The sequence below is a fragment of the Macaca mulatta genome, chromosome 3 (assembly GCF_049350105.2).
Source record: "Macaca mulatta isolate MMU2019108-1 chromosome 3, T2T-MMU8v2.0, whole genome shotgun sequence".
Classification (NCBI taxonomy): domain Eukaryota; kingdom Metazoa; phylum Chordata; class Mammalia; order Primates; family Cercopithecidae; genus Macaca; species Macaca mulatta.
The window spans coordinates 120,979,892-121,233,699 of NC_133408.1; the positions used below are offsets into that span (position 1 = coordinate 120,979,892).

Genomic DNA, 253,808 nt, shown 5'->3' on the forward strand with positions numbered 1-253,808 from the left:
CAGAAATACAAAGACTAGAACAATGCACACCTACGTACTCATCATTCAGCTTTAATAACAATCAAACTGTTACCTCTCTTGAAAAAACAGCTTTGAATCTGAGTCTGGTGTCATTTATACTCCTTCACAGAGATGTTCAGAACCAGTATCTTAGAGCACATCCCCCAGGCAAAGAAATGTAGCAATAAAAAGAGAAGGACATAGCATGAGAAAAAAGGCAGGCTGTCAACCAATGCCTAAAATGTAGAAAGTTCTCTCAAGTTGTTTTTACAATAGTCTGGAAAAGACAGTCTCATTCTGAAAGACACTGTTCCTTTAAATTGCTTACTGATCCCACCCAGATCTTGCACCCTGGCCAAATGCCTGACCACTCTTGCTTTAACTTAGTCGAATAAACATGAATAAAAGACTGCAAAAGATCCTAAAGCAAAGACTTTTATTTCCCACAGAACAGAACAATATCAAATAGCTAACTTCACCCCCTACCACAGTCCTTGCTGTTGGCATTTACTCAACTAGTCTTTAATTCCTGTTTGACAAACTTAATAAGGTAAGACATAACGGATTTATTTTAGTCACTTGAAATCAGATAGGACCATCAAGGAACTGTGGAAGACTAAATGACTTACATACTTATTAGGTGAAGAAAGCTTGTCAAAAGTTTGTGTTCTCTGCAATTGCTTCAAAGCAATTATTAGAAAAATATTAACATTGTTAAAATGTAGAAATTTAAAATTTAAAGTTATTTTGGAATTGATTTTTAACTTACAGTCTTCTAAATTGTTTTACAATGATGTTAATATATTTTAGGACATCTTTTTCTCAATTTGGAACAGGGTTTACAATTTAGAATTAGTTATAGAATACTTTACAACTTGGCTAATTTGTCAATTTGAATGAAGTCTTTATTCAATCATTTTATATTTGTGTAGAAACTGAGATGCAAACATTGTAACTAAAGTTGGTGAACTCTGCTATAAGATCATTTTATTTTTGAAAAATTATAAAAAATAAAGTATCTTGGATTTATTTATTGATCCTGATATTTACCCCAAATAAATTTTAGGCCAAAAGTAAAAATACGGTATTTGATTACAAATTATGATTGTTTCTGCATTTATAAAATTTAACCTATAGTAAACACAGAGGTTCACATTTCCTTCACTTAACTAATGGCACTGTTTTTTTCTGAAACCTATTTTGCTTGTATGTGACATCAGAAAGAGAGAAAGGTGAGAAAGAGGCAAAATAAAACATGGTAAAAAGTGATAAGAAATGAGTGGGCTCTCAAGATGCCAAATTAATAAAGGAGAAAGATATTTCAGGGAAGCAGTAGAACTAACAAACTAGAGAAACAAAACTAGAGAGGTATGAAAATGTCCTCTGGCTACAATAGGGAAACAGAAAGAAATAACAAGACTTTGGATTGGGAGCGCTAGATTAAAAATGTCAGAGCGAATGATAATAAAATATGATATATTGTGATTATTGTCAATGGAAAAGTTATGTTTGTGAATATCGTATATACAGGGGTCAGATACGAATTCATGATTATATGCTAAGAAAACAGTAACAGCAGGTGCTTAGTTTTGGGAAAAGATAAATCTTTATTTAAAGCCAGTATTTCTAAAACCTTACATGAACGGTTTTGAAGAGTTGCTTGATTATGTTGCTTATAAAATCTTGCTCAGTTCTCAATGGAATTCAATTCTCAGTCTCTTGTTTCCAGGACTTCTGAGATGTTCCTTACGGTATGAACTCAACCAAAGACAAAACTCATATGTAATACCATGGCCATGGTGTTATTCCCTTTCCCCTTTGAAAATGCAGTAAGAACTGTGTTTTTCATATAGCCTTATCTTTACACTAACCTTCAGATTTAAAGTTGTACATCATTTAATTTTTTTCCTTGCTTAGCAAAGGGATAACTTGAGGAGAGACGGCCTTTGTGTGTTCTGTTTCCTTAGCACACTTCTTGGTTTTGTTTTGTTTTGTTTTTAATACCCAGCTCTCTTTACATTTTGGTATACATTGTCTGAGGATCAGTTGGCATTTGGCCAATTGCTACCCAAGATGTTTGATCATACCTATCTGAAGTTCTGTTAATAAACTTCCAGCTGGATGATGCTATGTGAGGAGCAGACTGTGGCATGAAGCCATCCATTGGTCCTCTTCTAACCCAACAGTTTTGTTTCCCTTTGGGGTTTATCCATCTGGCATGTATGAAAAAAGTCAGTCTCCATCTCACTCCTCACTGCCTTTGCATATATTTCCACCCTCTATTCAGAGTCTGGAAAAATCGTGCTCATGATTTCCTAGATTCTTATCCCCTAAAGGCAAGGTGCCAAAGAAGGAAAATGTGATTCCTTTTCCAGAACTCCTGAAGTCAATATAGTTTCAGCAGGCAAGCATTTTTAAGCCATACTAAATACTGATTTGAAATAAGCTTTCTCGTTGCCATTCTCTTGGGTATACTGAGGCAGCAGCACATGAGTCTTCTCCTCCCAGGGAAATCTGTGAGTTTAAGAGCCATTTGGTATGTAGCTAGGCATATTGACTGATGAAGACTGATGAAGACTGATGAGGATTTTAATACAGAATTAGATTTTTCATTGTTAATCTACCCAGAAAAATAGTTTCACAGGGCTATTCAGAGGGGGTGCTTCTTGGCTTTAAGTCCTGTTTCTGTTCATTAGTTCTTTTAGCCATCCCTGGAAGAAAAGTGTTGCTTTTAAGCAAATCTATTATTTTTGCTCTCATATTCTTTTGATTCATTGGATATGCAGCTTTGAACCCCTGGTGGAGACAAAGTTTCCAAAGGTAGGGTAGAAAAGAGAAATGGGGTTCTATGGAAACAGAAGGGCAATTTAATTTTTACTTTGACCTCTGAACTCACTGAAGTTATGTGTGTAGTATTAAGCCTGAAAGGGTGGTGATTATCTACAATTCTACAAAATACTAGATTTCTCAGGAATCAGTTATAATGAAAGTGAATGAAATGACTATATAGCAATCTGAATTCACCCTGAAGAATTTGGAAATGTCAAAGCAGACCCTGTGACTGAACCACAGTACTCATACAGAGTGGGATTGAAATGTTTTTAAATGGCTCTCCCAACTCTATGCTCCTCATAATACAATGGAGAATTAAGAATACTTAAATATAGTTCTTTGAATATGTAGAAACATTCACTAATAAATGTTTGGTCATGGTGCCATGATTTATTTGGATTTAAATCTTTTAAAATCTCAATGTGAATATTTTTCTAGAAATATGAATGAAAACCTCTTTTTTTCCAGTCACATGACAGTTTTCAACTCTGCTAGCTTGAAATTTTAAAATAACAAACACCATATTTTATTAAAGTATTTGTAACTGACTTTTCTATTAAAGGTGCTACAAGGCAGATGATTTTTCACCATCTACCATAATGTGGAACAGATATTTTGTCTTCTGTACCCTGCTTTCAGCATTTATGAGTCAAACAGTATCCGGACAAAGAAAGAAAGGACCAAAGCCAAATTTGCTTGCAAGGAAAAGTGATGTCCAGGGTAAAAATAAATGTGTTTGTTTTTAAGTTTAGCCTGTTAAAAATACTTTTGTGAATTTTTCTAAATAGTATTTGATATAAATAGCAAGCCATATACATGTATACATGTGGTAGTCTATTTTGATAAAATTATATGATGCTAATATACCTGACATACTTATAGCACATCAGAATTTTTAATAAGAGCACTTGTGCACCTATTATCTCATTTGAGCCTCACAGTAACCTTGTAAAATAGGCAGGACGGAGATTACCACTCATAGTATAGATAAAAAAAATTGAGGTCTTAAGAGGTTGAGTGGCATACTCAAGGCCATAGACAAATTAACTAGTGAGATACAGAGCTGGGATTTAAACTTAAGTTGTGTTTAAGTTAGGTTTCTTCCCCACTTACTCTTGGTACAAGGGGTATAGTCATTTTCTACCTTGATTTCAAGAAAGTTAAAAAAAAATAGGGACTCACCAATATGACACAACCTGAGAATTAGAGTATCATTTACTTCTAGACAGCTATGCTCAGTGTTAGTTGGATTTTTAAAATATGATGCATCTTGACTTCCCATTTCCTCCCACTTTCAGCAGGTTTAACATTGAAAAGATGCTCAGAATATATGATATCTTATTTATTTTAATTTGCATGATTTTACAAGGAGAAAATAATTTATAAACTTAGACATTTAGTTTTTTACAATTTAAGCTTTCTGTCCAACATGTCTCTCTTACTCTCCTCATGCTGCTCTCAACACCAAACAATATACAACACACCACTTCAGGGCTTTCCTTACGCAAATTTCTTTCATGATATGAATAATTATTTTGCCTAACCTGTTTACTCTGTTTCAGGCTCCATTTGTTTCATAGATATTGTCTTCATCGTGGACAGCTCTGAAAGTTCTAAAATTGTCCTCTTTGATAAACAGAAAGATTTTGTGGATAGCTTGAGTGACAAGATTTTCCAATTGACTCCTGGTGGCTCCTTGGAATATGACATCAAACTGGCAGCACTTCAGTTTAGCAGCTCTGTCCAAATTGATCCACCTTTTTCTTCTTGGAAGGACCTGCAGACATTTAAGCAGAAGGTTAAGTCTATGAATTTAATAGGGCAAGGTACCTTCTCTTATTATGCCATCTCCAATGCCACTAGGCTACTTAAGAGAGAAGGGCGTAAGGATGGTGTGAAAGTGGCTTTGCTGATGACTGATGGCATTGACCATCCAAAGAATCCAGATGTTCAAAGTATTTCTGAAGATGCCAGAATTTCAGGAATATCATTTATTACCATTGGACTTTCTACAGTAGTCAATGAAGCCAAACTTCGTTTGATTTCTGGGGATTCATCCAGCGAACCCCCTTTACTGTTGAGTGATCCAACACTTGCAGATAAAATTCAAGATCGCCTGGTAGGTACCTAATGGGTTGGTATACAGTTATCAACATAATATTGACATATTTGTTGTAAATTCCATAAGAAGAGAAACTGGGTCAAAAAGATGGAGAAAATGAGAATTCACCTTGAAAACAGAAAGAAGAATCATTCTGAAGTGTCACTCCACTTTCTTGGCAGTTTACTCCAGATAATCTGGAAAACCTCCAGGCTAATTCCCTGGAATTGCATTCTTAACTTTATTGCTAGCTGATGCTGAGGATTTTGGAAGGGGTTACTTTCCAATCATATACCTTAGGCTCCTGTTTATACAGCCTACAATCATGAACATTGCTGACTTATATTCAGGTTGTTTTCAACTTGTGGTGTTAGGCTATATTTGTACTAAGTTGGTCTTTTCCCATTCCATGTCTATACACGTATTTTTGACATAATTTTGACATTCTCTCTTACTCTTCTAAATGAGTATTTTTGACTCTGTCTCACCTATCGTTATATTATGCTACTCAAAGTTCATAGACTTCCAATTTTTAAAATTACCTCCTTGTTTCTTAGATGTTCACAAGCCCATCCAATTTAAAATCATCTGCAACCTGCAGTCAAGCAACAGTTTCTACCATCAAATCAATGAGTCCCACTTGATTGGTCTGGTCAGTTTTTCTTTGTTTGTTGCTCAGCTGTGTGTAAAAGCCTTTCCTTGCTGCCTTGTAAAACACACGGCACCATAATCAAAAGGAAATCCCTCTTAGCAATGTATCTCAAGGAGAAAACTCCTAGAGATAAATTGGTTGATTGGCTGAATGTTAAAAATTGATTTTCTTAAAAACTTGGATTTCTTTGATTTCCTGAGAAAGGAAGGCAAAAGTGTCCTTTATGTGTCCTTTATGTACTGAGCGTTTCGTATAGCTGTTTTCTACAGCTTGCATAGAAAATTCAGGCTCTATTTCAGAGACTGTTTTGCTCCTTTTGTCTTATCCGTCGATCCTTTTCTCAACATTACTCTTACCTTTTAACTCCCTATTGTTTTCAGTATAAGATCTGAGGTTTTCTTACCTAAATAATAGCTCTTATGTATTGAGTACTCTCTCTGTATTAGGCATTTTCCTGCGCACTTTATATATTTTATTTTGTTCAATGTTTGCCACAATCTTATGATGTAGGTACTGTTATTATACCCATTTTGTAGTTGAAAATTTAAGGCCAGTGAAGACCTCACAGTTTGCATGTTTAACCCTATAAAAGCATATTGAGAGAGGAAATAGTAACTGCTTTTTAAAAAAAGATTTTCTCAATCAGAACTGCTCTGAAACAGTTTAGTAGCAGCCCTCCTCCAAAGTTACTACTGTTTCTAGCCTTTTTTCCTTGGGGATTCGGGGTAAATGGGAGAGTTATGCCTAGATCAGAGATAGAGCTGATGGCCCCAGCCCTGCGGTGCTCAAGGTAAGTGCTCATTCTGAGCAGCTCTTTTGCATGAAAAGGAAATTTGTAGTGGTTCCTGGCTAACACTTAGCCCTGCCTGTGCCATTACTTAAGGAGTCCTCACCACTAAACATAAAACAGAGGGCTCCAGCAGGTGCAGGAGAGAATCCTGGTGATGTGATCATGAGTAGGCTGTTGGTACTTATTCATCTTCACCCTTAAGATGGATAATAGCTGACCATAGAAGATGCAGGAAAGGCAGCTCCTTTTTTGGCCTCATATCTAGGCTCAAGTTGCTCATATTCCCATCAGATACACCCTCGCTGAGAGCACTTGCCTCGCTGAGAGCACTTTCTTCACTGAGAACACAGGCTCTTGGCAGTAGACTGGAAGCAAAACTGTTTGTCTGTTCCTGGGGAACCAGAAAATGACTGAATAATACTGCTCTTCCTTAGCATCCGGTGACTTCAACTTGTTTGTTTAGCATTTGTGATTTCAACTTGTTTGTTCAGATGGAAGCTCCATCAATAAACCGCTTCTTAGAAGGAGGTGCTGCTTTCCAAACACTTCCAGGATCCAAAGTGCTTATTAGGCTCTTCAAAGAATGGTATACCAACTTTCAATGTTTCAAATTGCCACCATCTAGAAGGCAGAAATTGACTTTTTTTTTTTTTTTTTTGAGATGGAGTTTCGCTCCTGCCGCCCAGGCTGGAGTGCAGCAGCGCGATCTCAGTTCACTGCAACCCCTGCCTCCCGGGTTCAATCGATTCTCCTGCCTTAGCCTCTCAAGTAGCTGGGATTACAGGCGCCTGCCACCACGCCCGGTTAATTTTTTTTTTTTTTTTTTGTATTTTTGAATAGAGATGGCCAGGCTGTTCTCAAACTCCTGACCTCAGGTGATCCACCTGCCTCGGCCTCCCAAAGTGTTGGGATTACAGGTGTGAGGCACAGCACCTGGCCCAGAACTTGACTCTTGATGAGACCATTGGAAAAATTCTTTATTTAATCCCTTTGTATTACATCTTTAGTTGAATTTTTAAACTTTTTATTTTGAAATAATTATGTAGTTGACTTTTAAAATAAGTTAATTAGGTGTGATTTAAGTATACAACTGCATCAAATTAAAGTGCACAATTCCATGAGCTTTTGACATAGGTACGCACCTGTGAAACTACCAACACAATTGGGACAGAGAACATTTCCATCACCTCCCCAAATTGCCTCATGTCTCTTTGTAAGACCTCCTTTGCTCCTGAGCTACTGATCTGACTTTTGTGACTCTAGATTAGTGTATACTTTCTAGAATTTTATACAAACTCAAATAGTATGTATTCTTTTTGTGTCAGGCTTCTCGTACCCAGCATACTGATTTTCAAACTCATCGGGGTTGTTTTCTGTATCAGAAGTTTACTCCCTTTTATTGTAGAATAGACTTTAGTTGAATTTAATGGACACGAGTATACAGAATGAATGGATTCTTCAGGAGCCGAGACAAATCAAATAATTGTAAATTCCTTGATGCCTCTAGTAGGAATTATCATGTAAGAACCCTATAGAAACATTTTAGTTCTGAATTACCCAAAAGAGACTTGATTCCAAATTGAAGGAGACATGTAATATATTTTTACTGCTGTTTTATTATAATTTACATAATAGTATTGAAACCAAAGAAACAAATTCAACCCAAAGTCCTGGGTGTATATATATATATATATATTTTTTTTTTTTTTTTTTTTTTTTTTTTTTGAGACGGAGTCTTGCTCTGCCGCCCAGGCTGGCGTGGTCTTGGGTATATATTACTTGGTCCTGTAGAAGAGTAAGAGAGGATATGTGAAAATTAAAAACAATTTTTTCCCTCTCTTGCCTTTGATGTTAAATATTTAAAAAGCCTTTATGGAAATAAGGATTGTGACAAATTTGTCTTTTTTTTCTGAGATATTTTTAAAAAACATAAATTTAAGGTATTCCCTCCCTCACATACCAAGAAGAGATCAATGTGGTGATGTCTATATCATCTTTAGAATTCTATGCTTTGTTAATCTATTAATTATGATCACTTTCCATTTTTTTCAAGACTTCCTCTGTTTAGGGCCTTATTTTTGTTTTCTGTTTTAGATTTTATAGTGGCTGTTTTGCTATAATTTTAAGTTGAATTTTTTTGTCACAGGGTTTGTTCTACTTGCGTACCAAGTGCTTTACTGTCATTCTATGTGCTATGATATTTGTCCATTCTTCACATGTTTTCTGTCCCCTTCTCGTAGCATAGACCTTATACTCCTTGAAAAATTGGTGGCTCCATTCTAGCATTCTGGTTTCACATATATAATATATGTGAATATATGCCATATATATGAATCCATTAATGAAATTCTGACTGCGTCTTCTTTTGCTGTCATGAGACCCTTTCCCTATTTATCCTTTTCATTGAAATTCAAGCATCCCCGCAGTCTGTCATCGAACATGCCCTCCCCTCAGGCTTTGACACAGTTCTCCTTGCAGCCTGCTTCCCTGCCTGGGTGCAAGCCCTCGCCACCTCCCAAGGCCTCCGGCTCTGTCCATGTGGGCCCTTCTGTCCACTCCCTTTAAATGTCCCTCCTAACTGCTTCCTTTGTCTTATTGCCCACACTAGTCCTTATGACTTTTTTTCCCCTAAACTTTGACATATAGGACAGCGTACCATCAATGAGTGGCCCTTTGCATTCCTCTCTTCAAAACCATCCAGAAAACCCATCTATTCCAAGAAGCCATCTTGTTACTGGCTCCCCCGCCCCTGGCCTAGGACCTCCTTCCTACTCGGGTTTCTGTGTGTTGTCCTCTGTTCCTGGGGCTTATAGCCTATAAGAGCCCTCAGGGATGGGACTTTGTTCTTTGTTTGAAACAGTCTTATCTATTGTGTAGTTTTGGGTTCATTTTTGTTTCCATAGAAATATAAATTCCAGCAAACACAAATTTAAATGAGTTCCAAAAATAGTTTTTTGCATTGCTATGGTTTTAAGCCTTATGCCACATATTTCTAAAGAGCAATATGGCAAAGCAGAAATTGAATTTTAAAAGAAAGAACTGAAAAGAAGTGTAAAATTACACGTCAGACACAGTAAGAGCTGAATTCATGAATTTAAAAACTGATTAAGATATTGCTTATTGTGGCTGGGTGTGGTGGCTCACACCTGTAATCCCAGCACTTTGGGAGGCCAAGGCGGGTGGGTCACTTGAGATCAGGAGTTTGAGACCAGCCTGGCCAACATGATGAAACCCTGTCTCTACTAAAAATACAAAAATTAGGCTGGCGTGTTGGTGCGCTCCTATAATTCCAGCTACTCCAGAGGCTGAGGCAGGAGAATTGCTTAAACCCGGGAGGTGTAGGTTGCAGTGAGTCAAGATCTTGCCACTGCACTTCAGCCTAGGTGACAGGGTGAGACTCTGTCTCAAAAAGAAAAAAAAAAAAAAAAAAAGACATTGTTCATTGTAAAAAGATTGTAAAGTGACAAAAATTTAAATTTTTCTTTATTTCAGTAGTGGTTTTTAAATATTACAATTTGACTTGAATTATTAGTTGTTTTACTGCCTCTGTTGAACTTCTTTTGAATTTCTTTTCTCTCTCTTTCTCCCAGAGGAAACCACTCTCTGACGTGGTTTGAAATATTTTACATATTTTAATAAATCAGATCATATTGTACGTATCTATCTACAACTTGCTTTTGCACTCAATTTTTTTTTTTGGAAATGTTGTCGAAAGGCATAGATCCAATGAGTTCACTTTAACTGCTGAGTAGTATTTCATTTACTGATCCATTCCACTATTGGCAATTATTTTATTTACAGTTTTTCATTACAAAAAACAATGAATGCTGAAATGTGCAAGAGCAAGAATTTCCCTGTGGTGTGTCTGGAAAGGATGTCAGGATAACAGGCGAAAGCAAGAATTGTCCTGGCAGCCTAGTGATAATGCATGTCCATCTTCAGCTTTGTAGGCATAGCCAAATGTTCTACAGAGGGTAATAACATTTTAACTAAAATTATCAGTGTATCTGAGTTCCTATTTCTCCATAGGACCTCCTAGCTCTTAAAGATACAAGTATCTCATCTGCTTTCAGCCTGGATTTACATGGCTAGTAATTTAAAATCGTTTGGTTGGGAAGGGTGGTAGGTCAGGCTCTAAATTTTGTACATAGTGTCTGTGGCTAGGGTTTTATAGCTCCTGAGATCGTGTAGTCAAACTTTATCCTTTTTAATATGTGGAGAAAACTACCTGGAAGGATTGTATGACTTGTCCAAGGCCACATAGCTAGTTAATGGTTGAAACGGGATGGAAACCCAGAATGACACTTAATTCCCAGCCTAATTTTTTCCCTATTAAATAATTATAGCCACTTAAAGCATTTTGTTATCTCGTCCCTCTATATTATTAGTTTGTATGGAAATAAAGTAAAAATAAAACTGAAGGGATGCAGCATCCTTCATAAAGCTACATACTCTTATTTAACTTCCTCGTTAGCTTCTGCATTTTTAATATCTTGCAACAAATATTCCAGTGCTTGTTCCTTCATCTTTCTATTTTATCATATGTAAATTACCCTTTCAGATGAAATCATAAGGCACTGATTTGATATATAATTTCTAGGTTAAGAAAGTGCTAATTCTATATGTAAACATAGGTTAGTTTCTTTCCAGCGTTTGACTTCCAACATGGCCTTCAGTGCACTTATCAGGTAATCTCCCAGTGAATTAAAGTATGGTAGTGAGGCCTAGGTGTTGGACAAAAACAAGATCCTGACACTTCTGCAAAATTATAAATTTAAAATAGTTTTGAAAAATATTCTGGCTAATTCATTCCTGTATGGTACATATGACATGCACTGAAGACTGTCAGGAGGCACAGCCCAAGTGTGTTACCTTGGTTGAGTCACATTATGGTGGAACCATGTTTCCTTATTGCAAAGCAAGAGGTTGAGTCTGATTGACTTCTCAAGACTCATTAAATTTGTTTTTCTGTTTTTCATAATGATCACTTTTTATTATGAAATATTTATTACTTTTCTATAACTTAATTTTTTTCCTAAGGTAGCCAGTTATAAATGTAGGTCGTCTTTTACATAAGTAATGCATATTACTATGAACTGTTCAAAATTTTTACCATAATATTATTCCTAATATTGTTTAAATTTAAAAGTTGAGTATCTTCTTTGCTTATGTTGAAATTCTATAAATAAAGTACCATATTAGAGGCTTTTCAAATTTGAAACAGAAAACCCTTCTCCTAGTGATCATAATAATGGAAATCTTTGTCTGCTCATAATTCAGACCATCTCAAAAAATGTCACTGGACTTTGTAATTTTCTCTTTTTGAGTTTTAATATGACCTAACACCCATTAATATTTCATGAAGTTATGACTATATTATTTTAATCTTGAAAAATAAATCATGAAAAATAGATGCATGTATATGTGCATAAGGATGGAAAAAATTGAAAATATAAAATTATATATTCTGCCTCAGTCTTTGTATGTAAAAGTGAGAGCTTTCTCATTATGACTGATTAACTTTATAGTCAAATTATGGAGATTACAGAGCTGATAAAGAAAACAAAAGATAAAACATAGAATGCAGTAAGATGAAGTTCCTAGAAAATATAGATTAATTTTTAATGGTAGTTATATCTCCTATTATTACATGGCTCGAACTGCTCCTTGGGTGGTTGATTGGTTGGCTTCATTGCTTTTACAAAAAGGCTGAATTGTGGAAACTTCATATGCCATGGGGAATAATTATGATTAATAAGTAGCTGAAAGCAGAACTATGAATTGAGTTAATGCTTCATTCTTTTTTCCCTTGTAGGATATCTTATTTGAAAAGAAGGTAAGCATCACATGCTTTGATTACTACGAATTACTCTAAAAACTTGCATTATCAGATCAGCATTATAATTCATATTAGAAGATTAAGTGTGACTAAATAAAAAAGCTTAGTTCTTTTAAAATGAGCCACTCTATTCTGAGGCAGCCATCTGATTTCTTTTATACTACCATATTCAATGCAAGTTGGAAAATTTGGAAAAAGTAGGAAATATTAAATGTGATTCCAGGAGTGATTTTAGAAATCAGTCATAAGCAAACCACATAGCTGTTGCTTACTTTGATGTGCTTCCTTTATTCTAAGCGTGTATCTGACATCAGCCACATCAGGTCCTCTATTTTGGGGGGTGTTCCTAGCATTGGCTAGGTTAGGCAGAGGGTTCCCAGCTAAGAGACAGAGTTTAGAGTCATCCCCTGTTGCCAGACAATTGACTTTGAGCTCATTCTCCTTATTGTAAAGAAAACGCAGCCTGATGATGGCAACCAGACCATGTGGCAAAGGAATCTGGCCAGTAAGATTGAATGGGCCTTAGCACAATAGACAATCATCAGCTTGCTGAGGGGTCCTGTCCTGGACATGCATTTCTTAAAAGAAAGAGTTTGGAACATCTGAACTTTGTTCAATGAGCTGCTTATTTAACATCAGGAAATTTACACTATCATTGCATAAAATAATAGGAGTTAACTAAACCTGTAGAGCACCATGTTTAATTAAATTGTACATGTTCAGATATACCATTATGTTATGGACCATTAAGAAAGGAAAAAAAACGGCTGGGCATGGTGGCTCACGCCTGTAATCCCAGCACTTTGGGAGGCCGAGGTGGGTGGATCATGAGGTCAGAAGATCGAGATCATCCTGGCCAACATGCTGAAACCGCATCTCTACTAAAAATACAAAAAAATTAGCTGGGGTGGTGGCGCATGACTATAGTCCCAGCTACTTGGGAAGCTGAGGCAGGAGAATCACTTGAAACCAGGAGGCAGAGGTTGCAGTGAGCCAAGATCGCCACTGCACTCCAGCCTGGTGATAGAGCGAGACTCTGTTTAAAAAAAAAGAAAGAAAAAAAAACCCTTGCCAACTTAACTATGATACAGTGTCTTCTTATTAATTGCAATTTTTATTTTATACATATAGAAAGCAGTTTTTAGACATTTTGGACGTAGATTTTAAAATCCTGTATCACTTTCATATATACATATAAGGGAATATGTAAGCAAAATAACTTGGTTATTTCTAAAACTTTTCTTGTTCAACTTGCTGCCTGCAGGCTGCGTGCGGCCCAGGACGACTTTGAATGTGGACCAACACAAATTTATAAACCTTTTAAAAACGTTATAAAATGTATGCGCGGACTTTTTTTTTTTTTTTCTTTTTCTTTTGGCTCATCAGCTATCGTTAGTGTTAGTGTATTTTATGTGTGGCCCAATGCAATTCTTCTTCCAATGTGGCACAGGGAAGCCAAAAGATTAGACATCCCTGGTAAATCTTCTGAATCATTTTTTGTCTGAGTTGTTGATGTCCTTGTTTTTCCACATAATACTAACTTCTATGCCAGCGAAAGCATTGGTGATGAAGCATGTCTTAAGAATGTTCTGGAATTTTCTTCCATTTCATTCTGTAAGTTTTGAAGTGCATGTGCAAAAAGCAACTACTTTGTCATGACTGAACTTGATCAACAGCTATTATAAGACTCATTCTGATTTCAGAGTTGTTAAAATGAGGAAGAAGGTGCATCTTAGAATTAGTAAAATATGGTATAAGTCGAAAGTTTTCCTTTGCCTAGTAAAGGAGCATTTAATATTATTATATTATTGAGCTTTGATGTGTTATGTAGAAGAGAAGCAGCAGAAATTCTAAAAGTCCACTGAAAATATTTATTTTCTCCTTTTAACTGGCATCTATATATTATATATGTATTTTTGATGGGATATCTATTTTATTTAACTATACTGAAATTTAATAATATTTTGTTAGCTGGCTCTTGATAGGTATAAATTTGCCTAGAATAATTTAATGGAGAGAGCAAAACCTCCATAAATGTGCAAGGTAAAATTTCTTAGAAAGTGTTCCAGTTGGTTATATATTGTTAGCTGGCTCTTGATAGGTATAAATTTGCCTAGAATAATTTAATGGAGAGAGCAAAACCTCCATAAATGTGCAAGGTAAAATTTCTTAGAAAGTGTTCCAGTTGGTTATATACTGAATACAATTCGAAATGCTATATTTCACTGTGTGTTAATATCATATTTCATTATTGATTCAGTGTGAACGCAAGATTTGTGAATGTGAGAAGGGAGATCCAGGTGATCCAGGGCCTCCTGTGAGTATATTTCTACTTTGAACTTAAGTCAGAAAGTCCTAGCAATGATAGCTCTACTCGTTCTTGAAAGCATCGGGGCTATTTTGCACTGTTGAAAAGCAATTGTTTGGAAATGGCAGCAAAAATGGAAATGCTACTTCTTTCTTTTATTTCTAAAGGGACGCATTCTATCCTTAGAAATAAGCCTGGGATTTTACTGACTTGAACTGAGGGCAGGAGTGTTTTGAAGTTGTTCCCACAAAGGACATTTATGTCCCTCCTCGTAAAATAATTGAAGCCAGAATTTCTCAATAGTGAACTGAATACAGAAAAAGCTAATACAAATAATCCGTGCTTTAAGCAAAGCTTTATCCCACTAGAAACAAGAAGCATAAGCCTCTGAAAGTTAAATGTTGGCTTCACACGAATGCAGCAGTGCAGCAGCAACACCGTGTGGCCTCATGGACAGGAAGCTGGTCGCGATGCTTTGGGGGATTAGGGTGAGTTCTGTGAAATGGAAGTAAGCACGTGGCAACCAAAAATAAATGGCAGGATTTACTATGATGATTCATCATTTGATAAGATAATCCAGGAAGGAATGCTTTCTTTATATTCTAGCCTAATAACTTGTAGGTGCCATGTCTGTACTGGGAAGGCATTTGAAATGACATCTAGATCACTGGAAATGCTGAGCAGTTTTTTAACATTTATCTTCATAAAGCATCCACGTGCTTATTCAGTCTTTTTTTTTTTTTTTTTTTGAGACGGAGTCTCGCTCTGTTGCCCAGCCCAGGCTGGAGTGCAGTGGCGCGATCTCGGCTCACTGCAAGCTCCGCCTCCCGGGTTCACGCCATTCTCCTGCCTCAGCCTCCCGAGTAGCTGGGACTACAGGCGCCCACAACCGCGCCCGGCTAATTTTTTGTATTTTTAGTAGAGACGGGGTTTCACCGTGGTCTCGATCTCCTGACCTTGTGATCCGCCCGCCTCGGCCTCCCAAAGTGCTGGGATTACAGGCGTGGGCCACCGCGCCCGGCACAGTCTTCTATTTATTTGTGTAATTACAAATATCATCCTTAGGGTTCAGAAGAAGCCCTATGGAGAGTCTCGCAAAACGCATGGATAAAAATTTTCAACTAATGCTTGTATTTGGGGCCAGGAGGGGAATGTGTATTGTGAATGTATTAGAAGGTGACAAATTTTACCTTGAGACTCGAATCCAAAGCCTACACTTTTTCAAACCATCCTACCAATCAAGGGATCTTTTTCTCCTCAAATGGAAAGTTAGATGCATTATATGATAATGGGGCAGCCAGTAGAAGCTGACTTTGGCTAAAGCAAAGGTTTAGCCATCCCTTCATATAAAGTCTTCGTTTATCCCCATTACACCAAGAAATGGCCAGGGTAAGGAATATTTCTTTATGTTTTAAAATGAACAGTAAGAAAGCTCAGCTTTCTTGCTAAGCACCTGACAATTTTGTCACATTCTTGTCACATTTTAGGGATAAGCCACAGAATATGTCATTTAACATTTATCGAGTACCCCCAACACCAGTTCTCAGAAAAGCAAGCTTTTTGGTTGATTAGGAGCAGGAAAACAAAATGCTTTTCTGGAACACGATAACAGAGCTCCTTTCTCCCATCTTTTGAGATTGTCTCCTGGATATCAGAACCTCTTTGACCAAAGGCAAGCAAGCTGGCCTGGTCCTTTTAAAAGTGAGCAACAGAGGGGAATTGTAGAAGTGACCCACAATGAAGAGAGGTTGGGAACAACTCCTATCCTTTGGCCTGTTGCAGCTACTCTTTTAAATCTTTGCATGAGTTTGATTTTGTTTTCAAAACTGCTGAGAAGTAATTGTTTTGGGAAGAAGTAATTGGTGGGAAGAGAGAAACATTATTCTCTTTGGAGCAAATCTAGAAAATCTGCCAATTCATGACAGTGGTTTTCCCGGTGTAGAAAAAGGGAGAAGAGAGTTGAATTTCTGCTTGGCAGGTAAAGGTTTTACAATTCACCCTCATTCTAGGAGACAAAACTGATCAGAAATTATTATAAAGTATAGAAAACAATAGAATACCTACTTAAAATAATATTTTTTCCCTTTGCCTTCAGGGTACACATGGAAACCCAGGTATCAAAGGTGAGCGAGGACCAAAAGGAAACCCGGTAAATGAATAAACAGCTTTTCTTTAAACCAGCATAACTCCTTCTAGATTTTTTTTTAAAACAACAATTTTAAAAATAAAAAGCATTGTAGTATATGGCAAAAATCTGACAACTTTTGTGAAGAGTACAGGATGTCCACTTCCTATATTATCTATCTTATTTCTGTTAGCTTGTATTCACAAATTCTGAGTAACATATGAACATTTTAGTCAGTAAGTTTACGAAACCTGGGGACATCAAATAAACAGAAACTAGTACTTAAACGATAGCACCCCATCTTATTTAGGACAGTGTTTCATTAACTGCTAATAAGTGTTCCATATCAGACTGACATTGGCACTTGTGCTTTTAATGGGTCTACTTTTAATGAATAACTGACAATAATAATAGAAAAGCCACCAGATGGTTTCTCACTCCCAGAGCATCTTCAAGTACTTCTCCAATTCTTTTCTCTGAGTACCTACCAAAAAAAATAAAAATAAAAATAAAAAAATAAAAAAACTTCCTAGGCTTTTAAAGAAAACATTCACCTGTTCAGATCATTGTTAGGATTTTGGTTCCAAGTTCAAGAACAACAGCAGGAATCACAAAGAGAAAAGTAGATATAACTATGTGAAAATTTAAGGCAAAATTCTGTGTAATGAAAAAATAATAATTAAAGAAAAGGAAGTGATATACTTTGGTTGTGTCCTTACTCAAATCTCATCTTGAATGGTATGTAGCTCCCATAATTCCCACATGTGGTGGGAGAGACTGGTGGGAGGTAATTAAATCATGGGGGGCGGGTCTTTCTCATGCTGTTCTTGTGATCGTGAATAAGTCTCATGAGATCTGATGGTTTTATAAGGGGAAGTTCCCCTACATATGCTCTCTTGCCTGTCATCATATAAGATGTGGCTTTGTTCCTCCTTCACCTTCCTCCATGATTGTGAGGCCTCCCCAGCACTGTGAAACTGTGAGGCCATTAAACCTTTTTCCTTTAAAAAGACACCAGTCTCAGGTGTGTCTTTGTTAGCAGCATGAGAATGGCCTAATATAAGGAGGGAATATTAAAGAAATAGAAATATCAGGGAATATTTGCATCAAATGTAATGGACATTGGCTTAATTTCTATAGCATATTGAGTTAATTTCTGAACACAATTTTCAAGAGAGGAAACAAAACTAGTAAAGAAAAAAGTAAAGGCACATTTAATTTCATTAGGTAATAGAATAAATTTAAATAGAGAGAATGAGATATCCTTTAGTAGTGATACTTATGAGGTTTTTTTTTTCTCTTGGTTTTCTAGTTCACGTCGTTTGTTTTTGTGTGTGTTTTGAAGTTTAAAAACATTTCTTTCATTATAGTAATTAACACAGCAATATTAAAACAATAATAACTAATTATAGCAATGTGGCAGCGAAACTGGTTTGCTTTTCATTGCAGGTAACGTGACACAAATAGTTTGGGAGCAATATATAAGAGGCACTCGAGTACTAACAAAGTTAACTATTAAAAATTAACTCATAAATGAACTCTAAAACAGCCCTATTAGAAAATTTTTAGGGAGGTAATAAAAAAAATCGTAAGTTAAATGCATAAAAGTATTTTTGGCAATTGTCTGCTTGTCAAGGAAAGGGAATATAGCAACCTTGAATAGCTTTACAACATACACACACATGCACAACCAAACAACCCTATGCTCGCTCATCTTATATACGTTCAAACTGATGCCATCATGTCTTCTTTTTGTTGTGTTAAATACCCATTAGAAATGTATGTTCACATTTTATTTCTTTGGTTTGTAATTTTGTGCCACAGAATATATTTTCTTAAATCTTGCTGAAATCAAGCAATTACTCTTGAGGACATTTTGGAAAACATTCCAAAGCCCCTTAGAGAAAAACCAGAGTGACTGGCTCCAAGTGACTATAATGCTGTATTTGAGAACAACGGCTGTGTTGTTCAACCGGGATGTGGCGTAAGCTGTGAAAATGTACCTGGATCCTGCACCCTACACATCTGGCTTCACTCCAAAGGGCAAAGTTTATCTGAGTTGCTATTTTTTTTCTTTTTGCCTAGATTGCATGGGTAAAATGTCAATGGGAAAGACTAAAGATGTTTCCTAATTGGGCTAAGCTATTAATCTTCTGTATAATGCATTTTATTGAACAACCACTCACTCTTCAGGGTTGTGGAATTTTGACTGTTTTTTGTTTGTCACAGGGCGACGCTCAAAAAGGAGAAGCTGGAGAAAGAGGTCCTGGGGTATGTACACAACTGGGATGCCTTCCTAAGAAAGTCATCCTAGGTTACTGATTTTGTGGTTGACCATTTTGACCCCTATAGTGCAAGTGCAAAAGTGATTTCTATCTACCCTGTGCTCTTGATGGCTCAGGAAGGCAATCAGAAAGATATGATCTTAGAATTAGAAATGTGGGGAGAAAATACTCAGCTCAACAGGAGTGAAAACGGGAGCAGGAGTGTCCAACCCTATCAAATTCTCTGATGCTTAATTTGACATTGGTGAAAGGCTCCAATGAGAAAAGTATTCGCTTTATTTCTTACGTTTTTAAAGATAAGGAATAAGTTAGAATTTCAGGAGCATAAGAACTACATGGTCTAAACTCTGCTTTTTTAATCCAATTCTACAGACATAATAAAATGTATCATTCTATTTGATTTGTTATCCCCCAAATTAGAAGATAGTAGATATTGCCCAAGAACAAATTACAATGTGTTTCTTATTTTGCACTTTTCTGACATTGCAGTAAGTGTATCAAATAGCAGAGATGTGTACAGTGAATAAAAAGAAGACCATATGACATTGCCACTCTCTGCTTGTCCCCCTGGATGTGCCCTGGACTTAGACCCAGAGATGTTAAAAACTGTTCTCTTGGTATTTTTAATCAACTTCATTAAAAAATCTGACAGAAACTTTGGTAATGTCAACAAAAAACTGAAATTTGTGTTATTCATTCAGGAAACATTTCTTAGGTATCTTCTATGTATAAAGCATACGAGTATGTAAAATAAAACTAAGATAACATAATTGTATTTTTAAATAGCTTATTATCTCATAGGAAACAATTCTACATTCATCTTCTATTTCTCATTGACCACACACTTGGAAGTTTTATTTCCTTCGTGAAGTTTCTTTTTGTAAAAAAAGTCAGTCTAGGCAAAGTGACTCATACCTGTAATACCAGCACTTTGGGAGGCCTAGGTGGCCTTAAGTGATTAAGGCCACTTGTTCGAGACCAGCCTGAGCAGCGTAGTGAGACCGTCTCTCTACAAATAAATAAATAAATAGATAATACTATTAATAAAAAAGTCATGCATAGAACAAAATTTTGTAGTCTGACTCACATGTAACTGCAATAATAGCTTATTTATTAAATAGGTTTCTTCAGCTGTCTAAATAAATCTGACAATTCTATTTCCATACTTGAAAAATATAGCTATATGAAAGACAAAAAATCCCATTTGGAGAGAACTTGTTGCTGCTTAGAGTTGCTAATTTCCCAGGCCATGTAATATTCATTATTGTATTTCCTGAAGGGCCATGGGCAGTGACACAGTAGAAAAGGCTGTACGGGATTCACAAGGGTGACACACAGAAGACAGCAGAAGTGCTGGCCCCTTATTTAGTGTGAAATAGAAGACAGTAGCTTAAAGGTCACTGTCTCATCAGAGCTGATAAAGGAATCTGTCATGTCCTTGATGTTATATATTTTAGACTGAATTTGAAAGGAGGACCATAATGGATACAAATATTTATACACATTTTAAAGGCCTCAGCTCATTTTCAAAGCCAATTTCTTTCAGAGTCTCTTTGAAACATTTTTAGCTGCAATAGTTCATAGTTTAAAAGTCAATATAACAGTTTTGAAGGGACCATTATAGGCCATCACTTCTACAATGACTTTCAGTGTACATTATCGCCTCTAGTTTGGGCCCGAAGGGCAAGAAAATGGATATGAAAAAATACCTGAAACAGAGAATAAACTGTGATAAAGGGAAAACAGATTATTTTCTTCTCCTCAGTAAATGCACATTTCTCCAAGCACAAAGAGAAATGAAACAGTTTACATTTCTATGGTCTAATTTTCCAGACGGTATAGATGTGTTTTTGTTATACCTTGTAATTGAAAAATACCTAATCCTTATTCTAACTTTGCCTTAGAGTATCATATTTTACTTTTTCTTCTCTTTTTAAATTAGGGAATTCCTGGGTACAAGGGTGACAAGGTAAGTTGGTAACAACAAATAGATAGACCAGAATTTCAAAAAGAAAAACAGAAACAGAAATGTACTTATGAACTTAATAAAAGTTATTTTCTTTGTTTTTATAAGTCTGGATTCCCTCATTCCTTAGTTAACATAAAACAATAATAGAACTTAACATATGGATGTGTGTTATAGGGATGGAGGGTACCATAAGATTCCTGAGATTAGAATCCAGCCTCCTTCAGCTTTGCAAACATGAATTATTTTAATAGAGAACCCCAGTGTATAAGCCATGCAGCACAGGTATGCAGGCTAAAAGTTTCTTTACACAAACAGATTCAGCAATACTGCAAGTAGGTTGCTCCCTTGGTGCTTAACTTCCTATGAAAACCTAGACACCAAATCCTCTTCCAGGGGAAAGAGAGGATTTATCCTGGTTAAGCAGTGAAGAGCCACTGACTTCGCTGAATTAGGCAACTGGGTAGGTAGAGCTCTCAGGGGAGTAAATTTGGCAAACAAGCAAACTAAAGGTATGGGTTGGTAGATGATTTGATGATTATTTGTGAGTTACAAATTAGGATACCAAACTGCTTTAAAAGGGTTTAACAAGTTGTACTGGGGCTCAGGAGCCTCTGAGAGTGCTCACTGGTTCATTGATTAGTCTGTCCCACAGTTCTCATTATTATCAGATTTTCTATCTGAATCAGAACATGCACCTATCATCCATTCCATCCTACAGGGCTACAACCCTCAGGCATGGGAAAGAGGCTGGAACTTTAGAGGGTCCAGCTGTGAGTCTCCTCTGGCCTCCCTACTTCCCATGGAGCCAGGAGTCTGCAGGAGGTCTGTGCTTCCTTCTCCTGGATCATACATTGGGTAACCAAGACCCCAAAAGGCCTGTTGCTGGGAGGGCATACAAAAACCTCCTTTCCATATCCAACATCTTTCTAGGCTGGAGGGGGAGCCAAATGGGAGCTGTTTGTTGGGGCAGGAGAGGTCATGTAGGGGGCTTTGTTGTGCTGCCGGGGGCGTCTTCACATGTGTGCTCATGCTCTTCTTGCTTTGGAAGGAGTTGGAGGTGGGAAGTGAAGTGGGGGCCAGGCTGCAGGGGTCTATGTCTGGAAAGGACCTCTGAGGGATTCACAAGTCTTTTAATTCTTTATTCCTTTTGAAGACCTATTTGTTAAAGAAGGAAGCCAGAACATTATTAGTTTAGTTATAACTTTCAACTATTTAGACACATGGTATGTGGGCTTCCACTTACACTCTTGCCCTGAGCCCTGCAAATATTAGGGGTGAGCCTACATGCAAGCCAATAAATATATCCTAATTGCTGAAAATGTTAGGCCTCCAAGGGGAAGAGTGTAAGAAATCCCATGATTCTACACTTAGCAGCCTTAAGAACTTGGGTAACTCAACGTCTTGGAGTATCTGTTTCTTCAACTGAATGGATAAAATTTGTACAGGCCTGCCAAATTTACAGAGTGGTTAGAGAACCAAATAGTGGGTGTGACAATGTATTCCAAAATGTTGGCTTGTCTACAAATGTAAGTGCCACTATGAAGAGGAAAGGAACAAATATTAGTATGAGAAAACTAAAAAATTTTCACAGTTGTTATATTATCAACTGTGTATATAGTTGAGGAAAATTATGGGTGCTCTCCTCCTCCATTTTGATTTATATAGTGAGGTAGTTATCAACACAAGGAAGCTTTATACATATATTTTTTGAAAAGATTCATTTTACTTTCTGGAGAATTATTGATTCACTGGAAGAGTTCTCACTTGGAAAATACAAGCTGTCAGAGGAAAGTGACCCTGAACCATCGACATTCAAACCAGAATTTCACCAGGAGCAGCAGCATCAGAAAATAGAGGCTGAGAACAGAGCTGATCTGTTTATGGCTTTCTGAAGTACTCGCTCTCTGAAACTATGTAGTTGTGGCCATTCCACAGGGATTAATGAGCCTACCAAAAAGGAAAACGCCTTTGCAGAGGCAAATAACATGAATACAATATTTTCATTGATGGCAATCTGTGCCCTGCAAAAAACAAATGCTGTTCCTCCGGCCCCTATAGCTAACAAATCTGTCTGGACAAATGGAATGTAAATTCTAGCCAAAAGCATTTTGAGTGTATTTATGGTACTTTTCTGTTTTATATTTTGGTGGTTGACTCATTTTATTCCCATCCAAAATTATTAAATTAATTGCTTTCTAATTGATTCTTCAAAAGTGATTTTCCATTTGCATTCAGAAATAAATGTTCAACTTGTTCTAAGTGAAAGCTCAGTTTTTCCTGGGTCAGTTTGACTCACAAAAGGATGTGAAGAGAGAACAGATTGCTTTTGATCAGAGGCATAGCTGGCTCTAAGAGTCATACCTCCCTCTTCCCTGCTTCTGATGCCTGGAAGAGCCCAGGCAGTACCCTAGGCAGAAATGTTAGGTTAATGGAAAGTGACTTGCAGCCTATAACTGTGTGCCTTGTTCAGCTACGGGTGACTGATAAGAACATGGACTTGAGAGCCTAACAGACTCAAGTCTGTGGTCATGAACAAAGTATGTTATCTCTCTGAGCCTCATTTTGCTTATCTGTGAGTGGAGATATGTATATATACCTCACAAGGCCGCTATAGGGATTAGCAATAATGTAAAGGCTATGGCACACACTTTACATTCATAATTGGAAGTTACAATTGTGATTTCCCTCCGTAGAGCACTGCTATTAAAACTGTGGTCTGCAAGCCGGTTGCCAGTCTGTGAATGGTTTGTTGCTATTCTGCAGCAAGATAAAGCTTCCACCAGCATATAAATCCACTATATCACTACGTATACTGTTTAAAGTTCAGCTGACATTTATTTTTTATAGCAAGACATCCATGATGAAGGAAGCAATGCATTGATTTACATTTGAATGCAATTTCCTTATGTCATTGTGTAGTGGCACTTCCAGTAACATGCTGTAGAGCAGTACAGAGGCAGAATAAAGCAGCAGCAGCAGAAGCTAGTGTTGAGAGCACTGGACTAGGAGTCATTGGGTAGCCTGTACATTTAAGTAAATCATTTGACATCTCCAATTGTGTTTCCTTATCTTGAAAGTGAGAATTGAATTGAGGATCAAAATAACGATATATATATAAAAGCATTTTGAAAATTCTAAATTGATTTATAAATGAGATAATATTAATATGATTATGAAACTTTAGTCATTTTTCTGACTGTCACCTTTTAGTTCTAATTATTAGAAACCTCAAAAGTCTGATCTAATGAATTAGTATTCAGAGGTCCCAATTCTCATTCTACTTGAGGAAACTAACCTTTTAAAAATATTTATTTTTATTTTAAAATTTTAATTGACAAATCTAAAAAGCTCATATTTATTGTCTTGTATAAAATATAATTTGATAAACGTGTACATTATAAAATGGCTAAATTGAGCTAATTAACATGTGCATCACCTCACATAATGATCAGGTTTTGTGGTGAGAATGCTTAAAATATACCCTTTTAGTGATTTTCAATACAAGACGTTGTTATTAATGATAGTCATCATGTTGAACAATAGATCTCTTGAACTTACTGCTCCTATCTAACTAGTTTTGTATCCTTTGACCCACATTTCCTAAGTTTCCACCCATTCCCCCTGGTAACCACCCTTCTACTCTGTGCTTCTGTGAGTTCAAATTTTTTAGATCACACATATAAGTGCGATCATGCCATATTTGTCTTTCTGTTCCTGGCTTATTTCACTTCACATAATGTCTTCCAGGTTCAGGTTCCTCTATGTTGTTACAAATGACAGGATTCCTTTCTTAAAGGCTAAATAATATTCCCTTGTATACCACATTCTCTTTACTTAACCTTCTTAATTACAAATTTTTAGTCTATAAAATTGGATTATATTTATCTCAGACAGTTAATGTCAGATTAACTGAGATAAAATATGATACACTATCACTGATAAACTCTAAAGCACAACTCAAATGTTTTTTCAGCAATATTCTAGGGAAGACAGGGAAGTAGAGCATAATAATGAAAAATATGTAGCATGCTTGCTGCCAAGTCCCGCTCTCCTACAGCAGACCTCGCTAACTCATCATGGCACCTGTTCCCACTAACTCACGATGCAATCTCATCTCAGAACCTTTCTCTCACAGTTCTCCAGGTGAACACTACTGGGTGATCAAGGTTGGTACTCACGCTGAAGCATGGTGTTCTTGAAAAAAAATAGGAATTCCAAGTTAGAGTATCTGGGTTCAGACTCTGATTCTTTTACTTACTAGCTATTTGATAGAGGGAAGTTATCTTGTTGAGTTTAAATGTTCTCAATTATAAAATAAGAATGACAAAGCTCATCTTGTTGGGCCGTTATGTGGCTTCAGTTAAACCACATATGCAGAGGGCCTCTAATATGTGGTTAGATGCTAGGTTTCTTTTCTTCTAGTTTCATCCCTTTCTTAAAAATGTCAAACCTTATTACATTGTTCCTGATTTGTTCCTGTCAAGTTAAGGATGACTCATGGGTAAAAATAATCAGATTTCAGTGCCCATACAACTCACAGTATTGAGGCTAAGATTGTGTAGAAAGCAGCAGAGTGCTTATGTTACAAGAGTGCTGGGAATTTAAAAAACAAACAAACAAACAAACATTTTTAATAGTGAATGACTGCAAGTGTTCTCTTATTTATTTCACTTATTTATTTTTTAGGGTGAACGTGGGGAATGTGGTAAACCAGGAATAAAAGGTGACAAAGTAAGGAACATGTTTTTAAAATGCTTACAGCTGTGATCCCTTTTGGGTTGCGTTTCCTTAAGGGGAAATTCCTGGGCTGAATTATGGTGATCTCACTACTAGAGTTGGAATCAATGGCTCAATTTTTCACATCTGTAAAACATGTGGTAGAAAACAAAGTGATGCCTGACTCAATAATAGAGCCCCCAAATGCCTTTCTTATGGACCATTAAGACTTCATTTTGTGACACCCTGACCTTGGAGGCCACACCTCCTGAACGTTTCGGTAAAAGGAATTATTTAACCGGCAAAGTTAATTAAAGCTGCAGTTGGGTCAGAGTAGAATTGCTTTCCAGATGCAAACACTGAAAACAGGCACTTTCCAAACTAGTGCGAAGAACTCTGAAATAAGTCAGTGAAATAGTTATAAACAGTGTGGTGCAACTAGACATAGAGATTTGGACTTCTGAAAATGTAGACACAGACAATTGGATAGATATTCACCTTTATTTAAAAAATAAATATAGGCTGGACACAGTGGCTCACGCCTGTAATCCCAGCACTTTGGGAGGCTGAGGTGGGCGGATCACCTGAGGTCAGGAGTTCGAGACCAGCCTGACCAATATGGTGAAACCCCATCTCTACTAAAAATACAAAAATTAGCCAGGCAGGGTGGTGTGCACCTGTAGTACCAGCTACTCAGGAGGCTGAGACAGGAAAATTGCTTGAACCCAGGAGGCGGAGGTTGCAGTGAGCGGAGATCATGCCACTGCACTCCAGCCTGGGTGACAGAGTGACCCATCTCAAAAATAAATAAATAGAAAGCACTTAAATTTGGAAATAATATTAAGGATGTTAAATAGTTCCTCAAAAGGCCAAATATATACAGAAAGTATATCTGAAACATGATGTTAAAGGGTCCAAAAAAGTGCAGAGTAAAAATAAATAGTTTTCATTATATTAAGAACTATTAACATCATGCCACCAAGATACCACACTTTTTCAGTTTCTATGTTATAATTCTGGAAGGGAGTCAAGGAGAGAAAATGAGGCAGAAGGTTAGGAGAAGAGGGTGAGATAATCACATTGGCCCATGGAACTAAATACTTTAAATAGATTGAGACTTTCTGAATGCTTTTAAACTACTGTAGAGTTAAAGGTCAGGTGGATCTGCAAAAGGTAGGCTTAGTAATTATCTCTAGTCAAAATGGGAAATGTGAAAATAAATAGGTTCTTCCTGGAGTATAACTGAACATGCAAGAAGGACCTGGATATTGGAAATACAGAAAAAGGGACACACATAGAATAGAATAGAAATGAAAGTCAAACAATATCTGGGAAAACTAGATGAAATTAAAATGGTTGACAAAGGATATCATATTTCATTGACTAAGATGTCAGGGATTGTTAAATGTCCCATTATTTTCCATGCCAAAAAGGAATAACGAAAAAAAAAAACCCACTGCCAATTATAAATGTAAGGTGCAATTGATTGTAAAATATACCCCAATGTCAGAGGTATAAAAACGTGAAAAAAATGTGTCTTAGAGCCGGTGAGATATCGTGTCCTTGACACAGAGAGTTTATACTCCAGCCTGGGTGACAGAGCGAGACTCCGTCTCAAAAAAAAAAAAAAAAAAAAAAGAAAAACATATGAGCAACATGAAGAGATACAGAAGTGGAAATTAAAATGGCTAATAAATAAGAAAAAAATCCTAATACAGTAGCAATCAGATAAGTGAAATTAATATATTAAAATGTTCGGCCGAGGTGGAAGGATCACTTGAGTCCAGGAGTTTGAGACCAGCCTGGGCAACATAGTGAGGCCCCGTCTCTACAAAAAATTTAAAAATTAGTTGGGCATGTGCCTGTAATTCTAGATACTTGGGAAGCTGAGGTGGGAAGATTTCTTGAGTCCAGGGGGTTGAGGCTGCATTGATCTCTCATTGTGCCACTGTACTGCAGTTAGGTTAACAGAGTGAAACCCTGTCTCAAAAGAAACAAAATAGGCTGGGCATGGTGGCTTATGCCTGTAATCCCAGCACTTTGGGAGGCCAAGGTGGGCAGATCATCAGAGGTCAGGAGTTTGAGACAAGCCTGGCCAGCAAGGTGAAACCCCATCTCTACTAAAAATACAAAAATTAGCGAGGCATGGTGGTGCACACCTGTAATTTCAGCTACTCAGGAGGCAGGAGAATCGCTTGAACACAGGAGGCAGAGGTTGCAGTGAGCCGAGATTGTGCCATTGCATTCCAGCCTGGGTGACAGAGTAAGACTCCATCTCAAAAACAAAACCAAACCAACAATAAAACAATAAAATATTATATCAGCAGCATGGGCAATTCAGGAGGCTGAGGTGGGAGGATTGCTTGAGCCTGGGAGGTAGAGGCTGCAGTGAGCTATTCCAGCCTGGGCAACAGAGCAAGACCCTGTCTCAAACAACAACAACAACAAAAAACAACAACCAAAACCAAACACACAAAAGTATTGTATCACCTATCAAATTAGCAAACAGTGAAGTAATTTATAATACTAATTGTTGATGGGGAGCTCATAAGATGAAGATACACTCTTTCATATTCAGGTAGTGGGAATGATTAACAAACAAATTTTATGGAGGAAGTTTCTCTCTCTTTATTTCTGTATATGGCATGTGAGACAAAAGAGAGCCAGCGAGCCTTAAATGTGCTTATGGTCTCTGCTTCCGTCATCCTCTTCTAGGAGACTATTCTTAGGAATGAATCAGAAGTTGGACAGAGATTTATACATAAAGATGTTCACTATAATATTACTTAGGTCAAAACTAGGGAAATGAGTAAATAAATTATGGTAGTTCCCTATTCTTGTGTATTATCTGTTTACTATGAGTTTTTAATGACGTGGAAAAAGGAAAAATATTTTTGATACAATGTAAGGCCAAATAGGTAGGACACAAAATCAGACACACACTTTGAACACATGATTTGAAGAGAAATATATTGGGAATAAAACTGGACGAAAATATGCCTAAAATGTTAACAGCATTTGCCTCTGTGTGATTTTTCAAATTGTTTATTTACATGTTTCTATAATTGTCAAAGTGTGTCAATAGTTAACAGGTTATACTTTGATAAGCAAAAAAAAAAAAAAAAGTGGAAATCTGGGGAAATAAAAACTAGACCATGTTCTCCCTCACAAAATAAATTTTAAAGGGTTTCCTGGCTATGGGACAGAATGAAATATTTTCTATTAGAAGAGTATTGACTATAAACAGTGTTTTGCCAAGTTCAATGGTTTGAAGATGAGCAAAAGAGTGATCTAGGTATCATGGAAATGCACTACATTGTTAATTTAACTGACATTACCCTTTTGGAAGGAAATAATATTCCAGTAAGTTTATAGCCCTCTAAGGAATCTTATAAAATAAAATAATTTCTTTACTCTAACCAAAATGACCAAAATGTCAATATGTAGGCAAGGCACTTACATCTAAAATTGTATTTTCATGGAGGTTGTTTACTGAAGGAAAGTTTGACACTCCTGCCCCTTGGCTTGTTAATTAGGATTATTTCAATTTATTGCCTTTGATGTTAAGATAACCAGGGAAGATGGCAATTACTGATAACACATTTCCTTCCCTCTTACCTAAAATCACTGCACATTGAAGATGTATATTTAGAGAGACTTACTTTCAATTTTTTTCCACAGGGATCCCCAGGACCATATGGACCAAAGGGACCCAGAGGAATTCAGGTAAGGGGGTTAAAACCAAATCTAAGTTTGGATTAGAATCACCTGGGGAGCTTTTAAAACATCCTCTTACCCACTTGCACCCTCTGCCAATTAAATCAGAATGTCTAGGGATTGAAGCCAGGCATTAACACTGTTTAAGATCCCCAGATGATTCCAATGTGCAACAAATTTTGGAAACAACTTCCCTAATGTTTTCATTGACTTAACTAAAACTCCCTAAAGATAGGTACCATCAGGCAAGTATTAGTGAGTAGCTAAGGGTGTGAAGTTAAAAAATTAAGAGTCTGGAAAGACAGAAAGTCAAAGTGGCTAAAAACAGGATGTAACTATTTTTGCACTGCTACTATAATGTAGTTGGAAAAGTTATACATTTTATCTAAATCACAGTATTTATATTGTTCTATAACTATAGATAATGTTCTATAATATGGACTGATTCTCTAAGGCATTTAAGTTAGACATCCATAGATTTCAGAAAATAATTTGAATCTTTTCCTAGCCTAGGAACTTACCTCTTCTAAAGTTATAGTGGTGCTCTATGTGAGGAGTTAATTTCAGTATTTCAATAAGCCTACAGAAAATTATAATTTTACCCAGAATTTCCTAGACACCATCTAGTTAACCACTAACTTCTTTGCCTTAGCCTGGAAACGTCAGAGCTAGGCAGTAATTCTGGTTATCACAGATTCATTGGAAGCTCTAACTTCAGTTACATATGCCTTAGATATTTTAAAAAAGAAGATGCTTAATTGGCAAAATCTTTTTTTGAAAGGAGTCAAGAACGTTGGAATAACATTGGAAACACAGGTTTAGTAAACAAACATCTCGTTAGTTAAATGTTTGTTCTTAGCATAAGTGCTATTTTAGAAGCTACTTATTTGATGCAGGAAATTTTATCTCATCCTACTTCTCGATTGAATGTGATTTCAATTAAGCTCTGAGTTACACAGTCTAACTTCTAACGCCAGGATCTCCAGGGACCCTAGAGAATGATTCATTCCTGCTGGCCTTTTGTACACAGAACTAATTCTTGGTTTTCATCCTGGAGCAGGGAATTAGTGGACCTCCAGGAGACCCAGGCCCAAAGGGGTTTCAAGGCAATAAGGTAATCTTACCCTTTGATTAAAGACAGGCAGAGTGCGTTTCCCCTAGTGCACTATGGTAATGTATGTTTTATTAGGTAAAAGTCAATGGATTCTTTGAGGAAGTACCTTTGGAAATGCATAATAACCTGCAGATGTATACAGAGCATCAAGTCCAAGTGCATTCAGGAAGTTGGCAGCATACCCTTATCATTTATTATTATATTATTCAAAGGGAGGCATTATTAACTATAAGCCATTATCTAGAATCTTTGCTGTGTTTCCTTCTTACTCCCGATTTTTATTTATTTTATGGTTCATTGGAAACCGAAAAGCAATAACAAGTGACACAATTCAAACCACTCTATTTCTCAAATGTAATGCCACCTCAATATACAGTTTATAGGGGAAGGAAATTTACAATTGTTATACCAACAGAAATCAAACCTTTTTTAATTACAGGGAATTCTCAACCATCAGCACCATGCTTGTAATATCAGTCCACAGAAAACCAGCCAAGACAGATAGGGAGGGGTTGAATACAAGCCATACAGAACAAAAAGATGCAGATGGGAGGGGTCTTTAAAAGCCTGGTTATAAGGCTCTCTTTTCCAATGAGAGTGACCATTAATTTGCTAAAACAAGCTTTTTTAGTTCCTTTTTAACTCTTCTCAATGTTTAGTAAATTTCACGGACATAGTAAATATCCAGTAAATGGTGTCGACTTAGTGATTTGAGTGGTATGAAATTTGTGGCAGTAATAAAAGCAGAAGATGCCATCCTCAACTGACCCTAAAGAAAGCCAGATTTTTAAGGGTGATATTAAACTGAGGTTGTAGGGAGCAGTTGGGCTACTTGAGAGAGAGGAAAGAGAGTGACAAGTATAGTATTTTTATTGACATAATGACAGCGTGTGATTTACCAGGCCACTTTTAATTGGCAAATTAAAATAGAATGGGCTTCTCAGCAGGCATGTGCTTAGGCTTCATCTGGGGAAACTGTCTTTTTCACTTCTTGCCTATGATTAATTCTCTCTGGGGAAAGAAATGGCCTTGTTGAATATTGATGAACAGAAGTTTTCATAAAATTGCGTTGGCTACAGGTACAATCCTACAGTAAGAAAAAAATATATTTTGACAGCTCACACAATTTTTAGAATTACTTGATTACCTAAGATGATAATTTTCATGTTTGTGAAAAAGAGGCTTAAAGTCAGGGATCAGAGCTGGGGTTTGCAGTAGTGATAGAAGTATAGAATGTTTGAGCCACTAGCGATGTTAGAGATCATACTGGCTTAGCGTTTTCATTTTGGAAATGAGAAATAAAGCCTGGAGATCAAATGGCTTGCCTGAAGCAGAGTCCCAGCGAGGTCCCATCATCTGTAGAGGGCACTGAGGTGGTGCTGGCCTGGAAATAGTGCCTGTAGCTTTGGGTGATGCAGGTTGTGGCTGACAGTTGTGGTGGTATGGTAGGGAATGGTCCATAAAAAGGTGCTCCTCCTCCTCCTTTTCTTCTTCTTCTCTCTCTCTCTTTTTTAGAGATAGGATGTTGCTCTGTTGCCCCAGCTGGAGTACAGTGGCATGATCATAACCAACTGTACCTTGAATTCCTGGGCTCAAGCAATTCTCCTGCCTCAGCCTCCAAAATAGCTAGGACTAGAGGCACACACCACTGTGTCTGACTAAATCGTAAATTTTTTTTTTTGTAGAGATGGGCTCTCGCTTTGTTGCCCAGTTGAGTCTGGAATGCCTAGCCTCAAGGGATCCTCCTGCCTTGGACTCCCAAAATGCTGAGATTACAAGTGTGAGCCACCATACCTGGCTCAATTCTTTATGTCTAATAGTGTTATCACTTAGGGTTAAAAATTATTTCAATAAAATTTACTTTTTAATTTCAACAGTGCATTAATTTTTAATAATGCATCAAGTGTGTTTTGGGGGGTTGGTTATAATTTTTCTGACATAATAGCACTTTGTGGTTGACTTTTACAGCATAATCATAAAAGGAGTCATTTTTCCAAAAGCATTTGAGCACTTCATCAATTTCCCAAGGGCCTCTCTTTTGTAAAATATACATGACATAAAATTGCCACTTAAGTTTTAATCACAAAGTTCACTGCCAAGTGAACAAAGTTCATTGCCAATTGAAAAGCTGTCAATTTCTAGGGGATGTTGGGGATTGCTGGGAGTCTATGAAGTGGGTGTGAGTTTCCCCTTTTCCCTCTAGTCATAGTTCTGGTTTAAGGTCTTGACTTTCTTACTTTGAAACTATTACTAACTTCTATATAATTTCTACTACTCTTTGGATCTGTTAGCTGGAGATTCATGTCATATTGATCATCAGCTATTTTTTTCATTTCATACATTTATTAGTATACTGTCGTAAAAGTCAGTTTTCAGGGAATGATTTCATCTTGCCTCCCAGAAGGTACTATACTTTGAAGACATAATAAACTATTTTTGTTCCTCAATCTGGAAATAATATTTTATAGTGACATTTACTTTTATCCATTATCATTTTATTAGACAATTTTAAAAGAAGCTGCTTTTGCAATTTGTGCAAAGAAACCCTCTAAAATTCGGTAATTCTGTATTCTCTAATGGGCACAAGGAAGGTTATTTATTTTGAAACTTCTATAGTAGCTAACATTTATTTTTTGTATATTTATTATGTATAGGTAAAGTTTTAAATACTCATTTAATACTAATACCACCTTTTGAGACATGATCTATTCTTATTTCTGTTGTACAGATTAGTCTACTAAGGCACAAAGAGTTTAAGCAATGGGTCCAAGGCTACAGAGCTAGTAAGGGACAGACTGAAGATTGAAACCCAGAAGTCTGCTCTTAGCTACCATATTATATTTATCCCTGTAGGAAAAATTGCTGAATTTCCTGAATATTTGGTCTGAAATAAATGCATTTCTTTCTGACAGTATGTAAAGTTCTATCTGTCTTGCCTTCTGGTGAACTCTGGCTAGGGACAACAGTTTGTTGAAAGGTGCATTTCCACCGGGTTTTAATGTTCATCTGAAAGTGCAGGAAAAAGGAAGGGAATATCTTGGGAGAAAGAAAAGCAGTAATGCTAATTGTGCATTTTCGAATATTATATTTCATATAAGACCTTAAAATAGAAACCTTTAGACTTGTAACATTTGTAAAGATTCCATGAGAGGTTCTAGATAGGGCCTGCCTATGTCTATGAATTTACGAATGGTCTTTCTCTTGAATTACACTCACTTTCTGTTGCTTTAGGGATTGACTTTTCTTCATTAAAGGGTTTTCAGAAAAGGTGGCCAAAGAACAAAAGGAAAAAAAATAACGTGTTAAATCAGGAAAAAATGTGCTCCTGGCCCCGTTTCACAGATTATTTCTGTCAATAATACTTTCCACATGTAAAGTAGCTCCTAGTCTGCCCTGAATGACTTTGTTGCCTTAGCAACAAAACATAGATGTTTCTCAGAAAGAAGCCTTAGCTCAGAGTCCACCTCAGCCTCTACCACACATGAAGGTCATCTCGTGGCATTCACAAGAACATCTCGGCCAGGCACGGTGGCTCACGCCTGTAATCCCAGCACTTTGGGAGGCTAAGGTAGGTGGATCAAGAGGTCAGGAGTTCAAGACTCAAGACCAGCCTGGCCAAGATGGTGAAACTCCGTCTCTACTGAAAGTACAAAAATTAGCTGGGCATGGTGGCGGGCACCTGTGATCCCAGCTACTCAGGAGGCTGAGACAGAGAGTTGCTTGAACCCAGGAGGCAGAGGTTGCAGTGAGCTGAGATCGCACCACTGCACTCCAGCCTGGGCGACAGAGTGAGACTCTGTCTCAGAAAAAAAAAAAAAAAAAAAAAGGTTGGAACATCTCAATAGTCTCTGAAATCAGAATTGTAATCACACAGGTGCCCAAGACGCCTTATCCCTGAGACCAAACTGAAATTGTGACTTAGGAGAGAACACTGTGCTCTGAGGAAAGACTGAACCCCTAAAAACTCAACGCCACTGCCTTCTATGGGGCTGTCATGGTGGCTCAGGTTGCAATCACATCTCACCCTTGAAAAAGGCCTTTAATTACTAGGAAGAATGGCTCATGATTGGTAGGCCTTTCAAGTCACAGAGGACAAGTTACCAAAACTAATTTTGAACAAATCAACCCAGTGGAACACTGGGTTTGCCCAGCCTATATTAGGTAATTTTTGCCATTTTCTTGATGTCTTTCTGAAGTTATATCTGAAGGGCATTTCCTTCTCAAATCTCATGCAAATCCACTCTTTCCAAGACTCTCTTTGTGCCTTGGGAGGAGGGACTGCACAGTGGCATGTGCAGGAAGCAGCTGGTGACATTTCGAAGTATCCCAGCGTTAGAGCTTCAAGGCCTAAAGGGCACAAGGAAATATCCCTGATGTTTTTTTCCAAATGGAAAGTACCATATGCTAATCCTCAAACAGTTAAAAAATACTGCAATATTATATATTTATCTTAAAAGATGAATTGCCTCCCTTCTCCTAACTCCTTCCATTGTTCTACTCTAGGACATTCATAATATTCCTGCAGGATATTTGTCCTAAGTGTTTTTTCTTGCTGTACAGTCAAGTGTAAGAAACTTAGCATTCTTTTACCTATGATACTTTGTCTTACTTTATGTTCAATTTAAGCTTCTGCGATATTAAGAAAATCCATAGAGAAATAGCACTAGACCGGTCCAGTTTAATAAATGGATATGGTCAGGGTAAATGACTTAAACATTCATCCAAAATGGACAAAAGACCTACTATCAGTGAATGAACTACAACCATGTTTGAAGAAGAGTTCATTGCACAAAGGGTGATAAGGGTAGTACATGAAACATTTAGTTCACCCTAAAGTTTGCACCACACCACAGTTTTTGGATACCCTACTTTTCTGAATCCTACTTTGTCAAGTTTCCATCCCAGTTTCTGAGGTTCCCAAGCAAAGGATATATTTTTCAGGTTAATGATATACTAATGAGGAGATTAAGTAAACAATAGCTAGATGTACAGACCCTGAACTTAAAACTGTAAGCATACTAAACATCCCTATACAACATCCTGTTTTCTTTAAAGTGTTCTATGAAAAAGGGTTTTGGCAAGAGGGCTAGCTGTCTTCCCTTCAGATATTATATCAGGAATGCATGTGTGGGTATTTCTGAGAACTGGAAGTGTGCTAATCAATTTTCTCTCCTTTGAGCTTCCACGTATTATACCATTAAACATTCCTAGTCTTCTTTCAGATAGGAATCATTGGCAGAAGAACTGGACAGATATGAACAGGTCCATCACTATTTTTAAAAAGTCTAAATCAGAAGATTTGGGAACAATGGGTCAGGAACACCACTATCTGGGGAGATCTAAAAATTCTGCTTTGCACACTCATTCACACACATTTACATGAAGCAACAAGTATTTCTTGAATGAATGAGTGAATAAAAGGTTTTAAATATAATGAGTGGTCAACAGTATCATACTGAAGACAGGTCATGTGTGCAGTTGCCTATGTGGTAACTTAATTTGGCAATATTGAGGTCATTGGGAAGCTTTGAAAGAATACTTTCAGTAGAAGGGTCAAGGAGATGGCAATGAGTCATGGAGAAAACCAGAGAGAAGGATGTAGCAGTCAGGAATACTGACCATTCTTCTAACATGGTTGGGTAATAAAGACAAACAGGACAGTGTTGACCCCCCATCAAAAGCTTCCTGTGCATTAAATAATCCAATGTGTTACTTCTACTTTCTTCTAAAAGGGGCATGAAGACTTGGGGCTTAATTTCTTATTTTTTTTTACAGTTTCTTGTGTACAACTTAGAGTCTTACATTTTCTATGTCAATATTTTCATTAGAACAGAAATCATTAATGAAGATTTAGTAGTTTTAAAAATACATTCTTATTTTGGTCATTATTTAAGTACTTGGTTTGGCTCAAAATTAGCTTAGTAGCTAGGTCAACCTACTAAACATAACTAATGTTTCCAGTTGCGGGTTGGAAGTAGTTCAACATCACAAATATGAACAACTATAAAGAATTTTAAACTTTCTCCTCAAACAAGCATCTTGTGTAGATATATTTCAGTTCTTATGTAACTCAAAAACCTATTTCCTAACATCATGATGTTGCTTTCAACCACTTAAAAAGTCATGATTTGTAACAGGATATAATTCCTTATAATTTATCACTTGAAGTGAAGTAAATCAAGTGAAAACATGTAGACACCTATATTTCTTGGTAAAGAATAATTAATCAAACAAAAAACTGTTTTAAGTTCACAATTCTCTTAACAGAATGACTATATTTTTGGCTTCATGTAAAGCATTTTAAGAATAGGGTACTTGAACATGTCAGCTTTTCTAGTTGTCCAAAAACAATAATTTGCTTTCTGGTTCTTCTGGCAGGATAACAACTTTGAACAAGGTTGTGACTGCTCAGTGTATAGGAAGAATCCCTTTACCACTTTAATTATAAATAGCTGTTAAATGAAGACTCATAGTCAAGCTGCCAAACGATGTGAATGTTTTTCCTTCAGAGATGTCAAAGTCTAAATGCTATTTCTGTTCTGGGCCTAATTAAAGGGAAGGAATCATTAGTAATCCAGCAATTCTTGCTGTAGAGAAGGCTTTGACCTACATGCACATCTGCCCACCAAGACTCTAAATGAGCTTATTAACTCGTTTGACGCGAGACAACTGATAGTGACAACTTGAAGTGGCTGCCAGAACATGTGGGATGTCAGCCAATAGCTTCAAGGTAGATGATTTCTATTCCCAAATTGCTGATGCATGTGGTTCTCAGCAGATGGGGTATATATACTCTGTGTGTGTGTGTGTGTGTGTGTCAGGTAAAAGCTCTGATGGACCAAGGAACTGAAAATGCTGCCAACACTTCCCACAAAGTGGCTGAGTCTAACCTGCATGCATAGTCAAAGGGGGGCACTAATGTGGAACAGGATCAGCCACTGCAGTGTCCTCAGAGGGATGTCAGAATGTTTTCTTTGTAATTACATTAATGTCCTTATTTATTTCAAGTAAGTTGCAATAGCAAGTTTGTAACAGAGAAAATTAATTGTATTCCAAGGGTGTTTTTATTGTGGTAAAATATATAATAACATAATATTTATTATTTCAACCATTTGTAAGTATGCAATTCAGTGGTATTAAATACATTCACAATGTTGTATAACCATCACCACTATCTATACCCAAAACTTTTTCATTGTCTCAACATAAACTCTGTACCTATTAACCAATAACTCCCCACGTTTCCCTCCTCCCAGTCTCCAAGGGTGAGTTTTTAAGAAACATTATCACACTGTCATATGCACTCACCTGCTCTCATAAATCAATGGCCTTGTTTTTAGGTTAATGGAGCATGTCCACCCTGAATTTTTACCAGCAACTCATTTTGTGCTGGAGGATTCTAAACAGTGTCTTCTAGAGCTGCGATTCTCAAAAGCTCTCCTATTGGGCTGCTGACTGGTCCTTCCTTTTAGGGAAAATTACTTGCATTTTCTTAGATTTTGTTAAATATAATGAAGTATGACTTTCCTATTAGTTGAAACACATTAATTGCCATGTTTGTAGGCCAAACACTACCAAATATTATCAATTTCATGTGGTTAAACTCAATAGCATTCTAGAAGATGAGTTGAGTTACTAAAATGTGGTTCAATATAATTTTTATGATATTCTTCACCAATTCATTGTTATTATGGAGTTTTTTCTGCTTTAGAAAGCGCAAATAGGTAGAATATGTGGACTGGACTTTTTCTCTTACTTAAGTAGCTGGTATTCAAAAAAGATTTTAGTTGGAGATTTGACATAATAGTTGTTCCAAACTCAGTACAGTTCACTTACTGGTTTGTATGTAGATTTACCTTGTGTGATCACAGTATTGCCAGTTATAATTTACATTACTTTTAACATTAAGTAACAACCAGGTAGACTTTATGTACCTGAAATAGCATGTGCATCAGCTTGGATAAATTATATTTCCTCTTGGCTTATATTTTATTTTAGAGATGCTTTGTCTTCATATGATGGATTTTCAGTTATGAGTAGATTGTAATTATATGACGTTTATATTTTTCATCCTGTAATAAAGATATGAATTTAGTCTGCGGTCATACAATTTTTCAAATACTTTAAAAGAAGAATTGAAAAGTTTCAAGAGGCAGTTTGGCATAGTGGTTGAGAGTACTGGCTTTAATGTCAAACTGCTGGGTTTCAAACCCAGTCGTATATTTTACTGGCTGTTTGATTTGGGCAAGTTACTTTACCTCCCCATGACTCAGTCTTCACATTCATGGGGTAAGTTAATAATAGTAGCTACTTCTTAGAGGTGTGGTGAGGATTAAATGAGTTAATACATGTCAGTCACATAGAGCAGCACTTGTTGCATAGTAAGTGCCATATGTGTTGGTCATTTTAATTAAGTAGTTAAGTATTTTGACAACTGTCTTTATACTAATGTACACTAAGTTTATTCTGATAAATTTTCTAAAAACAAGCCTTTTATAACACAACACTTCCTCTGAAATGAGAAACTTGGTGCTAAAAATGGAGCTTGATTTAACAAGTACTTGATAAATATTCACCCCTTCCTTCCTTCCTTCCTTCCTTCCTTCCTTCCTTCCTTCCTTCCTTCCTTCCTTCCTTCCTTCCTTCCTTCCTCTTTCCAAAAGGAGGCTTTCTTGACCTTTCTTCCAAATCTCTGTATACAGTTATCACTTCACTGAGTTTCAGCTGAGAATGTATCCTGACCATACTTGAACCATTCTGCACCTACAAAATGCTCATCTATCATTTTCTTCCATTTGGAAAGCATTAGATATATGCAATAAAACTTAAAATATTAAAGTTGGTGCCATACATATCTGGGAAATGATTTTTAAAAGTTGCTAAAACATCTTTGTAATGTTAAGAAAATATGATAAAATTGTTTATAATTGTATTATCAAAAAAGGGTAAAGTTCTGTCCTCAATTCAGTCTTGGATAACCATTTTTTATGTATTATCTTAGAGAAATGAAGGATTTGCTTTTGGTTAGAATCAGTACCAGGGATAGGGAATATTATTTGGTTTTCTTAGCTGAATTTTCCTCTTCATTGTGGTTTCATTACTCTTTCAGCTAAAAAAAAAAAAAAAAAAAAAAAGATTAATTGTGTCTGGGTGAATTGGTAGGAGAAATTGTGTAATAGGTACTTGATATCATTATGTGATTTATATACAGTTGCTCCTAGTTGAAAACCTAAGCAAACCACAGGGAACTCCAGAGGAGCATTTCTACACCCACAGCTCCTTCAACCTAGAACAGGTTTCCAGTTTTGTTCACCTCCCGCAGCTAGCAGAGCCCCTGCTCCCTAGTCAATGCTCAGTAAATGTTTGCTGCATGGATGATTGAGTGAACGACAGTAATGAGGTAAACATTGAGAATGCAAAGCTGAACAAAATCATATGCATCACCCCTACAGTCTAGTGGGGAGGAGATGGAGAACATTCAATGCAAAGTTGCAACTGTAATGAATGCTCAGAAAAAAAAAAAACCGGTGGTATCAATACTAAAATAGCGATTTCATCTTATCAGAAAAACCCTTCTTGAAGCCATGCTGCTTAACATAAGATCTGAAGGGTAAGAATCACTATGAAAGAGAGAGGTAAGAGCATCCCAGACAGACAGAATAGACTGTGCAAAGATTCTGTGGCAGGAGGAGCAAGGCAAGTACAAGGAATTCAACAAAAGCCAAGGTTGCTGGGGTGGGGAGCGAAGAGGTGACTGATGACAGATGGAATGGAGAGGCAGGGCCTTGTAAGGAACTCTGTCTTAGGGAAAGGCCTCAGAAGGTTTTACTCAGATTAAAATTAAAATTTAAAAATTGCTCTGCAGCAGTGGAGGGAATAAATTGGAGCATGCTAGAGTGGGTGCGAGTAGAGTACTAAGGACTTCGTTGTACTCTGAACAAGAGCTATTATCAGTTTGCTGTAGACTGGAGAGGTGTGGTAGAGGACTGAAGTGGATGGATTAGAGAGAGATTTAGGAGGCATACTGATAGGTGTTGGGATGCATTGCATATGGTGGCAGAGGGAGTGGGAGGTGTCACGAATGACCCCTAGGTTCCCGTTTGACACAGGAGGGATTCTGGTGCCCTTCCCTGAGGTGGAGAACACTGGAAGATGACTATATTGGGGAGTGAAAGATGACAATTTGTCTTTGGAAATGATGAGTCTCTTTTTGAAATTCTCTTTTTTCCCAACTCCCTACAAGACATCTCTATATTCTTTCACTCCCACCTGACTTAAAGGTTGGTCCTGTTCATGGTTCTGACCTGAGCATTCAACCTCGTTAATCACTCTAAACCGCACTGCCCAATAAGGTAGCCACATGTGTCTACTGGGCACTTGAAATGTGGCTGGTCCAAACTGAGATGTGCTGTAAGTATAAGATATACATCAGATTTCAAAGACTTAGCATCAAAAGATAGTAAAAAATAATTAATACTTTAAAAAGTATTGATTACATGTCAAAATGATAATATTTTCTATTGAGTTAAGTAAAATTTATTAATTATAATTTACCTTTTTTATTTCTTAATGTGGCTAGTAGAGAATTTGAAATTGCAAATGTGGCTCACTGTCTACTTGCATTGGACCATGCTGCTCCAGACAGTGGCCCTAGTGTCACCTTGTTTCTGGCCTGTTAGGCTCACAGGGCTGCTGACTGTCCCTAGAACATTTAACATCATTTTATGCCTCATACTTACTTTTGTTTCTTTTCTTTTCCATCAGATTAGCTATGATTCCTACTTCTTTGTTTGGATCAAACATCTCCTCTACTATATGAAACTTTCCCAATTCCTTAAGGTAGAATTAAACATTTCTGCCTCAGAGTCTTATGTATTCTGTTAATATCTTTATTATGCTAATTCACATGCTTGTGTTTTATTTTATATTCATTTGTCTCTCCAGGCAGATTGTAAGCTTCTGCAAAGTGCAGGTGCAATCTGATTTATGTCTGTAATTAGGTAACCTGATATTCAATTATACACATAAATTGTTATTTACCTATTATTAGTTTGCTGCTCAAAAAAGGTCTGGTGAATAACAATTAAATCTCTACATATTAAACAGGTGTTGTGTGACTGGTTATGACTTAGATGTTTTGCAGACAATATCTTGAATCCTCTCAACAATGCTACAAGGCAGATATAATTATCCTCATTTTGCATATGGAGATCTTGCAAAAGCTCAAATTGTTAGTAAATGATAGAACCAAGGTTCTACAAGACCAAATGATTCAAAGCCATGGTTTTTTTCCCTGTGACTCCATGCATGAAGAGCTGGGTGTGCTGGCTTACACCTGTAATCCCAGCATTTTGGGAGGCCAAGACAGAAGAATCACTTGAGGACAGGAGTTTGAAAAAAAACTCGAAACCCAAAACTTATTTCCTATGATTGTTAGAAGATTAAATGAGATAATGTATGTAATATGTCTGGGCAGTGCTGATAAATAGTAGGTTTTATTAAACATTGGCTTCCTGTCCTCTTGAAGCCCATAGCATGGGTGTTCTTGATTTCTGAGAAGGACCAAGGTGGTTTACCTAAACTTTTTGCTGCCTCCACACACGCTCACACTCACATTCACACACATTCACACTGACATGGAGGTAATGAGAAACAGATTCTTTCTGGGGCTACTCATTTTAACCCAGACCTCTTTGTTATACTTGCCTGTTGGTAAATGCCTCTGATGACAAATGAAAGTACAGTAGAGAAATAATTAGTAGTACTGTGGGCATGCAATCTTTTGGGCATGCAATCTCTCTCTCTTTGTGTGTATGTGTGTGTGTGTGCGCGCGTGTGTGTGTGTGTGTGTGTTGCTAAGGGCTGGGGTAGGAATATTAACAGGAAAGGAATCGTGCCTGCCGTCTTACCAGGGCTCTGCCATCTTGGCAAATTCCCAGAAATCATTCTGACTAGAGTGCTTACTCTTCCCTCCCTGTTTTGTTTTTACCCAGACAGCATATTTTAGAGTCAGGACCACTTTCTTTACTACCTCAGGATTCTCTGTAGGAAAGAAAAAGGGGAAATGGGAAGGGAATAAACATGACCTGTAGACCAATACTGTTTTGTGGATCCTACCTTGAGATACCAGGCTCCTGAGAAATAAATCTAAGCAAGTGAAATGTGAAGCTACATTGCTAAGGGGCTGTGTCCAGGTAAGGGAGAGCAATCCCTCTGTAGTCTTCAGATCCCTGTAACTCCCTTGCGAAGCAATATTAAGATATTACTCAGTTGCTCTTGGTACTTGATGAAGGCTAAAGGGATTTCATGGGCTTAAGGTAAGAGATCTGCTTCTACTCTTGATTCTCTTGGTCCATAGGTACCTGGTCAAGGTAATGACCAAACAAATTTCTTGTCATCAACCTGGGCTCTTGGTTTGTTTCTGATCAAACATCAGATAAGTACCAAGTAAGGAAGAACTTCCACTACTCAAAAAATCCTCAAATTCTCTACCAAATATATAATTTAGATGCCTTCTGACCCATTACAGAACCAATGCTACATATAGAAGGGATAAAAAATGAATAGAATAAGTGAATTCAGGGCCTTGTATTGTTATTATTATTATTTTTTTAGTCAGCCAAATTCAACAGTGGGTAGATGTTATTATTGTATTTTAATGGTATTATATATACATGTTATATAATATATACATACTTAAAATTTTTTATTTCAATAGTTTTTGGAGTACAAGTGGTTTTGGTTATATGAATGAATTATATTGTGGTAAGTTCTGAGATTTTAGTGAACCCATTACCCGAGTAGTATATGTTGTACCGAATATGTAGTTTTTTATCTCACACTCTAGTTTTAAATGGTATATTTTATCTCTCAAGCTGGTCCCTTAAGTTTAGGAACTATGTCTTCAGCTTCTTTGAATTTTACTTCATGGCATTCCACATAGCAAGTACCTGGTGTCATTTGCTGAGTGATAGAGACAGTCACTCATATGTGACCTGTATAACTGACAAGGAGATACCAACTTGAATGGGGAGCATAAGTTATAAGAAAAAGGCATTTGGAAGCGAAAATTTGGAATCTCTAGACAGCTAAATATTCTCTAGCACTTGATTAAACTGTGAGATTAAGTAAACGGGTCGGGCGCAGTGGTTCACGACTGTAATCTCAGCACTTTGGGAGGCCAAGGCAGGTTGATCACTTTAGGCCAGGAGTTTGAGACCAGCCTGGCCAACACAGCAAAACCCCATCTCTATTAAAAGTACAAAAATTAGCCAGGAGTGGTGGCAGGCGCCTGTAATCCCAGTTACTCAGGAGGCTGAGGCAGGAGAATTGCATGAGCCCCGGAGGCAGAGGTTGCAGTGAGCCGAGATCACGCCATTGCACTCCAGCCTGGGTGACAGAGGCAAAAAAAAAAAAAAAAAAGAAAAAGAAAAGAGAGAGAGAGACAATGAGAGAGAGAGACAGAGACAGAGATTAAGTAAACAAGTTCAAATTTAGTGAGAACTTTTATGTCTGATATTGTGAAGCAAGATAAATTCCATGGCTAAAAACATATAAAATGAGAATGTCAGTCACCTGGCTGCTCAGAAAACTTAATCAATATAGAAAAACAAGTACAACCTTAGGAGTTTAAGGGAAAAAATATTTGCCAGACTGACTTGTACGCAACAGGATGCACAGTAAGTACTTTTGAATTCAATCCACTTAAATATCAAAGGATCATAAATGTGGATGACTCATTTTGAGGCAGGATTCCTTTGTTTTAAATCACCCTGAGCCTGGGCATATCTTTTGGGGAGCTGGTTTGACTCTGACCCTTCTTAGCCCTTCTCTTTCCCTTTTGCAATTGGTCAAAGTCAACAGACTTTTTTTTTTTTTTTTTTTTTTAAATAGATGGAAGCTTGCTCTGTCACCAAAGCTAGAGTGTGGTGGCGTGATCTTGGCTCACTGCAACCTCTGCCTCCTGGGTTCAAGCAATTCTCCTGCCTCAGCTTCCCGAGTAGCTGGGACTACAGGCACATGCCACCAGGTCCAGCTAATTTTTTTTTTTTTTTTTTTTTGTATTTTTAGTAGAGACAGTGTTTCACCATGTTGGCCAGGCTGGTCTTGAACTCCTGACCTCAAGTGATTCACTTGCCTTGGCCTCCCAAAGTGCTGGGATTACAGGCATGAGCCATCACATCTGCTACAGACTTCTTAAAGTAAAGCAATGTCTTTACTATATCCACAGAACATTGCTCTGGTTACTAGGTGTCCCTTCCAAAATCACAAGCTTCTGGGGCGAATTGAGACTTTAATATTTCTGAAAATTCCTTTATCTCCCATCATCTCAGAGAAGGCTTGTTTCACTTTCCTGTTTCATTTTACTGTTGGTTAGTGAAAGCATGAAGAGAGAAATCTTTGGGTTGAATGAAATTTTAAATAGCAAATATTCATTAGCTGAAACATAAGAGTGTTCAGAAATCTTCCTTAGCATAAATTAAAGGTACATGTGTGAATGTAAAAAACTGGAAGGAAATATACGACAATTTTATAGTATTAATAGTTATAGATAGGTAATTTAAAATTTTCTTTGCATGCATGCTTTTTAATATATGACCATTTTCTACAATGACACATATTATTTTGATAAACAGAAAAAAATAATATTATGAGAAGGGGAACTGGAGTCAATAGCCACTCCCCTTCCCCTATCATCATGCTACAGGGCTTAAAGCCCGAGAGACCTAAAGAGCTGTAACTGTGTAAGTGGTATTCAGGTGTGAGTTTGGGCTGGCCAGGTAATCTCTCTGGGACTCAGGTTTCTCACCTGTGAAATGTAGGGATTTGAGTGCAATGGTCGCATCTAGTTCTAAAATGCCTCAATTCTATTATGGGTCTGCCACATCATAGGCTGTTATTATTTCAAAATGCTCTAACTTTGAGTAACAGAAATCTTGAATAATAGTGGCTTAAATCATAAGAACTCTTGCTGTTGAGTAAACAGAATATTTGAAGACAGGTAGTCCAGGACTGGATCAGTTGCTCATTGAGGGTATCCAGGAGCCAGGCCTCTTCAACTGCTGGTTTTTGTTCTAGAGATTGCTGCCTCATAGTTACAAGAGAGTTATCACATCTCTATGTAGGAAAGAAGAGGCAGAGGCTGTTTTCTCCTTTGCATCCAGTAAGGTCCTTCACATCTCGTTTGTCAGAATTGAGCCATGTGACCAACTGAGATAAATCAGTGACAAAGGAAAGGAGATTCCCATCTTGCATTAGGCCAATGATCATTCATACTACACCTCTGAGAGCAAAGAACAGCTGCCCACTGACTGACTCAATTAGGGGTTTATCAGCAGGGAAGGAAAGCTGAGAAAGGACAGCCACAGGGGAGGAAACAAAATATGTCTTCCAGAGCACTTAAATATTTGTGAATGAATGAGTGATGGCCACGTTATGCCTGTTATGACTCCTGAAAACACTTGACTTTATGGGCCCCTTCCTCCATAAAAATATTTAAAAATTATATTTATGAATGCAAGCTGGATTCATTGTTATATAGTCATTATGTTTATTTTTATTTTGAATCAAAAAATTACAATTGGAACATATTTGCAGGCTCCTAAAAGTATTGAGGACCCAGACACTGTGACTACTGTGCCTAGTGGATAATTTGATCTTGCGTCTGTGTTTTCTTTCCAGATGAATTGTAAAAAATTGAGGGCAGGCATGATGTACTAGATTTGTTGTTGCTCTCAAGGCCCCTATTGCAAAAGCATACATCTAAGAGCTGCTTAATCAATACTATTGAGTTGACTTAACATATAACTGATGTCACTGTTTCTTCCTCCAGGGTGAGCCAGGTCCTCCTGGTCCTTATGGTTCTCCAGGAGCTCCTGGAATTGGACAGCAAGGTATTAAGGTAAAGATACTTGTCTTTTTGCCCATTGATGACTATTGAATTTATTGTAGGGCCTGGGGGAGCTGTGATTTGAACTCCATTTGGCCTAAACCCAATAGACACAAGGAGGCTTCCTGAAGTTACTTCATTTTATATGCTTGGACACAGCAATGTGCTTGTCAGGGGCAGTTACCACAAGAGTAATTAATGTATTTTAAAATTTTGTTGGAATGAAAAACTTACTTGTCTCCAAATACCCACCCTTTTACCAAGGTACATGTAGTTCTGTTGAGTTTTCATGGACTTTAAACATTTACATGCAAATATGTTATTGGTAAGTGAAACAGCTTAACACATCAGCAATCATGGTTCACATTGAAAAAGCATAAAGGGACAGAAATCATAAGGGCCACGGCAATGAATAGGTCAATGTTGGCAGAGAGGTTTATAGAGAACTAGAAAGGGAAGGAAGGAACATCCATCCTGTGAGGCTCTACATTATGCAGGATATAATAAAGCAGAAGTGCCTATTTTGAATGGCTTTTCTAAGTGGTTGTGACAGTAAGATTTTGATGCAGGATTAAAATAGGAAGCAGTACAAAACAGTGTACTTTGAATGTAATTGAATATCCCCATGTATAGCATTTCAACAATAAGCACATTGAGACTCCAGGAAAGGTGGAGTTTATGTTGGCAGAGTTATGGAGAAGTTTTCTGGAAGAGATGAAGTCTGAAAAGAGCTTAAAGGAGAGGTGAAGTAGGATAGAGTGGGGACAAGGAAGGGGTGACATTCCTGGATGGTGGCAAGAGGACAGGGCACAGCACACGCATTGTCAGCTTAGTTAGCTCAGTAACAAAATGCATTGCCACACAGTGTGTCCTGCCAATTCTTACACAGTATTTTGTGAAAGCTGAAAATGCTGAATTACATTTGGACAAGAAGAGATAATAAACATTTTAGGGTAATTTGTTCACTTAAATTCGAGCTATTTCTCTTCGTCTAGAATTTTTTACCTTTATGAATATGCAAATTTTGTCTATTTTGCTATTTATCCTTGTTGAAATTTCGAGATAACTTTGTGCTATGTTTATTCTTTATTTAAAATCTCAAGATTTCATTCTATTATTTCTTTCTCTTAGGGAGAAAGAGGCCAAGAAGGAAGACCGGGAGCTCCAGGACCCATTGGAGTTGGTGAGCCTGGACAGCCAGTAAGTAGCAAAAATTCTAGATGGAATGAAAAGGACAAATATAGTTTTTGCTTGTTCTTTCTGGTTAGAATAAAGAGTCAAATTAATCCACCTTGTATCTACTCTATTTATTTATTTTTTTGGATGGAGTCTTACTCTGTCACCCAGGCTGGAGCACAGTGGTGCGATCTCGGCTCACTGCAACCATCACCTCCCGGGTTCAAGTGATTCTCCTGCTTCAGCCTCCAATTAGCTGGGACTACAAGTGCACGTCACCAGGCCCAGCTAATTTTTTTGTATTTTCAGTAGAGATGGTGTTTTTCTTGTTGGCCAGGCTCATCTCGAACTCCTGAGCTGAGGTGATTCACCCGCCTCAGCCTCCCGACCACCTTGTATCTTTATGAGCAACAAATGAAAATAAATATGAAAGAAGCAGATCCAAGTGCTATTTTTCACAACACTTGAAATAGAACTATGTATATATGTATATGTGTAAATATATATGATGTTTACAACCAACTCTCTTTTACTGTAACTTCTTACAAGATTAATCAACTTGAACAATCTTCTTACAAGATTAATCAACTTCTTTCTAGGAAGAAGATCTGGACTCAAGCCTAATGTTTATACTTTATAATGTATTTCTTTGTAACCACAAGAAAAATCACTGAGAATAAAGACTTGGCTCATTATCTAATCCATGAGTATGCTCTAGAGTTAGGATTGATAATGGTAGACAGATAATACCTGTGTTATTCACAACATCTCTTTTATGTAGCTTTGAAGTTTACTGTTGTTGGAGAAGAAAAAATTTCTATTAAAAGACATTTGGAGAGGAAGTAAATAAAATATGATATTCTGGTATAAGAAGCTTGTTAACTTTTCAAGTAATCATTATTCTCCTAGGGAAAAATAGTAGCTGACTCACTTAGGTACAAATAAAAACAACTGATTGTGGATAGCTGGTCTTTGAAGTTGTCTTTTCACTGCATAGTTCCTCACATGTGTATATTCACAGAAACATATACTTTCTTACTGCAGTCTGTGAGTGAAATGGCAACATATTGTTTAGGTTTAGGCTTTTCACTAATGTCTGAATATACTAATTCAAAAAAGAGAGCATCATATGGAAGAAAAATACACTGGATTAATCATCTAGAGATCAGTCATCTAGTTTCAGTTTCCACTAACTAGATAGTACCATTAAAGATAAACCACTAACTTATTTTGTTCTCTGTTTTGGTTTTGTGTTTCTGCTTAACAAACTTCCTCAGGACTTAGTGTCTTAAAACAATAATTTGTTATTTCTTATGATTTTGCAGGTTGACATGAGAGTTCTGTATAACTTGAAGTCAGATGGAGTGCTAAAATGGCTGGAATGTTAAAAATGGCCTCACATGGCTGGCAGTTTGGTGCAGGTTGTTGTCTGGGAGCTTAGCTGGGGTTGTTACCCAGAGACCTCAGTTCTCCTCCACATGGGCAGCTACAGGTGGTTGCTTGGGCTTCCTCACAACATGGCAGCTTAAATCCAAGCAGGAGTGTTCTAATAGGCAGAAACCACTCATCATGTGAGGCTCAGCCTCAGAAATTATACAGCATCATTTCTGTGACATCTAAAATAAGCCTAGGACCAGCTCAGATTCGAGTGGAATAGAAAAAGATTTCACCCCCTTATGAAGAATATCAAAGAACTTGTGGATGTATTAATTTAGCAAAGTCTCAAATTTTAACTTCTTTAAAATTAAAAGATTGGGTTCTCCTTAGGTCTATGATTTTCAGAGCTGGAAGCATTCTGAAAATGTCAAAGAAATAAATCACAATTATTATTATTATTTTAGAGAGTCTTGCTCTGTCGCCTAGGTTGGAGGGCAGAGGCATGATCTCAGCTCACTGCAGCCTCTGCCTCCCAGGTTCATGTGATTCTCCTGCCTCAGCCTCCCAAGTAGCTGGGATTACAGGTGCCCGCCACTACGCCTGGCTAATTTTTGTAGTTTTTGTAGAGACAGGGTTTCACCATGTTGGCCAGGCTGGTCTTGAACTCCTGACCTCAGGTGATCCACCTGCCTCGGCCTCCCAAAGTGATGGGATTACAGGCATGAGCCACTGTGTCCGGCCTAAAAAATTTTTAAATGTAGATTGATGATTGTTTTTTCCAAAGAACTTTGTGCTTTGCTATTATGTATACCTTCCAAACTCAGAACTAAACTTAAGAATGAGTTTCACTTATTCATTGTTGTTCTTAAAATGTTTTTGTTTTTAAATAATGAAATATTTTAATCATACTGGAAAATCTAGAGAATGAGTTGGTAAACCTCTACTAGGTAGATAATTAAACTTAGTACATTTACTACTCTTGCTTTAGATTTTCTTTAAAAAACATAAAACATTATGGATACAGTAAAGTCTCCCTATCTTTTTCAGACAGTAGAAGAGGAAGAAACACTTATCAGCTTATTTTATAAGGCCAGTTTTCCCTTGACACCAAAACAAAATACTAAACATACATAAGAGGAAAACTACAGACCAATATCCCTTGTAAATATGATAGACATAAAAATTCTTAACAACATGCTGGCTAAATAGAATTCAATGTATAAAAAGAATTGTACAGCATGACCAAGTGAGGTTTATCCTATGGATGCAAGTCTGGCTTAATAATTGAAAATTACTCAATGGAATATACCATATTAATAGGCTAAAGAAGAAAGATCACATGTGATCACACCAAATGACACAGAAAAGCATTTGACAAAACTCAAAACCCTAATAAATGCTGATAAATCTCTCATACGAACTCAGAAAATTAGAAATAGAGGAAGAACTTCCTCAATTTCTATGAAAAATCTAGAGCTAATATTACGCATAATAGTGAAAGAATGAATGCATCCCTCTAAGATCAGGAACAAGACAAAGATGTCTGTTCTCACCAGTCTTATTCAACACAGTATTGGAAGTTCTAGCCAGCACAGTAAGACAAGAAAAAGAAATATAAGGCATTGGTATAAAAACAATAAGTAAAACTGTCCTTATTTGCAGATGATATGATGGCCTCCATAGAAAATCCCAAGAAATCTACACGAAAACCTCCTAGAATTAACAAGTGAGTTCAGCAAGGTCACAGGATACAGTATCAACATACAAAATCAATTTAATTTCTGTATCCTAGCAATGAACACATAGAAACTAAAATTAAAAGCACAACACCATTTTTAATTGCTAAAAAAGAAAAATACTTGGGTAGAAATCTAATAAGACATGTATAGGACTTGTATAAAACTACAAAACACTGATGAAAGAAATCAAAGAATACTTAATAAATTTAGAGACATGTTTATAGATCAGAAGACTCAACAATATAAAGATGTAAATTCTTCCCAAATTGATGTAAAAGTTTAGTGCAAAAGGTTTTGATATCCCAGCAAGATTCTGTTTAGACTTGGACAGGGATATTTTAAAATTAATATGGAAAGACAAAAGAGCTAGAATAGCTTTTAAAAAACTTCAAAAAGAATGCACTTGGAGAAATTATACTAACTTATCTGGTCTTAAGATTTATTATATAGTCACAGTAATGATGACTGTGTGGTATTGGCAAATTATAGAAATACGATCAGTGGAACAGAATAGAGACTCTAGATTCAGACGTACACAAGTGTAGTCAACAGATTGCAAAAACAATCCAATAGTGGAAACATAGTCTTTTCAACAAATGGTGCTGGCGCAACTGGATATCTGTGCTAACACAAAAAATGAACCTCAATTTAAGTCTCGCAACTTATACAAAAAGTAACTCAAAATGGATCATAGATTTAAATATAAAATGTAAAAACTATAAAACTCTTAGAGTAAAACATATGAGAAAATCTTTAGGATCGTGGGCTTGATGAAGATTTCTTAGACATGTCACCAAAAACATGATGCCCCCTAAAAAGTAATTAATTGGACTTCATCAAAGTGGTAAATGTTTGCTCTGTGAAAGACTCTGTTAAGGGTCTAAAGAGACAAGCTGCTGATTGGGAGAAAATATTCACAAACTACAAATTTACAAAGGATTTGTATTGGGAATACTTTTTAAAAAAAATTCTCAAAACTCAATAATAAATCAAAAATCTAATTAGAAATTGGGCAAAATATCAAATATATATACATATCTCAAGCATATATACATGCACATACACAACTTGGTGTGTATGTATCTATATATGTATACATATACTTGTATATATTTTTACATATTTTGTTTCTATTTTGTGGTTACTAAACTTTAATACGTGTTCTTTTTATTAACTTTCATTTTAGGTTCGGGGTACATGTGTATGTTTGTTATATAGGTAAATTGCATGTCACAGCGGTTTGGTGTAGAGATTATTTCATCATTCAAATAATAAGCATAGTATCTGATAGGCAATTTATCCATCCTCACCCTTTTCTCACCTTCCACCTTCAAGTAGGCCCCAGTGTCTGTTGTTCCCTTCTTTGTGTCCTTGTGTTCTCAATATTTAGCTTCCACTTATAGGTTAGAACTTGCAGTGTTTGGATTTCTGTTTCCGAGTTAGTTTGCCTAGGATAATGGCTTCTAGCTCCATCCATGTTTCTGCAAAGGACATGATCTCATTCTTTCTTATGGTTGTGCAATATTTCAAAGTGTGTAGGTACCACATTTTCTTTATCCAGTCTACTCTTGATGGGCATTTAGGTTGATTCCTAACAGATTTCCTTGACTAACAACTTTGAAATGTCATGAATATTGCCACCCGCTCCTGAAAAATATACTGACCATATGAGACTTTTACTTCAATCATTTCTTCCACTTTCAGAGTATTATTCCTATTGCCTGAGTTCTACCTTATTTTCATCCTACCAAAATTATTTATTATTATTTTTGAACTGTTTAAAGTTAGTGTTTGTATAATTTTACCCATATATTTACCCATTTCTTAGATGACATAGCTTCCTAAATTTCTCTTTTCTTCTTGGCTGATTTATTTTTTCAATAAATACTTTTTTTCAGAAGATGTTTTCAGTAAAAGTATGTTAGCACTAAACTCTTTCAGCCTTTGGTTGAAATGCCATTGTTTAGTTTGCTTTGTAAGAATAATTTAGCTGGTGCAGTCTGGATTGTGTACTAATTCCATTGTCTGCTGGCAACTATGGTTTCTGTTTCCATGTTTTTAGTCTGTTTATAATTTCTTGTAGTAATTCATTTTTGCTTTAGGCTGCTTTTGCAATATTTTTTTTATTCTTTAGATTTCCTGTAGAGGAATTATGATGCACATAAGTGTAAATATATTTTCACATATATTTTTTCAGATTTACTGTTTCATGAATCTGAGGACTCCATACTTTAAAAAAGTTCTTAGTTATTATTTCTTCAAATATTGTCTTTCCCCATTCTATTTATCAAGAAATCCTTCTAGACATTTGGTTGCAATTGGATAGTTTTCTCAAATCTAATTTATAATCCACAAATTTATCTTCATCAGGTTATAAAATGTTCTTAACTCATTCACTGTAAGTTAATAAGTATTTTAAAAATTCTTAAAGTTATTTTTAAAAATCTGCCTTTTATTAACTATATTTATTATCTTTTTACTATACTGTTCTTGTATTTTCCACTATTTCCTTAAGATCATTAAGTATTTAAAGTACTGGCTGGGTGTGGTGGCTCACACCTGTAATCCCAGCACTTTGGGAGGCCAAAGCGGGTGGATCATGAGGTCAGGAGATTGGGACCATCCTAGCTAACAGAGTGAAACCCCATCTCTACTAAAAATACAAAAAAATAGCCAGGTATGGTGGCGGGCGCCTGTAGTCCCAGCTACTCGGGAGGCTGAGGCAGGAGAATGGCATGAACCCGGGAGGCAGAGCTTGCATTGAGTCGAGATGGTGCCACTGCACTCCTGGGCAACAGAGCGAGACTCCATCTCAAAAAAAAAAAAAGTATTTAAAGTACTTCTTTTTTGTCTCTATTATTTTATTCTATTATTTGACATTCTTGAGGAGGTTTACATTGTATTAGTTTACTTTAATTCATTGTGAGTTATTTTCTTTTATGTTTTGTACTTTGCCATCTGAATTATTTTCAGCTGGGCTTTAATTGTGGATCCTAAGTTTTCTTAGGATTTGAGAGGAGTTTGTGTTCGTATCTCTTATGTACTCCAGGGATCTCCTTGATGCTAATGTCTTGACTAAGGTGTTCATGAACTACTTAGATAATGTCAATTGAAATCATAAACTCACACACAGCACAGGACCAGCATAGAAATATTTAGTTATTATGAGCCGAAGTCAAGCAGACAAGATTCTTGTCATTCATATCGTTTTGTTGATGGGATGGCTTTTTTCTACTTTGTTCTTTCATTGAGTATATACAGATGCTCTTTGACGTACAATGGAGTTACATCCTACTATACCTATCATAAATCAAAAATACTGTAAGTTGGAAATGCATTTAGTGTTGGTAACACTGAAGATGGTTCCCAACTTACAATGGTTTGATTTATATATATATGTTTTACTTTATGAGGATGCAAACACAATGTATTCAGTAGAAACCATGAGCCCATTGTAAGTCATAAGGAGATCCTTGATTTACCATGGGGTTACATGCTGACCAAACCATTGTAAAATCCAAAAATCTTAAGTCGAACCATCCCATGTTAAGTTGGAAACTGTCTCTATAAGTTTGTGGGAATCTCAATTTCTCAGTTATAATTCTGTCTTCATTTTCCATTGCATGAGCCAAAGTCTTTGCTACTGTTTCTTCCTTTAAATCTCCTAGTCTTCCTACCACACAAACACACTTTTCTATTCAGGACATCTGTTGCACCAGCTTAGATGCTTACCTAAGATACTTGACTTATATGCTAGAGTTTTCGAGTTTTGATTCTCTCTTTTTGAACCCTGTAATTTCTCTTATCTTCTTTGGAGTCTTCCATGCCTTTAAAATTCATCTTAAAAAATGTATATTACCTGTCTTTCTGTTTGTAGCTGAGAATTTTTAACAATATTACCAGAACATGAAATGTTTGCTTGCTTGCTTTCCAAGTCATAATTACACAGAGTTATACTTAATTGGGAACTAAAATCATAACACAGATGGGAAAGATCCTAAATAATGTATCAAAACGTTGCATCAAAATGTCATTATAAAAAAATCAACAATGTGAATTTTTTTTTTTTTTTTTTTGTGAGACAGAGTCTTACTCTTGTCCCCCAGGCTGGAGTGCAACTGGGCAATCTCGGCTCACTGCAACCTCCACCTCCTGGCTTCAAGCGATTCTCCTGCCTCAGCCTCCCAAGTAGCTGGGACTACAGGCTCCAGCCACCACACCTGGCTAATTTTTGTATTTTTAATGGAGATGGGGTTTTACCATGTTGGCCAGGCTGATCTCGAACTCCTGACCTCAGGTAGTCCACCCACCTCAGCCTCCTGAAGTGCTGGGATTACAGGCGCGAGCCACCATACTCGGCCAACAATGTGAATTTTTGAATTATTTAGAAGTAACACAAACACTTATCTTAGGACTGACAAAGGTTCTACTGAAAGTCCTTTACTTCTGTGTCTTTGCCTGAATTATTTCAAGTGTTTCATATTTACTACTCTCTTTTCACTACCACACTAATATAAATCTGTTGATAGATTGAATTAATATTCTAGCTCCGAGACCTACTTTTGAACTGTCATCTGTCATCTTTATGTGATTACCACTAGTGTTGTGCTGGTCTGGTAGACGTAACTGATCCATAAAAATTAAATTGGTTAAGACTGTCAGGGTGATCTGTTTGTTTTTTATGCAAGGTTATTCAGAGCACTGTAAATAAAAAAATAACCCCTGAAAGAGAACTGTAATTACTTTGAGATTAAAAAATAAAGTACATGGCAATGTTTGAAGATAATGGACAGTTACTATTATTATTGGCATATTTATTTCTAATGCTCGCAACGCATATTGAAAGCATTTTTATTTATTATTAACACTATTGAGATTACTATGGAAAGTAATAAGATGAACATAATGAACAATCATATTTTATCCCGTTGTTAATGTCTGAAATAAAGCATTTCACTGATCAGCCTGTGTTAACGGATAATTAGATTCCTTCATTATTTATTTTTTATTAGAGGTGTTCGTTAGAAGCCAAGTAAGTATGTCATAGTTGTAATTGGTTCTCATGGCCTTAGGAAGGACACTGAGTTTTTTTAATAGAATGATTTCTGTCTTTTAAAAATAATCTTTTCGTACTATCTTAATAAATTAAACTATAGCTCATTTAACCCAAGTACCTTCTACTTCTCTTCTCTGGTTAATGATCATCTTTCATTCTGAGTGTTTAACTGGAAGACTTGAGAATATACTGATGGTGTGGAATATTGCTCTGATGGTTTATAGAAATTACACTTTGGATCGCTGCTTTTTTCCCCTAAATGGTTGTCCATGAGCATTAACTCTCTGTTCTCAGCAGCTTTGAATACTTGACTCCTTAAAGCTTCCAATATTTTCACCTCCACCTTAGCTAACGTACTCTAGAAGTGCAGAGAATGAAGGAAGATTCAGTGTTTATTGTGTGCAGCATGCTTTTTACATATTGTTTAATTTAAATAACTCACTCTGGGAATGCCTTTATTTGTAAAAAATTCCATGAAAGGATGTTCTTAGCAATTAAAAGTAAAATAATTTGGATAATAATAACAGATATTTATTGAGTGCTTAATCTGTAAAAGATTTAAATCTCTCTGACTTAATCCTTATATGAACACTTGTGGTTGAGGTAGATACTATTATTATCAACATTTTGAGGAGGATGCTGTGCTTCGCAGAGATTGACTTACTTGTTTAAGGTGAAACTGCTAATATGTAGCAGAGCTGGGACTTGAACCTCAGTCCAAATGACACCAAAATCTGCTTTTAACTATTATGCAATACTGTCAGTTCCATGAGACAGGGAGCAGTTTTGTCTGCTATCCCTAGAACCTAGCAAAGTGCCTTTTACCTACTAGGAGTTTGGTATATCTTTGTTGGATGAATGAAAAAAGTTGAGTGAACTGGAAAAATACTTCCTTACATTTTTAATGTAAGTTGTGTTTTTTTTTAATTTGTCATATTATTAGGGAAAAAATAATTTGTCAATGTTTTCTTTGTTAAAGTATGTGTTTTCTTTGTTAAAGTATGTGATGTTGCCTTGGCACTTTTGGTTTAGTTTGCAATCTATTAATAATTTGGCTTAGTTTGTAATCTGTTAATAATTTTCATGCTCCTATTTATTTTTCTACTAGGTAATTGCTCTGCCAGTAGAGTAAACTGTCATGGATATTGGTGCTTTCATTAAGATCTCGGAAGTGTTAAAAGCTAGGTTTCTGTTAAGTGCTGCAATTTAAATTGAGTAAGATGTTAGCTTTTCCTTTTAATTAAAGTCTTTACTAAATCAGTATGTATAAATACTAAAGAAGATTGTCTTGCAAAATGTAAAACATTAGAGAAGGACAAAAAAATTAAACACTGGCAAACAGATCTTTTTCTTACGAATCTGTAACTGTGATCAGTCGCTGACGAGTATAATGCTGCATCCTTGTTCTGCTACTGGGCTTTAGCAGAAAGCATGTCTTAAATCACCCTGGATTACTGTATCTCCAGCCCAAAGATCATTCAGTGGCTGTAGAGTGCTGGTTTAGGAACTTGTGGGAAAGTTGGCAGACTTTGTTCCATCATGGGTTGATTTCTCTGGCGAGTGAAGCCTAATTATCGTTTAGATTCATCAGAGAAAAAGCTTCAGTTTTTTCTTCTAAGATTCTTGTTATAAGTTCCTTTACTACTTTTTTACCTTCTGGCCAAGAAGAAAAGGAGAGAAAAATTATCGTCTTTAAAAATTCCTGATTTAAATGAAAACCTCACTATTACTCTTTTATTTTTCCATTAGTACATTTTCTGCAAGTCCATTCCAAAGCCTGAGACTGTGTTTCTCTTAACTCATGTGAGAAGTCATCTTTCCTAGTGGCTTTCTGAGCAATAGTTACATGAACTTCTTAATTTGAATCATTGCAATTGAAAATCATGTTTCCCCTTAATGATCTTATCAAGATTTCAATTTGCATATGAAACTGCCTGTGGGTTCAACCAGTTCCTGAAATAATTCAAGTTTTAATCCAAATTTATCAGTACAGAAATTAAAACACATGTAAACAGCACTTAATGCTTTCAAACAGCTGTGTGATGATTTCTTCACAGCACTCCCCCGATAATTAAATTACTAAATCACTCTGCATCCTTCTCTGGGCCACACTGTTCTAGATTTTTAGCATTTCCTCAGATAATTTATTTCTTAATTCTTATTTCAAAGCACCATTTAATTTCCATTTTCTTCTACTTTGAGAACACTGGAATAGAACATTTTATGCCAATCAAATGGAACGAGTATTTAATACAATGGGAATATTATTCTTCATAGCTCAACAATTCTACTGATCAGTATGGAGATTACTAGAAGGATTCTCAGTAAAAATTTAAATAGAGCTACAGTCATTAGCCATTTCTTGGTATTCATGGGAGATTGGTTTCAGGACCTCTGTAGATATCAAAGTCCACAGATGTTCAAGTCCCTTGTATAAAACGGCATAGTATTTGCAAATAAACTATGCACGTCTGGTATACTTTGAATCATCTCTAGATTGCTTATAATACCTAATACAACATAAATGCTGTGTAAATAGTTATTATACTGTAGTATTTAGGAACTAATAAAGTAGAAAAAGCCTGTACATGTTTAGTACAGATCCAACTATCCATTTTTTCTTCTTTTGCATGTGAACTGAAATATAACCATTCTCTTTCTTCCTCTTTCCTCCCTTTCATCACTCCTCCTTCCATTTTCTCTCTCCTCCTGCTCCTCATTTTCTCCTATCCTAACCAGGGTCCCCGTGGTCCTGAGGGAGTACCAGGAGAGAGGGGCTTACCCGGAGAAGGATTTCCAGGACCAAAGGTAACAATACCTTCAGTACCAGGAAAAGGTGCTTTGTCTTGCATGCTCATGAATTACAAATTTTAAAAATGTGTCCTAGCCAATTTTTAGAAGTTAAGTATTTTTCTGACCATCTTTATTCTGTTAAATGAAGGAATATGTAATTTTCCCTGTAATGTGAAAGTACAGTAAAATTTGGAACTACAAATAAGTAATTGAAAGACTTCTACTTCATGTAATTACTACACATGAAATTAGAAAAATCTCTTAAAGTAGTTTGCAGTCATTAAAGCCACAGTGATAAATAACATCCTTATGCCCAGAAGTTAAATCATTATGTGTAGCTATGGCAGTGCTTTGCTCACAGCTTTGTTTGTGAAACACAGATAAGAAACCAATCTGTAATAGTACTGCCATCAATATAATAAGAAAGAAGATTTTACCACAGGAACAAAATGTTACAAAAGACCTCCTTTTTACCTGGCCATTGAGAATTTCCTATCATTTCCCGTATATAATTCTTGAGCTCAAGTTGTTCTGTACCAAGGGTTGGCAAACTTTTTCTGTAAAGGGGCAGATAGCAAATATTTTAGGCTTTGTGAGCCATATGGTATCTGCTGTAACTGCTTAACTCTGCTGTTGTAGCTCGAAAGCAGCCATAAACAGTGTATAAATGAATGAATGTGACTGTTCCAATAAAACTATATTTATAATAAAAAAAAACAGGCAGTGGGCTGAATTTGGCTTGTGGGCTGTAGTTTGCTGTCCTCTGCTATAGGCAGTTTGTATATAATCTTTGGCACATTTGCTGAAGGCCACGTTAAAAAGGGTTTTCCAAAATACTTTGAGCAGCATCGACAATGTTTCAGAGTATGTAAAGATACATTTTGGAGTCCTTCTTCCTTTATTTCCAAAGTCTTCCCTCAAAACACACACATGCATATACACACATACTGCCCAGAGAAGTTCATGCAGCTTTCTAAGTGGCTGAGACCCTCCACATCAGTCATTCCATCAGGTTACTAAGATATGACCTTCTCAGTATGGCCTCATGCTCTAAAAGTGCATTTCATTCTCAGCTTCTTCCACCATGATCAATATTCAATTACCTATGAGAATCCTAAATCTCTACTAGAGGGAAAACAATTAGATAAAAACAAATAATTCATCCTCAGTTTGAGTGACAAAGATGCCCTTGTTAACAAACACATTTTAATTTGCCATGATAATGGAAATAATATGTTGGATAAAGGGATATTACTAACACCTCTGACTAATCACAGTATCACTATCAGAAGACAGGTCAGCGACTTGGCATGACATCACAGAAAATTTTATAATACACAGTTTGAAATTTTTTTGGCACTTAGTAAATTTCTATTTCTATTTATGTGTAGCCCAAATAATCTGAAAAATTCAAATAGAATTATTTCTCTTTAAAATCTGTGTTTTTTAAAGAGAAAGAAATAAATGGGAAATGAATATGTGAAACATTAAGAAGAGTATTCCAGGGTATTTCATAACAACAGGTTCAACATACTTTTATATCATATAAAGTATCATCATACGTTAGTGATACTCTTGTATGTAATAGCTCGTGGGCGCTGACCTCTATCTCATCAAAGAAAGAACACATCATGTTCTGTGCTGTTATAGGGTCAAGTATATGCAGTTATATTCTGTGGTAATGATCAGAAGAACCCATTAGTCAGAATATTTCATTCCTCAACCAGTCAGACCAATGGGTGTTCTCTGTATGTGCTATTTGGGGCTAATTTGTAAATGTTCTTTGATTTTACTCTTGGTTCTAATAAATTTATTAAATGAATGCTACTTCTGATTGATTATATGGTTTATTTTTCATAAAAATGCATGAAGTATTATGACAATATAAATTATATTAAGGACAGAGTTGTTCACTTAGGTCATGTAACTATAGAAGCATATCCAAGAAGATTTTCCATGAATTCTTTTAAACATAAATTTTCAATGAATGTTTATAAACACAGACAAAAAAACTTAGTGATCTAATCCTAGCAAGTATTCGTTCACATATTAGTATGAGAGAGAAATTTTCCTTTTGTGATGGACCCAGTTTCAGCAATATTAAGAAAAAGGAGGCTTGATCCAGCTAGTTACACTACGTGATTGATTAGGTGCTCCATTTCCAGAATATTTTTGTTTAAATTGGGAACTGAGCTCTTTTCTAACTTCAGGGATGCTACATATGTGTTTTGCTTGGATAGCTTCCTTCTTGTTTAAGTGTTATGACTAATGTATTTTTTGCAAGTTGCAAATCTCAGAGTCAATTAGAATTACCCGTTTGTAGTAAACAATGACTATGGATGCTTGATTTAAAAAATAATTTTGAAGCACAATTCATAGTATTTGTAATGTAAACTCTTAAAATTCGGATTTTGGTTGGTGCATTGATATCCTTCCCTTGTACTTTCAGGGTGAAAAAGGTTCTGAAGGACCAACTGGCCCACAGGGATTACAAGGCCTGTCAATCAAAGGGGACAAGGTACCGTATAATAGGGTATACACTAGAAACAATGCCAATAAAATTGTCATCGTTTTTTATGTATGTACATTTCTGAACTATATACATGACAACCATGCCACACAGGTATCTGGTTAATTATAAATCTAGTATGTTCTTTTTTTAAAATTAATTTTTTTTTTATTTCCATAGGTTATTTAGGAACAGGTGGTGTTGGTTACATAAGTTCTTTAGTGGTGATTTGTGAGATTTTGGTGTGCCCATCACCCAAGCAGTATATAGTGAACCCAATTTGTGGTCTTTTATCCCTCACCCTCTTCCCATGCTTTTGCCTGAGACCCCAAAGTCCATTGTGTCTTTTTTATGCCTTTGCATCCTCATAGCCTAGCTTCCACATATGAGTGAGAACATACGATGTTTGGTTTTCTATTTCTGAGTTACTGCACTTAGAATAATAGTCTCCAATCTCATTCAGGTCACTGCGAATGCTATTGATTTATTCCTTTTTATGGCTGAGTAGTATTCCATCATATATGTGTATATACACACACACACACACTATAATATATGTATCATAGTTTCTTTATCCACTCATTGATTGATGGGCATTTGGGTTGATTCTATGTTTTTGCAATTGCAAATTGTGCTGCTATAAACATGTATGTGCAAGTACCTTTTTCGTATAAGACTTCTTTTCCTCTGGATAGATATCCAGTAGTGGGAATGCTGGATCCAATGATAGTTATACTTTTAGTTCTTTAAGGAATCTCCACACTGTTTTCCATACTGGTTGTACTAGTTTACATTCCCACCAGCAAGGTAGAAGTGTTCACTGTTCACTGCATCCACGCCAACATCTATTATTTTTTGATTTTTTGACTACGGCCATTCTTGCAGGATAAGGTGGTATCACATTGTGGTTTTGATTTGCATTTCCCTGATCATTAGTGGTGTTGAGCATTTTTTCATGTTTGTTGGCCATTTGTATATCTTCTCTTGAGAATTGTGTATTCATGTCCTTAGCCCACTTTTTAATGGGATTGTTTGTTTCTTTCTTGATAATTTGTTTGAGTTCATTGAAGATTCTGGGTATTAGTCCTTTGTCAGATGTATAGATTGTGAAGATTTTCTCCCATTCTGTGGGTTGTCTGTTTATTCTGCTAACTGTTCCTTTTGCTGTGCAAAAGCTTTTTAGTTTAGGTCCCAGCTATTTATCTTTGTTTTTATTGCATTTGCTTTTGGGTGCTTCATTATGAAATCCTTGCCTAAGCCAATGTCTAGAAGGGTTTTTTCAATGTTATCTTCTAGAATTTTTATAGTTTCAGGTTTAGATTTAAGTCCTTGATCCATCTTGAGCTGATTTTTGTATAAGGTGAGAGATGAGGATCCAGTTTTATTCTTCTACATGTGGCTTGCCAATTATTACAGCTGAATTATTCCAGTTGAATAGGGTGTCCTTTCCCCACTCTATGTTCTTGTTTGCTTTGTCAAAGATCAGTTGGCTATAAGTATGATGGTTTATTTCTGGGTTCTTTATTTTGTTCCACTGGTCTATGTGGCTGTTTTTATACCGGTACCATGCTGTTTTGGTAACTATGGCCTTATAGTGTAGTTTGAAATCAGGTAATTGATGCCTCCAGATTTGTTCTTTTTGCTTAGTCATGCTTTGGCTATGTGGGCTCTTATTTGGTTCCATATGAATTTTAGAATTGTTTTTTCTAATTCTGTGAAGAATGATGGTGGTATTTTGATGGGAATTTCATTGAATTTGTGGATTGCTTTCGGCAGAATGGTCATTGTCACAGTATTGATTCTACCTATCCATGAGCATGGGATGTGTTTCCATTTGTTTGTGTCATCTATGATTTCTTTCAGCAGTGTTTTGTAGTTTTCCCTGTAGAGGTCCTTCACCTCCTTGGTTAGGTATATTCCTAAGTATTTTATTTTATTTTTCACGGCTATTGTAAAAAGGGTTGAGTTCTTGATTTGATTCTCAGCTTGCTTGCTTTTGGTGTATGGAAGAGCTACTGATTTGTGTACATTAATTTTGTATCTGGAAACTTTGTTGAATTCTTTTATCAATTCTAGGAGCTTTCTGGAGGAGTCTTTAGGGTTTTCTAGGGAAATAATCATATCATCAGCAAACAGACAGTTTGACTTCCTCTTTACCAATTTGGAAGTTCTTTATTTCTTTCTCTAATCTGATTGCTCTGGCTAGGGCTTCCAGTACTATGTGGCAGAGGGGTGGTGAGAGTGGGCATGCTTGTCTTGTTCCAGCTCTCAAAGGAAATGCTTTCAGCTTTTCTACATTCAGTATTATGTTGGCTATAGGTTTGTCATAGATGGCTGTTACTACCTTGAGGTTTGCTCCTTGTATGCCAATTTTGCTGAGAGTTTTAATCATAAAGTGATGCTGGATTTTGTCAAATGCTTTTTCTGCATCTATTGAGATGATCATGTGATTTTTGTTTGTTGTTTTGTTTTTTTGAGGCAGGGTCTCACTTGTTGCCCAGGCTGGAGTGCAGTGGTACCATTTCAGTTCACTGCAACCTCCACCTCACAGGTTGAAGCAGAAGGCTCCTGCCTCAGCCTTCTGAGTAGCTGGGATTGCAGGTGCCCACCACCACATCCAGCTAAATTTTATATTTTCAGTAGAGATGGGGTTTCACCATGTTGGCCAGGCTGGTCTCGAACTTCTGATCTCAAGTGATACACCTGCCTTGACTTCCCAAAGTGCTGGGATTACAGGTGTGAGCCACCGTGCCCAGCCTGTTTTATTCTGTTCATGTGGTGTATCACATTTATTGACTTGTGTATGTTAAACTCATCCCTGCATCCCTGGTATGAAACCCATTTGATCATGGTGGATTATCTTTTCTATATATTGTTGGATTCAGTTAGCTAGTATTTTGTTAAAGATTTTAGCATCTATGTTCAGCAGGGATATTGGTCTGTAGTTTTCTCTTTTGGTTATGTCCTTTCCTGGTTTTGGTATTAGGGTGATACTGGCTTCATAGAATGTTTCAGGGAGGGTTCCCTTTTTCTCTATCTCATGGAAAAGTGTCAATAGGATTGATACCAATTCTTTGAATGTCTGGTAGAATTTTGCTGTGAATCCGTCTAGTCCTGGACATTTTTTGTTGGTAATTTTTAAATTACCATTTCGATCTCACTGCTTGTTATTGGTCTGTTAAGGGTATCTACTTCTTCCTGATTTAAGCTAGGAATGTTGTATCTTTTCAGGAATTTATTCATCTCCTCTAGGTTTTCTAGTTTATGTGCATAAAGGTGTCCATAGTAGCCTTGAATGATCTTTTGGATTTCTGTTTGGATTTCTTTTTGATTTTTGGTGCCAGTTGTAAATCTCCTGTTTCATTTCTAATTGAGCTTATTTGGATTTTCTCCCTTCTTTTCTTGGTTAATCTTGCTAATGGTCTATCAATTTATCTTTTCCTTTCTTTGTCTTTTTTTTTTTTTTTTTTGAAACGGAGTCTTGCTCTGTCCCCTAAGCTGGAGTTCAGTGGCACGATCTCGATTCACTGCAAGTTCCGCCTCCTGGGTTCATGCCATTCTCCTGCCTCAGCCTCCCAAGTAGCTGGGACCACAGGCGCCCGCTACCACACCCGACTGACTTTTTTGTATTTTTAGTAGAGATGGGGTTTCATCGTGTTAGCGGATGGTCTCAATCTCCTGACCTTCTGATCCGCCCACCTTGGCCTCCCAAAGTGCTGGGATTACAGGCGTGTGCCACCACACCCAACCAATTTATCTTTTCAAAGAACGAGTTTTTGTTTCATTTATCTTTTGAATTTTTTATATTCAATTTCATTCAGTTCTGCTCTGATCTTGGTTATTTCCTTTCTGCTGAGTTTGGGTTTGGTTTGTTCTTGTTTCTCTAGTTCCTTGAGGTGTGACCTTAGATTGTGCTCTTTCAGACTTTTTGATATAGGCATTTAGGGCTATGAACTTTCCTCTTATCACCACCTTTGCAGTGTCCCAGAGGTTTTGATAGGTTGTGTCACTACTGTCATTCAGTTCGAAGAATTTTTAAATTTCCATCTTGATTTCATTTTTGACCCAATGATCTTTCAGGAGCAGGTTATTTAATTTCCATGTATTTGCATGGTTTTGAAGGTTCATTTTGGAGTTGATTTCCAGTTTTATTCCACTGTGGTCTGAAAGACTGCTTGGTATAATTTCAATTTTCTTGAACTTATTGAGGCTTGTTTTGTTGCCTTTGATATGCTTTATCTTGGAGAAAGTACCATGCACTGTTGAGTAGAATGTATATGTTGTGGTTGTTGGGTAGAACGTTCTGTAAGTATCTGTTAAGTCCATTTGTTCCAGAGTATAGTTTAAATCCATTGTTTCTTTGTTGACATTCTGTCTTGATGACCTGTCTAGTGCTGTCAGTGGAGTATTGAAGTGCACTACGGTTGTTGTATTGCTGTCTCTCTCATTTCTTAGGTATATTAGTAATTGTTTTATAAATTAGGGAGCTCCAGTGTTAGGTGCATATATATTTAGGACTGTGATATTTTCCCGTTGGGCAAGGCCTTTTATCATTATATAATGACCTTTGTCTTTTTTAACTGTTGCTACTTTAAAGTTTGTTTCATCTGGTATAAGAATAGCTACCCCTGGTTGCTTTTGGCATCCATTTCCATGAAATGTCATTTTCTATCCCCTTACCTTAAGTTTAAGTGAGTCCTTATGTGTTAGGTGAGTCTCCTGAAGTCAGCAGATAGTTAGTTGGTGAATTCTTATCCATTCTGCAATTCTATATCTTTGAAGTGGAGCATTTAGGCCATTTACATTCAATGTTAGTATTGAGATGTGAGGTACCATTCATCATGCTATTTGTTGCCTGTATACCTTTTTTTTAAATTGTATTTTTGTTTTATAGGTCCTGTGAAATTTATAATTTAAAGAGTTTCTGTTTTGATAGGTTTCCAGGATTTGTTTCAAGATTTAGAACTCCTTTTGGCAGTTCTTGTAGTGCTGGGTTGGTAGTGGCAAATTCTCTCAGCATTTGTTTGTCTGAAAAAGACTGTATCTTTCCTTCATTTATGAAGCTTAGTTTCAGTGGAAACAAAATTCTTGGCTGATAATTGTTTTGTTTGAGGAGGCTGATGATAGGACCCCAATCCCTTCTAGCTTGTAGGGTTTCTGTTAAGAAATCTGCTGTTAATCTGATAGATTGTCATTTTTAGGTTACCTGGTGTTTTTGCCTCACAAGCTGTTAAGATTCTTTCCTTCATCTTAACTTGAGATAACCTGGTGACAAGGTGCCTAGGTGATGATCTTTTTTGTGATGAATTTCCCAGGTGTTCTTTGAGCTTCTTGTATTTTGATGTCTAATTCTCTAGCAAGGGTGGGGACGTTTTCCTCGATTATTCCTCCAAATATATTTTTCAAACTTTTAGATTTCTCTTCTTCCTCAGGAACACTGATTATTCCTAGGTTTGGTTGCTTAACATAATCCCAGACTTCTTGGACACTTTGTTCATATTTTCTTATTCTTTTTTGTTTGTCTTTGTTGGATTGGGTTAATTCGAAAACCTTGTCTTTGAGCTCTGAAGTTCTTTCTTTTGCCTGTTAAATTCTATAGCTGAGAGTTTCCAGAGGGTTTTGCATTTCTTTCTTTTTTTGAGGTGGAGTTTCGCTCTTGTTGCCCAGGCTGGAGTGCAATGATGCGATCTCAGCTCACCATAACCTCCGCCTCCTGGGTTCAAGTGATTGTCCTGCCTCAGCATCCCGAATAGCTGGGATTATAGGCATGCGCCACCACGCCTGGCTAATTTTTGTATTTTTAGTAGAGACGGGGTTTCTCCATGTTGGTCAGACTGGTCTCAAACTCCTGACATCAGGTGATCCACCTGCCTCGGCCTCCCAAAGTGTTGGGATTACAGGCGTGAGTCATCGTGCCTAGCCTGCATTTCTATAAGTGCATCCATGTTTCCTGAAGTTTTGATTGTTTTTATTTATGCCATCTATTTCATCGGATATTTCTTCCTTCATTTCTTTTATAATTTTAAAAATTTCCTTACATTGGGCTTCACCTTTCTCTGGTGCCTTCCTGATTAGCTTAATAACTCACCTCCTGAATTCTTTTTCAGGTAGATCAGGGATGTCTTCTTGTTAGGATCTATTGCTGGTGAGCTAGTGTGATTTTTTGGAGGGTGTTAAAGAACCTTGTTTTGTCATATTGCCAGAGTTGGTTTTCTGGTTCCTTCTCATTTGGGTAGGCTCTGTCAGAAGGAAGTTCTAGGGCTCAAGGCTGTCATTAAATTCCTTTTGTCCCATGGGGTGTTCCCTTGATGTAGTAGTCTTACCATTTTTCTAGGGACATGGCTTCCTGAGAGCCGAGCTGTAGTGATTGTTATCTCTCTTCTGGATCTAGCCACCCAGCAAGTCTACTGGGCTCCAGGCTGGTAATGGGGGCTGTCTGCACAGAGTCCTATGATGTGGACCATCTGTGGGTCCCTCAGCCATGGATACCAGCACCTGCTCCAGTGGAGGTGGCAGGGGGGTGAAATGGACTCTGTGAAGGTCCTTAGCTTTTGTTGGTTAGTGCAGTATTTTTGTGCTGGTTGGCCTCCTGCTGGGAGGTAGTGCTTTCAAGAGAGCATCAGCTATGGTAGTATGGGAAGCAATAGGTGGTGGACGGGGCCCTAGAACTCCCATGAGTATATGCCCTTTGTCTTCAGTTACCAGGGTGGATAGGGAAGGACTATTAAGTGGGAGCAAGGCTAGGTGTGTCTGAGCGCAGACTCTACTAGGGCGGGTCTTGCTGTGGTTGCTGTGGGGGATGAGGGTCAATGGAGTTGTGTACCTAGGAGGATTATGGTTGCCTCTGCTGTGCCATGCAGGTTGTCAGGGAAGTGGGGGAAAGCCGGCAGTCACAGGTCTCACCCAGCTCCCATGCAAACCGAAGGGCCGGTCTCGCTCCCACTGTGCCCCTCCAACAACATGGAGTCTGTTTCCAGGCAGTGGGTGAGCAGGGTTGAGAACTTGTCCCAGGCTTCCCGCCTCCCAACTAGGAAAGTCAGTAGAGCTTTCTTTCTTCCCCTGCCTGTGGAGTCTGCACACTGGATTCACGCCCTTTCCTGAGTTCTGACCAGGAGACTTCTCAATCTGTTGAAATTGTTACAAAGTTCAGTTGGAGGTTTCCTTCCCACTGTGGCCTTTTCCCAGTGCCTCTGGCAGACATCCTCAAGGACCCCAGTGATGTGAGGCAGAGATGGCTTGCTAGGGGACCCACTGAGCCCACAGGGATTTTTCCCACTGTTTCTTCTACCCCTGTATTTCGCTCGGCTCTATCAATTGACTCAGCTTCCATAATCTAGACCTAGTGGGGTATGTGTTCAGGGGCGGACAATCTCCCTTTCCCATTTCCATAGTTTGGGCACTCATAATATTTGGGGTGTCTCCTGGGTCCTGCAGGAGCAATCCATTTCCTTCAGCAAGTATGGGTTTTCATGGCTTTCCTAATGTATTCCTGCAGTCGTTCTGGAGCAAAGGTTCACAATGCGAGCCTCCACGTGCTGTTCTTTCCATCCGAGTGGGAGCTGCAATCTAGTCCTGCCTCCTGCCCACCATGATCTCCAAATCTAGTATATGCAAGATATGTTATTATGTAGGATGACCTATGATCTGAGAAACTTGATTATTTCTATTTATTGTAATGTCTCACTTATTTGGGTTCTGACATCCAGTGACTTCTACCATCAGTAAAGCAGCTCTGAATCCAGACGTTATCAAAAGATATTTCTTCTTAGTAAAGAAAATAGTTGTTAAAAACACTGACTTGACCTTGTTATAGAAGTGTATATCCATCCCTAGGCTCCCACTCAAATATATTATCTTAAAATATTTTTCAATTGGGTTAAAATAAGGAAACTCATTTAAGAAAACTAGTGTTGATGCCCTCCCACAAGGACCAACAGGAATCCATCCAGAGTTTTAGCAAGGCTTGTTGACTCTGTAGGGAGGGAGACCACATACGATGAACCTACAGGAACTCAGGAAGAGGATGAAAGATATTTCATAGGATTTGCGCTTGTGTTAGGTGATTTTTGGGAATCATTTAAGAAATCAGGGCCAGGCGCGGTGGCTCTCGCCTGTAATTCCAGCACTTTGGGAGGCCGAGGAGGGTGGATCACAAGGTCAGGAGATCGAGACCATCCTGGCTAACACATTGAAACCCCGTCTCTACTAAAAAAAAAAAAAAATTAGCCGGGCATGGTGGCAGATGCCTGTAGTCCCAGCGACTCAGGAGGCTGAGGCAGGAGAATGGCATGAATCCGGGAGGCAGAGCTTGCAGTGAGCTGAGATTGCGCCACTTCACTCCAGCCTGGGTGACAGAGTGAGACTCCATCTCAAAAAAAAAAAAAAAAAAAAGGAATCAGGGATGGGCTCTGGGTTGAATGTTATCAATAATCGGAGATAAGTTTAGGATTGGGTATTTAATGAATCTCATCTAGAAGTTGGGACAAATGGAGTTAGGCTGAGTCATAACTGGTAGAAGTAGCCATCACTCATTTTAGCCAATATTGGAGATGTTTGATCATTTGAGGGTTTTGTACAGTGTTTGCTGTTTTTGTCTGTGCTTAGATATAATTATGGAATAGTCTGGCTTTCCTCTTGGTCCATCACAGTCATGGGGTGGCCTTGTATGATCTTGGTGATTTGTCAAATTGTTCGTGTTTGGCACGATAGCCTAGTTGCCAGGGTCAGGTCAGCTCCTCGTTGTTAGGGATTGCTTTTCTCTTTCTCACTGGCTATTTGTTTTCTTAAAACAGCTGCAGATTATACCAGATTAGAAATGGGAATGGGGCTGGTGATAGAAGCTACTAGAGGCTGATACAGCCATAAAAAGCAGTGGAAGTGAAGCTGCCAGAGGGGGAAGGATATAAGAAATGTGTAAAAAAGCAGAGAGCTCATATCAATTCAGAGTCATTTATATATCAGCCTTTAAGCATATCGTTATATTGTATATTATATTGGAATAACAATTGATATTCATGATTATATCAAGTGTTGGGTTTCAATCTTGAGTGACTTATTTTCATTTGCTGGTAGTTATTTCTTCTAGCTGTTTGTATTTAAATAGCAGAAATAAATAGTGATATGAATTTTAGATGCAATACAATTCTTTTTTCAAGTCTCTTAGCTCTGGTTGTGCTGCAGCTCCAAAATACTCCAAAAAACTCCAAAAAATACGTAAGATGCTCTTTCTTCCTTTGGAGCAGTGAGAACTGAATACAACAGAATCATTGTTTTATGAGTTCAGTAAATTAACTTTTTCAGGTGGTGTTGTGACATGGTGCATGTATTTTTACATCTGGAGCTCATGCAAAGAAAACACTTTGAAATATCAGGATATTATTACATAGCAAAGCTTTTATCTGCTGTTCCCTCAATACTATCTTCTTTTTCCTTTCTTCCTTTCCTATTCTTTTACATATAACACTAGATTCAGAGACCTTGGTGTCTGTGATTCAAGTGATAATATACACATGCCTCTGATAAGGCCTCTCATATATAAAGGTACAAAACAAAGTTGTACTTATGGCGTGAGTATTTAAATGTCAATAACACTGCACAAAAAGGGACCCTCTCTTACGTGTTTAACAAATATTTGCAAACTAGTGGCTGTGAGTTGGGTTTTGGAGTCAGAGTGGACTTGACTCTCACTTCTGCCATCTAACAGTTGTGTGACCTGGGGTGAGTTACTTACGCTCATCTGAAAAATGGGGATCGCCACTTTACTGGGGTTGTTGTGAGGATAAATGAAAGGATGTAAAGCATTTAGCACAATATCTGATGCATAAGAAATCAAGTTCTGAATCAGAATAATCCAGCTCTGAGCCAGAACTTGAGTCCATTATGTTTTCCTTCCATAATATTGATGTAGATCAAGGGTTGATAGAAAGTAGAACACTAAGGAGTGTATTCCAGGGCATCTCTTAGTACAGGTTCTATATATTTAATATTATATAAAGTTTGATCTAATGATACTTTTTTTTTTTTTTTTTGAGACAGTTTCGCTCTTGTTTCCCAGGCTGGGGTACAATGGCATGATCTTAGCTCACTGCAACATTCACCTCCCCTGTTCAAGCTCTCCTGCCTAAGCCTCCTAAGTAGCTGGGATTACAGGCACGTGACACCATGCCCAGCTAATTTTGTATTTTTAGTAGAGATGGGGTTTCTCCATGTTGGTCAGGCTGGTCTCGAACTCCTGACCTCAGGTGATCCACCCACCTCAGCCCCCCAAAGTGCTGGGATTACAGGCATGAGCCACCGTGCCTGCTAAATGATACATTTTTCTTCATAAAAACATTTATTTAGTTCAAACATTGGCCAACTGTGGAGCTGGCTGCCTGTTTTTATAAATAAAATGTTATTGGAGCACAGGTATACTTGTTCACTATGTATTATCTATGGCTACTTTTGTACTACCAATGCAGCATTGATCAATTACAAAAGAGACGTTATTATGACCCTCAAGTCCAAAATGTTTACTATCCAACTGTTTAAAAGTTTTGCAGCCCTAATATAGTCTAAATACAACTGCAATTAAAATGAACATCTTAACTATGTTACTCAATCCAGTAGTCAATTCTCTGTTGTCAATTTATTTGCCCTGTTGGTAGCATTTGACAGATGGATCCCTCACCTTCTTGAAACACTCTCTTCACTTCGTCTCTCTGGCTGCTTCCTTCTCAGTCTCCGCTGCGGCTTCTTCATCTCTGACCTCTAATGATTGGAGTGCTTAAAGGGCAGGCTCAGTCCTGGGACCGTCTCTTTTTTCCATTACTTGGCAAAGTCACTCAGTTATGGCCTTTAATATCATTTATATACTGTGGGCTCCCAAATTTATGTTAATCCCAGGCCTCCCCCACCTACTTGATATCTCTATTCGAATGTTCGTTTTAGGCATCTCAAACTAAACATGTCCAAAACTGAACTCCTGATCTCACCCTCTACCTCAAACCTTGCTTTTCTCTCAGGCTTTTTCTTCTCGGTCAATGACAACTCTATTCTGCCAAAAGCCTTGGAGACATCCCGGAGTCCTCTCAATCCTCAGCAAATCCCATTACTCTACCTTCAACATTATCCAGGTTCTGAGCACTCCCCACCACCTCTGCTCTCAACACGCTGCTTTGTGCCCCACCATCTCTCACGTAGACCTCCCTTCAGTCTGTTCTCCATACAGCTTCCAGATGGGGCCTTAAAAAACAAGTCAGATCTCTCACTTCCCTTCTCAAAACCCTCCAGTGGCTTCCTATCTCACTCAGAGAATAGCCAAGTCCTTACAATGGCCTCAAAGGCCCCAGTAATCCTTCTACCTGACTCCACTGCCATAATTCTCTGACTTCATTGTCTACCGCTCTCCCTCATGGAGATGGTTCCACCAGCACTGTCTCCTTGCTGTTTCTGGAACATGTCAGGCATGATCTTTGCTTTGGCTGTTTCTCTGCCTGGAATGCTTTTCTTCTGGGTTTCTACCTGGCTCATTGCCTCTCATCAGTGACATCATCTCTGGACATCTTAACCAAAATCATCGCTGCCTCCTCTCTTCCCTGATTAATTTTTCTCCTTCACACTTATTATTCAACAGACTAGTTATTTTATATACCTGTCTTGATTACTATCTTGTTTCCCCTACTAAAATCTAAGCTCAACGTAGGACAGAGATTTTGAGCTGTTTTGGTCACTGTTGTTTTCCGAGTGTTTGGAACACTTTCTGGCATATAATGGGCACTCAACAAACATCTGTATAAAGACACAGAAAGAATGAATGATGTTCTTCTTGTTGGTACTTTAATTTTCTTTTCTCAATTTCATGGAAGAAGAAAAATAGGGCTCTTTAATTTTGCTGCATTCACTTGAGATCATTTCTTAATTTTCAAAATGCATTTTAAATAAGATTTGGAGGGAAAGGGTATTTAGAAAATTTAAAAATATTTTTCTTCAATTTATCTCTCAAATTCTATTTTTATTATATCCTATGAATTTTCTACTTTTAAATATTTCTGTTATAATCTTAGCAGAAAATGTTTGTGTTATAACAACTATTTAGGAATTTTTGTTTGTGAGAAAAATGATTGATAAATATAAGCCTATACAAATGCTCACCAACTTAGACCGAATAGCAAAATGTCATTTACTATTTTGGAGAATTTGAACTATAAACTGTTTAAAAGGAATAAAATAAAGTTTTATAATTTTCCATGTTGAACTTTTTTTATGGTATAAAGATAGATTTTAACATAGCCTAATTCCAGGTTAGCAAAGTATGAAATAATAAGATTTTGTTTTAATGTTATATTTCTGTGCAGGGGGATATGGGACCTGTGGGACCCCAAGGACCAATGGGGATCCCTGGAATCGGGAGTCAAGGGGAACAGGTAATTAATGCATTCTTCCTTTCCCTTCAGTGCAGAACATTCTAGCCCCATCTTGGTCTTCATTGAAGGCCAGTCCTGCAAACAGCTATGAGTGTGTTTGACAGTTAATTGCAATGCAGTATAAGTCCAGAAATGAATATAGGGAAGGATAAGATGGTTTCATAAGAAGATATTATTTTTTAGAACTTCCAAAGGCTTAAAAAATAGGTAGTGTGTTTCATGAGGCTGTGACTTTTAACATTAAAACCTAATTAACAAGGTAAAGGTTTTGGTGCAATATTTTTAGTTCCCCTTGGGAACAACAGTTTACTTACCTGCTCGTTTGTATATTTTTTTTCTCCTTGAAGCTTTGTGAAAATTGAACCCCACTCTCTCCCAAAGGAGTAGAGTAGTATCCCCCCACCAACCACTCCAACAAGCTACATACCAATTTTTAAAAAAGTATTATAGTTAAAACTTGGACCAGGATCAGAAGTAACCACTTAGTTTAAGGGGCACCCTTCTTGAATAGAAGCAAACCACAGAGAAAATTTATAAATGACACCTGGCCCGTTGGTGAGAAGAAAAGAAAGATCTGTAAGAATGTCTACGTTCGTGATTAGAACCACTTCCAAAATCTTCTGATAACTTTTGGAAAATCTGGGTATTGTGATAAATCTAAATAATGTGAAGATAGTATAACAGTACTCTCTACTGTTGTTAACCATGTAGTTTTTTGTTTACCGTATGCTTTGTTGTTTACCGTATACTTATGCAGTCTCATAATCAAAGTGACCAACAAATCCAGTTTTATGCTAAATATCTCCTGGTTAGAAAGTGGCAGGTTAGGTTTGATTAAGATTTACGATTAAGATTTATGATTAAGGTTTGAATTATTCTATTGCTTAGAGAATGAATAATGCTTTCTTTATCTAGGGTAGTGGGAGAATGGAAGAATTTAAAAAATGAGATAATTCCAAATGTCATTGTTGAGATTAACTTTGGGTTTATTTCTAATTGTCTGCTAATTTATTGTTGTTATTACTTTTTTTGTTAGTCCAAACAACAGCAAAGTTGGGTATGACTCCTTTTTCCATTACCTTGCCCTTGACAGAGGTCCTAGGAATCTTAAGGTACAGAAGAAGCCAAGATAACTGTATAAATATTTAGATAATAATTAAGAGCTGGATATTTGGGCAACTCAAATCATGATTTGATGATACCAGCAGACATTCTCAAGCCTTGTAGTTTATTTGTTGGTTTTAGCAAGGGCTTACTGATCCCAAAAGTGGCTGGACAATGCTGTCACATCTTGGGTCTTGCGGTGCTCCTGGTGCTGAGTCACTACTATGGGGCTAAACGTGAGGTTCAAAGACAAGTCTGTCCAGATGGCCTGTGAATTCTGGACCTCCTACCTACAGCTTCTCGTTGCCTTTAATGCTGTTCCTTGGTGGAGGTTGTTGTTCTTCAGCTTGGGAAACAAAACAAAACAAAACAAAACAAAACAACTCTTGTACGTCTTTCATTTTCTCACCCCCTTTTCTTCTTTTCAAAAAGAAAAAGAATTTTGGGTAGATGTGTCCTTATAGAGCTGATCTTGATTGGAAATGAGACCTCTATTTGTAAAATGATCTGAGCAAGAAAATCATTTATTTACCTTTTAAGACAAATGATATAAATTCTACTTAAATTTAACCTCTGTTCATTTACTTAAATTTAACCTCAGTTATTCAATGTTCTTATCTTTAATTTTATGTGTTTATCCATTACATTCTTGTTATATTCGATCTTCCTATTTCTTTTATAAAAATAAGTGTTTTCCCTCATGTGTTTATAAGGGAACTTCTGTTTCCAGCAACATGTTTACAATATCTCTTAAATGGCCCACAGATTTCTGTTAAATATTTGGAGGCTTGATCAACTCAGATCTTTTACAAAATAGAGTGAAATATAAACAACCACATATACACATGTACATATATGTGCACATCCCTTTTTATACCCACGTGTAAAAACCTCCTTTATAGTGTGAAGGAGGGAGTCAAGTGTTTGAACATTCTTCAATTTGGAATCTACTGACTATTGCTTCTTAGAGCCTAGGTCAAACCTTCAATTTACCATCCTGATACATATATATTGGGACAACTGGGATATAGGTTTGCCTGCATGTGACAGAGATATGAAATAGGTTAACTAGATGTAATTTTATTTTCCTTACTTAAAACTCCAAGCTGGTATAGTGACTGTATTAATCAGTCTTGTTAGTCTGCCATACTGAGGGTGCTGTCCTCATCTGCGTGATCCTGGATGGCCACCCTCTCTTAATTCCAGCTACTGAAGAAGAGGAAAAGGAAAGGAGAAGGCATACCTCTTCTTTTAGCATGAACCAGGAATTACATACATCACTTCATTCACATCCCATTGGCTAGAATCTAGCCCACATGGCCACTCCTGGCTGCAACAGGGACTGAGAAACATGGTCTTTATTCTAGGCAGACATATGGGCCAGCTAAAATTTCTCTTAATATGGAAATAGGGAAGAATGCAAATTGTGGTTTAACTAGCAGCCTCTGCCACCCCACTCCACAAATGTTTATTGAGTATAAGTAACTTATTATGGAGTTTGAACTAAAGTCACTTTAGAGGATTTGAAACTACTTAATTTCACTAATACTATTTTATAAAATTTTATTTTAAAGGGAATCCAAGGTCCTATTGGTCCACCTGGTCCACAAGGGCCCCCAGGACAAGGCTTACCTGGTTCCAAGGTAACTTTGTAAATGAGAGCAGAGTTTAATATATCTATAGTATAATTGCTGTTTTCTAATCAGTGCCAGTGCATTTAGAAGGCAGCAGATAGAATGAACTTAATCAGAGATCTCTACTTAATGCAAAATGTTACTGATATTCCTGACAATTTAGAAAATGTAATATGTATTCTTTATGCTTTAAGAAAGTTTTACTTATGCAATTTTCATTTGTTGTTTTCTTTGTTACTTTTACTTATGAGATCCTATTCTAGCAACTCAAGCAGTAATATTAACAGAGGCAACTAGTGGTTATGTGTCTTTCTAGGTTGGCTAACTTTCATTCTCACCACCACTCTGACAGTAGGTCCAACTACTAAAACCATAGCTAAAGAGATGGGATCAGAAATGACCTAACAAATAAAAATGTTTTATGTACTTGGGAATCAAACTATCTCATAGATTGGAACTATTATTTTTTCCTTGAGGAGGAGCATGGCACTTATTTACCTAGTTATCCTTAATATTGCTTCTAAGAATCATGAATCATTGTTAATTAAATAAAATGCTTCTCTGAGACTGCTCACCTTAGAACTCACTCCTTAGAGCTGTACGTGTGAGAAGCCCCTCAATGGAGCACTCTGACTATTCTTGAGAGTTTTGATTTGGAGCTTGTCCTTAAAAGCTCAAGTTGTGTTCTCTGCTTATGACATTGCTCTTGATCAGCAGTTACCTTGCCTTTTCCTGTGCCAATTTTAGTTGTTCTTGAATGCAGCTGCCTATCTTTTCCAGATACCCTCCACAAGGGGCTCCTTAAAAATCAATTCTGAATATGCTATATGGCCTATATTTTAAGTCAGACCATATATACATCAAATATTATATATATTTTTCATTTACATAGATTCCAAATCTGGTGCAAATCCATCCATCTGAAGGGATTTCAGGCAATATATAAGAATTGAGCATATGAAACTGTTTTACTTTATTGATATAAGACAGGTTTTAGGAGATCAACAGCAGGAATATATTATTTTCACTTTGCTGCTGTATTAAAATACTCCCTTTTCTTACTAGGGAGAAGTAGGCCAAATGGGACCTACAGGCCCTCGAGGACCAGTTGGAATTGGAGTACAAGGTCCAAAGGTGAGTTGACTGCTGCTCAGAAGTGATATGATACTTTATTTAATATTATGTAAGGTTTCCTTTATATTTAATTGCAGTACAGATCCTGCATGTGTTATCTAATGCTATATTAACGGGCTCCTTTTACTTTTTAAGTGTGGCTACTACTACTGCAAAAGCTATAATTACGTGTATGGCTTGCTTTATATTCCTCTTGGACAGTGCTGCTCTAAAATATATACTCCACTGGGGTGGCACTTTGTTTATCTTGGTTTATTATGGAATCCCCAGCTTTGGGGACATGATAGATTCTCAATAAATACTGCTGAATAAATGAACAAATACTTAGTTTGCCCTTCACAGTTTCTATAACTCATCCTGAAGTTATATAGGATCTAGAGAGCCATGTTGAGCACTCAACTTCACCGTTGTTCTGTTGTTATTGTCATATTCTTACAAGCATTTGAGTATTAGAAGAATAAGATGCAGGTCTAAGAAGAATATACATGTTACATATATAAGCATATCATTACAAAGGATAAAAATGTATTAATATAGTAATAGTAGCTGACATTTTTACATGGTTTCCATGTGCTACACAGTATACTAAGTGCCAAGTTTGACATATATGTTTATACATATATGTAATATATGCCTCTGTGTATGTATGTATACAAACATGTTATATACATGTCAATGGCAGAGAGGCAATATACAATATAGTAAGGCTCAGCTGTTAGACTACCCAAGTTCAAATCTCAGTTCCACCACTTACGACATATGCAATCTTAAACTCACTTTAAAAAATGAAGTATGGTTCGGCCGGGGGTGGTGGCTCACGCCTGTAATCCCAGCACTTTGGGAGGCCGAGGTGGGTGGATCACGAGGTCAAGAGATCGAGACCATCCTGGCCAACACGGTGAAACCCCATCTCTACTAAAAATACAAAAAAATTAGCCGAGCATGGTGGCGGGCGCCTGTAGTCCCAGCTACTCAGGAGGCTGAGGCAGGAGAATGGCGTGAACCCAGGAGGCGGAGCTTGCAGTGAGCCTGGGTGGCAGAGCGAGACTCTGTCTCAAAAAAAAAAAAAAAAAATTAGCTGGGCATGGTGGTGTGTGCCTGTAGTCCCAGCTACTTAGGAGGCTGAGGCAGGAGAATCGCTTGAACCCAGGAGGCGGAGGTTGCAGTGAGCTGAGATTGCGCCACTGCACTCCAGCCTGGCGACAAAGTGAGACTCAGTCTTAAAAAACAAAAATGAAGTGTTTCAAATATATTCACCATATAGAGAACAATACGAAGAGCACCTGTGTATTCCACAGCCCAGCTTTATCAAATGTTAACATTTTACCACACTGACTCTAGACTTTTTAAAAGAAACATTGTAGGTGTGGCTGAAGGTCCCTGCTGACACTCCCCAATACCACTGCCCTCCCTTCTCTCCTCACACATAATCATTATCATGAATTTGGTGTTTATCATTATTTTGAAGTTTTTATAATTTCCTACATGTTTTTATCCATAAAATATATATCGCTTTTTTTGTGTTCTTGAACTTTACATGATATATCATTCTGCAATATATTTATAGTCAGCCTTACGTTTTATTTGTGCTTTTATATGCCACTAATTCATTGATATTAATCGCATTATAGTATTCCACTATATGAAAATATCTCATTTTATATTTATTCATCTTCATGTTGGTGGATATTTAAATTGCTTCTCATTCTTTTTGATTTTGCCAACAATGCTGCCACAAACATTCCATTTCCTTTTGTATAATTTAGAGGACAAGTTTCTTGACTTGTAGAAGATAGACAGCTAGAGGTAGAATGGGAAGATCATAGAGCATGCGAGTCTTCAATTTTGATACTGTAAAAAATCTTGTCCAAAATGCTTGTGCCAGTTTACCTTCCTGCTAGCAATAGGTAATGGTGTTCTTTTCTCTAAATCTGTGCAAATGTGAAATGTGTACAAATGTCTCTTATTGTGTTATATAAACTGCAAATATCTTCTCCTAGGCTGTGACTTATTTTTTTCACTTAGAGTACTTTTTAGTATACAGAAGTTTTAAATTCTGATATATTTCTATCCCTTTATGATTTGTGATTTTTGAATATTATTTTAAAACATTTCTTGACCTCAAATTCATAAAGATACTCTTATGCATTTTTTTCTGAAATTTTTATTGTTTTGTTTTAAAAATTTAGGCATTTAACTCACACAGAATTTATTTTTGTGTGTGGGTCAATGTAGGGATCTATTTTTTATTACAATAAATAAGCAAGTACCCCAGAATCAGTTATTTAATAGTCCATCTTTACAACACTGATTTGCAGTACCACCTCTTTCATATATCAGGCTTCCATATTTTGAGCATCAGTGCCTGAGCTCTCTATTCTACTCGATTTTTCTATTTATATCTCTCAGTGCTATTACCTCCTTGTCTTGATTATAATAAATTTATAATATGTTCTGTCATCTAAAAGGAAAAATACTCTCATCTTCTTTCTTGGTAATTATTGACTCTAAGATACATATTTTAGGGTTGGCTTGTCAAATTTAACAGGATACCACATTTGGTTTGCACTAAATCTACAAATTAAATAGTAAGTCTTTCATACCACAGAGTAAAGCTCTAACTTTTCAAGAAAATATTTGTAATTTTTTCCATAAATGTCTTGTACTTTTTTAGTTAAATTTATTTCCAGATACCTTGCAGAAAGTTTTGTAATTGTGAATTTTTTTCTACATCTTTTAACTAACTAGTATAGGTCTAGGTCTATAGAAGAAGGGTTTTTTTGTTGTTTGTTTTCTTTGTTTGTTTGTTTTGGCATGTTGATTTTGTATCCAGCCACCCTGTGAAATCTCTGTGGAATCTCTTGCTTTTTCAGTCTCTATGTACACAATCATATTGTCTGAAAATAAAGTTTTACCTATTCTTTTTTAGCTCTCCTTTTATTATTTTTTTGTCATTTTGTACTGCTAGGATCACTTGTACAATGTTTAAAAGAAATGACTTCAAAAGAAGTGCTTCTAAAATGTCACTTCTAAGTGTGACATTTGCTGAAAGTTTTTGATAGATACCCTTTATTAGGTTAAGGTAATTCCCTTCTTTTTTGGTTGTACCAAATGTTACTTATTAAATATAAATGATTACTGGATTTTATCAAATTATGCGTCTACTAAGATAATTGTGTTGTTTTCCACTTTTAACTTCTTAATATGATACATTACAGTTACAGAGTTTTCACATGTCAAACCATCCTTGCATTCTTAAGATAAACTCAATTCATTATGTGTACTTTTTATGATGATCATTCAACTGACTAATCTTTTATTCAAGATTTTTCTTTTATTTTAATAACTATGTATTATCTAATTGGCATATAATAAATGTACATGTTTAAAGTATAAAATGCAATGTTTTGAGATATGTATATACCCTTGGAATCATCACTGCAATCAAGATGATAAGTATTTCTATAACCCTCAGAAGTTACCATCTGTCCTTCTATCCCTCTGTAACTTCTTGTATGTTCACTAATATGCTTTCCACAGATCTGCTTTCCAATTATCCACTAACCATTGACCTGTTTTTTGTCATCATAGATTAGTTTGCATTTTCTAGATTTTTATGGAATTATATACTTTATGATATTTTTCTGGCTTCTTTTAACTCAGCAAAATCATTTTAAGATCCATGTTGTAGCATATATATGAACAGTTCATTTCTTCATATTATGGAATACTATTGTATTATATGGATATGCCACAATTTGTTTATCCATTCACCTGTGGATAAAAATTTCGCTTTTTTCCAGATTTTGAATATTATAAATAAAGCTGTTATGAACATTTATATATGTGTTTGTAGGGACATTTGTTTTTATTTTTCTTGAGTAAACACCTAGAAGTGAAATGGCTAGGTCAGAAGGTAGGTATTCATTTAGCGTTCCAAGAAATTGCCAAATCAACTTCCAAAAAAAAAAATCTTTGCTTATTATTTTTTCCGGTTACAGAATTAGAGTGTGCAGTTCCTTTATCTTCCTTTTAGTACTTTTAAGATGTTGTTTGATTGTCTTCTCTCTTGCATTGTTTCTGATGAGAAATCTGTTGTTATCCTTATATTTGTTTCTGTATGCAACATGTCTTTTTTCCTCTGGCTGCTTTTGAGATTTTCTCTACATCACTGGTTTTGAGTGGTGTGATTATAATGTCCCTTAGATATGTTTCTTGTGCTTGAAGTTAATTGATATTCTTGGTTACTGATATTCTTAGATCTATGGGTTATAGTTTTCAACAAATTTGGAAAATATTTGGCCAGTATTTCTTGAAATAGCACTTCTTCACCTGAGGAACTCCAGTTTTACTTATATTTGGACTTTATTCTTGTTTTGAGACAGAGTCTCACTCCCACCGAGGCTGAAGTGCAGTGGCATGCTCTTGATTCACTGCAACCTCTGCCTCCTGGATTCAAGTGATCCTATGCCTCAGCTTCCCACATAGCTGGGATTACAGGCATGCACCACTACTCCTGGCTAATTTTTGTATTTTTTAGTAGAGATGGGTTTTAATAATGTTGGCCAGGCTATTATTTGGATGTTTCAGGTTATTTCACAGTTCACTGGTGCTCTGCTCATTCTTTTTCAGTCTCTTTTCTCTCTGTGTTTAATTTAGGATAGCTTTTATTGCTACATGTTTTAGTTCATTAATCTTTTCTTCCATGACACTAATAAGCTTTTAATTCTGTCCAGTGTTTTTTTATCTCATACATTGTAATTTTCAAATCTAAAATTTTAATTTGTATCCTTCATATATCTTCCATGTCTCTATTTAACATGGTTTAAATTTCCTCTGGTTTCTTGACTGTATGGAATATAGTGATAATAACTTTTAATATTCTTACCTACTAATTCTAATGCTGGTTTTATTTGTGGGCAAGTTTCAATGGGGTTGATTTTTCTCAACACAAAGTGCTATATTTTTCAGCCTTTTTGAATGCCTATTTTTAAATTAAATATTATTATTAATATTAATATTTTTAAAGATGGGGTCTTGCTATGTTGCCCAGGCTTGCTTTGAATTCTCGGGCTCAAGCTGTCTTCTTGCCTTAGCCTCCTGAGTAGTTGGGATTACAGGCATGTACCACTATGCCTGGCTGAGTAGTTTTTTATTGAATGCCCAACATTGTGAATTTTATCTTTTTGCATGTTGGATATTTTTGTATTCCTCTAATTTGAGCTTTGTTCTTGAATATTTTGTAGTTACTTGAAAACAGATTGACCCAGTTTGGTCTTGCATTTAAGTTTTATTAGGTAAGACTACAACAACATTTAGTCTAGGGTTAATTTTTCCCAGCTGTTGAGGTGAGACCCTTTTTAGAACTCCAATTTATGCCCTCAGAATTGTGAGGTTTTATTTCTTGAAAGTAGAAATAGGCAGTATTCCTGGTTCAAAGTCAGTTCTCTCTAATCTTTTAAGTTGGTTATTTTCCTGGCCTTGGGTAGTTTCTTCATACACATGTACTGAACAGTACCCAACTGAAGACTCAAAGTGGATACTCAGCAGATACTGATCGTTTTCTCTGTGTAACTCCTTCTGGTAATCTACTCTGTGAACTTTTGATACCTTGGCTCACCCAGATACATGTTTGTCTCCTTAGAGAGATGCCTGAACTTTCCCTGGTTTCTCAATCCCTGCATTATGACTTGGAAACTTATACAGGCACTGGGGGAAATTAAAGCATTTGATTGGAAGCTTAAATTGCACTATATCTCATAGGGAGACTGGTCTATAATTTTGTTTTCTTGTCTTGCCATTGTATAATTTTTTTGAAAAGGCTTTATAAGCCTCATAAAATAAATTAGGTAGACTTCCCTCTTTTTCTGTTTTTTTTTTTTTTTTTTTTTTTTTTTTTTTTTTTTAGAACTGTTTATATAAGATAGGGAATAACTGTTCTTCAAAAGTTTACAAGTTTGGTAAGTCTTGCTGTAAAACCAACTAAGCTTGTGATCTTGGAGGGAGACAAAGTAGAGACTTTTAATCACTGACTCAATTTATTTAATAGTATTGGTTTATCTAGCTTGTTCATTTCTTTTTACAGCATTTATATAATTCATATTTTTCTCAAAGATTATTGTTTTTCAATACATTTTTAAAAATTTATCACCAATTTTCTATGACTTAAAAAAATTTTACTGTATTTATAGTTATATCTTTCTTTTTTAATATTGTTTATTGGTGTCTTTAAAAAAACCTAATCATTCCTATTAGAAATGTATTCACTTTTATTTGTTTTTAAAAAGGCATTACCAGCCAGGCATGGTGGCTCACGCTTGTAATCCCAGCACTTTGGGAGGCTGAGGCAGGCAGATCACCTGAGGTCAGGAGTTCGAGAACAGCCTGACCAACATGGAGAAACCCCGTCTCTACTAAAAATACAAAATTAGCCAGGTGTGATGACACATGCGTGTAATCCCAGCTACTCGGGAGGCTAAGGCAGGAGAATCACTTGAACCCGGGAGGCGGAGGTGGTAGTGAGCCGAGATCGCACCATTGAACTCCAGCCTGGGGAACAAGAGTGAAACTCCATCTCAAACAAATGAAAAAAAAAAGGCATTACCTTTTAGTTTTATGAATCTTCTTACTTTTTGTTTTCAAGTTTATTATTTTCTTCTCTCATCTTTATCATTCCATCTACTTAGTGTTAGATTTACGGTGCTTTTTTCCACTGGCTTGTTTAGGTTAGTTGAAGTTACTTCCAATTATTTTCCATTTTGTTGCTATTAATAAATGCCATAAAGATACTTTAAACTGTTTGAAAGTAGCATATTTTTTCCTGAACATTTTAAAGGATTTATTACTAATCATAAATTAACTTGAAAGCAAGTGGAATTACTGAATATTAGAGCTGGAAGTGGTGTTAGGGCACAAATTTGTTATTTCACTTTCATATTAGTTTTCTAGAGCTGACATAAGAAAGTACTAGGAACTGAGTGGCTTAATACAACAGAAATTTATTGTCTCACAGTCCTAGAGGCTAGAAGTCCAAAATCAGTCTGCAGGGCTATGCTTCCTCCAAAACCTGTAAGGGAGAATGCTTCCTGGTCTCGTCTTAGCTTCTGGGGGTGCCTGTCAATCCTTGGCATGCCTTGCCTAGCAGATGCTCACTCTAGTCTTTGCCTCTCTTGTCACATGGTGCTCTCCCTATGTGTCTGTCTTCAGGAGGCATTTTCCTCTTCTTATAATACCCATTGTATTAGTCCATTCTGTCATTGCTTTAAATAACTACCTGAGAGTAGGTAATTTATAAAGAAAATAGGTTTAGTTGACTTACAGTTCTGCAGGCTGCACAGGAAACATGATACTGGCATCTGCTTGGCTTTTGGGAGGCCTCAGGAAACTTGCAATCCTAGCAGAAGGTGAAGGGGAAGCAGGTACATCTTCACATGGAGCAGCAGGAGAGTGAGAGAGTGAAGGCGGGCGTACTACACACACATTTTTAAACAACCAGATCTCATGAGAACTCTATTATGAGAATGGCAAGGGGAAGGTCCACCCCCATAACTCGATCTCCTACCAGGCCCCTCCTCCAACGCTTGGAATTACAATTCGGATAAGATTTGAGTGGGGACACAGAGCCAAATTATATCATCTATTATACTGAATTAGGGCCTCCTGTAATGACTTCATCTTAACTTGATTAAATCTGCAAAGACCATGTTTCCAATTAAGGTTACATTCACAGGTACAAAGAGTTAGGACGTCAACATATCTTTTTGGGGTCACAATTCAGCCCATAAAAATAGAATCAAAAACTAAGGCTTAGGGATGTTAAGTAACTTCCAAAGATCAAATGGTTTAGTATTAATTACTAATCAGATTTCACGGAGGCGTTTCTCAGACACTAAAATACATCCAATTGCAAGTACCTCAGAACGGAGGTATGAACTTTTGGGAAATAAAATATTTGTTCATCCACCAGGGGGAGCCAGGCTCAGTAGGGCTCCCAGGACAACCAGGAGTACCAGGAGAAGATGGAGCTGCTGGGAAGAAGGTAAGACCAAGCTTTTCATATTACTGGAGTAGGAACTATTAAACCAAACTGATATCTTGGTTCCGCAGGAGTGCAAATCAAGCCATCCAGGACAAACTTAGTCTCTTTAAGAAAAAATATCTCACAATCCCAAATGTTCCTTTTCACTTATCCCTGAGAGAAGGAGGGGCCTACTCAAAGGCTGAGATAGTGTCTCACATCCTCTGCCTTCTCTCTGGTGTTTTGGTTATGGCCTAGTTTCTTCAGGATTTCTAGAAAGCACATTAATTTAAACTTAAGAGAAAGCCACTCCCCCCGCCCCCCGCCAAGAGGAGAGTCTGTGAATGCATTCAGGAAATAAGGCCGTTGTAAAGATTTCCTGAAGTATTTTGAGTTGACATTTGAAATACTCATTTTTCAATAAAAGTAGCAAAAAACAGCAGGTGGAAAGGCTGAAGGTCTTCCCTGTTTTTTAAAAAATCTACCAAATGCGAATGAAGAGCCAAAGGAAAATGAGCTTATTACTTTGGAAATTGGCTGAGAAATTACTTTTTCATGATACTCCAGCTGCTCTGAGTTAAACTGGAGTTTGATGTTACTTTATTTCAAGTTTATAAACTTCCAAATTGATTGTGAGACTAGAGTGAAGGTATGGTGTGTTTTGGAGAGTCTCAGCTGAATCCACTGGTGATAAAAGGAGACAAGGTGGGATGATACATACAGTCTGTCTACTGGAGGGCCACCTAAGACATCAGTGTCATTTTCTCTAGGGAGAAGCAGGGCTTCCAGGAGCAAGAGGCCCAGAGGGACCACCTGGAAAAGGACAGCCTGGCCCCAAGGTATGGAAATGACAGTGTTGGAGGAAGCAGCCTGTGTTCTGGTCCTCATACTGAGGAGCCAACTTAGAAGAAATTTGATTGTTATTCTTACTATGTCAAATGTGTTTATATCTGGCTTAAAAGTATGAATACTATCTTGCAAGATTTTGGAAGACAGCAAGCATAAATGATTCATTTTTATTTTCCTAACATCTATTGTAAGACCCAGCATAGAGAGGAGTTCAACACACGTTTTCTCAATAAATGGTCAGATTGACATTTAAAAAATACACGGGAAGGAAAAGAAGCCTTGAAATACATCATTGAGATTTGACAGTCCATAAATTTTCTTTATTTATAAAATCTCACGCAATAATAAGAAATATCACTTTATTAAATGGCCATTTCACTTCACAACTTGGCATAAATTTATTTTAAACTCTGTAGAAATGCTAGTTGAATAACATTTTTATATATTAAGATGAGACTATATAAATTCATCAATAGGATAAGACCACTAGTGACATAACCTATAGTGTCTAAGGTTCCAGGTCTTCCTGCAATTTTTTTCTTTTTCTTTTTTTTTTTTTTTTTGAGATGGAGTCTCACTCTGTTGCCCAGGCTGGAGTGCAGTGGCACAATCTCGGCTTACTGCAACTTCTGCCTCCCGGGTTCAAGTGATTCTCCTGCCTCAGCCTCCTGAGCAGCTGGGACTACAGGCATATGCCACCACACCCAGCTAATTTTTGTATTTTTAGTAGAGCTAGGGTTCCACCATATTGGCCACGCTGGTCTGGAACTCCTGACCTCATGATCCTCCTGCCTCAGCCTCCCAAAGTGCTGGGATTATGGGCGTGAGCCACTGCACCTGGCCTTCTTTCTATTTTTATGTGCAGTTATCAATCATAAGTTAAAGATTCTTATGGATTATATACAAGTCAAGTAAAAATAAAATTTGTATATATATTAGTGTTCTATTCATAATTCTACTAAAATAGTAATTGATGTCTTGTGAACATACTCACTAAAATTGAATCTTTAATCTTAAATGTGAAGATAAGAAATTTAAATCTATTTGTAGGCTTTTAAACATTTTCATTTATTGATTTACCAGTCTCAGGGATCCTTTTTGGGTGAGGTGGAGGGGATAACATCATCATGCAAAATACACTGTTAGAAATGCCGATCTGCTAACATTCAGGAGAACTGGTGTTTTAGGATGTGCTTTTGGAAAATAGTCGCTTGGAGTTAATAATTGAAGCCGTGAGAATGAACAGTGTCTCCAAGGAAGGGAGTTGAGGTTTAAGCCCCACATTGTGAGGTAGCTGGAGAACGAGCACTCAACAGAATAAGCAGAATGGTAGCATGTTAGGGATACCGAGAAGAAAGGATTTCAAGATGAAAGCAATGGGTGGTATCAGATGCCACCAATAAAGCAAGGAGAATGTGCATTGGAAAAACAGGCTACTGGATTTGTGGCTTGAGGTGACTTGTGGCTTATGGAAGGCTATTGGAGAAGAGTGGTAGGAGGACATGTTACATAGCCCAGGTATACCATGGTTCAGTGTTGGCGATTTATGACATGTAATTGGGTCCCTGCTATTCATTTCTGAGGTGATTTAGGTCAATAACCTAAATTAGTGGTAGCAGAGGGAAGAAAATACATAGTTGTGGTTGAATTGTCTCTACTGGTGATAATGATATAAGATACTTGGACATTCAACTTTTTTTTTTTTTTTTTTTTTTTTTTTTTTTAACACTGGTGCCACTGCTTTCCATTAGTGTGGACCATGGAAACCTCTGTGGATTCTACAGGAGGTCACCTCTTCTTAGTAAAGTGCCTGCTTTGCTGATGACCTTAGTATAGTCCAGTGATTCTCAAAGTGTGGTCCCTTGAATCAGCAGCATCAGCATCACCTGGGAATGTTAAAAATGCAAATGCTTGGACCTCAGTGCAGAAGTACGAAATCAGAAACTCTGGGTGGAGGGCCCAGCAATCTGTGTTCTAACAAGCCCTCCAGGTGATTCTGTTGCTCAACCTTAAAAACCATGGTATAGTAATTTATATTATAAATGTTTAAATAGCCTCAGCTTAGACAATGAGGAATTTTTCATTTGTTGAGCTATGTGCATCCCTGGATATGGTGCCTTGCAGTTGAACCCTAGTTGAAAGATAGTTTTGAAGGTAAAGGAATTCTTTTGGGGGAGCACAGTTTTACACAATCATGCTGGAGAACAGCCAGCAGTCAGTTCCTAGCTCTGCCCCAGGTTAATGCTAAAGCATCTTCCTGCCAATAAAACTATTGGTCTCTTTTGGGGGAAAGAATTAGACTCCCCAGTGAGGAAGAAATAGGGCTGTGATTTTTAAAATGTCTCATTTCATGTTTTAAACCTGAAATAGAAAAATTGAAAAACAGCATGAAAAAGCATAGATAGTTCTCATTTCTGAAACTGTGAATGTCTCAGAACCACCTGTTAGTAGACCAAGGGTGCAAAGGAACTATAAATTCAAATAAAAGTTCCAAAAGAAAGATACAAAACTTCGATTTTTGAAAAACAGCAAATCACATTGAATAAATGGTAAAGGCTGAACAATCTGAAGTCATCTGATCTCCTCAAGAACATTGACGAATCCTGTGCAACTGAGCTATGCTCAGGGCACACCACTTTAAAATTGGTATTAGTTGAGAATCTGGCTCCGCTATGGTCCTTACTAGGTTAGGGGAGGTTGCTAATACAATATTTATATTTTTATAATTATTTTATTAGGGTGATGAAGGCAAGAAAGGGAGCAAAGGAAATCAAGGACAGAGGGGACTTCCAGGGCCCGAAGGACCAAAGGTATGTTTCTTGTATTCTGACTTATGCTTTGAGGAGTTTGTATTTGTGTCTGGTTTCAATAGAGTATTAGATTTCCACTGAAAATTGGATTCTTTGTTTCCTTCCCAACAAATACAAAAGAAAAACCCCAAAATAAAAAACCATAGAAAACATACTATTCCCAGACCACAATAGAATGGAATAGATTGCATAAAATATGTAATACTCATAGAAATACATATGTTTCTAATTTGTCTGTCAGTCCTCTCTAGTAACAACCAAATATTCAGAAGTTGAGATATAATTGGGACCATAGGAGATATCATGTCTTCATAATCGTGCTTTGCTAAACAACCCAAAAGCCTGAGACTGACAGGCAGCACAGTGATGATGAAGGCTTTTCTTCAGAAGGCTGATTGCCTCCTGCTGTGCCGTGACCCTTTTGGAGCCAGTCACTTCAATTATAGAAAGAAGATAATGATATGTTCTATTTCACGGGGTTGTTGTGAAGACTAAAAGTTAATAAAGCACTTAGCACATTTCCTGGTATATAGTAAGTGTTAAATACATCGAATTATTTGGAGAAAAAAATCAATATGGTGAAATGGGAAGCAGGGGATCTGTGTCCTGGTAAATTCACTTCTGCTGACGAAGAAGTGAAGGGGATTGTGAGGCGAGCAATTAAGTATGTGTCCTGACTAAGCCTCAGAGACCCACCATTAAGGTCATTTGAATGTGTCAGGAAACAGAAACCGCAAACCTAAGAGAATTCATGTGTCTAGGAAGATACTAATTGTAAGAAAGAGACAAGAAGTATGTTTTAGGAACAGATGATTAAAAAGCACATTTTTAAAAAATGGTGCTGACTAGATCAGATCAGATACAAAACAAAACGTCACCTGTACACCAGTGACTCTTAAACTTCGGCGTCTGTTCAGTGTCCATCGGTATCACCTGGGGATGATTACAAATCCAGATTTTTTGTTACCATCCTCAGCTATCTGGATTCAGCAGGTGAGTGGGCCCAGGAATCTCTGCTTCTCAAGTAAATGCCCCGTGCTGCAGGGAGTTCAAGAAGCACATTATGAAAAGTGCCACTATGAAACAAATGTGTTGTATTAGTATTAACAACAAATTAGTCTTTATGTCCTACTCTATTTCAAAGTGAGCATTTTTCTGTGTTTTGAAATAAAGCTGTTTTTAAAGATGAAGGTGAAGAATTGCCATATGTTAAGGCATAATCACCCCTTAGTACAGGGTATTTAAAATAATTGCATACTTTCCATGATACTTTTCATATTATAAAAGTAATTGACCTCTTTTTTTAAAAAAAAGAAATAAAACAAATTAAATCTAGAGACATAATTTTGCTTTTCCTTTGGTTTTAGTGAAGAACTTTAATAGGTTCATGTTCTGTGCCTTTGTCAAAGGCTTGGATAGGGGGTTTTATGTGTTTCCAAATTCTTGTCGTGTCCTATGCCATTGCCTTCCAGGTTTGCATTTAAGGACTGGCACATACATGCCATGGCATGAATTGGGTCTCGGTGGGCCAGTGTGCTCAGCTTGTTGGTTGTATTGGCTAATCAATACAGCGGGAGGCCTCAGCTCTGAAGATGAACACAGCCCCCGGCAGGAGTCATCACTGGTGAATCTGACTGATGGAGTCCCTGCTGGAGGAAGCAGGATGACTGAATAGGAAGCTCATGCGATTGAATTTTCAGAGGACGTGAGTCAGGCAGACGCAGGATTAGTCAGCAGTCTGAGAACCTAGAGGGTCATGTTTAGACATAGCATAGAAATAGCTCATTCTCCACGACTCATCTCCAGTGTTTTGTTTCTTTGTTTGTTTTGGTAAAGGTCCAGATAGTAAATATGTTAGGTCCTGTGGCCCAAGAGGCAAAATGGAAGATATTATGTAGTTACTTGTATAATGACCACTTGAAAATGTGAAAGCTGTTCATAGCTCAAGGCTGTACAAACAAGTGGGTGGGCGGATTTGGCCCACCTACTGTAGAGAAGTAGTTTTCAAACTGTTTTGATTATAAACCCCTCCAGTAAAATTTTGATCACATGCCACAGATTTTTAATTTTTTACTTGTAATTTTTATTAATAAGCTATCATACTAATATATTCTGAATTTATATAAACAATTGAAATTTTAATAGATGAGATAAAAACATAGAGACAAGTTGTAATATTTTCTTATATCCCAGTGGGTCATTTGGAACACCTTGTTGTGTGCATTGACAATTGCTCTGGAATAGTGTTTTTACCAGGGGTGCTTCATGAAAATTCATAATCCTGGGCACCGACCTCTAGATCTGTTGAATCAGAATCTCTGGAGTTTGAACCCAGAACTGTGCATTACCAAACTTTCCTGATAATTCCTTTGCTATCTAAAATTTGAGAATCACTTGTCTAGATCCAGATGGAACAGAAGAATTACCTGTTGCTCCAGATTGAGTCTTTGAGACTCTAAATATTAGACATCTCCCCCCCCCAAATGTTTAAAATTTTCTATTAAAAATGTCATTTTTAAAAATCATAGGGGTTCTTTTTTTTTGTTTTCTATTTTTTTTTTTTGAGACAGTGATTTTCTGTTGCTCAGGCTGGAGTGCAGTGGTGCGATCTCAGCTCACTGCAACCTTGAGTGATTTTCCTGCCTCAGCCTCTTGAGTAGCTAGGATTACAGGCACACACCACCATGTCCGGCTAATTTCAGCTAATTTTTTTTTTTTTTGTATTTTTAGTAGCAATGGGGTTTTGTCATGTTGGCCAGGCTGGCTTCAAAACTCCTTACCTCAAGTGATCCCCCAACCTCGGCCTCCCAAAGTGTTGGGATTACAGGTGTGAGCCACCACACCCAGCCCATAGGGGTTCTACTTCTTAAAAAGGATGTGAGATAACATAGAATGGAAGACTAATACCTTTGGTCATTAAAATAAAACAACAAAGAAAAAAGTTATAACCTAGAAGTACACCCTAAAACATTTGCTGAAGATAATTGCTATATTGAAAAAAAAAATTCTCTCTGAGCTTCCCAGCATACAACACAAAAGGGAAGCACCATGAATTGCATAATTTTTATTAGCTAATAAAAGGATGCACAAGAGATAAAATTTTCCTAACATTCAGTTATTAATTGAACATAGTTATTTAAAAGCACTGAAATCTTACTGGTCAATAACTTTAGCAGTGGTTTACAAAGGATGCTCAAATTATTTTCACATTGGTCTTTGAAACAGACAGAGGTCATAATATAATTTAAAAATCTGCAGACATTTCTATACATTTATTATTGTCTCTATATGTGGTTTCTCTGCTTGAAATGTAGTGAGCATTTTGCTCTTTTTAAGGGTGAACCGGGCATTATGGGCCCTTTTGGAATGCCTGGAACATCAATTCCCGGACCACCTGGGCCAAAGGTATATATTCCTGGGAATTATTTTCTTTTTCTTGACCCTTTGGCAGTTGGAGAAAAAAAATCATGATATCAGTGAACTAGAATTTTAGTTTTGGAAGAGCCTTAGAAATGACTCAGTTTAACTCTGAAACTTCACAGATAAGCAAACTACAGCGAGCAGCAGAGTTAGGACTAGAAACCAGATTTTGTGCTCCTGATCCCAAGCTTGTCACTTTACCCTTCATTACGTCTTCCAAACCCTAAACTCTAGTACAGGCAAGAATTTAGAACATATATTCAGAAGAATCTACCAGGATTTATAATTGAAGAGTTTAGCAGAAGATATATCCACTCAGGTTGGTTGGTTGGTTTGCTTTTTGAGACAGAGTCTTACTTAGTCCCCCAGGTTGGAGTGCAGTGGTGCAGTCTTGGCTCACTGCAACCTCCACTTCCTGGGCTCAAGTGATTCTCCTGCCTCAGCCCCCCAAATAGCTGGGATTACAGATATACCACCATGCCTGGCTAATTTTTGTACTTTTTGTAGAGATGGGGTTTTGCCATGTTGGCTAGGCTGGTCTCGAACTCCTGGATTCAAGTGACCCGCCTGCCTTGGCCTCCCAAAGTGTTGAAATTATAGGTGTGAGCCACTGAGCCTGGCCTTCACTCAGTTTTAAGAGCATTCCCAGCCAATCTTAAAGTCTAAATATTTGAGTCTGAACTGCCACATATTATTTCAATGGACTTTCTCCTAACAACAGTAATAGTCTTTGCTGACAGGTGTTATTTACTTAGGATTTGAAATTCCCCTCAAATATTAAATATACTATCTCAAGGTCTGAGACGGACAGATTAAACTCTTTACAGAGTGGCCAATGCTTTTTTTTGCTATGTGTGCTTGTGATTTCTTGCACAACTGTAGCCTGTGAAATGTCATTTGAAATGTACAGGGAGATAGAGGAGGACCTGGGATACCTGGATTTAAAGGAGAACCCGGACTTTCTATTCGAGGACCAAAGGTATGCTTTATTCATGTTCTTTTTGTTTTTCTGTATCTGAAGTAAACAAAGCTAGATTTAATCCATAAGTTGATTTTTCAACTTGCAAAGTTTCTACATTGATGAACTAAAATGTAAGAATATAGCTATTCCCTTTTATTAAAAAAAGCAAGCAATCATGTAGTTTATTTTTCATACTTGTGGGGAAAAGTAGCTCTTATGGTTAAATTTTTGCTGATTAGACAATTGTTTGAAAATGCTCTTTTGCACTGTCTGTGATACAAGGGATTAAATGGCCTCTGGCCTCTTCATTTACATATTAATTGCCGAAGTATCTGTTCTGCAAAACATTGTCCAAAAAAACGTGTGCTTGGAAGCTTCGTTGAATAAAAATTTCCTGCTTTGATTATTTATCCTTTTGAGTTATTTCAAAGGGAAATATAAATAATTAATAAGAAACCAGGTTTCTGTAATCATATCTGGTTTTTCATGGCAACGAAGCACCATTTTCCCTCCTCACACTACACCCAGCACCACAGCAAAATTTAGCATTTATAACATTCCTAGGTGTCAACCAGGATCGCTGTTTGTGAGGACAAGCTTCAGGGCCCCATCATTAGCACTTTTAAAATCAACAGCATGTTGTTACGTAGCTTTGAAACTTGCTTATATTCTCCCATATTAAGTTGTCTTATCTAGATAAAAGGGTTCAAGTACTAAACTGATGACCTTCAAAGTTAAAAGAAGAAAACATGGAGTCATTTTTTAAATAAAATATGATGCAAAACTTGTATAAATCTGACATAAATTGTAGCACTTCTTGTTAAAAGCAAAGGCAGAACCTTGAGCCTCCCCTGTTCTTACTGCTTTAATAGTCATCCCTGCTAGAGTGACAGTTGCCCTAGTTTGCCCAGGATTGAAGGGGGTCCTGGAACACATGACTTTCAGGGCTAAAACTGGGAAAATCTTGGGTAAACTTGGATGAATTGTTCATCTACTTCCCCCAGATCCCAAGGTAACCCAAACTATGTAGACCACTCTCTTTAGAAACACAAGCTATATAGACAGCTCATAGAGACAATAGCAAATTTTCTAATGTGAAAACTACAGATATGACCTTGATCAGTTATATTTGCATGACAATTTTGATAGATTGAAGCTATGTATTCACAATCTATGATTTATACATCTCTCTCTACTTATCCTTCTATTTGCAATAGGAATACAATCCAATTAAATGTGCTGCTAGAGTTTATAGGCCCCACTTGTTTTCTGCTGCTGATTATTAGGCATTATAGGTGATGGTACTTAAAGATATTTGCCTCTTCACCCAAGCCTTTTGCTACTCCCCTGGACTCTAATGATACTCTCTCTGTCGTTCTTCCCTAGTTCATTAGTTTTTCAGTTTTTGGAGGGTCATACACGACTTTGAATGTCTGATGGAAATTTTAGCACATTAATTTCATTTTGTGTAATACTTCAGGGGTCTCCCAGATGCCCCCTAAAGCTGATTTCAAAATACTAGGTTTCCATTTTTGCCCTAATTTCTAATGAATGAGAGAAACACTTTGAAGTAAATAACTCTGTAGGACATTTCCTTGAATCCAGTGCAGAAAAGCCAAGTGGCAACATTCCATCTATAAAAATATGGTAAGGAGTCCAAAATAAAAACCTGCTCCTCCTCTTACTCCTTGATATTTCCTATTAATAACAGAAGTAACAAGCTACCTGAGATTTTTGCAGGAGCGAGGACAAAGATCTCTATGAAAAGGATGTTTGTAAACTGTGAGTGTTTTAATGGTTTTCCCCTCCACTGTGGTTGTCAGACTTTAAACAAGAGCAGCTGCTGATAATTTGTTGTAAGTTTGGACCGTAGAAATAAAAACTGAAAAGTAAATTTTGATTCCAATTTTCTTTTCCTTTTAACTCAACCAGGGATCAGTTACTGCTTTATTTTGTTGTTGGGCCTCTCCTTGTGTAAACATGGAGATAAGTGGAAAACTTATTTTGGGACAAGTTTCATATGAGAATGTTTAGAGCTTCAACCTTAAATGTAATTGGAATAGCATAAAAAATTGGTTCTGAGAAGTGCCCAGTTCCCCGTAGTTGGAATACACCAAAATGTACCATCCTGAAGACTATGGGCTTCCTTTCTCTCATTCAACTTTAAAAAATCACCTTGAGTTTTTGTTGATAATGAATAGTATGTTAAAGTTTTATAAGTGGCCACATATTTCCTAAAGATAATCATTCTTAAGAAGGTTAGCCACATAAAACAGCCTTTTAGATTTAATAGGAAATAACAGCTGTTGCATTCATGGTTTTTAAAATAAAGTTTCTGATTGCTTATGTAAAATTTTTTCCCCTGTTCCCAATCAATTACTCATTTATTGGGGTATAGTTGAGAATAGTTTTTGGGAGTTGGACTTTGGGCAGTATTTTCACTTGGAATAATGGTAATTTGATCTCCGAGTTTGCTTGCATATAAGGAAAGTTCTTAAGAGTCCTGCTACTTTCTTTCTCCATTCTTGGAAAACAAAGGTCTGCCTATTGTTAGAGTTTCCTCCCAATATAAAGAAAAACCATAAATATTTTAAAACATGAGTAGCTCTTTATCAAAACAAGGACTGCATATTGACAAGGGCTGTTGTAAGCATTATCAACCAGTAACAGATAGGTGGAATGTGTTGTAAAAAAAAGTATTACAGGTTTTAAATATAAGCGTAATGGACTTGCAGGTAATCTTTTTTTTTTTTTGGAGACAGAGTCTCGCTCTGTCGCGCAGGCTAGAGCACAGTGGCACAATCTCTGCTCACTGCAGCCTCAGCCTCCCGGGTTCAAGCGATTCTCCTGCCTCAGTCTCCCAAGTAGCTAGGATTACAGGCGCCCCGCCACCAAGCCCAGCTAATTTTTGTATTTTTAGTAGAGACGGGGTTTCACCATGTTGGCCAGACTGATCTTGAACTCCTGACCTAGTGATCTGCCTGCCTCAGCTTCCCAAAGTGCTGGGGATTACAGGTGTGAGCCACTGCACCTGGTCACTTGTAGGTAATCTTCTAAAAGATCCTTCTTAATTTTTTTCTCTCCCCCCATTTTACTTTAGTCAGAAATCTTTCTGATTTCTGTTTGTGAGAGAGTTATAAGTCTTAGAAAACTCTATTGTACAAAGGACAATAATCACCCCTCCCTGCTCTTTCTGTAGGAGACTAGGAGCTGCTACTAAAAGTTTTTGATGACTAAGGTCATCACTGTAAAACAATATTTACAACTTTTTCCTAGGTCTCAAGATATGAATCACAAACCCTGTCCCTTCATAACTTGTTTTAGAAAAATTAATATGTTTTTATTTTCATCTGGGTTTATTCCCTGTATAATTCAGTCTCCATTAATGAAGACAATAGATTTAACACAACAATAGGAATCTGTAGTTATTCCACACTCAAAATTTTGCTATGTATTCTTTTCTACTCTTCTCACATTGTACTTCATAAATTTTATTTTTTATACGTCTTCTTGATTTATGATGCACTAAAACTTTATAATTTTAAAAATTAAAATATTAGCAATAAGTCATTTTCTAACTCCTGGGTTAGAAATCCACTGTTGGCATATTGAGTTGGTTTTATGCTTAAGTTTAACCAGATGTTTTATAGTTGAGTCTCATGACATCACTGATGTTGGAATTTACCCAGGGTGTCCAAGGCCCTCGGGGACCAGTGGGTGCTCCAGGACTCAAAGGTGATGGCTATCCTGGTGTGCCTGTAAGTGGGACATTTTTTTCTTCCCTCCCTCCCTCCTTTTTGAGAGTTGCATACGACAAGGATGCTCACTCCTCCCTTACTATATCATCTCAGGGACCTCGTGGATTACCAGGACCCCCTGGGCCGATGGGTTTACGTGGAGTGGGAGACACTGGAGCAAAGGTAAGACTTTAAAGTAGGCAACATACTAGCTTCTAAGAGTGTGCCTATAGGTAGGTGACTTTGGTAAAGATAAAATTTTTTATCAGCTAGAAGAATTGAGGTGTCTGAAATAATTAATAAAGTTATTTGCCCTTATCTATAGACTTCCCAGGGAACTAACCTGAACATGTAGACTAACTTTATGGTTTGGCTCCTCCTTCTCTGATAGCAACTCACGTTCCTTTGCTGCTTCCTCTCCTTATACCAAGATCAGGGTTCAAGTCAGAGATCTCCTCTCTCCTCTAGCCATATTCTTTCCCTAGGTACTCTCATCCAACCCCATGGCTTTAACCACTGTCCACACACTGATGGCTTCCAAATACCTATATTTTCTCCCTTAAGATATGGTTTCATGTATATAATTTCTTACCATGTATCCCCTCTTGGGCTTCTCACAAATATCTCTAATGTAAAGTAACCCAGAATAAAATCCTTGATTTTTGCCCCATAACCCTGCAAATGGCTCTCCCAAGCTCAAGCCAGAAGGACTAAGCATCATGCTTTGTTCCTTCCTTTCCCTCTCGTTCCTCCACACCTAGTCCTTTGGTAAATCCTGTCAGTGCCACCACCAAAATATATCTCAACTCTGGCTCCTTTTTTCTTTCTGCTTCTGCCAGGCAGACTATGTCATCTCTTATGTGGGCTGTAAAAATAGCCTCTTCATTGGTCTTCTCTCTGTTCCACCTCTGTCCTCCAATAACTTAGCAGGAAGCGTGGTCTTCTAAAACCATAAATCAGAGTGTATACCATTCCTTCCTAGAAACACCCTGGTGGCTTCTCTTTCAGACTTTGAACACTTCCCATGGCCTTGAAGGCCCTTCATGCCCGGATCGCAGCTTCTGTCTTTTCTCCCCGGCTACTACATTCAGCCAAAATGGCCTGCCCTACTTCAGCTCATTCCTGCATCAGGGACTTGCCAGGATGACTGATTGTTAAAAGCTTAGTTCAATTCTCACCTCCCCGACCACCCATAGAAAAAGCATTAGTATCCCAACCCCTCTGTATGTTTTCCATATAGCGTGTATCACTTTCTGAGATCATCTTGCTCATTTATTCCTCTGCATATTCCATGAGAGTGATGATTTTCCTGGAGGCAGGCTTTTTGCTTTGTTCCCTCCTAACTTCGTGTCACCAGAACTAGGTGTACCATTCAATAGGAGCTCTATAACCTGTTGAATGAATGGAAAATGAATAAATGATCAATATCACCCTAAAGGGAGAATTTTTCCTTTGAAATATATCTCCTTAGTTTTTTGAATGTTTCCAGGTCATTAGAGAGAAAAGATGTTGTATGTGCTTAATGCCAACTTCTCCTCTTGGTATTTGCCCCTGCCACAAAATTTAGAAGTGCCTCTTTGCCCTCTCCCAGGTAGAATAAAAGATTGGAGACCCATGGCACTAAATTTCATCTTTAAAAGGGAATCTTGATAGCTGCCTCATCTCTGCTTCTGGGGGTAATGTTGAGAGTCCAGTGAGGATGTATCTGGAAGTGCTGTGTACACTGTACAGAGAGGACAAATCCGAGGTGCTTCAATGAAGGATCTGGCTTGGTCTGACTGAGGACTACATCAGATCCTTGAATAAGCCTCAACAGTATCAATAAACTGCACCGAATTTGGGTACTGATGTATTCTTTTTTCTTTAAACCATAGCACCTGTCAAAATCCTAAAATAAAAAAAAGTAGAAAGAGAAATTCAATAGGTAAACCTCATATTTTATGTGGTCAGTGAAACAATGGTAAAAACTTGTATATTGAATATTTCTTTAGGGAAGTAGAAACTTATTTCTATGTAAAATAAGACATGAAATAAAATATGTTAAATATATATTGGAATGTGTGTATTCCAATAGAAACAGATGATCATTTACATTTTCACAGAGTAGATTATTATGAATTTTTTATATAACTAGACATGATGTTATATTCAATTACAGGATTATGTTAGTGCTTTACATTGAGCAATAATAATAAAGACAGGCACTTAGGCACAGATAAAGAACATTAAAAAAAAACTAGCCAGCTGTGGTGGCTCATGCCTGTAATTCCAGCACTTTGGGAGGCTGAGGTGGGCAGATCACCTGAGGTCAGGAGTTTGAGACCAGCCTGGCCAACATGGTGAAACCCCATCTCTACTAAAAATACAAAAATTAGCTGGGTGTGGTGGTGCATGCCTATAATCCCAGCTGCTCAGGAGGCTGAGGCAGGAGAATTGCTTGAACCCAGGAGGCGGAGGTTGCAGTGAGCTGAGATTACACCACTGTACTCCAGCCTGGGCAACAGAGCGAAACTCCATTTCAAAAAAAACAAAAAACATGAAAATACCCAATTTTTGTGAATATTTCACTGTGTCAGATTATCTAAGATACAGACTAAAATATTTACTAAATGATTGCATACACCATTTTCCTCCAAAAGTCCCCTGTATTTGCCATCATCTACATTTTAGAGGGAAAAAGGTAAGAAACAAGGTGTTCAAAACTTCATCTTGCCTATTGTTTTTTGAAATGGCTAATATGCTGCCAGAAGATGTATCTTAAGTGAAACTCCCATTGTCTGTGTGAGCCCACATGGGAGGCTGAGTGGAAGCAGCAGTCCATGGTTTGCTTCCAGCTGCAGGCAGAACCCGGGCAGAAGAGCACTAGCTGGGACCTACCTGTCTGCCTGCCTCCCTCTCAGCTGCTTTTCCTTCCTTCCATTGCCTATTGTCTCCTCCCATGAAAATTGTGTTGTTCAGAATTTCTCTAGCCCTAGAAGGAGATGTTAGGAGGGTGAGCTGGTCTTAGGATCAAGGGAACTTGGATCATAAAATAAAGGAAAGTCTAAAAGAAAATACTAGCTTTTAAATAACTTTAAAAATCATCTCTCCTTTTTTATAGAGGCCTCAAAATCTCTAAGTGGCCTTTTATTCTGAAGAAAACTTCAGGAAACACATACACATACACACACACCCCACACACAGACAGAGAGCACAGAGATAGATAGATAGATACAGAGAGAGAGAGAGAGAGTGTGTGTGTGTGTGTGTGTGTGTGAGAGTGTGAGAGAGAGAGATTCATAGAGAGAAACTGGCAAAGAAAGGAAGATAATTCCAGTTAACTTTGCCCTCTTGCTTGGTAAAGTGCGGGACATTCTGAAAATACCAAAAATTGTCCATGGCAGCAGAAGCACAGGACCCAAATGTGTGCAAAATTTCTCCCCCTTTGAATTAAAGTGACAGAGAAATTGTATATATGTGTGTGTGGTAGTATAGCCATATGGATCCTTATATGTTTTTCATTTAAGCTTTGTGTAGTTGCCTTAAAATTGTGGCCTTAAGGCATTAACTTACAAAACAAATGTGTTTTGAAATGAGGAAACCATTAAGGTTGACGATGAATTTATGGTGGGTTTTGGTGCTGTTTAGTTAAGGTCACATGTGTTTAACATATGACACAGACATTAAACTCAAAGCTTCTGTGTTTGAAAACATATAAAAAGCAGTCCCTGACATCTAGCACCCTTGTGGTTCCCCATAGCTTTTTTCCAAGTGGAAAAATTCCCTACAACATCAGTGATTATTGTCCTTCTAGATACAATTACCTTGAATTTAATTCAAATTTGGCAAGACCTTCTGAGATATTTCCAAAATTATTGTAAAAACTACACCTTTGAAGGAGAGAGGAGATACAGATTTTAAACTCACCTTTGAAACATGCTGGGAAGAGGAACTGATCATTTGGTTTCTTGCCAAGTGAGAAGTGCTCATCCAGTGTCCTGACTCCTGGATCCAATCTCCTGGCTTGTTGATGGGGAAGCCAAGCTCCAAGCCCCACCCATCACTGCCTGCTTTTCTTCACTGGAGCCTTGGATATTAAGAGCACTTCTTGTGATCTGGGGACAAACATGCCATACAACTCATTTCTCTTTGAGAAGCTGCAGATAACTCTGCTCCTGTGTTTTCACCCCACAAAGCTTTGTAAGGTACATGTAGCCTAAGAGCTGATTTCCTGATATCCCTGAGTATGAGTTTATTTCTGGCCTCATAGAAAAGGAATATAAGACGTGGCTCTCCTGAGTTCCCTAAGGGCAGGTACAGCCTACCATGTCCCTCTCTTAGCTTTTTTCAGACCCTCTCAGGGAGCTGAATCATCACAGAAAAAGCTATGATCCTCTCCAAAACCTTGGAGTGGTTGAGCTCAGCCTAATCTTTGCACAGAGGAGATCTAACCTGGATTTGGGGTTAGGAACTCTTAACCTCAAGTTGTTGGCATAAGTCTGTTGGCAGAAAAGACTTATTGGATTGTTGTTGTTATTACAGGTATAATTACTATTATTATTATAATGATTATGTATTACCTAAATATTTCCAGAATATTATGACATTTTGAACAGTACCCCTGTTTTATAGATGAAGAAATGAACAACCAGAAGGTTGAGCAACTTGCCTCTTTACAATAGAAACATTTTTGATACTATATTTGTTTTGTATATGAGAGGGGCTTTGGATATGGATGAATGAATGAAAAACTAAATGGATGAATAAATCAGAGTAGAAAGCATGACTTACCCAGATCTACAGATACTCAATCTCCTATGCTGTCCATCTTCTATCTAGGCACTGTTTTGTGTGTAGTTGGATCGTTTCTTCTTTCAGCCTAGCTTTTCTATTGTCAAAACTTAAATTATGTAAACATTAAAGAGAAGCATAAACCCAAAACCCAAAAGAGTTAAATATTTTTCAGTAACTTTAAATGTTTGAGTATCGTAAATACATGCTTTATTTGACAAAAGTGGCCCATAGTCATAAAACGCAAGTCTATGTGGAATTCCACTGAGTATCATTATTCTAAAAATGTTCCCAGCATCTGAATTGCCCTTCTGTTCTTTGCAATGGCTCACATATGTACACTTCACCAACAGGCATTGGTGGAACAGAGGACCGATTCACACAGAGATGCATTAGGAATGTGTGAATTCCATTGGCAGACATAGACTGGACAAGGAACTCCATTTTGAACAGTGCCCAACAAGGAGGGCTGGCCTAGGATACAGACTTAATAATGAAGTTAAGGGCATGTAATTCCAAAGTGGACTTGAAGAAAGCCACCTCCCTATAATATGACTGCAAAATTGCTACAGGCTGGACAATCAGCCCAAAACAGAGCTAATTAAAGCCAGAGCCATACAAAGTTTAGACGCTAGGCAGTTTGACCCAGAGGTTTCAGAAAGGGTCATATCCAAGACCAGGAAAAGGTAACTTTTCAAGTTTACTCCCCAATGCAGTTCTATGCCTCATCTCTAAAATCTGAGCTGCACTCTAATCCACCTCATGACTTTCAGTATTGCTTTCATCTCTCCTTGCTGTTTTCCTAGCTTTGTATTTCTCTTCTTATGAGTATGTACATACTTTTCCTTCAGCCCTAGAGACACACGGTAAATCCCCTTAACATTCATCGCCCACATCACAATAAACACATTTTTATTTTTCATCATGTGGACTTGGAGGAACTTTCTCCCAGTGGAAAATTATAGTCAGTTTTAGTACAGGACAGCCTGCTCTTCTCCCTGTCATAAGAGGCAGTATCAATATTTCTGTTTTCAAGGTTTCTAACCAAGCTAAATAAGACTCTTCCTCTCCACTGAAGTTCTTGGCAAAAGGCCATCATTTGTGTATCTTTGATGAGTTGATTTTGAGAAAAGGAAAAAAAACCAAGAAGTTTTAAAATTGTCAGGGACTATGAGATACAGCTGTTTTGGGGTGAATATCAAAGTTTTAGGAGAGAAATTGATTCAAGTAATTGAAAATACTTTAAATACTTTGAAATTTAAAGGTGAAAAAATACTTGAGAGGAAATGTAGCAATTTGAGAACTTTGTTTTCCAGCATTTGTATAATTCTTTTCTCATCCCCATGATGATCATGCTGACAGTTGGTACTATCTTCCTATTCATATTAAAGGGTGTCATTGAGAAATGACTGAGTCATATCATTCAATAATCAATACACATTGCCAATATGTGCATATGCTTAGAAAAAAGGCTCTAAAACTTCCATTGATTTTCTGGCTACCATGAGTGAGGTGTTCAAGAACTACTAACTCATGACACAGGTGGAATTACATAATTCATTCCAGAGTTCTGGCTATGTTTGTGGTAGTTGGAGTAGTTATATCTTAATTTTATTTAAAAACCAGAAAGAAAGAAACATAAGGCAGCTGCTATCATCACTTTGACTTCTACCTTATTTTAAAACCCAATCATTCCTCAGTTTCATCATTTAGCAGAATCTTTAGAGTACCATTCTTTGGAACATCCTTAAGAGGCTGATTCTTTCACAGTGAATTTAATTTGCTTTTATTGTCCCCAAAGTAGAAAAGCATGAAATCACTTTTGGAACAAGTATATCTTGCTTCCACCTTCTTCTCAAAGAGTGGCAGGAACTTAGCTGGCACAAAGGGAGAGAGAATGATTAAAGCCTCATTAGTGTGTGTGGGGCAGTGAGGGGGAGGAAAATAATCCAATGGGCTGATTATTTCCTCAAATATTGTGTTGAAATTTTTAGAAAACTCATAAGGTATAATGGGTTGTTTCTTTGTCACTCTTCTACCTTGAAACCTTGCCACTTACTAGCTGTGTGACCGCAGCAAGTCATTCAGTCTCCCTGAAGCTTAGCATTCTTATCTGTGATTTGGGATAATAAAGCCTATATCACAGGTTTATTCTGATAAATTAATAGAATAATGTACATAAAACATCTTTATGAATTCTAACATATTAAAATGTAATTAGTGGTAGTAACCATTTTATGCATCACACTGCCAAATCAAGCACATTGTAGGATGGATAAGAAGAGAGATTAAGAATTGGTATAGGTAGGAGATCTGGAATGAAGTCAATTAACACGTTGGAGTAAACTGCAAAACCGAGGATTAGCAATGGAGGGAAAATGGGCACGGAAGACATAGAGGGCTGGGTTCTTGTGCAGGTTGTGTGGGACCTATGTAATATGGGATGAATCTTATAATCCAGGATGTTCTTCTCCTTGAGAGAGTGTGATTGGCGATATAGGAAAAGGACTTTCACAGTTTCACAGCCAAACAGCTGAGGTCTTTGCATTAAACGGCAGCTGGAAGAAAGTCTATGGAAAAGTTAGCAACTTGCATCTAGTCCCAGCCAACATCAAAATGGGAGATGGGTTCTGGAGTCATACCTGGGTTTGAATTGCTTCAGACTGCCTGGTGTTTGGCAAGTCATGTATCCTGCTATAGCCTCAGTTTCCTTATCTGTAACATGGAATAAGTTGATGTTGATAAGATCAGGTAAGATAATGAATGAAAAGTGCCTGCTGCATAATAAACTTAATAAGTATTATTTTCATTTATTATTTATTATAATAGTTTTAATATTAACCAAAGTGAAGATTTACTGAGAAAATGAATGTGTTTGCTCTCCTCTTTTTCTTCTTTCATTTAAAAAGGGAAAGCTTCAATGTATGAGTTTTAGAACTATCGTAAGATGGTGTGTATTTTTAAAGGAGTTAAAATTATCCACTCTGCAAGGTTATGGTCTAGGTAGTCTTCACTGAATCATTTGTTAAGTCCATATGCACAAGTACTGCAGGCAGACCTAAATTTGGCCATTTCCTGTGAAAATGAAAGCAGTATCTCCCATCTAGAATCCCTTTTGTGGGCCAAGAGGAAATGGTATGCCATCTAAACAGTCCATTATTCTTCTTTTGAGAGAGTGTGTGCAGCGGGTAGGGATAAGGCTAAGGCTGTCATCTTAGGAAAGTGATAGATGTCGTTGCCAATGGCGACTCTAGAATTTGCTCGCATGTCTGTTCATTATCTCCTAATACAAGGGCTCCCTCTGCAGGCTCCAACAACCCTCAGCTGTTGCGTGGGAAGCTATGTCCAGCTATGCAAAAACCTGTTGTAATTTCCTTTATTTGTGAATGTCGCTGTATCCACTGACAATAAACTGTGTATCTGAAAATATCACAGGTCAACACACTTCTTAGGTACCTGTGGTGCTACCTTATGACAAAACCAGTGCCGTCAAATGGCCAAGTAAGACCTGCCCGCAATTCTCTTGCTCACATTCACCAGGTGTGGTGGCCTAACATGGACACATAGCCCATGGAACAACAAAAGATCATCTTCAAAGACCCCACCACAGTGGAGAGATGCGACTTCTGTGGATTCTCAGATCATTAAATGCCTAATATTCCCATCTATCGAAGTATGGTACATTTACACTGAGGAACAACTCTCATGCTATGTTACAGACCAATTCTAATATCTGCAGAATGTTAAGACTTGATTTAAAGTCTATTAGATTCACAAAAGCATTACTATATGTCATTATTTTCCCATAGTTTGAAAGATACAAAAGATTATTTAGATATGTGAAACATAGCTATATGTCAACAATTATATGGATAAGGATGGACAATTTGTTTTAGGTGAACACTGAAGGACCACAGATGACATGGAACACACCTTAAATTCATTGGCTGAGGCTGCAGGACAGAGAGAACAGTAAGGTATCTACAGGGTCAGCTGTCCTACTGCAGTTGGCCATCAGACACTCCCAAAGGTTGAAGGTTAGGGGGAAGTGAATAAGGGAGACTATCAAGGAGAGAATGAATAGCAACACAGAGCATTGACAAGGCTGGCCTGAGGTAAACTATGGACCTATTTTAACTGCTTTTCCCACTTGCTTTCCCATGTGGGGGTATTAGTATGATTAATACTAGTTGAGGGGAGGTTTTAGCTAACATTCTCACAAGAAAAATATCGTGAATTAAATACTAGAGTGTCAAATTTTTTCTTAAAACATACTACTTTGTTAAAAAAAAAACTTGCCTTTTCTCCATACCCCTATGTTAAAAAAAATTATGTAACATTTGGTACATCCCAAGAATACACACAACACATGTAAATTCTAATGATGTTGAATCTACCTGTGTGCTCCTTCCCTTTGCCCAGTTTTAACATCTTTAAAATCATGAATTATTATGAAGGAGGCCTATTACAGCAACACTATCTCATGCTCACTGGAGAGACTTTTGCTGGGTATTGTTTATGGATTTTAAAAAATTGTATTAAGATAATTTGTTATAAAAATTATAAATTTTAAATTATAAATTATGAAAATTAAGCATGCACAAAAGTGGAAAGACTAGTGAAATGAACTCTCATTTACGTATCACACTTCCTTAACAATTATCAAAACATAGTTAATCTTGTTTTAGCTATATTCTCCACTCCTCCCCTCACTGCATTAGCCTGAAGCAATCCTCAGACGTTACCCATATAAAGCTTTAGTATTTGTCACTCAAATGTAAGAACTCTTTTTAAAAACTTGACTGTAATACTATTATCAAACCTAAAACAAATGAACAATTCCTTAACATAGCAAATATCCGGCATTCAAATTTCCGAGCTTGTCTCATCCATTTGCTACAATTGGTTTGTTTGGATTGGGATCCACATCACGCCCACACATTGCATTTGATTGAGATAGCTCTTAAACCTCTTTTAATCAAAGTTGACTCGTCCCTGTTTTTTAGCTCGCAGTTAGTGAATATGTTATTTGTACTCACGGATTTGCTGATGATATCCTCATGGTGTTGTGTAATGTGTTTCTCTATCTTCCGTCTATTATTGTAAGCTGGTAGATCTAGAGGCGTGTTTACATCCAGGTTCAGTTTTTCTAGGCCAGAATGTTGATAGGTAGGGTGGTGTATTCTCTACTGCATCACAGCAGGGGGCACATGGTATCTGGTTGTATCCTTCCTTCCTTTTCTTTTTTTTTTTGGAGACAGAGTCTCACTCTGTCACCCAGGCTGGAGTACAGTGGCGCACTGCAACCTCCACCTCCCGGGTTTAGGTGATTCTCCTGCCTCAGCCTCCACAGTAGCTGGGAGTACAGGTGCCCACCACCACGCCCGGCTAATTTTTGTATTTTTAGTAGAGATGCGGTTTCATTACATTGGCTAGGCTGATCTCGAACTCTTGACCTCGTGATCCACCTGCCTCAGCCTCCCAGAGTGCTAGGATTACAGGCTTGAGCCACCGTGCCCTACCTGGCTGTATCCTTCCTAACCTTTTCACCTCATCATGGAAGGGCACAGGCAAACAGAAATGAATGAGAGGAAGCCATCAAATCTGGGGTAGGTTGGGGTGACTGAGCAAAGAGGAGTATTATTTTTGATAAAACATTCAATGATTTTGGGTAAGATTTATTTGACTATGCTTCCTTGTTTTGTTGGAGGGTGTCAAAATGTTTGGAAGAGAAAAGACATGTCCCTTTTAAGATGTAGCAAAGTATATGAATCAGTCAGGTGCAGTTGGAGAACTTCAGGCAGTGAACTTACACTCCCTTTGAAGGTACTTCAGAGGTACTCAAGAAAGGAGTGATAATGGAAATGTATGTACTGCAGGGTTTTCATGTTCTCTACTTGGAGCCCTTGATGTTGGAGTGATCCTTTCAGCTGGCAGGAACTTGGGGACCCTCAAAGATGGGAGTCAGTAGGAGAGAGGTGTTAAAGAGATAATTAGCACCTGTAGCCTTAAAAGCAGCTGAGTACTAAGTGGAACAGATGGAGACAGTATACTAAAAGTGGCCTGTAAGCAAAAGAGAAATACATAATTATGAAAGTAGATATTAAAAGAATTAAGTCAGTAATAAAGTACAGTTTTTAAATGGCCCCTGTCCTTTTAAGGGCTTGTGTTATCTAGAAGTATTTTAGAGTTTGTAAGTAGACAGTAAATTAAAAGATGGCCTGTTTTTCTGGATAAATAACTTCAACATTTCTTATAATTTATGGTTTTTGCAATGTTGGAAGCTAGAAGCTGTTTAGCTGGTAATAGGATGTGGGCAAAACAGGACCTAAGGCAAAGGTCTTGGGAGATATTTCAAAGCCTGACCCTGGTTCTTTTTATTCTTTATTACTTTATTCAGGCATATTTTACACATTATAGAATTCATCCTTTTTAGGTATAAAATTCAGTAGTTCTTTAAGTAAATTTGCTACTGTGCTATACAGCCATCACCATAAATCAGTTTTAGGACATTTTTATCCCCTCAGTAAAATCCCTCAAGACCATTTATGGTTAATCCATGTTGCTATCCCTGGCCCTGGCAGTGACTAATCTCCTTTTTGTTTCTATAGAGGTACATTTTCTGGATATTTTTTGTAAATGTCATCATATAAGATATCTGGCTTCTTTCATTAGTAATAATGTTTTTGAGGTTCATTTATGTTATAGCATTTATTCATAGTTTATTCCTTTTTATTGCTGAATTTACAGGACTTTGTCCATTCACTAGTTGATGGGCATTTAGGCTGTTTCTAGTTTTGGGCTATTATGAATAATGCTGCTAAGGGCATTCATATGCAAGTCTCTGTGTGGATATACGTTTTTATCTTCTTTGGGTGTGTATGTAGGAGTGAAATGACTGTATCATATGGCAAATTTATGTTGAACCTTAAACCACCAAACGGTTTTCCAAAGTGGCTACACCAGTAATTATGAGGGTTCCTGTTTTTCTACATCCTTCTAGCCCTGCACCTTAATAGCTGTGCAGACTTGGGCAAACCTTAGTTTCCGCTTTCATAAAATAGGGGGGTGGAGCTGACATATACTAAGTGCCTATTCTGTGGTAAAAATCATGATGGAAACACTTATAAGCTTTGTCTCACTTAATTCTGAGCCCTATGAAATGCAGATATGATTTTCTACATATGTGATGAATTTACTGAGGTTCAGAGAAGTTACATAAACTAGACATCATTACAATGCAGGATTATTGTGAGTACTAAATTACATCAAATAACATATATGAACATGTGTAGCATTGTCTTGGGAATACAGAAGGTGGCTAATGAAGTGATTTTTATTTCTCTCCTTCTTCCCATCATTAGCATCTCTAGTAGGTCTAGCCACAGGGCTTCACCTACCCTCATCAGGTCCCACCAATTTTCTGGTAATAGTTGCCAGCTATGAAGCTGTCGTGCCTTAGTGAAGTTGAAAATCCTTTTTAGAGTTTACCCTGCAGTTCCAATTAATGAGGTGGCAGAAACCTCATAGAGCCAATCTCTAACTCAAATAGCATAATCTTTGTGGCATACAATGATAAAAGCAACTAGTTCAGGATATGATTATATTTCTTAATGGTTGTTTTTTATTCTTGTCTCTTCTTCCATCCTCTATTCACAATACTTTTCCAAATTCTAGAGAAGAGAGTTCTGATAAAAGTAAATGTTGCCAAGAAGTTAATTGACTTGATTAATTTGAAATGGACCTGGATCTGTTGGTTTGAAGATTGCCCAAGTGGTAATATAAAAGTGATCTAGGAGAAGGGGGTTCAATTAGTACCTTAGTCACATTCAAGAAGTTTTTATATTAAAATACGTATATTGAAAAAAAACATAAAGTATTAAAAAAATTAGTAACTTGTTATTCATTGTGTCTTTTCAGGGAGAGCCTGGGGTCAGAGGCCCTCCAGGTCCTTCTGGGCCTCGGGGCATAGGAACCCAAGGGCCAAAGGTGAGTCCTCAGCTCAGTGCTCTGTGTGAGGGTTAGATACCATCAGTGACAAACAAGTGAACAGTAGCTTCATAGGAAGTGTTCATTTTGGTGTTGACTTATTTTTTTTTCTGGATGACTGATGAAAAGTCTTATTTTTCGTATTAGGTGAACATTCGGTAAAATAGAACATTTGAATTTATAAAGCCGTTTACTTCCCCCAAAAGAAATGAGCAAGTCAGCCTCTTTTTAATTGCAAAGTGCTCAGAACATTTCCAGGTTTCTTAGAGGCTGTGCCATTGTCAAGAAGCACATCTTTACTTCGGCAGAGGTGCCTCAGGTGGCCTTTTAACAGGTCACCTGCTAATGTGTTGTGCCCTGTGTGCCACAGCTACTCTGGCAGGGCGTCAGTGCAAGAGTCTAGATTGATTGTCCCTGGAGAAGACGAGAGCAACTTCTTTTGGCCCATATTCCCTCCTTTCTATGTCTCCTTCAGTTTGGTGGTTATTCATCCTTTTATTCTTTTAATCCAGTGTTTCTCAGAGAGGGAGACTTTGTTTCCCCTCCCTGGCCTCAGGGAACATGTGGCAATGCCTAGGGGCATTTTTTGGTTGTAGTAGGTTGAGTCCAGAGATGCTGCCAACCATTCTACAATGCCCAGGACAGCTTCCCATCAGAAAGAGTGACCCAGCTAAAAAATGTCAATAGTGCTGAGTTTGAGAAATCTAGTTTTAATTGTTCATTCACTTGCTCAACAAATTTATTTGATTTGTTCAAACGTAGGGTAAAGAAGTAGCAAGCATGTTCAATAGGGAAAATAGATGTCAAAGAACCACCTACCACAAATTCAAATTTTGAATTGATATATTCATGCCGAAAATGCACAGAAGTGAATTAGAGCCCATTCTCAGAGAAGAGAGGGAAAAGCCTGTATGAGTCAAAGATTTTACTGAGCATCCCAGAATTACCAAGATTCTCAGTTTATCTCTGTTTTGTCCATCAACTCCATTTTGGCAGTGTGCTATTTTTGAACCTTCTAGATCACTTTAAATAGATGACAATCCCCTCAAGATGTTAGTAGTCATTATCACTGGGTGATGGGAAGATGGGTCTGTTTTTCTTGTTCATGTCATCTTTATTTCTGTTTAATTTTTTTTTTTTTTTTGTAATGGGCAGGTATTCCTCTTATAATCAGAAAAAAATCAAGCTTTTTTTTTTAATACTGGAAAGAAAAAGACTGACTTATACAATAACTTATATTACCTCAGCATTTCTGAAGGTTTCTTCCACCCAATGTTAATTTAGGAACTTCTGGGATAAGCAACTTTACACTAATTTCTTTATTGTGGGACTTGTTAGAGCCATTAATCTACTATATTAGTGTGCACTGGAGATCTCCAAGGGAAAGCACATGCTATTTTCCAATCTTATTCCACCACGAAGTGTTTCCAAAGAAACATGGGCTCAGTTTATGAACAGATACTGGGAAATGCTACACTTGCTTATTGCTTCATCTACATATTTTCCTAAAAATTTGGACATTGATATCCACTGAATCTTTAACTGCAACCTCAGTGAAATCACACCTTATATTGAAATGGAGGCCGGGCATGGTGGCTCACACCTGTAATCCCAGCACTTGGGAGGCCGAGGGGTGTGGATCACGAGGTCAGGAGATCGAGATCATCCTGGCTAACACGGTGAAACCCTGTCTCTACTAAAAATACAAAAAATTAGCCGGGCGTGGTAGTGGGTGCCTGTAGTCCCAGCTACTTGGGAGGCTGAGGCAGGAGAATGGCATGAACCCGGGAGGTGGAGCTTGCAGTGAGCTGAGATTGCGCCACTGCACTCCAGTCTGGGAGACACAGCGAGAATTCGTCTCAAAAAAAAAAAAAAAGAAATGGAGCAACATCTTAAAGCTATATGGAGCCACATGTCAGTGGTTTTCATACGTGGTGCAGGGCAGCCCTGGTGTTCTTGGGCTTGGTGGTAGGGCAGTGAAGGGGGCCCAAGCAGATGAGGCCCTGGGCCTCCATTTCTGCTTAGGCCAAGCAGCTCTGCTTACTGCTTAATTTTTATTTGGATTATATATAAGGTTTTGTTTGCAAAGAATTCTGTGGTTTAAAAATATTGGGGAAGCACTTGAAGTAAAATCAGAAGTAGCTTATAGGCAGCATGAAAGTCCTGGTCAGACTGAAGTAAGAATGAAGCTGAGAGTAGTAATACTTAACGCTCTTTCTTCTTCGATCTTCTTACATTTTGTCTTCAAATTCTCCCCATCTTCTAACAGGGTGATACTGGGCAGAAAGGCTTGCCGGGCCCTCCTGGTCCCCCTGGCTATGGATCACAAGGAATTAAAGTAAGTGAATGGGGTTGTGCTGGAGTCACCTCTGATTTCACCACAGTGATGGAGAGAAGAGGTTGTTGATAACACAAAAATGGCTATTATGAAATAGATTTATTGTGAGCCTAGCAGTTAAATGGCATCCAGTATTTAGAGACATCATCTGGAAGTGTAAAAATGGTATGAGTACAATCTTTTAGCAAATGCTAAACATTATATAAATTGCTTGGTGCAAAACTGAACTGTTCTATGGTTTGTTGCTCTCCTTTCTTTGTGAATTGAATGATTTATACTCAGCTGCTCTCTCTCTCTCTCTCTCTCTCTCTCTCTCTCTCTCTCGCTCATGCTCCCTCGCTCTCTCGCTTGTGCTCACTCTCTCTCTCTCTCTCCCCCTCACCTTCCTCACCTGTATCTTCCATGGTAGCCCAGGGCTTCCCAATCTTAGTTCACAGTGGCATCACCTAGGGAGCTTTTGAATAGTACTAATGCCCTTTCCCAGAGGAACGAAATCCAAATCTCTGGGAGTACAGCGTGAGTGCTGTAGTTTTCAAAGCTCTTCAAGGGATTCTCCTGAGCAGCCAGGGTGAGAACCTCTGTTCTAGGCCCTAAATCTGTGTTACTGGAATTCATAGCCATCTACATGTCACTTTGTTTCTGTGTCAGCAGCATCAAGCTTATCCAGCATGGCGGGACTCTCAGGGTCTCGCATGTCTCAGTAGACAAATTTGGCATCTAAAGGTTACTATGTAATTCTAAAAAATTCCCTCTTCTGCTTCTAATATGTTGATGTTGTTGTTCTTATCGGTTCACTCTTTTTCCTATTCCACTGCTGCCCCCCGCATGAGGTGGTTTTTCGTTTTACATATATATTTACCGTGCTTAAGCTTTGAAACTGAGTTATTCACCTCCGGATGATTGAGATTGATTCTAAAAATGTGGAAACATTAAAAATAAACTCCTTTTCAAACAGCAGAACTTCTTAGTAAGTAGGAGACAGTAGGAGCTTAAGATAATAAATGTGAAAATCCCGTGTTGAAATTAAACCGCCTACTTCTGTGTAGAGAGAGTGAGCTCAGTCAAGAGCAGAACTCATAGAATGTGTGTTAAATCTCCAGTTTTATCACACAATGTCTAGAGCTTCTATAGCAGGTCTTTTAAATAACAGTTGTTCATCTCTCGGGCTGAGTATCCAAGCAAAGGCCAAATAGGCATGTTGCCCATATGGTACAAGCCCTGAAAAGAAAACAGCAAAACTCTGCTTTCTCATAAACAACACCAATCTCATACTTAATCTTTAAATTCTAAGGTTAAAAGGTGGTAGTGCTGTACACACAGTTTGACATGAGTTTGCTTAGGGAATAAACCTTTGCCAAACCACAGGTCTTGTCACCAACATAAGTTCAATTCACACATGCTGTCAGTTTATTGCTGCCACCTCTTTAGGCGTGGAGCCGGTTTTCTCCACTTTCTTATCTGGGAAATACTTCCTCATTTTCACCCGGGTTGTGTTTAATTAATCTTTACCAACTATAACTTATCTGGCTTCCTGCCCATCCTTATGCTCTCAGGGTTATGCTGTGTCCAAACTCCATCCTGGATGGAACCAGGTCCTGAAGCCTCCCATCATAGGAAAGAACCAAAATCAAAGCTGCCACGTATCCCCATCTTATCAGAAATGAGATAAGTTTTTCCTTCACTTAGGGCTGTAGCCTGATGCTGCTTAGCAGTGAGCTCTGACTAAGGCTCACTCATAAAACTTCTCTAGGCCGGGTGCGGTGGATCACGCCGGTAATCTCAGCACTTTGGGAGGCCAAGGCAGGCAGATCACTTGAGGTCAGGAGTTCAAGACCAGCCTGGGCAACACGGTGAAACCCCACGTCTACTAAAAATACAAAACTTAGCCTGGTGTAGTGGTATATGTCTGTAGTCCCAGCTACTCAGGAGGCTGAGGCACAAGAATCGCTTGAACCCAGGAGACAGAGGCTGCAGTGAGCTCAGATAGTGCCACTGCACTCCAGACTGGATGACAGAGCGAGACTTGTCTTCCAAAAAAAAAAAAAAAAAAAAAAACCACCCAGCACTTTGGGAGTCTGAGGTGGGCGGATCACAAGGTCAGGAGTTTGAGACCAGCCTGACCAATATGGTGAAACCCCATCTCTACTAAAAATACAAAAATTAGCCAGACATGGTGGTGCATGCCTGTAATCTCAGCTACTCAGGAGGCTGAGGCAGGAGAATCACTTGAACCCTGGAGGCGGAGGTTGCAGTGAGCCAAGATCGCACCACTGCACTCCTGCGTGGGCAACAGAGTGGGACTCTGTCCCAAAAAACAAACAAACAAACAGACAAACAAAAACAACCAGGAAAACCTCTTTAGACATATTGGATTGCCTGGCATCCAGTTGGCAGCAGGGCAGAGGTACGTCCCTCAGGACTTCCACCTCATTTTCCTGACCCTGGCAAAAACCGCAATTACTATTGCACCAACGAAATACCATCGCTGCAAAAGGGAGGGAACTGAAAAACCAAATTGGTGGCATTCTTCTGAGTCATTTCAAGGATATAGGAACAGTAAAATTTCATTTCTTACCTTCATTTGTTGACTTATTTCCTACCCCTTTCCAAAGAGCATTTGAATCAGTGAAATCTGCTTCTGTTGATGTGTGTGCTTAGTAGGCTTTGATGGAAACCTTTGTTGCTGTTAACCTTTAACACAGAAGCCTGAACTGTACTCTGTCTCTCTATCCGCTTCCATTTATGGGAGAAATAAGGGTTGTAGCTGCAATCACAAGTGATTTGCTTCAGCACTCACCTAACTTAGTTGCTGGAATATTGTCTCTTCAGCCAGTCATTCATTCATTCAACCAACCAACTGATACTGATTGAGCACCACCTATGTCAGGTATATAAGCCAAGTGCTAGTATAAAGTAGTGAGTAAAAATATATGAACTTAGTCCTCATGGGATTTACAGGCTATAAAATAGACTTTGGGTTCTGGAGAGTATAGAGGATGGCACAATGGAGTGAATTTAGATTACAGCAGTAGGCAGGCCCCTTGTGAGGTCCTATAGGCCAAGTAATGAGTTTGGCCTTAATCCTAGGAGCAACTGAAGAATGATCTGATCAGTTTGGAAGAGACTCACTCTGGCTACCATTTGTAAAATGAAAGGACATGACTGGAAGGAATATGGGAGTAGAAGGGCTTCTCTTTCCATACCCCTTCCCATTCTCTTGATTCTGTATGTGGAAGAGTATGATCTTCTGGGAACCTCTTTCCCCTGCCTTTCCTGGGGCTCTGGGACCACCCAGGGCTGCTGCTGTGGTAGCTCTGGTCCTGGAAAACCCTGAGAGCACGATGGGCTCGCCCCTGTTTATTTAGTACCATGGCAGCCTCCTGCCATTCCTCTGCTGGTCCAACTGGCTCTGCACTGAAGAGGAACTCCAGCTCCTTCAGGGCCTTGGTGCTTTTTCCCAACCACAAATGTCTGTTGTTTGGATAGATGAATATGGGACTGTGGCTGTTTGATCCAAAAATGGTTCATGTCACAGGTCAGGAAGTTATATGATGCTACCATTTTGTCCCACTGTGAACCTCCAGAACTAACCCAGATATAGATCAGAAGTCCCACAGATTAAGTCAGGAGGGAGAAAGAATGGGGCTGGGTCTGGAGGAATTCCTTTATATGCCAAGTAGCCAATATGAGGCCAGGAGGGATGTGATTAGAGGGTGGAACACCCAGGTTACAAAGCACGGAGACAGACGTGGATGGCTTCTCCCATTCTTCATTTCTAATTGGGAGTTATGCCAGTTTCCCCCTCTCTATCCTTGTTTAAGTCAGTTCCAGTGTCCTGATCAACCCTGACATTCCCTTAGTACTTATATTCAGAGGACCCAGAAGTCCTTATATAAACACAATTCCTGGTAGCCCTCCTGACTTTAAAGACTTTATGAGGTAGATTTGTGGACTGGCTCTACTATAATTGTTCCTATGCATAAATGCTTTATTCATTGAGAGAATTAGCTTCCATGCCCCTGGCTTTTGCTCTTCCTGTAGGCTTGAACATGACTGATCCACCCCTGGCTGAGGATACCTCTTGTTGGGCTATAGCAAAGGAGGGGTTATTTCAAGCCTAACAAGTTTGTTATCAGTTTTAAAAAATAGCCTCGATTACATGCTGGGTAATTTGGTGACCTCTATCCAACAGAAACTCCGGGGTCCCCAAAACTGACAAATAGCAATGACTACAGTGGTCACACAGTCACGGGCCTAACAGATCAACCTCTGAGACATCTGAAGCTCTTAAATAGAGTGAAATACATTCTGCATGACATCTCCCTCTATCTATCTTCTGACCTCCACGGTATAAGGGAAAGAGAATGAGGGACTCATTTCTCAGTGACTTTAGAGTCACTCAGATCTTGGCCTGAATCTGGGCTTTGATTTTTTCCAGTTGTAACCTTAGACAAATCATTTATCTTTGTTGAATCTCAGCTTACTAATCTTTAAAATGGGGATAATAAGGCTTATTTTACACGGTGTTAAAAAGAAAAAATTGTATAAAATATCTAGGACACAGAGTTGGTATTCAACCAGAATGTGGGCTATGCAGTCAACAGATTTGAATCATGGCTCCTCCACTTCCTGAATATTACATGTCTCCCTCAGTTTCCACATCTGAGTAATGTGATAATGCAGTACTATTTACTAAAGTTGTGTGAGGAATGATTGAAGTTAGATAGTACGTGTAATGCATGTAATACATGGTTATATATGTGGAAAATGTTTGTAGCTATTCACATTATTATTTCTACTGTTTCCCTTCCCTTTCTGCTAGTCCCTCTTGAATTTTCCAGGAAGAAGGCCTACAATTCTAATACTCAAGTGATTTAATGCTCTTAAGCCTAATATGTTGGTTACATTTGTTATTGTAGGCATTGCTCCAATTCCAAACAGACACCCAAATGTATAATGCTTCAAGCAGAGTAGAGGGTTTTGCTCACATAACAGTCCAATGTGTGTGTTCCTGGTTGGTGGGTGATTTTCTTCCACACAGAATTTTAGAAAACCTTGTCTTCCATTTATGGTTCTTCTATTGGCTGGGCCTCTTTACCACTTACACCCCGCAGGCAAAAAGGGAGTATGTAGAAGGGGTATACCTGCTTCATAAACTCTTGGCCAGGATTTGACATGTATCCCCTCTGCTCACATTTTATTGGTGAGAACTAGTTGCATCGCTGTACTTAATTGCAAAGGGGCTGGGAAAGGTAGTCACGCTGTGTGCCCAGGAAGAAAAGGAATCAGAGGTTTCGTGAAGAGTCAACAATCATTGCCATTCATAATTTAACTTGTTTCTAGGAAAGATGGAAATTTTAAGTTATGTGTTGCTCTGAAGTATTTTGGTGCCTCCAGAAGAGAATAGAAAGTTTGGTGGTCTCCATGGCAACTTCCAGAATGCCCCGTCATTCTCCTGATACTGTGGGCACAGACACCTGGGCTTATAAGGACTGAGTTTAGCCCATCATTTATTTTATCCTATCCTAAAAAGAGAACCTTAGAGCATTGATAATCTTCTTACTTACTTCAAACAGCATCAGTATTACTCGTGGATGACTTAGAAATTGACAGTAGACAGGCTGAGAATCAGCCAAAGAGCTGGAGGGGCTTAGGGTTTTTGGTAGGACCAGGAAAGTAACAGGAAATGCTCATTCATGTCCATAGCAAAGCCAGGGCCAGAGAATGAGGGACACCTGGGATTTAGTAGGAGCACCATGATTCAAAGGCTGGGGAGAGATGAGCAGGGAGAGGATCAGGGGAGGGGGACAAAGCTGGCACAAAGAGCCTGATTTCAGGAGAAAAAGAGGAGCAGCAGTTAGGCTCCTGAAGGAGAATAAGGGAAGGTTTGGAGTCCTGGGTGATTGCTTGGGATGCCAGCAGCATTTGAGACCAAGTAGGGGTGTGAAGATGGGTGGGTCAGCTCACCTTGCAGAGTGTAGCATAAATGGGCACAGCCAGAAAATTGCTTCTCCCTCCAAAGCTCTCTGATTCAGGAATTTGGGGCATAATGTGGAACATTATAAGATTATTGACTCTGTGTTTGAGATTAATGTCATTTCTTAGGAAGATTTCTTTTGGTTTGTCTCAGTTGTGCCACAATAACTGTGTTTCTGTAAACTCCAGGGGCTCTTTTAATAGAATCAGGTGTCTTTGCTACCTCTGGCTTCCCTTTACAAGAAAAATTAACTTTTGAAAGAATGTCACAGTTCTGTAGTGGAAATCTCACATGGAGCCTGCCAACCTTCTGCCTGGCTCCTACCTGTGACCTGATTGCTTTGAAAGTGTTTCCAGAATCCACTGGACTAGATTTGTGGTTAGAATGAATCTTTTACAACACAGATAATTGCCATGCTTGAAGGCCAAATAGAAACCATTTATTCATTGAAATTTAACTTAAGGGGGAAAAAGGAATCCCATTTATAAAAAAAGTCAGGGATGGGTTTGAAGTACACTAAGTTGTAAGTACCTACAGAAGGCTTAAAAAGTATTGATACGAGGAATTTTTCTTTCATCTTCTAAACTCATAACCATGCTGTACAATGGTGTTAATTATGAAGGGAGTAACGCACATATATTTTAATATTATGACTTTAGCTTTTGAACTTAAAGATTTTTTTCTCCTTCTTGACTGCAAATAAATAACAGCATTTAAAAAAAAAGGAAGAGAAAAACCAATCTTGGTGGTAGTAAAATCACTGCATTCAAGTTGAACACACCTCAGAAATTAATAGAAACAATCAGTTATCCAATTAACAGCGTAGCATAGATGATGTGTTTGCGTGCACCAGGAACTTTCTTTGAATTAACCTCTGTGACTTATCTCTTATTGTAATTTTGAAATTCACACAATGACTCCACTTCATAAAAAGGAGGAGTCAAGACCACATGAGAGGCTTCAAGTTTTAAATAGTTTGGTGTTTTAGGATTATGCCTGCCGTGTCAATTGTGGCAGGGGATTGATGGTGTGGCTAAAAATTATCCTGGTGATCAAAATCTACAAACCTAGTTACAGACATTGAAAGCATCTCTATACCTTTATTATTTTTAAAACCAAATTGAAAACAATTACCTGGGTTATAAACCAAAATCAAAAGCGCTCACGGTATTCTCTGTAGGGTGGTACACATCAGGGTACATTTGCATTTATTAACTGAGGCTGGGTCTGTGACCATTTGTATTTTTCACTTTCACGCTTTCATTTACCTCCTGGGCCAAGTTGCTTTCATTCCTTCAAGCCAGTTAAGAAAAAGGATAATTTTAAAAAATAATTCCTAAATCAAAATCTGAGGATATAGTAGACTGTTTTCCTCTTTCAATCTCATTATTAAATTTTCATTTTTAATATCCAATTCTCCAAATCAGATTTGGAATGAAAACCTTAGGCTCTCAATTGAGTGGAGCTTGAATCATCATTATTACTGGCTTGTATTTCTTGCCTATTTGCTATGAACAAGGCCCTGTGTGATGACAGTGACCATCACAGATTTGCTGAAATCTGCCATGAAACAAAAAGGAAAAGCAAATTTTGAAATCACATTTTTGAATTAAATAGGGTGCCCTATAGTTTCCAAATTCCAAAAGAAAAATAAAAATGGCTGCTGATTGGGTAATAAAGATAAGACATTGCTCAGTACTATGTGCTGGTTCTGAATATTTAAAAAGGAGATTTGAAAATATCACCAAAAGTTAGAAAATTATGTGAAAGATTTCATTTGAACTGTCATATACTAAAACTACTCATCATCCTATAATAGTCCATAATTTATAATTATGGTACGCATGCTGCTGGTTTAAATTGGTCTTTTTTCTCTCCTTTTCCTTCATTTCTTCCTTTCTTTCTCCCTTCCTCCTACCCACCTACTCATATCTGTCTAATATATAAAGATGTAGATACCATATATATTTTTTCATTCTTGTAACAGATTCTGTCCATGTAAAACCAAGTCAAGTGAAGGACATGAATAAGTTACTCTTAGCTGCTGCTACCACCTTTATAGCCTGTGAATTTCACTGTTGAAAATTTATAAAAGGCATTTTCTCTTTTTCCTACCCATCACTGGTTGGTCGGAAGTAAGTTACTAGTATAAATTTTTCTCCATCTCCTTTTAGCAAGATAAAAGGTATTTTTAGTACTTAGAACTTTGGGTTCCCGGAGACAGGTAGGGACATATTATACTCTGTAAATTTGATGTATTATTTTATTCAAGCCTCACCATCCTGTGAGGTAGGCCATAGAAAACTAAGTCACGGAGATGTTAAATAACATCTCCCAAATCACTCAGAGCTGCTCTTCACATGACCTACTTAATCATGCGTTAGGTAGTAATCAAATCAGAGTAGATGTTAGAGGAAACTGATCAATTTGAGGTCTTAAAAATGAAATGTCACTCAAAATTTTAATTTGCATCTTGAAATTTAAAGTTGACACATGGAGATGTGAGGTATATAAAGTGAGGTCTTTTTTTCCTGATAATCTATTTTTTTATAAGGTAGAAATATTACATAAAGAGCAATTCTTTTTCCCAAAGTACAGTTCTTCAGAATCCAGGAGTTGGATTTAGTGACCTTTTGAAATCAATGCTAGCTTTACAAGGAAAAACAACAGCAGGATCTGGGCTGGCATGTGTAGCTGCACTGGCATGGGGCTGTAATAATCACTTCTCACACCTTCAAAGACTTATCAAGTTCTTTCCTGTTTGACTGGTTGAAGGACATGTTCTTTTATACTGCAATCCTCTATGACAAATTAGTGCACAATATGTAATCTAAACAGACTTTTATTGCTCTTACAAACACCTTAAGAACTTTACAACTGTTGGCTTTTTAGTCATCAGCACCTTTCCTTACCTAGTTGCAGATAAGTCTTTCTGTTTTAATTATAAGAAGCAAAGGGAAATGAAGTAAATTACTTGCTCAGGGTTACTTACAGAATCTCTAACAAAGGAAAGATAATGAAGTTTTGAGTATTGTGGCTCAAATTGGCAGTCCATAAAGATATCCCCAGAGCAATCTGTCTTTAATCTTGCAAAAATTCTTCAGCAGCAGTTCTTCAGAACAACTTTTCGCATTGTCAGAGTGGGAATCATGAGCATGGCTGTAATGCAGGAACTAGTGCCTATCCTACTCTAAGCCAAATAAGAACAACAACCAGTATTAAAATGAAGAGAACTGGAGGCAGAGAAACACGGAAATGGAATTAAGAAGAAAATGGAAAAAGAAATAGAAGAAAAGAAAATAGGATATTGGTTGTAATGACTTCGTTAAGACCCCGCATTTAGTAATGCTTTTGGCCTTAAAGTCTTTTATTATCTGAAATTAATGTAGTTACTGTCCTTCGATTACATTTCACTGGTGTTCTATTTTTAATCCTCTAACACTTAAATTCTGTTTACTTTACCCTGATATTATTGTTGTTGTTTTACATTTTAATCAGTTTTTAACCCCCCAAAATATTATTTTGGGATATAGTCACTGTTTATTTAGATTTATTCATGTATTTACTATTCTCTTTCTCTTTAATCCATCTTGCATCTCAGATTGAAACCACTGTCTTTCTGCCTGCATTGTATTCTTTAGAATTTTTTTTTGGTAAAAGTCTACTAGAGCAATTTTTTTTTCCATTTTAGTTTGCCTGAAAGTATCTTTTTTTTCTCCTTAATATCTTCTTAAAAGATATTTTCCTAAGAATAGAATTTCAAGTACAGTTTTCCTCTGAGTACATGGAAGATTTTCCTCTGTCACTTAGTCTCCATTATTGCTCTCGAGAAGTTATCAGTCTAACTATTCCTTTCACAGTAATTTATCCTTTTCTTGGCGGCTTTTGATACCTTCTCTTTTTATTTAGTGTTTTGCATTCTTACTATTATGTGTTTAGATATAGATTGATTTTTATTTATCTTGTTTAAGATTCATTAGAATTCCTGATTCTGTAGACTAGTATATTTTATGATTTCTGGAAAATTCTCTGTGTTATATTTTCAAAGATTGCTTCTTACGTAGTCTTCCCCGTCTGCCCCACTATCTTTCTGAAACTTCAATTAGTTAAACCTTTTAGTTCTTTCCTCTCTACGTATCTTTTATATATACATTTTCAATCTAATCATTCTGAGTTACATTATGGCTTATTTTTCTATTCTATGTTCCAGTTCATTAAATCTTTCTTCAGCTGTATCAAATCTGTCATTTAACCAGTCCATTGAGTTTTTAGCTTCAGTTACATTTTTCATTTCCAGAAGTTCTATTTGATTTTTTAAAACTCACATAGTCATTCTATATGGGTAGAATATTATTTTAGAAAAAGAATTTAGTCCATATCACTTCCTTGCTTAAAAAGCTTCCAAGGTATTCCTATAATATTTTTTAAAGATAAAGAAAAGAAAGAAAACCATTAAAAGTTTGTTTGTAATCTGGATGCTGTCCACCTCGTTAACTTTATCTTGCATCTCACTTTATCTCACTCAATACAATCAGAGCACATTGGCTTTCATCCTATTCCTCAAAAACAATATTCACTCCTTTGAGCCTTTGCACTGTTGTTTCTTCTATCTTGGCATTTGACATGGCTGCTTCCTTCTCTTTATGACAGTATTAGCTCAGGTATTATGTCCTTAGAGAGACCACCCTTGACCACATTTCCTGCCTACCCCATTCTCCATCATTTTATCATGTTATCCTGTTTTATTGTTTTCACAGCACTATCATTATCTGAAAATATTTCTTTCTTTGTTGATTATCTGTCTTCTCAAAGTAAAAAGAAATTCTGTGAGCACTGAGGCTGTGTTTATTTTATCCCCCTCTCATTCCCAGCACCTAGCAGAGTGTCTGGCAAATAATAGGAACTTAATAAATATTTGTTGAATGAATAGGTGGGTGATGACCAAGCTCCACCTGCAATCATACTGTTAGACCCACAAAATGATTCATTCATATATACTTTAATTCAACAAACAATTATTGGATTCCATTATTAAAGAGAACCCTAAACTTGTGAAGTGATTATTTTCTAAATCCTAGTGTTCAATAGTGGAAATATCTCACTCTTACAGGTTGGTATGCGGGGTTGGCCTAGCAGGTAGGCACTTACTTGGTACAGCTGGATTTGACTTTCTTAAATTGATACCTTTGTGACCAAGTTATCTGTCACTATAAAGCAGCAGGATCACAATGAATGCAATAAAAGTGAATATACTTATTGGACATGAATAAACCTAAGGGTGTTGTGTCTGTTGGTTCTTTTATATGCTTTGGTTTTGCCCCATGAGAGGGTGTATACTTAGTAAATTCTTGATTGATCTTATCTAGGTCCTACTTTTAAAGACTCATATTAATATATTAAGAGTTAAGGTGGAGGAACCTTACTCCATCGTTGCCTGTCACTAGATCGGCCAATCACTATGCAATATTGTTACAGTTTCCATGGTCCTCTTAGATTAATAATTAAATTAGAAATAAATGAGACACCTGATGCTCTCTAGTTGTTAGATTTTCACAATTCTGTGGTTTCTGCAAGGAAGCTTGTCTTGGAAATGGACAGCTTTTCCTGTGAATTCATATTTGAGGAGATGACATTTAAAGAGTAGTCCTAACACATTCATTACAATTCCTCTTCGTTGGCATAAAGACAGTGAGCTTTTATAAGACTTCATAAAAGGCATATGCAATTATGCCTTTAAATGGTACCTCTTAAATTTCAAAGCAGAAAATAGATTTTTAATCCATTAGAATACTAGTCTTCTGAAAGTTCTCCAACTGGCTTCTGTTGGTTTTGAAAAATGAAATTTGATGTGTTAATAGTTCCCATTGTGATTATTATGCCAGTTTTAGAAAGAAATAAATCTTCCACAGACCTCAATCTATCTTAAATTACCATACTGTGGTGATTTTGTAAACAATCATATTTGGTATGTTTTCCTGCTATGTATGTACTTAAATAACAGTGTGCACACACTCTTTGCCAGGGTTGTGAGATGAATAATGCTAATACATCCTTCAAAATATAATCTGCTTTTGTTTTACATATAAAGAAAATTAGTTCATATACAAGTTCTTAAATCAGATCTTCTTTCTGCTTAAAGTGAAGGATACTGGCTCCACTAGTCAATCCTTGCTAGTTATACAAAGTTTTATTTCAGAAATTTATTCAATAAAGGATTATTGAAATTAGCTGGGCATGGTGGTACATGCCTGTAGTCTCAGCTACTCAGGAGGCTGAGGCCAGAGGATTGCTTGAGCACAGGAGGTTGAGACTGCAGTGAGTCATGATCATGCCTCTGCACTCATGCCTGGGCAACAGATCGATACTGTCTAAAAAAAATTAAAATAAAATAGTAAATAAATGTTTATTGAACATATGTAAGCACACCAGGCTCTCTTCTAGGTGCTTGGGATGTATCATAAGCAAAAGAGACAAACATTCCTGACTTTATGGATATTGCTTCTATTAGCAATAAATATAATAAATAAAAAAGTTATATAGTATGTTGGAAGGTGAAAACTGCTATGGCAAATCAAGAAGAGCAGGATAGGGGGGATAGAGATGTGTGATGTAATTTTAGTGAATGGCCTTATGAGTAGATAATATCTGAGCAGAGACCGGAGGAGGTGAGGGAGGCAGCCTTGTGGATTTCTTGGGGAAGAACATTTCAGGAAGAGGGAAGAGCTTGTGCAATAGAGGCAGGAGGGTGGCTGACATGTTCAAAGAGGAGAAAAGAGACTAGTGTGGATGCAGATGAGGTCAGGGAGGCAACAGCACTGAATTTGGAGTGGGCCTATAGCCACATAGGCCTTCTTAGGTCCTTGGCTTTCCCTCAGAGTGAAATGGGGAGCCATTTCCTGGGATTCGACCAACAACATGATATGGTTTGACTTACTCTTTGAAAGAGTAACTGTCTCCTGGGGGCAGTCACTCTTTCAAAGAGTAAGTCAGACCATATATAAGCTCCTTGGCCTCTCAGGGGTAGGAGTGTCTCCTGCTGTGTGTTTTAGAATCCCTCCCCCGCCTTGTTTTGTGTCTTTCACTGACTGATTTCTGAATCATGTTCTATTTGCTTTGCCCTGCCACATGGGCCCAGTGTTCATTTGAGCACAACTTTACTAAATCTTTTTTCCTGATCAGTCTAATAAAGGAGTGATGTGCAATTAAAAAAAAATGACCGTGACTCTTGGACTGAGAATACACTGCAACAGGGCCAGGATTGCACCAAGAAGGCTATTACAGGCATCCAGGCAATTACAAATGGCATTCAAAAATCTAGTTCACATAAATTTAACTTCTTAGGAAAGGACTTTTATCTAGTGGCTTGTGTCTAAAAGCTGAGACATGGAATGGAAAGGTTTTATTATGACAAAATTGATGCCAGGTATATAAATCTAATTACAAATCTACCCACTAAATTGTAAGCTATCAAACCATACAAAACTGCGTTTTATATCTGGACTGTAGCATAAAACAAAAATCCTATCCCTAGATGAATATTTTCATTATACATTTGGCAAGAACAATGGTGGAATCCATCCTTTCTATCACCTTAGTCTATCAATATTACGTGCTGAGACATTATAAGTCACATTACCGGGTTTAGTACATACATTTAAGAAAAGTGCCACTCATCCTTACCTGACTTCCTTACCAAAGTCCAGTAAGGAAGTGTCTGTCTATTATTTGCCATTAACAAACATTCTGGAATGTACTTTTTAATAAGCTAAAACTTCATCCACAGTAAAATGTGAGTGTGAGTATATAATAAAAAATCCATTTTATAATTTTAAAAGATTTCCTTTTATCTATTTTTTATCTATCTTTTATCTATTCTATCTATTTATCAAGAAAACAAGTCAAAAGAGGCATTGAAATGGTTCTTTCAGTTTATAACATGTAGCCAAAGAGATCAGCTTCAAAAACTAGTGTACATGTATGATCTACGTACCCGTTCTCAAGTCTTCTCATCCCCTCGGCTTTGATCTGATTGTACTGAAAGTCTTTAGCTTCCCCATGAAAGCTGTGTTTCCTGGGCCACGTGCTTGTTCACGTGCTGTTCCCTCTTCTTGGAGAGATCCCTTTCACCCCCACTTGAGCGGGTTGACTTATATATCAGGACTTGTATTAGATAGCCTCTCGTCCAGAAGCCTTCGCTGTCTCTTGAAGCCTGTGCTCCCATGGTACACTGTGACTAGTCCACATCACAGCACTTCTCACACCATGAGTGATCATTTCTTATCTAACCACCATACTGTGAGATAGTAGATGTCTTGTTTATTGTGTATCCTGAGCACCTAACATATACCCGGATACACAGTAGCTACCCAAGGAAAAAAATGAGTCCTGTCTGTAGTTTTCCTCAGTATTTATAATCTTGCCCATCTTCCAGAGCATTTATTCAACAAATATTAATGAGCATCTATGTGCTGGGTACTGTGGTAAGTGCTGAAGATAGAAGGGACTATCACAGCTAAAGCCCCTGTGCATAGAGATTAGATTCTATAAAGTCTCCATCCACATTCCCTTAAATCCATTTGGCAAGAAAGTATCAAAACATACAGTGGGGGAAAAAATAAGGACCTATGGATTGAGTCTGTTGTCCCTTTACTTTATAAAAGATAAGTTGGTCTTGTTTAGTGTTTTGCCTTGATATTTGTTTAGTACCTGATAGAGCTGGTGTCAACGTTTTCATCTCAGCTCATAGTGAGAACTATATCTCCCTAGTTTGATTCTCTAAATACCTTACAAAGCAATTTTCTTTAAATATGAGACAGTTACTACATGCACTCTCTCATTTGCTAATTGAACAATGAATTGTATTTGTGATATAAGTATTGGCCAGGCGCAGTGGCTCAAGCCTGTAATCCCAGCACTTTGGGAGGCTGAGGCAGGCGGATCACAAGGTCAGGAGATCAAGACCACCCTGGCTAACACGGTGAAACCCTGTCTCTACTAAAAATACAAAAAATTAGCTGGGCATGGTGGCGGGCACCTGTGGTCCCACCTACTCGGCAGGCTGAGGCAGGAGAATGGCATGAACCTGGGAGGTGGAGCTTGCAGTGAGCCAAGATCGCGCCACTGCACTCCAGCCTGGGCGACAGAGCAAGACTCTCTCTCAAAAAACAAGCAAACAAACAAACAAACAAACAAAAAACAAAAAACAAAGGATTGAACAAAGAGTAATTAATATATGAGGTGGAATTGGGAACTGTAAGATTGAACCCATATATCACACACTAAAACAAGTCCATTCCTTCTGAGCCATAGCATATAGATATTTATAATTTATCTCTTCTTATTGCATAAGATGATGACATTGCAACAAGCCTTGACAGGAAGAAGCAAAATGTTCTGATGTTTAACAATTATGAGCTGGAACTAATCCTAATAATCTCAGTCAATGTGCAGAACAGTTTCCCACAGTAGCCAGCTGTATTGATGGTAGATTTTAAAGCATGAATTAAAGGAAGACTTTGGGCAACTCCTCACCTATTGGAAGAACCCCGTCACTACATGCTTTTGCTTACTTTTTTCAAAAAGCCTCCCTTATTAGCATTGTTATTTGTCCTTCTGTACTCGGCATTCCTGGCTCTTAACATTGAATCCTGCATGTTTAGAAGTGGGGTAGAAGCTCAGGCAATGGAGAGAATAAATTTTGGGGGTTATCAATTAGGGATTGGAATAATAATCCATGCCTGCTATATTTGAGGAACATCAGTGACAATTTGGAATGCAGTGAGCATTGTGATATAAGAAGTTCTTGAAGGGTTTTGCACAGCGGAGTGACCTGATATAAATCATGATTTAAAAGGATGGTTCTGGCAGTATGTGACAAATGGGCAATAAGGGGACAAAAACAAAAAAAGAGATAAGATAGAAATGTATTGCCAAAGTGCAGACAGGAAATGGTGTGGGCAGGGTGGTGATGGTGGAAGTGATAAGGGGTGGTTGCATTCTGGACTGAATATGGGGTATAATATAGACAGAGAAGTCAAGGATAACTAAGATTTTTGACCTGAATAACTGGAAAGGTGAAATTTCCATTTTCTGAAATGGGAGACTTCATATAATAGGAAGAATGGAGGTGGGTAGGTGTTGAGAAATCAGAAATTCAGACTTGGGCACATACAGCTAAATCCTTAAATGGACCTGCTAAGTAGGTATTTGGGGATAGAAATCTGGAGTTCAGGGGAGAGGTCAGGACAAGAGATGTAAGTTTTATTTAACAATTTATAGTGGTATTTAAAGTCTTGAGACTGAATGAGGACATGTGGAAAGTGAGAGTATACATAGAAGAGAAGAAATCCCATTACTGGGCCCTGGGTCTTCCTCATCTAGTCTCAAGACTTTAAATACCATCTATAAATTGTTAAATAATTGTTAATTGATGAATTAGGGTAAAGGGAATATGGGAAATATTTGTATTATTCTTGGAATTTTTTCCTGTAAGTTTGAAATGATTTTAAAATAAGAAATTTTAAAAAGAGAAAATGATAAGAAAGAAGTGAAGACAAAGTATACAGGCAACACTTGTGAAAAAGAAGTATAGAAATGGAATTATAGAGAAGTAACGTGCGATTAAGGAAGGCTTTTTTTGTTTTTTAAGCTGTGAGATATTATCGTATGTTTATGCTGCTGGAAACAATCCAGTAGACAAAAAATCCATAATGCCAAAGAGGAAGGAGTTGCTAGGCATGTGCTTGATTTTTCTTTTTCTTTTTTATTTATTTTTTTATTATACTTTAAGTTCTAGGGTACATATGCATAACGTGCAGGTTTGTTCCATATGTATACTTGTGCCATGTTGGTGTGCTGCACCCATCAACTCGTCAGCATCCATCAACTGGTCATTCACATCAGGTATAACTCCCAGTGCAATCCCTCCCCCTTCCCCCCTCCCCATAATAGGCCCCGGTGTGTGATGTTCCCCTTCCCGAGTCCAGGTGATCTCATTGTTCAGTTCCAACCTATGAGTGAGAACATGCGGTGTTTGGTTTACTGTTCTTGTGATAGTTTGATGAGAATGATGGTTTCCAGCTGCATCCATGTCCCTACAAAGGACACAAACTCATCCTTTTTTATGGCTGCATAGTATTCCATGGTGTATATGTGCCACATTTTCTTAATCCAGTCTGTCAGTGATGGACATTTGGGTTGACTCCAAGTCTTTGCTATTGTGAATAGTGCCGCAATAAACATACGTGTGCATGTGTCTTTATAGCAGCATGATTTATAATCCTTTGGGTATATACCTAGTAATGGGATGGCTGGGTCATGTGGTACTTCTAGTTCTAGATCTTTGAGGAATCGCCATACTGTTTTCCATAATGGTTGAACTAGTTTACAATCCCACCAACAGTGTAAAAGTGTTTCTATTTCTCCACATCCTCTCTAGCACCTGAAGGCATCATGCTACCTGACTTCAAACTATACTACAAGGCTACAGTAACCAAAACAGCACAGCATGGTACTGGTACCAAAACAGAGATATAGACCAATGGAACAGAACAGAGTCCTCAGAAATAATACCACACATCTACAGCCATCTGATCTTTGACAAACCTGACAAAAACAAGAAATGGGGAAAGGATTCCCTATTTAATAAATGGTGCTGGGAAAACTGGCTAGCCATAAGTAGAAAGCTGAAACTGGATCCTTTCCTTACTCCTTATACGAAAATTAATTCAAGATGGATTAGAGACTTAAATTTTAGACCTAATACCATAAAAACCCTAGAAGAAAACCTAGGTAATACCATTCAGGACATAGGCATGGGCAAGGACCTCATGTCTAAAACACCAAAAGCAACAGCAACAAAAGCCAAAATTGACAAATGGGATGTGCTTGATTTTTCAAGTAAGAAAGGGCTTCTTCAGATCCCCTCCCACCAAACATGAGAATGCATTCTACAACATTCTGAAGGGCACCTGGCCATGCAGACTCTGCTAGGGGAGAATTCATTTCCTAGTTTTTTCCAGCTTCTGTAGACACATTCCTCATATTCCTTGGCTCGTGGCTCCTTCTTCCATCTTCAAAGCCAATGGTTTCCATCTTTTCTGTCTGACTTTGCTTCACCCTATTTTCTGTTGCATGGCCTTCTTCTCTCCTGTCTGTCAAATCTCCCTCTGCCTTGCTCTTAGAATACTTGTGGTTACATTTAGGGCTCACATGGATAATCCAGGATAATCTACCCATGCCACAATCCTTAACTTTTTCTGTGGATAGTAGAGTTCATAGGTTCTGGGGTTGGTGACCTGGATATCTAGGGGCCATTGTTTAGCCTACTCAAGTATTAAATGAGCACAAAGGGTGCTTTGGCCTTTCACTGCTTCTGGGAAGGCCTTTCACTACTCTTGTCTGTTAATTATAGATGGAAAAGAGAAGAGTAATTTGAAAAGCATGCAACATTTTATGGAATCCTTTCATTCAGAAAAGTATACAGAGGGATTGAATGCTTTGCTTGGAAGCCCCATTCCTGCTGCTGTTGTAGCAGCTGTGGCCACACAGGTCAGCAGTTCTGGCTGGCTCTACATACTGGCAGCTCTGCTGAAGTGGCCTATGCAGTCAGCAGAATGCTGCTTAAATAAAGTGTAGTATTTTTCTAACTTGTGGTAACTCCTTTATCTGCTTTATTTAATTGTCTCAGAGGACAGTGCCACAGAAGTTTTTAATAAAGTGGCCCTAGACTCAGCTCCAGATTCTAGGCCCAGAGAATCTGGTTGTAAACACTTCTTTCAATTGAACCACGTAATGAATTCTTGGATGGCATTTTTCCATGTATCCCTATTTTATTATTTCTTTTCCATATTGAACTCCAAAAATTTGTCATGAAATTTGCTTTCTATCAACCTGAGAGGAACCCAGACTAAACAAGACAAAATTTAGGATGCATAATTTCTAGGCAACTTCTACCAACAAGATGGCCAACCTCCACATCCATTCTTTCTATCTCAGAACAATATGCAGGGCCCTGAAATAAGCATTCAGAAGGTAGAAATAAGGAGAAATGCCTCCACTTTGGGAGTTTATGAAAAGTAGGACAGATAGGATGTGAGCATCCAAGCCTGTTATGAGATATGAGCTCTAAGAAAGTTGTGGGTTGATATAGAAGATACCAGTCTTGGCTGGGGTGAGGGCAGATCAGGGAAGACTTCTTGGATGTGTTTGGGAGGCTGGGACTTGCCCACAGACTGGATGAGAGTGTTCAGGAAACAGAGGTCAGAACACAAAAAGAATCCTGAGCCTAAGGGGTGAGTGGAGAAGGGAAAGCCAAGAGTGAAAAGCAGATGTAGCTGACCTGCATTTGATGGATTTGGTTCTGAAATGGCTAGCATATGGAAAACTGTAGAAAGCAGATATGAAGTTATGCCTGGATCTAAGAGACAGGGCTGACACTGGGAACTAGAGAATTGGAGATTAGCCCTCTAGGGTCACCATTAAAGTCAGAAGTGGACAACATTGCTAAGGATAACATGAAGGTAAAAGTAAGGGACCCTGGCAGAAACCTACCTTGAGGATACAGGGAGCACCAACAGAGGCATCAGAGTAGCTAAAGGCAAACTGACATCTGAACACACAAACCACTAAACACTCAGGAGGACAAGGAGACTGCATCGTGCAGATGGCCGGCAAAGAGAGCATTCCAGACATCCTTGTCTGTAGCAGAGTCAACTGTCATAAAGCCAACCCTGTCTCTCTCTTTTTATCACTTGTGGTGTGAGTATATTCAAACGCCATGTGAGGCATTCATGAAATTTGGCGGGTTTTACAGACAGCTGTTTAGACAGGAGGGCAGGGCAAGTTAATGTATGCAACTGAGTTCAAGTGGAAAAGCTCCTCAAAGCCATGGCACCCTTTGCACTGACTTATTCATGTATTTAACTCTAGGACTTAAACTAAGAACAATTTTATTGTCAGAAAACAGGACTAAATTCTGTGAATTGGATAGAAAATCAAAATTGTAAGCATGTATCCTTGAAGCAATCAACATAGTTAAGTGGCTTGACTGTTGCTGAGATTATTGGCAAATATTCATTTGCTACTTGTCCAATCACTTTATCATTTGCTAGTGGTTATAAACAGAAAAAAATGGAAGCAAGAACTAAAAGTTTAAGAAAATGATTGCAGGAAACAATCTCCAAATGGAGAACATTTGACTGTAAGTATTGAGAGCTGAGCTAAGCCAATTTGGATATTTATTATTTGTTAGATTCTGTTTGATGACTATCAGAAGAATGGCCTCTGAAGAATAGAATTCAGTAGGAGTGCCTGCTTCCTCCTAGACAACTTTGCTATCAGATGGCAAGTTTCAATTAAAACAAATTTCAGACAGAATTCTACCTTGTGTTCAGCTGTTTATTATAAGCAGGCACAAACACTTTTACTAAAAGATTGGCCAAAGTTCCAATTCTATATATTTTAAAGCACTTTGCATGAAATGAACACTCTGAGGCAAATGCAAAAATATTCTCATGACAGGACCAACTAACCTTTTAGTCACATCACGTGAAGGGATTCTTCATTATGGGATGAGAGTAGGAAGCACTTGTTCTGAATGGAGCTCAAGAATTAGGTGCTCTATTTGGCTGGTGGGTGGACTTCACTCTTATGCCCAATTTATGCAGGGGGTAAGGTACCTGTACAACATTTCTAGCTACCACATGTCTTAAACACTCCTTATTTCATCAAAGATAGATTGTTTTAATTATCCCTCTGGAGCAAATCCAGATAGCAATAGTTGAAGCACACGCCTGAGAAGTGCGGACTACTGAATATGCTATTTCAAGTGTTAACTTAGCATCCCTAGAGTTCAAATTAAGTTAACTTGCATGTATACATATTCATGATATGATCTAAATGGAAGTGTATTAAGGTAAATTACAGACAATATAATTATTATCTTACTTTTTTACATAAATAGAGCAAAAGCCACCATGGTAAGCTGAATAATAGTTCTCAAAGATGTCCACATCTGAATCCCTGGAATTAGTACATATTACCTTAAATGGCAGAAGGAATCTTGAGATGGGGAGATTATCCTGGATTATCTGGGTGGGCCTTGACTATAAGGCCTGAGTGTCCTTTATAAAAGGGAGGCAGAAGGAGAAGAGACTATGAAAGATGCAATGTGATGATGGAAACAGACTGGAGTGCGGGAAGATGGAGGAAAACAGTTGAATACAGGTGGCCACCAAAAGCTGAAAAAATTAAGGAAATAGATTATCTCCTTACAGCCTCTAGAGGAAACCAGCCCTGTTAACACTTTGACTGTAGCCCAGAGAAACTGATTTCAGACTTCTGACTTCTAGAACTGTAAGAGAATACCACTAAACTCATGGCAATTCATTACAACAGCAATAAAAAACAGATACAGCCATCAGTATTAATGTCAGCAGCATCTTGATCCAGCACATGGACATTTCCATGGGAACTTTTCTGAAAACCCTTGCTATACATGGCTGACAGTGCTTAGGTTATTAACAAAAGCCCTGCATTGAGGGCCATGGAGAGAGGGGAAGAGGTACAAATGGTGCAGGTTTTAAACTGTTTTTAGGAACAGACTCAAAATCAGTCCCTGAATCTGTCAAAAGTCAACTATTTATCTGCCTTTCACCAGACACAACGGAACTAGATCACCATTTAAATGAAAATCAAATATAATGAAGCCATGTTTTTGTTCCATTAAGCCCATCAGGATTGTATTCTGGCCAGGTACCAAATGAGCCAGGGCTACAGTCCAACAAATGACTTGCCTGATAACAAGTAACTTACTCATTGATTCTGTTCCTGACCAAATAGGGTGCTTTATTGAACAAGCATTAGGCTGTCTGAGTCCCCATTAGAGAATGTTAACATATCTAAATGGGACATTGAGTTAGAGGGATTGAATTCCACAAAGGAAAAGGATTTTAAGAAACTGGAAGCTGTCGATTATCAAGTTAGAGAAGGGGAAACTGCCTGACTTCTACTCTACACCAAGATAGTATTAGGGAATGAAAACCAGCAAAGCCTTTGTTCGGAGGGACTCTCAGCTTTGCATTTGAGTGAAAGTATTAGTGAAGCCTTGGTTTTATCATTTATATACTTGCTCCCAGAGTTATCACAAAAATTAAATGAGTATATTAGCTCAATTCTTTGCACGTCGGCACACAATAAGTGGCAGTTGCTGATTACAGTAGGAGAATTAGGATCAGAACTTCAGGGAGAAGGAGGTCAATACACAAATGGCAGACCATTGGGTTGCTCTAGGGGGTCTCTGGATAAGCTCCTTCTGTCAATATGTACAATTTTATGTACTACAAAGGCTAATGAGAAGTACATTTTCCTTTTCAAGTGAATTAGCTGTACTCACAAAGCAGAAAATGATCCCTTTCAACACAAAGGTAATTCCTGGATTCCAGGTCAAATACTTGTTGACCTGTAGGTCACTGCATCTTGTTAATTATAATTAACTCACTAAGTCAACCTCTTAATCCTGGCTTTTTAATTTGACCTAGCAGAAGGCTTTCACTCCCCACTTTCAAAGTGTACATTTCCCCTGGTTCCTAATTAGCAATACTGTAATTAGAAAGAAGGACAGGCAAACTAGAAGAGAAGTAGAGGAAAGAATGGTAAAATTGTTTTGGGGGTCATGAAAAAGTAGTGGGGATGGGTTTAAACTTTTAATATGGTTGCGTGATTGCATCCCAGCAAATAAAATTTTATACAAAAGTAAAATTCTTCCTCTTCTCAGAGCTTTTACAGCAAGTGATCTCAACCAAGCACGTTCCAATTGACCTATAACTGATGGTTAGCCAGAAGTTTCATTTGTTTGCAATGTGTAACCAGGTCTCTGTGATTTATCAGACAGGACTGCAAATCTTAATGGAGGAGAAACCCAAGCTTCTGTTTGAGCTGGAAATACTGGCCATATTATTGGCCTTAGCCATTTTTCTTTTTGTAAAAGTTGGAAAATGATAAGGAAGAAAGCAACTTCATAGTAAAATGAAAAGAGTACAAAGAAGAAAGATTAAAAGGTAAAATGTTTTCACTGAATTAAGCCTGGGTTTGGGCCAAAATCCCATTCGGGTACCATAGCTGGTTTGTTTGTTTGTTTTAAGACGGAGTCTCACTCTGTTGCCCCGGCTGGAGTACAGTGACGTGATCTCAGCTCACTGCAGAACTCCATCTCCTGAGTTCAAGCGATTCTCCTGCCTCAGCCTCCCGAGTAGCTGGGACTACAGGAGCATGCCACCACACCTGGCTAATTTTTGGTATTTTTAGTAGAGACAGGGTTTCGCTATGTTGGCCAGGCTGGTCTTGAGCTCCTGGCCTCAAGCAATTCTCCCCCCTCAACCTCCCAAAGTGCTGGGATTACAGGCCTAAGCCACCATGCCCAGCCCATAGCTGTTTTTTCCTCTCACTGTCCACATTTCAGTCTGAGGCAATGAGTGAGTGCTGAAATCCAAGAACAGCTCATTTATTTTTTTCCTTAAGGGTGATCCTCCTAGTACAGTTTCATAAACATGAAATACCTATCTCTTCTTAGAAATAAGTAGTGTGTTATAAATAATTACCTCTGTTATTACCTGAGATGACAGAGGAATGTTGGGAAGTCATGAACTCATACAGGAAGGGAAGATACTCCTTTTCTTGCTGTCCAGCCCTGGTGTCCTACTTCTCCATTAGCATTTATATTATCCCTATGTAGATAGAATTCACAGTCTGGGGGTAGATAACCAGCATCAGACCTATAAACTGGCTGTGTCCAAGTGGACAATCCTGCTGGTTTAAAAGACTGAACTGACCCTCCATAGCTGTAGCATCCTGAATTTCCTTATTGTCACGACCAACCCCAGCAATTGCAGCAGAAAATACAGCTTTCGACACATTTTCAAATGAATTTAAGAACCAGTTAAATAAACCTTATGAAAAGTAAGAATATCAAAGTGCAGAATATCATTAGTTTCCCATATTATAAAATCAAATTTATAGAAAGCTTATACAGGATTGGAGGCTGGCAAGATGGCTGAATAAGAATAGCTTTGGTCTGCAACTCCCAGTGAGATCAGTGCAGAAGGCTGGTGATTTCTGCATTTCCAACTGAGGTACCTGGCTCATCTCACTGCGACTGGTTAGACAGTGGGGGCAACACACAGAGGGTGAGCTGAAGTAGGGTGGGGCATTGCCTCACCCAGGAAGCACAAGGGGTCGGGGAACTCCCTTCCCTAGCCAAGGGAAGCTGTGAGGGACTGTGCCGTGAGGAATGGTGCACTCTGGTCCAGATACTATGCTTTTCCCACAGTTTTTACAGCACATAGACCAGGAGAGTCCCTTGGGTGCCTACACCAACAGGGTCCTGGGTTTCAAGCACAATACTGGGAGATCCTTTGGGCAGACACCGAGCTAGCTGCAGGACTTTTTTTTTTAATACCCCAGTGGCACCTGGAATATCAGCGAGACAGAACTGTTCACTCCCCTGGAAAGGGGGCTAACGCTAGGGAGCCAAGTGGTCTACTTTAGTGGATCCCACCCCCACGGAGCCCAGCAAGCTAAGATCCACTGTCTTGAAATTCTCACTGCCAGCACAGCAGTCTGAAGTCGACCTGGGATGCTCAAACTTGGTGCAGGGAGAGGGGTCCACCATTACTGAGACTTGAGTAGGCAGTTTTCCCCTCACAATGTAAAGAAAGTTGCGGGGAAGTCCCAATTGGGCGGAATCCTCCACAGCTCAGCAACGCTGCTGTAACCTGACTGCCTCTCTAGATTCCTCCTCTCTGGGCAGGGCGTATCTGAAAAGAGGCAGCAGCCCCAGCAAGGAGCTTATAGATAAAACCCCCATCTCCCTCAGACAGAGCATCTGGGGGAAGGGGTGGCTGTGGGTGCAGCTTCAGCAGACTTAAACGTCCCTGCCTGCTGGCTCTGAAGAGAGCAGTGCATCTCCCAGCCCAGCGTTCAAGCTCTGCTAAGGGTCAGACTGCCTCCTCAAGTTGGTCCCTGACCCCTGTGTCTCCTGACTCCAAGAGGCCTCCCAGCAGGGCACAACAGACACCTCATACAGGAGAGCTCTGGCTGGCATCTGGTGGGTACCCCTCTGGGATGAAGCTTCCAGAGGATTGAACAGGCAGCAGTCTTTGCTGTTCTGCAGCCTCCACTGGTGATGCCCAGGCAAACAGGGTCTGGAGTGGACCTCCAGCAAACTCCAGCAGACCTGCAACAGAGGGGCCAGACTGTTAGAAGGAAAACTAACAAACAGAAAGGAAAGCATCAACATCAACAAAAATGATGTCCACTCAGAAACCCCATCTGAAGGTCACTAACATCAAAGAACAAAGGTAGATAAATCCATGAAGATGAGGAAAAACCAGCACGAAAATGCGGACAATTTCAAAAACCAGAATGTCTCTTCTCCTCCAAAGGATCACAACTCCTCGCCAGCAAGGGAACAAAACTGGATGAAGAATGAATTTAATGAATTGACAGAAGTAGGCTTCAGAAGGTGAAATAACAAACTCCTCTATGCTAAAGGAACATGTTGTGACCCAATGCAAGAAAGCTAAATACCTTGAAAAAAGGTTAGAGGAATTGCTAACTAGAATAACTAGTTTAGAGAAGAACATAAATGACCTGATGGAGCTGAAAAACACAGCACAAGAACTTCGTGAAGCATACACAAGTATCAATAGCCAAATCAATCAAGTGGAAGAAAGGATATCAGAGATTGAAGATAAATTTAATGAAATAAAGCATGAAGACAAGATTAGAGAAAAAAGAATGAAAAGGAATGAACAAAGCCTTCAAGAAATATGGGACTATGTGAAAAGACCAAACCTACGTTTGATTGGTGTACCTGAAAGTGACATTGAGAATGGAATCAAGCTGGAAAACACTCTTCAGGATGTTATCCAGGAGAACTTCCCCAACCTAGCAAGACAGGACAACATTCAAATTCAGAAATTACAGAGACGACCACAAAGATACTCCTTGAGAAGAGCAACCCCAAGGCACATAATAGATTCACCAAGGTTGAAATGAAGGAAAAAATGTTAAGGGCAGCCAGAGAGAAAGGTCAGGTTATCCGCAAAGTGAAGCACATCAGACTAACAGCAGATTTCTCTGCAGAAACCCTACAAGCCAGAAGAGAGTGGGAGCCAATAATCAACATTCTTAAAAGAATTTCATATCCAGAATTTCTTATCCAGTCAAACTAAGCTTCATAAGTGAAGCAGAAATAAAATCCTTCATAGACAAGCAAATGCCGAGAGATTTTGTCACCACTGGGTCTGCTTTACAAGAGCTCCTGAAGGAAGCACTAAACACGGAAAGGAACAACCAGCACTAGCCAACGCAAAAACATACCAAATTCTGAAGACCATTGACACTGAAGAAATTGCATCAACTAACGAGCAAAATAACTAGCTAACATCATAATGACAGGATCAAATTCACACATAACAATATTAACCTTAACTGTAAATGGGCTAAATGCCCCGATTAAAAGACACAGACTGACAAATTGGATAACGAGTCAAGACCCATCAGTGTGCTGTATTCAGCAGACCCATCTCGTGTACAAGGACACACATAGGCTCAAAATAAAGGGATGGAGGGGTATTTACCAAGCAAATGGAAAGCAAAAAAAAAAAAAAAAACATGAGTTGCAATCCTAGTCTCTGATAAAACAGACTTTAAATCAACAAAGATAAAAAAGGACAAAGAAAGGCATTACATAATGGTAAAGGGATTAATGCAACATGAAGAGCTAAATATCCTAAACATATAGCCACCTAATACAGGAGCACCCAGATTTATAAAGCAACTTCTTAAAACCTACAAAGAGACTTAGACTCCCACACAATAATAGTGGGAGACTTTAACACCACACTGTCAATATTAGATTAATGAGACAAAAAATTAACAAGGATATTTTGGACTTGAACTCAGCTGTGGACCAACTGGACCTAATAGACATCTACAGAACCTTCCACCCCAAATCAATAGAGTATACATTCTTCTCAGCACTACATCACACTTATTCTAAAATTGAGCACATAATTGGAAATAAAACACTCCTCAGCAAATGCAAAAGAATGGAAATCATAACAAACAGTCTCTCAGACCACAGTGAAATGAAATTAGAACTCAGGATTAAGAAACTCACTCACAACTGCACAACTACGTGGAAACTGAACAACCTGCTCCTGAATGACTACTGGGTAAATAACGAAATTAAGGCAGAGATAAATAAATTCTTTGAAACCAAGGAGAACAAAGATACAAGGTACCAGAATCTCTGAGGCAGAGCTAAAGCAGTGTTTAGAGGGAAATTTATAGCGCTCAGTGCCCACAAGAGAAAGTGGGAAAGATCTAAAATCAACACCCTAACATCACAATTAAAGAACTAGAGAAACAAGAGCAAACAGATTCAAAAGCTAGTAGAAGACAACAAACAACTAAGATCAGAGCAGAACGGAAGGAGATAGAGACATAAAAAACTCTTCCAAAAATCAATGAATCCAGGAGCTGCTTGAAAAGATCAACAAAGTAGATAGACCACTAGCTGCACTAATAAAGAAGAAAAGAAGAATCAAATAGACGCAATAAAAAATGATAAAGGGGATATCACCACTGATCCCACAGAAATACAGACTACCATCAGAGAATACTATAAATACCTCTATGCAAATAAACTAGAAAATCTAGAAGAAATGCATAAGTTCCTGGACACATACACCCTTCCAAGTCTAAACCAGGAAGAAGTTGAATCCTTGAACAGACTGAAACAAGTTCTGACATTGAGGCAGTAATTAATAGCCTACCAAGCAAAAAAAGCCCAAGACCTGATGGATTCACAGCCAAATTCTAACAGCGGTACAAAGAGGAGCTGGTACCATTTCTTCTGAAACTTCCAAACAACAGAAAAAGAGGGACTCCTCCCTAACTCATTTTATGAGACCAGCATTATCCTGATATCAAAACCTGGCAGAGACACAACAAAAAGAGAAAATTTCAGGCCAATATTCCTGATGAACATCAATGTGAAAATTCTCAGTAAAATACTGGCAAACTGAATCCAGCAGCACATCAAAAAGCTTAACCACCACGATCAAGTCAGCTTCATCCCTGGGATGCAAGGCTGATTCAACATACGTAAATCAACATAATCCATCACCTAAACAGAACCAATGACAAAAACCACATGATTATCTCAATAGATGCAGAAAAGGCCTTCGACAAAATTCAGCATCCCTTCATGCTAAAAACTCTCAATGAACTAGGTATCGATGGAACAGATCTCAAAATAATAAAAGCTATTTATGACAAACCCACAGTCAGTATTATACTGAATGGGCAAAAACTGGAAGCATTCCCGTTGAAATTTGGCACAAGACAAGGATGCCATCTCTCACCACTCCTATTCAACATAGTGTTGGAAGTTCTGGCTGAGGCAATCAGGCAAGAGAAAGAAATAAAGGTTATTCAAATAGGAAGAGAGGAAATCAAATTGTCTCTGCAGATGACATGATTGTATATTTAGGAAACCCCATCATCTCAGCCCCAAAGCTCCTTAAGCTGATAAGCAACTTCAGCAAAGTCTCAGGATATAAAATCAATGTGCAAAAGTCACAAGCATTCTTACACACCAATAACAGGCAAACAGATAGCCAAATCATGAGTGAACTCCCATTCACAATTGCTACAAAGAGAATAAAATACCTAGGAATACACCTTACAAGGGATGTGAAGGAACTCTTCAAGGGGAACTACAAACCACTGGTCAAGGAAATAAGAAAAGACACAAACAAATGGAAAAGCACTCCATGCTCATGGGTAGAAAGAATTAATATTGTGAAAACGGTCATACTGTCCAAAGTAATTTATAGATTCAATGCGATCCCCATCAAGCTACCATTGACTTTCTTGAAAGATTTAGAAAAATCTACTTTAAATTTCATATGGAATCAAAAAAGAGCCCACACAGCCAAGACAATCTTAAGCAAAAAGAACAAAGCTGGAGGGATTATGCTACCTGACTTCAAACTATACTATGAGGCTACAGTAACCCAAACAGCATGGTACTGGTACCAAAACAGGTATATTGACCAATGGAACAGAACAGAAAGAAGCCTCAGAAATAACACTATACATCCACAACCATCTTGTCTTTGACATACCTGACAAAAACAAGCAATGAGGAAAGGATTTCCTATTTAATAAATGGTGTTGGGAAAACTGGCTAGCCATATGCAGAAAACTGAAACAGGACCCTTTCCTTACACTTTATACAAAAATTATTTCAAGATGGATTAAAGACTTAAGTAAGACCTAAAACCGTAAAAAAAAGAAGAATACCTAGGCAATACCATTCAGGACATAGGCATGGGCAAAGACTTCATGATGAAAACGCCAAAAGCAATGGCAGCAAAAGCCAAAACTGACAAATGGGATCTAATTAGACTAAAGTGCTTCTGCACAGCAAAAGAAACTATCATCAGAGTGAAGAGGCAACCTACAGAATGGGAGAAAATTTTTGTGATCTATCCATCTGACAAAGGGGCTAATATCAAGAATCTACAAAGAACTTAAATTTATAAGAAAATAACAACCCCATCAAAAGGTGGGCAAAGGATATGAACAGACCCTTCTCAAAAGAAGACATTTATGCAGTCAGCAAACACGTGAAAAAAGCTCATCATCACTGTCATTAGAGAAATGCAAATCAAAACCACAATGAGATACCATTTCACACCAGTTAGAATGGTGATCATTAAAAAGTCAGAAAACAACAGATGCTGGAGAGGATGTGGAGAAATAAGAATGCTTTTGCACTGTTGGTGGGAGTGTGAATTAATTCAACCATGTGGAAGACAGTGTGGTGATTCCTCAAGGATCTAGAACCAGAAATACCATTTGACCTAGCAATCCCATTACTGGGTATATACCCAAGGGATTATAAATCATTCTATAAAGACACATGCACCCACATGTTTATTGCGGCACTGTTCACAATAGCAAAGGCTTGGAGCCAATCAGATGCCCATTAATGATAGACTGGATAAAGAAAATGTGGCAATATACACCATGGAATACTATACAGCCGTAAAAAAGGATGAATTCTTGTCCTTTGCAGGGACATGGATGAACCTGGAAACCATGATTCTTAGCAAACTAACACAAGAACAGGAAACTGAACACCGCATGCTCTCACTCAAAACTGGGAGTTGAAAAATAAGAACACATGGACACAGGGAGGGGAACATCACACACCAAGGCCTGTCAGGGGCTAGGGGGCTAGGGGAGGGATAGTATTAGGAGAAATGTCTAATGTAGATGATGGGTTGATGGATTCAGCTAACCACCATGACACATGCATACCTAGGTAACAAACCATATTCTGCACATGTACCCCAGAATTTAAAAAAATTGAACTGAAATTGGTATAAATATAAATCCTAGGGAAACATAGAGGCTTCTGGTAACAGTAGAAGCCTCCTGAATTCAAAGAGCAGAAGCTGTTTCTGCATAGGAAGAAATCCACACCCGTAGCTTTGTTTTAGGTCTTTTTTTATGATTATTTTATTTATTTGTTTATTTATTATTTATTTATTTATTTTATTATATTTTATGTTCTAGGGTACATGTGCACAACGTGCAGGTTTGTTACATATGTATACATGTGCCATGTTGGTGTGCTGCACCCATTAACTCGTCATTTACATTAGGTATATCTCCTAATGCTATCCCTCCCCCCTCCCCCCACCTCACAACAGGCCCCAGTGTGTGATGTTCCCCTTCCTGTGTCCAAGTGTTCTCATTGTTCAGTTCCCACCTATGAGTGAGAACATGCAGTGTTCGGTTTTCTGTTCTTGTGATAGTTTGCTGAGAATAGTGGTTTCTAGCTGCATCCATGTCCCTACGAAGGACATGAACTCATCCTTTTTTATGACTGCATAGTATTCCATGGTGTATATGTGACACATTTCTTAATCCAGTCTGTCAGTGATGGACATTTGGGTTGGTTCCAAGTCTTTGCTATTGCGAATAGTGCCGCAATAAACATACACGTGCATGTGTCTTTATAGCAGCATGATTTATAATCCTTTGGGTATATACCCAGTAATGGGATGGCTGGGTTGTTTTAGGTCTTCTGATGTTCTTTTAGCCTTTGGGCTCCCAAACTTTGAGTAGGCAAAGTACCTGTATACTCATATGCTTTAACCGCTGCAGCAGTGATAGCTGACATCTTTTTGCAACCATTTGGTACATTCATTCATTCATTCATTTTATATATTAATGTTTAACTTTTATTTTGAAATAATTTCAGACTTTCAAAAAAAGTTGCAAAGATAATACAAAGAATTTTTATATATCCTTTACCCAGATTCTCTAAATGTTAATATTACCACGTTTGCTGTATCAAACACTTTGTGTGTACATATATATATATATGTATGTGTCATGTTATTTTTCTGAAACACATGAGAGTAAAATTCAGATATGGTACCTATTTACCCCTAATACATCAGTATTTTTGCTACAAACAAGCACATTCTCTTATATAACACAGTACAATAATAAACATCAGAAAATTATTGATATAATACTATTTATAGAACTCATTTAAATTTTGCCAAGTGTTCATCTAATTCTTTTTAATTTTTTAAAGAATTGTTTTATTCTTTAGTAAAGGATTATTTATATGCAGTAAAATTTACCCTTTTTAGTTTGTAGTTTTATGTATTCCAGCAAACCCATAGGAGGAGGCCTCTAATGGTCTGGGCATGGTTTCCTGGCCCTCCCCAAGTAGTAGGGCTTCTCTAAAGATCTGGGCCCAGGATTCATTCTTGCAAGGTTTATTCTGTTTCCTTCAAAAGGAAACAGAATGTGGTCTGAAATTGCATATAGTCCCCACATTCATATGTTGAAATTTTAATCCCCAAGGCGATGGTGTTAGGAAGTGGGGCCTTGGGGTGGTGATTAGGTCACCTCTGCCCTCAGGAATGGGATTAGCACCCTTATAAAGGAGTCCCCGGGGTGCTCTCTTGTCCCTTCCACCATGTGAGGACACAGCAAGAAGGTACCACCTATGAACCAGGAAATAGACCCTCACCAAACCCTGAATTTGCCAATTCCTTGATCTTGGGTTTTCTAGCCTCCAGAACTGTGAGGAATAATCTGCTGTTGTTTATAAGCCACCCAGTCTGTGGTATTTTGTTATAGCAGCACAAACAGACTGAGACCTGTGGGACTGCTGCTTCCCTCCCAAGGCTGGCACCACAAGGGAAGCCTACTCCTGGCCCCAGTCTTTCTCTTGAGCACCAGCAAAGTCCCTGAGAAAAGTTTGTGGGTAGGTGTGATTTTCCCATGTGCCTGAAGCTCCCAGGGGTCCTATCCCCTCATGCTGTCACACACTCAGCCTTTAGCGACCTGTTAAAAATTTTAGCTGAATTCTTACCAGCTTGTATAACATGTGGCACCTCTGCCAGGTAAGTGAATATCCAAGCCTGTGTCTCCTTGAAGGATCTTGACTTTCCTTAGATGCTGAATTGGCTGGTTGCCCTGCAACCACAGCTCTATGATGGATTCAAGAAAAGCTGTGACTTCACAGATTAGTTCTCATTTTTTGTTGTTGGGGTTTTAAGAATAAGAGTAGCATTTTTTCTACTTTTCTACATACTGGCAGAAGCCAGATGTGCACTTTACATTTTATGATCATCTATGAATTTGATTTTTTCTTACCACACCTTACTGAGAAAACATTTCAAAAGAAAAATCATTGTTTCCTGACGTATCAGTAATGCAAAAATAAATCAGTGGAAACATTCAGGTAGATATGCATTATTCTTAGAAATTTCTTTCCCAGAGAACAAGCAGTCATCTGAAAAATGAAAATGATCACATCTTTATCAGGACACACATCTAATGTGGTGATATAGTGATTAACCATGGTTTGAAATTTAGATTTAATTATAGCTTCCAATAGGTTGTTTCCTGCAGTTGCTTCTGACCCACACTCAAATCATTATTTATTATTTTCCTGAGACTTACACATTTAAAAGTCTAATTGGATAGCATTCACCTCTGCCAAGCTCAGACATGGATTTACTTGCTAAAGGCTTTTAGCTAGATAGTCTACTCTGAAAGTTATAGGAAGCCTTTAAGTATTTTGAAGGGAAACTAGCGATTAAAAAGAAAATGAATTGCCTTTATTATAGGGAAATCTAGCTGCCTGGAATATCTATAGTGTTAACAGTTATACAGAAAATATTTATATTGTGAGATAATGCAAAAGAAATTCCCGAATATTATCCTAACACGGTAATTTGCTACTCTAACGTTTTTTTCCCTCAGGGCATGTGCCATGCTTCCCCTTACAGCAATAGGTTTTAGCTATATTAGGAAACTGTGTCATTTCTTAAAGGCAGCTAGTTACTCATGAACATTTATTGGACATCTTCTGTATTAGCTACTGGAGGAACCTGAAATATTGCAAAAGAAATAATTATTCTGAGTAATTGTCAGAAAGGTATGGCATTCTTTCTGGATCCACTTTGTCTAACATACAACTCCCAGGGATATTCACCATCACACCACAGTCCCAGCTCCTCTGTTTATCACACTGTTCTGTCCTTTGAAGTTGAGACAAAGCCAACCATGGATTTCCTCTTAGTGTTCTCCCGTGAACCTTTAGTCTCTCTTATCCCTGGCCAACTGGAGCCCTAACTCAGCTACAGTGTTCTGACGCATCTCCCCTGCAACCCAAACCTTCTACCAGGTACCTCACTGAATGAAAATGTCCTCATTCACCTCCACAAAAAATCTGAGAAAACAAATTTATACCAAAGTGTACTTTACCAAGACATCTTTCTTAAGAGGATATCTTTCCTATAATATTTGTGTTTGTTTTCCTTTTGATTTGAACAGAAGAAGATGGTATAACCTCAGGCAGGTGACTGCAGGTATAACCTGCAGTCCTGCATATCACTCTGGGGGCTGGCTGCTAGTCTGTATGTAGGCAGACCGCACTAACCTTCATGTTCAGAAGCAGACTGCAGATCCACTCCTATTAGAGCATGTTTTGCAGTGAGCGTAATGAGGTTGGTCTGTGTTATCTACACATTCCCGCCTGTTCATCTTCATAACACCTGTGTTGGGAGTGCCATCTTTGGAAACAGGACAAATTTTTCTCCTCTCCTTTTTTTGCTTGAATTTTCATCTTGGAATTCCAGTGTCAGTTTAATGTTTAGGGCTTGTTTAACTGGCACAAATTCCAATCCAGGGTTCTGGGGCTCCCAAGACATCAAGTTTCCTGATGGGAAAAGATTACAGTAGTCCCTCCTTATCCTCAGGAGATATGTTCCAATATTCCCAGTGGGTGCTTGAAACCTTGGATAGTACCAAACCCTAAATATACTATGTTTTTTCTATATACACATACCTATAATAAGGTTTAATTTAAAATTAGGCACAGTAGGAGATTAATAAGCACATAATAAAATAGAACAACTATAAGCGGTATACTGTCATCAAAGTTATGTGAACGTGGTCTCTCTCAAAATATCTTATTGTACTATACTCACTTATTTTTCAACCACAGTTGACTGTGGGTAAGTGAAACCATGGGAAGTGAAAGTACAGATAAAGGGGGACTACTGTATTCTCTCCTGACTTTAAACTGATTAAAGAAGACCAATCATCCCCCTACTTGTTCCCTCTAAGCAACTAACAGAGGAAGCACTCCTTCTTCTGGGTGAGCTTCCTTGGGGGGCCCAAGACATTGTAGTGCAACACTGCATACCCATTCCCAGGGGGCCCCGTATGTCACTGCATTGGGCTTGGCTCAAGAGATAACAAAGTAAAAAGACATTCAGTGAATTAAGTTCTCTGTAGTCTCACCGCTGTAAAGAACTTGTTTTAAGTCCTCTGGTGTTGAATTGGGGAGGCAATACCATAACCCCATACCTACAACCACTTTAGAAATACATGTAAGAGAATAAAAAGAACCTTAGAGTTCACTCAAGCCGATGTGCTGTGAGAGGTTAGGGATGGGTGTGTGAAAAATTGAGCCCTTTAGTTCAACTTTAGAGAATCTGTACTTGTATTCACTTTATTTTGTACCACTTTATACAATATTTGTTTTGATGTAAGAGTTTCCTCCTAGGAATGTATACAAGTAGGCAAAGGTATATAAAAGAATATTCTTAAAATTTTTTAAAACAGAAATATTGGAGATAACCTAAATGTCCATCAAAAGGCTAATGGATAAGTTGTATTCAGTTATTTAATGAAATAAAATACTGTATAGCAGAGAGAAAATCAATAAATTAGAACCTCATATATATATATACACATAAATAAATTCCAAATAGATAATGTTGAGGTTTTTTTTAAAAAAAGGATGCATAAATATATCATTTATTGGAAATTTAAAATATTAAAAACATCAGCCAGGTACGGTGGCTCACGCCTGTAATCCCAGCACTTCAGGAGGCCAAGGCAGGCAGATCACCTGAGGTCAGGAGTTTGAGACCAGTCTGGCCAACATGGTGAAACCCCCACTCTACTAAAAATACAAAAATTAGCCAGGCATAGTGGCACGCACCTGTAATCCCAGCTACTCAGGAGGCTGAGGCAGGAGAATCACTTGAACTTGAGAGGTGGGGGTTGCAATGAGCTGAGATCACACCACTGCACTCCAGCCTGGGTGACAGAGTGAGACTCTGTCTCAAAACAAAAACAAAACAAAAATCACACAAACAAAAAAAATGATGTATTATTTTGAAATGTAGTTAAAGCATAAAAACACGGATACAAATGATAAATATGAATTTCAGGTAGAGATTTTCTGTCTCAGAGAAATAGGGTTGGGGATGAGTACCTAAGAGGTTTGAATTGTATCTATTTTATTTTTTAACATGGTGGTAGATAAGTGTTTACTTTATTCTATATAATTTTTCTTCTGAAATATTGCATTATAAGAATTTTAAAAAGAATGAACCCTTTTGATTTAAAAAAGCTTGACAGCCAATGAACAAGGTAAAGGAGGCTCAGGGATGTTGAGATGCCCAAAGTTACAATGGTCTCCACGCATACCTCTGTGGCCCCTTCCAGGAGCACCTCATAAGTCCCATCATGACTCCTGGAGTAGTGGCTCTCGAGCTGTAGCAGGCTTATGGCGAAATGCATACTTTGCCTTTACCTTCACCTGTGATTCTCATTTAGTTGGTTTGAGGTTGGGCCTGGGAGATGCAATTTTTATCAAGCATGCCATTGATCTTGGTGGGGAGCATCAGGATACTTTTGAAAAACACAGATCAATCCCCAGGAGCCCATGGTCCTTCAAGCCTTTGCCAGAGACTCATCACTAATAATTATCCAGAGTCAAATAAGGATTGAGTATAAGATCCAAGGAGCATCAGAACTATGACTTTCTATACTTGCTAGTGATTGTTTCTGTGTCATGCTCAACACCATGAAACCCCTTGGAACCTGTGTGGTTTTGGTGGGGCAAGAAATAATGTTAAAATGTGATGGAGAAAGCTGGAAACAAGTCCTGAATGTTGCTACAAATTATCAGAGATGAAACTAACAGTGCAAGGGGAATTACATAAACAGTAACTTGGCATTAATTGTGGATGGATGCTGTTATATACTCTTTTCCCCCGTTACCAAAATGAATTTTTTTTTTTTTTGAGATGGAGTTTTACTCTTGTTGCCCAGGCTAGAGTGCAGTGGTGCAGTCTCAGCTCACTACAACCTCCTGGTTTCAAGCAATTCTCCTGCCTCAGCCTCCTGTGTAGCTGGGACTGCAAGTGCACACCCACCATGCCCAGCTAATTTTTGTGTTTTCAGTAGAGACAGGATTTTGCCATGTTGGCTAGGCTGGTCTCAAACTCCTGACCTCAGGTGATCCACCCACCTCGGCCTCCCAAAGTGCTAGGATTACAGGCGTGAGCCACCGTGCCCAACCAATAACTTGTGTTTTTTAACATACCAGAAAACATGGAAAAATGTAAAGAAGATGCAACCCACCTTTACTACCATAGCTGAAATAGCAGCTATCTGTTATGTGTGAACTGGCTGATGTGTTCATAGCTTGAAATTAGCCACAGTGAAAGTATTTACACCACAGAAACAGGCAAATGGCATAAATCAGAGCCTTCACTTCTATCCTAGTCTTAGTTGTTAAACAATTACTAGCAAACCATTGAGCCATACACATACACACATACGTGAATGTATTTATATACAAATGTTTAGATATATATTTCCCCCCAATATTTAGATAATACTATAATGCAGTTTTAAACTGTAAGTGTTTTTCTGACCTAAAGAATATCCAAGCTATCCTGGGAAATTAATAGAACATCTCTTTCTCATATCCTATGTAGGGGGAACAAGGACCACAAGGCTTTCCAGGCCCAAAGGGCACAATGGGCCGTGGCCTCCCAGGCCAGAAGGTAAGTGTCTCAGGATCTTAGAGAAATGCTTAGGCTTAGGATCTCAATAGCTTCACTTTAACTTTGGAAGAACTCTCATATATGTGTCACGCGTCCCCTTACAACTCTCAGAAGAAAAAAAAATCCACTTGAAATTAAATCCTTGTGCATTGCTTTTTCTACCTATAAATAGGTTTACTTTATAAAATGTCCTTTTCTTCGAGAGGTTGAGGCAGGGGGATTGCTTGAGGCCAGGAGTTCAAGACCAGCTTAAGCAATATAGTGAGATCCCATCTCTATGTTTAAAAAAAAATCTCATTTTCTTTATTCTCAGAAGATAACTAATAAAAGATTTATTAGTTATCTTACAACATACTTACAACATACCATGTAGGAGATACCAGATAACTCAGGAACTTGGTAAATTGTGTAATAGTTGTATGTCCTGAAAGGTGAACTGATTAGATGGTATTATTATATCTCAAGGTCTCTTCACTCTGAGACCTCTGGTTCATCATGAATTAGATTATGGTATCTGATGGGATGTAAATAAGTTACCCCCAATTTTTTTTTTCAAATACTGCATTTGTATAAACAAGAACTGAAGGTCTTCAAGAGATGCCAGTTGCAGATAAACCAAAGTATAGAGCTTTTCTTATCTGGCTTTTATATTCACATTCTGAACCTATCATTTTACCCTATTGTGTAAAGGGAGAGCATGGAGAACGGGGCGATGTGGGAAAGAAAGGTGATAAAGGAGAAATTGGAGAGCCTGGATCTCCAGGAAAACAGGCAAGAAGTAGTTTTTAATGTCTCACTGTGATTTTATACTCTAACTGGTTCCAACCTATATTGACTTTTACTCTTCTTCTACTAAGTAGGGTTTGCAAGGACCCAAAGGAGACCTAGGACTTACAGTGAGTATCCATTCTAGAGGGTAATTGAGGGTTTTGTGCTTCCAAAATTTTTGCATTCATACTTTAGCTTTATAATTATGAATTTTTGGATGCAGAATTCCAGTTTCTATTTAAATGAGAGCAACTACTACCAGCCCAGTGTTGACTTAGATGCATGAGGTAATTGAATCTGACTGTGAGGGGAGAAATAAAACTTTGTCCTGCCTTATGGTGGGTGTGTGTGACTACTCCACTCGGATGCTTGGTAGAAATGATCACACTGCTATTACTGGCCAAGAAGGAGGTGGCTGTTTCAAAAAAGCCAGATTACCAAATGACTTTAATTTATGTGGTTCATCTCATTTTAGAATGAGGACTCTTTTTTTCCTGAACTAGTTCCTTTAGAAGTGCTCTGAGGAGAGCAGCAATCACAAAATTGGGATTACATTTATGTATTGATTCAATTATTCAATAAGTATTTTTTGAGCATCTACAAACGTTTTCCTGTTCTTCTCCCCACACCATTAAGAACAGAAAACGGACTCTTTAAAGTCTCATGAGTGGAAGGCAAAGTCTCATTCTTCCTTTCTGATTTGAAGGCAATCCATCTTCTGGGGTTGAGGAAAAACAGATACCTTTTCCTTTTTTCCTGTTGGACTTTTCCAGGGGTTGTGGTCTAGAGGGGCTGACTCGATGTACTGTACTAGGAACATCCAAGTGTGAGGGAGTGACAGTTCAGTTGGTGAAGGCAAGAGCTGAGAGCTGGGCATGTGACCAACGGAACTGCACATGTGTTCTGTGGGCTGTCTGCCTTTTTCTCTTTGCTGTTCCCCACCATAAGTCAGACCCCCCAAAGATGCCCATAGTAGATGAAGTAGCTACATATACACAATTTCTCCCCAAAAGTAGCAGGGGAGAGTGTATGTAAATGAGCAGAGGAACGTTTCCTGTAGGTTTATACCTGCCCTACTGTCCCAACATGGGGAGAGGGACTGGTTTCCTTTCTCCATTCGTTTATTCATTCATTTCACCAACATTTATTGGACATATCCAGTAAACCTTACTCTGAGTCAGGCTCCAAAATAGGCACTGGGGAAATAGTGGAGAGTGAGGCTACCTCTCAGAACTGAAGGAGCTCACAGCCTGGTGGAGAGAAAGACAACAAAGGGTGTTCACCTACAGAGTGATAAATGCTATGATAGAAGAAGTGATCTGGGGGTCCAGAGCAGACAAAATGGCGTATGATGGTGTTTGAGGGCAGGATGGGCTTTATCTCTTGAGTGGAAGCTTTTCAACCAAGAGGCAGAGACCTTAGAAGTCGGGACATCATTCTGCTGACTTTGGCTTTCTAGATTCTGGAAGAAGAGACTAGCAAGACAAGAAGAGTGAAGGAAAAGAGAATTTGCATTCAGTGAGAATTTAGTGTGTGACAGGCTCTGTGTTAGGCTCCTCTACATCAGTACATGTTAGGCTCCTTACCTAGTACTGCAGGGTGTTTTAGAGGCCCCTGCTCTGGAACCCTGGTCCTTTTCCAGCTGCACTCCTTCCTCCAGGTGAGAAGTCCTCGGGGCCAAAGCGCATGCACGTATGTCCCTCTGTGCCACACACTGGAGGCATGGAATTCCAGAATTCTTGGTTCACACATTGGAGGCATGGAATTCCAGAATTCTTGGTTCAAATGGCCACAGGTTTGGAGAGCTGAAGCACTGGCCTGGCTGCACAGGTCCAGCCAAGAGGTGGCCAAACAGCAGGTGGTTTCAGGGGATTTGGACAGAGCTTGGAAGTGAGCACTGGTTCACGGCATGAATGCTGGCCAAACCCCCATGCAGTGTAGGACTAGTGGGTTGTGGTACAAGAATATGGTGACAGGCTGGTGGCAATAACCTTCTCTTACCTAAGATCCCACCTTTAATCTGCATGACAGCTCCATGAGGTAGATAGTATCTCTACATCAAATGGAGACATACAAGTTGGTTGAACATTACACCCAAAGTCATCTAGCTGGCACATAGCAGAGCCCTTATAGCTAGAGGTGGCCTGTCTGAAACCAAATTCAGGCTACTCCCCTATGAAAGCTGTTCTCAAAAGGCCTCTTTCCTCTCTCTCTCTCTCTCTCTCATCCTTTCTGTGATCAAATGTATCCCCCAGTAGCTATCAATTGTGCAGATCCATTTTAGACTAACAAACTCCTCTTTTAAGAGGCAAATGCCATTGATGGCATTAAATGTTTTAATACATCCCATAAAATTATTTAAAAAGACTCTGTTTCTCCACCTGTCACTTTGGTGTTAGCATTTCCCAGTGTCTGGCCTCAGTCTTCCCTGTCTTCAAACTCTCAGGGAATGCAGCCACTAAAGGCAGGGGACATACAGTTTGAAAAGGCTAATTCAATAGCACAGTGATGGCATATCGTGAATGAAAAAATAGTGTTTTTATTTTAAACAGAAAGAATATATTTATCAAATGTGGGGAAGGGGAAACACACTGGTTTTAAAAAGGCTGAGAAACCCTGCTCCAGGCAATCTTATTTTTAGTCCCTGTTTGAACAACCAAGTGTATACTGGCATTTCTTAAATCTACCCCCTACTTGGACAATTCTCCTGAGCACCAGATCTTACATCCTAGGCTGCCCGTGGACATATCTAGTTGGATGTTTCATAGACACATGAGACTTAGCCAGACTCAAGCTGGGCTCCGTCATCTTCATGAGCTCCCAACCTGCCCCCATCCCACTCCTGCCTCTCTCAGAGTATGGCCCCACCATCATTTGCCTCCTCTTAGACTCCTTCTTTCCCTCATCCTTTCTTCCAGTTACTCACCAAGCCCCTCATTCTTCCCCTGGAATGTCCCTCCAGGCCTGTCCTCCTCATCCATTACTACTACCACAGCCTTCCGATGTCATTTTTTTTTTTTTTTTTTTTGCCTGAATTATTTAGGAACCTCAGACCCCTCCACTGGCTGCTATGATCATTTCTCTTAAATAAAAGTTCCACCAGAGCTCTTCTCTGCCTAGGGATCATGTGAGTCCCACTGTCCAGGATAAAGTTCATACTCTTCAACATGACACAAAGGTTCTCAAGAGTCCATCTGTCTCCAACATTTCTTGTCATTGTTTCTGCTATGTGCCCTGATTCATAAGTTTACTCGAGTACTCTAATGCAGTATGCTCTGAGAGAAGGCCGACCCCCTTGCCTGAATGCTCCCCTTCCCTGTCCCAACCTGATCAGAGTCTGCCTCCCTGGACCACAGTCGCATCCCCATTCTCCTGCCCCAGGAATTCCCAGCAGATCGAGATGGTTCCTCGGCTGTCCATAGCACTTATGAAAGCCTTCGTCTGTCTACTTCTTCCTAGATTGTGAATCCTTTGAGCGATATAAATATGATGCCTTCATCATTGGCACCAAGTAACCAAGGTAGTTGTTCAGTGATTTTAGGGGAAGGAATGAACTCTTCCAGTCACTTAAATGCAAAGAACATGAAGAAAACATTTATATATATGGTGACTTCAAGCCTTTTAAACCTGATTATGCTACAAAACATGTTGCAAAATTAAAATCCAACCTTAATACATGCATTGCTCTTTTAAGGGAATAAAAAGAAAATATTCCCATAGAAAAAGGTAGGACAAAGAACATACGCAGATATGCACAAGAGAAAACAACTTGGAAACATGCATATGAAAAGAAATGTAGCCTCACGAATATTTTAATTAATGTAATTTGAAACAATGATTTTGATCTATCAATTGACAAAGATGATATAATAATAACAGCCAGTATTGTGTGGCTAAAATAAAACAGATTTTCTTATCTACTGCTGTTGGAGGTGTCAGTTACTACAACTTTTTTAAAGTACAGTATGAGAGTGTGTATCACAGAGCCTTTAAGTGGCCGTACATTCAATTTCAGTAATCAAGTCTTTCAGAATCCTTAATAATGTGGAAAATGAATTATAATATAGTATTGTGGCAAATTATAACCATAAAACTTGATGTGTAGTATTTTCTCCATTTATAAAAAATTAAACATAAATATATAAATACATACATTTCCCCTTTCTAGATATTTTTAATATAAATATATAAATACGTACATTTTACCTTTCTATACATGTTCTTGTTTCAGATTTTTTAAAATGTCTCTTTAAGTGTGGGAAAGCATGACAAAGCCTAGAAAAAAAGATGACTGTTGACTCTCATTTTGTAGAACTGCATTATATAACTCAGCATTGCGGTAGATGTTCTTTTTAAATAGCCACTTGGGGCCGGGCGCGGTGGCTCAAGCCTGTAATCCCAGCACTTTGGGAGGCCGAGACGGGCGGATCACAAGGTCAGGAGATCGAGACCATCCTGGCTAATATGGTGAAACCCCGTCTCTACTAAAAATACAAAAAACTAGCCGGGCGAGGTGGTGGGCGCCTGTAGTCCCAGCTACTCGGGAGGCTGAGGCAGGAGAATGGCGTAAACCCGGGAGGCGGAGCTTGCAGTGAGCTGAGATCCGGCCACTGCACTCCAGCCTGGGCGACAAAGCGAGACTCCGTCTCAAAAAAAAAAAAATAAATAAATAAATAAATAAATAGCCACTTGGAATCATTAGCTTTTACGTACAGTTTAAAAAGTTAAATTAAAATATTATGAATATTCCCTATATATTCTACTTTTAAGCCATGTTACTGGCTACATCACCTCCACCTTGATTATGTCATTATAGATTTGTTCTTAAAAGTTTTACTTTTGCACCTGTTAAAATTTATTTTCTTAGATTGGGTCCACTGGTCCTCCTGTTGAGATCTAGGCTTCTGTTAATCATCTCTTTTAGCTTCAAGTGTTGGACAAATGTGGAATCCTGCCTTCTCTACTCTCATCGTACTTACTTATAAACACACTGCACAGGGAAGAGCGTTGGCAGCTTTATTTCTAGTACACAGCTCATTTCAGGCCCTTCTGATGGAGCTCATGCGCAGCAGGACAAGGAAAGGGCATTCAGGAACATGGGGAAATGTCACAGAAGAGCCAAAGCAAGAGTGTTAAGAAGCTGAAGAGAGGACTTGAAAAATCAGGAACTAGCACAGAAAAAGAAGAGAAAACACAGCACAGGATGAATTCTCTGCAGGCATTGGGGCTTGTCTTGGTTGCTCAGCACATGTGGTTTAAATTGTGTAACTGAATGTATATATAGCGCCACACCACTGTAGGTATGTTAAAGTTGCCAGACCCTGTGTTGATGTGTGCATTACCATTGGTTAATCCATACCATAGCCCTGAGACACAGATACTATTAGGGCACCAAATGCCTGAGGTCACACAGCTGATAAATGCTGCAGTTGCAATTTGAATTCCGAAAGTCTCAGCTATTAAGTTTCACAGCTCAAATGCATTTTAGTTATGGTATATTATAGTCAACTTTTGACTTCTGTGTTATTTTATTTTCTGCATTGAAAGGATTAAATCAAATGGTCAATGCTGATTGTAATAAGATATCATTTATAGCTATAGGAAAAATATTATAGTCATTCATATAGTGATACATTGTTCTTTTTATCCCCTAGAAAGAAGAAATTATCAAACTTATTACAGAAATATGTGGTAAGATTTGACTCTCAAGAAAAAACCATCACTTTAAAGTGTTAGCCCCACTATGTACTGGGTTGGTGAGAGAATGTGTTTGTCCAGATGTATATTATATAGCTAGTAGGAAAATGTAAAGCTCATTTGAAGTCAATGGATACTGAAAGGAAGCAGTAAGAGAGACTGTGGAAATCCTGATGTAAGAAAATAAAATCATCTTCCCAGACTGGTTAAGGCATGTGAGGGTGCCAGCCTAGAGTATGTAGGCAGCCGGGCCTTTTGTTAGCACAGTACTCGTTTGTATTCTGTGACATTTACCTGAGCTGAGAAGAAAAACTCAACAAAGGAAATATGACTACAAGAGCCAAACTGGTATTTGAGTCCAGCCTAGCTGGTGATTAGAATGTCTGTGTTTTTCCTGAAGCCATGAATTCTTTCTGAGTAGAGTTTTGGGTTGTACTCAGTCCCAAAGGTGGGAGGACAGAGTCACGTGTTCACCTTGCTTCACAACTACTAAATCCTTCCATGGCTGAGTGGTAAACTTAGAGTTACCAGAAAGAGGAAGTAAAGAAAAGAAATTAGCCAAAAGGCAAGAGACTAATGGAATAATGATGGGAGAATCTTCTGGGTTTAAAGTAGTCAGAGGCAGGCATATTGTTGTCCTTCTATACAGAGAATCCCAGAACCAGCTTATTTCCTAGAAGACTGCTGGGCCTAAGAATCAGCCTGGGAGTCTCTCTAGTGAGAGAGCAATCTAGACATGGCTTCTGGGTTCTAGAAGCCCTATAAAAATAGCACATGATTTCCTGATGGTTTTCTGCAGTAGGCTTATTGAACAACACAAAGATATGAATAAAGAAACAGAACCCTGATAAATTTCCTGGTGACTCTGGCAACTGCTTTACATGGTTGTTATCAACTTAAATAGAAGGTTTTTTTTTAACTGACTAGTGTTCTCGGGGATTACTCCCCTCAAAAGCTTTCATAGCATGGATGTACTGCTGGCCTCCTTGGTAACGTGAAAGCTGCCATAGTTGTCATTGTGGGTGACTGGAGACATAAACTAGAGTAGTTAGGGATAGCTGTTCCTGTGTACATTTAAGATCCTAATCCTTCCACCACAATGACAATTTTTCATCCCATTACTTCATCCACTGGCCAGCCTGGTGAGCAAATTTCAATTTTCATATATGGCTATGGTTGAAGACTGAAATATCAGCTTTCAGATTCAGATTAAATACAATGGTGGGATGATAAACAGCAAATGTTGGATGGTGGTTACCTCTCTGGGAGAGGAAGAGGAATGTTATTGGGACGGCATCCACAGGGCATGCTAACTCTTTTAAAAATATTTTATTTTAAAATCCAAGAAACAAGCACATAAGTATTTATTATTATCCACTACAGTGTTTTTCCCCACACATATATTATATTATATATTATGTATATTTTAAAAGAGTCAAGTATAGAAACCAGAAGGGAGAGAGCTGTTAGGTATTTTCACAATCACAGAAAAGGAAGAGAATAATTCAGGTCTCAGGTTCATCATTGCCTTTGTCTCCCCTCCCCTCAACAATCTGATGTCAATCATTCCCACAATGTTTCTATCTCGACATTCATCTTTTAGGTTGTGGGCCCAAATGCAAAGAGACTCCGCTAGAGCTGGTGTTTGTGATTGACAGCTCAGAAAGCGTGGGGCCAGAGAACTTCCAGATCATCAAAAATTTTGTGAAGACTATGGCTGACCGGGTTGCTCTGGACCTTGCCACGGCCCGCATAGGCATTATCAACTATAGCCATAAGGTGGAGAAGGTGGCTAATTTGAAGCAGTTCTCCAGCAAGGATGACTTCAAGTTGGCTGTGGACAACATGCAGTATCTGGGGGAAGGCACATACACAGCCACCGCTCTCCAAGCAGCCAACGACATGTTCGAAGATGCAAGGCCGGGTGTAAAAAAAGTGGCCTTGGTCATCACCGATGGGCAGACAGATTCTCGTGATAAAGAGAAACTGACAGAGGTGGTGAAGAATGCCAGTGACACCAATGTGGAGATATTTGTGATAGGGGTGGTGAAGAAAAATGATCCCAACTTTGAAATATTCCACAAAGAAATGAATCTAATTGCTACTGACCCAGAGCATGTTTACCAGTTTGATGATTTCTTTACCCTGCAAGGTAAGGAAGGCTGTCTGGCCCAGGGGAAAGGCATTTACGTTGTTTCTCCAAGTACCATATCACTGGTTGGTCCTGACCAAATAGAAAAATTTGGAGGCTAATAAGGCTTATGCCAACATTAAATGGTAACACGTAAACTCCAGAAGATTAAAAATACTTAGTGTCATTCAGTTTGGAGGGTACAATCCCTTGTCTTTAATCAGGGTTAATAAATGCTGAGTTGGCCTTGGAGTTAACTAGAGTCCATGGTCAACAGACAGGAATGGAGAGAAAGAATAGGACTTGGGGATATTGCTAACATTGGGTAATGTTCAGAAAGTTACCTAACTAAAATAAGGGATTGAGCAAGCCAACAGCAAGGCAGAAAACAGTCAGGGAATAAAAATGAATTAAGAAGTACATGCTGAATGAAAAAAAAAGTTATGATCATCTAAAGAGATGAGAAATGCAAGTAACTGGGATGAATTAGAGGACATGTTCTAGTCTCTGTTTTTATGAAAGCAGATAATGATGAGTAAACAGGTTGATATCAGGAATTTATCTCAAAGAACAACATTTTAAAATTTATTGTACAGTGCCGGGCACAGTGGATCACAAGGTCAGGAGTTAGAGAACAGCCTGGCCAGTGTGGTGAAACCTTGTCTCTACTAAAAATCCAAAAATTAGCTGGGCATGGTGGCGTGTGCCTGTATTCCCAGCTACTCGGGCAGCTGAGACAGGAGAACTGCTTGAACCCAGGAGGCGGAAGTTGCAGTGAGCCGAGATTGCGCCACTGCACTCCAGCCTGAGTGACAGGCAAGACTCTGTCTCAAAAAATAAATAAATAATAAATAATAAAATGTATTGTACAGTCAATGCTAATCTGATGGGCTTCTCTATGCTAAGTTTATCCTTTCACATTAACTGATATTTACTAATGAGCCATCCTAGGACATTGATCTAATTTAATCTATGATTAAATCATGGTCAGTATGACTTTATGATAAAATGTATACCAATTCTTTGGAAACTGATGATTCACTCTGGCAGACCTGCACCTGGCAAGTTTGTGAAGTAAGAGAAAGGCTTCAGTTTGGCTTCATCCTTCTTCCTTTACCCACCTGGGAGTGGGGTCTGATGTGGCTGGGCACCGCCCATCAGTGCCTCATGCCCTGCCTACTCCGTGTACCAGCACACTGGCCTTAAGGAGAGCATACCGTTCTCAGAAACTTTCCATTTGTTATTTCTCACCTTCTCCAGAGCTTTCTAACCTGGGGTTCTACTTCCTCAATACCCTGCTGGCTGACTGGTGGGTTTGTTTATCTGGTATATTCAATCTCACTGGGCTGTGAATGTGTTAGAATAGCCAGAGACATTTCAGAGCCAACTTATATTTAATCCTTGGAGAGCTTCATCATTCTATCTGGAGTTAGTAATTTGTTACAGCCTGTAAGGAATATTTTCAACTGGCTGGCCATTTGCTATCCTTAAAACCAGAGGTAGTTGCCAATTCAACTTACTATGGGTGAGGCTAGCTCTTGACAAGGAGTGATTCACGGTGAACAGAGACACTTTGGATGAACATACATTAAAGTGATTCTTTTGCCTCTTTGTGTCATATATATTAAATCAAGTTATTTTAGAGGACCTCTTACACAGGATGTAAAAATGCTTTTATAAGTTAGTTAACTTAGCTGTTGATTTCAAGTAATGGGAAATTACATATTTTAAGGAGAGTGCAGATCTTTTTAAATGAGTTTTAAGTATTGTTTCATTGCTTCTACTATCTCTCTTTTCTACTTCTTTTTTAAAAGACACCCTGAAGCAAAAATTGTTTCAAAAAATTTGTGAGGATTTTGATTCCTATCTCGTTCAAATCTTTGGTTCATCATCACTTCCACCTGGATTTGGGATGTCAGGGGAAGAACTCAGTGAATCTACTCCAGAGCCTCAAAAAGAAATTTCTGAGTCAGTAAGTAACTGTCTCACTTACTCTGTGAGCTTAAAATGGTGTATTCTCTCTGTTTGATATCAAAGATCATTCTGCCCTGCATTGTCAAGAATCAGCTGAGGCATGTGTATTTTTAGGTCCTTGGCTCTAAGTGTTAGTATCTTGACTTTAGACTTCTAGTTCTGAAATAGCATTAGGTTTTGTAGGGTATTTTTAAAAAGTTATGTATTTTATATGTATTTATTAAACGTTGCAGATAACATTTTTATATTATACTCCTATCACCATCAAAGTAACCATGTGTGCTATGACAGATTAACACGACACTCTGAATTCACCTACTTGCCATGCTGTGCAGTGCCTTTCATACCAGGCCACAACTCTCCCTCTTCGTCTGTGCATCTTCTTCCCACTTTGTACCCTCTCATGTTTTTTCTAAATATGCATATGCCCAACTGGCCACTCTCCCACACTCTAAGCCATGCGTTTGCTCATTTGGCTTCCACCTCCTGTGCTCTGAGTGAGGACTGTGAGGGAGGCTATATATGCATATGGTGCAAAGTAGATGCTCTGTTTCAGAGCTCCTCAATCACATAGCATGTGAAGAGCCACCTCCTGAATCAATTGAGACAAATGTGACTGTCCTCCTAGCAAGCTTCTGGGAACTGACTTCAGCCAATCAGATTATGGGCAAAGATTAGTTTTTTAAGGAGAAAATGGGGGAGCCTTTTATAGTTACTAATGAGTGCTATAGTCTCTTCTCCACCAAATTGCAACTTGGGCAAGTCTAGACCAATTTCTATTACCCCCATGGACATCCTCTGGCAAGCAGGCACACAGCAGTCATGGCCCTGTTGTGTAAGCTCAGTGAAGTCCTTGCACTGCCCTTTTCTGAAGCCTTCATGTACATGAAAGAGTGACCATGAGCCTGTGCAACAGTGTTCCAACATCAGGATTCAGCTAACAGTCTACTTAGACTAAGGCCCTAAGGAACATTCAGATCAGTAGTTGAACTCAGGGCCATTCAGGAATCAGGCCTGCGATACCATTCCTAAGGGCACAGACTATAGAACTTACTAGATTCTCACATCCTGTTCACAAAAGGGCAGAAAGGCCTCTAACATATTTCTATTTGATTAAATAGTAACCAATTGCAAAATGGGTAATTCCAGTCAGGGCAACAGATTCTACTAAATTGCAGATTGAAATTAACACAAACATTTATACTCCATGGTCTATACCAGGGGTCAGCAAACTCTGTAAAGGGCCATATACTGAATAGTTTTGGATTTTCAGGTCATTTGATTTCTGTTCTAATTACTCAACTGTGCCTTTAAAGTAGAAACACAGCCATAGATAATACTTAAATGAATGAGTGTGGCTGAGTTCTGATGAAATTTATTCACAAGAACAGATAGTGACTCAGATTTGGCCCACAGTGTTGCCAACCGTGATCTATATTGTGCATTTTAAAGTAAATTCCAGACAATAATGGACACAGCCTATCTCCTCCTGAGCATGGACCGCTACTGGGGCCTCTCCTGTTTGTGTGACTTACCACTTTGTCCCTCTCTAGTCAATTGACATCCCTTTCTAAAGTCTTCCTAAACAAGAGCAAGCTCAGGTTTCATCCATGAATTGATGCTTAAACTGAGCCCTCCTTATAATCACTGAATCACATTTTTGCTATATTAATACCAGTGAATTCCAATAGCATGTATTGATTATTAACTGCTATGATAGATGGTGTGACTCTTAAGACATGGCTTCTGCCTGAGAGAAGCTCACACTCTTTCAGGGAGATAGGTAAGTACAAGATGCATTACAAATTTTAGCAAAGCTATGAAGGAAACACAGAGATGATGCAATTAATTTCAGGAAAGAGAAATGGGAAAGTGTCTTAGTCTGTTGGGGCTGCCATAACAAAAATACCATAGACTGAGTGGCTTAAACAACAAACATTTATTTTTCACACTCTGGAGGTTGGGAAGTCTAAAATCTGGTGTTTGGTGAGGGCTTGCTTTCTGGCTTGTAAACAGCCACCTTCTTGTTATGTCTTCACATGACCGAGAGACAGCTCATCTCTCATATCACTTCTTATAAGGGCATTGATCCCATACATAAAGGCTCCACCCTCATGACCTAATCACCTCCCAAAGGACCCACCTTCAAATACCATCACATTGGGGATTCAGGTTTCAATGTATGATTTTTGGAGGGACACAAACATTTAGTTCATAACATGAGGCATCACAGAGGAGGTGACATTCATTGAGTCAAGTTTTAAGAATAACGAGGAGTTTTTCAAGAGAAGAGCAGGGGGAAGGGTATTCCTAGCAAAAACAAAAACAAAACAACAACAACTAGAAAAACGGTAGGCAAAGGGAGACTTTAAAGTGCCATGGCATTTCAAGAAAGTTGAACAAGTTCAGTCTAATTGTAGCCTAGGGTGTGGGTGATAGAGTGATTAGAGTTAAAACTGGACAGGTAATTTAAGGACTGATTATAAATGTCTTAATGTATTAAGGCAAGGAGCTTGAACTTCATCTATAGGCCAGGCAGACAGAGACAGCAGAGGAGTTTTAAAAGTAAGAGTCATATACTCGTATTTGGTTCACAGAAAGAATAACCTTGATTGCTGTGTGAAACATACCTAGGAGGAGGTGAGGAGACTGGAGGCTGAGATACGAGGCGTGATAGTCCAGGGAAATGATAATGAGGCCCTGAAAGAAGGCAGGGGCAGTGGGAATAAACAGGAGGCACAGATTGAAAAGCCATTTCTAGGGTAGAATTAACAGGATATAGTGATTGAAAGGATTGGAAGTTAGGGAGAGGGAGGGGTTTGGGTAGGACTATCGGGTTTCTACCATGGAGATGAGATAGATTGAAACACTATATACTGAGATGGAGAATATAAAAGGCAGGGTGGTTTTTGTTTTGTTTTGTTTTTTAAGGAAAATAGTGAGTTTAGTTTGCATCATGTAAAGTGGAGGTGCCTGAGGGACATCCAAGGCAGTTATGATACATAATGAGGAAAAGTAAGAACGGATGCCTCTGTATCAAGTCCCAGGAAGCTTGATGGCCTTGAGAGACAAATGACATTAACAGACTAGGACAGATGAAGCTTTCTAGTAGCTGGGGAGGGGAGGAAATAAGAAAAAATACAACCAAAATACTCTGGATTTATAACACCAAGAGCCACATGAAGGGAAGCTGAACATCAGCTAGGTCTCTCTAGGGGAACTTTGACCCAGATAGCGGGACCTCGCAGTGAACTTGACCTTCTCGCATCACACCTCTTGTCTCTAGGCTTTCTCATTCTGGCTCTTTTTAAAGAAGCACCAATGCAAAACTGAATTTTTAAACAACTATTTCATTATAGATATTTAGTTGGAACAAACATGTGCATTTATGTTCACATTTAAATCTTTGACATAGAGTCATGCATTGTTTAGTGACAGGGACACTTTCTGAGAAATGTTTCGTGAGGCAATTTTGTTTTTGTGTGAACATCATAGAGTGTACTCATATAAATCTAGATAGTATAGCCTGCTACACATCTGGGCTAGATAGTATAACCTATTGCTTCTAGGTTAGAAACCTGCAGAGCATGTTACTGTACTAACTACTGTAGGTAATTGTAACACAATGGTAAGTATTTGTATATCTGAGCATATCTAACCATAGAAAAGGGTAAAAATATAGTATTATAATCCGATGGGACCACTGTTGTGTATGTGGTGTGGTTGACCAAAACATCGTTATGCAGCACTTGACTGCACACACATGCACCCGCACATAGTATACACATACACATATACAAAAACATATTTACGCCTCTGTGCATGCACACCCACCTTTATCTAATAAGTATAGTTACAGTATCCAAACATCTAAAATTAAATGAATCTGTTACAACCTTTCTGTTCTCAGATCATTCCTGAGCCTACCCTAGGTGATACTGCAAAGCTAGTAAACAATCATGTCAGAAGTACCATTTCCCTTTTGTTGTCTCTTCCTTTTCACTGTTGTCCCTTCTGTCACTCCCTTAAGACACCTAACTCTGTCCTTCCTTCCTCCTCTTCTTTCTACCAAAATACGTTCTTAGGGAAAAATAAAATTAACATTCTCTCACTGTGATCATGAAAAACATTCAAATTCTTCATAAAACCCTGCATAACAACTAATTATTAGTATCACTGCAAAAGGTTGCTGTATAAGTATTATTTATTGCTTATAATAGACTTGTTACCCTCAGAATATAACTTGCACCTGTGTTATGGAGGAGGAAAAAACAAAAAATAATAAACATATTGCTAACTGATCTAGAAGAAATATTCCAGACCGAGAAGTCAGGAAACCTGGCTTGTGGTCTCAGAGCTGAAGCTAAGAACTATTCTCTTGACTCCAAAGCCTGTATTTTTTCTATTTTATTATTTCTGAAATTGGGATGCATCTATTTAATGTGTGTGGTCTTTTTTCAAAACTATTTTAAAATGTATAGTACATCTCATGATGAATGACATCTTAGAAATGAAATCTGATAGCTGCCTGACATTAGGGGAATCACCTATTTTCCTGAGGTCTCAGTTCTCTCATCTGTAAAATAAAAGATTGTTACTAGAATATTCTTCCTGTTCTAAAAGTATATGATTACAGCTGTCAAAAATATTTACTGGGTCAAGCCAGAATGCAGACTATTTTACTGCATTTTAATGTATGAGAGGTTTAAACAGAACAAAATCTTGCATTCCACCCTTTATGAAAGCCACAGTTAATCCAGAGAGGTGCAGCCCAAATTCAAGGTGTTCCTAAAGGCCCCCGGGAACTTTAAAATGCAAATAAATCACCTTCAGATTAAGTATTTGAGTGCAGAGAGACCTGACAAGGAAGTGTGTTTGATTCTTGGGGAGAATCAACCAAGAAGGACTCCTGAGAAGCCAGACAATTTGAAGATCCTGGCTGCGGAGCCCACTGGCAGTAGAATCCCCAGAGCCGAATTGGAGAAATTTTGACCCACACTTCTGGGAAAATGCTAAGTCTTAACACAAACACTAATGCAGATGATCATTAGCATTCATCCAGAGCAGACATGCATTCAGATTTGAAGACTTTGTAATATATGCAAAATTCTGGGCAATAAATTATGAGGAAAATGTTTGGAAATCAGAAAGCAAAAGACCTTTTGCATGTGGCACCTGGTCAGCAATCCTCCTTAGAGTCCGTTTTCCTCTCCTTAAAGATCAGCTCAAAGGCTGAAAGAGAATGGTGATAACATGTCTGCTTCTCCAGCTACACGGAGCAGCCCTGGACTCCAGGTTCGGCTCTCAGGTGCCCCTAGACTCCTCGTTTGTGCCTTTGACTATGGTGTCCCTGCTTGGAGCTGGAGCCAGCCTTCTTTTCTAAGGCAGGCCAGTGTGGCTGGAGTAGAAATGTGCAGAGCTTACAGGCAAGCTTGTGTTTTTAGATTTAAGATGTATTAAAAAGAATAGAAATACAACAAACATTTGGCTGCATTCTCACCACCCAGAAGTAACCAGTGTTTCCATTTGTTCATTCATTCTTGCTTCAGATAAAGTCCTAACTTTTTCCCTCCAGAGCTCTTTTTCCTCATCTCTCCAGAGGCAATCACTATCATGAATTGGGTGTGTATTCTGCCAGTCGTTTGTGTTGGTTAAATCCAACTTTTAGAGTTGGAAGGCAGGTTAGGGCTTAATCTTTTTTATTTGAAAAATGATGACATTAAAGTCTAGAGGAATTAAATAGTGCAAATTTATCTCTTTCTCTTTTGCTCTTTGCATATCCTTATTAAGTTCAACCTAAAGATGAGTATAACAGAAAGATTAAACCATTGTGAATTTATTCAGTGGATACTTTTTGCCTATTTTATGCTATGGAGATAGAAAAAAAAGAGATAGAGAAAGAAGAAAAGAAAGAAAAAAGATATGGCATAATTTCTCTTATCAGGAAAGTGGTATTTCTTTAGAAAACAAGAAATTATACAAGATAGTGGAGGGGAGGAAAACATTTTTTTTCCCTCTACCCATCTTAGGGTTATTAGCTAGGGCCTTGTAAATTAGACTGACAAAAGACAGATTAACAATAGGAAAACACCCAGAAGTTATTAACATGCAGCATATACACATAGGAGCATGGAGATGAGTAGCTCAAAGGGGTGGTTAGCACTTGGTCTTATATAGCATCTTAATGAAAGAACAATAGAGCTTAGAGGAGTGACAAGACAATGGGAAAGGACTTTCTACAGCAGCAGATGATGGGAAGATAAACATATGGGTGAACTAATGGAAGATAAAGATTAGTAAATAGTTTGTTATGTAGAGTCCTCTGGTGTATCTCTGGGCTAACTAAGGGTCTAGACTCCTCTTGAGTCATTAACCCTGATTTTCTGAGGACGGATGCCTTTATGAATGTATGTCCTGCATTGAGACAAATGAGCTTGTATCTGATTCTCAATTGCCTTCAGTTCAAAATAATCAGTGTGCCACAGGGGCATATTTTGGGAGGCATATTCTGTTACTCTTCAATAGGATAGGACTAAAGGTTAAATTACACACAATCAGCGTCAAGTATAGAAGAGTCAGAAGGTATTGTGCATCATCTAGAAGGGGAGAATCAGTACTGAGTGGGTTATTGGAGAAGGTTTTGCTCATGGAGACCAACTTCTCCTAGGCTGTGGTGGAAGGGTTGATATTGAGAGCCTGAGGCAGAGTAGAAAGGAAGAAGGAATGAAAGATCCTGACCAGATATTCTGGGAGTAGTGGAAGGCAAGGTTACAAAAATGTGGAGGAGGCTGGGCGTGGTGGCTCACATCTGTAATACCAGCTACTTGGGAGGCTGAGGCATGAGAACTGCTTGAACCTGGGAGGTGGAGGTTGCAGTGAGCCAAAATCGTGTTGGGCAACAGAACAAGACTCTGTCTTCAAAATAATAATAATAATAATAAAATAAATGTTATAGAGTCATGGTGAAATATAGTATTATAATATAGTATATTATGTCATAATATAATATATTTTTTTAAAATAGCATAGAGCATAGAAAACCAAACACACAGTATTTTTTTGTAAAAAAAAAAAAAATGGATACGCACATAGAAAAAAGACTGGGGAAAAATATACCTGAATACCAACAATGACTATCTTTAGGAGGTAGAATTACTTCTGATTTCTATTTTCTTTTTTTGATATCCACATTTTCTAAAATTCCCTTCAATTAACATGCTTGCTTTTGTGGTAAGGAAATTATAAAAATTGCAAGCCATAATAATTATGCATTTGTTGAAATAATCTGACATCTCACTGAGCCAGAAAATTAATGAAATTATTTTCACCTACTAAAGTTAATTTTGCTTGTCTTGGAATCTGTGGTATAATGTTAACAGATGTCAAAATTTCCAAATGATTATGTGATTGAGAATGAAAACACACATTCCTAAGCTTAGAAGAGGTAAAATATAGCTTTTGAGGACTCCAGACTTGAACAAGGTAAATATTTAAAGGCTGAGTTAATGCCTTGAAGAAAACTGTGCTGCTTAGCCCGCCTCTTCAATGGAACAGTCTCACCTTCTAGACCATATATCTGAAGTGTAGACTAATGTCAGTTGACTTTTATGTTTGATAAACTCCTCAAACTCTTATTTCTTGCTTAAAATTAAATACATCCAAGCAAAAAACAACAGGCTTTTTTTTTCCTGAAGATTTGTCACTAGCTTACCAATAACTTTTGGAAAGTTTCTTAATCATTTATAGCTTTGTATTCCCTCCAGTAGAAAATAAGGGACTCAGTGCTGGGCTCAAGGAGGCCAAGGTGGAAGGATCATTTGAAGTCAGGAGTTTGAGACCAGCCTGGGCAACACAGTGAGACTCTATCTCTATGAAAAATAAAAAAGAAAATAAGGGACCAAGGAAGTTTTCCTCTAGCTTTAAACTCTCTAATATAATGATTATTTTAAAAAGTTTACATTCAAATTGCTGTATGTGCATACAGGATCATTCCGAAAGAAAGAGGAACCTCAAGTAATTTCCGGTTTTGTCTCCACTTGTACCAAAAGTTGTGTTCAGGGGACAGTGAAAAGTTCCTATTGTATTTGAATTGTGTGCTCTTTATATAGGGCTAACAACCAATCCAAATGGAAGTCTTTGCTCTGTGTCACCTGATAATAAATCACTGTAAAAAATACACATACATGAGTAATGGTACTCATTAGTTTTTCCCTCTTGTGCGTGTATGTGTGCATGCGCACACACAAAAAGTCAAAAGCAGTAGAACAGCTTAGCTGGCAGAGGGCAGCTAATGATGACAGCATGCCAGGATCCCTGAGTAAAAAAGCATAAAAAACTATATTGGTCACAGATTTGACTATTTAAATAAATAAAAAAGCAAACAAACAAATAAACAAGAGAAACCGTTGCAAGGATAAATAACCAAGTGTCAGGACTCAGGTGAATGACTGATTCAATTGCATAGAGCTGGAATCCAAGGAAAAATTTGAAAATGAAAAAAGAATATAATTATTCCCATAAAAGATTTGTCTAGCTCCTGGTACTTGTCAAGAATAACTGACATGAATTTTATTATTATACTTTAAGTTCTGGGATACATGTGCAGAATGTGCAGGTTGGTTCCATAGGTATACATGTACCATGATGGTTTGCCGCACCCATCAACCTGTCATCTACATTAGGTATTTCTCCTAATGCAATCCCTCCCCTAGATCCCCACCCCACAACAGGCCCCGGTGTGTGATGTTCCCCTCCCTGTGTCCATGTGTTTTCATTGTTCAACTCCCACTAATGAGTGAGAACATGTGGAGTTTGGTTTTCTGTTCCTGTGATTGCTAAGAATGATGGTTTCTAGCATCATCCATGTCCCTGAAAGGACATAAACTCATCCTTTTTTTTTTTTTTTAATTGTACTTTAAGTTCTAGGGTACATGTGCACAACGTGCAGGTTTGTTTCATATGTATACATGTGCCATGTTGGTGTGCTGCACCCATTAACTCATCATTTACATTAGGTATATCTCCTAAGGCTATCCCTCTCCACTTCCCCCTCCCCACAACAGGACCTGGTGTGTGATGTTCCCCTTCCTGTGTCCAAGTGATCTCATTGTTCAGTTCCAACCTATGAGTAAGAACATGCGGTATTTGGTTTTCTGTTCTTGTGATAGTTTGCTGAGAATTATGGTTTCCAGCTGCATCCATGTCCCTACAAAGGACACACATTCATCCTTTTTTATGGCTGCATAGTGTTCCATGGTGTATATGTGCCACATTTTCTTAATCCAGTCAGTCACTGATGGACATTTGGGTTGATTCCAAGTCTTTGCTATTGTGAATAGTGCCGCAATACACATATGTGTGCATGTGTCTTTATAGCAGCATGACTTATAATCCTTTGGGTATATACCCAGTAATGGGATGGCTGGGTCAAATGGTATTTCTAGTTCTAGATCCTTGAGGAATCGCCACACTGTTTTCCACAATGGTTGAACTAGTTTACAATCCCACCAACAGTGTAAAAGTGTTCCTATTTCTCCGCATCCTCTCCAGCACCTGTTGTTTCCTGACATTTTAATGATTGCCATTCTAACTGGTGTGAGATGGTATCTCATTGTGGTTTTGATTTGCATTTCTCTGATGGCCAGTGATGATGAGCATTTTTTTCATGTGTCTGTTGGCTGTATGAATGTCTTCTTTTGAGAAGTGTCTGTTCATATCCTTTGCCCACTTTTTGATGGGGTTGTTTGTTTTTTTCTTGTAAATTTGTTTGAGTTCTTTATAGGTTCTGGATATTAGCCCTTTGTCAGATGATTAGATTGCAAAAATTTTTTCCCATTCTGTAGGTTGCCTGTTCACTCTGATGGTAGTTTCTTTTGCTGTGCAGAAGCTCTTTAGTTTAATGAGATCCCATTTGTCAATTTTGGCTTTTGTTGCCATTGCTTTTGGTGTTTTAGACATGAAGTCCTTGCCCATGCCTATGTCCTGAATGGTATTGCCTAGGTTTTCTTCTAGGGTTTTTATGGTTTTAGGTCTAACATTTAAGTCTCTAATCCATCTTGAATTAATTTTCGTATAAGGAGTAAGGAAAGGATCCAGTTTCAGCTTTCTACTTATGGCTATCCAATTTTCCCAGCACCATTTATTAAATAGGGAATCCTTTCCCCATTTCTTGTTTTTGTCAGGTTTGTCAAAGATCAGATGGCTGTAGATGTGTGGTATTATTTCTGAGGGCTCTGTTCTGTTCCATTGGTCTATATCTCTGTTTTGGTACCAGTACCATGCTGTTTTGGTTACTGTAGCCTTGTAGTATAGTTTGAAGTCAGGTAGCGTGATGCCTCCAGCTTTGTTCTTTTGGCTTAGGATTGTCTTGGCAATGCGGGCTCTTTTTTGGTTCCATATGAACTTTAAAGCAGTTTTTTTGAATTATGTGAAGAAAGTCATTGGTAGCTTAATGGAGATGGCATTGAATCTATAAATTACCTTGGGCAGTGTGGCCATTTTCACAATATTGATTCTTCCTATCCATGAGCATGGTATGTTCTTCCATTTGTTTGTGTCTTCTTTTATTTCACTGAGCAGTGGTTTGTAGTTCTGCTTGAAGAGGTCCTTTACATCCCTTGTAAGTTGGATTCCTAGGTATTTTATTCTCTTTGAAGCTATTGTGAATGGAAGTTCATTCATGATTTGGGTCTCTGTTTGTCTGTTACTGGTGTATAAGAATGCTTGTGATTTTTGCACATTGATTTTGTATCCTGAGACTTTGCTGAAGTTGCTTATCAGCTTAAGGAGATTTGGGGCTGAGACAATGGGGTTTTCTAAATATACAATCATGTCATCTGCAAACAGGGACAATTTGACTTCTTCTTTTCCTAACTGAATACCCTTTATTTCTTTCTCTTGCCTGATTGCCCTAGCCAGAACTTCCAACCCTATGTTGAATAGGAGTGGTGAGAGAGGGCATCCCTGTCTTGTGCCAGTTTTCAAAGGGAATGCTTCCAGTTTTTGTCCATTCAGTATGATATTGGCTGTGGATTTGTCATACATAGCTCTTATTATTTTGAGATACGTTCCATCAATACCAGATTTATTGAGAGTTTTTAGCATGAAGGGCTGTTGAATTTTGTCAAAGGCCTTTTCTGCATCTATTGAGATAATCATGTGGTTTTTGTCTTTGGTTCTGTTTATATGCTGGATTACGTTTATTGATTTGCGTGTGTTGAACCAACCTTGCATCCCAGGGATAAAGCCCACTTCATCATGGTGGGTAAGCTTTTTGATGTGCTGCTGGATTCGGTTTGCCAGTATTTTATTGAGGATTTTTGCATCAATGTTCATCAGGGATATTGGTCTAAAATTCTCTTTTTTTGTTATATCTCTACCAGGCTTTGCTATCAGGATGATGTTGGCCTTGTAAAATGAGTTAGGGAGGATTCCCTCTTTTTCTGTTGATTGGAATAGTTTCAGAAGGAGTGGCACGAACTCCTCGTTGTACCTCTGGTAGAATTTGGCTGTGAATATGTCTGGTCCTGGACTTTTTTTGGTTGGTAGGCTATTAATTATTGCCTCAATTTCAGAGCCTGCTATTGGTCTATTCAGGGATTTGACTTCTTCCTGGTTTAGTCTTGGGAGAGTGTAAGTGTTCAGGAAATTATCTATTTCTTCTAGGTTTTCTAGTTTATTTGCATAGAGGTGTTTATAGTATTCTCTGATGGTATTTTGTATTTCTGTGGGGTTGGTGGTGATATCCCCTTTATTATTTTTTATTGCATCTATTTGATTCTTCTCTCTTTTCTTCTTTATTAGTCTTGCTAGCGGTCTATCAATTTTGTTGATCATTTCAAAAAACCAGCTCCTGGATTCATTGATTTTTTGGAGGGTTTTTTGTGTCTCTATCTCCTTCAGTTCTGCTCTGATCTTAGTTATTTCTTGCCTTCTGCTAGCTTTTGAATGTGTTTGCTCTTGCTTCTCTAGTTCTTTTAATTGTGATGTTAGGGTGTCAATTTTAGATCTTTCCTGCTTTCTCTTGTAGGCATTTAGTTCTATAAATGTCCCTCTACACACTGCTTTAAATATGTCCCAGAGATTCTGGTATGCCATATCTTTGTTCTCATTGGTTTCAAAGAACGTCTTTATTTCTGCCTTCATTTTGTTATGTACCCAGTAGTCATTCAGGAGCAGGTTGTTCAGTTTCCATGTAGTTGAGCAGTTTTGATTGAGTTTCTTAGTCCTGAGTTCTAGCTTGATTGCACTGTGGTCTGAGAGACAGTTTGTTATAATTTCTGTTCTTGTACATTTGCTGAGGAGTGCTTTACTTCCAACTATGTGGTCAATTTTGGAATAAGTGCGATGTGGTGCTGAGAAGAATGTATATTCTGTTAATTTGGGGTGGAGAGTTCTGTAAATGTCTATTAGGTCTGCTTGGTGCAGAGTTGTGTTCAATTCCTGGATATCCTTGTTAACTTTCTGTCTCGTTGATCTGTCTAATGTTGACAGTGGGGTGTTAAAGTCTCCCATTATTATTGTATGGGAGTCTAAGTCTCTTTGTAAGTCTCTAAGGACTTGCTTTATGAATCTGGGTGCTCCTGTATTGGGTGCATATTTATTTAGGATAGTTAGCTCTTCCTGATGAATTGATCCCTTTACCTTTATGTAATGGCCTTCTTTGTCTCTTTTGGTCTTTGATGGTTTAAAGTCTGTTTTATCAGAGACTAGGATTGCAACTCCTGCTTTTTTTTTGTTTTCCATTTGCTTGGTAGATCTTTCTCCATCCTTTTATTTTGAGCCTATGTGTGTCTCTGCATGTGAGATGGGTCTCCTGAATACAGCAAACTGATGGGTCTTGACTCTATCCAATTTGCCAGTCTGTGTCTTTTAATTAGACCATTTAGTCCATTTACATTTAAGATTAATATCGTTATGTGTGAACTTGATCCTGTCATGATATTAGCTGGTTATTTTGCTCGCTAGTTGATGCAGTTTCTTCCTAGGATCGATGGACTTTACATTTTGACATGTTTTTGCAATGGCTGGCACCTGTTGTTCCTTTCCATGTTTAGTGCTTCTTTCAGGATCTCTTGTAGGGCAGGCCTGGTGGTGACAAAATCTCCTTCACTTATGAAACTTAGTTTGGCTGGATATGAAATTCTGGGTCGAAAATTCTTTTCTTTAAGAATGTTGAATATTGGCCCCCACTCTCTTCTGGCTTGGAGAGTTTCTGCCAAGAGATCTACTGTTAGTCTGATGGGCTTCCCTTTGTGTGTAGCCTGACCTTTCTCTCTGGCTGCCCTTAACATTTTTTCCTTCATTTCAACTTTGGTGAATCTGACAATGGTGTGTCTTGGAGTTGCTCTTCTTGAGGAGTATCTTTGTGGCGTTCTCTGTGTTTCCTGAATTTGAATGTTGGCCTGCCCTACTAGGTTGGAGAAGTTCTCCTGGATGATATCCTGCAGAGTGTTTTCTAACTTGGTTCCATTTTCCCTGTCACTTTCAGGCACACCAATCAGACATAGATTTGGTCTTTTCACATAATCCCATATTTCTTGGAGGCCTTGTTCATTTCTTTTTACTCTTTTTTCTCTACACTTCTCTTCTTGCTTCATTTCATTCATTTGATCTTCAATCGCTGATACTCTTTCTTCCAGTTGATTGAGTCAGTTACTGAAGCTTCTGCATTTGTCACGTAGTTCTCGTGTTATGGTTTTCATCTCTATCAGTTCTTTTAAGGTCTTCTCTGCATTGATTATTCTAGTTATCCATTCATCCAGTCTTTTTTCAAGGTTTTTAGTTTCTTTGCGCTAGTTACGTAGTTCCTCCTTTAGCTCTGAGAAGTTGATCAACTGAAGCTTTCTTCTCTCAACTCGTCAAAGTCATTCTCCGTCCAGCTTTGTTCCATTGCTGGCAATGAGCTGCGTTCCTTTGGAAGGGGAGATGCGCTCTGATGTTTTGAATTTCCAGCTTTTCTGCACTGCTTTTCCCCCATCTTTATGGTTTTATCTGCCTTTGGTCTTTGATGATGGTTACGTACTGATGGGGTTTTGGTGTGGGTGTCCTTTCTGTTTGTTAGTTTTCCTTCTAACAGTCAGGACCCTCAGCTGTAGGTCTGTTGGAGTTTGCTTGAGGTGCACTCCAGACCCTGTTTGCCTGGGTATCAGCAGCAGAGGCTGCAGAATATAGAATGTTGCTGAACAGCGAGTGTTGCTGTCTGATTCTTTCTCTGGAAGCTTCGTCTCAGGGGTGTACCCTGCCGTGTGAGGTGTGGGGTGTCAGTCTGCACCTAGTGGGGGATGTCTCCCAGTTAGGCTACTCAGGGGTCAGGGACCCACTTGAGCAGGCAGTCTGTCCGTTCTCAGATCTCAGCCTCCATGCTGGGAGATCCACTGCTCTCTTCAGAGCTGTCAGACAGGGGCATTTACCTCTGCCGAGGTTTCTGCTGCTTTTTGTTTAGCTATGCCCTGTCCCCAGAGGAGGAGTCTACAGAGTCAGGCCGGCCTCCTTGAGCTGTGGTGGTCTCCACCCAATTCGAGCTTCCCAGCAGCTTTGTTTACCTACTTAAGCCTCAGCAATGGTGGGCGCCCCTCCCCCAGCCTCACTGCCACCTTGCAGTTAGATCTCAGACTGCTGTGCTAACAATGAGGGAGGCTCCATGGGTGTGGGACCTCTGGGCCAGGTGTGGGATATAATCTCCTGGTGTGCCATTTGCTAAGACCCTTGGTAAAGCGCAGTATTAGTGTGGGAGTTACCCAATTTTCCAGGTGTTGTGTGTCTCGATTTCCTTTGGCTAGGAAAAGGAATTCCCTTCCCCCTTGCACTTCCCAGGTGAGGTGATGCATCGCCTTGCTTCAGCTTTCGCTGGTCAGGCTGCACCCGTGGACCAGCACCAACTGTCTGACACGCCCCAGTGAGATGAACCCAGTACCTCAGTTGAAAATGCAGAAATCACCCATCTTCTGTGTCACTCACACTGGGAGCTGGAGGCTGGAGCTGTTCCTATTTGGCCATCTTTGGTGCGCCCTCCGAACTCATCCTTTTTAATGGCTGCATAGTATTCCATGGTGTATATGTGACACATTTTCTTTATTCAGTCTATCATTGATGAGCATTTGGGTTGGTTCCAAGCCTTTGCTATTGTGAATAGTGCTGCAATAAACATACGTGTGCATGTGTCTTTATACTAGAACTTAAACAAATTTACAAGAATAAAACAACCCCATCAAAAAGTTGGTGAAGGATATGAACAGACACTTCTCAAGAGAAGACATTTATGCAGCCAACAAACATACGAAAAAAAGCTCATCATCACTGGTCATTAGAGAAATGTAAATCAAAACCACAATGAGATACCATCTAATGCCAGTTAGAATGGTGATCATTAAAATGTCAGGAAACATTAGATGCCGGAGAGGATGTGGAGAAATAGGAACACTTTTACACAGTTGGTGGGAGTGTAAATTAATTCAACCATTGTGGAAGACGGTGTGGCAATTCCTCAAGGATCTCAAACCAGAAATACCATTTGACCCAGCAATCCCATTACTGGGTCTATACCCAAAGGATTACAAATCATTCTAGTATAAAGACATGATTTTTTTAAAAAAGTAAAACACCTTTCTTTCTTGTTTCATTATATATCATGAATTTGGATGAAATTTCGATGTTTTAGTCCAGAAAATTTGCTTTTGAAACAAAAACCCTTTGTTCTTTAGATACCAAACATTTCTTAGAGCATCTTAGATGTTAAGCATTCTGCAACATTTGGCCTTAGCTGGGGTGTAATAATAGAAAGAGCAGGCAGAGGTGTCTGCAGCTAAGATTTTGGTAAGCAATCAAAAAGTGATGACTGTTGCTTTTATTTCAGCTGTATTATTGTTTTCTGCTACCCTAATTCCCAATCTCAAAATTGATTGAGTTCATGGTAAATATTTTGGAATATATTGTTAAGCTGTCTAGTGTTAGGAAATGGAGAAAGGCCATAAAAATATTAAAGAAATTAGTGTTATTTTCTCATAGCAGTGGCTAAGAATGAAATGAACTCCTCTCAACTTCACATCTTTCACACTTGCTTTGGATGTCCCAGCACCCAAAAATCTGTGCCTGGAGGTGGGCTGTGTGTGTGTGTGTATACACACAAATACACCCACACCAAGTGGTGGGAAAATCTACAACTTGGGGATTCAGGATGCATGACACAGAGGAGGGGCATTATTTCCTGAGTTTTATTTGAAATTGTTAATATCAGAGAGCTAGGGAAACACAGCATGGCTGAACTTGTCCTTATATGTTCCCAAAAGCAAACTAGTACTTTTTTTACTTGATATTATTAGAAACACAAAATGTGAATTTTTTTGTGTGTAGTTGAGTGTCACCAGAGACCAGGATGAAAATGATAAGGCTCCAGAGCCAACCTGGGCTGATGATCTGCCTGCCACTACCTCATCTGAGGCCACCACCACCCCCAGGCCACTGCTCAGCACCCCTGTGGGTGGGGCAGAGGGTAGGTAAACCAGAACTCCAAGTCCCATTTTGATTCTACAGTATCGTGCACAGATTTGGTGCACAAAGGTAAGAGAGATCTGCCAACCTGCTACTGTATCTACAATGTGCGGAAGGCACAGGGTTACCCAGAGAGAAAATGTTATGATTCTAAATAAGCAGGACAAAATATAGTTTTCACTGGACTATATGTAGAATTTGAAAACTGGCTGGTTGTGGAGTAAATTTGGTCTATAAAGAATTTCAAAGTTCTTATAGTATTTATTATTTTAATTTGAATGCTTTTAGAGGGGATTATGTTCTCCTATTTGCCGTAATCCATACTGCTCCCTATTGTCTTACATGTGCCCTTCACACATGTAGACATTTGAATTTTTGAACCTTTTATTGCATAGGAAAGAGAAGCTAAAATCTAGATTCTGATTCATTAACATATTTTCTATAGAGTTCACATCTATAGAAAATTGTATTATTATGTACATATTTTCTGCAGAATATGAGAGACAATTTTTGTGCTCAAAAGTTTAGATTAGCTTTAAAATGAATTAAACATATACATTATTTGGTTTTGTTTTTAAGGGCAAAGGTAGTAGAAATACATGACTCTTTTTCCATTTGGTCTAGGGAGTCTGCATAGTAGAGGTAGATTTAGAGGTAAGTTTTAGAAAATAAATGAATCAAGACATACCCCAAATCTGGGAAAATGTTTAAGGAAGATAGAGAGAGTACTGGTTTAGCTATTGCAAAATAACGCTTCTGACATATAAATCCCAGAGAGCAATTATCTATTTGGGGCTTTTTGTTTGTTTTTTGGCTTCTCCTACCTTGGAATCACTTCCTCAAGTAGGAAATACTAATCAAGGCACTCCAGAGTGCCACACAATAAAAAGGGATTTAACAAATGAGGAGTTCCATAATTAAAGGAACCTTATCAGGACAATGTGGTTTTATTGTTACAGCTATTCTATGCTTTCTTATAGTAGGTGTATTTCTACGATAAGACAATATGACATTAGAAGGTCATAGCATGTTTTTAGTGTCCTGCAAGAGCTGTTCTTTTTAAAAATAATTGTAATATAAAGACAGTCCTTCATTTTACTTTTTTTTTTGTAACTGAAAGAGTTTTCCTTTCATAGTGGGCAATTGCATGCGATCATAGTGGTGCTTCCTGTGAACAGAGTGGGAGGAAATGTGTACAGAAAGTGGAAATGTTATTCCATATTTTCATTTGATTGTAAATCAAATCCAATGTAAATGAAAGAAGTCCTGTCTTTCTAATCCCCACAAAAGTATTAGCCAATGAAGTCTCACATAGGCCCTCAGAGAAATAAGCATTTTTAATGTGGTTTCATGAGGATCAAAAACTTTCATGTTTTCAAAAGAATTAATATCTAGTAGCAGAGTTTCAGGTGGTGAGGGAAATATTTTGGGCTTAGAACCACATTTTCTTAGTTGGTTCATTAGTGTGCATGAAGAATAAAGTTTATTTATATAACTTTATAAGGTTTTTATTTTTCATGTCTTCAGTATAAGAAAAATCCATAACACATTTTCCTTTTCTCACTCTAGATCCTAGATGTTTGGAAGCCTTGAAACCTGGAAACTGTGGTGAATATGTGGTTCGATGGTATTATGACAAACAGGTCAACTCTTGTGCCCGATTTTGGTTCAGTGGCTGTAATGGCTCAGGAAATAGATTCAACAGTGAAAAGGAATGTCAAGAAACCTGCATTCAAGGATAAGCAAGTAAATTGGCCTGTCTCTATCAAAAGCCTAGAACTCTCTAATTTCCACATATTCACCCAATACAAATATAGACTATATTTGAGTGTATACTGAGTATTTACACCTTATAAATGCAATTGAAATCTCACTACAGCCCTAGGATGTAGGTATTATTAACCACTTATATAGGTAAGGAAGCTGAGTCTCTGAGAAGTTTAGTAACTTGTCAACTGACACCCAACTAAAAAGTGTCAGAGCTGAGGATTTAGACTTAGAGCTGTGTAACTTCAATACACAGGCTCTATCTACTTCACAACCTGCAATGTGATTCTGATTCCTTTAATTCCTGTTGTATGTACTATGTCAGCTCAAGCCCCTACCCCTGCCCCTGCCCATACCTCCACCCACTCCCTCCCCAACCTCCTTATGTCCCTGACAGTAGCAAGACATACGTGATAGGAAGGACTTTGGTGTGGGAATTAGAAATGATGTGAATGTTCATGCAGGAGTGCTGGGATAGGAGTAGGGATGGTGAAGGTAGTTAGATGTTTGCCTCACTTGCCCTGAAAGTGGTAACAGGAAGAAACCAATCCGAATTAAAATTACTTAAATGTATCACAAACTGTCACTTTGTATTCCTCCAACATGTTTGGTAACAAAGTGTTTAATGTATGTTAAAACAATATACCCTTTTATACCCTTCCATTAAGATATGTCAATGGGCCCTCCCATTTTATGGAGTGGAATTGGAAGGCTCTTGACAGCCAGGAACCACTTGAAGTTGCCATCCACTCTTGAACAGCATGTATTAAACAGTATTAAAGATAGGACTCACACTGAAAAGTGAGCCACCAAATTGAAACGCGAATAATGGAGAGTAACGGAGAATTGACTCTGTCATTTTATAATACTTTTGCAAGATCCTGTCTGGGAAGAGCATTAGTTCTGATCTGAGTTCAGACTGCACTTGCATATTTCTTTTCTTTTTCCCAGACTGCGTCTTGCACTGTCACCCAGGCTGGAGTGCAGTGGCGCAATCTCGGGTCACTGCAACCTCCCCGTCCTGGGTTCAAGTGATTCTCCTGCCTCAACCTCCTGGGTAGCTGGGATTACAGGCACGCACCATCATGCCCAGCTTGACCTCAGGATCCACCCGCCTTGGCCTCCCAAAGTGCTGAGATTACAGGCGTGAGCCACCCCGCCCAGCCGCATATTTCATCTTACAAAACTCTTTCTAGGCTGGGCACTGTGGCTCACGCCGGTAATCCCAGCACTTTGGGAGGCTGAGGTGGGCGGATCACCTGAGGTCAGGAGTTTGAGAACAGCCTGGCCAACATGGTAAAACCCCGTTTCTACTAAGAAGACAAAAATTAGCTGGGCCTGGTGGTGCGTGCCTGTAATCTCAGCTACCCAGGAGGCTGAAGCAGGAGAATCGCTTGAACCTGGGAGGCAGAGGTTGCAGAGAGCCAAGATCGCGCCACTGCACTCCAGCCTGGGTGACAGAGCGAGACTGTGTCTCAAAACAAAAACAAAAACAAAAAAAAAAATACTTTCTCCTTCTATCACGTCTACCCTCATTCAATTCAACAGTGCAAAAAGGAGCACTCAAGAAGGAGATGGAAGAATAGCCATCTTAGCAGAAATAATGATATATATAATTTTTTTATTTAATTAAAATTGTGTTAGGTAATATTTGATACTACAAAAGAAGATAATGTATCATGCTTGTCATTTTAAAAACACAATAAGATGAACACCAGTGAACACATCAACTAGAGAATGAAGCAAACATCACAACTTCTACCGAAGCTTCCCGTGTGGCCCTCCGCCATCCCGGCCCTCTGTTCCATGCCAGGGATATCCCATTTTGAACTTCGTGTTTACCACGTCAATGTGCTGTTGACTTTTATAGGCAATTTTACATGTAATATTCTATATATCTCTATGTGTCACTAAACAATAAATATTTAGCCTTGCTTATTTTAGAGTTTTACAGAAATGGTGTCAATGGCGTCATACACTAGTCTTCCGCAACTTACCATCTTCATTCAATATTATAACTAATCCATATATTTTATGATACATAAATGTACTCCTAAATAATTTCTTATTTAGCTTTTTTGAGCTTTTGAAAACTTGCATCATAATATGCAATTCTCTACAACTCACTAGATTATTACATTATAATTCATAGATGTTCATTTACTTCCACGGTTGTATATTTATGTGAATATACCACAATATGCCTCATCTGTGATCAGTTAAGTTCTTCTATTTCATTTTCCTCAGTATTCTGCCACTGTTGCTGTCAATGTTCTTATTCGTGTCTCTGAGTACACATACACCAGTGTTTTTCTGGAGTATATTCCCCAAAAGTAGGATTTCTGGGTTGCAGAGTATGTAAGCGTTCAAAACTAGTGTATCATACCCATTTGTTTCCTGAAGTGTCTGAGCCAATTCATTATAAATTCCCAGCAGTTGCCTATAAAAGTTCCCATTGCTTGATATTCTTATCAGCACTTAGTATTATCAGATTTCTTGATTTTGCTAGTATAGGTGTAAAATGGTATCTTATTTTATTTTATATTTGTTTTTGAGATGGAGTGTTGCTCTGTTGCCCAGTGTTACAGTGGTACAATTTCAGCTCACTGCAACCTACACCTCCTGGACTCAGGTGATCCTCTCACCTCAGCCTCCTGAGTAGCTAGGACTACAGCTGCCTGCCACCATGCCAAGCTAACTTTTGTATTTTTAGTAGAGGTGGGGTTTTGCCTTGTTGTCCAGGCTGGTCTCGAACTCCTGGCCTCAAGTGATCCATAAGCCTCAGCCTCCCAAAGTGTTTGGATTATACGTGTGAGTCACTGCGTCTGGCCAGTATATTATTTTTATTTGCCTTTCTCTGGTGACACCTTACCAGTTTATTTACCTTCTGTGCTGCTGCTTCTGCGAAATACCTGTTTATAATTAGCAAAGATTTTCTTTATTGGATTGTTTGTCTTTTCCTTATTGAGTTCTTGGAATTCCTATATATGTGAAATCTAAATCTTTGCTAATTATTCGTGTTGCTAATATCTTCATAGTGTGTCTTTTTACTTTTTTCTTGTTTTAAAAAACTCAATTTTAATGCAGTCCAATTTACCCATCTTTCGTTTTGTGGCTGGAACTTTTGTTCCTTCTTTACGCCACTTAGCCTGTCAGCCTCTCAGCCATTTTTCTCAGGTGAGAAACTTCCCTAGGACAAAAATGACTCTGAGTGCTGGCTCCACCTCACTAGATAATCATCTTCATGCCAGGTAACTTCTTAGGAGCCTGTTAGCTCTTTGGTGTCAGAGGCATCCAAACCAGAGTGACTCCACCTTGAATAAAGGCTGTGTAAAGCCAAACCTGCTGGGTAACATTCCCAGGAAGTTAGGTACTCTTGGTCACAAGATATTTATGGTTAAGGGAATAAGTTAATGGTGCTAACTAATTAAGTAAGACTCAGAAGTTATGGAAGTATCCCAATATTTTAAGAACAAAAAGCATTCTTAGTTTTAGAGTTTCACTTTAGAAATAACAATATATTCATAGATTCTTGCTGAAATCAATTTAGTATTGAAGAGAATAACAATACTAATAGCCTGTCACAAGCTGATCACAAGCCTTTATAATAAAGCACATTGTTTTTAGCTCTAATACCCTATATAAGCAAGTATTAGGTTTAGGTAGGGGCGTTCCTCCTCTTGCTTTTTGAGGACACCCCACTCTGTAATAAGAGTAGTCTCTAATAAACTATCTTAATTTCACTATACTTTGATACTTGCCCTGAATTATTTACTGCATGCAATCCATGAACCAGCTCTTGTGGTCTGGGTTGGCACCCCTTTTCCAGTAATATTGGTGATTTCTAGGTGCTTAAAAAAAATTTTTTTTTGGCCAGTTGCCGTGGCTCATGCCTGTAATCGCAGCGCTTTGGGAGACTCAGGTGGGCAGATCGCTTGAGCCCAGAAGTTTCAGACCAGCCTGGGCAACATGGGAAAGCTCCATCTCTACAAAAAAAATTAAAAATTAGCCAGACATCATGATGGGTGCCGGTAGTCCCAGCTACTTGGGAGGCTGAGGTGGGAGGATCACTTGAGTTCAGGAGGTCAAGGTTGCAGTCAGAGTGACACCAAGACCCCATCTCAAAAAAAAAAATTGTTTTCCCTTTATCTTCTTTAGTTGTCCTTAGCATGAAAATGGGTATGAGTTATAGAAATAGCCTTTACCATATTTTTTGTTGTAGGATGGAGAGCTATGGGTATTTTCTCATTTCCTGGATGCCCACAGTGCATAAAAACATAGGTATTGGTCACCATATTGTTGTTGGAAAGTAGAAGAACCCTTTAGAGTATCTAGGCTGCTATTTTGACAGGAGAAAAAGTACTTACATTTCTTGTTCAAGCTTTTCACAACTTTGCCCACATAGAAAACTGATATGGAAGCATGTTGTAAATGTTGACTTGGGTGTTTGTCCCTTTGTCTGCAATGTCCTTCTCCTCCTTTCCTGAATGACCACATCTTAATACTGCAAGGACAACCTGAAGACCTCTTCCTTTGTGGTACCCTCTCGTCTCTACCAATTGAGTGGCAACCAAAATGAGTGGCTGAAGCACGGGTCTCAATGATCGAGGTTTATTAAGCCAGCTTTAGGGCAAATCCAGGGAAAACACCCATTTGAAGGAGGTTTCAGAAAGTTTAGTATTTATACATTTCTGCAAAGTGGGGAAGGCATGTAGGAAGAGGGGCAGCTAGCCAGTAAGGCAAATAGTTATTTTCCCGTGTGTCCTTCATTAGTGCCCAGATCTACATTTTACACAAGACAAGTTGAAAGTCTGAAGAGAAAAAGAGAGTGAAGCAAGAGCCAATTATGTAGATATCTCTGGGCAGGTGGAGAAAAGATTGATCTCTTGTCTTTGTTGTGCACCTGGGAAGATAAACTTGTAATCAATATTATCAGCGTGGAATTGAACAGACTTCAGTTTAGGAACTAGACTTGGATTGTAGACCTATAGTTACAATTGGCATGTCCTTGCTTGTGGGAGGCCAGGAAAGAATTTATCTATGAATGATCTGTTGGGGGCAGTGCTTTCCGGATGCCTAATGCCTTTTACCTTTCCGTGGGGATCTGGCTGATGCACAACGTTAGTAACAGCTATTCATTTGGAAGAAGAATAGTGCAATGACTCAGCCCCAGGCTTAACCTTTTCTTTTGCATAAGAATTTGAGGAGGTCCCGAGATTTTTTTCCTTTCCCTTACGTGGTTCACTCACTCCCAACACTGAGGACCCAAAGCCCTTGGCTTATGCCTCCATTCTGCACACTGACATCAGGCTGAGCTACTTTGCTCTTAGTTGAGGCACATCTGCATTCATTTCCTTTCTCTGCTATAACACATTACTACAGATTTGATAGCTTAAACAACAACAGTGTGTTATGTTATGATTTTGTAGGTCAGAAGTCTGATGAAGGTCTCACTGGGCTAAAATCAAGGTGTCCCTAGGACTGTGTTTCTCCTGGAGGATCTGAGGGAGAATTCATTTCCTTGTCTTTCCCAACATCTAAAGGCCACCCACATTCCCTGGCTCATAGTTCCTCTATTTTTAAAGCCAGCAACAGCAGGTTGGGCCCTTCACATTCTGCCATCCTTCTGGTTTTCTGAGTAGAGTTGGGAAAGATTTTCTGCTTTTAAGGACTCATGTGATTAGATTAGGCCCACCTGAATAATCTAGAATAATCTTGCTACCTCAAAGTCCTTCAGTTTAGTTACATCTACAAAGTCCCTTTTGCCATGTAACGTAGCATATATACAGGAGAGTTTAGGGAGCAGACATCTTTGGGGCCATTATTCTATCTACCACAGCAGCTGTGTCCTCTGCCTGCTCTCTGAGTTACTTACCAGCGAAGACATGCCTTGTTTATCTTTGTATCCCTAGTTCCTTACATTTAAGAAGAATTCAATAAATTAAAAAATTGAACTCATTTTATGAAAGTCATTACAGAACTAATTCATTTAAAGTCACACCAGACTGTAAAAATTAGGAATCCTTAAAGCCTGTTTTAATCAAGTTAAGAAAATATGGGCTCTTAGAATTACCAAGCAATTTTAGAGTCTTCCAATCCTATGTCCCCTCTGTTCCTATTATACCTTTAGACAAATACCCCAAGCAACTGGGCATTCTTGGGGTTTCAGGAAGGTTATTGTCTCTTCCAAGAGCAGCTCATTCTTAGAGAACACTGACTCCCACTGCTGTAATCAGAGCTGGATGTCTTCTGTGGCTTCTGGCCTCCTACTCTGACCTTGTGAAGCCAATCATAATAATTGTGTTAGTATTTTAAGACAGTCAATATATCCTCTCTCATTCTGGCTGCTGCTGCAGCTTCTCCTGTTTCCATGGCTCTTTTACCATCCTATCCTCTAATTCTGAGCATGCCCTCTGGCTTGTAAGGATGTTCTTGGTGACTAAAGTGGGGGAGAAGAACAAACCACCATGTTCCTTGTTCTAATTCTTATATTCTTATGGATTCTACCTCGGATGGCTGCCACATCAATAAAAGACAAAATGTCCCTCTAGTTTGGCAGCAGAACAAAACTGAGAAATTACATAGTCAGAATCCTAAATTAACAAGTAAACTGGGACTTGTGGATTGCATAGACAGCAAAGACTTTCTCTGTTTTTCTCTGAAATTGACTAGAGGCTTAAATTTTATTTTCACCACCCTTCAGATTTGCCCTTAAACTTCACACTCAATTTCTTGACATCATTTGTCAATGCTAATGGAATGCTCCAGCTATTTCCTTCTTGGCATATCAGTTGGTATTATGTTAAATGTATCATTTGGATACTTTTCTTCTGTACATCTTAATGAGGAGTGCTATGGTTTGCCAGTATCTGCAACTTGGGATTTTTCTCAAACTGATTCCATTAAGAATAAATCACTGCTCAGACTTGCCTTCAGCTGTTTTTTGTTTGTTTGTTTGTTTAAAAAAAACAACAGAATATCTCCCTGCTGGAAAATAAAACAAAACAAAAACAACTCTTGCTCAGTGGGTCTGGTCTTTCTTCTTCCTGTTCCTCTCCACCCTGAGACTGTCATTGCACCTGGCTTCCAAATTGACTTCCTCTTCTCTCGTCTTTATCTGCCCAGCACTGTGGAGTTACAGTAATTCTGATTCAATTATTTTCCTCCTTCAAGTGTGTTAAGGGCCCTTCATATTCTTTAAGAGAAATGGCAAACCTTTTAGCATCATATTCAAGGTTTTTCAGGACCTCTCTGTCACTTATATTTACAGGTTATCTCTCTCCATGTCCTTAAACGTGTTCTTCAATTCAGCTATACTGAACTATTTGCTTCTTTTTGAGAGAACTATTCATTTCCCTTTGGAATTTTCCCTTCTTCACTCCCTCCCTTACTTTCTCCCTCTCTCCCTTTTTCTTTCTCTTCTTTACTTCCTTACTTACCAAGATGAAGTAACAGGGACCAAATTCTCTCTCATGCCTGAAACAACCAAAAACAGATAAAATATATGAAAAGATGCTTTGCAAGACATAGTAAATCAGGCAAGGAAGAGCAGTGATCCCTGAGAGGCAGAAAAGAAAGTGAGGTGAGCCCTACAATGGCCCCAGCTTACTGCTTTGAGAGAGTTTCCAGGCCATCACACAGAGAGGGGACACCAAGTCAGAGCCTCGTAGTTTCCCAGAATGGAGGGGGAAATACTGGAGTCCAGGAAGACTAAGGCAGCTAGAATTCTGAGGGAAGAGTACTGTAAAGAAAGGAATTTCACAGAAAGAAAACTTAGGAGATCTGCAGAGGGTTCGCCTTGAGCATTTGGTTAAGTACTGAGGGGTGAATGCAAGTGAGGAAACTATCCAAAGCCACTAACAGAACCAACTGAAAGAATTAGAGGGAGCAGGTGCTAATACTGGGCTGGAAATAGCGCTTGTCACACCAGCCAGACTGGAAAACCTCAAGATTCATGAAGTATTGGATAGACTACATATTCTGGGCCATAAATAGGTGCTAATAAACTTAAAAGAACTCAAATCATACAAAGTATGTTCTCTTATCACAATGGATTTAAAATGGAAATCAATTATAAACAATATATTTGGAAAACTCTGAAATATTTCTAAACCATATAGAATACTTTAAGGTCCATATGTCAAAAAATAAACCATAGAGGAATTTTTAAAATGTTTTGAATTGATTGAAAAGGACACAACATATCAAAATTAGTAGCTGGGTACTGTGGCTCATGCCTATAATCTCAACTATTTAGGAGTCTGAGGAGGGAGGATTGCTTGAGACCAGGAGCTCAAGAGCAGCCTGGGCAACATAGTGAGATGCCATCTCTAAAAAAGTAATTTAAAAAATTGTCTGGGTGTGGTGGCAGGTGCCTGTAGTTTTCGCTACTGGAGAAGCTGAGACAGAAGGCTCACTGGAGCCCAGGAGTTCAAGGTTGCAGTGAACTATGATTGTGCCTTAAAAAATATTGTGGGATGCTGCTAAAGCAGTACTTAGAAGGAAATTTATAGCACCAAATGTCTACTAGAAAAGAAGAAAGGTCTCGAATCAATGACTTAAGCGTCCACCTTAAGAAATGAGAAAAGAAGAGCAAATAAGTAATAAAAAACAGAGCAGAAATGAATGAAATAGAAAGCGGAAAATAAATAGATATATGCATGTCAAAACTTATTAAATTGTATGTTTTAAATATATGCAGTTTATTATATGTCATTTATATCTCAATAAAGCTTTTAAATGTTTTTTAAAGTATCTTGTAGGAGGAGAGAGAGAGTGAGTGAGTAAGAGTGTGCTAGAACTCACCAGAGACTGGAGATCTCTTATGAGCTTGGCATTTTAATTTACACTGCCCCTACCTAGAGGTGAATGTGTCTCCTTTGGTGACCTGAATCTGATTATCATAGTTGCATCTCCTAATCTTAAGGGGAGAAGCTGGGGTTTTGAGAGATGGATGGAGATCTTCACCTCCCCCTTACACTACTTAACTCATAGAGCAGCTGGAATCACTCCAATGATAATTCCAAGTCCTTCTGAACCCCAACTTTACTCTCATTGTCCTTGTCTTAGTCAATGGCATCACAACGTATCCAGTTTCCCAAGCTTACCTTCAGCCGTTACCATCCTCTCCCTTTCTGTAACTCACTGAGTCCTGTCAATTAGACCTCAGAAATCTCTCACATCTGTTTCCTCCTCTGTATGTTGACTTCTGCTATTTTTAAATGTTCTCCTTATTTTTATTAGTTGCCATGCCAATTAATGCCTCATAGAATGATTAGAAATATTCTTCCTAAGATACATATCAGATTATTTTAAAGTATTACCGCTGTCCCCCATTGCCTACATGATGAGGCTCAACTTCCTTACCAGGGCTGATAATGCCTTTCACAATCCAGCCTTCATCCTGTTTCAGCATCCCCTCCACACTTTATGTTTCAGCTCCAGCTGAAACTGGAGCTGAATAATTCCAAACATGTTAGGTTAATATGCTTAATAATCCCAAACATATTAGGTTGAGCTTGTTTTTGGTATTTTTGCCTTTGTGTCTTTGCACCTGCTGTTTCCTCTATCTCTTCTCCACATGGCAGTCTCCTACATACTATATAAGATTTAGTTAAAATATCGTATCTTTGATAAAGTCTTCCTCATCTTTGCCCCAGAAACGGCCCCCTTTTGTTTGACTCCCAAATGGTTTTGCTCCAGTGGTATTTACTAACAGCACAAATAAGATGTTAACTAACTGCAACCTGGGGCAGTGAAGTTGGGCTGAGAGCAATGACTGAAATGCTGGTGTAAAAAGGAGGTAGCCAGAAGAGAGAGGAACTGCTTAGGTTGGACCCTACAGTATTCCCCTTTCTTGGAGCCACTTAGAGACTGAGAACGTTTTCAGAAATATAGCAATAAAATACGAACAGCCATTTTTCTTAGAATAGACATAAGAAGAAAGAGCTATGTTCTGGGTATTGAGAGGCTTGCAATTATTAACCCACCCACTGGGAAAGAATTGATTTGCTTAATGACAAAGGGAGCTGTGTCATTCAAAGGAGACTGTAACAGGTATTTTAAGTCAGGGTTCATGCACCAGGGACAAGAAGGAGATCAGTCACTTCCCTACACTGCCTGGTATGGCCAAATACTAACTGAAAGCTCATATACATTGTTTTTTGCTAGTGTGGACATTATAATTCATTTGAATCAAGATCCATCACTACATGGAAAAAAGCACTCTGGTATTAAGAAGTGAAAGTCAGGTTTCTTAATTCATGTCTGCTAAAATCATCTTGCAACTCATTTATCTGATTTGTTTGATAAAGAAAAATAATTTTAAATATCTTAAGATAAAGCTTTAAAACTTGACCCTATAGATAATACTTATACTTCCAGTATCAAAAGGCTCTGGCAAATAATTTTTAAGTGGAATGTTGGTATAACAATTGGGAAAGTTTTTCTCGTGATATATTTGCTATCTGCCTTTTCCCAGAACTGTTAGTTCAAATTAATGAATATCTCTCCGAAGCCCTTTTCCCAGTACAAATACTGCCCCTCCTTCAGTTTATTTTTGTTTAACCTAGAGCTTAAATGAGTTTCCAAAATGAGTGAATTTTTCATTATTTTATTTTGAGAAAGATCTCTCAAGTCAATTACTATAGGAAATTCAATGGTATCATTTGATTTCCTGAACCATCAACTATAATATAAAATAGACGAGAACATATTAAAGGGCTTGAGTCATTTTCTGGTATTTTCTGTATGTTTTCTTTAGTTTCTACTTCCACAATGGAAGAAATCTTTATTTTCATTCTAATTCAAACAACACTGTATCACCTTTAAGAGAGAGGGCTTTTGTAATTCTCTAGATTCTCTTCATTTAAGAAAGAGTGTTTAGAATGAGTACTTTAGTAAATATAGATTCTTATTAATAAAAAATTTTGAATCAGTTTAAAATTAGAGACTTCCATTCCTAGCGATACGCAGAACTACTTTATTTGGGCAAATCCTTATGATGAAAACAACTAATTTCTTGAAGAAAATTGAATATATTTCTTAAAAGATCTCTGAAATCTTAAAAAAATTATTAAAGCTAGCGAATGAGATATTAAGGGGCTCCAAGGCTAAAATCTAAGGGAAAATGGGAAATTAGAACAAGTAGTGGGACACTAGAGCTGATTTTGCCACCAAATACTTGTTATTTCAGAATGTCTTAAACTTTAGTTTTAATAGCTTCTGAATATAAAAAAGGCAAAATTTAAAGCTCAGGATCACACGAAATGAGGAGTTTAATAGGAGACCCTTCTACCAAAAAAACGACTGCAAAGCGACATGAAGGAGCTTGTGGATGATGAAAAATAGTCTATATTTGAAAACATAGAGATAATCTCAAGTTAGATGAAAAACATTAAGTCATCCAAGGAACTAAGTATCTCAAGCAGGGTGAATGCTAAGTAAACAAAAACCAAAAAACCAAAACATACATAGCCACATCATTGTCAAACTGCTAAAACCCAAGAATGAATGGAAAATCTGAGAAGCAACAAAAAGAAAAATGACACATTACATTCAGGGGACCAACAAATGTGATTACCAGCTGACTTCCTGTAAAAAACAATGGAGGCCAGAAGACATTTTCACGTTTTCAAAATGCTGAATGACAAATATCTGCCAAAATGGAATTCGATACAAGTGAATAAAACTCTTCTTTTAAAATGAAGATTTAAAAAGAGACACAAAAAACAAAAACTGAAGATAATTATTTTCCAGTAGATATGTACTATAAAAAATAGTATAGGAAATTTTTTACCTAAAGGAAAATTATACCAGATGGTAATTTAGATCTACTGGAAGGAATGAAGAACACCAGAAATGGTAACTATGTAGGTAAAAGTAATATACAAATTAATTAGTACAGGATCTTGGATTTTATAATTTGATTTCCTGAGCCACCAAACACAAGATAATAATGAACATATTAAAAGCCTTGAGTAGGTTTCCATTATATTCTGTATGCCTTTTTTTAAGTTTCTACTTCCATCATGAGAAACTTTTATTCTTCTCTCAATACAAACAACATCATATAACTTTTAATAGGTAGGGCATCTGTATTTTCTAATTTCTCACATTTTATTTTATTTTGCTGTTTCTAGTTACTTCATTAAGGGGTTCTTAATAAAATAGCGTAATGTGCTGCTTTTGCAAATTCAGCAAGTATATCACACAAAAGAGAACACCCCTCGCCAACACACATACAGCTCTTCAGGCAAAAGGGGTGTGTGTGTGTGTATTTCTTGGCCAAACTCATTTCTCCTGCCCATTTTCTTTTAGTTGTGCACCTGCAATTTGATCTTGCACTGTAATAACTCAATTTGCCTAATCTCATTATACTTGACTAAAAATGAAAAGCAGCATATGTAAGATACATTGACAGGTTTGTAAGAAAAACTGTTTAACCTTCCAGCAGATTGCAACAGTTTAATGCAGGGTTTCTTAGCCTTGTTACTGTTGACATTTTGGCTGCATAATTCTTTGTCATTGGGGGGAATGTCTTGTGTGTTATAGATGTTTAACATCATCCCTAGCTGTTATCCACTAGATGCTAATTTCTCACATTTTGGAAAAAAATTCTATTACTTTTCTTAATGCATTTAAAAAACAGATGATGTGAAACAATACAAAAATTATTTCTCTGTAATTTTGGAATTTAGATCTACATAGTTGTAATATATATGACAAAATAGCACAAAGAAGGTGGATGGAGGTAAATGAAACTATATTATTGCAAATTTTCTGTATTTTATCTGAAATAATTCAATATTAACTATAAGTAGATTGAGATAAACTAAAAATGCATATTATAATCACTAGAACAACTATTAAAAAATAATACAAAGAAATAGAACTAAAAAGTCGTTAGAGGATTACCCTGGCGTACTAAAAATTATTTCATTAATACAAAAGGAGGCAGGAAAAGAAGAAAAAATATGAATAAAAGCCAGACAAGACAAATAATGAGACAATAGGCCAGGTGCAGTGGCTCTCACTTACAATCCAGACCCTGTCTCTACAAAATAAGAATAATGAGAACATAAATAGTAAAAGGACAGCCATACATCAAACTAACAGATAATTACATTAAATACAAGTAGGCTAAATACTCATAAGACAAAGAATGTCAGGCTGGATTTTAAAAAGCAAGACTAAACTATATGTAATTAAGAAACATGAATGTCATGAATGTAAGAAATTAAGAAATGCACCTGCACCTTTATTTTTACTGTGTGTGTGTGTGTGTGTGTGTGTGTGTGTGTGTTTTAAGGTAGGGTCTCACTCTGTCACTCAACTGGAGTGCAGTAGTACAATATAGCACATTGCAGCCTCCAAACTCCTGGGCTCAAGCAATCCTCCCACCTCAGCCTCCCAAGTAACTGAAACTACAGGCATGTACAACCATGTCCAACTAATTTTTAATTTTTTTGTAGAGATCAAGTTGCATTATGTTGCTCAGGCTAGTCTCAAACTCCTGGCCTCAAGCTATACTCTCTCCTTGGCTTTCCAAAATGCTGGGATTATAGGCATGAATCACAGCAGTTGGCCCACAAATGCACTTTAAATATAGAAAGAGAAATATGTTCAGAGTAAAAAGATGAGAAAAATATACAAGGCAAAGAATAAGCATAATAACGCTGGAACGGACGTACTCATATATATTATAATATTCTGCATCTGTATTTGCCAAAACTTATATAAAACTATGTACTTGAAGTGAGTGCATTTTTTATGTGTACATTATACCTCATGAAGTTGATTTTAAAATAAGTAACACATAGATTAACAGCCGATTATGTGTAGTAGAAGACAGAAAACTGGAAGATCATTCAGAAGACCTTCCCTAGCATGCAGCATGAGAAAGGATGAAGAGATTAAAAATAAAAAGGAAAAGTTAAGAGACATGGAAGTTAAAGTGAGCAGTCTAAGATTAATTGGAATTTTAGATTGAGAAGGAAAGAAAGAGGCATGAGGCATAGACAATTTTAAAAAGGTGATACCATGTGAAATTTTTCAGAACTGATGCAAGTTACCAGTTTAAAAGTTCAAGAATCCCAGTGAATCTTAAGGAGGATAAAATTTAAAAACCTACCCTTATATATATAATATGAAACTACAGAATACTAAAGACAAGACCAAAGTTTAAAATCAGACAGAGATTACCTCTAAGCAGGAGCAGTTAGATGTACAACTGGCTTCTTAATAAAATCAGTGGAAACTAAAGGACAGTGAAGGAATGTCTTTCATGTTTTGGAAGAAAGTAATTGCCAACCTAGAATTGTATTTCATGGCATGAGGGTGAAAATAGACATTTACTGATGAAAAAGAGTGAGGTCAACTGTAGAAAACTCTAAATAAGTTATAAAAAAAAGTTATTTAGGCAGAAGGAAAATGATCCCCAGTGGAAAACCTGAAAGAATAAGGGGCAAATAAATTGATAAATATGTAGGTAAAAATAAATGAACATTGCCCAAATAGAATAATATTAATAATGATAATATGATGTTTTAAAAAGAATTAAAATGCAAAACAATGGTAATATATAAATCCAAAGTGAGTAAAAGGAGGTAAGATATTCTAATGTTCTGGTCTGAGGATGAAGATGTTGATTAACTTTAGACTTTGATATGTGAAATATGCATGTGGAATTTTCTAGGAAAATCAGTACAAGAATAGAAACAGAGGACATAGCTTCAAATCTAGTAGATGGAAAAAAAAAAAAGGAAAAAGATAAAAGTATTTAATTAGTCCAAAAAAAGAAAGTAAGTAAAACAAAATGTTAGTCCTATCAGATAAATAAAAAGCCCAACACAAAGTGTTGGATTTAAACCAAAACATATTCATAATTATATTAAATGTATTCAGACCAAGCATTGCAATTAAGAATCAAAGAGTAATAGATTGGATAAAAATATCTAACTATACATTCTTTTACCAGAGAAAATATAAAACAAGCAGGAAGAGTAAAAATAAAAATATGGACAAAATACAACATGCTAATACTAACCAAATAAATGTTGGTGTAGTTATGTTAAAGTCAGACAAAGTGATATGAAGGCAAAAGAGCATTATTAGAGATAAAGATTTCACTTCATAATGATAAAAGACTTGATACACCAAGAAGATATAATAATTTAAACTTGTATGTACCTAATAATATAACCTCAAAAGATATAAAGCGAAATGGACTGAACTATAAGGAGAAATGGATGGAGCCAAAATCACAGTGGGAGATTTCTCTCTTTGTAACTGAAAGAATTACACACACAAATCTTTAAGGCAATAGAATATTTGGATAACATGATTAAGTAATTTGATGAAATGGAAGTATATTGAACACTGTGCCTAACAGCTGCAGAATATATATTCTCTTCATGTATAAATGAAATATTTACAAAATGTGACCACATACTGGGCCATAAAAAGCAAAGTTTCAACAAATTTCAAAGGCAAAGGATTTTCTCTGATAACAGTGTAGTTAAACTAGAAATCAATGAAAAGTTCATTAAAATATCCTCATATATAAATGAAGAAACACATTTCTAAAATATTCATGAGTCATTAAAAAATCAAATACAAATTAGAAAATACTATATACCTAGAGAGATACAATTGAAGGAGTTCTTAAAAGGATAGTTTAAGTTGTAAATGTGTATAATAGAAAAGGCTGAAAATTAATAAGAAGTCAGGTGTGGTGGCACACACTTGTAGTCCTGGCTACCCTGGAGGCTAAGGTGGGAGGATTGCTTGAGCCTACAAGTTCGAGGCTGAGGCTGCAGTGAGCCATGATCATGCCAATGCACTCCAGCCTGGGTAACAGAGCATGACCTTATCTCTAAAAAATTTTAAAAGGAAAATAAATTTTAAAAAAGAAAATAATGAGATTAGAAAAGCATCAGCAAGCATAATTCTAAAAAGCAAAATGAAGAAAATAAAGAACATAATTCAATGAAATAGAAAACACGAATAGATATGATCAGCGAAGCTGATTCTTTGAAAAGACTAATAAAATTGACACATCTCTGGTGAAGCTGAGCAGAGGAGAAAAAGAGGGCACAAATAATTATTATATCCTCCTTCTACATCATACACTGGGTATCTGGAATCTTAGAATTTTCTGTTCAAATGGCTCGAAGCTTGTTTCCAGAGCCTGTTCTGGCCTTAAGTGGCCAAATGGCAGTGTTGCAAGGACTGTGGATAGCACACACAGAGGTGATGACTGTCTACCTATGCATGCGCATGGCTCTGTATGGGTAAGTACAGAATATAGTAAAAAGAGAAGGGCTTGGACCTTAGCCTGGAGCTGGGGTCATCTCTCCCCATGTGACTACATTTGGATGGAACTCTAATTCTTAGAGTCTAAGAATTCTAAATTCAAACCAAGTCTTCCTAGTCATTATAAAGGTATATTTACCAAGGTAAAAGGTTATGCCCAGATGGTGTGCAAGTCTACATTTTTTCCCTTCCCCAGAGTTTGCAAATGATTATGGATGGCCTCAGAGAACGGATATGTCATCTGTGTGTCAAGGTGAGCCTGAAAGTACCCGGCAGTAATGCAGGTATAAGTATAAAAAACACAGATTAGAGATCAATCAGGATCTCGCTTAGGGGGAAAAAAAAGATGGGAAGTTGCAATTACTAGTACAAAGTACTTGGTCTAAGTGCAAATCAGTAATAAGGCAGCCAATGAGGAGTCACTGAGCTGATTGCTATGGCCTCATCATTCCCTGCTAAGAGGTTATATTTTCAGGAAAGCCAAGGAGCTCACTGAAGAGGCTGTTGTATATGGGAAAGGATCAAGAAAATCTTGACACAGTGAGCTGGAAAGTTTAGATATCAATAATAACAATATCAAGCAGTCCCAAGAATTTCATTTAGGTCAGAGCACACTCCTGACCCGGGCCAGGTTAGCAGGTTTTCCTATGTACTCTAGCACAATTTACTTCACCAGGAACACTGGAAAGTTCAAACAAGAGTTTGTTTGATGTGGTTTTCAAAAATATTGGGATGGATAATTTTTTAAACTTTTATTACCAAAAAATAATAATGGGCCGGGCATGGTAGCTCATGCTACCATGGTGAAACCTGTCTCTACTAAAAATACAAAAAATTAGCTGGGCGTGGTGGTGTGCACCTGTAATTCCAGCTACTCTGGAGGCTGAGGCAGGAGAACTGCTTGTACCCGGGAGGCGGAGGTTGGAGTGAGCCGAGATCACACCATTGCGCTCCAGCCTGGGCAACAGAGCAAGACCCTGTCTCAATGAAAACAAAAACAACAATAATGTAAGGACTATCAAATCAACATTTGGGCAGGATTTTCAAGTTATTTCTCTTAACCACATTCAGACTTTCATGAAGTAAACAAATGTTATTTCTAGTCATGATCATCATGTAGAAACAATTTGCGTGACCTAAAAGTGTACCTAATTTTAACAAGCCAAGGAAAATTTATTTAATTTTCTCACATTTTCTTGTTTAATATGTACTATTTCTTAACCACCTATGAAGTAGTCAAATTTGGTGGACAACACAGCATGGTGATTCTCATGTGGTCATTAAATAATGTGCCTTTTTTCTTTTTTAATAGAAATCAAATTGTAAAAGAGATAGAAGTTTTAAGAAAGAAAATGAATGAATGAGATCTCCCAGGAAAGGTGTGTAAAGTGGAAAGAGAACCCTAGGGCACATTTCCCAATTAACAGTAAAGTAATGGCAGCGTATTGAAAATCAAAGAGAAGTCTGTCGAGGATCCCCAGAGGGAGTGACTTGAGAGTCAGAACAGTATTCTGCCTCAGCTCGAAAACCAAAGCGGGAGAGTCAATCGCGATAATGCTAATAAAAGGTTTGGTAAGATTTATATCAAAAGTGTCTACTTAATTGAACAACAGGACAGATACAGAGACCTTAGCAAAAACAGTCTTAGAGGAGTGTTAGGGCTGGTGCAAGACTAAGATACTTAAGGGAGTGAATAGGAAGTAAAGAAGTGAAGAAAGCAAAGAGTAGTATGTTATTTCAATTAATTTAGCTGGGAATTAAGAGGCAAAAGATTGGATTAGATGAAAATAGACATCCATTGTATCAGCTATTGCTGTATAACAAATGGCTTCAAAACTCAGTGGTTTGAAACAATCAGCATTTATTATCCCTCAAATGTCTATGAATGAGCTGGTTGTTTCAGTTAATCTGGGCCTGGCTATGCTCATTCATGCATTTGGAGTCAGCTAAGAACTGGCTAATCTAGGATGAGCCTACTCAGAGTTTTGGAAGTTGATTTTTTTATTGGCTTGGCTGTTTGAGGTAACTGGGCCATGTTTCTCTCATAATCCAGCAAGCTAGTTCACAAGGCAATGGCAGGGTTCTAGAAGAGAGCAGAAGCCTGCAATAACTCTTGAGGCCTCATCATGAATTGGCACATCACTCCGTCATAGCCTGCTGTCCAAAGCAAGTCACAAAGTCAGCCAAAATTCAGCTTAAAGAGAAGGGGATTGACCTCTTGGTAGGAGAAACTCACAGTCTCACTGTAAAGCACATACGTAGATGTAAAGAATAAGGAAAGTCCTAGCTAGAGCAGTCAGGCAAGAGAAAGAAGTAAAAGGCATCCAAATGAGAAAAGAAGTCAAATTATCTTTCTTCACAGATGATATGATACCTAGAAAACCCTAAAGACTCCACCAAAAGGCTCTTAGACCTGATAAACAACTTTGGCAAAGTTTCAGGATACAAAATCAATGTGCAAAAATCAGTAGCATTTCTATACACCAATAACATTCAAGCTGAGAGCCAAATCAAGAACACAATCCTATTTATAATAACTACAAAGTAAAATACCTAGGAATACATCTAACAAAGGGGTAGAAAGATCTTCACAAGGAGTACTACAAAACAGTGCTGACAGCAGAGATGGCACAAAGAAATGGAAAAATATTCCATGCTATTGGATTAAAAGAATTAATATTGCTAAAACGGCCATACTGCCCAAAGCAATCTACAGATTGCCACCAAACTACCAACATCATTTTTCACATAATTAGAAAAAACTATTCTAAAATTCATATGAAACAAACAAACAAAAAGAGAGCCTGAATAGCCATAGCAATCCTAAGCAAGAAGAACAAAGCTGGAGGCATCACATTACCAGACTTGAAACTACTATAAGGCTACAGTAATGGTACTCATACAAAAACAGATACACAGACCAATGGAACAGAGTACAGAATCTAGAAATAAAGCCACACACCTACAACCATCTGATCTTCAACAAAATCAACAAAAATAAGCTATGGGGAAAGGACTCCATATTCAATAAATGATGCTTGAATAACTGGTTAGCCAGAAGGATAAAACTGAAGAATATGCAGAAGAATAAAACTGGACCCTTACCTTTCACCATATATAAAAATTAATTCAAGATAGATTTAAATGTAAGACATCAAACTATAAAAATCCTAGAAGAAAACCAAGGAAAGACCATTCTGGACATTGGCCTTGGCAAAGAGTTTATGACTAAGTCCTCAAAAGCAATTACAACAAAAATGAAAATTGACAAGCGGGACCTAATTAAAGAGCTTCTGCCCAGCAAAATAAACTATTACCAGAGTAAACAGAAACCTACAGAATGGGAGAAAATACTTGCAAACTAGGCATCTAACAAAGTTCTAATATCCAGAATCTATAAGGAACTTAAAAAGCAAAAAACAAGTTAAAAAATGGGCAAAGGAAATGAACAGACACTTCTCAAAAGAAGGCATACACGTGGTCAACAAACATTTGAAAAAATGCTCAACATCACTTATTATCAGAGAAATGCAAATCAAAACTAATGAGATACCATCTCACAAAGTCAGAGTAACTATTATTAAAATGACAAAAAACAACAGATGCTGGTGAAGCTATGGAGAAAAGGGAATGCTTATACACTGCTTGTGGAAATGTAAATCAGTTCAACCACTGTGATTTCTCAAGGAACTAAAACAGAACTACCATTTGGCTTGGCAATTCCATTACTCAGTATATATCCAAAGGCAAATAAATCACTGTATAAAAAAGGCACACACACTCATATGTTCATTGCAGCACTATTCACAATAGCAAAGACATGGAATCTATTAGGTGTCCATCTACAGTGGACTGGATAATCAAGAAAATGTGGTACATATATACCACAGAATGCAATGAAGTCATAAAAAGAACGAAATCGTGTCCTTGGCAGAAGCATGGATGCAGCTGGAGGCCATCACCCTAAGCAAATTAATGTAGGAACGGAAAACCAAATACTGCATGTTCTTCCTTGGAAATAGGAGCTAAACATTTGGGTACACATGGAAATAAAGATGGGAACAATGGACACTGGGGACTACTAGTGTGGGTGGGGAGGGGCCAAGGGGTAAAATACTACTACTGGGTACTATGCTCACTACTTGAGTGACAGAATCATTCATATGCCAAACCTCAGCATCACACAATATACTCATCTAACAAACCTGTGCATGTACCCCCTGAGTCCAAAATAAAAGTTGAGGATACCCTATTTACCCTGGTGTAATTATTACACATTGTATGCCTGTATCAAAATATCTGATGTACCCCATTAATATATATACCTACTATGTCCCCATGAAAATTAAAAATAAAAAAAAAGTTGAAATTATTTTTTTTTAAAAATTGGGGCCATTTTTTGCAATCAATGTACCACATGGAATGAAGGTTAAATTTTAGATTTGATTTTATTGAAATAGACTTGCTCATATTTAAATGATGCTCAGAAGGAGTTGCATAGAGGAAGAGGTTGAAGATATGACAGAGAGGGGATCATCAAAAGAAGCAAGTTCCTGAGGTAGAGGGAAAGCATGTGATCTACAGCAGAAGTGGAAGGGTTAGCCTGAAATACCGCTTTTGTTACATGTGGGAAGGAAGAGAAGATGGGTGTAGAGCAGAGCCATGCGTTGATTTGATGGTAGGAGGTTGAGTAAATTGTTGTATGATGGCTCCTTTTTCATTGAGAAGAAGGAGGCAAGATAATTTGTCAAGAGCAAGAGAAGAGGAGGAAGGGTAGGATGTCTATGGATAGGGAAAGAAACCTAACCAGGGAAGTAGCATGTCTGGTTGAGATTTCAGATATGACTTTAACGTTTCATCAGTTAACGTGCTGTTGTGAACTTCTCCAACCACATTCAGCTGCTTAAATGCAGGCCTAGACAAGATCAAATGTTATGTCCATGTGAGGTTGAGATTTTGCCCAGCCAGCAAACTGGAAGGATGACGGAACAAGAAAGCAGAAAGAGTGGTGCATGCATCATGGAACACAAATCAGACTGAAAGAGAAGGAACTATGGAAGGTGGTTTTATTAGTTTGCTAAATCTGCTATAACAAATACTACAGGGTGGGTGGCTTAAACAACAGAAATTTATTTTCTCAAAATTCTGGATGCCAGAAGTTCAAGATCAAAGGTCAGCAGGTTTACCTTCTTCTAAGGTGCCCCTCTGGCTGGCAGGGCTGCCTTATCACTGTGTCCTCACACAGTCTCTGTACACACACATGTCTATCTCCTAATGTCCTCTTCTTATAAGGACGCCCATCATATTGGATTAGGACCTACCAGTGTGACCTTATTTTATCTTAATTTACACCTTTAAAGGCCTTATCTCCAAATATAGTCATATTCTGAGGTACTAGAACTTAGGACTTTAATATATAAATTTTGGATGGATGAGTAATAGACAATTGGAAGAATGTGAGCTTGTGGTTTAAGAATGGGATGCCTAAATTTATTACTTCAGAGGAACAGTTGCTCATCAGGTGATGACAAAATTTAAGACAAGGCCATGAGAGTGGGTAGTTGAAGAGGAAAGAGTGATCATGAGCTCAAGAAGGTAGCATTCTGGAGGAGTTTTCACATAGAAATGGAAGTCATTTGAGTTAAGGAAGTACTTGGAGCAGAGGGTGCTGATAATAGCAGATGGCTTATGAGGACTGCAGGACTAGAACAAGACTATAAGAGAATCAGTCCTCGAAGACCTTTGGTGGATATGAGAACTTAGAGGTCCTCCTTCCAGAGATACTTAGGATATGTCAAATATAAAGTGTATGGGGAGACTCTGGTGCCTCTGAAAGCAGTCAGTTTCAGACTGGCTTGAGGGTGAGGCCTCATGGAAGAGCCTCCTGGATGGCAGGCTCTGTGGGGCTTGGAGGTCCTATAGGACCGAGAGATCTGGGAGATGGTCGTGATGCCAGTGGAAAGGAGGCAGGAGTAGGCATGAGGTCCTTATGCTTTGCTCTTTGAGCTGAATTCAGATTTTAACATAACTCCTTACTTTACACCTTGTCAGCACATAGAGGTAGGTAGCAATAATAAATACTGAAATATTGCAAAAACATGTTATTTTTCCTGTTATTAAATCAGGAAAACAAATCCTGTTGTTAAATCAATCCTGTATTTTGAATTCTAGTCTATAGATTTGCCTTCCTAGTGTCTTGTTACTATAGGATTATGTTTTCCAAACCAAAAACCTGACACACAAAGGCTGGCAATATAACAGAAATTCAAAACAGGAGGGTCCTAGACCTTTGTTCTGATTAGTGTTAATAATAATAGCACATATAGAGTGAATGCATATTATGTGCCAAATGCTACTCTAAACTTGCCTTAATTTATTTAATTTTCATAACAGTATGCTTTTAAACAGTGCGATAGACTTTGGATTTGAAACAGTTATATATATATTGCAAAAATCCTCTTCTATTCTGTGGATTACCTGTTCAGTCTGCTAACAATGCCTTTCATGATCTTAATCTTATAGTCTTATTTATGTTATAGAGCTATTTGTCAGTTTTTTCCTGTATTATAGCACTTTCCTCTTCTGTTTAAGGATAAGAAATCTTTGCTTAAAAGCAAAACCTCAATGAGATACCATCTCACACCAATAGCCAGTCAGAATGACTATTATGAAAAAGTAAAAAAATAGCAGACATTGGTGAGGTTGCAGAGAAAAGGGAGTGCTTATACACTATTGATGGTAATGTAAATTAGTTCAACCACTATAGAAAGCAGTTTGGAGATTTCTCAAAGAACTTAGAACTACCATTCAACCCAGCAACCCCATTACTGGGCATATATTAAAAAAAATTGTTCTACCAAAAAGACACGTGCACTTGCAAGTTCATCACAGCACTATTCACAATAGCAAAGAAGGAATCAACTTAGGTGGAATCAATGATGGACTGGATAAAGAAAATGTGATACATGTATACCATGAATACTATGCGGTCATAAAAAAGAATGAAACCTTATTGTTTATAGAAACGTGAATGCAGATGGAGGCCATCCTCTTAGTGAATTAACACAGGAACAGAAAACCAAATACCACATGTTCTTACTTCTAAGTGGGAGCTACAGATTGAGTACAGATTGAAAACACACAGATGCAAAGATGAGAACAACAGACATAGTGGACTACTAGAGTGAGGAGGTAGGGAGCGGGGCAAGGGTTGGAAAACTATTGGGTAGTATGCTCACTACTTGCATGACAGGATCATTTGTACACGAAATCCCAGAGACATGCAATTTATCCATGTAACATACCTGCACATGTACCCCAGAACCTGAAATAAAAGTTGGAAAAAAAAAGAAATGTTTACTTAAAGGAAGCCAACAAATATGAAAAAGTGCTCAACATCACTAACCATCAGAGAAATGCAAATGAAAACCACAATGAGATATCATCCTATACCAGTCAGAATGGCTATTACTAAAAAGTCAAAAAACAACAGATGCTGGCACAGATGCAGAGAAGAGGAAATGCTTATACATTGTTGGTGGGAATATAAATTAGTTCACCCCCATGGGAAAAAGTATGGAGATTTCTCAAAGAACTAAAAATCCACTACTGGGTATCTACCCAAAGGAAAGGAAATTATTATATCAAAAAGACACCTGTACTCATATGTTCATCATTGCATTACTCACAATAGCAAAGTCATGGAATCAACTTAAGTGTCCATCGATAGCTGACTGGGTAAAGAACATGTGCTAGATATACACCATGGAATACTCTGCAGCCATACAAAGAATGGAATCACGTCCTTTGCAGTAAGATGGTGAGTTTAAGGCGATTATCATAACTCAGAAACAGAAAACCAAATACCACAGGGTCTCACGTATAAATGAGAGCTAAATAGTGGGTACACATGGACATAAAGATGAAAACAATAGACCTAATGACTCCAAAAGTGGGGAGTGTGGGAGGGAAATGAGGGTTGAAAAATTACCTATTGGGTACAATGTTCGCTATTTGGCTAATGGGTATATTAGAAGCCCAATCCCCAACAGTACACAACATTCTCATGTAACAAGCAAGCACATGTACCTCCTGAATATAAAATTAAAAAAATAAACAAATAAGAAATCAGAAATATTTGCTTATTCTAAGGTATTAAATATTCTTGTTAAAAACTTTACTGCTTTGTATTTCATATTTAAATCTTCAATCCATTTGGAATTGACTTTGAGGTATGGTGTAAAGTAGAGATTAAGTGATTTTTTTCCGTATTGCTATCCAGTTAACTGAGTCCCATTTATTGAAGTGACTGTCCCAAAAGATGTGAGCAGACATGGGTAGTATATTCCTGAATGTTCTATTCTGTTTTATTGCTTCATTTTTTGTTGTGAGGTTACCATTATTAACCTAATTTTACAGATGAGGAAACTTAGGTGCAGAAGAAATTTGCCCTAGATCACATAACTAGTAAGTCCAACCTGTTAATCATATAATACATGTCTCTTAAGAGCAAGTTTACCGGAAGTTATTACATTTTTCTAAGGAAGTTCCCAAATCAATTCTTCGAAGAATACTCCTTCCCATTGGGAAGTGGTATCAGGGATTAAGGGAAGAAAGTTTGACACAGAAAGAAGGTTCAAGTTAGACAGATGTGGGTTTGGATCACAATTCCAACACGTACTAGCAGTAAGAATGCAGGCCATTAAGCCCACCAAAATGCTTTCTTTATCTGTGAAATGAGATAAATAACACCTATCTAGCAAGGTTGGACTAAACCCAAGTCAGGCTGTGGATATATAACCTAGGGCATAGTACTTATTAATATAATTTGCGTCCGAATTCTTTGACCAAAATGCTTGAGCCTGAAGAAATTCATAAATGAATGTTATGACATATTCTGAACAATTCTGGTATATTTCGTTGGTTATTGGTTGGCTTGCTTTAGGGGTTGACTCCAATTTGAAATTAAGTTTTTGGTGTTACTAAGAAAAATAAATGGGTAGTTTTCAAAGCCTAATGGGAAAGAAAAAAGGAGAAGAAAGAATAGAGCTGAGAAAATCACAACTATTAATTTTGGCTGGATACCATCATGGTGAGTCACAAAATCTAGAACTTTATTTTCATTCTACACTGCAAATATTTGTTATCTTGGGATTATGGATGAAAAATACACAGAAAGTAAGTAACTTGCCCAAGGCATTACTGTTCAGTTAATCTCAGATTAGGATACATGGCTTGTTTCTCCACTCAGATGTGTGTGTTGTCTAACCGGTTGTCAGGAACCTGTGGTCACAGGCATAGTTTTGGGAGGCTATTTATACCTCCAACAAAACCAGATCCTCTTAAAAAACATATTTGCTTCCCTCTCTTGCCTGTCACCTCCTTCTAAGTCTATTTTTTTCCCGTATCAATTTTTCCTATTTCATCTTTCTCTAATTCTTATGATTTAAATCTACATATACATGATACCACCTGCAGCATTTCCTTCTGGCCTAATGAAATGCTGTCTCCTGCATCAACATCAAGCAGCATTTTGGACACAAATTGATTCTGGACCAGTGAGAAGCACTTGTACAGCAACTCAATCCTGTTAACTATGGCTTTGCAAAATTATGTTGATTCAAGAGATAGTCCACAATTCTCAAATATTTGTAAAACTAACTGGTTTTCAATTTACTTTAAAACTGCATATGGTGGCACCCATCCTGTTCTGGCGGAGGAGGATGGGGCATACCGGGTCACAGCCCCATCTGGTATCCAGATTCATCCCTGCTGTGGACAGAGACATCAGGCTGTCACAGACCGACACCAGTGGACACTTCCATCACCCTACTAGGACCCCTTGCTCAGATTAAAGACTCTGGAAGCATCCTGCTGATTATGATTCTCATGAGATGTGCCTATGGGGAGAGATGGATCTGAGCCTATATTTCTTATTTGCCTACTGAGGAATAGGAGGGACTGACATTTCTTAATTTCAGTGATTTTTCAAATACTTGAGCCAATGTAATTGCTCTCAGGAGCTGGGAGGACAAAACATGGGGAAAGAAGCACAAAATTTGCCCCAGACTGATGGTTAATATGCAGAAGTCATTGAAACATTTAATTTCAGAATATATTAAAAATGTGAGGATCATTTTAAAAAGCAGGAGAGTAAGTCTTATGCCAACCATTTTTCTTCTACTTTCAGAATCTTAGGATTTTTTGTAGCTTTATTAAATGGCATATGCCTGGGCTTTGCTGCTTAATTATTCCATTTTCCTAGGAACTCTCACTCTGACCTATTCTAGGATCTAATGGCGCACTGGAATTTTAAGCATGTGATGTGGATAATCAAGAAACTTAGTTTTGTTTCCTTCCTCCAATACTTCAGAAAGGAATTACAGACATATCTGGCACAGAGATAGGTTAGAAAAGATGGCCATAACCCCACTTGAAGGGAAACAAACTTGCCAAACAGGTGGAGAAAATAAACTGTTTGAGAGTGCACAAACTGCATCTGTAGTTTTGGTTAGAACATCCTGCAGCAGAGAAGATGAAGAGCAGAAGGGAAAAAATCCCCAAATTTTCACAAGCACAGAAACCCATGATTAGTGTCCTTGGGTTGACCTGTGCTCATTATAATAGTAAAAAACACACCCCTGGGTAGAGAATTAAGATGCTAATAAGACATGCCATATATGTCATAGCATGTAACAGCAATTGCACATGCACACCCAGGAGACCACCTGCAACATGCTTAAGCCAACAGCCAGGCTCATTCCCACCCTTTTTGAGTAATCACATAAGCTTCCCATAAAGGGGATTTCCTAATGTCAGAGGGGGCTGTCTTCTTCTCAAGGAACCCATAAAGGGGATTTCCTAATGTCAGAGGGGGCTGTCTTATTCTCAAGGAACCCAGTTTGACCTAGCTTGCACAGTGTCCTTTCACTTTCCAATAAATGTCTTTGCCTGCTCTTACTTTGGACTCACTCTCAAATTCTTTCATGTGGGTCAAGAACATGAAGCAGCCCACTGACCACAGCACCATCTACAACCCAGAGCCCTTCACCCTTTGGGCAGAATGCAGGATTTCTCCACCTTTGTATCTTGGTCTGAGACAATAGATAGGGCTCATACCTGGGGAGTAAAGAAAAAAAACACGGAAAGAGAAGTGGCAGGAGGTTTTTGGGTTGGAACAGGACAGGACCCTCTTAAATCTGGAAGGGGCAAAACCAATGATAACTTTCCTTATTCCATTGATGGTATTAGCTCTCAGGTCTAGAAAACAGAAGGTGCTATCTGTGGTCTAGAACTGGACATTTTGAAAATTTCCAGTCTCTATCCATGAGCCCCTCTGGCCCCTCCCTACTACTAATATCAATAAGAAGAAGGAGGGCTTGCCAGAACCTCTGTCAAATGCTCAAAATTCCAGGAGGTGTGTTTCTTGGCATGCTGGTTCCTAGAATTCAATTCCTGTTGGCAGTGGTTTCTCAGCGGTGCCTGGGGGACAAAGGCTTAGTGAAAAGTCTGGGCTGGTTTAATACCTTGCTGCCTCTGAGGAGCTAGTGCCAGAGCTGTCTAATCACATCCCCATGGTGCTGTGAGAAAAGAGGCTTTGCTTTGGTCTCAGTGACACAGGTCAGCACTCTTGTCCACTCCATCCTCAGACTCAGCTCCATCAACTACAGATGTAGCTATAGAGTCTATTTTAAAATCTGGAGTTCAATGAACAAAATGTTAGAAGAGAAATGTAAAGTTGTAAGCGGAAGTAAAGAGAAGTTGACATTGAGGTAAATTTCATCTCTTTGGGCAACATGTGTTACTGAGAGACTAAACTAATTCAGCTGAGTGTATATTGCGGTGACAGGGTTGAGATAATAAGTTTGTTTATAAACCTTTATGGTCAGATGCCCTTAGACTCAGCTCCTGGGGAAATCTTATTTCTAACCATCATACAATGAGGGTATGTGTAGCCCATGGAGAAAACAAACAGGGCTTGGGTATGCAAGCACCACCTATATGCTAATAAGCTTATTAAATTTTACTTCCTCTACTGTTCTATCAAACACCTGAGCAGCAACCCCATACCACTGCAACCGTCTGTATATTCTTCTCCCGCTAGGCTTTTTGAGAGTGGAAACCCATGTCTCTTCTTCTATGTCTCCTAAGCACCAATGTATAATACTTATGGAGAAAATGAACAAAATCTGAAGTAGGATTCGGTGGAAGGAGGCAGTGAAAGACCACAGAAAGTTTCTTTCTGTAATTAGAAAATCATGGCCAGGTGCAGTGGCTCATGCCTATAATCCTAACATCCTAACACTTTGGGAGGATTGCTGACCTCTGGAGTTTGAGACCAGCCTGGGCAAGATGGTGAGACCTTGTCTTTACAAAAAAAAATGTCTTTTAAATAAGCTGGGCATGGGGCACACTCCTACAGTCCCAACTACTTGGGAGACTGAGGTGGGAGGATCCTTTGCACTCAGGAGTTCAAGACAGCAGTGAGCTATGATCACATCACTGCACTCTAGCCTGGGTGACAAAGTAAGACCCTGTCTTAAAAAAGAGAAAAAAAAAGAAAAGAATTATCAGCAATGGTGAACTATTTGTTACTTGGAGAATATTTTAAATAATGAAAGAAATCACAGAACTTTCAGAAGGTAACTGGAATGATGAAAATGTCCCATTTTGATAGGTATGATGGTTAATTCCTCGTGTCATCTTACCCAGATTTCAGTGCCCAGATGTTTGGTCAAACATTGGTCTAGATGTTGCTGTAAAGATGTTTTTTAGATCTGAGGGATATTTCAATCAGCAGACTTTGAGTAAAGCCGATTACATTTTGTGGTGTGGGTGGGCCTCATCTAAACAATTGAAGGCCTTAAGAGAAACAACTGAAGTCCCCTGAGGAAGAAGGAATTCTGCCTCCTATCTTCCTTCCCACTTAAGTTGCAACATCAGCTCTTCTCTGGGTCTCCAGTCTGCCCACCTGCCCTACAAATTTTAGATTTACCAGCTTCCCTTTCCTGCTTGCCTTCCTTCTCCCTCTCCCCTCTCTCCCTCCTCCTCTCACTCCCCCTTTCTCTCCATCCTACTAGTTCTGTTTAGCTGGAGAACTCTAATGCAATATGTAACAGTTACCTTTTGAGAATGTAATGGGGAATTGACAATGAACGTTTTGGGTGTCAGCGCTGCTGTTGAGCCCTTGAAGTATCAAGACTAAGAACAAAAGAACAAGTCCTAAAAGGAAATGTGGGAGGCACCTGGACATTTAATCTCCCTGATGGAGTACACATGAAAATCCTTCCAATGTAATCACTCCGGATCTCATTTTCAGCTGCTGACCTTCTTTAACTGGGAAGATCAAAAATGCACCACACTTGGTCTACTGACTGATTAGCTGCTAAGGCAAAAGTGGCATTTAATCAGAGGGACATGTCCAAACAAGTAGCAAATCTTTTTTTCCCCTGACAGCCTAGATTCAGTCAATAATTAAATTTGTATTGAAGGCTGACTATATTTAGAGTACTGAATTAGCTGTTGTTGGGACTGAAAAAGAAGTAAAAGACGTTGCATCCCCAACGAACCTGCATACCAAAGGAGTCAATTTAGGATAGATCCACACATAGGTGGCAAATCAATTACAATATTTCATAAAACCACTGTTGTTAGGGAACGTCAGGTGCTATTTAAATGAATTCTTCTTGTAATCTAAACTCTTTTGTTCAATACTTAAATTTTATTCTAACGTAAACAATATTGGGGGTTTTCATGAAGTGGGTGTATTCCCTATTATTAAGGAAATCCAAAAAAGTTGCTCTATCAGTTAGTTAGGCGTCTTTATAACTCCAGGATTGACTTAGTAGAATCACTTAAGAAATAGGGAGTTTTAGATGAATAAGACCTAGACTTTTTCCCCTAATGGTTAATATCCTACATTGTATAAGGTTTATGTTTCTTACCATAGATCTTAATAGAAGTTTATAGTTTATTAATTGTTACTGAGTCCAAGGCTTTTATTTTACAAATATCAGAACTTAGTTCCTGAAGTTAAAATGATTTGCTCATAGTCATTTTTAGCTAGTCATGTTAGTGAGTTAATCTAACTAGTCACACAGCTAATTATATAGTAAAGTAACTACCCCAAACCAGTTCTAACTTGAATAAATAGGTTGCTATTGTTTTAACTGCCAAGGTTATTGGTCAGGGTGGCTGGGAATGGGGTAACTGACCAGGTAGGATCCTTCACACAGAGCCCACTCCCAAAGGCTTGTCAGTTCTGGTCCAGTCTTAGGGTGCTGACCATTCTGCGGTTTGTTAAATCCTCAGAGTCTAATAGTGAAGAAACAATAACTTCCAGCCTCTTTGGCTCCAGTTCATTCCTGGGATACAGGTATCCAGAAAGGTAGATCAGCTATTAGTCAAACCTGTGGGTTTGGTTGACGCCGGCCAGCCAAATTACTGAAACAGAAACTCAACTTCTTTTCATATAGGAAATATTTTAGAAATATGCATCAGATAGCAGTAGCTACTTGCAATACTGCTTTTGCTTTTGGACTGTTTAACAGAGAGTCCTTTAAAGTAGAGTTGAAATTCAAGAGTTGTTCAAGGAGTCTCTTGAATGTGTAACCTAGACCTTAAATATGAACTAGAACCAAGTGGCTTAGAATTTTAAATCTACACTTCATCAAAATCTTAACTTTCTTTTCCACATTCTTAAGACCCAAATAAGCCCTCTTCAGTACTGTGTTCTAAGTTGCAGATTGTAACTGTAGAGGTATCCAAGATAAGTTTCACTAGGATTTATACCCATTTCCTTGCATGATGTAAGAATTGTTTTGCAATTATCGTTGACTGTTACTTGTAAAACACCATTTCTTCTTTATGTTAATACTGAATCTCATCTGTTATTTTCACAATGTAATTTCTTCTAATTCATCAGTTATTTCAGACCCCTTAAGAATTAGGTTAGAGATGACAGTACATTAATATATTAGGAAAAAAACTGATAGAACTCAAGTGCCTTTGTAAGAATTAATGTAATTGGTGACAGTGGGCATGGGTGGCCCACCAAGTGTTTTTTGCCCCTTCCACCTGGATGCAGAGTGAGGGGCCAAAAGCCGTCTTTGTGTGGGAGTAGGTTGGATCTTCCCTGAGAAGGAATGCCCTGTAAAAGACAAGGATTGCCATGGCATAAGACCAGTTCTAGTCCCCAGAATGTCACAAATGTATCAGTGTTATCTCTGGAGTGGGGCACATCTTCAGTTGCCCACTGCTCAGAACACAGCACAGTCTCTAGGTCTTTGTCTTCCTCCTACATAATATCTAACTTATATTATTGGTTAGAGACCAATGTGGCCTTTTGTCCTCACACGGTACACAATCCCCATCTTCTTGCTGTGGGCTCAGTGCCCTGTCCACACTGCCTTTATGCACCACGTTGCCATTCACAGTTACTTCAGTGACCCAAACAAGAAGAGAGTAAAATGCCTCCTAACATATTAAAACATCTTTACAACAACATCATACATAGACAATATACTGAAACACTCATTACATTCACTTTCTCATGGCAACAGGATATTGTGGGGTTTTTTTGGGATGGATTTGGGATTTGTTTTAACTTTATCCATGTGGTTTTCTATTCTCAATTTCCTTATGTTCCCTTCCAATTATTAACTGACTCTTCTTTAACTTTCCAAAATCAAAAACAAAAAACTATGTGCTTGGAATCTCAGCTGCTTCTGCCATCCTACAGAAAAGGTCTAACTTATTTGGGTCAGAATTTCCTTTCTCTCTCCCACATGCAGGGAAGTCTATCAACCATTTGGCTTTGTAAAGAGCAAGATAGTCATGTTTGCTTCGACTGAGTCTGGTTCTTTTTACTCATATTATTGGTTACATTCTTTCAGGTAGCAAGGAGGAAAGTGCTGGAAATTTAGAAGATAGGCTCCATGTAGAGGGCAGATAGGGAGGGAACAATCCCTGAGCCAGTGTCCACTCCAATTTTGTCACTTCCAAGGGTAGCATGTCAAGAGAGCAGAACAGAAACCTTGTCATTCAAGATGTGCTAGTGACCCAGGTGTGGTACTCTCTACTCATTCATTTCTGTGGCAGTTTGAGTAATACTCTGTGTTTGTGTTGAAAGCGTAGGGCAATTAGTGGTATTTGGAAAATGACTGTGAAGAAATGATGCTGCTTTCACAAGTCACAGGTCCTCACACTTTCTTTTTATATGTGTGAAATGAAGGTCACAGCTTAGATCTAATTTTCATTTCTGCCCGGAAATTCTAGAATATCAGGGCCGGCTGCGAGTCCAGTTGGTTTGAGGACATTCTCAGACTCCTGGGAGAAAAGGCAAAAGCAACTTTAGATTAGATGGTCAGATTCCAGGAGGGTGGGGTCACTCACCAGGGCAGAGGATGCATCCAAGGCAGTCGTCAAGCCTTTCTCACAGGGAATCAGGGGCCAATTAGAGGAATCAGCTGTAAGCTCTTTTAGTGTCAGAGATGGGAGGGACAGACCAAGTCAGGGGTCAGTGGGAAAAGCTGATGTTCAAACAGCAGAAACACCCTTCACAAATGGTCGTTTCCAAGGATAAAAGTCAAGTCCACAGGGTCTCAGATCAGCATCACACTGGATCAGGTTGACAGCAGGATGGGAATAAGTGAGCGGAATATGATACTTGCTGAGGTTACTGCAGGGTGTCGGTTGTTAGAAGGAGGTAGAAGGTGGCTTGGGTTGGAGCCACTCAAAGAACTGGAGACAGGACAACCGAACAGCAGAACACTGAAAGAGGTGTTCCATATGGCAACTAGTAATGACCTTAAAGAACCCTCTGGCCTGAGTCTGAGACAGTCTTGTCAAGGGAAATCTCTCCAATCATGAGGTAAGATCCATCCCAGCACTCCCATCCCTAGAGAGTCTTGGTAGCAGTTGGACAGAAAGTAGCAGCCATGGAAGGAGGGGAGTTATGAGTGTCCAGACAGCAGCAGATGGTGGTCAACAGACAATGACAAGAATGTGGGCACATCTCCCCAGCAGAAAAGACACAATAACCACTGAGGAAAATCAAATGCCTTCAAGATCTTTGGGAACTAGGGAGAGAATTCTGGGTGGGGAAGAAAAGAATGTATGCTTCCCCAATCTTTGATTTTCTCCTCAGCTGTTGAAGCCCCACAGAGCAAGGCTGAGGGAGGAATTCCTCAATTTCCAACATTATGCTCCAGTCTCCTCCCTCCAGGACCAATACACAATATATTCTCCCACAGCTACCACTGTGGCCTTTGTTCATCTAAATTATATTGAGTCCCTCTCCTACAATCAATCATTCCATGGCCTCTCATAAAACCTCCAATGCAAGGTTCAGGTGTGACCTGGCTCCTGCCGCCTACCTGAATCTTTCATATGCCTCCTGCTCAGCTCCCATGAACTCCAGCCACACTGGCAACCTTTCTCTCCCTCCACAGTCAAGGCTCTTTCTCACCTCGAAGTGTTTGTACTTGCTCTTGCCTCACCCTGGAAAGCCCTTCCACAGCTCTTTGCATGACTGGTTCAGTCTTCACCTCTCAGGTCTCAGCTCAAATGTGATGAGCTTTCCTTACCTCCCTATCTAGATTAGCTCCCCTGGTTGGGCACGGGGGCTCACACCTGCAATTCCAGCACTTTAGGAGGGTGAGGTGGGAGAATCACTTGAACCCAGGAGTTTGAGACCAGCCTGGGCAACATAGGGGGACCCTGTCTCTAGTAAAAATACAAAAATTAGCTGGGCATGGTGGTGCACGCCTGTGGCCCCAGCTACTTGGGTGGCTGATGTGGGAAGATTGCTTGAACCTGGAAGGTCAAGGCTGCAGTGAGCTATAATTGTGCTACTGCACTCAAGCCTAGGCAACAGAGCAAGGCCCTGTCTCAAAAAAAGGTAAGATTTACACTCCCTGCAGTGACTCTTTACCACAATGTTTGTTTATTTACTTTTTACTATCTCTTCTGAGAGCAAGTGCCTTATATGTCTTGCTCACTATATCCCAGAATTTAGTATGGTGTCTTGTGTATAACAGATGCTCCAACGAATCTGTATCAGTTGAATGGGTGAATGAAAAAATTCTCAGTTAGCAGTGGGGGATAGGATGGGAGAAGGGTAGGATCTTCAGATCTATGTTTGATGGCAGTGATCTGAAACATTACTGCCTCATTCTTCTCCCAGTAGGGCCATCCTTTCCCTCTCTCCTATTGTCTCTAGTCCCTTTACCTATTTATCTGAGCCCAGGGTAGACATCAGTGGCTGGTACGAAGTTCAGGCATAGAAATGAAGCAGGTTCCAGGTTCTATAGGAGAAGCAAAGTACCTTTTTCTCTGCTCACCCTAGGTTCATGGCTGAGACCCCTATACCAAGAAAAAAGCATACACATTTATTTAATGTGAGTTTTACTAAAGCTGAGTATAAGTTTTATTAAATCTGAGTGTATTTTATGGTAGGTTTGAGGAAGAGTAGATAGTGGTGAGAAAATGTGATCGGATGAAGGAGTGGCATGATCTAATGGTAAACTGGCACAAGGTGTCATATTTTGGGGGGGGGGTAGCATGTCCCAAACCCCATCAGTTCTCTGATATAAAGGAATTGGCAAGTCCTCTGTGACCTTAAAATATCTATTCCATCTACTTGCCACTTATCTGAAGTCCTTCCAATAGATTGACCAGTTATGCCTTTGAGCTAAGACACTGCCTCCTGGGGCCTCTTTTTCCAAGTGGAAAGAGCTCTGGGCAGGGTTTGACAAGAAAAGCTGTCACAGGCTCCCAACCATGAACGCACAGAGCATGCCTGCAAGCTGCCCTGTCCCGGGGACTCCATGATATTGCTTGGGACTGAACCATAACCACGTGGCTCTCCTTTATCAGATATAGGAAGACCCAAGAGCCCACCATTCCTACCCTAAGATAAGAAAAAGCCCAGTAAGGTACAACATCGTTGTTTCAAAAAACCAAAGTGTGTGAACTGTAGGGTAAAAATAATAACCCCTAATAGGTTCTTATTGAAACTGATCCCTGTTACAAAAGACAAATTAAGAAGAGAAAAACAAACAGAAGTTCATTAACATGTATATTTCATATATACATATCTTTGTAAATCTATGTTCTGCTTTTAGGAAAAAAGAGGAAAGGCAGAGAGTGTGCCTGTATCCATTTCTTGTTAATGGCCTTCAGCTCAACATTCCTTCATATTTTTGGGAGGCATTTGCTGATATCCCACAAAAGTAAATGGTAAACAGAACCCAGCTGGGGCTATGACAGAGGCCAGAGCCAACTCAGCTACATTGATCAAACTGACTGGGCTCCTACACAAGTGGCCCCACTGAAGCTGTCAACCAACTTTAAGTGTTTCACCCCAACAAACTTGTTCTGGAAGGCTTCTCTTTCACAGTGTGAGAATAACAGGGCTGGATCAGATCATAGCCCTGAGCATGACTAACCTGCCTTGCGTGTGTTTTTGGTCATGCAAATACAAACATTGACATTGACATAAGCAGTTCTGCCCGGGCCAGGACTGTTCTTCCTCTGTGTCTCAAATTACTTTGGAGGGTTTCCAGCAGGAAAATCACTGGACCCTGAATTGACACTACTCTTAACCAGCACATTCTGTGCTGGCATTTTAGATGTAACTATCAGTGTTTGTAGATGACACTTTGAAAGTCATTCTCTTTGAGAGGCAACACTTTCCCCTTTCTTTCCTCCTCTTAGACTTTTCATTTCTCCTTTGCCTACCTTTAACCCTCTACAACACACACACACACACACCCTCTGCCTGCGTTCCAAAGCTAGCCTCACTGACCTGAGACATCAGTCTTTAGCCAGGCAGTCAGTTCTCATCCATGTTGACCTGCATGATTCTGCCAGCCCACTGTCTAGGGGACTGGGGATTTCCACCAGGGTCTCCAGCAATTATGGCTAAAGTCTTATTCGAACCCACACTTGTGCAAGTTACCCAGAATGTTGAAATAGTTTTTGACTTTGTAATTCAAATTTAGGCCTTTAAGTGTGTCAAGCCTACTTTTCACTTACGATAAAAAATTTTGCTTTTGTGTTTTCTTGCTTTACCAGGCAGTCACTAATAGGAATGAAGCTTTCCATTTTAGGAGATCAAGTTTTGTAGGACCTTATTTTTATTGTAGTTCATGATTTTTTTAAAATTTTTTTACAGTCTTGATTTCATCCAGGCTCAAGCAGCATGACCGGAACAATTCATTGATAACCAACAAAAGAATTAATTGTAAGGAAAAAATGTAAAGTCATAAAAGAAAGTCAAAGGTTGGCCCTTCTAACACAGCCATTTTACAGACAAAGAAAGCCAAGTTAAAGACTGTTCAAGCAACATGACCAAGGCATACCACGGTATAGGACTAGCAGAGATGGCCCAGGAATCATGGCCTGCCATCTCCAACCCCACCTTATTTCTCCTGTGTGGGATGACAGGGGTGCTTTGGCCAGGAGAGCCATGGGTAAAGACTACACAACTAGCATTGTCACTTGGGATTATGTTCAGTTGTCACAAAACAGGAAACACATCACAGTATTTTAAACAAATTAGGGATATGTATTTTTTTCCATGAAAAAAGAATCAAAAGGTAAATAGTTCAAGACTGTCCTGGAGGCTCCACAGCATGATGGAGTAATTCAGGTTCCTTCTAGCTTCCCTGCTCACCTTCATTAGGAAGTATCCATAGTCTTCCTGTTGTCAGGATGTATTTCCAGTTGTCACATCCATGTTCCAGGCAGAACAAAAAGGGTGAGCTAAGGGAAGCAAGTTCTCATTCCCACTGAGTCCCTTTTAAAGAACTTTCCAAATTCCACACTCTATGCCTTCTGTTTACTTCTCACTGGCTAGGCCAGTGCCATATGGTTATTTCTAGCTTCAGAGGAGGTGGATACGTGAGCACTCTGGATAAAAGTAGGGTCTATGAGTAGGGAAGAGGGAAAAAATATTCTATAGGCAATAGTAGTCTCCCCAAACTGGGGAAGACTGGCCCTAGGAGCCACTAGGGATAAATCTATTCTATCAAATGGGAGGAAACAGGGAGGAGAGGAGCCAAATGCAGTGGCAAATCCTTAGGTTTAATTCTACTTACTTGCTTGGCAGCCTTTCAAACAGTTTATCCCCCCCTCTTTCTTTTTTTCTTTTTCTTTTTTTTTTTTTTTGAGATGGAGTCTCACTCTGCCACCCAGGTTGGAGAGCAGTGGCATGATCTTAGCTCACTGTAGCCTCTGTATCCCAGGTTCAAGTGATTCTCTAGTCTCAGCTTCGTGAGTAACTGGGATTACAGCTGTGTGCCACCACGCCCAGCTAATTTTTGTATTTTTAGTAGAGGCGGTGTTTCACCATTTGGGCCAGGCTGATCTCAAACTCCTGACCTCAGGTGATCCGCCCATCTCAACCTCCCAAAGCTGAGATTACAGGCATGAGCCACTGTGCCTGGCCCCTCCCTCCTCCTTAAGTGCCTAGTTTTTCCTTGGTTTCCAGGAAATCATCTGGTTTTCCCCTGCAGTACTGCCTATTTCTTCCCAGTCCTGGCTACATCCTCTTTCCCTTCCTGACCTCTAGCACCAGAGAAACCTAGGATGTAGGTCTCAGATGGCTTCTCAATCTATGTTTTCTTCCTGGAGCTCTCATCCAGCCCCACAGCTTTATATGCTTTTTTTTTTTTTTTGAGATGGAGTCTCCCTCTGTCACCCAGGCTGGAGTACAGTGGCACAATCTTGGCTCACTGCAACCTCTGCCTCCCAGGTTTAAGCAATTCTCTGCCTTAGCCTCCCAAGTAACTGGGATTACAGGCACCCACCACCACACCTGGCTAATTTTTGTATATTTAGTAGAGATAAGGTTTCACCATCTTGGCCAGGCTGGTCTTGAACTCCTGACCTTGTGATCCACCCACCTCGGCCTCCCAAAGTGCTAGGATTATAGGCGTGAGCCACTGCGCCCAGCCTATATACTTCTTATATGCCCCAATTTTTATCTCTACCCATGTCTTCAACCTTCTAGTCTCATTTTGCTGTCTGCCTTAAATTTCTACTTAGATGTTTAATCGGCCTCTCAATACTAACGTGTTTAAAGCCAAATTTTTAATTTAGCCCCCAAACGGATTCCTCCCCGACTGTTCTCCATCTCCATGATATGATTACTATTTATAGGTTCATGCCAAAAGCCTGTGTCATCCTCGACTTCTTTTGTTTTCTCTCATCCCAATGCAAGCCCTTCAAACTGTCTCCAGAATCCGACCACCTCTCACTCCGTCCAGTACTGCATTCCTGGCCCAAGCCACTATCATATCATCTCTTGCCAGGCCTATCCCTCCTAACTGGTTTCCTTGTTTCCATTCCTGCCCTTCTATAGTCAATTCCTCACACTGCAGCCAGAGTGAGCCTTCTAAAATGGAAGTCAATCAGAACAAGGATCTCTGAGGAATACTTTTAAAAAGAAAAAAGAATGGAGTGTAATCCCATTACCTGCAAGAATGTTATGTGTCACACCTTATCAGACCACATATGTGAGTTATTGGCCTTAATTACTAGATTCCAAAACACATATATACCCAAAGTTTTGACAGAACTTTGACAGTTCAGGCTGTGGGAGGGCTAATCTCTGTCAGCCTCTGAGCCACGCCCTGAAGCTACGCCCATCTATGCTGTCACTGCTCTCTAGCATTTAGGAACCTTGCATGTTTCATGAATCTCCCCTGTGTTGGTCAGGCTGGGTCTCCCAAGAACCTCTTAGAGAAAGGGAGGCCTCAAAACTGATTAGACTTTACATCCACAAAGGCCTGCTTCCATCCTAACTGAGCAACTACACTATGAGAATTAGACCCTAAATGAAACTGGAACTCATTCATTATGGGGTTAACATACCTCATCTATTGAGAGCATTCCTTGTGAGATTTGTGCTAAAAAAAAAAAACCTCTTTGTATAACAATCAATGTGATTTGTGAAGTCATACTTTAATCATCTCTTTATTTTAATCATACAAAATAGTCCTCTTGAAGGCTGGCACCTGGCTTATAGGATCTTCCCTATCCTCTCTGTGTCTCCATTCTTTCGCTTGTTCATACTTCTCCAATGACACTGGCCTACTTGCTGTTTCTTAAATATACCAGGCATATTCCTGCTAAGAACTTTGTATTGCTGTTTCCTATTCCTGGAATGTTTTGCCCTGTGATCTCCACATTGCTCTTTCCCTCAGTTGATTCAGGTCTCACCTCCAATGTTGTTTCTTCAGAAAAGTGGTCCCTGCTGACCTGATGCCTACTGTTCTTCACCCCCTGACTCAGCATGATTTTATTTTCATAGCACCTATCACTGTCTAACACTGTGGCACATATTGGTTAACTGTACACTCAATGAAAGCAGGGATTTAGTTTTGTATAACACTTTATCCCCAGTGCCTCTTGTATAGTAGGTGCTCAAAAAAGATCTGTTGAATTAATGAGTGAATTCATAATAGAGGAAAAAAAACCTTTAGGAGACAGTAATTATGACATGGTTTTTGAGTCTTTCTTAGAGAGGCTTATATAGTGCTTTAGAACATTATTCTTTAGCCCACAGGGAAATCCCAAGAGACAGGTGGAGCAAGCTGGCAATACTGTAATAGAAATCCTCTGACGAAAGACATAACATGCCCTATTTATGTTAATGCTAATTCCTCACATCTTACAATAAGTACTGCTGACTTTCAACAATATAATCCCTATCCAGCAGGAGATGAAAATTCTGGAAAGTAGAATGGAAAGGCATTGTTCATCTTCAAAATGGCATTGAAAATATAATGCAAGTCTAAGCCCAAGAAACATGAGAAAACATGTTCACCGAAGCTGCTGCTGATCTTGAATTTTAGGAACAGACCGAGTTCTTCACATCAAACCAAATCTTGCAGGTGGAATGAAGATAGGATAGACTTTCTGACCAAGCCACTTCCTGAACAGAGACTTAGGGTGATTGTGAGAAGGGTTCATGCATAGAGTATGAACCAGTGTATTCAAATGGCAAAGTGAGAAATAGGAGCAATTAGCCAGATGACAGTGGTTCAAGAAGACCTTAAAATGTCAGTGATCCATAGCAAGTCAGGACATCAGTGACAGGGAGAAAAATACCCATGTATGAGTGAAAAAGTGCTGGAAGAAAAAGTTACTAAAGAGTCATTGTTGTTAAAGCAACAGAGGATGCTCTGTCTTAAAGGTGTGTTCAGGTTTCTCAAAACAGCATTGACAAACATGGGAAGAAAGTATTATAATTAACAACTGTTTTTACTATTATTTTAGGGTAAGGAATGTTCTTTGCTGGATCAGATACAAACTCCAGAATCCACAGGTAAAAATAATGACAAGTTAATTACATAAAAAATACTTCAGGAAAAAATTCATTAATGACAAATAGAGGACACACAATGACAAACTGGGAAAAATATTTTACCAATATATGACCAAGTGCTAATTTCCTAAGTCTGTAAAGACCCTTAATAATCAATAGATACAAATAACATGCCAAGAAAAAAACAGACAAGGGCAGAAAAGAAATTAAATTGCTTGTAAACATAATAATTTTGAATGAAGAAGCTGAACTCATGGGTATATATGCAAAATCTAATTTTCATTTTTCTAAAAGTTGCTGTTAACTGTGGTCTCTCGGCCCACCCTCCCCCTCTCTGTTCCCCATCTACAGCTGTTAACAGTCAGATAACTTAATATCTCAAACTACCTCCACAAGTATTTAGTTAAGACAATCCTATTCACATTCTTATATTTCAGTCTTGTTCATTTATGAAATTTTAATCTCCTATTTGATGAAAACCTTAATTTATGAAACTTCAACATCATAACATCACATTCCCCCCCATCCCCCTCCAGCACAGGCTGGCTTGGTGACTGGGAATGGCCTACACCCCTTTTTCTGCTCTGTGACTGGTAAGGAGCAGGGGGGAATGCTTCTGCCAGGCAGATTCTCTTGGTTGTCATCACTTCTCTCTTTAACACAGATTGGTCTTGGTTTCCACAGGGGAGATGGCCGAAGCCAGTTTTCCAGGGCACTGGTCATTTGTTTCTTCTAGGGAGGTTTCTGTCAGGGGCTTCTTCTACAGAGTCACAGCTCTGGGAGCTCTGGCTAAGGCCTGACCTCTTCCTTGTCCCCTCACCTGACATCCCCACGTCAGCCTCAGTGATGCTAGGTCTACCCCACCTGTCCTTTCTGTTGAGGCTTTCCTCTGCTCCCTCCCCTCCCCATTCCAAGGGAACATTCTTATGGTGGGATGGGAGGTTAGAAAGCACTACCCGCTATGGTTAAGATCTTTGTAATGATTTATATTTTGAATCTTAGGGGAAAGCTTAAAACTGGCCAGGCGCGGTGGCTCACGCCTGTAATCCCAGCATTTTGGGAGGTCGAGGCAGGCAGATCACGAGGTCAGGAGATCGAGACCATCCTGGCTAACACAGTGAAACTCTGTCTCTACTAAAAATACAAAAAATTAGCCGGGTGTGGTGGTGGGTACCTGTAGTACCAGCTACTCAGGAGGCTGAGGCAGGAGAATGGCATGAACTCGGGAGTCAGAGCTTGCAGTGAGCTGAGATTGCACCACTGCACTCCAGACTGGGTGACAGAGCGAGACTCTGTCTGGAAAGAAAAAAAAAAAAAAACTTAAAATTGTACAGGATCTGGATTTATAAGTGTCTTTTAAAAAATCTTAAAAGCAACAACCAAATGTATGAGCTACTTGTGAGCGGTTTTGAGGGACTAGGACAGGAGGTGGTGAAAGTATGAGAAGGCTCTCCATGCATCCTTTCCATCACAGCAGCCCAACCACTACCTACTCCAAAGGTAGCAAAACCTTAAGATGGAACTGCTCTTTTAATTGACTGGCCAGTAGCCTTAAAAGTATACCCTGATTGTAGACTGCCTCCTTTCCTTGTCTGTATCAAAATTGTTTCCAGTGAGAAACCCACTGTACCCCCAAAGCCTCAAGCTTTGCAGTTTGTGTCCAGAGAAGAATGTACCCGCCCATTGAAATAAACCTTAGCTCACAAAGTCAAGTAGACAACAAACCCCATCTGTTTTTAAAATATATTCATTTGGCTTTCATTCTGAGTTCCCATGAAGCTAACCTGGCAGTAAATTCTACCTCACCCTTACTTGAGGCACTTCCAAGTCCTACTGCCTGGATAATACCAGTTTCCAGTGCTGACTTAGTGCAGAGGGAGCTGCATAAACTTTGGTTTATCAATTTTATGTCCAAGAAAATGCTATCCATTGTCCCTGGGGGTATGGCAGCTTCATTGGATTTACTTCCATTCTACTCTTAGACCATAGCAATCTTTTTGGTGCTGTGGCTCAAAATCCTAGGAACTGTGACTTCTTCCCCCTGGACTTGGCAAAGAGCAGTAAGTCCCTGAGACCTCATCACCTCCTCAGGGCAATGTTCTGAAGCAGAAACATGGCTCTGCTCGTCCAAGACCATAGGTCTCTCCTCTCTTCAAGCCAAGGGGTATCTTTTCCTTACCTTGATCTTCTCAGTCTGTCTCCCCACAATGCCTCTTTCCCTCATATCCTAATCTACTCAGTTGACTTCAGTTTCTAGGAAGCGCATAGGGTCTCCAACATTCCACATACCTTCTCTGAAACAATGACACACAGAGAATACCATGAGCAGGAATGGGAGGTGGAGGAGTTAAGAAGAAACAAAAATATGGAGAGAATAAGAATTATACAAGTGGTGGGGCTCAGTGGCTCACACCTGTAATCCCAGCACTTTGGGAGGCTGAGGCAGGCGGATCATGAGGTCAGGAGATCGAGACCATCCTGACTAACACAGTGAAACGCCATCTCTACTAAAAACACAAAAAAATTAGCCGGGTGTGGTGGCAGGTGCCTTTAGTCCCAGCTACTCAGGAGGCTGAGGCAGGAGAAGCACTTGAACCCGGGAGGCGGAGGTTGCAGTGGGCTGAGATCGCACGACTACACTCCAGCCTGGGTGACAGAGTGAAATCCTTTCTCAAAAAAAAAAAAAAAAAAAAAAAAAAAAAAGAATTATACAATTAATACGCCAAACTATTTCCAACCAAGTCTTGTTCTTGGGCTCTGTTTTCTCAGTGCTTATGTCACCAGACATGTGGAAGACCCCTCACAATGTGACATCCGGCAAGTTTCCTAAGACATATGGTCTGCTGGTGTGCAGTTTCATAAATGGTTCCCTTATATGTCAATCTCAGTGTGAATAAGACTCCAAACAGGATGGTGAGAAGTAAGAAAACCCCATTTCAAACAAGCTTCTTTACCCTTGAAGTCTGTGAATTAACCTATTTATCTACTTTGAAGCTTTCTCTTTGGTTGGATGCACAGTCATTTAATAGTAGAATAATTGGACATGAGTAGATTGTCTAAGCGCACAGGCAATGGGGTTTAAATGTTCCTTTTACATTCTCCTTCTGGCTTGCCTGACTAGCTGCCATTCTTGATTCAGGATGAGACTTATGTATAAATAGGCAGGTTACAGCATCATCTATTTGTGTGAACTAAGGAGTTCAAAAGTTTTACCCCAAAGAACAAAATATCTTCTCTATCTTTGGTTGCGATCTGAAATTCTACTAGTTTACATTTATTTTCTTTGTAATATACAATGCTTCTGGGATAGCTAACGTGTCCGTTTAAAAATGCACATACTGTTCTTGGGAAAGAGACCACTTTTATGTAATGTGATTTTATGTGATTGCTTTGAATTTGAAAGAAGCTGCTAATGCCCTGACTCTCCTAAAGCCTTGGGGGATGTTGACAAAGACTGCTGGGAAAATGCTGTGTAACTAATACAATCGTGGTCTTGATATGCTTGTGGCTAGCAAATAAGACCATCTTTTTAAAAAAGTATCCATAATTCAATGACACAGAATCTTCATTCCTTAGATGAAAAACCGTTTTTCTACTTGGTTTACCTACTCAAAGAAATCTCTGAAAATCATTGAGTAATGTTTACCTGGTCCATAGGTTCTTCCTGGCAGTTATTTGTCACCTCCGCCATACTCTGAGCTGCTGCGCACCAAGGCTTGGAAGTTACCTCTTGACATCTTGTAGTTGGCTTCTGTTGGTTACTGCTATGTTTTTAAATCACTTTCCTCCCTGTGAGGCCTCTTTGTTAACTCCCAAAAATACAGCTAAAAGCAGGTGGAGGCTTTCAAAAACTTTACTGAACACTGGAGAACAATAGTAAAGAATCAAAACTTAAAGCTATATTGGCCACAGCTGCTCCTAAGTGTGAGACCACACACCTCTCCACAAGAGGTGGATCCCTAATGACAGTCTCTCTGCTTAGCTTCCTCCAATGTCAAAGTAGCAACTTTATCTTCCACCAAGAAAAGGGACATTGACCATGTCCTGCCTATTGCCAAACCCCACTATCAAGACGAAATCTCCAACAGTTCAACTCTGTCCTCTTTAAGAGAATCCACCAAATTATTATGCATAGCAATTTAATATCTCATCTCTTAGATGGAATGGACAAATTCATGGAGAGATACAAATTACCCAGTCTGAACCAAGAAAAGACCGAAAATCTGAATAGATCTATAACAACCAAAATATTTGGTAATTACAAATTTTTTCCAAAAAGAAATGCATTGGCCCAGAGAGCTATGCTCATGAATTCTATCAAACATTTAAGGAAGAAACAATACCAGTACTAAACAAATTATTTTTGAAAATAGAGGAGAGAATGCTGCTTCTTTTTTTTTTTTTTTTTTTTTTTTTTTTTTTTTGAGACGAGTCTCGCTCTGTCGCCCAAGCTGGAGTGCAGTGGCCGGATCTCAGCTCACTGCAAGCTCCGCCTCCCGGGTTTACGCCATTCTCCTGAGTAACTGGGACTACAGGCGCCTGCCACCTCGCCCGGCTAGTTTTTTGTATTTTTTTTAGTAGAGACGGGGGTTCACCGTGTTAGTCAGGATGGTCTCGATCTCCTGACCTTGTGATCCACCCGTCTCAGCCTCCCAAAGTGCTGGGATTACAGGCTTGAGCCACCGCGTCCGGCCGCGTATGCTTCTATATTCATTTTTTATGAGGTTAGTATTAGCCTGATCCCAAAGACAGATAAAGACATCATAAGAAAAGAAAACCAGGCTCATGAACATAGGTACAAAAATCTTTAATTAAAAACAATTAGCAAAACATACCCAGCAAAATACAAAAAGAACTATACATTATAAACGAACAGATGTATCCCAGAGGACAAGGTAAGCCAACATTCAAAAATCAATGAATACAGTATACGAATAGAATAAAGATAAAAAATATGATCATTCCAATAGTAGCAGAAAAAAGCATCGGACAATTAACATACTAGGAATAGAGGAAACTACCTCAATCTGACACAGGACATCTACAAAACGCCTACAGCTAACATCATACTTAATGTGAAAGACTACTTTTCCTGTAAGATCAGGAAAAAGGCAAAGATATCCACTCTAACAACTTTTATTCAACACTGTACTGGAGATTCTAGCTAGTGCAAAAAGAGGGGAAAAGAATGTAAAGGCATGCTGATTGGAATGTAAAGCCATATAGATTGGAAAAGAAGAGGTAAACTTGTATGTATTCACAGATGACATAATCTCATGTAAAGAAAATCCTACAGAATCTATAAAACCTATTGTAACTGCTGAGTTCAGCAATGTTACCGAATACAAGATCACTGTACAAAAATGAATTGTATTTCTATAAACGATCAATCAACAATCTGAAAATAAAATTAAGAAAATAAATATATTCACAATAGCATCAAAAAGAATAAAATACTTAGAAATAAATTTAACAAAAAACCTGCAAGCACTATACAAGAAAACAGTATAATATTGTGGAAAAAATTAAAACACTTATATAAATGAAAAGTTATATTATGCTCATGGAATGGAAGACTCTGTCTTGTTAAGGCTGCAATTCTCACCAAATTGATCTATATATTTAAGACAATCCCAATCAAAATCTCAGTAGGCTTTTTTAAAAATAGGAAATGACAAGTTGATCCAAAAATGTATATGGAAATGCAAAAGACATAGAATAGCCAAAATATTTTTAAATTTCAAACTTATTGTAAAGTCACAATAGTCAAGACAATGTGGTACTGTCATAAGGATAAACATATAGATAAACTGAACAGAATAAAGAGCTTAGAAATAAATTTATGTTGAATGGGTACTTGACAAAGGTACCAAGGTAATTCAATGTTGAAAAATATTTTCAATCTTTTGTGCAGCACAATATGACATACATATGCAAACAAACAAACCTTAGACTGTTACCTCACACTATACAGTAAAAATTAACTCACTGTGCACTAAAGGCCTAATGTAAGAGCTTGGGCTAGAAAGCTTCCAGAAGATAACATAGGAAAAATCTTTATGGTCTTAGGATAGACAAAGATTTCTTAGGATACAAAAACTAAGATCTATTAAAGAAAAAAAAATGATAAATTATATAAATAAATAACGACTACTCAGCAATAAGAAAGACCAAACTACTGATACTTGTAGCAACATGGATGAACTTCAAAAACATTTTGCTAAGTGAAAGAAGCCAGACACAACCACATATTGTGTGTGGTTCCGTTTGCCTAAAATTTTTAGAAAAAGCAAAATTATAAAGACAGAAAGCAGATGGGAATGGGGATTGACAGTAAATGAGCAAGAGGGAAATTTTGGAGGTGATGGAAATATTCAAAAGCTCAATTGTGATGATCGCACAAGTGTATAAATTTACTACAACTTATGAATTTCATTATAATATGGTATTGGAGCATAATTTGAGGCATTGTGCCCATGGGCTCCAAATGGAAGATTCCAGCGAGATGCAGCCTGCATTGTCCCCCATGACCTCCCCACACCATACATCTGAGTCGCCTACCAGGCCTTTCATCCTGCAAGGTCCCATTGGCTCAGAGTCTTTCATTAGCCATGCTGTCAGTGCTCTTCAAGGCTTAGGAGCAAGTCCTCTCTCAAACTCCAACAAGTTGTTTCAGAACGATTTGTTCCTGCTTGGCCATTATATAGCATTAAATTTAGAAGATTTAGTCTGAGATTTGTCTTCATTCTTTTACTGTTTCATAGTCAGTTTTCTGACTTAATGGTTGACTTAATGACTCTGAACTGCCTCTACTTAATTCTACAGATAATCTCTAAAAAGAGACTGACATCTGCCAAGTGATCAAATTGATTTAGGTGGCACGTAAAGCTCAACAACACTGAGGTAGCTGTTGGTAATAGTCCCAAGCCTGAGGTCACCTCCTAGCCTAGGAGGGTCTTGCGTCTCCTCGTTTAAGTATCCCTCCCTTCGTTTCCTCTGCTCTTTTCTCTTGTTAGAGATACCATGGACTCCTAGATTATTCTCTCACTTTCCTCAACTTTTTCATCCTATTTTTATGTCTTTGTCTTTTCCTCCCATTTTCTGGGGATTTCCTTAATTTCCTCAACTTTCAATCCTGTGTTAATTTTGAACTACAGAGACATACATTAAAGGGTGTGATTTTTTTGTTGTTGTTGTTTTTTTAAAATGAGTTTTCCTTAAGACATATCTCAGAATTCAATGGAGACTTTTCCTGTATCACAGTTATCTCTAATACAGGAAGAAGAAATGATAATTAATGTATGATCAATATTATCAGCCAGCCATCTTGGTGAAGAACAGAGCAAAAGAAGAGTAGTAAATGAGTACTAAAACAGATACAAAAAAAGCTCTCAAAAGGGAGGTGGAAAAATGCTCCCAAGAAATCCATAACCACCATCAACATAAGAAAACCAGAAGTAGCATTTTAGGTGAGGGTGGGAGATGGGAGTAATAAGAAATGGAGCTCAATGGTAGACTTAATTTTAAGTTTGTTTAGCTTGAATAAATCATGAGATCATAAGGGTAGAGCTGTCAAGCTGGCAGCAGGTGGAAATGCATATCTTCAGAATGTGTTCAGAAAAGAGGTCAATGCTGAGTTAAGTATAAATAAAGAACACACATGAACAGAGCCTAAAGAGGGAAAGGGAAAATGGGGTCATTAATGGGGGTAGAACCTGTGATTACAGGAACTTAATACAGATGGGTGAAGAAGCTGTGGATTATTCTTTTAATAAGTGTGATGGTGAAAAAAAAGAGCATGTTATGGTGGCTCACTGGAATAGGAAGGCCAAGAAAAAAAGGAGAATTTGCATAAATGGAAGAGGAAAAGAAACAATAGAGAGGGAGAGACCAAGCATACATACACACACACACACACACAAATACACACATACACACACACACACACGCAAAGAATGAGTAAAGGGATAGTATGAGATCAAGGTCATAGCCCAAAGAATTATTCCTGGAAAGCAGATGTTTTTCACTTCTTTCTCTCAGGAAAAATGAAGACAGGGTGTGTGAGGCCCTAGGCAAAATTTTTTTTGCAAGGTCCAGTCTATATAAACAATTTGATTAAAAATATATTATAAAATTCATAGACCCATGTGAGATAGTTGTCTATCAATGAAAATTTAAAATAATAGGTAGAAAAGAGATACTATCATATTTGTTTATTGTCCAATCAGCACACAAAAATATTTATTGTAATGTCTCTCCCTGTTCATGTCCAGGAACTATCTCTTTGGGTTCTTTACTATCACATGCACCACTATTGGCTAATTTCTTACAATGCTATGGCTCTTCAGAAGTTGTTTATTTTGAAGTAAATGCAGATTCATAGATATTCTTGCTCCTGCAGTTTCCTGATACCACAGCATCATCCATCATGCTGCCCATGAATATTGGCTTTGAAAGTCTCTCTTAAAGGTTGTTACCATGCTTTGTTGATAATGACCACGAGTACAAGTCTTACCCATATTATGCAGAAAAAAATGTGAATGAAAACTCATTTTCTGGTCATATTAAATTTATTCTTTGGAATTTTATACCATAAATGTAGAACAACATGTCTTCCCATCATGTCTTCTCTAGAACTCTTTGAGCTGTAATTGCTATGTTTCTAGAATATGATCTCATTCAATGTTGACTACACCTTTTCTTTACACATGCCACCACTAATAAGGAGGATAGGAGAAGAACCCATGGGCAAAGCTAGAGGACCAGTTTCATCCATGAAAGGAATGTCCTTTGCTCATTTAATCAATCCAAAAGAGTATGATGACCACATCAATCAAAGACAAGAGAGGACCTCCATCAGAAGGGCTCACTAGTATTGTGGGTCACTGGTCTCAAAAGCCCTTGGAGAAAATAGGCACAGCTAAGCTAGAGTACTGACTGACATGGGTGCAGAGCCTGTGGAGGGTGTGAGGTGTGGGTGTCCAATGATGGAACACACCTGCTATCATCTGCCATCCTCAGGTTCTGTAGACTGGAGGCAGAATTATAGTCAGTGCACTGATGGGCCAGAGCCTAGACATGGGCTCATACATGCAGTTCAAGCCTAACAGTCAACAATGGATTTTCATAACCCCAAGTGCCACAGTTGTCCTCCACTCACAGTCAAATCTCTGTGGGTATAACCAAGTGACTGTTTACATGGGAGGTGAGGGCAGAAAGAAAAATGCTGCAATGATTTTTATTACCTTCCCCAGGGCCATAATCATGCAAGTCTCTTATCGGGCACCATATAGCCAGTTTTCCCATATTTTAAAAGTGAAAACATTGAAAGGAAGCAAGGACTCTTTCTAAATAGATGGACTTAACAGGAAATTTGCAGATCTACCATCTCCCATCTTTTGTAGATATGCAGCTATCTCTAAGACGTGGTAGATCTTGTGGTACCTGCTTAAGAATCACAGACAGTAATTAGAGGTGGGTTAACGCCACCTGCTTCCCAGAGAAATAAATTGTCACTGAAAGTGAGTGCCAAGGAAAAAGACTCTACATAGGACTTTCCCAAGGTTTTCTCATGAGTGTATGAGCAGGCAATGGAAGATATTCCTGTAATTTGACAGCTTTCACAGAGTGTTGTTTAAATAGAGGAACCAGGGTGAGTAAAAACAATGCTTTCCTGAAGAAGTGACAATTCTAAGGTCTTAGCAAAGCTAGAGTTTCTGGGAAAGAAAAAAAAAATGCACTAACGGGGACAGAAATTCAGCAGAGATTTGGTTGAAAAAAACCCAATTCTAAATCACTATTGGCATCAGATCCTAGAAAATCTTTAAAATAAGATTTCATCCTAAATCTCTACAGTAAATAGGTTACTTTCACATTGATGAAAACAAATTATTTAAACTCACAAGAAAGCATATATCTAGATAAGTGGTAAAATTAAACCCTAGGAAACCTTGCCAATTACTTATAGTCTATGATTCTGTTTCTAAATTAATAGTTTTTTTGAATATATATTCAAAACTACATGTTTGTTGCAGCAGTATTCACAATAGCTAAGATATGGAATCAACTTGTGTCCATCAATAGAAGAATAGATAAAGAAAATATGGTATATATACACAGTGGAATACTATTGAGCCACAAAAAATGAATAAAATCCTGTCATTTGGAGCAACAAGGATGGAACTGGAGGTCATTATGTAAAATATGCCAGGTACAGAAAGATAAATATTGAAAGTCCTCACTCATATGTGGAATCTAAAAAAAGCTGATATCATAGAAGTAGAGAATACAGTAGTGGCTACCAGAGGCTGAGGAGGATGGGGGCAGGGAGGACGAGGAGAGGTTGGTCAACAGGTACAAAGTTACAGTTAGATAGGAGGAATAAGGTCAGGTGTTCTATTGCACAGTAGCACGACTATAGTTAACAATAATTTATTATTAATTATTATTATGGATTTGAAATATTCCTAACACAAAGAAATCACAAATGTTTGAGGGAATACATATCCTAATTATCCTGATTTGATCATTGTATATAGTTTCCATGTATCAAAATATCACATGTACCCCATAAATAGGTACAATTATTATGTATCGATTAAAAAATAGCTACAAATATTCAGGACTACCATCATAAATATAGAGTTCTAATATACCAAAATGATTTATTCGTTAAGGAAAAGTTAAATCCCACCAAAAAAAGCATCCATAGGAATAGAGTCTTAGGCTTTCTACTCTGTGCTGAGATACACAAGATCCACCCTGGAATCACACACCACTTAGGCAGAAAGAGAAAATAATGCATACTCTCATAATTTACAGTCTTGGTTTTAAACTGTTTTCTTCCCCATTCTTGGCACCTGGGTCCATCAAGCTCTCAGACCCTTAGGCCATGGACCTTCTTCTTTTCATCACTGGCATGAATGTTGGCCCTATTTAATTTTCTGTGTAAAATCATTATTTCTCCTTAAGATGTAGTTGTCTCTGGCTGTGCCAGGTGAACATGCCTCCAAGCCTGGCTCAGAACTATTCTTCCTCATGTGAAGACTGCCTGGTGTGGGTGGCACTGTCACTGGGCTCCCGCGTGGACTAGAATAGGTCTGGACAGTAGCCAACAAGTCTTTTATTCCAAGAAACTGTCTCTGAGGAATCATAGGTGGGAAAATAATTAATATTTAAAACAGTGCTTTGGCAAACGAAAACAGTAACAAAAATATTCCTTGGGATGGGAAACAGCCAGAGATGGCATACAGTCCTGGGCAGAAATGGAAGTTAATTCAAAAGCCACCTTGTTGCTAATGGAGAGATGACACCAACAAACACCTACCCACACTCATGCCTCCTTCTAAGGAAACTGCTCTGTTTACAGCCTTGCTGCCTAAGTGGCCCTGATTGGAAAACACTGCCCTAACGCTCTTGGCCATGTCTGAGTGGGTAAAGAGTCAGTGTCCAACCCTATGTGACCAAGTTCCCAGGCTGGTCTGACACCAAAAGATAAGCTGCATGTATTAATTTCCTAGGACTGATGTAACAAATGACCACAAACTGGGGGGCTTAGAATGACAGAAATTTATTCTCTTACAGTTCTGGAAGCCAGAGTCTGAAATCAAGGTATTAGCAGGACCATGCTATCTCAAAACACTCTAGGGAAGATTCTTTCCTTGCCTCTTTCAGTGTCTGGTGGTTGCCAACAATCATTCTTGTTCCTTGGCTTTTAAATGTGTCGCTCCAATCTCTGTTTCTGCTGTCACATGGCATTTTCCTTATGCATCTTTTTTTCTGTGTCAAAATTTCACCTGTTCTTATAAGGACATCAGTTTTATTAGATTTAGGGCCCACTCTAATCTATCTGGTATGACCCGATCTTAATTATATCTGCAAATATCCTGTTTCCAAACAAGGTCACACATACAAGTGCTGTGGGTTAGGACTTAAACGTATCTTCTTGAAGGATGCAGTTCAACCCCCGGCATTGGGTCAAAGATTTTTCTTGGAAATAGGAATTAAGAAACACACAGAGAACTAATCAGTTGGTGAGTGGAGTTCAAAGTAAAACAAAGCAATGTACTGGAATCAGGGCCATGACAACTGAAAGCCATGTTCAAGCAGGAGTTATTTGAGCGCAGCAGGGGGCAGCCCTGGAAGCTGGAGGAGAGAGAGGAGACCAAAGCAGCGATGGAGAGGGAGACAGAGCCAAAGATGTTGCTGATGGTTCCTGAAGTTGCGCCACACTCTGTGACTTTCTACCTTCAGTTTCTGTCTAGCTGTATATTAAGCCTCTTCTTAAGATAACTGCTTTAGAAATTTGTTCCTCGTGACTACATGAGCTAAGATAAGAGTCTGAGGAGAATCTTCTTTCTAGAAGTAAGGAAATGAAGGCCCTGAGAATGCAGTGACTCCAATTCAGTGTGCCACCTCCCAGTGTGGCCATCTTCCATGAGTGTCAGTTCCTCCTGACCACTGGATTCCAAGGAATGCCTGACTGCCAGGTAATGAGAAGGGTTTCCATTAGCACCTCCCTGAAAGAGTAATAATTACCGCAGGCCACGGGGCACACGCCCAGGCCTGCCTAGGAGGCACAGAGTGGTACAATAGCTACCTTTCTTCTGTGATTCCTGGATTCCAGGCCAAATCCTAAGTAGACATGCAAGTTAGGGTATGATGATGGCTGTTTGCCTACTCCATCAATCTCACATACGTATAGAAGGGAAGCTGGCATGGGACCTGGCATAGGCCAAAGGACTTAGTCAAGAACTGCCCTTTTCACTTTTTAGACTAGGATTCCCCGGAGTCTGTCTTTCCCCAAGCTGGCATAGAACAGATCATTTAATCATTTGCCACTACTAGTGGAAACCCAAGGATCAGAGTCCCAGAAAAAAAGGGGCAGGGAGATTTATTCCGGGATTATACTCTACTATCACCTGTTCCCCACATTCTGCCATCTCTAAAAAAAAGTTTTGTGTAAGCATAAAACAGTGTGTCCTTCTAGGGATAATACAATAGATGCTTATTAAGAACTTTCTTATAAAGTGCTCAAATGTGAATGAATGACTGAAAAATTAATTTTATTTTAAGCTCGAATACCAAGAAAGAGGAGAAATCCAGTTTGGAAGTCAGAGAAGTGGTTTCCAATTCTGTTGCTCTGCTAAACCATGGATCGCCAAGAAAAGTTTTGATCTGACAAGTGAGAATGTGGAAGTAGGAATTGCAGTTACCACTAGATGGACAGAGCAGAGTGTGGAGGCTCGCACTGTGAACTTCTGCTCCAGAACGACTGCAGGAATAAATCACGAAAGCCGAGAGAACCCACAGACCCTCTGAAGGAAGCAAATTGCTCCTGCAGGACCCGGGAGACAGCCCAAATACTGTGAGTGCCCAAATTGTGAAAGTAGGAAAGGGGGATCATCCACCCCAAACACACACCCTCACTGGGAAACCTGAAGGTCTAGATCATGGGAGAAGATTCTGACCTTAGCTGGAGCTGAGTGAATTTAGAGAGCTGAGCAAAATAGAGCGGTAGAGGAAGCAGCGGGAAAAGCCCTGTGGGCTCGCTGGGTGCCCTAGCAAGTCATTTCTGCCTTGCCTCACAAGGGTCCTTGGGGCAGGCTGCCAGAGGCACTGGGAAAAGGGAACAGGAAGAAGGAAACCTCCAGCTGAACTTTGTAACAATTTGAAGCCATTGAGAAGTCTTCTGGCCAGAACTTAGGGGAGGGTATGAATTTGGTGTGCAGAATCCACGGGTGGGGGACGCACAAAAGCCCTACTTGCTTTTGCAGCTGAGAGGCAGGTATCCTGGGGCAAGTTCTCAGCCCTGCTTGCCCCATTGCCTGGAAACAGACTTGTTGCTATTGGGGGTTGGGGGCAGGCACATGGTGGGAGTGAGACTAACCCTTTGGGTTGAGTGGGAGCTAGGTGAGGCCTGTGACTGTCAGCTTTCCCCCACTTCCCTGACAACCTGCATGATACAGTAGAGGCAGCCACGCCTAGCCCTGCACCCACCTAATGGTCCTTCCCCACACACCCTGGTAGCTGAAGACAAAGGGCATATACTCTTGGGAGTTCTAGGGCCTCACCCACCACCTGTTCCTCCCTGTACTATCATGGCTGATGCTGTCTTGAAAGCACCACCTCCCAGCAGGAGGCCAATCAGAACAAAAATAGTGCATTAAGCAACCAAAGTTAAGGACACTCACAGAGTCCATTTCACTCCCTTGCCACTTCCACCAGAGAAGGTGCTGGTATCCATGGCTGAGAGACCCACAGATGATTCACATCACAGGACTCTGTACAGACAAATCTTAGTACCAGCCTGGAGCCTGGTGGACTTGCTGGGTAGCTAGGTCCAGAAGAGCCATAACAATCAGTACAGCTCAGCTCTCAGGAAGCCACATCCTTAAGAAAAGGAGGGGAGTACTACATCATAGGAGCACCCCTTGGAACAAAAGAATCTGAACAACAGCCTTGAACCCCAGATCTTCCCTCTGACAGAGGCTACCCAAATGAGAAAGAGCCAGAAAACCAACTCTGGTAATGTGACAAAACAAGCTTCTTTAACAGCCCCCCCACCACCAAAAATCACATTAGCTCACCGGCAATGGATTCAAACCAAGAAGAAATTCCTGATTTACATACAAAAGAATTCAGGAGGTTAGTCATTGAACTAATCAGGGAGGCACCAGGGAAAGGCGAAGCCCAATTTAAGGAAGTCAAAAAGAAAAAAGGATACAAGAAATGAGAGGAGAAATTTTCAATTAAATAGATAACATAAGTAAAAAACAATCAAAACCTCAGGAAACAATGGATGGACTTATAGAAATGCAAAATGCTCTGGAAAGTCTCAGCAATAGAACAAACAAGCAGAATAAAGAACTTCAGAGCTTAAAGACAAGGTCTTAAAATTAACCCAATCCAACAAAGACAAAAAAATTTTAGAAAATATGAGCAAAGCCTCCAAGAAGTTCTGGGATTCTGTTAAATGACCAAACCTAAGAATCATCAGCATTCCTGAGGAAGAAGAGAAATCTAAAATTTGGAAAACATATTTGGGGGAATAATCAAGAAAAACTTCCCAGGCTTTGCTAGATACCTAGATATCCAAATATAAGAAGCTCAAAGAACACCTGGGAAATTCATCACAAAAAAGTTACCACCAAGGCACAATGTCATCAGGTTACCTAATGTTGAGACGAAGGAAAGAATCTTAACAGCTGTGAGGCAAAATCGCCAGGTAACTTATAAAGGAAGATCTATCAGATTAACAGCACATGTCTCAGCAGAAATCCTACAAAAAGGGATTGGGGCCCTATCTTCAGCCTCCTTAAACAAAACAATTGTCAGCAAAGAATTTTTTATTCAGTGAAACTAAGCTTTGTTAATGAAGGAAAGATACAGTAAAACAAATGCTGAGAGAGTTGGCCACTACCAACCCAGCTCTATAAGAATTACCAAAAGGAGCTGTGAATCTTGAAATAAATCCTGGAAACACATCAAAACAGAAACTCTTTAAAGCATAAATTTCACAGGACCTATAAAACAATAATATAATTTTAAAAAAACAAGTTATACAGGCAAAAAATACCTTGATGGATAGAATGGTACCACACATCTTGATACTAACATTTAATGTAAATGCCCTAAATGCTCCACTTAAAAGATAAAGAATGGCAGAATGGATAAGAATTCACCAATCATCTGCTGCCTTCAAGAGAGTTACTTAACACATAAGGACTCTCACAAACTTAAGGTAAAGGGTCTGGACTTGGGCAAGATGGCCAAGTAGGAACAGCTCTGGTTTGCAGCTCCCAGTGAGATCAATGAAGAAGGTGGGTGATTCTGCATTTAAAACTGAGGTACCTGGTTCATCTCATTGGGACTGGTTAGACAGTGGGTGCAGCCCCAGAGGGTGAGCAGAAGCAGGGTGGGGAGTTGCCTTACCTGGGAAGTGCAACGGGTCGAGGAACTCCTTCCCCTAGCCAAGGGAAGCTGTGAGGGACTGTGCCATGAGGAACACAGTGCACTCTGGCCCAGATACTATGCTTTTCCCACGGTCTTCACAACCCACAGACCAGGAGATTCCCACCGGTGCCTATGCCACCAGGACCCTGGGTTTCAAGCATAAAACTGTGTGGCCATTTGGGCAGACACCAAGCTAGCCGAAGGAGTTTTTTTTTCATATCCCAGTGGCATCTGGAACGCCAGCAAGACAGAAGCATACACTCCCCTCGAAAGGGGGCTGAAGCCAGGGAGCCAAGTGGTCTTGCTCAGTGGATCCCACCCCCACAGAGCCCAGCAACCTAAGATCCACTGGCCTGAAATTCTCGCTGCCAGCACAGTAGTCTGAAGTCAACCTGGGATGCTTGAGCATGGTGTGGGGAGGGGCATCCACCATTACTGAGGCTGGAGTAGGTGGTTTTTCCCTCACAGTGTAAACAAAGCTACCAGGAAGTTCAAACTGGGCAGAGCTCACTGCAGCTTGGCAAAGCTGCTGTAGCCAGACTGCCTCTCTAGATTCCTCCTCTCTTGGCCAGGCATCTCTGAAAGAAAGGCAGCAGCCCCAGTCAGAGGCTTATAGATAAAACTCCCATCTCCCTGGGACAGAGCATCTGGGGGAAAGGGCAGCTGTGGGCACAGCTTCAGCAGACTCAAGCATTCCTGGCTGTCAGCTCTGAAGAGAGCAGCAGATCTCCCAACACAGCACTCGAGCACTCCTAAGGGACAGACGGCCTCCTCAAGTGGGTCCCTGACCCCCGTGCCTTCTGACTGGGAGACACCTCCCTGCAGGGGCCGACAGACACCTCATACAGGATAGCTCCGGCTGGTATCTGATGGGTGCCCCTCTGGAACAAAGCTTCCAGAGGAAGGAATAGGCAGCAGTCTTTGCTATTCTACAGACTCCATTGGTGATGCCCAAGCAAACAAAGTCTGTAGTGGACCTCCAGCAAACTCCAGCAGACCTGCAGCAGAGGGACCTGTTAGAAGGAAAACTAACAGAAAGGAATAGCATCAACATCAACAAAAAGAACGTCCACACAGAAACCCCATCTGAAGGTCACCAGTGTCAAAGACCAAAGGTAGATAAATCCATGAAGAATGAAGATGAGGAAAAACCAGCACAAAAAGGCTGATAATTCCAAAAACCAGAACGTGTCTTCTTCAAAGAATCACAATTCCTCGCCAGCAAGGGAAAAAACTGGACAGAGAATGAGTTTGACGAACTGACAGAAGTAGGCTTCAGAAGGTGGGTAATAACAAACTCCTCTGAGCTAAAGGAGCGTGTTCTAACCCAATGCAAGGAAGCTAAGAACATTGAAAAAAGGTTAGAGGAATTGCAAACTAACCAGTTTAGAGAAGAACATAAAGGACCTGATGGAGCTGAAAAACAGCACACAAGAACTTCGTGAAGCATAAACAAGTATCAATAGCCGAGGCGATCAAGTGGAAGAAAGGATACCAGAGATTGAAGATCAAATTAATGAAATAAAGTATGAAGACAAAATTAGAGGAAAAAAGAATGAAAAGGAATGAACAAAGCCTCCAAGAAATATGGCACTGATCCCAAAGAAATACAAACTACCATCAGAAAATAATATAAACACCTCTATGCAAATAAACTAGAAAATCTAAAAGAAATGGATAAATTCCTGGACACATACACCCACCCAAGACTAAACCAAGAAGAAGTTGAATCCCTGAATAGATAAGTAACAAGTTCTCAAATTGAGGCAGTAATTAATAGCCTACCAACCAAAAAAAGGCCCAGGGCCAGATGGATTCACAGCTGAATTCTACCAGAGGTACAAGGAGGAGCTGGTACCATTCCTTCTAAAACTATTCCAAACAATAGAAAAAGAGGGACTCCTTCCTAACTCATTTTATGAGGCCAGCATCATCCTGATACTAAAATATGGCAGAGACACAACAAAAAAGAAAATTTCAGGCCAACATCCCTGATGAACATCTATGGGAAAATCCTCAATAAAATACTGGCAAACTGAATCCAGCAGCACATCAAAAAGCTTATCCACCACGATTAAGTTGGCTTCATCCCTGTGATGCAAGGCTGGTTCAACATACAGAAATCAATAAAGGTAATTTATCACATAAACAGAACCAATGACAAAACCACATGATTATCTCAATAGATGCAGAAAAGGCTTTTGATAAAATTCAACACCCCTTCATGCTAAAAACTCTCAGTAAACTAGGTATTGATGGAATGTATCTCAAAATAATAATAGCCATTTATAACAAACTTACAGCCAATATCATACTGAATGGGCAAAAACTGGAAGTATTCCCTTTGAAAATCAGCACAAGACAAGGATGCCTTCTCTTACCACTCCTATTCAACATGGTATTAGAAGTTCTGGCCAGGACAATCAGGCAAGAGAAAGAAATAAAGGTATTCAAATAGGAAGAGAGGAAGCCAAATTGTCTCTGTTTGTAGATGGCATAGTTGTATATTTAGAAAACACCATTGTCTAAGCCCCAAATCTTCTTAAGTTGATAAGCAACTTCAACAAAGTCTCAGGATACAAAATCAATGTGCAAAAATCACAAGCATTCCTATGCGCCAATAATAGCCAAACAGAGAGCCATATCATGAATGAACTCCCATTCACAATTGCTACAAAGTGAATAAAATAACTAGGAATACAATTTACAAGGGATGTGAAGGACCTCTTCAAGAAGAACTAAAAACCACTGCTCAAGGAAATAAGAGAGGATACAAACAAATGGAAAAACATTCCATGCTTATGGTTAGGAAGAATCAATATTGTGAAAATGGCCATACTGCCCAAAGTAATTTATAGATTCAGTGCTATCCCCATCAAGCTACCACTGACTTTCTTCACAGAATTAGAAAAAAAACTACTTTAAATTTCATATGTGGAACCAAAAAAGAGCCTGTATAGCAAAAAGAACAAAGCTAGGGGCATCACACTATCTGACTTCAAACTCCACTACAAGGCTACAATAACCCAAACAGCATGGTACTGGTACCAAAACAGATATAATTAGAAAAAAACTACTTTAAATTTCATATGGAACCAAAAAAGAGCCCTTACACAAAAAGAACATAGCTGGAGGCATCACACTACCTGACTTCAAACTACTACAAGGCTACAGTAACCCAAACAGCACAGTACTGGTTCCAAAACAGATATATAGACCAATGGAACAGAACAGAGGCCTCAGAAATAACAGCACACATCTACAACCATCTGATTTTTGATAAACCTGACAAAAACAAGCAATGAGGAAAGGATTCCTGATTTAATAAATGGTGCTGGGAAAACTGGCTAGCCATATGGAGAAAACTGAAATGGACCCCTTCCTTACACATTATACAAAAATTAACTCAAGATTGATTAAAGACTTAAATGTAAGACCTAAAACCATAAAAACCCTAGAAGAAAACCTAGGCAATACTATTCAGGACATAGGCATGGGCAAAGTCTTTATGACTAAAACACCAAAAGCAAAGGCAACAAAAGCCAAAATTGACAAATGGGATCTAATTAAACTAAAGAGCTTCTGCACAGCAAAAGAAACTATCATCAGAGTGAACAGGCAACCTACAGAATGGGAGAAAAAAATTGCAATCTATCCACCTGACAAAGAGCTAATATCCAGAATCTACAAGGAACTTAAACAAATTTACAAGAAAAAAAAAAAAAACATCAAAAAGTGGGCAAAGGATATAAACAGACACTTCTCAAAAGAAGACATTTATGTGGCCAACAAACATATGAAAAAAAGCTCATCATCACTGGTCATTAGAGAAATGCAAATCAAAACCACAACGAGATACCATCTCATGCCAGTTAGAATGGCAATCATTAAAAAGTCACAAAACTATAGATGCTGGAGAGGATGTGGAGAAATAGGAATGCTTTTACACTGTTGGTGGGAGCATAAATTAGTTCAACCATGTGGAAGACAGTGTGGCGATTCCTCAAGGATCTAGAACCAGTAATACCATTTGACCCAGCAACCCCATTACTAGGTATTATACCCAAAGGATTATAAATCATTCTACTATAAAGACACATGCACACATATATTTATTGCAGCTCTGTTCACAATAGCAAAGACTTGGAACCAACCCAAATGCCCATCAATGATAGACTGGATAAAGAAAATGTGGCACATATACACCATGGGATACTATGCAGTCATAAAAAAGGATGAGTTAATGTCCTTTGCAGGGACATGGATGAAGCTGGAAACCATCATTCTTAGCAAACTAACACAGGAACAGAAAACCAAACACCGCATGTTCTCACTCAAAAATGGGAGTTGAACAATGAGAACACATGGACACAGGGAGGGAAACATCACACACTGGGGCCTGTCAGGGTTGGGGGCTAGGGGAGGGATAGCATTAGGAGAAATACCTAACATCGATGATGGGTTAATGGGTGCAGCAAACCACCATGGCACATGTATACCTATGTAACAAACCTGCACATTCTGCACAAGATTCCCAAAACTAAAAGTATATATGTATATATATAAAAGGGTATTCTGGGCTTGAAATACAAAAAAGTTAAATATCACCCAGTAAATATGCACAAAGACTTTGTATTAATGTAGGAAAATATTTATGTTAAAACATTTTGTCAAAAAAGCCAGATGCAAAATTACAAATATATTACCCTGTCTGTTTCATAGTCCTCTTTAAAGTAGCAAACCTAAGCAAACAAAAATAAAGCTGCTTTTTCAAATCTGGACAGAAATACACCAAAACATGAAACAATGGTGGCAATATGAGTTTTTTCTACTTTTCTATATTTTCCTAATTTTCTATAATAAACAATTAATGATTCTATAATAAAAAAAAACATGCATTATATTTATTTTAGGAGAAGCAATTACCTCAGAGTTGAGGCTTCAGAGAATGATATCTTGAAGTTTCAGGGAAATTGTAAAAATAGCCTGTATGTTTAGAACTTCGGAGAGTGATATTAAGGTGAGATCTGATTTTTAAAAGACTACTGTGTGACAACGTGCAGAATGACTTGGAGGCCAGGAAATAAAGGAAGAGATGCTTTGTGGCATGTTTGATGGTGCCCCGTGTGTAGATTTCACCTTGGCCAAGAGGGCCAAGTTTCTCTTCATGCTACCATCACACCACAGGTGTCTCAGAGTACCAAGGAGGCTGTTGCTTTCATCATACCCCAGGAATATCAACAAAGATTATAGCTATACCTTTCAAGAAAGTTAAATATTTTATGCCCATTCTTTCTAACTGCCAGTCTTCTGTTGCTGTATCTTTGCAGGGGCCCAAAGCAGTATCCAAATAGAAGAGAGGAGGTAGAACAATACTAAAAACAGGATTCTAAAACTAAAGAATATTTTGCCACCCATTTCTCAGCCTGAAGTAGGCCTGACCTAGGGAAGAGGAAAAGTTATAAATTTAATGAGACTTTTGAGTTTCACCAAAAACTTTAGTTTTTAAAACTGGACTGCACTTTAGTTTTTAAAATTTTTTACTCTTTAAAACTACTGTTTTTAGTGTGTCTTATTCACCTTAGTTAATTTAAAAAGGCACTTGCTTTAACGATTCTATAAATAAAATGACTGCCCACTAATATGTGATATCGTTCATTTAAAAACACTTGCTTTAATGATTCTATAAATAAAGTGACCACCCACTAATGTGTGATTTTTGTAAAGCATGGCATTTTTTGTAAAGCATGGTGTTTTTTGTAAGGCAGTATTTCTTATAAGAATCTTATTGATCACACAGGAGTGGTAAGAATGCCAAATGTAATGATGCATACAATCTAAACTAGACAGGCTGAAAGAATTTACACAATGTAAAAACATGCACATTAAAAATTAGCCCTGTGGACAAGATGCATGCAGCAGGAAGAGTCGGTGACAGAAGCTAGGGATCCTGTTATAATCAGTGGAGGGTCCATATGCAGTGAAACTGACTTTTTCTCTCCATTAGAGTAAATAACTTTTACTAACAGATACAGGTATTTCACACACATTCAAATACAGAAGGATGAACTTTGACCTGCTACCTCTACAGTCTACAATGACATAACTGTGGTCTATCTGATACTTCCAGGAAATCATAAAGAGTAAACCCCATGCAACTTCCACGTAAGTAGCAAGAAGCATCAAGTCATTTATTCTAGATTGAACTTTGAAGATGTTTAACTTTCAACCTTATATTTGTAAAGAACATATGTCTCCATAGGCTACATTTTCTTCACAACTGACGTGCACTTAGAGTGGGGAAACTGTGATGACTTGTTTCACGTAACAGTGATAACTGAAGTACTCTTAAAAACGTGAGAAATTTTTAATAAGATCTTTTATTAAACCTAACGTGTAACATGAATCATGTACAGCTTTAAGCCAAAAGGTAGAAGGGAGTGCATTTGAATTGTCATGCTTTTAGTTTTTATATTCTATAGCTTCTACCACTGTTCCAAAGAATGTAGCCAACCACAACTGCTTCTTTACTTACCAAATCAGGAATAGTTTGAATTCCTAGATTGGAGGAAATCCAAAATAAAAGAAACGCCACTTTTTAAAAAATCCCCCTGGGACCATTTTAGAAGCTAGACCAAAACTACAAATTATTCAAGTTTCCTGTTAAGCAGTGGTTTGGTTTTGTTATTTCCCTGTGTGTAATGGTCTCGAAGCAAACCACGTAAAAACTTGTTAACACTGCAAGAAAGTTGACCTTTGGTATACTTCCCATAAAAAATCAGAAATCTTCAACAGCAATTCAGAGTCAGGTTTTCTTTGTTTTTGTTTTGTTTTGTTCTTTATTAAATATACCCCCAAGTCTCCTGCTTTGCACTAACTGTTATGGCAAATGAGTTTTGGGGGTGCTATTCTTGACAACTTATGCCTAAAGGTCCTCTTATGGAGATTTCTCTGGTTTTAAAACAAGTTGGCAGATTCTGTGAAACTAAAGAGAAAAAGTCTCTCTGAATGATTTTAAGTTACTGCTTGAATTGCAAATTCATATTGGGGGAAAAAAACATTAAAGTAACTTGAAAGTCTCTCTTACTGGCAACTTCAAATGCAAAGTATTTTGTTTTAAATTTCTAAAGCGTAGGTTAAGGGATACGGTTTTCCAAAGCTGAATGTACTCATCTGGAGCTCAGCATTTCTGCTCTTCTAAAACTCCTAGGTGGAAACGCTATTGTTTTGACGACCTGTGATTGGATGAACTGATCCGTCTCAGCTGGTAGCATCCCTTTTCTTCCATGTTAAGCATTTTAAAAATTCTAGAATAGATGTGTCTTGCCAGTCTTAAATAGAAATTTCATTCCAAGTGTCTCCGGAGAGTCATATACTATTTACAGGAATCTATCTTCATTCTTCTCATTTTTATACACCTTGGAAACCAGTGTGGAAATGCTCACCATACTGCTTCTGCTCACCAACAGGAAGAAGCTTGATCAGCATTCAGCTGTAAGCACCTTCTAATTATTTTGATTAGTTACTCATGTTGACATGGTCTGGCATGAGAAGCTTGGTTTTATCCAATAAAGGAGGCTGCTTCTCACCCCTTGTATCTTTCTGTTATCCTTGGGATTTTGGTAGGATGTTGCCCTCTGGTAAGTTGGACATCTACTCTTTGTTCCAAGATGTGGTGCTGCTGGAAGTTCCCCTATGTATGCCTCAGGAGGGTGGTTGGCAGCGGTGGCTCTGACTCTAGTGACATTGACTGCTCTTGTAATTCCTCATCCCCACAGCCAGGTCAGCTAGACTGGACTGTTTATTGTGTGACAGTGACCAGAAAGGTTACATTCCTTGCCTGAGAGTTCTTCCAGGGTTGGTTTAGAATGGATCTGCAGGGCAGGTTTAAGGCCGAGCGGTGAGAAACAAAAATGCTGTACTTTGCCTTACCTACAAAGTCCATCATTGGGTAAACCAGCCGCTCCAGGATTAGGAGTATTTGGAGACTAATCGGTCATATGCTATGCAAGATGGGTCTCTTTTTATCTCACTTATCTCATTTCAGGGGCAGGACAAGTTCCACAATGCCACACAGCATGTGTTTAGGAAGAGACTTTACTGGAAAAAGGGACGAATTATTGGGCTAAATTATTGGGAAGGTAATTGGAAGAATTATCAAGGGAAAAGACAGCAGGTCACCATTCTCCCATCATCCCACAGAGAAGTATGCTGGAGCAGGGTGCCCTGCTGGATGTGCAGTGTGGGTCTATATTCCAATAGTGGAAACTAACCCCTTGATATCGTTTTTATAGGGCACATGTGAGAAAGCAGCCTGTTGCAGGGAGAGACATGCTGCTGGAGGCTGAGGTTTACAGACTTTGTCTAGGAATGCTAGTCATCCAGCATATGGCAACTTTGAGCTTATGGGAGATTGCGTGGGGCTGGAGGGACGGGTTGGAAAGGGGGCTGGTCACTCGAGCAGCTGGTGTGAGTGCAGCCTCTCATACTGTGAGAAGGAGCCTCCCATCCCAGCTGGCCGATTGTCCTGGCAACCAAGAATGAGAATTTTGAGGTCACTTCTGGCTCTTCTGATGGATTGCCTCACAATATGGGGGAGAGGAAAAAAAAAAAGAGGAAACAGGTGAATTCCAGCTTTCAGGCCTAAATAATTGCATATCTAAAGGAGGAGCAGGACGGGAGCAGGTAGGAATTCCAAGAAGAGAAGATGGGAGAAGTTTGAGGAAAAGACAAAGGTATTTATATTAAAAAGCAGCCACCATTTCCTTGGTTGCACAGACAAATGAGAATGTGTTGAAAACTAAACTGATAAGCCTGCCAAATTCAAATAATTTCATCAGCTATTTTCTGATAAAGTGGGTTAGAAGACAAATGCCTATTAACTTGTTCAAGAGAAGAAATATTAAAATAATTGTGTTCTTTTGCCCTCACCCCACTCTCAGAATAGTAGAAGCCAGTAGTTTCAGTACTGTCACAAATTTATTTAATGGAGTTGCTGCCTGGGCATTCATTTTAGACCTAACAGAAGTTACTGGAACCCGGTAGTACCCCGTCGCATTTGACCAGGTGAAAACTTCCTCTCCCTGTGTGGTTGTTTACAATATAGCCCACGTGTTCCTCATCCCACAGCTGCTGGCCATGATAAAACCTAATGGCCCACACCAGAGTCATGTTAATAAGTTCCCCCCTTCGTCTGTGTTTTCTTTAAACCAGACAATTCACAACCCCCTCAGGAAGCCTAATGGGCCTTAATGAAAGCCTCGTCCCACATGTGCTCTCTCCTCTCTCGCTCCCTACTTGGTGGTTGAGCTCCCTGTTGCCTCCAGACTTCCTGTGGGCCTCCCGTTGGGACCCCTAACCTCTCTGGGATATGTAAGTCATACATTTCTTCTGTTTCATGCAATTTGGTTTCACCTCCTCATTGTGTCTCACATGACCATCACACTTGAACCAGGGCTCTCCTAGCGAGTGGCTATCTTGGTTTATGGCCATTCTCCACAGAGACCTCGAGACCAAATTAGAAACTACAAAAATCACAACACAGTACTTACAGTTTTAACATTAAGCTAGTAAACAATTTAGTCCATAATGCCTTAGGACTGAACCTTCAGCAAGTCACTGTAGGCTATGGGGCTGAGAACTTGCATTTAGAAATGATGTGTGGGCAAAGTTATCACAGCATATTGTTTTGAAATAACAGGATTGCAAATAACTAAAATCATTAAAAGGGTAGTCATGACATAAATTATGTTATACAATTCAATAGAATATAATGCAGCTGTAAAAAAAAAAGTGAGGATACTTTGTTATTCACTGATTCTTAATGACATCCAAAATTCATTGTTAGGTTAAAAGAAGGTGCCAAACAATGTACGGTCTATACTATCACTGGTGTAAGAAGGAATGGTAGTGGTGGGGAGTACATGTAGGCATGGTCTTCTATAAATATAGAATATTTTTGGAAAGATGTGCAAGAAACAATGTTCATTGCCTTCAGGAAGGGGTCACCAGGTGGCTGGGGGCAAAGGTGAGCACTATCTTGTCAAAATATATTTTGTGTCTTTTGAACCATATGAATGTATTATTTACTTTGAAAAAAAAATGTGGTTTAAAAACAGCATATAAAACCTTACATATTTTCTCTTTCAGACAAAGTTTCTCTGCATTTGTTCATTGTCTTTCACTAAAAATTTTTTTTTTTTTGATTCTTTGTTGAAAGATAGTAGAGTGTATTTTTAAGTTTGGTGAAGAGTGTGAACTTTGGAGTCAGATAGACCTGGGTGGAGAGCTGGTTCCACCAATGAATGGCTATGGGAACTTATGTAGCCTGCCTTACCTGAATCTCAGATTTCTTGCTTACAAAATGAAGTTGGGGATACTCTTCTTAGGGCTTATTGTGAGAAGTATACCAGGTAAATCTACACAAAATTCTAGCAGAGTTTCTAAGAAACTCTAAATGCCCAAAAAGTGATAGCTATTACTACTAAGTGTAATTTAATGGTTAATTTTTCTTTTGCTATGCTGAAATATGAACATACTGAGAGGGTTTGGGGCTCAATCAGACCTATGACAATTTGGTCATTTTCATTTATCAGGTTATCAATAAAGTCTAAGGATGAGAACTGTGTGAAAACTATAGGTAGTTGTATTCTATTTTGCTGCATAATAAATTCTTCAGAACTTAGCAGTGCTGAGCAAATATTTACATTCTTTCTGAAAATTAGGAATCTGAGAATGGCTTAGTTAGGTGGTTCTAGCTCAGGGTCTCTCATGAAGCTGGAGTCAAGCTGTCAGTTGGGGCTGTTGTCTCTGAAGGTTTGACTGGGGCTGGAGGATCCACATCCAAAATGGCCTGCTTGACTTGGCTGTTGGCAGGAGACCTCAGGTCCTTGCCATGTGGGCCTCTTCTTAGGCCTACTTGGGTGTTCTCACAACATGGAAGCTGGTTTCTCCCCAGTGAGTGGTCTCCCCTAAAAAAAGCAGGGGATCTTAGGCCAGGCGTGGTGGCTCATGCCTGTAATCCCAGTGTTTTGGGAGGCTGAGGCAGGTGTAGTACGAGGTCAGGAGATCAAGACCATCCTGGCTAAGACGGTGAAACCCCATCTCTACTAAAAATACAAAAAATCAAGGGGATCTTTTAGGACATGGGCCAAAGTCACACAGCATCACTTCTGCCTTACTTGATTCCTTAGAAGCTGGTCACTATGTCCAGCCTGTACTCAAGAGGTAAGGAATTAGGCTCCTTCTCTTGAGGGACAAACAGCAAAGAATTTGTGGACATATTTTGTAAAATACCACAAAAGAGTATCCTTATAATTTATCGTTCAAACTTGGACACTTTTAGAAGTGAAAAATGGTGTTATTAAAAACCAAGACTGGACAGTAAGTGCAAACTGGGACCCTCCTGAGCAAAACAGGCTGTATAGTCACTGAGGTATACATCTTCAACCTCTCATGAAAGTAAGTCTCAGATCAAGAGGTGTACAAATACCTGTTACAAGCAGACTCCCAGTCATACCACTTGCTCTGTAAGCTCGGTGTAGTCCTGATAACTCTGATCATTTAGGAACTCTAGTAACCACTTTGCCTGAAAGGCTCATTCCCAGGAAAAATGAGAAAGTGTTCTGACTGAAAGATCAGCTAACTTTCTAATTGTGTCAGACAAAAGAACCCTTGATTAGGGGGAGGCATGCAAGATAGGGTTCTACATTTTAGGAGTCTTTTCCCAAAGTGTTAAGCTGCCAGGCTCTTCATTTCTCATACTTCTGTTCATCCACGAGTAGAGGCATATCATTCATTTCTCTATTGAAAATGGTCTTATATAATCTCTTCTGAAACTCTTTAAGTGCAGATTCAGATAGCAAGTTTTGAAGCTCTGGTAGAATTATCCAGAGTACAGCATCTTTCATATGCAGCCCACCTTTCAGGTATGAGTTTATGATTAGAGTACATCGAGTGTTAAGCATCTTCTTGGGTACAGATTAACGCTAATTTAAACAGACACCTACAAATCACATTATCTATGCTGAAGTACTTTAAATTTCAGACAGCATAAAAAAACTCGATAACTGGGTTTCCAAGCAACCAACCTTCAGTTTTAAACAATTCCATTAAAGAACTATCATTTCAAAAGGAAAATGGAAGTTACAGGCTAGAGAAATTCAGATTCGTAATAACAATTTTTTTCCTACAGAAATTTCTATGTAAAGTGTTTTCTTTAATAGTGGACATAGCTATAAAATTCTCCCCCCATCCTTATTGAGGTATAACTGACAAAAACTGTATATATTTAAGATATACAATGTGATGTTTTGATAAACATATACATTATGAAACGATTCCCCCACCTAATTAACAACCTATTCCTTCACATAGTTACCTTGTTTTTTTGAGGGGAGATGAGGGGTGTGTGCAAGATCTACTTAAGATCTATCTTAGCAAGTTTCAAGTACACAATACGTTGTTATTAACTGTAACCACTATGTTGGACATTAGCTCTCTAGAACTTTCTGAGAGCTTGTACCCTTTGACCCACATTTTGCCATCGCTCACCTGCCTCCCTGGGGGCAACCACTATTCTACTCTGTAAGTTCAACATTTTTAGATCCCACATTCTATGAGTTTGACTTTTTTAGATTTTAGAATTTTAGATTCCCAGATCCTGACAACCTCAATTCTACTGTTTCTATGGGTTCAACTTTTTTAGATTCCATCTTATAGATTTTTTATTTAAGTGAGATCATGCAGCATTTATCTTTCTGTGTCTGGCTTATTTCACTTAGCTTAATGCCCTCTAGGTTTATTAATGTTTTTACAAATGGCAGGATTTCCTTCTTTTTAAAGGCAGAATAATAATTCATTATATACCACATTTTCCTTACCCATTTATCCACTGACAAATACTTAGGTTATTTCCATATCCTATTCCATTGACTATGGTGAATAATGGTGCAATGAACATGGATGTGTAGATATCCCTTTGAGATGCTGATTTTATTTCCTTTGGATATATTCTCAGAAGTGAAATTGTTGGATTATACAATTTTTATTTTAGTTTTATTTTTAGGTTTCTTGAGGAACTGCATACTGTTTTCCATAATGGCTGTAATAATTTACACTCCCACCAATAGTGTACAGAATTCCCTTTTCTCTACATCCTTGCCGACATTTGAAATTTTTGACTTTTTGATAATAGCCACTCTAACATGTGTGAAGTGATGTCTCCTTGTGGTTGTGATGATTAGTGGATGCTGACCACTTTTTCATATAGCTGTTGACCATTTGTACGTTTTATTTGAAAAAAAAATATCTATTCAGACCCTCTGCCCATTTTTATTATTTATTTATTTATTTATTTATTTATTTTGCTCTTGAGTTGTATGAGTTCCTTTTATATTTTGGATATTAGCCCCTTACCACATATATAGTTTGCAAATATTTTCTCCCATTCCATGGGTTGCCTTTGCATTTTGTTGGTTGATTCTTTCACTGTGCAGAAACTTTTTACTTTGGTGTAGGCCCACTTGTTTATTTTTGCTTTCATTGCCTGTGCCTTTGGTGTGATATTCAAAAAATCACTGCCAAGTACAACATCAAGGAGGATTTCCCCTAGGTTTTCTTCTAGTAGCTTTATAGTTAAGGTCTTATGTTTGAGACTTTAATGCATTTTGAATTGAATTTTCACATATGTAAGATAAGGGGACAATTTCATTCTTTTGCATGTAGATACCCAGTTTTCTTGGCACCATATTTTCTGAAGAGGTTATTCTTACCCTATTGTGTATTGTTGATGCTTTTGTCAAAGATTAGTGACTATACATGTGAGATTATTTCTGTGTTCCCTGTTCTGTTCTATTTTTCTGTGTGTCTGGTTTTATGCCAGTACCATATTGTTTTGATTGCTATAGTTTTGTGATATAATTTGAAATTAGGTAATGTGATGCCTCTAGCTTCCCCCCCACCTTTGGTGTCTTTATAGTTTCGTACACACTTTAGGATTTTTTTGTTTCTATGGAAACATGCGATTGGAATTCTTATATGGATTGTATTGATCACTTTGGGTAATATGAACATTTTAACATTAATTCTTCCAATCCATGAACATAGGATATCTTTCTATTTATTTGTGTCATCTTCAATTTCTTTTGTCAATGTTGTATAGTTTTCAGTGTTCAAATCTTTCACCTCCTTGGTTAAATGTATTCCTAAGTTTAATGCTTTTTGATGCTATTCCAAATGGGATTATTTTCTTGACCTTTTCCCCCTAGATCATTCATTGTTAGTGTATAGAAACCACTGACAGGCTGCAATGGCTCACAGCTATATCCCAGTGCTTTGGGAGGCCAAGAGGGGAGGATCACTTGAGGCCAAGAGTTCAAGACTAGCTTGGGCAATAAAGCGAGAGAGAATGAGAATGTTACCTAATTTTGTATGTTGATTTTGTATCCTGCTACTTTACTGAAATTGTATAGTTCAAACAGTTTTTTTGGTGGAGCCTTTAGGGCTTCTACATACAGGATTATATTATCTGCAAACAGACAATTTTACTTCTTCCTTTCTGATTTGGATGCCCTTATTTATTTTCCTTACCTAATTATTCTGGATAGGACTTTCATTACTATATTAAATGGAAATTCTGGAGAATTAGGTGTTGTTGTCTTATTCCTGATCTTAGAGGAAAAGCTTTCAGCATTTCACCATTGAATACGATGTTTGCTGTAAGCTTATAGTATATAGCATTTATTATTTTGAGGTACATTTTTTCTATACCTAATTCATTGAGAGTTTTAATCATAAAATAATAAATTTAAAAAAATGCTTTTCCTGCATTTCTTGAGATGATCATTTGGTTTTCTTCATTCTGTTAATGTGATGTATCACATTTATAGATTTGCATATATTACAACATCTTTGTATCCTCAGGATAAATCCAACTTGAACATGCTGTGTGATTCTTTTAATGTTCTGTTGAATTTGGCTTGCTAGTATTTCATTGAGGATTTTTGCATCTATATTCATTAGGGTTATTAGCCTGTAGTTTTCTTTTCTTGTAGTGCCCTTGTCTGTTTTTGATATAAAGGTAATGCTGGCCTCATAAAATAAGTTTGATTCCCTCATCTTTAATATTTTTGAAGAGTTTAAGGCAGATTGGTTTTTTTTTTTTTTTAATGTTTAGTAGAATTGACCAATGAAGCCAATCTGTCCTGAGCCTTTTTATTGGGAGATTTTTGATTGCTGATACAATCTCCTTACTCATTATTAATCTGTTCAGATTTTCTATTTCTTCATGATTCAGGTAGGTTGTATGTTTCTAGGAACTTGTTCATTTTTTTCTAGGTTATCCAATTTGTTGGCACTTAATTGTTCATAGTAGTCTCTTATGATCCTTTTTATTTCTGTGACATCAGTTGTAATGTGTCCTGTTTCATTTTTGATTTTCAGTCTTTTTCTTAACTATTGCCAATTTTATCTTTTCAAAAAACAAATTTTTAGTTTTGATCTTTTCTATGGTTTAGTCCTTATTTCATTTATTTTTGTTTTAATCTTTCCTTCTGAAAACTTTGCATATAGTTTGTTCTTTTTTTGTAGTTCTTTGGAGTGTAAGGTTTATTTAAGATTTTTTCTTTTCATGCAGGCACTTACTGCTATTAATTTCCCTTTTATAACTACTTTTGCTGCATTACCTAAGTTTTGGTATGTTGAGTTTGCATTTTCATTTGTCTCAGATATTTTAAATTTCCATTTTGACTTCTTTTTTGGTCTAGTGATTATTCAGGAATGTATTTAATTACCACATATTTTGGATCCTTCCAGTTTTTCTCCTGTTATAAATTTCTAATTTCATATAACTGTGATTTTAAAAAACTACTGGATATGATTTCAATCTTCTTAAATTTGGGATTTGTTTTGTGGCCTAACATTTGATCTGTCCTGGAGAATGTTCTGTGTATGCCTGAGAAGGATGTGTACCCTGCTACTTTGGGATAGAATGTTCTGTACATGTCTGTTAAGTCTGGCTGGTGTAAAATGAACTTTAAGTCCAGTGCTCCAATGCTTTTATGTTATCTTTTCTGTTAGGATGATCTGTCCATTGTTGAAAGTAGGGTATTGAAGTCCCCTACTATTATTGAATTGTTATGTATATTTCCCTTGGGATCTGTTAATATTTGTTTCATATATTTAGGTGCTCTGACATTATGTGCATATATATTTATAGTTATGTCCTTTTGATGAACTGACACCTTTATCATTATTCAATGACACTTTTTGTCTCTTATGACAGTTTTTGACTTAGTCTATTTTGTCTGATGTTAAGTGTAACCACTTTGCTCTCTTTTGGTTAATATTAGCATGGAATATCTTTTTCTATACCTCCACTTTCAGACTATGAATGGCCTTAAAGCTAAAGTGAGTCTGTTGAGAGCAGCATATAATAATTATTATTATTTTTAAAATCTATTAAGCTGCTCTATGTCTTTTGATTGGAGAATTTACTTACATTTAAAGTAATTGTTTATAGGTAGGGACTTACTATTGCCATTATGTTAAATGTTTCTAACTGTGCTATAGTTCCTTTGTTTCTCTCTTATTCCTGTCGTTGTGATTTCATGATTTTTTATATTGGTATGCTTTGGTTATTTCTCTTTATCTCTTGTGTATCTACTATAGGATTCTGCCTTGTGATTACCATGGGTTTTACATGAAACATCTTATAGTGTAACAGTCTATTTAAAGATCATAAAACTTAAATAGCACACAAGAGGTCTCAACCTTTACTTCTTTACACTCTATATTTTATGTGTTTGTTATCTCAACTTACATTGTTGTATATTATGTATTTGTTAACAAAATTTTATAGCTACAATTATTTTTAAATCTTTTGTCTTTTAACTTACATACTAGAGTTTAAAAGTGATTTACACAAGATCGTTAACAGTATTAAAGAATTCCAAATTTGACTATACATTTACCTTACCAGTGAATTTTATATTTTTATGTGTTTATGTTACAAACTAGCATTCTTTCACTTCATTGGCTTGAAAAATTCTCCTTAGCATTTCTTATAAGGCAGGTCTAGGAATGAACTTGCTGAGCTTTTTTTTTTTTTTTTTTTAATCTGAGAAAGTATCTCTCCTTTATTTCTGAACAACTTTGCCAGTTAAAATATTCTCCATTAACAAATTTTTTTCTTTAATAGTTTTGAATGTATCTTCCCATTCTCTCCTGATCTGCAAGATAAATCTGCGGATAACCTTTGAGGTTCCACCATATGTGGAAAGTCACTTCTTTCTTGCTGCTTTCAAAATTCTCTGAGTTTTGACAATTGATTATAATGTGTCATGGTGAAGTCTTCATTGGGTAAAGCCTATTTGGGAACTTCTGAGCTTCATGGACTTTGGATGTTTATTTATCTTCCAAGATTTGGGAAGTTTGCAATCATTAATTCTTTGAATAAGTATCTTTCTCTTTCTCTCTTCTCCTTCTAAAACTCCTATAAGGTGTATATTTGTTCACTTAATGGTGGCCCATGAGTCCTGCAGGGTTTGTTTACTCTTTTTCATTCTTCTTTTTCTTTGTTCTCCTCAGAGTGAATAATTTCAAAAGCCTTGTCTTTGAGTTCACCAATTCTTTCTCCTGATCGATCTCATCTGCTGTTGAAGTTCTCTGTTGTATTTTTTTTCACTTCATTACTTGTATTCTTCAGCTCCAGGATTTCTATTTGGCTCATCTGTGATTTCTCTTTGTTGAACTTTCTATTTTATGTCTTATTTTTCTGATTTTGTTGAGGTGTCTGCGTTATCTTGCATCTCAATGAGCTACCTTAAAATAATTATTTTTAATCCATTTTCAGACAATTCCTAGATCTCCATTTTGAGGTGGTTAGTAACTGGACAATTATTTTGTTCCTTTGGTGTTGTCATGTTTCTTTGCTTTTTCATGTTTCTTGTGGCCTTCCAGAGATGTCTGCACATTTGAGGGAGCAGTAAATGTTTCCAGATTTTATGGACTGGCTTCAGTGGAGAAAGCCTTTCACTTGCAGGTATGTGTTAGGGTGCTGGCTGGCAGGGTGCAGTGGTGCAGTCTCCATGTAGCTCTGTCAACTGAGGTCACCATCTGTGAAGACTGTGGGAAACCTTGGTGGCCTAGGCTGTGGGAGTCTGCAGTGGCAGCAAAGGTTATTGGGGAGCTTTGTCTGATACTCAAGTTTTGGCATAATTCAGCCCAATGTTATCCTATAGAAAAATAATATGAGCAACATATGTAACTTAAAATTTTCTAGTGCGCACATTAAAGTAGAAAGGCACAGATGAAGTTAATTCTAGTAACATATTTTATTGAAAATATCTGGTAATGTGTAATCAATATAAAAACATGTGATATTTTACTTTTTAAAATTAAGTGTCCAAAATCTGGTATGTATTTTACATTTACAGAAAATTTCTCTTTAGCCATATTTCAAGTGCTGAGTAGCCACATGTAGCTAATGGCTACTGTATTAGAAAGCACAAACAAGGCCGGGTGCGGTGGCCCACTCCTGTAATCCCAGCACTTTGGGAGGCCGAGTCGGGCGGATCACAAGGTCAGGAGATCGTGACCATCCTGGCTAACACAGTGAAACCCTGTCTCTACTAAAAATACAAAAAATTAGCCAGACATGGTGATGGGCACCTGTAGTCCCAGCTACTTAGGAGGCTGAGGCAGGAGAATGGCATGAACCCAGGAGGCGGAGCTTGCAGTGAGTTGCGATTGCACCACTGCACTCCAGCCT

General features: G+C 38.4%; 1 protein-coding gene across 1 annotated transcript; it reads left to right on the plus strand.

The window, feature by feature from the left end:
• Window positions 1–413: 413 nt before the first annotated feature.
• On the plus strand, window positions 414–179,021 carry COL28A1 (collagen type XXVIII alpha 1 chain). Its single transcript, XM_015134023.3, has 35 exons — window positions 414–550; window positions 3,395–3,552; window positions 4,395–4,951; window positions 12,191–12,211; window positions 14,475–14,531; window positions 16,618–16,671; window positions 18,877–18,918; window positions 20,875–20,901; window positions 25,588–25,632; window positions 29,299–29,343; window positions 30,395–30,448; window positions 46,281–46,349; window positions 47,469–47,537; window positions 58,425–58,493; window positions 60,928–60,996; window positions 73,323–73,391; window positions 76,070–76,138; window positions 77,195–77,263; window positions 85,230–85,301; window positions 86,051–86,119; window positions 88,868–88,939; window positions 92,276–92,344; window positions 93,270–93,338; window positions 97,010–97,078; window positions 97,172–97,240; window positions 109,748–109,816; window positions 112,086–112,154; window positions 149,544–149,612; window positions 150,303–150,383; window positions 150,473–150,508; window positions 156,035–156,071; window positions 157,681–158,229; window positions 160,023–160,180; window positions 176,533–176,671; window positions 178,240–179,021. The coding sequence occupies exons 2-35, from the start codon at window positions 3,432–3,434 to the stop codon at window positions 178,410–178,412; spliced, it is 3,375 nt and encodes a 1,124-aa protein (XP_014989509.3). The 5' UTR covers window positions 414–550; window positions 3,395–3,431; the 3' UTR covers window positions 178,413–179,021.
• Window positions 179,022–253,808: the final 74,787 nt, after the last annotated feature.

Bases quoted from the DNA above. Each gene is read 5' to 3' on its own strand.
- COL28A1 (XM_015134023.3), top strand. From the start codon at position 3,432: ATGTGGAACAGATATTTTGTCTTCTGTACCCTGCTTTCAGCATTTATG. The intron at 14,532-16,617 runs GTGAGTATATTT...CTTTGCCTTCAG, and splicing joins CAGGTGATCCAGGGCCTCCT to GGTACACATGGAAACCCAGG. The intron at 86,120-88,867 runs GTATGGAAATGA...TTATTTTATTAG, and splicing joins AAGGACAGCCTGGCCCCAAG to GGTGATGAAGGCAAGAAAGG.